General features: G+C 39.8%; 1 protein-coding gene, 1 long non-coding RNA gene and 1 pseudogene across 3 annotated transcripts; 2 read left to right on the top strand and 1 right to left on the bottom strand.

Annotated features, from left to right (window-relative positions):
- Positions 1 to 89,596: 89,596 nt before the first annotated feature.
- On the bottom strand, positions 89,597 to 90,031 carry LOC149247992 (SPRY domain-containing protein C285.10c-like). Its single transcript, XM_089446764.1, has one exon. The coding sequence runs from the start codon at positions 90,029 to 90,031 to the stop codon at positions 89,597 to 89,599; it is 435 nt and encodes a 144-aa protein (XP_089302890.1).
- A 58,167-nt stretch (positions 90,032 to 148,198) lies between these two features.
- On the top strand, positions 148,199 to 273,187 carry LOC149247990 (uncharacterized). Of its 2 annotated transcripts, XR_016265701.1 has the most exons (7): positions 148,199 to 148,558; positions 148,673 to 148,881; positions 149,137 to 149,208; positions 270,604 to 270,727; positions 270,917 to 271,017; positions 272,693 to 272,836; positions 272,972 to 273,187. It is a non-coding gene; the product is annotated as an uncharacterized LOC149247990 (long non-coding RNA). The 2 variants fall into 2 exon arrangements; XR_016265700.1 differs by having other exon boundaries at positions 272,693 to 273,187.
- On the top strand, positions 243,033 to 245,526 carry LOC149247991 (protein CLMP1 pseudogene; annotated as a pseudogene).
- Positions 273,188 to 279,634: the final 6,447 nt, after the last annotated feature.

Raw genomic sequence — 279,634 nt, 5'->3', positions numbered from 1 at the left:
ATTTTACCCCACTCTCAAATAAAATATATTTTGTTGTCCATTCTCCATAAAACAATGTTGATTTGGGGTAGCATTGGATGTGTTCTGTTGGCATTATGATATAGGTGTTGTCCTTGATGGCAACTCACTCAAATGACAGATCATAGTGCAGTAGGTCAATAGCAAAGAATTAATGATCAGAAAGAGGTATACACAGGTTCACCGTGACAAAAGCGCGTATACACGCGGGTTAGCAGACCAAAAGGAGCGTATAACGTACACACGCACTTTCACAGAAGGAAAGGCGCGTACATGTTGGAAAACTAAGTTTTGGTCCGTGGTATTTGGTCCATGGTATTTTGATCCATGGTATTGGTCCATGGTATTTGGTCCGAGGTATTGACCCCAGGTATTGGTCCTACGTAGTTTTGGACCATGGTATTGGGAGAGGCCTAAACCTATATAAGGAGGAGAAGATCATTAGGCCAGGTGGTGCAAGATGAGAATGTATTGAATAGCTGATAAAGTGTGAGATCCGCATGCAGGTTATGGGTTTGTGATGATTTGTTAAGGATACACCTATGTGGCGAATGAAGGTTGATGGACTGGGATCATGAAGACTAAAATGCATTATCATTATATGGTATGAATAGTTCAGATCTGAAAAATGACGTATGTTTTATTCTTTATGTATGATGATCTGGGTATGTTTGAAGGAGAAAATTGCAGTGAAGGTATAAGTAATTATTTTCAGATCTGTACACTGGTTGGCTTTTTTAAAAGAGCGTATACACGCAAGTTCCCTTAACTAAAGTAGCGTATATGAATCAGAGTATGAAATGAAAAAGTTATTGATTTGCTAATACTGATTCACCCCCCCTCTCAGTATTATTTCCAACAATTGGTATCAGAGCAGGTCCTTTGGTAGAAGCTTGATCGCTTGAAGGAGATCCGTAGAACAATGGGAAAGAAGCGCGTCAGTAGAAGAAGACAGCTCAAAGGAATAGCGACAGCTTGCCGTCAGGTGGAAGCAAGTATTCAGATTCTGAATCACCTCAGATTGAAGATGAACAAGCAAATGTAGCATCAGATCAACAAGATCTATTTAACAAAAGAGAGAGTTCCCTCCAAGAAGAAGTTTCCAGATTAAAAGCTCAGCTGGAGTGTGCCTTCAAAGTACGTCAAATGCTGCAAGATGAAGTGATATCATTGAAAAATAAGCAGAATGAAGAACTACCTCAAGCAGATAAAGAACAAGAAAATGAGATTCTCAAATTAAGGCAACAAGTGGAAGAAGGAAGAAAGGCTGCAGAAATCTTGAAGAAACAACATCTAGAAAAGGAAGAGCAACATCAGGTTGAGGTAAATATCTTAAAAGGTAAATTATGTAATATTCCTAATTAGTCATGGCTAATTGGAATATTCAATTTTGCTCAATTTTGCCTTCTATAGTTATTTATAAATAAAAAGGTGAGGAAAGGGGGACATAACTCACTTTTTGAATAAAGTCACTCCCTAGTAACACAACGTTGTAACTTAAAAGGGGAGCCAAGGGGGCCAAAGGGACCACGTAGAGAAGGGGGCCCACGTAGACACTTGGAGGAACTATGCAGATGGAGAGGAGCACGTGGCAAGAGAGAGGCTACGTTAGAGGAGGTGGGCCTTAGGGTTTTGAGAGAGGCCAACGCTATAAAGGAGAGATGAGCCTCCACATTTTGGTATTCGGTTATGTTGCATTTCAGCTAGTCACTTCGACTTAGAGCACACTGGCTGTTTAGCCTGTTTGCAGCACTGTTTAGTTTATCGAGTGTCTCTGTTCGGAGATCTCACCCTTAGCCCCGGGGGACTTCGAGTGCCTGCTCGGGCAAGGTAGTTTCAACAGTCTTTTGCAGGAGGATCGATCTTTGGAGTTGAGGAGGAACTGAGCCTTTTGATGATTGTGCAGTCTTGAGAGAGGAATACGTAGTCTCTTTTGGTAGGAACCCCGGATTGGGTTTATGTGGAGGATTTGAGCTTGGAGATTGAGCAAGGGATCAACCCTTGCATATTGGAGGATTTTGGCAGAGTCTCGGGCAGAGTTATGGAGGATTCTCTTCAGTGGTAGCGCAGAGCCTTGAGGGATAGCGTAGATCCTCAAGGGGGTGATTTTCGGGGGTCAGCTATTTTAGAAAAGCTTTCTGGGATTTTCTGGGTTTATTGAGCAGAGGCTGATTCCAGAGTTTCAAAATTTTCTGAGGAGGGGAAGAGCCCCAAATCCTCACTTGATTCCAGCAGTAGCAGCAGCACAACAGTTCTCCAGCAGCTTGGACGCAGTTCAGAGAGAGGCCATTTCCTTACCATTCTGAGTGTATTTCTTCACTTGCCTTGTGCAAGTCGAGGTGCTATCTTTCTGATCACCTCTTGTACTCTGTCCATTACTTAGTATAATAAAATGGCTTAGCATTTCTCTCTGCATTTCTTGAGTATCTGCTTATATTCCATGTATACATTATTGTATGTTGCACTACTGTTATTTTTATCTCTTTGAGCTTCCCGACTACTATACCACTTGTGTGTTTTTCTCCTATACTCTTAGACAGAGTCTGGAAAGGGCCAGGTAGCCTCCAGATCTCGTCCTCTTTTCAGAGGCAACATATCTGGTAAATGCCCTCCCAGTCCATCTCTAGTTGGAGTTTGCTTGTATTTGAGGGATATCCCTGAAAAGGGATATTACAAATTAGAAGAAAAGGATAAATTGTTACGATTTCAAGACAGTACTAAGATTTTGGATGATATTCTTAGTAGTCAAAGATCCCCTGCTATCAAAACTGGTCTTGGTTTTCATGAATCTGTTGAAGGTGAATCTAGCTCTCAGGGTGAGGCAAGGAACTCTAATGCAAAACCTAAAATTCTCAACAAGGAGATAAGAGGTCAACCACATCAACAACCAAGGAAAGAAATCCGTCAAAGAAAATCTTTTACTCCAAACTATGGAAGTGATAGTCGGTTATTTTCTCAGATGAATAATGTTGAGTGTTATGTATGTCATAATCTTGGACATGTTGCAGTGAGATGAAGAAGTAGAATGATGCAAGACCATCACACAGAAATATTATCACGTTCCAGGTACTTTAAGGGATATTTTTTTTCTTGCAATATGTTTGGTCACAAAGCTATTGACTGCTACAGAAGGAATATGAAACATGTAAGATGTTATGCATGTAACAAGTTTGGACATATAGCAAAGGAATGCAGGAACAAAGTACGGGCACCATACCAAAAGGAGAAAACATCATCACAGTTGAAGATATGGAAGAAGAAGGAAGTACAGTCAGAAAGATGTGGCATAGCAGAGTATACAGACATGACAGACTTAGAGGGAGCTGAAAGTGTGAAACTTCAATGTTCTAAATCTCATATGCAGGTTTCATGAAGACAAGTCGCGTATATGATGGGTTGAGGAAAAGCAGTGGAACAGACTCAAGAAAAAGGGGTTGATATGGTTTAGTCAATTATTTGCTCTGTTTGATGATGGTTACAATCTGCTGATGATGTGTGGAAATGGCTTGGTACTCATAAGATGTTGTTTAGAAGTGTTTTTGATCCTAACTTGATGTATATCTGATTGATGATGATGCCTTGATACTTCTTGCTGATATATGCATGATCAGATCTGACAGTGAACAGATGGAACAGGTTCAGGGGGAGCATATGCTTCGAATAATGCATTGTTGGCATTATGGTTAGAAGTCTTTGGTGATGATTCTTATGTGGCTAAATGATACATCTTGCTACTTATTGTTGGTTGGTCAAGAGAATGGTATTGCAGGTTACAGGTTGCTGATGTTGCTGACAGATGCTTATGGTGCAGATCATATATGGTGTATGATAGTTGCTGATGACTATCATGGTCTTGTTTAGATTGCTGGTTTTTGTTATAAAAGTCATGTATATCATTTGATGAAAAAGTCATGAAAAGACCTAATTTGTACCCCCACTATGCATGGGAAGGATGATGTAATAATTTTTATTTCAGTTATGTATAAATAGTTGGTATATCCTCACTTGGTTGGGTGGATGAGTCAAAATGGTGTATCCCCACTTGGTTGGGAGATTGATGTATGTTTGAGTCATTGGAGAGGCATCTGACTCCAATGCAGCACCAGCAAAGGCGGAAAAGGTGGTAGAAGAGGATGATGATTATGCCATGAGTGCTCATGTCCCTCTAGAGAAGAGGTGGGGAGACATCGAGTTGTAGTCAGGAGGACTACAGACGATGAGGGTCAGGATCCTTGAGGTACCAAACCTCTTGGATTATACCTTGCTACGGGAGCCCCGAAGAGAAGAGTAGGAGGACTAGCGGATGTAGGTAGAAATAGATTTGGATGAAGCGGCAGAGAGTGCTATAATGCAGTAGTCCCGGGCAGCACAAAGCTATCTGGTTGCAGCAGTGTGAGAGGCACAGAGGAGGTTGCAACAGTGCAGGATGGCACAAAGAGGTTTGCAGTGGTGTGAGAGGCAGGGAGTTGTTGCAGCAGCGTAGAGGCAATAGAGGGAGCACTTGATAGCGACAGAGAGAGCTTCAACATCGGGAGTGTTTCTAGCCTGACAGGGATGTCAGTAGTTGGGTGGATCAATTACTTACTTCTCAGTAACTGAGTTGCAGTGCAGTAGCAGTTAGCAGTAGCATGATATAGCATGATGAGAGGGGGTTGCAATGCAAATATAGTGTTGGGAGAAAGGACCAACGACAGCACGGATGAAGAGCGAGCTACCGTACGGATGCAACAGTGGCAGTGGCAGGGCCATGGGCAACATTACATGATGCAGCAGTGCAGAGGATGTTGGGCGGGGAGGCCTAGCATCAACACAGGTACTGGTGTTGTCTAATCAGAGTGATGCTTAGTGTGGAGTTACTAGAGCACAGTCCTCACTAAGAGGGAGTGTTCATTTGGGGTAGCACCGGATGTGCTCTAGCCATGAAAATTGGTGGAGAGGCTAAAGCACATGAGATCTCCAAGACCCAGAAATGGTTTAGGCAGATTCTACACTTCTAAGGAGATATTAAAATAATTAATATTTTTAATGGAGTTCCTCAGTCTAACTTAGGAAAAATAAAATATTAATGGGTATTGATATAAAACTGGGTTAGAAGGTTCCAAATGACACGGATCAAGCCAAATCTAATCTTAGTCGTTGATTAGAGATGTAATCTTGGCTGTTGAATGACCAACAGGAAAAGTATGAGAAGAGGCTTGAGGTTCAGTTGGAGAATACACCAGAGTGATCAGTCATTCAATTTTCTAGAGCGAGTTTTGCTAAGAAAAGTTGAATCAATGATCAGTTTGTAGCGAGGGGCAATGAGTACTGGATAGAGAGGCAGAGATAGTGCCGAGAGACCAGTGTAGAAGCAGAGAGAGGAAGATGTTGAGCCAGAGGGAGCCACGCAGAGCTAGTATGGACTGCGCAGAGGCCAGAAGGGCCGACGTCATCCACACAGAGGGCAGCAGGAGTGACATAGAGGGCTGTAGAGGCTGCACAGTGCCTTAGAGGGCTGACACAGAGTGTTCTAGGCTGACGCTAAGCTTCAGAGGTTGTTGGAGAGGGTTTCGTGGAGCAGATTTTCTGAATATCTGCTTCCGAATAGAGAGGTATTACTGCCACATTATTTTCTTTATCGGGTGAGACAGTTTGGCACCTAGTGGTACTCGAGGATAGACTGCATAATAAATAACCCTCAGAATTGCTGCACCGGTTTTCCCAAGTTGGGTTTTTCCAGGGACAAGTTGTCCAGAAATAACGGTGTCACTTGTGCATTTGCTATTTCTTTAAGTTGTTGATCTATAGATGGTTGAGACTATATTTTGTTTATTTCGATGTTTATATGTTTAAAATACCTTGTTTGTAATTAACAAGTAGGAGAAATAAACCAGAAGAATACAGATAAAATTTCTAACGGGTAATACTTTGAAATTTCAACAAATAATGATTTTTGCCTTTCTCCCATAAAATAATATTTTCCCCTTTTTATTAATATTGCCAAAAAATTGTTAAAATTCGTTAGTTATTTTTGCACTCACAAAATTGGGAACATTACAATCAACCTCCTAGGCAACGTTTATTGGCCCGACCCAGATATGTGGACAAGGTGAGAGGGTGTGCTAGCACCCTATGCACCTAATGGTCATGTGGATCTAGAGAGGGCTATGATGAATAGGGCCTGTAATGTGTAGAGTGACGTGATAAATATGGAATGGGAAAACAGGACCACAATATGAAAATTGAGGTTTCCCAAGTAGTGCCCTGTAATGTCCCGATTTATACTTTTATTAAATTTCTTGGGAAATTTCTAAAACATTTCTACCATAAATTTCTCCAAGCAATCGCAGAATAGGGACCACGAAATTGCGGGAAAAATAAAATAACATTTCCAAATAAACCCAGAAATGCCACAATTGTAAATAACACAAGAAATGGAGAATTGAGCAACTTTATTTATTTACTGGAGCAATTACATACAAATCTCTTGATAGAAATAACTGTAGTGATGGCCACAAAAGATCTGCTGCAATAATAAATCAGGCCTCCAAAATAGAACTGGAAATCAATAAGTTGCACCTGTGAATTTTGGATGAACAATAAGAAATTCACACATGCATGTACAATCAATAACCACAAAATGAGCAGTAAATTTGAGTTGTTTTATTAATATCAATGCTGGAACTGAGTACAAATAGAGTGGAATGATGGAATCTGGGCTTGCTTCTACAAGCATGCAAACCCGGAAATGGCTCAAATTGGTAACTTGCACTGCCTAGAAATTTTGTTGCTGTTGTTGGAGGTGAACTGTGATTTATGCCCTCAAATCTGCTCTAAAAATTCTGCAAAATTAACTGGAGGCTTCTCTCACCCAAATCTACCAAACCAAAAAAAATCTTGGGCTAATTCCAACTAATCTGGAAAGCCCCAAAAAGTGTGAATTACCCAGAAAATATTGTTGTTGTTGCTACTAGAGAAGAATTGGAATTTCTACCCTCGAAACTACTCCACAAATTCTAAAATTTTACCCATGAATGCCTCTCACAAAACCCATAAAAACCTAGAAAAATATTGTGCGGATTCTGGTTGATCCGGAAAGCTCCAAGTAGTGGGAAAATCCCAGATTACCTAGTTCTACGTCCAACAAGAAAGTACCTTAGCAATGATCCAAATCCACCTCCGAAAATAGCTGAAAATCACCTGTAAAAATATCCTCCAAAAATAGATCCAATTTCTAGCCAACTCGAGCTAAATTTCCAACCCCAAACCCTTGTGCATATTCTGCCTAATAAACCCAACGCAGGCTCAGAAAAGAAGAACAGTAATATACTGTTGTCTTAGCCCCTGTAAATTGGTGCCAATCTCCCCATCATGCTAAGAGAAAAATTCCTACAAATACCCAAAACCTGCAAACAAAGAGAGCTGCTCCAAATGATCATTGTAGTTCTCCTTTTGTGCCCAGGTAGTGTGAATGGCTAAGGGAAATCTCTGCAATTATCTCCAATGGAAGTCCTGAAGTAGACTCCCCAAGGCCTCACTAGGGAGACACTCGAAGTTCTCCAAAATGAGGGTGGAATTTCCGGTTAGAATTCATGTGCTAAACAACATTTTTTTTCTTGTGCTAAACAACCCCAACAGAAGATGAAAGGTGAAATGTAATAAACAAACAACGATCAACAAATGAGTCCATCCTCCTTCTAAATTTCTCCCCATGCTTCTAGATTCTCTTTTTAATTATTATTTTATTGGCGGGGGCCATTTTCGACTAGGTGACTATTTCCTCCATTTTAATAAAATAATAATTTGACACCAATCTCCATTAAAATAATATTTTGCCTCCCTTCAATAAAATGTTATTTTTCCACCATTCCATTAAAATAATAATTTTTGCTTTTTCTCATAAAAAAATATTTTCTCATATTTTAATGTTATAAAAAATTAGCAAAACTCCTTGGTGATTTTAGCTTGCACAAAATCGGGAACACGACAGTCCTACCTGCCAAAAATTGCTTGTCCTCAAGCAAATCACTACATGTTTCTTATGTGAAAATTCCTAAACCAGAATCCCTACTGCAGCAACTAATGATATTTCTCCTGCTTGTTCGGTTTACATGAACAAGTTATTTGCAGTTTCCTACGGCAAATATTGAAATACATATACTACAACCTTTACTTAATCTATTTATATGCGGAAACAAGCGATTGAGCAAGAAAGAAAATACAACACAATAACACCGTTATTTTTTGACAAATTTCCCCGGACAAACCTAATGCGGGAAAACCGGTGCAGCAGATCTGAGGGTTTATTATTATTAAGCAGTGGCAAATTCTGAATACATCTTTGAATACCTCAAGGGTTATTTAGTTATATAGAGAGAAATACTGGCAAAAATATTTGTGAGATTACCTCACACAATGTCTGAGAAAAATCATGGTTGATCCAGTCACTGGATGAGGTGCCTCTAGCAGGCCCTACGCTGCCTCTGCGCAGTCCTCACACAGACCCTGCGTTAGCCCCTCTAGGCACTGTGTCACCCAACTAGCTGATCGATTTGCTACCCGAAGTCACTGCTCTCAGCCTCTTGGTCTCGCACCCTGGCTCCTGGCTTTTGAAACTGACTCTGCTGCAAAATTTCGGACTCTCCCTCACCCTTTGCGCTGACTCTACGTGGCCCTGCGTCAGCCTCTGCATGAGAGTTGCTGGATCACTCTCTGCCTCTCTCTGCTAATGATTCTCCGGCTGAGAAAATCTCTCTCTTCGGATGTTATCTCTGCCCCTCAACTGCAAGAAATCTACTCGATCAGAATTTCCTCCTGAGAACTTCTCACTTCAGAAATTCGATCTCTTGATCTTTCGGTGTGTTTTCCAAATGACCCTCAAGCTTCCTTAAATAATCTTCTCATTGACATTCAACGACCTAAATTAAAAGTTAATTAATGGCTAAGATCATTTTAGCTTGATCCTCGTCTTCTTCTAGAAGTTACACCCACAATTAGATTAATACCCATTAATATTTTTAATTTCATAAGTTTAGACTTAGAGGCCCATTAAAAAATATTAATTATTTTAATAAAATTGTTTCTGGGTAGAATCTCCCAAAACACTTTCTAGATTCTTTGGAATACATGTGCTCAAGCCTCCCTACAAAATTTGAGGCCTAGAGCACATCCGATGCTACCCCAAATCAACAGCTTATCCACAGGTTGGTTGAGCTAATGCCAGAGTCCCAAATGTGCAAGTAAACCACTCTTCCCTGTTACACCACCATCACATGAATAAATCCTATGTCACCAGGGTCCCAAACCAACTTGACCTCCTCTTGCGGAACATCCTGCCATATTGGTGAAGTCCCCCATGTCATTAGTGAATCACTGAAACCCAATGGAAGATCTGAATGATGTTTCCCTATAGAAACCATCTCATTCCTAAGGGTAGTTGAACTGTTGAATCCTGTGATGCCCGAATCCCATGCTAGTCTCAAAAGGGTGCCACCATGTTGTCGTTGTGCCACTCTGATCATTACAGTCTTCCCATCATAAGCAAGTTGTATCCTCCTCTCCTGCAACCTGATGGAAAAATATCTAGGGAGTTCCAACACATCTGGCCCAAGCATCTCCACGATGTCAAGGCCTACCCATCCAACACTAACCTTGATCCAGAGCAGTGAGAAGGAATATTGGCCTTGCCATGCGATGCAGTCCTCAACGCTCCCCCATATGTCAAACCAAGAGTGAGTTGGGTCACTCTTTTCCCTAATCCTGCTTGTCACGAAATAAAGTGACCAATCAACCAACCGAATCCCTAGATCCCATAGCCATATCGGCTGCAACATAGTCTTGACAACTATTGGCACCAACCCGTACCCCGTCTCGGGTCCCTGCATGCAATTAGTATATGAAATCCATACATCACGAATCAATTTGGTGCATGCAAGACTGCCTTGCGCCTGCCATACCACACTGCGAGATTTGCTATCTTGTCTCCTACAGGTGCTGCCCAATACTACCTGGAGTCTAAATATCCACCTACAAGAAGGGTCCACCAACTACTGTATATGATCTTGAGATATCTCAGAATGCCTCGCCCAAAAGGTGTCATGCATCTCCCTAAGTGTGGGCTCGAGGGTGGAGCATGTGCTACCTTTGTAGAAGATCAGACCATCCCCAACCCTACACCAGCTAACCCGCGCTCTAACCATATTCCATAGTGGGAAAGCCTCTCTCCTGATGCACTATGTCTCATCCAATTGTCTTAGATGAACCTCTCAGATCCTATTGTTTGTCATGAGAGTATCAAGTGACAATATCCGAGTTCCTTGTGTCAATGCGCAACGCTGGAGAGTGATAAATGTGTGGGATCCAATGGGTATATCCAAGAACTCATATGGAAGCTCATGGTCATCCCTGTGACCAACCCACTCTCCAAACCCGTGAGTGCCAAACCCAAGGGTATGTCAGTTGTCCCTCTTAGGAGATCCCTCTGGAGGCAACACTTCAACAATCTACTGTGGATCATCATGCTCCAACAATTTCACTGCTGCATAATAGTAAAACCCTCATTTGCTGCACCAGTTTTCCCAAGTTGGGTTTTTCCGAGGACATTTGTCCAAAAACAACGGTGTGATATTTATTGTGTGTGTGCTAGTATTTTCTCAGTTTCAAGCACTATTATTTCCGCATTATTTTATTTGTGAAGGTTGTAGTGTGATTTATTCAGTATTTCTTGTAGCAAATAAATTGTTAAAATTAATTAACAATTACAAGAATAATTTCCAGTTGCTGCAATAGGATTTCAATTTTGGAATTTTAACATGGTATCAGACCGTGAGTGATCAGTTGGGAAGTTCAGAAGCAAAGAAGGGAATTTCATTGTTTAGTAGGAGCAGTAGGCCGAAATTCCTAGAGGCAGTTCAGTCCATTGCTAGGCAGGCCGAATTGCTTGGGAAAGTTTGATTTTTCAGTGCAGAGTGTCAGAAAAATTTGACTTTCCAGATTGAATGATTCTAGCAGGTAGAGGGAGCAACAACAACTCATATTTTCACTGAGCAGATTCCTTGGTTGGATGTAGAGGTTTTTGCAGCAACAGAATCAATGTTGGGTGGAAGAGAAAAGCACACACAACAGAGGGAAATTTTCTCTCAGGGAACTTTGAGTCTCAAAAGTTCAATTTTTCCAGGCAGATTGGCAGTAGCAGCTAGCAAATCTATGCATTCCAAGAGAGAGTGCAAGTAGAAGAGTCGCAGCCAAGCAGAGGGAAAGAGGGTTTTTTCGACTTGATCAGAGATGGCAACAACGGGGCTTAGAGATTAGGATAGGTTGGATGAAGCTTCTAACTATGTCATTTGGAAGGCTAGGATGTCCTTCCTTCTAGATGAATATGGCCTGAAAGCCTACATAGATAATGTGGTGGTAGTTCTCCAAGATGCAGATCAGCTCAAGGAGTACAAGAAGGAAATAGCGAAGGCGAAGCGGTTGATCCTAGATGGAGTCCGGGATCATATAGTCTCACATGTAGACTGTAGTGGCCAAGGGAATGACCAAAGAGATGTGGGATGCTCTTTCCACATTATACTAGGGTACTTCCGAAAAGTGAAAGATGTCCCTGGAAGAAAAGATGAGATGCATCAAGATGCAGAAGGGGGAAAGCATAAATCCCTTCCTCACCATGATTTAGGAGGTCGGAGACTATCTTGTAGATGTTGGAGCAGCGCCTCAACCATTAGAGCTAGTACGGTTGGCACTAAATAGTGTCTCAGAGGATTGGCAAGTCTTCGTCCAAAGTATATTGGGCAGAGACACACTACCAGGATGGGATAAAATGTGGGTTGACTTGTAGCAGGAGGAGTTGAGGTGAGCTTTGTTAAAGAGCTCCATTAGTGGAAGTAGTAGCAGCAGACCGAAGGGTGTGAAGGAGGAGGAGAATGTGGCCCTCACATCAAAGGGTCCCAGTCAGGGGCAAGGGGAGCAAAAGAAGAAGAAGAAGGACCTATCTAAGGTCAAGTGCTTCAGGTGTGGCGAGTTTGGCCACTACAATACCTAGTGTCCTCTTGGAAAGAAGGACAAGTAGGAGAAGTAGGACTAGGCAACAACACATGCTGAGATAGATAGGTTGTCCTCCAGGTTGGAGGAAGACTTTGCGATGATGGAAACCATACCTCTAGGAGTGAGATGGGGTGACTTGGAGTTGTAGCCCCAGAGAGCTACAGAGATTGGGCAGGGTCCTTGAGGACTCCTCATCATGGATTATTACCTTGCTATGGGAGCCCACAATATTCAGTAGCATAATGGATCAGTGGCAGTTGATGCAACCAATACCAGAGTGAGTGGCAGACTAGTGGCAGTCAAATGCCGAGCAGCGTAGTTAGAAAGTGGCTCAGTGCAGTGTTGGTAGAAGCACAAATTCTTTAGTGACAATGCAGATCCTAGTAGCAGTTAGAGACTCAGGAGATAGAGGCATCATACTGAACACAGATGATTCAATATTTTGGATGCTTCTCAGTTGCAGTTGCAGCAGAAACAAATGAGAGGGAGTTGAAGTGCAGATGCAGTGTTTGCAGCAGTATGGATTTGTCAATAGTAGCACAGATGCAACATCAGAGTTGCGTAGTAGTTGGTTGGAAGTAGCATCCAGACATCAACAGCATGACAGGAGGTGATACAGAGGCAGGGTGTTGTGGTAGGATGTGCAACACTAGAGAGAACACAATCCTAGCTAAGAGGGAGTGTTAGTTTTTGTAGTATCGGATTTGTTCTAGCCACGAAATTTGGTGGAGGGGCTAGAATACATGAGATCTCTAAAACCCATAAATCGTTTTTGGAAATTCCCACTATAAATGACTTAATTAGATTCTTAACCAAATTTTTAATGTTTCCTAAGTCCAAACTTAAGAAAAATGGTTAATTAATCATAATTCATTAAGTCAAGGTGAGAATTCTCTAGAAACTCACACCTATCAATCCAGAAATGATCTGAGCCATGGATTAAGATTTAGTCTTGGTTTTGGATTCCTAATAGAAAGATATAAGAAGGGATCGATGTTGTGATGGAGAATACAACAAAGTCACTTGGAGAATTCGATTTTCTAGAGTAGCAACAGTCAGTTAGAGAGTTCGGGCTTTAGTGAGGAAGTAGAGACAGTGAGGGGAAGAGACAGTGATTCGGAGCAAGTTTTCCAGATCCAAAGAGGCAGCAGCAAGGAGGCTGAGTTATTCCTAGTAAGGCAGCGCAAAGGACTGTGTAGTTGCTTCAAAAAAGCAATTTGTTTAGACTAGAGGAAAAATTGATTCAACTTCTAGAGGCCGGGAAAGTCTTCTTGAGGGTCAGAGATTAGTTTCCTCAGCAAAGGCAAGCATAATGACTTCATCAGAGGCAGTTCCAGGCTTAGACGTCCAAGAATCTGTGCAAGTACTGCACAAAGGCTGATGCAGAGGGTCTAGGAGAACAAACTTTCTGAAGGGAAGTTGTGCTGGGGTTGCTTGTGGAAGAAGGGAAATTCTCTTAAATAATTTTGGCCAGATTTTCTTACTGTTTGGATTTCCAGCTGTGCATCCATAGATTGTACTCAGATTTCACTGTTGCATAATAATAAAACCATCTTCGCTGCACCGATTTTCCCAAGTTGGGTTTTTCCGAGACATTTGTCCAAAAATAATGATGTCATTTTTACTGTGTGCGCGCTAGTATTTTATCAATTTCCAATGCTATTATTTTCGCAATATTTTATTGTGAAGGTTGCAGTGTGATTTATTTAGTATTTGTCGTAGCAAATAAATTGTTAAAATTAATTAACAATTAGAATAATAATTTCCAGCTGTTGCAATAGGATTTCAGTTTTGGAATTTTCACAAACTCATGTCATCTCATCTCACTGTCCTAGTCAACACATGAGATCTAACTATTTAACTTTGCCTCTCTCTCCAATTTGCAGAGGTGACCCATCAATGCTGCAAACCCCATCTATGTATGCCTAAAGAGGGTTGCTCCAATGCTCTAATGTGTACTCCTCTAGTTGTACCATTGGGGAATCCAACCATTCCCCAACATGAGTCAACTTAGCTGTTGACTCAGCACAAACCGCTCTCATGCTCTCCATCTCCTCGTTTTGCTGCAGAATGATCTCTTGGACTATCGTGGCCTACTTTTTCAATGCTTGAAGGTCGGCCTAGAGCTAAAGAAACTGTTGTGGGTGTCTACCATCTAGAAATTCGATCACAACTCTAGATACCTTTGTCTCCTTACACCTCATCAATTTGTTGTGGGCAACTATCATCTAAATCTCAGAGACGACCTTGGACACCTCATCAATGGATGGCCTAATAGGTGCATGCTCTACTCTCTCTGCCAATGCCTCAACCTACACCATCACAGGGCTAATCGATGGTGGTGACTCTAGAGTTACGCTAGTCCGATCTATGTCCTCTCACAATCATATGTGCCCTTAGCCTCCTGCTCAACCTCCTCCTCATGCTTATTGTCAGTATATCTGCACCCTAGGCCCCATTATCGAAAGTAATATCTCCTCTTGGTCCCATCATCGAATTTCTCGTCCTGTCCACTCCCTATGAGAGGGTCTGGAGTCCTCCTGGTCAAATCTCTCTATGAGCCTCCATGTGAACTCCCTGTAAGACATGATGCTTGCATGACTGTAATGTTCCAAAGTAGAAATTTACAGAGATAACAAAGACATGCAACAATTACAACACAGAAATTTACTCAGTAAACACACATGTAAACATAAATTTTGCCCGGAACACCAAATTGGCCAATTTTCATTAATTATAATTGCTGGAGTACAATATGAGATGGAAGGAGTGCACCTGGGCTTGCACAAGGCAAGCTACAAGCCTCAGGTGGATGATACAATAGTGCCCAGCTGCTGTAATCTTTGCTGCCTCCAAAATACTGCGTTGTTCCCTCAAAACTACTATGCTGGCTGACTTCCGGCTCTGATTTACCCCCTCAAAACAACCCAGAAATTTTTGCAACTTTGGGGATGTACTCCTCTCCAAAAACCCAGAAAGGGTTTTGCCTGGTTTTGACTTGCCAATTTCGACCCCTTGGGGATTGGCCCTCCTCCAACGCTGGTTTTCACTGCCTGCAACTGAAATTGCTGTAACTTGCTGCCACAAGACTGGAAACCTCCCCAAATCAGGCTCCCAACAATCTCTCCACAACCCAGCTCCCAAATCCTCTGGCTAAACCTCCAACCAAGAGTCCCTCTCTAGTGACTGCGCAGTCCTGAGTGAGGATGACGCAGTCCCTCCAATCTGCAGTTCGAACTGGGTGTATGACTGACTATACTGCTGCAAATTCTCCTCCACAAGATGACAATTCGATGTGGGCAATGGAAGCCCTCCTAGGGTGGCACTCGAAGTCCACCGAAGAGAGGGATGAGCTTCACTCCTTGGGAAGCTCTTGTGCTGAACAACACTTTGTAGCTTAGCTAAACAACCAAAGCAACAATGAAATTCTTCAATGATCAAAAGCCCCAAATGTTGCTCACTTCATCCTATTTATGCTTGCTCCCTTGGGCCCCACGTGGGTCCCATCAAATATTTCGATCCCCACTTAGGAAATTCGAATTGCCTTCATGGGGTGCGTATTTTTGGGTGGGTGAGTGGCCCCCACAATCCACTAAAAGCACATCGACCCCCTTTTCCTAAGTTCTCCCACATATTTGCCTAAAGCCAAAAATACCAAAATTGCCAAAATTGATTTTCTCCTCACCTTGGGAAAATTATTAGGAAGGGACATTACAGTCCTCCCCTCCCGGATGTTGCTTGTCCCCAAGCAACTGCAAAATTGGATGCTGCAAGATTTGTTCACTTTCCCACGTGGCATCCTCTTCTGGCAAATCCTTCCATTTGACCAGGTACTCCCAGATCACCCTGTTCCTCAACTTCTTCTCCCGAGTCTCCAATATGATCTCTGGTGTCAAAACCAAGTGCCCCTCATCATCCAAGGGAGGCAACTCAACTGTTGTTGTGATATGTTGTCCCAATGCCTTTTTCAGGCATGAAACGTGGAATACGTTGTGAATCCAGCTCTCCTTAGGTAGCTCTAATTCGTAGGCCACCTCTCCCACCTTCTAGACCACCTTATATGACCCATAAAACCGTGGGCGAAGCTTCTCTGCCCCTTTTTGCTTGAGCGTAGATTTCCTGTATGGCTGTAGGCGTAAGAAGACCATGTCCCCTACCTCAAAGTGTCTCTCCACCCTGTGTTTATCAGCATATACCTTTTGTTGATTCTGGGCCACTTGCAAGTTGTTCTTGAGAGCTCGGAGAATCTCCTAGCTCTCTTGAACCCAATCCTTTGCCCCTGGGGCCCTGCTATCTCCAAACACCATGCCAGAAAAAGAAAGTGCATCATACCCATAAAGTGCTCGGAAAGGGGTCATACCGATGGACATGTGATAAGTAGTGTTGTAGCAGAACTCCCCGAGGTGTAGCCACTTGACCCATGCTCTCTGTTGTCCAGTCATGTAGTTGCAGGTACCCTTCCAGCCACTTGTTCACGATCTTTGTCTGCCCGTCGGTTTGGGGATGATAGCTAGTGCTGGGTGTAAGTTTTGTACCCACTAACCGGAACAACTCCTGCCAAAAAGCCCCCATAAACCTGTTGTCCCTGTCACTCACAATGGTCTTGGGGAGACCATGCAACCAAAAAACCTCCCGAAAGAACAACTCGGCCACCTGGGAGGCTGAAGATCTCGTTGGAATAGCAAAGAAGTGGGCGAACTTGGTCAGTCTATCGACCACCACATAGATGCAGTCTCACCCCTGTGTTGTTGGAAGCCTCGTGATGAAATCCATGGATATGCTCTCCCATTTCCTCTCCGGAATGGGGAGCGGTTGTAGCAAACCGGTCGGGTGACTCAGCTCCACCTTGTTCCTCTGGCAATCCACGCACTCTCTCACATGTTTCAACACATCTTCTTTAAGACCCTGCCAGGAGAACCTCTCCCTGACGATATGATATGTCTTTAGGAAACTTGGGTGCCCTTCTAGCGGAGAATCATGGGCTGCCTGCATGATCCTCTCCTTTAGCTGAGATCCTGGCACTAAATAAATCCAGTCCTTGTAGTAGATCACATCGTCCATCACCCAGAATCGGTCATCTTGTTGCATGCCATCCAAAATGTCGTAGGCCTGTCTATCCTTGGAGTACTCAACCAATATTTGAGCCTTCCAATCCTATGTGACATCCATCAAAGATAGAGCTGTGGGTCTCCTAGAGAGGGCATCAGCTACCATGTTGTGTTTTCCCTTCACATACTCTATCTCAAAGTCGTAAGCCTGGAGCTTACTCACCCATTTCTGTTGCCTCTCCTCTAAGGACTGCTACTCAAGGAGGAAGCGAAGACTGTTGTGATCCGTCTTCACTTTGAATCGGTTGCCCACTAAATACTATTTGAATTTGGCCAGCGCATGCATCACTGCCAACATCTCCTTGTCGTACACAGAGTACAACTGCTCGTGAGGTTGCAATTTCCTGCTCTCAAATGCAATAGGATGGCCCCCCTGTGTCAAAACGGCCCCAATCCCTTCACCGGATGCATCGCACTCCAGCACAAATGGCCGTGTGAAATCCGGCAAGGCTAAGACTGGACAACTGCTCATGACCCTCTTGAGGCGCGTGAAGGCCTCCTCTGCCACCTGCGTCCACACAAAATCTCCCCTCTTCGTCAAATCCGTGAGGGGTGTTGCAAGCTGTGAGAACCCTCTCACAAATCTCCGATAGTACGTACAAATGCCCAGGAAACCCCTCAGCTCCATCACGTTCCTGGGTGTGGGCCAATCTAGGATTGCCCGAAGCTTCTTCTGATGCACCTTCACTCCATCCTCCCAATCACATGCCCCAAGTACAACATCTCTGTTAGCCCAAACTCACATTTGGACAACTTCGCATACAACTGCTGCTCCTCAAGTATGCAGAGCACCTCCTCCAAATGCTGAAGATGCTCCTCCCATGTTCTGTTGTAAATGAGTATGTCGTCGAAGAAGACTAGAACAAAACGTCTCAGCTGTCTACGGAACACGTGATTCATACAAGACTGGAATGTGGCTGGAGCATTGGTTAGCCCAAAGGGCATCACCAAGAACTCAAAGTGTTCGTAATGGCAGCGAAAGGCAGTCTTTGGAATATCCTGCTCCCTCATGCGAATCTGATGGTACCCTGAGCGCAGATCTATCTTAGAGAAGTATTTAGCTCCCATAAGCTCGTCCATCAGCTCATCTATGCGCGGGATGGGGTACCTATTCTTCAAGGTCTTTTTATCGAGAGTCGGGTAGTCTATGCACATGTGCAATGTCCCATCTTTCTTCTTCACCAGCACCACGGAAGAAGCAAATGGACTCGAGCTAGGCCTGATGTGCCCCAACCTCAACAACTCTTGAATGGCCCACTCTATCTCATCCTTATAGGCCTTCGGGTGCTTATAAGGGGTGGTGATGACTGTGTTCACCCCCTCCTCTAGCTCAATGGTGTGTTCAAATCCATGGTCTAGCAGTCTACCTGGTGGGACATCCCCAAAAACCCCTTGGTGCTTCTCCAACAGGGCTAGTATATCTGGATGTATGACCTACGTCTTTGTCCCTAACTTCGAAATTTGTAGCTCAACTACCCACTCCACATCTCCATGGCGCATATCTGCCTCCATCCGGTGGGCTGATAGTGTCTGAGGGGGATAAGAGTGCATGCCCCTCAGTATTATCGGCTTCCCATCCGGACCCTGGAACTCCATCTCGAGCTTCTGCCAATCAGTGGTGGCCTTCCGATGGATATAACAACTGGACACCCAACACCACATTGATGTCTGGGACTTCAACCACAAAGAAATGGTCAGTGAGTGAGTAGTTCCCCATCTTCACAGTCAACCTGGGCACATACTTGGTACACTGCATGGTCTGGTCTCCGAGTACCAAAACTGAGAACCCCTCAAATGTAGCTGTCTGGATGCCCCTATGCTCCACCATCTGGGCATCAATAAAATTGTGGGTGGCCCCACTGTCAACCAGGACTAACACACGTTGCCCCTGTACAGTCCCCCTGATTCGGAGTGTCAAATACTTTGGCACACCCCGAAGTGAAGCGAGGACGAATGACCCTCCTCTAGGCGGTGGTGGTGGTGGCCCTCTTGTCGATGGCCCCCCCTCATTTCCCAACTCCTCTCCTGCCTCGACCTCCTCCTCCTCAAGCTCACTATCCGAGAACACCTCGATGAAATGGGCTTTGCCCTTGGTACACTTGTGCCCTGTTTCCCAAGGCTCCTGGCATTTGAAGCACAACCTCCTCCTCTTGAGGTCCCTCTGGGTGTCATCGTCCAGCTGGCTACGTCCTCCATCTCTCTGTGGTGGCCTCGCATCTTTGTTCCCCGATGGAGCTGTGGGTCTTGTGGGGACAAAAGCCCGGTTCTTGGGCACTACGTCAATCATGTCCCGGGTCCTAGAAATGGCATCATGTAGTGATGCGGGCTTGTAACCTCTCACCCAGCCACGCAGAGGCTCAACAAGCCCCTCCACAAAGAGCATGATTAGTCGTGCCTCCGAAATATCTATCACCATCACTGCAAGTCTCTCGAACTCTGTAATGTAGACCTCTACACTGCCAGTCTGTCTCAAGTGGGCGAGCTCCCGGAAGTGTAGCTCCGGGTCCTTCCTTTCAAACCTCTCCAACAATCTCCTGGTGAACTCCGTATAAGTGGTGATGTGAAGGTGCCCCAACGTGATCAACCCATGATACTACCAGTCCTAGTGTCATGTCCCTTCTCAAACACATTAGTAACAGGGTGTTGCTACACAAATTTGCACATTTTTGGCTAAGGAAGGGGGCCCCACACTTTTGACTTAGGGACTTAGGGGCCAAATGGACTTTATTTAGCTGCTAGTGGAATGTGGGAGCCACCCACATAGGAGTTCGAATTAGCCATTTGATATTCTTGGAGGGAAAATCGAATGGGTGGATGGAGGGGCCCACATGAGGCTAAGGGGGCCCAAGGAGTTATAAAGAGAGATCAACTCTCATTTTGTTTTCATCTTGAACATTTGCAAACAAACACTCTTTTGTACACTTTGCTGCTTAGCGAGTCTACTAGTTGTTTAGCCACGAATCTCTCACGCAGGAGATTCAACCTCTTCTTTGGGGGACCATCTGTGCCCGCCCTAGGGAGGCTGTTCCACAGGAGTTTCAGGGAGTTCAACACAGTCACACACTTCAGCTAACAACGCAGACAGGGAACTGCATATTTCCTGGGCAGCGAGAAACACGTAGGAGGAGATGGAAGCCAGAAAGGAGGTTCACTGCTAGCTAGGAGTTCCGAGAGCTGAGGAGATTGCTTGTTGAGGACATTTACGTTGGGGTTTGTAGCCAGCTTGGCCAATGCAAAAATTGTATGAATTTCTAGGCATAGGGATTGCACAGAGGCCTGTAGCAGCAATTTCGTGGGGCTTGGGAGAGCAGTTAATCTTGGCTGTGTTTTCAGAGGGATTTGCAAGCTGTTTCCTACAAGTCGAATTTGGCAGCAGAAGTTGGGGAGAGGGTCCAAGGAGGCCGAAAATCCAAAGTCAAAACTAGTGAAATTCCCTTCTGGGTTTTGTCCAAGGAGTCTGTGGATAAAAGGATATAATTTTCTGGGTAGTTTTTGGTCACATTCTAGCAGGTCGAATTCCGCAAGGCAGTGGTTTACTAGGGTAGCACACCGCAGAGTGGTGCAGTAGCTGGGCAGTCTTCAACTCAACTATTTTCCCACCTGGGGTTGGTCTTGCTTGTTCATTAGGGCAAGCTCAAGTGCACCATTCCATTTCATATTGTATCTTGCCCTCTGATTTTTAATAATATGGCTCAACAGTCCCTGATTGGCAGCGTTTTCATGGATGTCTAATGTGTGTTTTTATTTTTATATGCTGCTGCATTATTTATTTGCTTAATATCACTCACATTCCTACTTAGGAACATTACAGTGGTATCAAAGCATGATCTTGGCCCAGCTATGGGTAACCAGTAAGATCATGGGAGATTTGGGCATGTATGCATAGTGACGAGTTACACCGTACACTACCCATGGCTCAAGGGAGATTCAGTATGCAGGAATTTTGGGGTGGAATCCGTTGGAGCGATGAGAGGTTGGCTCAGTTGAGGAAGGTGTCAGACCAGATCCATCCTTGTCCTTACAACATAGACACTAGAGGTGCACAAGTTGTGGGAGTACAACCATCTACACTATGTGGGGAAAGCCGATAGAATCAGGGCACCAAATCTCCTGAAAAGGAGCAGGCAGGCCAAAGACAGTTAGAGGATAAGTTAAGGAGATGATTTCACTGGTGGATATGTAGTCTTAGACACCAGGGTCCTGAGGAGAAGATTGAACATGAGGCAAAGGACACGCGGGAGTGTGAGGGTCACATTGGTATACCTTGTGTGGCACAAGAGTCACCATTGTTGGAGGCCTCTTTGATTGCACCAGTTGACACCTTTGTGGAGAAAGTAGAGCATACACCCATAGGACCATTTGTTAGGATATTCCGACACATAGGAAATAGTTAAGTACAACTTGGTCTAGTATAGAGTTAGGTAAAGTGTGTTTCTTTACCGTTGTACATTTTGTAACTTACAATCCGACGGTCACGATATGTAGTGATCCGACGGTTCATTCTCTCCTCGGTATTACCGACACTTGATCCGTGGCTTGACACCCGATTGGTCCATGAATTCTATTTAAAGCGCATGGAGGGTCATTTGTAGGGTAATCCGTGCATGAGAGAAACATATGTAAATTTTCATTCTTTTATTAATAAATTGCCTGAAGTGGCCGCGTTGGCTCAGGCCGTGGAATGTTTCCCTCTTTGAGGGTTTTAACCACGTCAAAATACTGGTGTATTGATCTGCGATCTGGTTGTGAGCGGTGTCCTTTTGGTGTTCTGTCTGAGGAACTTACCCTGTAAATTCCTACATGGTATCAGAGCTATTTGAGGGCCACGTCCGTTGGTGATCCAAATCTGAAGCCGGTAGAACTGCATCCGACTGCCGTTTCCTAGATCTGTTGTTTCTGACTGCTTTCGGGCCGATAGGACTGCTCTGTTGTGTTGGGAGCATCTGTTCCAGTGAGGAACCCCTTTCGTTTCACGCGAAAAGGTTTCTGGTAGCCCTAGCTGCGTCATTTTTAAGATCTGGAGGTATACAGTGTTTATTTGCAGTTTACTGTTATTTTCTCTCTGTTTATTTCGGTTTCGGTTTATTTAGCTTTTTTATTACCGGATCTATACCTTTCATTTCTGCGTATGCTCTTTGCCCTGCGACTCTGTGCGATCTGGGCAAATCAAAAACAGAAAGGAAGGATTTTTCTCATGCGTATGCTCTTTTCCCTGCGCCTTAGGGTGATCTCGGAAAATCAGAAACATTGAGGAAAATATTTAGTTTCCGGCCAAAGCTAACTTTGAGCCGCAAGGTTCATTTTTGAAAATATTTAGTTTTTCGGCTAAAGCTAACTTCGAGCCATAAGGTTCGTTTTCTTTGCATGTCCGTGTTGGGTTTTGTGTTTTTTGTTTTGTAGGGAAAAAGAGCTTTCTCAAAGCAAGCACGCAACCCAAAGCCCCCCCCTCCTCTCTCTCTCTCTCTCAAATTTTTTGTATAGATCAATTGGTTCAAAGCTATTTTAAGAGAGTAGAGGTCTTGGGTTCAAGTCTCCATTTTGTGGGGGCGGACTTTTTCATTTCCGCACATTCCCGCACTTCGTCGGCAACTTCAACAACTTTTTTCAAAAAGCCATAACTTCTTCATCCGGAAGCCGTTTTCAGAGCCGTTTTTTTTAAACCAGCCTAATTTTTCGAGATCTATCCATTGGAACACTTATTTTCAGCATCTTTAGCTTCAGTTTCCATTGAAATGGAAAGTCAATACCAAGTTACCCTTGACAGCACCAACTACTTCCAATGGTTGGCTTACATTGAGGATTTACTTAGAGGTAAAGGTCTCTACAGAATAGCCTCAGGCCAAGAAAAGAAACCGAAGGATGAAGATAAGGCTGCTAAATGGGAAAATAGGCAAGATCAAGCACGTGGATTGATAGGGATGTCTATTTCTCCAGATCTTAGATTCCATATTGCAGAAATTGATACTCCTGATGAAGCAATGAAACAAATCAATAAAGTTTTTGGGATTAAAAATGAAATTAGAGCCCATCAACTTGAAAATGAGTTGCTTACATTGGACCCTAATAATTTTTCTTGCATTGAAGATTTTTTGTCCAAGTTCAAGACCCTTAGATATCTTTTGGAAGGTGTTAAAGTTAAGAAAGAAGATAGTAACCTTATCTATTCCATTCTTACAAAGTTGGGACCAGCCTACTCTGTGTTTGTTTCCACCTTCCATTCTACAAGAGAAGCCTTCATTTCTCAAGGAACAGACTACAAGCCCCCTTCCTTTGACTTTTTTGTGATTCTTTAATAAGAGAACAAGAAAAACTCTTACACCTTGGTCTTCTTAATCTTGGAAACTCTTCCAAGAAAGCGTTAGCCGCCCAGCAGCAACCAAATTCAAAGAATCCTAAGAAGTCATATCCTAAAAAGAATGGTCCTAAACCAAACAAGGGTCCTAAGCAATTTCAGCCCCAAAATGAAAAATCATTTCAACAAAATGATAAGACAAATAAAAACAAAGGGAAGAAGACTGATAGACATTGCAATTTTTGTAATCGAGATGGCCACTTAGAATCAAAATGCTTTAAGAAGATGGAAGCCTTGGAAGCAGCAATGAAGAAGCATAACATCCATTTGGTGCAATCTTCAACTTCCACTTCATCTTCAGGAATGGCACTTTCTGCATGTGGTTGTCAAGCATCTCGGTCTGGCTATGCATTAAATGTATCTTCTTCTTCTCATTCTCATGAGTGGCTCATTGATTCTGGAGCTTCTTATCACATGGCCAAAAACAAAGCCATGTTTTCTTCTTTAAATGATTGTAACACCAAAAATATATATGTTGGTGATGATAGATCTCTTAGTGTTGTAAGGACTGGAACTGTTCATCTAGACAATGGTCAGTGTAATGATGTATTATGTGTTCCAACCTTATCCTGCAACCTTCTATCTGTATATCAGATAACTCATTCAGGTGAAGGTAAAATCGTTGAATTTTCACCTCATGATGTTGTAATCAAGGACTTAAGAGATCCTAAACAGATTTTGGCTACTGGCATTGCTGATGATTCTACAAGGTTGTATAAGTTTCACAACTTTAGGTCATCAAATCTTCCCTCAGTATTTGTTGCTCATAACGATGAAGTGAGCAAACTTTGGCATGAGCGATTTGGTCACTTAAACTATCGCTCCCTTCAGCATCTATGTAAAGAAAATATGGTGACAGGTCTTCCTATGGTATCTTGCAGAGATGGTGTTTGTTCCGGATGTGTACTCGGAAAACATCATCGGGACAGTTTTGAAAAACGTGCCTCTTGGCACGCCTCAGCCCCTTTACAGCTTGTGCATAGTGATTTATGTGGTCCACTTCCAGTTGTGTCATTCTCTGGCTGCAAGTATTTCTCAACTTTCATTGATGATTTCTCCAGACGCACTTGGGTATACTTCTTAAAACTCAAGAGTGAAGTATTTAACACTTTTTTGGCCTTCAAGGCCTTTGTTGAAAAACAATCTGGACATCAAATTCTTAAGTTAAGATCTGATAATGGCGGAGAATATGTTAAAAACACATTCATCAACTATTGCACTGAGAATGGAATTCAAATGCAACATACTGTTCCATATACTCCACAACAAAATGGTGTAGCTGAAAGGAAGAATCGCACCTTAAAGGAAATGGCTAATTGTATGCTACAATCTAAAGGACTTGGTCTTAGTTTTTGGGCAGAAGCAATTAACTATGCAAATTACATAATAAATCGCACTCCTACTAAGGCTTTAAAGAATATCACTCCAGAAGAAGCATGGAGCTCAATCAAACCAGATGTAAGTCACTTTCGTGTTTTTGGAAGTGAAGCGTGGGCCCATATTCCAGATGAAAAGCATAAAGCTTTAGAACCTAAGAGTGAAAAATGTACTTTTGTTGGATATTCTGAAGATGTCAAAGGCTATAGACTTATTCCATTTAAGTCCAAAAATGTTATCATTAGAAGAGATGTAAAATTTGATGAAAATATATCGGCCTGCGAGCCTAGTCCGGCGGTTGTGCCACCTCTCCCTATCTCTTCTACTTTTGAAAACATTTCTTCTTCAGATGATGAAAGTGAGGATGACAATCCTCCCCCACCATCTCAGGATCTTCCTTCAGCTCCTCAGCTTCCAAAATGGGTTCGTGCTACTCGAGATGCAGCAGGTGATCTTGCCGGTGATCCTACAGATCAGCGACGTACACGTTCTCAGTTCGAGAGAGCCTCTTCTTTACTGGCTCAAGCTCCAGTAAATTATGATCCTGACACCTTTGCAGAAGCTTCAGGCCATCCAGATTGGGAAGCAGCTATGAATGAAGAATATCATTCATTGTTGGCAAATGATACATGGGATCTTGTTCCTCTACCAAAGGGACGAAAACTTGTTAGATGCAAATGGGTTTACAGAACCAAGTATGGACCAGATGGGAAAGTTGATAAACATAAAGCTCGTCTTGTTGCTAAGGGTTTTTCACAGGTTGAAGGCATTGACTACACTGAAACCTTCTCCCCTGTTGCCAAAATGAACTCTATCCGCCTTGTTCTTTCCCTTGCTGCCTCTTTCAAATGGGAAGTCCATCAGATGGATGTTAAATCTGCCTTCTTGCATGGGGACTTGCATGAAGAAATCTATATGGAACAACCCATTGGCTTCATACAAACAGACTCCAGCCTTGTATGTCGACTTAAGAAATCCCTTTATGGTCTCAAGCAAGCTCCTCGGGCTTGGTATGCCAAAATGGATAGCTTTCTTTTAGAATCTGGCTTTTCTAGGTGTCATTCTGACAATACTGTCTACACCAAGAAAGTGGGCAACTCTCTTATCATCCTTGTTCTTTATGTTGATGATCTTATCCTTACTGGTAGTGATCCCAACCTTATAAACCATGTCAAGTCTAGCCTTAAAAGGAAATTTGAAATGACAGACTTAGGACACTTACACTATTTTCTCGGTCTTCAAGTCTTGCAATCCAAGGAGGGTATTTCCCTTTCCCAGTCCAAGTATGCTTGTGATATTCTACGTCATTTTCACATGGAAGACTGTAAGCCAGCCCCTTCTCCCTTTCAGTCTGGAGTCAAACCTTCAGTCACTTGTACTTCTCCTGAAGTTGATGCTACCTTATACCATCAACTTGTAGGAAAACTTTTGTATCTAACCCATACTAGTCCTGACCTTTCCTTTGCTGTTGGCCTTGTTGCTCGGTTCATGCAAAACCCCCATGAAAGTCATTGGAAAGCAGCTAAAAGAATACTTCGTTATGTTCGAGGTACAATTCAGTTTGGGATTCATTACAGTGCCGAAGCATCTCCTCTATTGGTTGGTTTCACTGATTCCGATTGGGCTGGTGACCCTGATGATCGGAAGTCTACTGCCGGTTATGTGTTCACTCTTGGTTCAGGACCTATTACATGGGCTTGCAAGAAACAAGGTGCCATTTCTCTTTCATCAGCAGAAGCAGAGTATCGTGGTGCCGTAGAAGCTAGTAAGGAAGCCTTGTGGCTTCGTCAGATCCTATCAGAGTTTGGCTTTGAGCAGCAGCATCCGACTACACTTTGGTGTGATAATCAAAGTGCCATTCAGCTATGCAAAGATCCAGTCCAACATTAGCGCAGCAAACACATTGAACTGCACATGCACTTCATCAGAAAGCTCATTCACGACCATGTTCTTGAAGTGCAATATTGTTCAACAGATGATCAAGTTGCAGACATCTTCACAAAGGCTCTCACAGAGGCGAAGTTCACTAAACTTCGATTTATGGTTGGAGTTCAGGAAGTTGTCACTAAGGGGGGATAGGCTCTAGTGCCTCCTTCCTTCTCCTATTGTGTCATATTTGTAAATCCTTCAATCCTATCCCAAGTTGTTCTTAAGGGGGGATGTTAGGATATTCCGACACATAGGAAATAGTTAAGTACAACTTGGTCTAGTATAGAGTTAGGTATAGAGTTAGGTAAAGTGTGTTTCTTTACCATTGTACATTTTGTAACTTACAATCCGACGATCACGATATGTAGTGATCCGACGGTTCATTCTCTCCTCGGTATTACCGACACTTGATCCGTGGCTTGACACCCGATTGGTCCATGAATTCTATTTAAAGCGCATGGAGGGTCATTTTTAGGGTAATCCGTGCATGAGAGAAACATATGTAAATTTTCATTCTTTTATTAATAAATTGCCTGAAGTGGCCGCGTTGGCTCAGGCCATGGACTGTTTCCCTCTTTGAGGGTTTAACCACGTCAAAATACTGGTGTATTGATCTGCGATCTGGTTGTGAGCGGTGTCCTTTTGGTGTTCTGTATGAGGAACTTACCCTGTAAATTCCTACATCCACTGATGAGGTGCCAAGACACGCACACATGTCCACCGTTGAGAAGGTGACCTCTGTTGTTGAGATATCCGGGGTCGTGATCGAGTTTTCAAGTGATAGTAGCGCACAACAGGATGATGAGGTGCCGAGAGACATCACCACCCTTGATGAGGAGCTGATAGGTACAGAGATACCCAGATCTATTATACAGTCGCGCGATGACAACCAGCTACAACAACATGGAGAGCACATAGAGGGGCGTGAGCTAGTCATGGAGGGCAGTTCGTGACTCATGTTGAGCCCATGGTGGAGGAGGATGAGCAATCTTCCTTGGGGCCCACCACTGACTTAGAGTTGTTAGATGCACAGACCATCAACAAAGTTGTTGTACTTCCAGATAATATTTCTCTCTAGGCTTATATAGATGGGGCTTGCAACATTGCTAGACTAGCTTTGCACCACGGAGAGAGAGATGCAAAGACTCCCCGACAAATATTATGTGTTGACCAGGATGGTGATTTGAGGCGACATGAGTTGCGCACGATGAAACACTCACATGATGGAGGGCTTGTTCTATGTGCTAGAGTTTGTGCATTCAATCCCTCTCTTAGGGTTGGATGGCAAGAGATTCTGAGTTGGTACCCAGTGGAGTGGGCTAGAATCATGGAGATGGTCGTAGTCCGGAGTGAAGCTCAGTGGGAGCTCTCAGACATTGAGGGTGCTGGAGGCTCAGGTTGGCATTGGGATCCAGGTGGGGCTTCCTATTCGATATCAATCATGCGGGATGGCTGTGGCATTAATGAGGTAGTCAACCCCGTGCCTGAGCGCATGCATTCCTTAGGGGAGTTCTAGTTGATGCTAGTGGCCAGGTGGTTTGTGAGCAGACTCCATTGGTTGTTTTGGCATGTTGGTTGCGCATGGGGACGCAGGATGATTAGCATTCTCTGGCACGAGCTGGTTGGAGGAGGTGGCATGGGTATGCCACCAGACCGGATATTGTATTGAGACAATGTTCTCCGATTGAGGTTTAAGACTCAGAGGTCACAAAGGATCGACAGAACAAAGATATCCCCCCTAGCAGGAGTGGAGTTAGGGTGCTCAGGTCTACCAGGATGGTCGTAGTCTGGAGTGAAGCTCAGTGGGAGCTCTCAGACATTGAGGGTGTTGGAGGCTCAGGTTGGCATTGGGATCCAGGTGGGGCTTCCTATCCGATATCAAACATGCGGGATGGCTATGGCATTGATGAGGTAGTCAACCTTGTGCCTGAGCACATGCATTCCTTAGGGTAGTTCTAGTTGATGCTAGTGGCCAGGTGGTTTGTGAGCAGACTCCATTGGTTGTTTTGGCATGTTGGTTGCGCATGGGGGCGCAGGATGATTAGCATTCTCTAGCAGGAGCTGGTTGGAGGAGGTGGCATGGGTATGCCACTAGACCAGATATTGTATGGAGACAATGTTCTCCCATTGAGGTTTAGGACTCAAGGTCACAGAGGATCGGCACAGCAGAGATATCCCCCCTAGCAGGAGTGGAGTTAGGGTGCTTAGGTCTACCAGGATGGACGAGGGGACATGATGCGTGTCATGGTTGGGTCACTATCAGATTGGCGGATACTTTGGCACATGCGGGATACCATATGTTACAGGGTGGTATTATAGTAGGCAGTGGTACACAAGACTGCACAGAATCAGGTCGTAGCATCTAGTTTTATATAGAGGGATGTGGCCTGATGCATACAGATCCAATTCTAGGCCACAGCGCCCAGTGGTGTGCAGGGCTATGCAGCGAGGAGCAGTGGCCTACAGAGGAGCATGGAGATACATGGTGGTATACCACAACATGTCGGTTGACACTGTGGGGTAGGAGGAGTGACTCGCATCGCATTGAGGACATGCGGGGAGTGACAGGTGCAGTGACACAGGCAGGACACAGGACGATACTGGATGGTATGGCTGTAGTCGCGGTATTCCATGGTGTACAAAGACAGGTTGCGGTATACAGTGGCATGTCGATGAATGCGGTGATACTGGATCGTATGCAATGACAGATGATGCAATGCAGTGGGCACTTAGAGCGTTACCTCCAAGGAGACTTATGGACAGGGGCAGTAGGTGTACCATTGGATGCATCTCACCTAGGATCGATGAGGACGTGGTTGAGCATCTGGTGAGACCATGTTTAGCGGAGATAGGGCCTAGAGGGGGTTGTCAGCAGATCCAAGGCAGAGACAGGGACATCTGTAGCATTACTCTTGAGCATTCTGGCAGACTCTTGATCATACCCTTCGGGACATACCCACCCATACTCCTTCGGTGTTGCTTACAGTCACATAGTGTTTGGTTGTTGCCCCTTGATACTCTCCATTCAGGCAATAGGGCATGGGAGGCTCACCCTAGGCAGTTGGATGAGACACCGCGTGTCATGGGCTAGGAGGAGACTCTCCAGTTGAGACACTTGGTAGGTGCACGAGTTGACAAATACAGGCTTAAGGATAGCATGGTTGATTGTCGAGGTAGCATATGTTCCACCCCTAGGCTCACACTTAGGGAGGTGATCGAGAGGGAGTTGTATGGTGCTTTTCCAACTCGACAACTTGAGGCATTAGGTGAGCCTAAGGTGCGAGGGAGCAGGATGATGCCTAGGCTTCCAGCAGGACCAGGGCACATCATCAAGAGTTGGGATAGTAGATCTTGCTGTGTGATTTGGCAAGTGCAGAGCGGGTGTTTATTCGCAACATGGGGTCTTGATGCTCGGTGCCTACCTATTGGATACCTACAGGAGTCAAAGATGGGGCACGGAGGAGTCCCAACAACTAGTAGCATATCACAACGACAGGCAGAGAGGATTGGGGGTTGTGGACCTCTAGTATGGTTATGGGATCCAGGGATCCAGTGGATTGGTGGGATACTCCACTCCTCAATGAGCATGGGTAGGATAACATGCGAATTGATTCATTCACAGGCAGACACATGGGGAATCACCGAAGCCCTCACCATAGGGCGAGGTAGATTGTTGCTCAAGATTGGGGCCAACCATGGAGGGATAGGCACTGACACTATTGGGTCGCTTTGGTAGGTTGGGCCTAACCTTGATCATCGCATAGATTGTGGTCGAGACCTATGCAAGAGGATGCTATGGTACGAGCATGTTAGACAGTTAGTGATGACCAGGGTGTCGCGAGGTCAGCAGGACAGTTTCTTGCTGCATTGGGCATGGGACCCTAGCATCATAGTACTTAGCAGTTCAGATACCCATAGGGGTGAGCTGGTTTCTATAGGGGAGGGTCATCAAGATTCTCCATCAGGTTTCAGTGATTCGCTAAGGGCGTGGGAGACTTCATCAACATGGCAGGATGGCTAGCAAGAGGATTTCAGGAGGAGCTCATGCAGGAGAGGCTTCATTCGCATAGGGATTGAGTTGTATCTTCAAGGGCCCACAATCAGAGTGCATGGGGTGGACTATTCAGTAGAGCAGCTTCATGAGGATTTGGACAAAGTTTTACATCGTCAAGATGCTCTACTTATTGGTGATAGACACAGGGGTTCTAATGCCCATATCTAGCAGGATAGTGAGTGGAGCAAGGGGGCTTCATGTTGATCAGGTTGGCTTGGGATCCTGGTATCGAGGGACTCCTTCACTATAGGATAGTAAAACGATCAGGGGTGATCCAATGGTGCATTTGGGACCCTAGTGAAGTTTGCAGTGATAGTGGGAATCCACAGTCAGAGAGGGTGTTTGTTTAGGCATTGATTGAGGACAAACGATGTTTGGTGCATTGTAAGAACTTGCCAGATGAGGATGCCACTTGGAAGGTTGAGCATATTTTGGAGCACCCAGCTTTGAGGTTGCTTGAGGGCAAGCAACATTTGGGAGGGGAGGATTGTCATGTCCCTTCTCAAACACATTAGTAACAGGGTGCTGCTACAAAATTTTGCACATTTTTTACCAAGGAAGAGGGCCCCACACTTTCGACTTAGGGACTTAGGGGCCAAATGGACTTTTTTTAGCTGCTAGTGGAATGTGGGGGCCACCCACATAGGAGTTCGAATTAGCCATTCGATATGCTTGGAGGGAAAATCGAATGGGTGGATGGAGGGGCCCACATGAGGCTAAGGGGGCCCAAGGAGTTATAAAGAGAGATCAGCTCTCATTTTGTTTTCATCTTGAACATTTGCAAACAAACACTCTTTTGTATGCTCTGCTGCTTAGCGAGTCTACCAGTTGTTTAGCTACGAATCTCTCACGCGGGAGATTCAACCTCTTCTTTGGTGGACCTTTCGTGCCTGCCCTAGGGACGTCGTTCCACAGGAGTTTCAGGGAGTTCAGCATAGTCACACACTTCAACCAAAAACGCGGAGAGGGAATTGCGTATTTTATGGGCAGCCAGAAACACGCAGGAGGAGTTGGAAGCCAGCAAGAAGGTTCATTGCTTGCTGGAAGTTCCGGGAGCTGAGGACGCTGCTTGTTGAGGACATTTTTGCTGGGGTTTGAACCAGCTTGGCCAGTGCAACAGTTATACGAATTTTTGGGCATAGGGATTACGTAGAGGCTTGTAGCCGCAATTTCGTGGGGCTTGGGAGAGCAGTTAATCTTGGCCAAGAGTCATCCGAGAGCAAGGAGTTGGATAGCACAGGTAAAACCAACATTTCAGAGGGATTTGTAGGCTATTTCCGGCAAGTCGAATTTACTCGTAGAAGCTAGGGAGAACCTCCAAGGAGGCCGAAAATCCAAATTCAAAACCAGTGAAATTCCCTTCTGGGTTTTTCTAGGTTTTGTCCAAGGAGTCCGTGGCTAAAAGGATATAATTTTCTGGGAAGCTTTTAGGTACATTCCATCAGGTCGAAATCAGCAGGGCAGTAGTTTACTAGGGCAGCGCAGTGCAGAGTGGTGCAGTAGCTGGGCAGCCTTCAGCTCAGCGATTTTCCCACCTGGGGTTGGTCTTGCTTGTTCATTAGGACAAGCCCAGGTGCACCATTCCATTTCATATTGTATCTAGCCCTCTGATATTTAATAATATGGCTCAGCAGTCCTTAATTGGCAGCATTTTCATGGATGTTTAATGTGTGTTTTTATTTTTATATGCTGCTACACTATTTATTTGCTTAATATCACTCACATTCCTACTTAGGAACATTACACCTGGGCATCACCCTCCAAGTGAAGGGTGGCAAAGCGTATGGCATCAACTTCCCTCATGGGATTCAGGTGAAAGTATGTATCAAGTTTCTGGATCCATGCCCTAGCTGAGCTCTTTGCTGACCCATCGAAATTTGGGAGTGTGATCTTCCCTGATAGCTTTTGCACATCTTTGTTGGATGCTCCTCCTCTATAGTGGCCTCCAGCCCCAGTAGCACGCCTCTCCTTGAGGTGAATGTACTCTCCAAAAGACATCACCCTCTTGATTCGACCATCCAGCCCCTCGTACTCATCAATGCCTGATGCGACAGAATGTACCAAATCCGCAACTTGGTCTGACTCTCTCACTGGCTCAGCGTCCTCCATGAAATGAAGCACCGTTGGGCGGTCAGCTTGCCCATGTTGTGGGGTGTGTGGAGGTTGATAGGTACGACTGCCTCCTCCTGCTTTGGAACCCCCTTCACCTTGAGGTTCTCCCTCTGGCCTTCCACCCATCTGCAGGCCCATCACCTGCTACATCATATCCATCATCAACTGCCCTTGCCTCATCATTTGTTGGTTGGCCCTCAGTAGCTCCTCTAAGACCTGGTCCATGTTCCTTTGTCTGGGCTGCTCATTCTCTTCCTGGTTCTCCATCTAGCCTTTGATGTTATCCACTTCGGTGTCTGAAAATGGGTCTGGCCCCTCTTCTCTACCTCGACCCCTGCCTCTTCCTCTACCATGACCTCTCTGGAAAACTAGTCCCTGGTATCTTGGTGGCATCACCTGCTCTTGTTCCCCACTCTAGCCAAGAACATGCTCTGATACCACTGTAATGTTCCAAAGTAGAAATTTACAGAGATAACAAAGACATGCAACAATTACAACACAGAAATTTACTCAGTAAACACACATGTAAACAAAAATTTTGCCGGGAACACCAAATTGGCCAATTTTCATTAATTATAATTGTTGAAATACAATATGAGATGGAAGGAGTGCACCTGGGCTTGCACAAGGCAAGCTACAAGCCTCAGGTGGATGATACAATAGTGCCCAACTGCTCTAACCTTTGTTGCCTCCAAAATGCTGCGATGTTCCCTTAAAACTACTACGCTGGCTGACTTTCGACCTTGATTTACCCCCTCCAAACAACCCATAAATTTCTGCAACTTTGGGGATGTACTCCTCTCCAAAAACCCAAAAAAACCCAAAAAGGGTTTTGCCTGGTTTTGACTTGCCAATTTCGACCCCTTGGGGATGGGCCCTCCTCCAACGTTGGTTCTCACTGCCTGCAGCTGAAGCTACTGTAACTTGCTGCCACAAGACTGAAAACCTCCCCAATTCAAGCTCCCAACAATCTCTCTGCAACCCAGCTCCCAAATCCCTCGGCTAAACGTCCAACCAAGAGTCCCTCTGAGGGTGGAATTTCTGCTTGGAATTCTTGTGCTAAATAGCACTTTTCTTCTTGTGTTAAACATCCCCAAGAGAAGATGAAAGGTGAACTGTAATATAGACAAATTGTGATTAAAAAATGAGTCCATCCTCCTTTGTAATTTCTCCCCATGCTCTAGACTCCCCTTTTAATTATTATTTTTTTGGTGGAGGCCATTTTCCACCAACAAAAATATCATTTAGCTTCTTTGTTAAGGCCATGACCACCTCTTTCATACTAGGATCAACTCCGCTCTTTGAAGTTGTAAACTTAGCCCTTGGATAATTGAATAGATCAATATGATCTGAATTGATGTTGTGTTCCACCTTGATGTCAAGGTTCTTTGCTATGCAAGCTATGCAAAACCCAGGTGGAAGACTGATGCCGCAAGTGCTGGAATGGATCCCCACAAAATCAGTGTGCTGCCCAGAATTTCTGCCAACCATTGCTGAAAAGGAATTAGATTTCTGCCCTCAATAATGCCCTAAAATTTTTGCAAAAATAGCTTTGACCTCGACACACATAACACACAAAAACCCAGAAATGGTTTAGGTTGATTCCCACTGACCCAAAAGCCCCCAAAAAGTGTGAATTGCCCTCTTTGGCTGGCTATGTGCACTACAAGAAATGATCTACTAAATTGTGCTCTAATCCTTTGTTGGAAATTCCTCAAATCTCCCAGCAAAATATCCATTGGAAACACCTTATTCTTCCTCTCCAAACTCTTCCAAACTCCACTTCCTCTAACCCATACACAGGCACTGTGCAGTGACTTCTGCGCACAACTAGAAATAGTAGAATTCGACCCCCAAATTATCCTTAGATTTAGCCTTGCAAAAGTGTGCCAAAATTCCAGTCTCTAGATGGCAAACCTCTCTATAAATACCTGGAACCACAAACCAACTCCAATTGATGCTCCACGAATTGCCTCTGCGCCTAATAAATGCACAGAGCTAGGTAAAACACTTGCGATGAAGCCCTGAATTGGACTCTGAATTTCCTCACCAGGGAGACACTCAAAGTTCTCTGAAATGAGTGGAATTACTTCTTAGTATTCTTGTGCTCAACAACCACAAGAGAGTTTGATTTATGAAGTTAGATAGGTAAAAGATCGAAAAATGAGGGCCTCCGAGTCTTATTCATAATTGCTAGTCCTCTCTCCCTTGGTGGACCCCATTCTCCACCAACTTGCACCTCCTTTTTCTCTCTCCTCCTCCACAAGTGCAAATTGGCTTAGGAAGTTCGAATTGCCCCCTTGTGGTCCCCACATTCCACTAATGCTGAAATTTTCCCCTCTTTCTCCTAAGTCCCAATGTCAAAAATGCCTCTCATGCCAAAATTGTCAAAATTGTGTTATTCTTAACTGTAATATTCCTAATAGGAAATTAACAGTAAATAACATAAAAACATGCTCATGAACAACACCCAAAAATTACAAACCTACATAAATATCAGATACACATAAATTGGCACCAAAACTAGGTCTTATATTAAATTTTGAGCTAGATAAGTACAATATAGTGAGGGAAAGAGGAATCCAAGCTTGCTACAACAAGCAAGCAATAGCCTACGCCAAGAAATCATTGCCTAGGTGCTCGAATATCATCCCATTGAAGCTCTGTGCAGACCCAGTAGATTCCTGCTCCTATTGTTGGGAAAAAATGGTGATATCTTCCACTCTTGCGCTCATAACCCCTAAAATTGCAATTGGTACCTCCCCACAATTTTCTCAGCAAAACCCAGAAAGGAATCTTCGCTAGACCAAGCACCAGAAAAACCCACAAAATGGTGCAAATTATGAGCCGAGTAATAACCACTGTTGAATGAAAGATAATTTCATGTTTGAATACTACCAGGAAAATTATGCAAATTTAATCGCGACCTCTCCTCCAAATACCTTATAAAAACCTAGAAAGATTTAGGCCCCAATCCAATTCTCCGAAAAACCCACAATTGTGTGTGTTGGCCCAACTCGTCCCCCTATGCGTACTGCTGGAGCAAGTTGTGGAACTCTCTCTTAAAGTCTAAAAGAATTTCTCCTTGAAATTCCTTTACAATTTCTCCACAAAATCCATGTCCTTCCATGTCTTCTTGCACACCAGACTCACCCACCGAAACCCCAATCGAACTCCCAGGCAATGATGGCCTGCACAAGCCCCAGAATTGCTCCATTTCGAGTTGGGAAATTCCTCCACACTCAGCCTTGTAAAATCCTTCAATCTACCAGCAAATTTGCAAAGCAAACTTCCATAAAAATCCCAAAAGTTTGTTGGTCCTGTAGTTACTTCCTCAAGGAATGCATGTTCCCTTTCCGATACCCAGTCTACTCACAAGATGGGTTAAATTCTTTGACAAATGGTTCTGGAATAAATCTGCAATGAAGAAATCAAACACCCCTAGAGTGGCACTCGAGGTTCACTAAAGGAGGAGCTAAGATTAGCGCCAAGAAATCTCTTATGCTGAACATCACAATGTTGACTTGGCTCAAAAACCCAAGCAAACAAAGGTTCAATTCAGATATTGTCAAAGGGATCCCCAAATGGAGACCACTTCTCCTATTTATAGTGCTTGCTTCTCTTCTCTCCTTGTGGGCTCCACAATTGGACCTCCTTGCCTCTTCCCTCTTCCCTCCAATTCAACTTCCTCAAGGAGTGTGAATTTCCTCATGGGATGGCCCCCACATCCCACTATTTGATTAATCTTCCCTTGGTCTAATGTTTGGGGCCTCCTCTCCCACACAAAATTAAATTATTTAACTTTGACCCACTTTTCCTATTTTTGTACCCAAAATTGTTCTACATCCAAAATTTGCAAAATTGAGAAATGCACTTAGTAGATTCTAATTGGAAGGGATATTACAGTAATCCCTGCCAAGAATTGCTTGTCCTCAAGCAATGCCTGAACAAGCGCCCTCTCTGACTGTTGATCACCACTATCACCACCAGTAATACTAGGGTCCCAAATGTGCCACTAAGTCATCCCCAATCTCTGCCATGTCTGGTCATGAAGGGATCCCAAGCCATCCCGATCACTATGAAGCACCCCTTGCTCTGCTCACTGTCTAGCCAGGTATAGGTACCTGAATTCCTTTGCATACTATTAATAAGTAGAGCATCATGATAATGTAGGACTTTGTCCAACTCCCCATGAAGATGCCTTACCGAGAAGTACGCCTCCTGCCCTCTAAGAGTAAACTCCTGAAGATACAACCCAATCCCCGTGGGGATGGTCTCTCCTGCTAACCAACTTGCCTTGTCGATGAAATCCCCCATGTCATCAGTGAGTCATAAAAACCCACTGGAAGATCTGAATGATCTCTCCCTGTGGTAGCCAGCTCGTCCCTAAAGGTCGCTATGTTGTCCAGTACTGCGATTCCCAAGTCCCAAGCTAGTCTCAGATGGGTGCCATCATGTTGTCGTTGTGCCACTCTGACTATGACAGATTGCCCATTATGCGCATGTTGTATCCTCCTCTCTTGAAACCCGATTGTGAAATATTGTGAAAGCCAAGCTCTTCTTGCCCAGGCTTCCCCATGACACCAACATTTTCCCATCCACCGTTAATCTTGATTCTCAATAGCAACTGGGAAAAATTGCATTGCCAAACAAAGGAGGCCTCAACGATCCCCCATGTTTCAACCCCAATGTGAGCTAGATCACCCTTTGTTATGGTTTGCTCCGCATGAAATGGAGTGCCTTGTCAACCATCTGATTCCCTAGATTCCATATCCAAACTTACTGCAACATAGCTTTGACAACTGTTGGAATCCATCCATGCATCATTCTTAATCCCTGCATGCAATCAATATATAGGCTCCATATATCATGAAATAATATGATGCATGCTAAACTGCCCTGTGCCTGCCACTGCTTAATATCAATGACCAGTGGAAGCAAAATGTGGCAAACAACTACCCCCTAAATATAGCCAGTAGATGGGTATATGATACTCACAAACGACTCAGTGTATGCGGATTCGTCCTGCTCCTGCCAACCATCACCTCTAAATCTATCATCTGCCCTCTCGATTATGTGCCAATACAATGTCTGGAACCCAGACACATATTGGAAAACTACCTCAGTCATACACGGTATCCTCTGCTCAAGTAGCGTCTCAACATGCCCTGCGGAAAGAGTGGCACATGCCCCCCACGTGACCAACTCTCCAAGCATAGGCTCAGTGATGAACGATATGCCACCCTTGCAGAAGATCTACCTCATTCCCCAAATGGTGGTTGTCAACTCGCATACCAACCCCGTGCCACCGCTGAGAAGTCTCTCCCCTGGTGCACTAACTGCCAGCCAAATATATCAGGTGACCTCCCCGTCCCTTGTTGCTTATGTCCAGGGTGTCAAAGGACAACAACCAAATCATTTGAACCTGTAAGTGATGTAGAAGACGGACAAACATGCGAGTCTCCATGGATATCATCAAGTGTCGTGCATTTGCGTCCCCGTCAATCTTGGATGAACTACACCCAAAGGTATGCATGGTGTCTCCGTCCATAAGTCTCCTTGGAGGCAACACTCCAATACCCTGATGTGTAGCACCATACGCCCTAACATACCAGCAAGCATCCCTAGACTCCTCGACATGCCACCGTACACTACGGTTTACCCCTATACACCACTGGATAGCCCCTCTTACTGTTGTACCATCTCATGTTTTGCCCTGTCTCTGTACCTGACAATCCTTGTAGGTACTCAATGTGATGTGAGCTGCTCCTAGTACTCCACAGTGTAATCCAACACATTATGGCACACCACCATGCATCTCCATGCTGACCTGCGAGCCACTGCTCAACACTGTATGCTCCTACACACCTCTGGATGCCATGCCCTAAAGCGGTGACAGTACGCGTAGGCCCACACCCCACTGACCTCATCACCGTCGCATCACCATAACCTCCGATGAATTGATTCCCCCTCCAAATCCTCCAAGATGGACTCGAGAAGTGAATCTCCCTAGGTACCAGTAGAGATGCCACCACTTCTCTGCTCCTTTATGTCCTCTCTGCCCCACATAACTATGGAGAATCCCCAACCCCATACAAGGCACTGTCTGGTGCCCTGCCAATGCCACCTCCTCCAACAATCTCCTACCAGAGTGTGCCGATCATCTTGCAAACCCATGCATAACCAGCATACCAAGATGACCCATGGAGTCCCCTCACAAATTGACTAACCATTGGTGCTAACTAAAACTCCCCTAGCAACTGCGTGCACTCGACCGTTGGGTCAACTATGCCACCAATGTCATAGTTAATCTGCGTATCGAGTAAAGGGTAGGTATTCCCACCGGGATCCCAATGCCAACCTGGGCCTCCAATATCCCTGATCCCTGATGATGCCTACTGACCCTCACTCCAGCCTATGACCAAATCCATATGCCAAGCCCACTCCCACGGGTACCAACTCTGGATCTTTTGCCATCCAACCCCAAGGGAAGGATCGAAAGCATGAACTCCCCGTACACAAAACGAGCCCCCCATCCTGCAAATGTTGCCCCCTGCATAGCTCATGTCCCCTCATCTCACTAGTCTGGTCGGCACATAAAATTTGTTGGGGTAATTTTGCATCTCTCTCTCCGCAGTGCAATGTTTACCTAGCAATGCTACCAGCCTCATCTTATAAGCCCAAAGATAGCTACTATATGGAAATACTGCAACTTTGTTGATGGTTTGTGCATTTGTCTACTCTAAATCAGTGGCTAGCCCAAAATATAATTGCTCGTCTTCCTCCACCATGGGCTCAACATGAGTCATAGGCTGCCCCTCCACGACTAGCTCATGTTCCTTTGTGTTCTCCATGTTGCTGAAGGTGGTTGTCGTCTAGGAACTCAATTATGGTTCCGGGTACCTTTGTGTCTCTTGGAACCCCATCTAGGAATGACACCTCATCAACAAATGCCTTTATGGGTGTATGCTCTACTCTCTCCACCAAGGTGTCAATCGGTGCTATCAAAAGAGGTCCCCAACAATGGTGACTCCTTTGCCACACTAGGTATATCAATGTGCTCCTCACACTCTGGTGTGTCCTCTGCCTCATACTCAACCTCCTCTTCAGGCTCCTTATATCTAAAGCCAGGTCTCCACCAGCAGAAGCGCCACTTGGCCACACCCTCTAACTGCCCCTATCCTGTCCACTCCTTTTGAGGGGTATGGTGCCCTGATATTGTCGACTTGCCCCACATGGTGTATATGGCTTCATCCCCATGGCCGGTACACCTTTGGTGTCTCTGTCGTAAGGATGAAGATGGTCTTGGTTTATCCTCTTACTGCTACAAAACTAGGCCCACATTTTTTTAATTCTATTATTTTCTCATTATTTTTGTGGATTTCTTCCTGAATCCTCTATGTACTCCATCTTTCTTATGTCATTGGGATGTACATAGTTGCACCAATCAATGTGCATGCATACTCAACACTACCATGATCTTGCTAGCTTCCTCCAAGCTGGCCAAGATCATGCTCTGATACCACTGTAATATTCCGAATAGAAAATTAACAATGAATAACATAAAAACATGCTCATGAACAACACCCAAAAATTGCAAACATATATAAATATCGGATACACATATATTGGCACCAAAACTAGGTCTTATATTAAATTTTGAGCTGGATAAGTACAATATAGTGAGGGAAAGAGGAACCTAGGCTTGCTATAGCAAGCATGCAAAATCCCAAGCTGACAAATCATTACCTAGGTGCTCGAATATCATGCCAACTAAGCTCTGCGCAGACCCAATAAATTCCTACTCCTGCTGCTGGAAGAAAATGGTGATATTTTGTCAGTCTTATGCTAAGAACCTTCTAAAATTGCAACTGGTGCCTCCCCACAATTTTCTAAGCAAAACCCGAAAAGGAATTTGCCCCATGCCAACTACCCGGAAAACCCACAAAATGGTGCAAATTACTAACTGAGTAATAAAATGCATTGCTCAACAAAAGGGAATTTCAAGCCTGAATACTACCCTGAAAATTCTGCAAATTTAACTGGGACCTCTCCTCCAAATACCCCTGAAAGATTTAGGCCCTAATCCAATTCTCCAGAAAACCAACAATTGTGTGTTGGCCCAACTCGTCCTCCTATGCGTACTATGGGAGCAAGCTGTGGAATGCTCTCTTAAAGTCTCCAAGAATTTCTCCCTGAAATTCCCTTGAAATTTCTCCACAAAATCCATGTCCTTCCAACTCTTCTTTCACACCAAACTCACTCGCCAAAACCCCAATCGAACTTCCAAGCAATGATGGCCTATGCAGGTCCCAAAATTTCTTCAATTTCTACCCTTGAAACTGCTCCAAAAATTCTGAAATTTTAACCACGAACTCTTCTCACAAAACCCATAAAAATATTGGGAAGATTCTAGTTGTTCTAGAAAGCTCAAATAGTGCGAAAATCCTAGATTTCAACAGAGTATAAAACAAGAAGCTGGTATACAGAACTTACTTCTTAAAATCTCGCAGCTTTCTGGAAATAAAAGTCTGACTCTCTAGTTCTTCTCTTCAGGAAACATTTACGAGTCTCACACGACCTCTCTCCATGGGTCTTTACTCCAGCGCCTTACAGTTTAATCTCTTTCAGATTTCAGAAACTATCCTCAGACGTGCAGAACTGTCCTCAGACAGACGGCCCAGTGGGCTTCGATATTAATAAAAAGCAATAACAGAAATACAAAGCTTGTTACAACAGAAACGTCTCAGAGTTCATTACAACACACATGCTCTCAATCGAACGATGATCTGAACTCATGAGGACTCATTCTTAAATAGGCCTAAAACGAATCTAAACTTAGCTAAGACATGACGTAAAGTAGAAATAATTGAGGGTCCTGTCGGTATCTTTTTCCACCGACGGTGTCTACTCAATCTTTCTTTTGTACAAAAGATTCTTGTCACAACATGTGACCAACACTGTCACATTGCTGACAAGAGATTCTTTTACCAGGGTCCCATCGGACTCCTAGTCTCCCATAAATCTTCTTCTGACGATCCGGCGGATGGTTCATACTCATCGATGAGCTGTTGATGGTATCTATTCGTAAGTCGGTCATAATGTTCTTCGATTCCTTCATTTGGATCTTGTGCATCTGTCATTTCTTCTTTTTCTTTCGGCGACATTATTATACGGCGAGACGCTGCAGATGACGATTCTCCCTTTATGATATTTGTTTTGATCTTGTGAAGTCCTGGCTGTTGTGGTGTATGCATCAATTCTTGCTTTTCCCATTTGCTCAAAAAAGGAAGAGCACTTATCTCAATATCAAGGAAAGAATATTTAAAAGCATTGCGTGTTGCAGGTGATCTCTGTACTGCCAACTCTACACCATCTAATGATTCCCATTTGAATATCTGAAACATATTGGTTGAGCTCTCGATAGCGTGTTGAATCCATAACCTGCAGTTTTCACTCAAACAGTCCCTATGCTGCCATCCTAACTCAAAAATCATTGACGTGCATATATTTTTTGAGATCATCAAACTAATAATGTGGATGACATTATTGTTCCAATTTGGAGATAAGACTGAGATGGTGATCAATGCCTTTTGATTAATTGCAAATTTTAAAGCTTTTGGCTGTCCTTGTAGACTATCCATTTTATTAAGAATTTGGATTTTCTCTACCAGTCTTAAATTTCCAAACTCGTGGAACCATTCAGCATGCTGTTTGATTAGCTCTTGATTGTTACCAGTTTCAGAATTACCAATCCTTTCATGACTAAATACTTGAGAAAAAGGATTTGGTTTTATGCTGTCTCTAATTCTTAAACTATGAAAATCCCACTGATAAGCATATGTCTTCAAATACTGTACAGATCTTTGTATGCACTGGGATACTCTGGTAACTTGGATTTTTCTGCATTCTCCTCCTTGGATCCTCCAATCTGCAAAATTCTCAAATATTTCATACTGAGGGAATGTGTCAGTATTTGCATAATTCTCATCAATCCTTTGAAGGAAAGAGGATTCTAGTTCTTCAAAAATATCTGGAATCTTTAAGGAAACCAAATATTTTATCATTTCTTCTTTCATGGGAATTTCTTCTAGATCCAAAATCTTGGCACCTGTAAAAAGACTTAGGGCAAAATCAACACTTCCTATGATCTGATAATAGTTCAAAATTCTGAGTGTCCAGATCATTTCTTGTGTGTAAACACTAGACCATAAATCAGATAAGCTTCTGAAGAAAAGCTTAACCTTCATATTTGGTAGAGAGAAAACTTTGACCAAATTTTCATCTAGGCCTAATGATATGCCCAAATTCTTTGACTGCCATGCTTGGCATCTTCTGATCCACCAATTTCTCCTTAGTCTGAAACCGACCACTTTCTTGATTTCATCTGTCACACAGCTTGCATGATTTTCTAAGATTCTAAATCTATCTACAAAAGTGGCAAAACTATCATCTGCAGGGCTTTTGCCTGGAATCTCAAAAACTGAATATTTACAAGTTATGAACATTTTACTCATATCTCTGGTTAGAACGTCTGTCAAGAAATTTGAGTTGCCTGGTATCCACTCAACCTCAAATTCAAATTGCTGAAACCAGATTTGCCAGGCCAAAATTCTGCCTTTTGCAAGTTGTCTTGAAATCTTTGCTGACAGAAAATATTTAAAATTTTTGGAGTCTGTTCTGATTAAAAACTTAACCGGGGTTAGATATACCTCAAACCGCTGAATTCCGTTGAAGATAGCTAATGTCTCCTTTTCAGCTATGAAGTAGTTTTTCTGACTTGCTGTAAACTCCCCAGAAGCATATCCACACAAGTTTTCTTCAATCTCTCCTTTACTATTTCTTCTTTGCTCTAGAAGTACAGCTGACCAAAAATCAAGTGAAGCATCAGTTTGTAAAATTAATAAACCGTCACCTGGTGGTTGAAGTTTTGGTAGATGCTGACATTCTTCTTTGAGCTTCTTTACTGCTTCAGTAGCTTCATCTGACCATCCTCCATTGATGTATCTTCTTATAGGAGCTGTCTTTTCTGAGAGATGTGGGATATATTTGTGCAAGTAATTCAGAACTCCAATAAATCTTTGAATTGTCTTTTTGTCCTTCAGTTCATCAGCAAACTATGTTAATTTTGTTAGCACATGGGGCTGCATTTGAATAGAACCATTTGCAACATTTATCCCCAAAAAATCAATGCTATCCTGGAATAAGGATATCTTAGTTCTTGACAAAACAATTCCATGATTTCTAACTTCTTCAAGAAAAATCTCTAGATGTTTCAAATGAGTATGTACATCTAGAATATGAATCAAAATATCATCTATATAGGTAACTATAAAATCTTGGAAGAAAGCTGGAGCGTTCTTCAAACCGAATGGAACAACTTTCCACTGATAGAATCTTGCTGGACATATGAAAGTTGTTTTATGTCTGTCTTCTGGTTGAATCTGGATCTAGTAGTATCCTGACTTCATATCAAATTTACTGAACACCTTACTATGCTGAATCTTTTGCATAATCACTTCTAGTCTTGGCAATGGATAATTAAAATTCTGAGTAATGGCATTAAGAGGTTTATAATTTATAACCATCCGTGGTTTACCTCTTACTATCTCAGAATGATTTCTAAGTAAAAATGCAGAACATGCATAATGAGATTCACTGGGTTCTATAAGCTGCATCTTTAGTAGTTCTTGAATTTGATTCCTCATTTCTTGTTCATCAGCTGGTGTATAGGGAATCACTTTTACTTTCACTCCATTTTCATGTAAGGTGACTATTTCTTGCATCGGACTTTCAGTTTCCCAGAACTGCTGTGGGTTGTCCGAGCAACTTTTTAGAAGTCTTTGGTAGATGTCTCTCTACTCTATAGACCAATTTTATTCAATACATGCCGATTGTTTATTTACCTTCTCTGCTCTAGCCTCATAAATCTATAGGACTTCTTGCCAGTCATCTGAATCTTTAGACGACCTTTTAGTTCCTACTTTCTTGTGGCTATTCTCGCACCTAGCTTGAGAGTTTACAATACTTAGCCTAGGCACAGATATAGCTTTCTTCTTCAAATTTATTATCAGCTTGTCTTGGCTGATAGTTACTGGGAGCACAGAGTTTATAAATGGCATGCCTAACATCAGACTTGCTGAAGGGTCATAGTGCTGAATTGCTGAAATTTTTACAATACTCCCCCCAACTTTTAAAGAAATATTGTCTACATAGTGTGTGAGCTGGACAGATCCTCCAATTGTTTCTGAAACTAGTATATTTTTTAATGGTTTCCAGAGAGGTTTGAACAAAGATGGTCTAGCTAGATTATTTGATCCTCCAGTGTCTACAAATGCATCTACTGAAATCCATTCATTTCTGACTTGTACTTCTACTGGGATACAAATCAAGCTATCTGTTTTGACAATCTTTTTCAACAAAGTGTTTTGTTCATTTCTCGTAACCTCTGGCAGTGGTATACTAGTTGATGGTGCAATTTTCTTTTCAAATGGACAGAAGGAATTTAATTGAGGCAAAGGTAATGCAATTTGTTTACCTTTGTCTGGTCTTTCTGATGTTTCTGCTTCTTCGGATTCTTCCTCTGAATCAACTTCTGTCTCACTTGATGACTCAACAGTTGAAGAACTTTCGATTTCACTATAGTGCTGTTCACTAGAAAAATCATCATCAGAACAATTCAAACAAATATTCATTTTTTGTACAGGATCTTCATCTTCATTATCTGAAACTTTTGTAAGAATATATACATCAGAAATTTCTTCATCAGATACTACTACAGACCAATCATCTTGAAACTTTTCAATATCTATACAAGCTTTGAGTTTACTAGATGATTTCTGGGGACACTTTCTGGCAAAATTTCCTTCCTTTTTAGAAATGAAACAACAATTGTTGTTCCTTAGAGCAGTTCTCTTTTTCAAATATCTGAATTTTCTGAAGGGTCTCTTCAGGTTCGATACTCTTTTGGGTTTGTATCTACCATACCTTTTGTATTTATTCTTCTTTGATTTAAAAGGCGTCCATGGTAGTACTGTTTTGCTGACATCTGAGCTTGGGGTGATGTCATGCGCCTTCTTCTGCCAACATAAATATTTTACTTTTTCTGACACTCTAAACAGAAGATCAACCCAATAAACTTGATCTAAACTTTTCATTTGAACCTCAAGATCTTTCATTATCAGATCTCCTAAGTTTCCTGGTAATTTTGATAAATAAGAAACTTTTTGAGCAAGGTCATTGAACAGATTAGCTTTAAAGACTCTAGCCATAAACTCTTTACTGAATTGATCTAAATATTTTAGATCTCTTAATTCCATACGGCTAAGGTCAGTCAATAGCTGTTTCTTTTCATCTACTGGTTCTGGCACAAACTGAGTTTTCAACAACATTTCTAATGTAGCTAAACCAGCTTCCATGACCGCTATTCTCTCTGTTTCTGAACCTCCCATCCACCAATCAAACACAATTCCTGCCATCCTCTTTTCTGCATTTGGTATAAGGCTCCTATCCAGATTCTAATAGACTCTCCAGGATTGGATGAGTTATCTAGATCTAGAATGTAACCACTAGAATTTGTAGCAAACAGATCTTCTTCGATTCTAGGATACTTAACAGCTTCTTTTAGGATGTGAGCTTTATTTTGATTTTTTATTGATGGCATAATGAAGGATGGAAACTTTATTGCAGCTTGTTCTAAAGTCATGACTTCCTTCTTGGATTCAAAAGGTTTTTCTGCCTTGAACGTTCTAGAAGATCCACTGGTTAATTTTCCAGTGTCTCTGGAAGTCCCTTCTCCAGCACTTGTTTCTGGTGCTTCTTCTTCTTGTTCTTCTTCTAAGTCCCAATAGTTCGGGGCTGACATATCTACATGAAATTTAGGGATTTTCTTGGCCTTTTTCTTCATTTTTCTTTTTCTCCTCTCTTCTCGTTCTCTCTTTTCTTCCTGTTGCTCTTCATACAACAATTTTAGATTTGCATTTATCAATTCTGCTTGTTGTCCTAAATTATCTAGAACATCTTCGGCATGAGAACACCAAGTAGTCAAATAATTTCCTACTTGATAGACCTGATCCATGTCATTGGGATCTTGAGAGTTATGTTCTAGCAAAGGTGCACAGTCTGCTCTTGTAGCGGGTTGTTTTGACAATGATGAAGAGACACAAAATTTTGTTTTTGGTGGCCATTTTCCCCCTCTAACAAATCTTTTGTTAGCATACTGATATTCTTCCATAGGTGGAAAAGTATGTACATGAGTTCTAAACATTTTATTTACAGCTAAAAATGGTTTCTCTTCAGGTATATACAACTGATTTTCAGCCCGGGGTGTACTTGTGGAAGTAGAAGGTTGTTCCTCTGGTATGGTCAACTGTTTGTAAAAATATTTTCTTCCACTTTGGAATGGACTTTCTACTGGTAGTACATGTTTCTCTGGCAAGACTATTGGCTTAGAAATTCTTGGGTAAATAGACTGATTAGGAATAATTTTTACCCCTCCATCTTCAAGAGTCAATCTTTTAATTTTACTGGTTGCATTATTTGAAGCCAAAGACTTATATTGGATGTACCAGTGATCGGGTAGTGTTTCTCTATCATAATGCACACCTTCAATCTGTGCATTTCCTATCCCGACTGTCACACAGTCTTTCAACACCGGCTGTTTTAGCTTAGGATGTACTGTATTTGTTAACTGAAAGGAAGTTTGAACAATTACAGACAAAAATTCACTTTCATCTGCCATAGACAGTCCTTGTACTCCTATCAAGGCTTTCCAACATTCTTTAAGATGAATATCTGTCAGACTGATAGCATAATTTGGATAAATTGTTCCATACTGACAACCAGACATCAGATTTCCAAGTATTGTTCCTATTCTGGCATGATCATATTCATTGTGCCTTGAATCAAACAATTCTGCTATGTAGGGAGTATTTAATCCATGTCTAAACAAAGGAGCCAAACCAATCCTTATTGCTCCAAAATATAAATAGTGAAATCTTCCTTCCTTAGCATATTTTCTAAACTTTTTTATTTCATCTTCAGAGAATATATTTAACCCTATTATCTGTACATGTGGACCTTTAATTCTAATCTTAACTTCAACTTCTTTGAAGTAATATTTCTTTGAAAGCTTAAACGTCATTGGAACCGGATAGACTTTTTTAGTATCTAAGGCAGGAGGGTTCCAGCTTTTGGGATCTTCAACTTGTTCATGTTCATTTATATCTGACTCAACAGATCTATTTTCTACTTCTGATATTGATCTTTTATCTATGGTAGAAAAGGACCTCAAAAATCTAGCCATAATGGACTGATACAATCTATTCCAGAAGTCGACTGAAGGAGCTTTTATCTACTAAGCACAATGTAAAACAAAGATGTTTTTCGAAGGCTTCTTGGCTTTCTTCAGATTCTGTCTATAGAATGTATTTCGTCACAGAAAGGTTTTTCCAAGGAACAGGATATGGCTCTGATACCAAAATAGGGGGTGACTTTTCAACAGAGCAATTTAGCATTCAACAGAGTATAAAACAAGAAGTTGGTATACAGAACCTATTTCTTAAAATCTCGCAGCTTTCTGGAAATAAAAGTCTGACTCTCTAGTTCTTCTCCTCAGGAAACATGCACGAGTCTCACACGACCTCTCTCCACGGGTCTTTACTCTAGCGCCTTACAGTTTAACCTCTAATTTCAGAAACTATCCTCAGACGTGCAGAATTGTCCTCAGACAGACGACCCAGTAGGCTTCGATATTAATAAAAAGCAAGAACAGAAATACAAAGCTTGTTACAACAGAAACGTCTCAGAGTTCATTACAACACACATGTTGCATCATCAATTAAAAATGATTGCTTAATTTGAATAGGGGAAACATATGGCTCATTAGTCTTCAGTAAAATTTGGCATGTATTTGCACGTACAAATCCATACTCATCACATTGTAGTGCAGATGGCTTGATCCATTTACATTCTAATAATATAGGACTAGTTTCACCATAATCAACTTGAATAATTTCTTGTACGAATCCAACATAAATGTTCTTTTCAGTGTTGTGATGAAATTCAACACTAACAATACAATCACAATTTTCCTTTCATGTGTCCCTTTCTTCCACTCTTAAATGAGTACCATAGGCCCACATCCCACTGAAAGAAGAAGCCCATATACTTGGAGGTAGTGAAAGCTCAATTTCCTCCTTCATCATATCTTGACCTTCTTGTCGTGCATCATTAATTGCATCAACAATCCAATCATCAAATTTTGGAAAAGAACGATCTCCAATATTCAAATCTTGAAGTGTACGCTTTCGAGATGGATGCATCCATGTTTGAATCTCTTCTTTGTATTTTCTACATAGAATATGAACAATAAGAATGATAATAATTTAGCTATTAAATGAAATTAAATAAATAAATTATCACGTAAATAATATTTTACCTACACCACTTATCGAATGATGATGTGTTTTGAAGAACATAAGCATGTATGGAAATTCTTTCCTCATTTGATAGCTTCAAGCAACATCCATTTCCTTCTAATACTTCACCTGCAACTCTTTGGTTGTCATCATCATCTGTTAAAATTGGCAACCAGGGCAAAACTTCATGTGGATCATCTTATTCATGGCTAATAATATTTTTATTAGATTCCTCTCGTCGAGAGGTGTAGGATTGATATAAAGATCATCCAATTCCGATAAGTATTCATGGAGATATGAATGTATTTTGATTATGGAATTATTATCAAGCCGACCTACAACTCATGTAGGCTCAGAAGCCCAACAATCGCATCTATTCACCCACCAACGTTTTGTATAAATATAAGAGGACTTTTCCTCATTTGGACTCACTCATCTCATCACATCTCTCTCTCTCTCTACTGCGCAGATATGAGTCTCTTCTCTACGGCGCTGAAATGGGTCTCTCTCTCTCACACATGTGAAGGCGGAAACTGCTGAAACTGAAGCTACAACTGCAGAAGTAAAGATTGACTTACGTGGCCTAGAAGATCTCCTCTTTGGAACTGCGTTGTAGGTTCATCTGAACCTCCTTTGAAAGCCGCAACTTTTGGTGGTGGAATGAAGTCAATCCGACGAACGGTTTGCAAGATATCGACTACCCTAGTTTGAAGCCAGAAACTGCTGAAACTGAAGCTGCAACTGCAGAAGTAAAGATTGACTTGCGTGGCCTAGAAGATCTCCTCATCTGAACTACGCTGTAGGTTCATCTAAACCTCCTCTGGAAGCCGAAACTTTTGGTGGTGGAATGAAGTCAATCCGACTGTCGGTTTGTGAGATATGGTCTGCCCTAGTTTGATAATGAAGCCGTTAATGCTGATGCTACCGATCTAGGGTTTTCTACTGCTGATATGAATCAGATTTATTGTACTATTTCTCTCTGCTGAATTATTGAAGATAAAAGAAGATTTGATCAAAGGGTTTCCCCACACATTGTGGGGTTTGTCCCTGGCTAGCTGCCACATCTTGTGTCTCTTGTCTTGGCTTGTTTTCTGTCGATCGTTTAATGTTCTATATGCACTTTACTTTATGTACATGTGATTGCTAATCAGTGGAATATAATAAGAAAAAGAAGTAAACTGTTATAAGCATAGAACATACCATAACTTAACATGGTATCGGAGCTGAGGTGAAGACAAAGCCCGAGCAAGAGCAAGAGCAATCATCAAAGAGAAGATTGGCAAGGCTATCCTAAAAGAACTATGGGGTCCTCAACACTCTTTCCTGCTGAAGACAAGCTCCGTGAGAAAGCTGACTATCACGGATGGAAGATGTTTATCGATCTAACCCTTGAGAATCAAGGAGTGTTGGATCATGTAAGAGGCAATATTGTTGAGCCTTTATCAAATGCATCTGCTGCTGCCTGGAACAAATGGAAAAATGGAGAAGTCAAAACAAAGAAGATCATCCAGGACTCTATCGACAAGCGCTTGGTGGCCTACATCTCTGATCTAGACACCTCCAAGGAAATCTACGACAGATTGATGAGTTTATTTAAAGTTAATGATGCAAATCAAGTTTTGTTTCTTAGAATTACACTGAGGGAAATCAAGAAGGGTAAAGATGAAAGTATGCAAGCATACTTCTTAAGAATCACCGAGATCAAGAACGATCTCCTATCTATTGGGGAAACTATTACTAACAGAGAAATGGTACTCACAACTCTCGGAGGATTACCATATGAATAGTACGTGTTCAAGACTACTCTTCTGAACTATAATGCAATTCCTGGTTTCGAGGAATTAATGGCTAGATGCATTCAAGAAGAAACAAGGGAAGAAGTGCAAGAAATGCCCATGCCTAAAGGTCCTCCTGTTGCCTTTTCTTCTCATACAAAGAGAAGAAAGGACTCACACCAGGACAATGATCAGAAATCCCTCTAATGGCAATCAAAGGAATGACAAATTCAACAGCAAAGGTAAGAGGAGAGCTAGGAATCAAGGAAGAGAACAAGCCTTCAAGAAGGCTAGAAATTCCTGGATGTATTAAATGCACCTGACCTCAAAAGGAACCTAGTGTCCATCTCGGCAACGGAAGACAAAGGCTACAAGGTAACCTTCAGCAATGGCAAGGTATGTATATGGAAAAATAATGTTAAAGATGCCTTTACTCTTGGGTTTAGTGTTGATTCATTATATCAGGTCGATGGAAGTCCGCTAGGTGTCATGTCTTGTGACACAACTCTTTAGTCCGAACTTTGGCATCGGAGGTTTGCCCACCTTCATTACAAAGCTCTATCAGATGTAAGACAGATGGTAACAGGGATTCCCGAATTCCAAGTAGAGAAAGAAGGTGTATGTTCTGGATGTGCCAAAGGAAAGCTCAAAAGGTGACCATTCCCCTCAAGCCAAAGCAAGACCTCCGATATATTACAATTGGTTTACTCAGGCATACCTGAGGTTGGCATTAAGAGGGAGACTACTACACCACATACTCCTGAGCAGAATGGTGTGGTGGGAAGGAAGAACCACACGATGATGGAAGCTGTCCGGACCAAGGCTCTCAGCAAGGTGGACAATCTGCTGACTTTGAGTAGCTCTCAAGAAGCCGACACCAGGGAACCGAAAGAAAAGGATGATGAATCAATGCCTGATGTAAAAGAACCCATGGATCCGATTGATCCTCATCCACATGAGCCTTCCTCTTCTAGGAAGAGGCCTTCATGGCTTAGAGGGATACTTGATGATGCTGAAGGACATGTTGCACCCTGAGGAACCTTCCATCAAAGTAAGAAACTTAACAAGTATCAGGGATACCTGACCATAATGAGCACGATCATACAAAATGAACCTTCATCATTCTCAGATGTCATCAAGAATTAACTATGGAAGGATGCTATGACCATAGAATATGAGTCTATTATGGAGAATGATGTCTGGGAAGTAGTTCCCAGACCCTGGACAAGACAATTGTTACTTCAAAATGGCTTTACAAGATAAAGCATGCAGCAAATGGAAGTATGGAAAAGTATAAGGTTCGTTTTGTTGCTCATGGTTTATCCCAGAAGGGAGGTATAGACTATGATATTTGCACCTGTTGCCAAATATACGGCCATCCACTTGATCATAGCCCTTGTGGCTTCACAAGGATGGAACTTACATCAGATGGATGTTAAGACCGCGTTCTTGCATGGTTCTATCAAAGAAGAGGTCTATGTGGAGCAACCTGAAGGATTTGAGATTTATGATTGAAAATCTCATGTATGCAGGTTGAAGAAGGCTCTCTATGGGCTGAAGCAAGCACCCCGAGCATGGTATGAGAGGATCGATAGCTACTTGATGAAGCTGGGATTCACTAGGAGTGAAGCTGATCCTAACCTTTACTTTAAGGTTGAAGATGACAAGCCTCTCATAATGGTGTTGTATGTGGATGACCTCTGTTAGCCTCCTGCTGCAGCAGGTTAATCATCTTTCATGATCGAGATTTTTACATGCCAAATATGTCATACAATGCATGCTGCAATGCTCCATACTTGCTACAGATGGCCAAAGAACTGTCCTTGAAAGTGTGCTAATCTAAGTGCCACTGCTGTGTTCCAATTTTGATAAGCAATTCATTTTTGGTTTGAGGCATTTTTCAGTTGGAGGACTTCAAGCGAGGCATGTCTAACTCCCATTCTCTCTTTTCCCCAAATCACTCACTAACTTCCCCTAAAAGAGGTCAAGATCTGCTTGATACCTCTTAGTTTCATCATTCTCCATATCATTTGCCTTGGTGAAGATCTGCTTCACTCAAGGAATGTTTACACTTCTTCTATGAGTCATTTTCCCTCTTAATAGCCTAAGATTCACATACTTAGCGCTTTCTTATCACTCTTCATGTTAACTACTAACTTTACTATGTAGCTCCCTATCTATTTCCCCTTCCCCTACTAAAACTATGTATATTACTCCCCTATATACTTATCCCCTCCCCTGGTTGAAAGATAAACATATACATCCTCTGGAATTGCTAAGTTTATCTGAAACTTAGCAAGAGCCCTCAATACCCCCTCTAACCATCTCCCAAATGCATAAGGACTCATTCCTTTGCATAGTTTCCCTTTATATGTATAAAAATCATCCCTCTGGCTTTGGTTTGCCTTTTTAAGGCATAAATCCCTTGTTTGGCCTTAAAACCCTTCTCAAACCGCATAAAATTCCTCTTAAGTGCCTTAGGACTCCTTCCAAGGCATGAAAATCCCTCATATGCTTGAAAATTCCTCCTTTTTGGCGATCAGACCCCCTCCGATGCCTTATAATCCATTCAAAACACTAAAAAAAAGACCCTCTGATTTCACAAAGCCTCCCTTTAGTGTTATAGCCTTGCTCCGAATGAAAAGCTCCCTTTTTGGACCCCCTCCGATGCGATATCGCAGTCGGGAGGGGGAGTTATGCATTAAAACAAACATATATGTGTGCTGCCGATGGGTTCTTCGCCGATGGCCGATTGCGATATCGCATCGGCAGTCGGCAGTCACATCACATTATTTCATTGCATATATTATATATATAACATGCCCCACCTTATCGCCGATTGTGATATTTGCATATATCGCATTGCAATAACATTATCGCTTATATTACCATATCGTATCGCTCCATTGTTAAGGCCCGCCCCTGGGTTTCCCCGATTGCAAAGCTGCTGAGTTAATCTCAGCCATCCATTTTTGGGCCCCAGATCAACGGCCCATATTATATCGGTGATCACCCCATATATGGCTCCGACCAGCGGAACCGAAATATTATTAAGGCACGACATATAAAGGTTTCGGGTCCGAAAGGAGCCCTTTGTACAGCGAAATGGGAGTGCTCCGATATTCCGGAGCCAAAATACAATAAAGCAAAGCTTAATGAATATCGGGTCCGCAAAGATTGGTACTGTGCGCCCCATATCCGAATCCGATAAATTATAAAGAGCAATTGAAAAGGATTTCGGGTCCGCTTATCATTTTTATTAAAATCCGCCGATTTGGGTTCGCCGATGGGCCGGACCCGAAATGAAATAAAGAGGGCCTGTAAAATCATTTCGGGTCCGATGGTTTCGGGGGTCATATGTTTGTCCCGCCGATAAGAGTTTCGCCGATGGGCCGGACCCGATACCAATAAAAAGTGGGCTTATAGAGGATTTCGGGTCCGCCCTTTGTTTCGCTCATCGCAAGTTTTATGTGCCACCCCCCGGTCCGCCCTGATGCGATATTGCGATGAGATCTAGGCCGTTGGATCGGCCCACGCCGGATCCGACGGCCAGGATTTAGTATTTTGCACAGTGTCCGCCTAGCCCCAAATTTTGATGAAATTCATGTTTTAAAGGCATTTCGCCTGTTCATAATAAAAGGGCCATTTTTAATGTTTTATGTGCGGCGCTCGTGCCCGCCCAGGTATAAAGGAAATGATGGTTTCCTTAGCCATTCTAAGTCGCTCTGGCCCAAAAAATACTTCTAAAGGCATGATTCCTCCTCAGATGCCTCCAGAGCGCTGCTTCTCCATCAATTATGGAATTTTATCATTTTAAAGGCATTTTTTGATCGGCCAAGCGCCGAAACTGCTCCAAAGCCTCCAGAAGCCCGCAGACAGCACAACAACAGTCAAATCTTGCCATAAGTGACCATAAAAGGGCGATTTTGATGCGACAAAGAGTATCAGAAAGAGAAAGTGGCCGATTCAGTGTCAAAGTGTATCAGAGGAAACGGCAAAGAGTATCAGTTCAAAATATCAGCAGCCCAAAAGAAGCAGAACATTAAAGAGGCCCCCATCAAAGTCAATAAAGCAGCTCAGAGCCATCAAAGCCCGCCAGATCACAGTTATGAGCATTAAAGCCACTCTACAGCAGCAAAACCACCTAGAGGGGAAATTTAAGTGTTTAAGGCCCAGTTATTGCCAGAACAGTGTATAAAGACACCTGAGAGCAGCGATGCAAGTTCCCAAGGCGCAGTTATGATAAATTAGCCAGCGCAGAGCTCAAAGGACACCATATTTATTCATGTTGAATGCTGCTGCCTCCAGCGCAGCTTAGATAGATATTTTGTGCATTTATTTCAGTACAGATTAGGTTAGAGGCAGTTATTTCATCAGATCTGTCTGAGATTTGTATATTGTAGATATTTTTCCTATATAAACCACCCTCTGCACTGTTTTAAGGGTTGGTTGGTTGTATTTCTCATTCCAGACTTGCACTATAAGCTTAAGAACTTCTGTAATCAAAGATTGCTGGAATATTTGCATATGAACTGGTTGGTTGTGCTTTCAATGGCCGAAGAGCTTGATGTGGAATTCATGTGCTTGCTCATGGTTCAATAAGTCTTTCCTCTCTCTGTTTATCAGTTTATATGTATCTGTATCATCTGTATATCATAATCTATGTTGTAGGAAGAAGGAATAGTTCAGAGCTGCCCTATGTGCTCAATTCTTGTAACTTTCCTATGTTTTCCTCTGAATTAGTGACAAATATGTATACTTAATTGATCATGTTTAAGTTATTTCCTTCATTATATGAATGCTGTTTAGGAATCCTTCATTGCTCCTATATAGTCTTCATCCACTTTACCTCTTTGGCTGGATGAGAGATCCTTAATTGCCTCTCATCCCCTAACCTCCATTTCATCCTTGTTCCAGCATTTAATCATTGTGCCATGTGTAGCTATCCTGCTCCATATTCCCCTCTTCTGCCAAGGAAAACACACCCTTCAGTTCACATTCATTGACTCCATGCCCAATGGTTTGAACTTCTTACACTTTGCATGCCAACTCTGCTCGAATAGATCAACCATCCCACCAAACTCAAGCAAAACCCACGTGCATCATATCTAGCCTAAAATCATCCCTTAAACAAAGCTAAATCCTAAAGAGAGAGCCCTCTCTGTCTGCAGGTAGGCTAGGACCTGCAGTCCAAAGATTGTTTTGTGGTTACCTCGGTCGTATCCCTTTGGGAGTCAAAAGGGACAACCTAAGTGATAACATAATGGCGACTCCACTGGGGAGCTGAAATCATTTGTTTATTACTGTATACCCCCAATTTTGATCAGTTTGCCTTGTTTTCTGGAAAAAGTGTTCCTTTTCTTCAGAGCTTCTCATGTTTAGCTCTGATCTGTGACGGTGGACAGAGATCAGGCACTTCAAGGTTAATTCATCCACCTGGCGACTCCACATCATCCTCATAATAAAGACTCCACTGGAGAAATGAACCCAAAAGAGATATATGAGCAGATCAGGCTTTTGACCTGGATTACTATCCAAGAGGTCATGTTTTTTCTCCATAAAATTTTGCTGTGTATATTGTATTTTAAAGACGATTCTATATGAGATTTTTATGATTTTCCTTTGGAAAATGTTGTTGAAAAACCTCCTTGCACATTAAAGCAGCAGTCTTCAAATGCTGTTGAAGATCATCATACAGCGAAGGAGGAACCAAAAATAGAGCCCAGTCTTACAGTTCCTGTATATACTCCTGTGTCTCGTAAAGTTCCTGATAGATATAAGCCTCTCATTTTGCCTCCTGTGCTGAATCCTTTGCCTACAAATCATCCCGAGTATCTCCCTAGATTTGATGGAGAGAATGGTATTACTGCCCAGAAACATATCCAGGCTTTTGAAGATTATCTTAATATATTTGAAGTGGAAGAGGAAGATGTTAGTCTTAGACTGTTTGCCCTTTCTTTGCAAGGCGAAGTTAGGACTTGGTTTAAAGCATTGCCTGAGGCCAGCATCTCTAATCTTCAGCAGTGTTCCAAGCTCTTCCTTGATAGATGGATGATTAAAATCAATTTCCTCTCACTCATCGAAGAATATAATCAGTTAGAAAGGCGTCCAAATGAATCTGTTCAGCAATTTTCTGATCGATTCAATCAAGTTTATCTTTCTATGCCTTTGAATATAAGACCTCCCCCTGATTTAGCTCTATTGCAATATCCAAGAGCTTTTGATCCAGAAATGGAATTTCGTTTGAGAGAAAGATGCCCGTCCACTTTGAAACAGATGCAGGACATAGCCGTGGACGTGGAGGCAAATCTGAAGATGAGGGAAAAACAGCGCAAGGCAGAGCAAGAAGAAAGACTTCATAGCGTGTTACAAAAGTCAGAGGAAATAATGCAGTTGATCACAATGAAAGTTGAATGCTTAGAGCACAAGAACACATCTGTTGTGTATGAGGAAAGTAGTGACATTCACGAACAAACCTACCACAAATCAGATGACATATTCATAGAGCCATATGTGAAGGAGCAGTCTCCTGATATACTGTGTGAATATAATAGCTTCTCTTCTTTCAACTCCTTGCCAAAATATGATGAGTATGATGATTATTATGAGCCTAATGACCAAATCAGCCTTGCAGAGGAATCAGATCCTATTTTGGCAGGAAGCGAAGTTCAGGCTCAGCAGCTTGAATGTAATGATCAGCTTGCCCAGTTCAGCTATGAAGTAAAGGAGGAAAGCGCAGAGAATTTTGATATCAGCGAAGGAACTTTACCTTTCTGTTTTGAATCTTTTCAATTTATTAAGGAGAACTATCATGCAATTAATAAGCAGTTGTCAGCAAGTCTTGTTATTGAATGCCTGGAGGATGATCAAAATATTGTTCCAGATGCATCGCCTCTAGTTTCATAGCCCCGAAGAGCCATCGAATATCAGATTGAGGAAGACTTAGAAGCAGCAGCATATGATCAAATGATCCAAGTGGATCCCCTGCCTCTTTGTTTTCAGCCATCTGAGTTATTTGAAGAAGAAGAAGAGGAGCAGCCTGCGCAGACCAGTCAAGTCCTATTCGAGCCAGATTGTAATAAATTGCAAGCACCTTTGCAAGTTTTGAATGACCTATCTGCTTGCAGGCGGAATGATGAAAGAGATCAGCGCTCTTCTCCATTAGCAGGCTGCAAGGCTCAGTATCGAGTTGTTGATGATCTCTCGACTCCAAGGCATGGTAGCGATCCTGAACCTTTGTACAGTTCTTTATTTCAGCCTAGCAATTGTATATATATGTTGCAGGACAGTTTTGTACAGTGTTTAAACACAACAAAGGAGGTCAGTAGCTTCCTGATCTTCTCAAAGATTAACAAAGCCACATCAGATTGCAAGATCTCAGTTTTTCTCACCGGCAAGCACAAGCAGCAAAGCTCACTGATGTCTATTTTTCTTAAATGGCTGCATTGGTTATTTCACTTCACCTAACAGCAAAGTAAGTGTTGGTTAGGGTAGGTAGGTAGGTAGGATCAATAAGGCAGCCAGCCAAGAGAATTTTGCAGAGCACAGCAACAATTGAATACAAGGCAGTCTGACCTGCTGTTCTTGGCTTGTCACAAAGAAAAGCCATCCCCAAGTGGAGCCACTGTTAACCTCCTGCTATAGCAAGTTAATCATCTTTCATGATCGACATTTTTACATGCCAAATATGTCATACAATGCATGCTGCAATGCTCCATATTTGCTACAGATGGCCAAAGAACTGTCCTTGAAAGTGTGCTAATCTAAGTGCCACTGCTGTGTTCCAATTTTGATAAGCAATTCATTTTTGGTTTGAGGCATTTTTCAGTTGGAGGACTTCAAACGAGGCATGTTTAACTCCCCTTCTTCCTCTTTTCCCCAAATCACTCACTAACTTCCCCTGAAAGAGGTCAAGATCTGCTTGATACCTCTAAGTTTCATCATTCTCCATATCATTTGCCTTGGTGAAGATCTGTTTCACTCAAGGAATGTTCACACTTCTTCTATGAGTCATTTTCCCTCTTAATAGCCTAATATTCACATACTTAGCGCTTTCTTATCACTCTTCATGTTAACTACTAACTTTACTATGTAGCTCCCTATCTATTTCCCCTTCCCCTACTAAAACTATGTATATTACTCCCCTATATACTTATCCCCTCCCCCTGGTTGAAAGATAACCATATACATCCTCGGGAATTGCTAAGTTTATCTGAAACTTAGCAAGAGCCCTCAATACCCCCTCTAACCATCTCCCAAATGCATAAGGACTCATTCCTTTGCATAGTTTCCCTTCATATGTATAAAAATCATCCCTCTGGCCTTGGTTTGCCTTTTTAAGGCATAAATCCCTTGTTTGGCCTTAAAACCCTTCTCAAACCGCATAAAATTCCTCTTAAGTGCCTTAGGACTCCTTCCAAGGCATGCAAATCCCTCATATGCTTGAAAATTCCTCCTTTTTGGCTATCGGACCCCCTCCGATGCCTTATAATACATTCAAAACACTAAAAAAAAGGCCCCTCTGATTTCACAAAGCCTCCCTTTAGTGTTATAGCCTTGCTCCGAATGAAAAGCTCCCTTTTTGGACCCCCTCCGATGCGATATCGCAGTCAGGAGGGGGAGTTATGCATTAAAACAAACATATATGTGTGCTGCCGATGGGTTCTTCGCCGATGGTGGACCGCCGATCGCCAATTGCGATATCGCATCGGCAGTCGGCAGTCGCATCACATTATTTCATTGCATATATTATATATATAACATGCCCCGCCTTATCGCCGATTGTGATATTTGCATATATCGAATTGCAATAACATTATCACTTATATTACCATATTGCATCGCTCCATTGTTAAGGCCCGCCCCCGGGTTTCCCCGATTGCAAAGCTGCCGAGTTAATCTCAGCCATCCATTTTTGGACCCCAGATCAACGGCCCATATTATATCGGCGATCACCCCATATATGGCTCCGACCAGCGAAGCCGAAATATTATTAAGGCACGACATATAAAGGTTTCGGGTCCGAAAGGAGCCCTTTGTACAGCGAAATGGGAGTGCTCCGATATTCCGGAGCCGAAATACAATAAAGCAGAGCTTAATGAATATCGGGTCTGCAAAGATTGGTACTATGCGCCCCATATCCGGATCCGATAAATTATAAAGAGCAGATGAAAAGGATTTCGGGTCCGCTTATAATTTTTATTAAAATCCGCCGATTTGGGTTCGCCGATGGGCTGGACCCGAAATAAAATAAAGAGGGCTTGTAAAAGCATTTCGGGTCCGATGGTTTCGGGGGTCATATGTTTGTCCCGCCGATAAGAGTTTCGCCGATGGGCCGGACCCGATATCAATAAAAAGTGGGCTTATAGAGGATTTCAGATCCGCCCTTTGTTTCGCTCATCGCAAGTTTTATGTGCCACCCCCCGGTCCGCCCCGATGCGATATTGCGATGAGATCTGGGCCGTTGGATCGGCCCGCGCCGGATCCGACGGCCAGGATTTAGTATTTTGCACAGTGTCCGCCTAGCCCCAAATTTTGATGAAATTCATGTTTTAAAGGCATTCCGCTTGTTCATAATAAAAGGGCCATTTTTAATGTTTTATGTGCGGCACCCGTGCCCGCCCAGGTATAAAGGAAATGATGGTTTCCTTAGCCATTCTAAGTCGCTCTGGCCCAAAAAATACTTCTAAAGGCATGATTCCTCCTCAGATGCCTCCAAAGCGCTGCTTCTCCATCAATTATGGAATTTTATTAGTTTAAAGGCATTTTTTGATCGGCCAAGCGCCGAAACTCCTCCAAAGCCTCCAGAAGCCCGCAGACAGCACAAAAACAGTCAAATCCTTCCATAAGTGACCATAAAAGGGCGATTTTGATGCGGCAAAGAGTATTAGAGAGAGAAAGTGGCCTGATTCAGTGTCAAAGTGTATCAGAGGAAGCGGCAAAGAGTATCAGTTCAAAAGATCAGCAGCCCAAAAGCAGCAGAACATTAAAGAGGCCCCCATCAAAGTCAATAAAGCAGCTCAGAGCCATCAAAGCCCGCCAGATCACAGTTATGAGCATTAAAGCCACTCTACAGCAGCAGAACCACCTATAGGGGCAATTCAAGTGTTTAAAGCCCAGTTATTGCCAGAACAGTGTATAAAGACACCTGAGAGCAGCGCTGCAAGTTCCCAAGGCGTAGTTATGATAAATTGGCCAGCGCAGAGCTCAAAGGACACCATATTTACTCATGTTGAATGCTGCTGCCTCCAACGCAGCTTAAATAGATATTTTGTGCATTTATTTCAGTACAGATTAGGTTAGAAGCAGTTATTTCATCAGAGCTGTGTGAGATCTGTATATTGTAGATATTTTGCCTATATAAACCACCCTCTGCACTGTTTTAAGGGTTGGTTGGTTGTATTTCTCATTCCAGACTTGCACTATAAGCTTAAGAACTTTTGTAATCAAAGATTGCTGGAATATTTGCATCTGAACTGGCTGGTTGTGCTTTCAACGGCTGAAGAGCTTGATGTGGAATTCATGTGCTTGCTCATGGTTCAATAAGTCTTTCCTCCCTCTGTTTATCAGTTTATATGTATCTGTATCATCTATATATCATAATCTAAGTTGCAGGAAGAAGGAATAGTTCAGAGCTACCCTCTGTGCTCAATTCTTGTAACTTTCCTATGTTTTCCTCTGAATTAGTGACAAATATGTATACTTAATTGATCATTTTTAAGCTATTTCCTTCATTATATGAATGTTGTTTAGGAATCCTTCATTGCTCCTATATAGTCTTCATCCACTTTCCCTCTTTGGCTGGATGAGAGATCCTTAATTGCCTCTCATCCCCTAACCTCCATTTCATCCTTGTTCCAGCATTTAATCATTGTGCCATGCGTAGCTATCCTGCTCCATATTCCCCTCTTCTGCCAAGGAAAACACACCCTTTAGTTCACATTCATAGACTCCATGCCCAATGGTTTGAACTTCTTACACTTTGCATGCCAACTCTGCTCGAATAGATCAACCATCCCACCAAACTCAAACAAAACCCACGTGCATCATATCTAGCCTAAAATCATCCCTTAAACAAAGCTAAATCCTAAAGAGAGAGCCCTCTCTGTCTGCAGGTAGGCTAGGACCTGCAGTCCAAAGATTGGTTTGTGGTTACCTCGGCCATATCCCTTTGGGAGTCAAAAGGGACAACCTGAGTGATAACAACCTCTTTCTAACAGGTGCAAACCCTCTCATTCACAAATGTAAGAGGGAGATGGCTTCTGAATTTGAAATGAAGGACCAAGGACTTGAAGTGTGGCAGAAGCCAAGGGAAATTTTCCTATCTCAAGGAAAATATGTGGTAAATATATTGGAAAGATTGGGTATGATGGACTGCAAGCCTGTGACTACCTCGAGGATCTTAACTTTTAGAAGTTATATGGTAGTGATGTCGGACCAAACTTGGGAAATGCCTCTGAGTTTCAAAAACTCATTCGCATTGATGTTCTTGGTGAACCTCCGTCTGAACATATGTTTTGCAGTTAGCATTGTGAGCTCATATTTGGTTGAGCCTCACTGGATTGATGCCAGGAATCTTTTGAGATGTCTTCAAGACACAATCTCTCATGGATTAAGATACACTGTCGAAGATGTGAGACTACCTAGATATACTGATGTTGATTGGGCAGGCAGTGTGGTGGACCGTAAGAGCACTTCTGGGTACTGTTTCACCTTGGGATCTGCTTCGATATCCTGGATGAGCAGGAAGCAGAAGTTGGTGGCTTTGAGCACCGCCGAAGCAGGATATATTGTTGCTAGCATAACCTCGTGTGAGGCAGTCTGGTTGCGAAAGCTCTTCAGTGAGTTGTTTGGATTTACATTGGATACCACTGTGATTCTCTGTAACAACCAAAGGTGGGATTCGATTATTGAGGAATCCCATATTCGTCAATTGCTCCAGCAGATAGACATCATCTCGGATATGGTAAGTCGATGAGCAAGGAAGCTCCATCACATTAAGATGATGTACAGGTTGATACACCTTGTCAAAGCCCCGAGGAAAGATCTAATCTGTGATTTTCCCAAACGACTCGGAGTCGGTAAGAAACCCTTGTACAAGGGTCCTGCATGTTGCATGCATTGAGCTCTGGGAGCTCTGAGGGCTTGCGGTTCCTACTGGAGCAACATATGACCACAGGGTAACTCACCCTCTCCTGGTGGTGCACACTGGAACAAGATGATTCGCTCTCTTGTGGGACAAGATGATTCGCTCTCTTGTGGAACAGGATGATTCGCTCTCCTGTGTAGCAGGATGATTAGTTCTCCTTTGAGGCCTGGATTGATGTGTTCTCCATGGCAGCCTGGAGTGATGTGTTCTCCATGGCAATTGTAGCAAGATTGATGTGTTCTCCTGTGAGGCCTGGATTGATGTGTTCTCCATGGCAATTGTAGCAGGATTGATGTGTTCTCCTGTGAGGACAGGATTGATTAGTTCTCCTGTCGAGGCATCCTACCCATGCAGTCTAAGACTCATGGGAAGTACCTCTCATCTGATCAATGAGCAGGGAAATGAAGTTAGGGACCATAGTAGTACCGATGGACGCATCGTTGTAACTACCGTACTCCCTACGCTAGGATGACCTCCATTGATCTGGGATCAATGATACTGGTCTGGGACCAGTGGTAAGAGTTGTACCATACTATGACGCTGACTTCCGGTCGGTTGAGACTGGTCTGGGATCAGTGGTACATACTCTGAGACTGACTTTGAGTCAGTGGAGGATGATATTGGTCTTGGACCATTAGAGTTGTACTCACTATGACGCTGACTTTGGGTTGGTTGAGACTGGTCTGGGACCAGTGGTACATACTCTGAGACTGACTTTGAGTCAGTATGATACATCCTCGATCATTTCTTCTTCTTCATAATTCGGACAAAAGCAGAGTAGAACAGAACAATGCAAGAGCAGAGCAGAACAAAACAAAACAGTACAGATCAGTGCAGGGCAGAACAAGACAAAGCAGAACAGGCAAAATAGAGTAGAGCAGGGCAAGGGTCAGGCTGTACAAGGCAGTGCATTTGATGGATGAATAGTAACGACTGATAGACAGATTGCAGATGAAGTTTTCCATGGTTGAGAGGGAGTGTTAAAATTGGCAACCAAGGAAAAAATTCATGTGGATCATCTTATTCATGGCTAATAATATTTTTATTAGATTCCTCTCGTCGAGAGGTGTAGGATTGATATAAAGATCATCCAATTCCGATAATTATTCATGGAGATATGAATTTATTTTGATTATGGAATTATTATCAAGCCGACCTACAACTCATGTAGGCTCAGAAGCCCAACAGTCGCATCTATTCACCCACCAACGTTGTGTATAAATATAAGAGGAATTTTCCTCATTTGGACTCACTCATCTCATCACATCTCTCTCTCTCTACTGCGCAGATATGAGTCTCTTCTCTACTGCGTTGAAATGGGTCTCTCTCTCTCACACATGTGAAGCCGGAAACTGCTAAAACTGAAGCTACAACTGCAGAAGTAAAGATTGACTTGCGTGGCCTAGAAGATCACCTCTTTGGAACTGCACTGTAGGTTCATCTGAACCTCCTTTGAAAGCCGCAACTTTTGGTGGTGGAATGAAGTCAATCCGACGAACGGTTTGCAAGATATCGACTGCCCTAGTTTGAAGCCGGAAACTGCTGAAATTGAAGTTGCAACTGCAGAAGTAAAGATTGACTTGCGTGGCCTAGAAGATCTCCTCATCTGAACTGCGTTGTAGGTTCATCTGAACCTCCTCTAGAAGCCGAAACTTTTGGTGGTGGAATGAAGTCAATCCGACTGTCGGTTTGTGAGATATGGTCTGCCCTAGTTTGATAATGAAGCCGCTAATGTTGATGCTACTGATCTAGGGTTTGCTACTGCTGATATGAATCAGATTTATTGTACTATTTCTCTCTGCTGAATTATTGAAGATAAAAGAAGATTTGATCAAAGGGTTTCCCCACACATTGTGGGGTTTGTCCCTGGCTAGCCGCCACATCTTGTGTCTCTTGTCTTGGCTTGTTTTCTGTCGATCGTTTAATGTTTTATCTGCACTTTACTTTATGTACATGTGATTGCTAATCGGTGGAATATAATAAGAAAAAGAAGTAAACTGTTATAAGCATAGAACATACCATAACTTAACATCATCCCATACATGCCGATTGACATTGCTAAAATCCATCATATATTATGTGCAAAATCATATGGCCTCTTGCATTAAATATCCTTCACAAATGCTACCTTCTAGTTTTGCCTTATTACGAACAAACGTTTTCAGAACTTTCATGTATCGTTCTATAGGATACATCCATCTTGTTCTTATTGGGCCACAATGCTCTAATTCATGTTCTAGATGTATAAGAAAATGCATAGAAATATTGAATATTGCTAGTGGACATTCTCGTTCCAATAAGCAAAGGACTTCAACAACCTCTCCCCTCAAGTTATCAAAGTTTGATGGATCTAGCACATGCAAACTCATTCTTTTAATATTAGTTCCAAACTTATAATTGTCAATCTTGTTCCCTTTTCCAAACTTGATATGACTGCGATAGGTAAAATATCGTCAATTATGACATGATAGTCATGGGTCTTGAGGCTTCTTACGCTATTATTGTCAGTTTGGCTTCTAATATTACCACTTACATATCTAGTAGGAAATCGAGTCTGAGACATCAACTTCAATAATTGTGCATGTTGTTCCTTTGTCCACACATAAGGAGCAATAGGTTTGATGTATTTTCCATTACCATCTTTTGCAACCCAAAAGATTTCGACGAATCTTTAGTTCTTGAAGGTCCAGGCATGATGACACCATATCATATGCACCAAAAAGTAGTTTCTATAATAGGAAAAGCTATGTTTTTCTCAGTGTGCCTAATGGTTATATGCTTAAAGTATGGCAATTTATAGAATACGCACACTCTTTTTACACCACTATCGTTAAGTGGATCATTTTTACTACCACAAATGCCACCATTTTCAATAAATTGCATTTTTTTCTCCATTCTCAATAATGTAATCACTTGTTATTTCCAATGGTGTTTCAGGATTCTCTTCCTTACCATTGAAACATGACTTTTGTCGACAATATGGATGCTCCATTTTGAGGTAAGCATGATGTCCACAATAAATACACTTGTGCAAACTACTTGAGTTCCTCACAAAACCCTTAAAGATGCAAGCCGGACATCCATGGTATCCATGAACATTGAGGCCAGTCAAAGTTCCATATGCAGGAAGATCGTGGATAGTAAACAATAAAGAAGCTCTTAAAGTGAATTGAATTGAATTACAATCCCTTAATATTTGAATTGTTTCAATTCCTTTCCACAATTCCACTAGCTCGTCAAATAATGGCTCTAAATAAACATCAATTATATCTAAAGTCATACTTATTTTCCATGGTATAATCAATGATAGCATCAAGAAAAATGGCTTGGTTGATAACCATGGAGGAAAGTTATAATTTATTAAAAACACTGGCCATTAACCATTTAGTGCTTTGATCTGAGAAAGGGTTCACCCCATCTAGAGCTAAACCTAGCCTTATATTGCGAGGATCTTGGGAAAAATTAGGTGATTTATTGTCAAATTCCTTTCAAATCTTAGAATCAACCACAAATTGTTGTTTTCCATCGATGTTCTTATTTTGGGCAGGCCATGCATTAGCTCAACAATGTCTCGACATTTGTATTCGAAGCAACTGTGGGATTAGTGGAAAGTGGCGAAGAACCCTTCTCAAAGATGAATTTGATTTCAACCTTGGTCTATAACTCCCTTCTTTACATTTTGGACATTCAATCTCACTTGCAAGATTTTTGCGAAATAATACGCAACCATTCACACATGTGTGGATGTTTTCATACCCTAAGCCTAGCTTAGTGATTTTCACTTTACATGCTCTTCGTTTTGTTGGCAATGTGGAGTCGAGTGGTAACAACCATTGTAAAATTTCCAATAACCCATCAACGCTCTCATTTTTCCAACCTTTCACTGGTTGCAAGTTAAGAATTAAAAGGATTGTTGTTAAATTACTTAAATTTCAAGTACCACACACAAGTGTTAAAGCATCCTCCATCAACTTCTTCCATTCATCCTTGAAACCCTCATTCAACATTCTATCAACTTCAATCCCTTCATCAAATTTTCCTACCTTTTCATTTATGTTTGTTGCCTCTTCATCTATGTCTAGTGCATCTACATCTCTTATGCTATGCAATTCTATCCTATCTAGATAACAATTTTGAAGGAAAGGGCTTATACCGCTATTCCCATATTTTAGCACATGTTGAAAAATCACACTTCTTTTTCTCATCTTCCCACAATGATAATCATTACATGGACATGCATATTTAAGCAATATCTTCTCATCAATTATTATCTCATCATTTGCATGGTATTCATTCATTGTCAAAATTGGGTGTTGGCTCATCTTTAATTTTCTACATTCAAAGATGAAACTGATATGTTAACTCTTTACTTTCAACTCTTTTCAGAACTTTGTTTGTAAAAGAGAAGTTTCAGCTCCCATTTGAGCACAAATGTAAATTGTGAAAACTTTTTAGAAACAACATATAGGAAGAGAAGACTACACATTTTTTACCAGTGTGAACACACCCATACATAACAATCACATAGTCAAACAACAAAAGAAAGTCATATTTGAGAGAAAGCTTGTGGATCAACACTTGTTTGAGGAGATATTTTTGTTGTATTTACACCTTTTGAATGCAGATCTATCAACATGAGAATGAATTTTTTTGGTTAATATATTATCATTCTTAAGGGAACATCCCTTGCGGCCATTTTTAAACACTCATTACAATAGCAGTGAGGAGAAGAACACACCAATGGGAGTTTCCTTAGCAGCAAATAGGATGCATCACTCAGCTACAGGGGAGGCACTGATGTAGTGGAAGTTACTAGTTGTGCACTCTCTCCTTTAAATCCTATTTCTGACATGTTCCAAGTGTTCATTCCTAGAAAATGAGGGCACTCCACTTGAGGGAGTCACTTACCTATTCATGGCAGCATGACGAGTTACAAATTATCACCTTTTTGGCACTTGAAGGGAATACATTATGTTTTTGGCCACTTGCATGGAGGGCACATTAATGAAGGATTTACACCACATTCTCTCCTTATTCCTAGCATGCAAGAGGGTACATCATTTGGAGATTTACATTATTTTTCTAAGCTTGAAGAAGTTCACCCTAGTAGAAAATATGCCTTTGGAGTCATATTTTTTATTCCTATCTTCATCTATAATTATGTGACTGGTCTTTGATACTCATTCAAGACCTTCACAAGTTGTAATAATATTACCTAGGATAAAATGTCTCTTAATAAACTCCAGTTGATCAAGGAAAATGGTTCAGGTTTCCATATTCTTGATTATAAGAGAATAAAAAGTGTGATAGGCCAATAATTGCTCACTGTGTTTATCTTGTTGTCTATCTTGAAACTTGTGTAGTTTATCTTGTTGTTGAAGTGATACACCTTGTATGTGTCTCAAACAATTGATTTGTCTACAATATACTCAAAATTATCCCACATTTCCTTCAATGGATGTGTGAATATTCAGTGGGAAAATTTTCCTCCAATTACCATTATGGCATAATCATATAGGAACAAACAATCATATGATGTAAATGCATAGACAATCCCAAACCTTCCTCTCAAAGAAGCAACATGGTTTTGTGGATACAAGGTAGATGAGATTGACAAGCATCCAATATTGTCAAATCCATGCTTTTCTAAAAATAATTTGATGACCAAGAAGCCACAAAAAAATAATGTTGATGCTAGTTGGCCCCCAACAACTTGAACTAGAGTTGTAACATCTAGAGATGAGTCATAGACACATTTAGCAAATTCAACCATAGCTCAAGACAATGTAAGACAAGATAGAGATTTTTTGTTATAGACAACACCCATATATCTCATCCAAACATTTTGAAGTGGATTGATGAACAACGTGTAACAAATATGGATTGGATGTTCCACTTGTTTTATTCTTTTTTGTCTACTAATAATTTTTCTCAAGTCAATGAGCTGGCTGGAAAAGGGGCCTTATATTATGGCAACATAAGAGAAAAGAAAATTTCTGGTTCAAATACAAATATGTGAATTCTTTTGAACTCTTTCCACACACCTCTTTCTTCACAGGAACTCATAGAGAAACCCTCTAAATTTCTTGAAGACAATAACACATTGCACTCTCGTAGGTTTGTAGATGAAAACAAAATTAAACTTCAAGTTAATTCAAATCTATCTTATCTTGTCAATTTTGAGGAGGATCTTTAATGCAGGTGCATTAGGCTGAGCACATAAAAATGATAAGTTATTAAAGTCAGACCAAGAGCCTAGAAATGAGATGGATTGATCACATGCGAAGGCTAGAACATTTTAAAGGTTATGTGTGAAAAGTTTTTGATATTTAGTTAAGATTAGTTAGGAACATCTAGTTAAAAGAAATGATTTTATAGCTAGTAGGTAGTTAGGGCTAAGGGAAATTGATTCACATCCGTCAACTCATTTTTGGGACAGTTGCTTTTAGTTTTTAGGGAGGAGAACATTTTCTAGAATTTTTTTGGTGTGGGAGAGAGGTACGCTGTTTTTTTTTTAATCTGTGTGAGATTGAAGTTAACTGAACAACATTTCTTAGACCAATGATTTCTTTTATCAGCAAATCGAATTTGTAAGTGTGTGAGATAATTATTTTCATATGCATTTGTGAGGTTTGTGAACCGTAATATTAATATCTGAAGATTGAAATTGATTTGGTCTTTAAATTACAATGTTGAACGAGGAATTCATGCACTGCATTCTCTTTGTTCTTTACATTTTGATGAGACTAAAATATAGACCTAGAGAACCATATTACAGTTAATATTTTAATCACAGTTTGTGTCAAATCTTGTGTATTGGAAGGAGTCATTTACATTACAGGTTCGAGAATACAGAGTACTCTGTATCAAGCCAATAGAAGAAGGGAAATTCGTAAGGGAAAATAGCCATCAAACTTGCAGGTCAATTTCTGATCAAAGGAAGATGAAATTCGAAATTCCACCATATGGGTTTTGTGCAGAGCAGGGTCTATTTGGTAAGTCGCGAGAGATTTTCCAAAAATATCCTTGGTTAGGGAGTTCTGAAGTGATATTTAAACTTTTTTTTACAGACTGCATGATTGGGAAAAACGACTTGTTGTTCCCTTGCACCAACGCCTGTGTTTGCAGAAATTGAAACTAAAAAAAATAATTTGTTGTTCCCTTGCACCAACGCCTGTGTTTGCAGAAATTAAAACTGAAAAAACGATTTGTTGTTCCCTTGTACCAATGCCTGTGGTTGTACAGATAGCAGCCATCAATTTGTGGTATCAGAGCCTTAACGTTGTTGGTCTCTACAATATAGAGAGATGAATAGGCGAGTAGGAAGGGAATGAGGTCACGGAGGCAGACCCATAAGTAACGCAGAACTCTGGGAAGAGATAAGGAGACTGCAAGTTCGCTTAGAAGCCATGGAAGTAGGGAGACAACTGTATCCTAAAGGTGGAGATGTTAGTGAGGCTGAAGAGAAACTTAAAGAAGAAGGAGCAACACCTATTGAAGAAGCTACTGAGATTAAGTTGTTGAGAATAGTATTGGGCTCAAGTTCAAGGCCAAAACCTGAAATCTCTATTTACGATGACAATTTGAAAGATGAGAATCTAATGGATTGGATCAGTGAGATGGACAAGTATTTTGAGTACGAGGAAATTGACGAGGATAAGAGAGTCAAGTTTGTTGCGACAAGGTTGAAAGGCCATGTTGCATTATGGTGGGACAATGTACAGGATGAAAGAAGGAAGAAGGACAAACCATTGATCAAGAGCTGGGATAGAATGGTGGCAAAGATGAACAATAAGTTCTTGCCAAAGGATTACCAACTAACTCTTTACAAACAGATGCAAAACCTTAAACAAAAGATGATGACAGTGAGGGACTACATCGAAGAATTATACAAGGTGAATTTGAGAGCAGGCTATGTAGAAGATACCCCAAAGAAGACAACAAGTTATATCAATGGTTTGAGGTTAGATATCCAAGATGAAATCACCGTACTTTCTTTAAGGACAACAGAGGAAGCATACCAGTGCACCTTGAAGGCAAAAGAAAATATAGTTAGGAAGCAAAGCTCTGGTAGAGGATGTGGTTTTTTCAAACGGAAAGGACAGACAAATGGAAGAGGAAAGTTTCCTGCGCAAAAGAATGATGAAGGCAACTCAAATCAACAAGGGTAGTCAGAGAAAGAAGGTGGCAGTAGAGGAGGAAGACCTTACCAGAGAGGTAGAGGTAGAGGAAGAGGCAGAGAGACTATCTATCGGTGTTACAGATGTAACAAATTGGGTCACCGATCTTTTGAATGTCTTGAGAATGACAATACGGGACAGAAAGGTGCATATATAACTCAAACCGAAGTAGTAGAGGCATAAGTATCTGAGGTAGAGAATGTGCCAGAGACTGGAGAGGTGTTGATGATGCACAAAGTCCTTTTAAAACCATAAAATGAGACTGCTGAGCCGGTCCAAAGGAAATCCTTATTCAAGACAATGTGTAAGACAAAAGGCAAATGTTGCAAATTGGTGATTGACAACGGAAGTACGGACAATCTAGTCTCCCAAGAAATGGTGGAAAAATTGGGATTGAAAAATATTAAGCACCCCACACCTTATAAGGTATCGTGGTTGCGAAAAGGACACCAATTGTTGGTGCATGAACAAAGTGAAGTTGAGTTTCAGATAGGCGCGTGTAAAGACAAAGTGCTCTGTGATATAATGCCAATGGATGCTTGTCACATTCTTTTGGGTCGCCCATAGCAGTTTGATAGGAAGGTGACACATGATGGAGAGAACAATTGTTATAAGTTCGAAAAGGATGGCATAAAACACACTCTTATACCATTGAAATAGGAAGGTACAACTGAAACAAGCAGCCCAAAAGAAATGCTACTTAGTGGAAAGGAATTTCTACAACAAATGGAAGAAGAAGAGGTAAGATATGCAGTGGTTTGCAAACCAAAGGTAGTACTTCTGCACACTATATTTGTAGATTTACCTATTGAAGTTCAGGAGTTGTTGCATGAGTTTCATGATATTGTAGTTGATGAATTGCCAAGTGAGTTTCCACCCAAAAGACGCAGTAGTCATCAAATAGACTTGATACTGGGAGCAAATCTTCCGAACAAGGTTGCATATTGAATGACACCCAAAGAGAATGAGGAAGTGAGGAAGCAAGTCCAAGAATTGTTGGACAAAGGACTAATAAGAGAAATTTTGAGTCTGTGTGCCGTACCTACAATACTAAGTCCAAAGAAGGGTGGAGAATGGAGAATGTGCACTAACTCTAGAGAAATCAACAAGATCACCATTCGTTACAGGTTTCCATTGCCACGGATGGATGATATGATGGATTTCTTGGGTGGGGCAACTTACTTCTCAAAGATTGACTTGAAAAGTGGTTATCATCAAATTCGGATTAGAGAAGGAGACGAGTGGAAGACAACTTTCAAGACCAATGAAGGCTTGTATGAGTGGATGGTCATGCCATTTGGCTTGTCAAATGCACCCAGTACCTTTATGCGGCTGATGAATGAAGTCTTGAAGGAGTTCATTGGTAAGTTTGTCATTGTTTACTTGGATGACATTTTAATTTTCAGTCAAACTAAAGAAGAGCACTTGAGACATTTGAAGTATGTTTTAGAGAGATTGCAACAAGAAAAGCTATTGATTAACATGAATAAGTGTTCTTTTATGAAGAGTGAGCTTGTATACTTGGGTTTTGTCATTTCTAAGGATGGCTTGAAAATGGATCTGGAGAAGATAGAGGCAATTGTAAATTGGCCCTCACCTAAGAACATTTTTTAGGTGAGAAGTTTTCATGGTTTATCCATCTTCTACAAAAAAAATTATCAGGAATTTTAGTGGCATTTGTGCACCTACCATTGACACCATCAAGAAGAATAGGCAGCCATTTTATTTGATAGCAGCAACAGAAGAAAAAATAATTTCAACTATTAAAGAAGAAGATCACTGAGAAGCCGGTGTTGAAGTTGCCAAACTTCAATCAACACTTTAAAGTGAGATGTGATGCTAGTGGGACAACCATTGGAGCTGTTCTGAGCCAAAAAATAAGCTCATTTCATATTTTAGTGAGAAGTTAAATGAGTCAAAACATAAATACTCTTCCTACGACAAAGAATTTTATGCGGTGGTTCAAGCTTTGAAGCATTGGAGGCATTAATTGATGCTTAAGGAATTTTTTCTATACAGGGATAATTATGCCTTACAATACATTATGCAACAACATAAGTTAAATCATAAACATGCAAAGTGAGTGGAGTTCCTTCAAAATTTCACTTTTGTTTTGAAGCAAATTAGTGGGAAGGAAAATAAAGTTTTTGATGCCTTGAGTAGGAGATGCTTAATCATGTAGGAAAGTCAAATACAAATTTTAGGTTTTGATTATTTGAAGGACTTGTATGACATTGATGTTGATTTTAAAGAAGCTTTTGCAGCATGTAAAAATGTAGTCAATAGGGACAACAGTCCATGGAAAGAGTTTATGTTGCAGGATGGGCTATTGTTCAAGAACAATCAACTATGTATTCCCAATTTCTCAATGAGGGAAAACTTGGTCCAAGAAAAGCATAATGGCGGGTTGGTTGGACACTTTGGTGTTGAGAAAACACTTGGGCAGCTAAGTCACTTCTATTTTTGGCCTAAGATGAAGGCAAATGTACAAAGGTACGTGAGTAAGTGTAGGGTATGTCAACATGCGAAAGGGAGAAGTCAGAATGATGGACTATACATGCCATTACCCATTCCCAACAGACCTTGGGATTCAGTGAGTATGGACTTTGTTCTGGGTTTACCGAGAACTCAACAAGGTAATGATTCAATCCTTGTAGTTGTGGATAGATTTACTAAGATGGCTCATTTCATTCTGTGTTCCAAAACTAGTGATGCTACCCATGTGGCTAATTTGTTTTTTGATGAGATTGTTCGGTTGCATGGTTTTCCAAAAAGTATAATCTCTGATAGGGACACAAGATTCACTGGACATTTCTGGAGGACCTTGTGGAAGAAACTTAGCACTAAGCTAAATTTTAGCTTAGCCTATCATCCACAGTCTGATGGGAAAACAGAGGTTGTAAACAGGAGTTTGGGTAATTTGTTGAGGAGTTTAGTAGGTGACCGACCAAAGCAATGGGATCATGTGCTAGCCCAGGCTAAGTTTGCCTATAATGACTCACCAAATAGGAGCACAGGAAAGAGTCCATTTCAGATCTTGTACGACATGCATCTGAGGGGAATTTGTGAGCTAAGGGACTTGGGAAAGTTTGAGCATAGAAGTGTTGATGGAGAGGATTTTGCAACAGCCATGAGTGAGCTGCACGAGCAAGTAAAACAAAGATTACAAGATACAAGAAACAACTACAAGCAACGAGCAAATTTACATAGGAAATAGGTAAACTTTGAAGTGGGAGATGTGGTCCTAGCTCACCTAAGAAAAGAGAGATTTCCAAGGGGTGAATATAATAAATTGAAAATGAAGAAGATAGGACCTTGTAAGATCCTCTGCAAGTTTTTAGCGAATTCTTATGAATTGGAGTTACCTCCAGAAATTGGCATTTCACCCATTTTTAATGTAGCTGATTTGTATCCATACACAGTTGGTGATGCATATCAAGATTCTGGGAATCTTGACCGGGATGAAGGAAAGGAACAAAAGTGGTTGAAACAAATTCCTGTGGCAAAGAGTTCAAAGGATGAACATATTTTGGATACACGTGTTTCCAAGAAGACCAGAAGGAAACAATACTTGGAATATCTTGTGAAGTGGAAAGAACGTTCGATGGAGGATTCTACTTGGATGGATGAAGAAGCACTACAGAAAGCAGGTCATTCTATAGAAGATCTTATGAGCAGGAGATCATAATTTTTTTCTTTCTTAGGGATTCTGATGCAAGTGCATTAGGTCGAGCACATAAAAATGATAAGTTATTAAAGTCAGACAAAGAGCCTAGTAATGTGATGGATTGATGACATGCCAAGGCTGGAACATTTTAAAGTTTATTTATGATTATTTTTTTATATTTAGTTAAGATTAGTTAGGAACATCTAGTTAAAAGAAATGATTTTATAGCTAGTAGGTAGTTAGAGCTAAGGGAAATTGGTTCAAATTCATGAACTCATTTCTGGGATAGTTGCTTTTAGTTTTGGGGGAGGAGAACATTTTCTGGAAGTTTTTTTGGTGTGGGAGAGAGGTACGTTTTTTCTTTCTCTATGTGAGATTAAAGTTAACTGAACAACATTTCTTTGACCAGTGGTTTTTTTTATCAGCAAATCGAATTTGGAAGTGTGTGTGAAATAGTTATTTACATATGCATTTGTGAGGTTTGTGAACCGTAATATTAATATATGAAGATTGAAATTGATTTGGTCTTTAAATTATTGTGTTGAACGAGGAATTCATGCACTGCATTCTCTCTGTTCTTTACATTTGGATGAGACTAAAATATAGACCAAGAGATCCGTATTACTGTAAATATTTTAATCACAGTTTGCGTCAAATATTGTGTATTGGAAGGATTCATTTAAATTACAGTTCCGAGAATACAGAGCACTTTGTATCAAGCCAACATAAGAAGGGAAATTCATTAGGGAAAACCGTCATCAAACTTGCGGGTCAATTTCTGATCAAAGGAAGACTAAATTCGAAATTCTGCCATCTGGGTTTTGTGCAGAGACGGTCTATTTGCTAACTCGCAATCGATTTTCCAAAAAGATCATTGGTTGGGGAGTTCTGAAGTGATCTTTAAATTGTGTTTTTACAGACTGCGTGATTAGGAAAAATGACTTGTTGTTCCCTTGCACCAATGCCTATGTTTGCAGGTAAAAAAAAAAAAAAAAAAAACAAAAAAACAAAACAAAACAAAACAAAAAAAAAACAAAACAAAACAAAACAAAACAAAACAAAACAAAAACAAAAACAAAAACAAAAACAAAAACAAAAAACAAAAACAAAAAAACACAAAAACACAAAAACAAAAACAAAAACAAAAACAAAAACAAAAAAAAAAACAAAACAAACTCAGAAATTGCATTCGGTGTGTTCCATTTTGGGCGTTTTTACAATCTTCAAATTCTGGTTGATTCTAAACTCAGAAATTGCATTTAGGACATCATCAAATAAAATTTATTCAGGTAAATTGGAACTGGGTTTACGAACATTATACGTAAGATGGGAGCAGGGTTTGCGAAGGTTATGCTTTCACACTTATTCATATTCCTCTATTAAATCATGGAATCTGCAAGAGCAAGCTAAAGCGTAAAGCCATAACATAGAACGTAGAAGACACAAAGGTAGAAGATTTTCAAATCTATGAATTAATTAGAGCAGAGCATTGGTATGACGTTTACAATTTTCTTTTCTTTCTACTGTGTTTTTCCACCTAACCTTCTCAATTTTATTTTCAAATCTTAGGCTTCCTCATACATGGCTGCCCTGTCATTCTCTGCATATTTTTTATATGCAAATCTAGAACAGTGTTATCCATCCATCAGAGGAGCCACGGTGAATCCAGAATTGTACTTAAAACCTCTAATTCTCTGAAAACCGACACTCGATTCGTCGAACCCAATCCATCTTGTCTGTTCGTTTTAGCTGACGTGTACGGTGGACATACCTGGTATGGGTGCGTACGATGTGTTGGTTTATCTAATTAATATTTTCCTGCGAATATTAATTAATTATGAAAGCCTGTTAGTCCTCCTAATCTGGCCGCATTACATTATCTCAGTTGCTGGATTATGTTGTATACTCCATCAAAAGAAAAGTATCTTTCGCTATTCCTCGGTGAATTAGCGAGGGATATTGTCACGACCCCAAGCCGGCGGTAGTCTTTCAACCGCTCTTAGCGAGGTGTGGCACCACCTAACATTTTCTTTTCACCAATACTTATGTTCGTGGACTACGCCTAACCACTTACTCCTACTTAGTTTGTGTTTCGCAACCAAGTATTATTATGTTATCCTTTATACCAATGAGCACCCATACACATTCATTAACATCAGCAATTATAAATGAAGAACACAATTGCACAGTATAAAGGGAGGGGTAACTCCCTGAACAATGAGTCTGCCTGATAATATATTATACAATCTTTTACAAGTTATAAGCTTTACAAGTATACATGGAAACCCCAAGTTTCATACTTTAGCCAATTTTACAATCTTCGGCAAACTCGGTTGCCTAGCTCGTCGGCCCCTCCGCACGTTCGTCGGACGACTCACCAACCCTTCGTTCACCTCGTCGCATGATCGTGTTGTTTACCTAACTTGGGCACGCCTCCAAGTCGCCACACACGGGCGCCTCCACCCGAGACACACCTCCGTTCACAATCTCAACACTTCACCAAGTCACCGTGCACACTTGCACGACGGGCGGGTGCTCACCTGAGTCACCCAAGAACCTGTGCCAAGTCGTCGCACAAACCGGGCGCCACACACCCGTGCACGCCTCACTCCAACCGGCGGGCGACCCTGCTCACGCCCTTCACCCAAAACAAGACAGCGCGTTCCTTTGTGTAGCCTCGCCCAAGGTTGGGCGCATCACCATTATGCGACCTCCTTTTACTTGTTGCGGCTACTCTTCATTCTGCGCACTTCTTCTACACGTTTGAGCGATGAGCGAGTGATTGATTGATGCCAAATGAATCCACCAAGCGTATAGTTTATACACTTCACAAGCGGTCGTGTTATCCTCCTTGGCCGACCTGTTCAATTCCTCAACCAACGCGTTTTGTCTATGCTTGTGGCTAGTCGGCCCGTCGACCAACGCCCTCAAGCATTACTTCAACCGTCGGCTTCACTTCACGGGCGCCCACGCTTAACCATCATATAAACGTGGTCGCTCATCCCATCTACGCACTTCAACCTTATGTTTCCTCGCGCGTGCTGGTCGTAACTCGTCGCTCGGTGGTAGTAAGAACCGCAGGTCCTTACATCCTCCTCCACCTGAAGTCATTGTCATCCTCGACAACATACCATCCTGGTAGCCATCCACCAAGATCAAGATTTCCATATCCGAACAGTGTTATCCATGATTTCAACTCCTCCACATACTGCAACATATGTAGAACCCCATCTCCATCATGTGTCGTCTTCATCCTGTAGTTTTCCATCGGAACACACCTCTGCATGCTCTTCGTCAAGTGTAGAACCAACGCTGACACATCTCTGCCATGCATTGACCCATCTCAACTAATGCCAACATACCTCTGCACACTGGTACCCCTCATGACTCGAACTAGTTGGGTAGCTAATCCAACCATATGCCCAAACCACAAGAATGCACATCCTTATGCCACCATAAGTCTTTCCCTGACTTCTACTACATCTCGGGCTCATCAAGAATCTGTCCAATTCCCATGCTCAGGTTCATGGAAACTCCATCCCATCTGCAATATGTCCAAGCCATGGCCTTGTTGCACAAGAGTGTACAACCTCTCCACTGGCTCCTACAATCCCCATGTCACAACAACATCTTCACAACATCCTTTGCTTCGGCATTCCCCATATAATGTCCATGAATGACACCTCTATACATGCTCTTGCATAATGTCCCTACATAATTGTCATGTTCATATCTCTAACCTGATGTCCATGACTCTAGTTGTCCATGATGTCCAACCGATGTAGACTCAATCCCAACATCTGGTCATCTGCATCCAACTCTGCAATCTATCATAAAGAAGCCTCCTCCCAAGGCCCCTTGCTTAAGTTGGTGTAGCTCCTCCCAAACAAGGCCCCTACACCAACCCTTCTCCAAGGTTGTCTAAGAGAAAAGAGGGCCAGGAAGTTTCCTCCCTGACTCTCATCCACCCATGTATCCGATTGATGTTGTGTCCTCAAGTATCTATGCATAGCTTCAATCTCCTCACATGTACACCCAAGCTCACCTAGCTTGTCCTTTGTCAACTGAAAGTCATATATGCCCATAGCATACTTGCAAAAGTCCACTATACCAGCCGGATCTCTACCTTCATAATCCTCATCAATCACTGCCTCTGAAGTAGTATTCGGACTCCCTTCATTCGCAACTCCATTGTGAAGATCATTAGTAGAAGATGTCTCTGTCAAGTGCTTCAAGGTTCATGAGATTGCCCTCTCACTTACTTCATTCTTCCTCGCTCTTGGAACGAAGTCAATAAGCTTCCCTTCCTTCGTTGTTTGAGTCATACTCCCAGATCCTCTTTGCTCCACATCCTCATGCTTTCACATTTGGATCTTTGGGATACAAAGTCATAGAATTCATCCTCGGTCTATACCCCAAGCAACTCCTTCTATTCATCGGAACCATCATCGTTCTTCCCTCAGCTGTGATCAAGAGAACGTCCCGGTCCACCATTGGTATGGCTTGTGCAAGTCTCATGAAATCTTGCCCCAGCACCATAGAATTATCATCCATGTCCATGATCCTCAAGTCCAACTTTCCAAACCACGATCCCACTCTCACCAGAGTGTTTTCCATCACACCAATAACAACCTTCATGGTAGAGCTTTCTGCTTTGAAAGCACTCCATTCCCTCTCCATTTCAGCTTTCTTCCCAAAAGACTTTGCTACTTTCCTGCTTAAGAAGCTATGAGTAGCCCCCGTATCCACCAAAGTTGCAAATCTCTTGCCCTTCACGGTCACCTGCACAAAACTCAGCTTCAAGTCATCACCTCCTTCTATCCGCTTTATCTTGTGTCTCACATCAGCAACCTTCTTCAAAAACTCGGCCTCAAAAGTGTCCATTGGCTTGTGCTCCAACTTGACATTCCTCCTAAGGTACTTCACTTCCTTGCTTGGCTCTTCTAAGCAATTCGATCTTGGTCTAGCTTGACTCCCTTCAATCTTGTCCTCCATTGCATTCTACTCAAGTGCACCAACCAAGTGTCCATTGACTACTTCCATAGAACTAAGCTTCCGAACATCCTCTAGATTGTCTCGGTAGTGAGTTCCTAGCCTGTCAATGTAGTCGAGCTTACAACGATCTTCTTACCAAGAAGCTTCTTCTTTATCTCTTCCTCAATTTGTTTAATTTCGGCTTCCACCATGGCACTTTTCTTCCTTAACCGGGTTCTCTCATCCAAGAGCTCTTGAAGACCAAGACCACTTTCTCGGATCTCCTCATCAAGGTCCTTGAGTTCAACATCTGTCGTACTTCCGCATTGGCTCTTGAGTTCTTCAAGTTCCCTCCTTAGTTCCGAACAGCTTTCCCGAATCCTCATGTTCTCAGCCTTCATTGAAACCCAGTTAGAACTCCATCGACCCATCTGTTCCAACACGTCGTACCGGAAGACTTCCCTTGCATTATGGCTAGATTCACTTATCGTAGGTTTATCCACCATCTTTGCCTTTCAATCTTTTCCAAGTTCCCTACAAGACATGAACCAGCTCTTATTCCACTTGAATGTGAAATCAGCGTCTTTCACCTGCAAGTACCTGTCACCAACTTCCAAGTGTATGCACACTTGCTTCACCCAGCTTCCTGCAAGACTCCTCCAAGTCTTCAGACTAGCTTTGATACCAACTGTCACGCCCCCAAGCCGGCGGTAGTCTTTCAACCGCTCTTAGCGAGGTGCAGCACCACCGAACACTTTCTTTTCACCAATACTTATATTCGTGGACTACGCCTAACCACTTACTCCTACTTAGTTTGTGTTTCGCAACCAAGTATTATTATGTTATCATTTATACCAATGAACACCCATACACATTCATTAACATCAGCGATTATAAATGAAGAACACAATTGCACAGTATAAAGGGAGGGGCAACTCCCTGAACAATGAGTCTGCCCGATAATATATTATACAATCTTTTACAAGTTACAAGCTTTACAAGTATACTTGGAAACCCCAAGTTTCATACTTAGCCAATTTTACAATCTTCGACAAACTCGGTTGCCCAGCTCGTCGGCGCCTCCGCACGGTCGCCGCACGACTCACCAACCTTTTGTTCACCTTGTCGCACAATTGTGTTGTTTGCCTAACTTGGGCGTGCCTCCAAGTCGCCACACACGGGGCCTCCACCCGAGACACACCTCCGTTCACAATCTCAACACTTCACCAAGTCACCGTACACACTTGCACGATGGGCAGGCACTCACCCAAGTCACCCAAGAACCCGTGCCAAGTCGTCGCACAACCCGGGCGCCACACACCCGTGCACGCCTCACTCCAACCGGCAGGACCCTGCCCACGCCCTTCACCCAAAACAAGACAGCGCGTTCCTTTGTGTAGCCTCGCCCAAGGTTGGGCGCATCATCGTTATGCGACCTCCTTTTACTTGCTGTGGCTACTCTTCATTCTGCGCACTTCTTCTACACGTTTGAGCGATGAGCGAGTGATTGATTGATGCCAAATGAATCCACCAAGCATATAGTTTATACACTTCACAAGCGGTCGTGTTATCCTCCTTGGCCAACCTGTTCAATTCCTCAACCAACGCGTTTTGTCTATGCTTGTGGCTGGTCGGCCCGTCGACCAACGCCCTCAAGCATTACTTCAACCGTCGGCTTCACTTCACGGGCGCCCACGCTTAACCATCATATAAACGTGGTCGCTCATCCCATCTACGCACTTCAACTTTATGTTTCCTCGTGCGTGTTGGTCGTAACTCGTCGCTCGATGGTAGTAAGAACCGCAGGTCCTTACAAATATGCTCCACAGTCCACCGCTGGTGAACGACACGCTGGTGATATTTTGAAATTTGTCGCTGGATCTAGTTAAACTTTAATGCACCCTTTCCTGCTGCTAATGGTGGATTAGGTGTACGGTGTTTTGGTGTATTTTTATCTGACATGTACATTAGGACCTAGTTTTTTTTTTTTTTCAACTTTAAGATATATTATTTGTATATACAAATTTTATTTTCATTTATTTTTTAAATCAAATCATAAATGAAACTTAAATTTAAAAGATATTTATTAATATTAAATATTAACGTGGAAGGAATAATATCCATTTAATATGATATTTTGATTGATTTTGCTTTAATACTTTTTACATATATTACATAGTAAGTATTTTATTTTTTATTAAAATAATATATACTTTAATAAATTAGGGATTAAGATTTTTAATTGTGAAATAACATAATAATAATAAAATGATTTAATAGATTTAACTTTCATTTATAATATAATTAAAAAAATCATTTTTCATATATTAAATTTTTTTATTAGTAAATACATTCTTATAATATTAATGAATAAATTACAATATTTTTTTCTCTTTTTAATTTTTTAATTAATTATCAATTATTTAATCACTAAATTACACATAAAAATTACTTTCACATCATAATCTTCTTTCCCTAATCAATTATAGACACTTACTTTTAAATTCAAATTATAAACTTTTTAGTTAGTTAGTTTTTTTTTTTCAATTTTCATTACTATTTATTTTGTTTCCATAAATATCTAGAATGTTCTAGAAGCACTTTTCCAATAATATTGTGATAATGTCTTAATTTTATATATTTGAAATCAATACTTTTACATCTTCCTTTTTCAAAATCACTAAATTATTAATGATAAAAAAAATAATGAATATAATTATAAAATTAAGATAAATATTATTTGATGATTTATTTATATAACTAATTATTTATAATATATTATTATAATAATTTTCATTAATATATAATTGAGATATTATAATCATATTGAACTTATTTAAATATATCTCTAATTCAATATATTAATTTGGTATAGATATTATTATATTATAATGAGATGTTATCACATGAAATATAGAAAATACTATATAAAAAAAACTAAAGAAAAATATTTACATATAAATATATCAACATCATTAATAATAATAATAATTACATTTTATATTAAATATTTCTTATTACAATATTATTCATAAGATAAATACTATATTTATATATTATATCTATATATAAATAAAATGAAAAGTATATATTGTTATTTATTATCAATAATATATTTTTTAAACAAAGCCTTCTGGAAGAAATCACATGAGAGAATAAATAATATCATTATTTAAATATTTTTTTTCAAAAACTAGTTGTTTAATATAGTCGTTACTTAATAATATTTGTTTTTAATATATTAATAAATTAGTATATATTGTTATTCATTATCAATAATATATTTTTTAAACAAAGCCTTCCGGAAGAAATCACATGAGAGAATAAATAATATCATTATTTAAATATTTTTTTTCAAAAACTAGTTGTTTAATATAGTCGTTACTTAATAAGATTTGTTTTTAATATATTAATAAATTAATATTATAATTTAAACATTATTGTTCAAATATAGTCGTTATTTGAAATTATGTCTCTACATTGCTCTCTATTTACGCCTTTGCCATGTTCTGCCTCTTCATTTCATCTGTCCTGATGATGAATCACTCTTGTTGGCTCTGGTCCCGATTATGAATCACACTTGTTGGTTCAAAATGCGTCATTATGATTGGCCAAAAAATTCTCTCATGTGATTTCCACTGAAAAACTTTGTTTAATTCATTATGAATCATAGAAGTTTGAATACAAAAATATATATTTTATTAATTTTTTTATAATGATATTATTGATGTGTAGAAAAAATTTATTTACTTTTAATTTCCCCTTATAATATATATATTTTATATAACAGTACTTTGTTAAAATTAAAATAAATATATAGTAAAAATAGCAATAATAAATATTAAATATTAAATAATTGTATATATTTATAAAATATAAAGAATAATTATTTAATTATTTTATATAATATAAACACCCTAATAAAAATATATTCTTATTAATATTTCAAAAATAAAATTATAATATTAAATCTAGAATTAAAAAATTAAGCAATGGAAGCAGCAGTACCTTTTGATTCAGAACCTTAAGCAACAAGTCTAGAAACAATAGAGCACATCTGTGGTTTAAGCAGCATAGGCAGAGGCAGGGGCAACAGTTACAGAGATGCAAAGTGAGATTTCCCAGAGTCGATTTTGTTGTTTATTTAACTGACACATCTGGCCAAGTGGCATTCGCGTTAAGTATCTATTTTCTCATAAATTTTTCCTCTGACGTTAGCAAATTTTCACTAATACGTCCGAGCGCTAGAATGCCGGGTAGAAAACAGAGGAAGTTGCTGAACAAGAGCAGAGGGGAAACTCCTAAAGCAGAAGTATTTCTGGGCAGAGTTATTTTTGGGTTGTTCGATCGCTGAACTGAACAGGCCAAAACAATCTGCATTCCTCTTCGATCGCTGAACTGAACAGGTCGTCCGAACGCTGAACTGAACTGAACTCAACAGGTCGTTGGATGGATGAGGTGAGGGAGATTTGGGTCTATTTGGGTTATTATCAACCACAGTTGCGATACCTAATTATTTGCATCGGTTAAGGGTGTTTTCTACCTTATTTTGTCAATTTTATTTCCGAATCCTTGGCTTCTTCAGACATGTTCGCACTGCCATTGTCTTCACATTTTTTTTTATGCAAACCTAGAACAGTATTAGCCCCCAGGTTTTTTTATGCAAACTTAGAATAGTATTACTTTTTCATTGGAGAAGCCATGGTGGCTGGGAATTGAACTTGAAACCTCTAGCTTATTAAAAAAATCACACTCGATTCATGAAAACCACTCTCCATTCTATTTATTCGTTTAGCTGACGTGTACGGTGCCCCAGCCCCTACCTTTTCCGACGGGAAACCGCTTGCTCGGATGCTTCCACCGCTGATGGATGACATGTTTGATTAACGGGGTGATATTTTGGAATTTGTCGTTGGCTGTACTTGAACTTTAATGCGCCCTTTCTTGCTGTCGTATAAATTTATAATGAAATAATTCGTTTTAGCTAACATGTACCTTGTACATGGATTGGTACGGTGTGTTGGTATAGTATTTTTATCTTACATTTACAGTGGGACCCTGATACGAGCCAAGTGTTGAATCAATGCAGAGCCTGACCAGTCAGATTGTTATTTTCTCTGACGTGTACGGTGAGACCCAGGTCTTGAACCACGTTTTTAATTGACTAATTCGGGCATCATTCAGGATGAAGAATCGTACAGGTATGTTCAGACCTGCCCAGTGATTTCAGGGATATTCCGGCAACGACGTAGTTTCTGATAATGCTTCGACGTCCGTACCTTGTCGCCATTTTCGGCCTACTTTCTATCCAATCTCGTCCCGTCCTATGTACGTCTAACGCCGACAGCTGTAAACAGACTCAACCAATGCACCTGTAAGCGGTAAATTTAAAAAATTTCAACCTGCAGTTTACCGCTCCAAATTTCAAAATTTAAAATCTGCAGTGGGCGGTTTCAATTTTGCTATTTCTCTGCACCCATTTGAATTTTGCTGCGAATGCCTCGACCAAAGCGAGTGGAGCTATCCATGGAACTGGAAGGGTCTTTCATCCTGGAATTCAAACGGATTACAATGACAGCGTGTTCCTTCATCAAGGGGTCTTTCACGCGCTATGTGAGAATTGCCAATGTTGCAGGTGCAATTGTCATTTCTATCAATTACAGGTTGCTATGAAACATAACCTCCCGCTGCCTGCCAATGATTACCCACTGCTAAATTATTTTGAGAAAATATTCCCGTGGAATCACAAAGGCAATCTTAAGGTAGATACTAGAATGGAGGATCCAGATTATTGAAGGATAAGTTAATGGAATGGGTTCACGAAGTTGTAGCTTATGTTTGTTGCACATATAACCTAAAGATAGCGAGAAATATATAAAGCGAACGCCCAAACTTGGGAGCAAGAAACTTTGTTGAAGAAATAAAAAACTGCAATCCTGGCATATTTCAGAAGAGCGAAGAGGAAGGACGCTGAAGAAACTAGAAGACAGTGAGTGAATTAGACAAGAATTTTGTCCAGTTGATACATATCCATTTTACACAAGGAACATGGGGTCTCCATGACCGACGGTGGAGGTGAGACAAAGGCAGTGGTTTGGTTTCTATTTGGTTTATGGATTTGTGTATAAGTTCAATAAAACTTCACTTCACGGTGAAGTTGAGATATTCGGTCATTTAATCAATAAAATCTGTGCAATAAATATGATGCAATAAATAAAATCAATAAAATCAATATTCGGTCATTTAATCAATAAAATCAATAAAATCAATATTCGGTCATTTAATCAATAAAATCTGTGCAATAAATATGATGCATTTTGCGTGCATGTCTTGGAATATCATATGTGGCATGCCTGTACTCTATTTTGCCAATATTGTAATATGTTTCTGGATTATTTTGCCAATCTGTTGGAATATCATATTTGGCCCCGTGTGCGTGTCTTATTTTGTAAAACCATCCGGTAAAATTCAAAATAAGACACGCACACAGGGCCAAATATGATATTCCAACACATTGGCAAAATCATCCAGAAACATATTAAAATATGGCGCAAGTCTTACATTCACGCTCACAGACAAACCATTGGGCAAATGCACAAATCCATAAATCTATGAAATAGAGTATAGGCATGCCACATATGATATTCCAAGACATGCACGCAAAATGCATCATGTTTATTGCACAGATTTTATTGATTAAATGCCCGAATATCTCAACTTCACCTTGAAGTGAAGTTTTATTGAACTTATGCACAAATCCATAAACCAAATAGAAACCAAACCACTGCCTTTGTCTCACCTCCACCGTCAGTCATGGAGACCCCATGTTCCTTGTGTAAAATGGATATGTATCAACTGGACAAAATTCTTGTCTAATTCACTCACTGTCTTCTAGTTTCTTCAGCGTCCTTCCTCTTCGCTCTATTGAAATATGACAGGATTGCAGTTTTTTATTTCTTCAACAAAGTTTCTTGCTCCCAAGTTTGGGCGTCCACTTCATATATTTCTCGCTATCTTTAGGTTATATGTGAAACAAACATAAGCTACAACTTCGTGAACCCATTCCATTAACTTATCCTTCAATAATCTGGATCCTCCATTCTAGTATCTACCTTAAGATTGCCTTTGTGATTCCACGGGAATATTTTCTCAAAATAATTTAGCAATGGGTAATCATTGGCAGGCAGCGGGAGGTTATGATTCATAGCAACCTGTAATTGATAGAAACGACAATTGCACCTGCAGCATTGGCCATTCTCATATAGCGCGTGAAAGACCCCTTGATGAAGGAACATGCTGTCATTGTAATCTGTTTGAATTCCAGGATGAAAAATCCTTCCAGTTCCATGGATAGCTCCACTCGCTTTGGTCGAGGCATTAGCAGCAAAATTCAAATGGGCGCGGAGAAATAGAAAAATTGAAACCGCCCACTCCAGATTTTAAATTTTGAGCGGTAAACGGCAAGTTGAAATTTTTTAAATTTACCGCTTACAGGTGCATTGGTTGAGTCTGTTTATAGCTGCCGGCGTTGGACGTACACAGGACGGGACGAGATTGGATAGAAAGTAGGCCGGAAATGGCGACAAGGTGCGGACGTCGAAGCATTATCAGAAACTATGTCGTTGCCGGAATATCAATGTTATGGATGTATGAACATCCATAGCAATGTCACATTGCATTATAGAAGATGGGGGTAAGCGTTAATGGCCCAATAGCATGGGATCTATTGGTTGCCATAAATCTTATTGGTTGCCATAAATCCTATGCATTTTATGCTATTGGGCTATTAATGCATAGGATTTATTGGTTGCCAGTGTCTTATGTTTGGTGGGTATTTAATACTTGGTGTATGGTTTTTTTAATATGTATACCTATATATGGCCATCAGGGGTTAAATTTGATGTCGGTATACTTGTATGTATTTAGTTTTTTTATACGTAAAATATGTTCTAGTTTTAAATCTCCACGTTATGTGTAACTTGCCAATAATTTTTAAAAACATTAATATGACGGGCATATTTAAAAATGAAAAGTTTTAATTTTTTTTATTTATATATATATATATATATATATATATATATATATATAACCTTGCAAGTTGCGCTGAATGGAGGATTTATTAACATTTTTAACATTTAATTTAATAATCCATGGTAATTACTAATAGGTATCCACCCGTAACCCGTTACCCGTATCAGTTTCTAAGTCATAATTATAAATATCACTGATATTATATCAGTTTCTAATTTTCAACAGGTAAAACCGTAAATGGTATGGTACTAACAGTAATTAATTCCCAGCTACCCACTGCAGGTAGATGCAAAGTTAGGTTACGAATTTATGGTGATTTTTGCAAGTTGTAACTTCCAGTTCCAAGTTCCAAAATTCGTCTCAATTTTCAAATTCCAATCCATCGCGGTCCGCAATCTGTAAGTTATTCAACAATGTGGTGAGTCGGTGACTTTGGTGAGGACTCAGGAGCAGGGCATAAGAAAAACCTGCTGGAACTTCGAATTCAGCCGAGTTTGTGCAGAGAATTGGTGTAAATGGGTCAAATAGACATTTGAGAGGGATATCAAAACCAGCATATCCACAATCATGGGTTTTAGTCAGAGTAGCAGGAGGACGACACCGGATAAATGCCTTCTTCAATCCCCCTGAATCCTGATGATCTCATTGTGCAAAAAGCTATCAAGTTAGATCCCAAACCATAATTAGCTAGCTGCGATACCCAATTTATTTATATATATACACACTTCAACCTGGCTATATATTCATTAAACATACATTCGGATGTTGCTATGTATACTTGGCTATGTATTGTAACTATTCCGGCCCATGATCAAGTAAAATCCATATGATAACATGATTGATTTAAAAATGGCGGCATGCATCAATTAAAAGACACATTTTTTGATAGAGGGTAGGATTTATCTCAACATATATGCTTTATCTATGAGAGGAGCATTTTTGCATTCAACTAAACGTTTAAGTAATATTACCAAATCTTTAGGATATGGAAGTAAAATTGAATGTTACATAATGAAATAATGAACCTACTCATATATAGTGTCTTGTGGAAATACTTCCATGTACATTCTTGCTTCCAGTCTCGGCAGATTTGTGTGCCAACCATACTCCAGGCCCTGGACTACTAATTTGCTAGTGTCCCCTTAACATGGATCTATTCTTGGATTGCATGTTTCACAGAGGGAAGTGAGGTGTTTTACAGCATGTGTAGGGGACATGGGGAGATGCCCACCTGGAGGAAGACTATATATCCTGTAGGTTGTGTTTATTAACAATCCAAAGTTCATTTAGGACAATCTTAGATCAGTACAGTGAACACGTGAACGCTAGCAATAAGCAATATCCAAAACATCAAGGCTAATGGATTATGGATCCCTTACCTGGGTTGTAGAATGATACTTGATTTGCAATCATAACAAGCATGCATTGAAAGCTATTCTGGAATCTGACCCATATTGACAACCACAGTCACATCGCAGTCAGCTCCAATGGTTGGGAACATATTGTTCTCAATACAATTTGCAACTCCAAATGTAGTGAACACAGGAGGACTATTGTTTTGAGTAAAGTAACAAAGTCCTCGTTTAATATCATATCCACAACCGACGGTGGCTCCGATTCTATTCCAGGGATTGCCAAAGAAACATACTTCTCCTGCACCTGCAATGAAGATCTCCCCCTTCTTGGAATGAAATCCAATCGAAACATCATCTAGACCAGGAAATCTGAAAGGAGGGGCCGGCCTGCAAGCCAACCCAATAGCCAGATTGCCATCAACAATCCCAGCACTCTTCGTCTTCTTCTTCGCATTGGGTCTGTAGGCAACTATGGAGACCTCAAAATAGTTACAAGCAACCCTAAAGCCCATACTCTCATTCCCATGCATCAGAGGAAGAATGCACTGAACTGACTGTGGTTTTCTCTTGGAGCCAATCAAGGGATTGAAATTGATTTCCTGCAGATCACACGAATTTAATGCAATGAAAGGCTCTGGGGACTGGAAGGTTTCCGTGCTGAGTCCATTGAATTCATTGGGAAGTCTATGGAATTTGAAATGCCAGGCTTCCTAGCCCTTATCTACACTGATCCATTCCTTTGAACTGTCAAAGGGAATTATAGGACTCTGTTCTCTCCATTGCCCCGCAAAGTTGGTTCTTCGCTCCCATAATGTTTTCTCTCTTATTGACAGGAAATGTAAGGCTGCCCAGAAGCAGCAGCAGAGAGGGCAACACTCCAGAACATACTCTATCTGCCATCGATAAAATTGAAACTATAAAACACAGATGCCAACCAATAATGATATATGATGTTTATTAGCGGATGTGAAATTCATATTACTGTCTCACCTCTTTTGGAAGACTAGAGGACACAATCTTTTGTAGGGCATCATTTAAATACTTTTGAGAGAAAATTTCAGCCTCTTCCATAACTTTTTTCACCGGGAAAAGCAATGAGGGATGCCCGAAATAAATTGAGGACAGAAGAAGGTGTTAACAGCAGGAAACAAGCCTGTAGCACTCAGGCTTCTAGGGTACACCTTCGACATGAAGTTTTACACAACGCGAAAAAGAGAAATTGCTTTTAGTTTCATTCATATACAGAAAATTGCTAGCCCAATACATTAGACACGCGGCTTTGATATATAGACAGCTGGAGTCTTTATTTGAGCAGCAATTGTCTTGTGTAAAACCTTATTGTTCATGGAATTTTCCACGTGGCAGGGACACACAGCCATAATATATGGGACTTACAATAGTAATCTAAACCAGAGTCAAGCCCGCCGCAGAGTAATCTGATACCATAGTAATGATGTCAGATCGTTTTTCCCCATTTATCTCGACATAAAAAGATCTCGATTCAGACGCATTTAACATCTCGATCTCAGCAAAATATAAAACCAATAAGGTTTTCCAGAACCCAATTCCTGATCCTAGAGTGAATCCATAGGAGTACAGGGTCATAACCCATGCCGTTTGCATGACCTTAGTTGGAGGAAAATTTTTGGTGCTTTTCGTTGAAATGGGCTCTTGAGAACTTGCATACCATACAACATTTGAATAATTAGGATTTATGTGCCCTGTTACCCAGATGTTGTCGAAGTTGTCTTGCGGATACCTGCTCAAATCACCATCCAAAGCTATTCAGTGTAGTCGGTCCTTAATAGAAAGAAAAAATAGCGCAACAGAGTATCTTTAGTACATCAGAATTGACCTTTACGCATCAAAATTATTTACATATAGTATCAATATGAAAGGATGTCTTAAATCTCATGCCCTTTCCCACTTTGCTAAGAAGTCACAAAAGAAATACAAATTTCACTCGTATTGAATATACTCTTAAAAATATTCGAATAATTTAAATTTACAGCTAATAATTTACACATATAAAACATGTACGAACCTGAAAATGTTCACCTGACCGTCGAATTTCCACCAATATCAACTCTCCATACTCCATTCAACATTGTTGCTAGCATAACTTGTCCATACATTCCATCTCGGAGGGTCCTCAACCCAATAGCATTGATAAAGGGATCATCAGTCTCCCGAGTTCTGATCAAGCAAATATACAACATTCTGCAAAAACTAACCAAAATTCAGTCATAATAGACTGGACCTTGGTTTTTTATTGTTAGGTTAGTCGTACCAATATACCAAGTGTCTCAACAGTGAAAGCAAAGGAGTTTTCAAATTCATCGTAATTTCCAACGGCAAACCATAGCGTTAAAAGGTAAGTCTTATTGGGAGCTACAGGCAACCCATAACATGACCTGTTGACAGGCTTTGGGAAGAAGCGTAGTCTTCTCAAGTAAGACAGATATGTTGCATTCCCAGTGTCTGTGGTTTGATCGTCGTCTATATAGTTAGTATCAGTGACCCATGTTATATAGTTTTCATCAGTGTGACTGGTTTTCCCGCCACAATCGATACTTAGAAATCCTGCTATCCGGAAAATTCAAATTATTAATGAAAGAATAGTTCTTCAATCAAAGAATATGAGCACTAAATACCCAATATGCAGTCAGGAAACAAGTTTCAATGACCATTCAAAACACTTAAAAGTTGCCGAAAACACAAAAAATTGCTAGTAAAACTATCCTAAGTTGTTTTAGTATGTTGGATAGTACCTACTTGAGCAACGACATTAACATCAAATAAACATAACAACGTGCTCATGGTGATGCAAGAGAGGTTACTTGTTCTCCCCATGGTTGTATCAATTTTCATAAAATTCCAGGGAGCAGGTCAACTACTGCTGCTTAATCAGGGTCTTTTTATGGCATCAAAATGACTTGCACTTAGCATCATCAGCCTTCTTCAAAGAGTTCCGAACCCGGATTTCTGTAATAATACAAGCCCAGACTTACCAGCTTTCACCAAAGGAGGTTTAACACCTAGAATCCTATATTCATACAAGTCCAGCCATCTAGGGCAGACAGCTCTGAGCTTCATACAAGCCCGACCACGTAGACCACAAAGATCTAAGCTTCATACATGCTCGATCACCTACACCGCAAAGCTTTGACACATAGCCATAATATATGGGACTTACAATAAATAAAAATCACACATATTACGCAAAATATTATATAACACAAAATCTAAACACCAAACTATCACTTAGTCTACCCATGAGGAACATCAAGATTTAAAAACGGTCAAACTGCTAAGAATTAAACTTGAAGACTATGCAAAACATTTTCTACTAGTAAACCAGTACTACCCATTTCATGATAAAAGGAAAAGTATGAAAAACATGACAAAAGGAAAGTCGTGAGCCAATTGGTTGCCTGAGGAGGCCAGCGTCCAAAGTCACAATGATGTATATATGTTCTGATTTTGGTTAAAATCTAAAAGATATGATAAGTTTGATGGAATTAATGGACTCAGCAGACAAAGTTGAGTTACATTCATAGTTTAAAGAAGGTAAGTGGCACTTAAATGGCAGAAGTCTAAGTGGTTTCCAAAGACTCAATGTTTCTTTTAAAAGACTATATACTGATAGCGTAGGTATGCGACATAGCTGAAGAAATATCTTATAACTAATGCGAGGAGGTGGATTGTTTGGGTGGGTAGAATTTATCCAGCTGTCAACTAAAAACGATGAGAACTAACGAGATATGGAAATTCAATTCTTCCACGCCACTGGAAGCCACAATCCCTGCTTTTCAGGAAGAATGCGAGTCTTAACTGATGATAATTGAAGCACAACGTGTTTGTTATCATGTATTATCATTAACCGTATGCAGTTAGCAAATTCAGAATTAATTGTCAAAACAAACACAGGGATTATTCCCAATTTCCCCGAAGGCACCGAGTGGCATTTATTGCATTCTCAGTTTAATTAAATAATTTGTAGAGGCATCTGATTGCATGGACGGGTAATTATATCAGAGATTCAGAGGGACGAGTGATTCAGGAAAAGGCCAAAGACCTTTTTGGTCAACAGATCCTCTAGAAATGGCTTCTTGTATATCCTTTGCATGATGGCTTTAAAAGGGCGTCTTGAAATAGTCAGACGGGACAGGACTGTAAATGAATGTTGGGAATAGAACCGGCGCCTTTGTATTCTGCACCCCCCTTTGAGCTGTCCGTGAGGTGTTGCAGTGAGAAATCTATTCTTCACTGCGAGCAGAACAGCCTGTTTCGAGTACTACAATACAAAACTATTTCGAGTTCAGGGAAGCTTCCAGTTTCCCGAGATTTTTGATTTATTTCTTGAGTTCTGGGAATAGTCTAATAAGTTAAAAGTGTTGGAGATATTTTTGATTTTTCCTAATATTTCCAATTTCTTCCCATTTTCAGGTAGCTGATTTGTCTTATAATTTCGGTGTTTTAACGTCCAAGTTTATTCTGGCCACCGTGGAAGTTTCAGTCCTTATCTGTGAAAGCTACTCTTGAGAAAATATTAAATACTATAAAGAATTAACAGGTATTTTTTTAAATATTCTAAAGAATAAATAGGTATATTTTTTGGTTAATATCATTTCTTGTATCATTGCAAGATTATTTTTTTAATATGGCTTTAGTTGATGAAATGAAATTCATATATACTAGATACTTTATTTTTATTATATAGGTATTATATATCAAAAATGTTTTCAAAAAAAGGGAATCAACTTTCTATCAAAAAATTCTTTGGATGGTCTAATACATCTCAAGCTTCATTGCCCAATAAAGAAGATCATGATTTTGATCTAAATGAAGATTTAGATGTCTTGGGGCATAATGAAGAATATGATATCTTGGAGCATAATGAAGAAAGTGATGAAGAATTTCACCACGGAGAACTTAGCACCCAAAAGAAAAGAAAAATGAAAGTAAAAAGAGAGTTTCGTGATCAGTGGAAAACTAAGTATAAGTGGTTGAGAGAGGCAAAGCATGAAGGAAAAGCAGTTATGAAATGCATATATTGTGAAATGCATAAGGCAATGGGGCCATGGGGAATTGGGACTGGTTGCTCCACATTGCAGCATGATTCTATAATTGTTCATGCTAATTCAAGCATTCATAAACTCTCACAGGCAAATTGGATATGTGGAAATGAGAAGAAGGTGAAGTCTATTACAGAACACATTGCATGCATTGATGATATGAACAAAGAAAGAATCATCACTACTATGAAATTAGTATATTGGATGGTGCAAGAGGATCTACCACTCTCAAAATATGAATCTCTTTGTTTGTTTACAATGTCTTTACACACGCCAAATATGCCAAAGAACAAAGATTATACATCATATACAAATCACATGGCTGCAAAAGAATTCCTTTTTGCTATATCTCAGTATCTTGAAGAGCTACAAACTTCCAAAATGCTAGATAGCCCTTTTTTTCATTGATGTTAGATGAAAGTACAGACCGTAGTTTAGAAAAACATCTTGTGGTTTATGCCACGTTTTTAAACTCAAAAGGATTGGGTCCTCCAATTTCACAGTTTTTAAAGCTCATAAATGTTTGCGATGGAAGAGGGAAAACAACTTATGATGCAATCAAACATTTAATGGAATCAAGGGGCCTTTCAACAGAAATATTGATAGGAGTTTCCACAGATGGCGCTTCTTCAATGGTTGGTAATGAAAATGGTTTTATCACTTTCTTGAAGAAAGATGTACCTAATCTTGTAGGTGTTCATTGCATTGCTCATCGTGAAGCCTTAGCCGCATCAGATGCTTCAAAAAAAATACCTGAATTATTATTTGTTGAGAAATTAGCAAACAAGATATATTCTTGGGTGCAAAATTCTACGAAAAGAAATAGTCAACTTATTTCTCTACAAGAACTTATGCAACTTGAAACTCTTCAAGCTCTTCAAATCCATGGAGTTAGATGGCTTTCAAGGGGACAAGTCATTGAAAGACTTGTTGTACTTATGCCTCCCATGTTAACATTGTGGAAAAATGAAAGAAAAGACTCATGGTATGATAAGGCAATAATCTTTTCAGTACAATTTTGTTTACATATGCTTGCAGATATAATGTGTGAATTAAACAAGTTGAACAAGCAATTCCAATAAGAGTACATTGATGTCAGCTCTTTAGGGGCAGCCATAGATGTCACGGTAAACACTTTGAAAAAGTGGTTTTTAAGAAGCGACACATTTGCAGATGGCACATGTTATTTATCTAAATTTATACATGCCTCTAAATTTGGCTTTCTAGAAATTTGTGATAAGGAGGGGCTTGTTCACAAGCATGAATTACGATTTGTAGCAATTCCACATGCATATGTTGATTGTGTTGATATACAAAAACAATCATGGAAACTGTGTATTGAAGGTTCAATAGAAAGTTGCAAGCAACTTGCAAAAGATTATGTTTAATCTCTCGTAGAGAATTTGAACAGAAGATTCCCTGATCTTGCATTTTTCAACTTAGCAAGGTTGTTTAACCCTTGCCATTATTTAGAGGATGTTCATGGCAGAGAACGAAATTCAAAGCGTTGGCTCGAAAAGATTTTTTAACACTTACAACATCCTTATTATCAAAGTGAAGAAAACAAAACTACATTTGATTTTGAGGCTTGTTTGAAAGAGTTGCATCCATTTGTTGACACTCTTCGTGTTAATTGCAAGGGATCATCCATGAAAGATGCGTGGAGAATTTTTTATGTTATAGGGTTGCATACAAATTTTCCCAACATGTCAAAATTATGGCAGGCGATACTTACTATTCCTGCAAGTACAATTGCTTGTGAGAGAGGAGTCTCAAGACAAAACATAATAAATGATGTCCGAAGAACAAAGCTATCATTAGTTGCATTGGATGCCTTGATGCGGGTGTCTCTAACAGGGCTTGATTCATCGATGGTGGAATGGGATAGGGTATTTGACATATGGAAAGATGCTAAAGAAAAAGAACCTTAGATATTTAAAGTTTTTTCTTTTATTTTTATGTTTGTAATAGTGGTGTTTTAACAATTACCTCTTTTGGTGAAACTATCCAATATTTAGTTTGTGTACACTATGATATTGAATCTACTTTTTGAACATTTACATAGTTCATGCACATTATGTTTTTGGTTTGAAATTATTTCACAACTATTGTTCTTTTAATGGGATTAACATGGTAGTGAATTAAATGGAAAACATGGTATGTGTGAGTGAATTATTTTTGTAAAATTTGTTGCAACAATATTAATATTCATTATTTTCATGTGAAAGTAATTATGAATATATATTTTTTCACTTTACAATATTATTTTTTGTTGTTTCTATATATATTCCCCATCTATTTTATCACTATTTCCATCTTAAACAAAAAAACTTAGAACATTTGAACAATCTGGAAAATTTGCAGAAAAGTTTGATCAACAGGTCTCAAAACAAAGTGTAGCAATGAGACTTGAGCTGAATGGTACAACAAAGAATGGAAAATTTGAACAATTATGAGTGCAATTTGAAATTAGAGAAAACTTGTACAAATAAATTTTATTGCAGAAAAGTTTGATCAACAGGGCTCAAAACAAAGTGTAGCAATGAGACTTGAGCTAAATGGTACAACAAAGAATGGAAAATTTGAACAATTATGAGTACAATTTGAAATTAGATGAAACTTGTACAAATAAACTTTATAAGTCATATGATGGGCAGTTTAAAAATAAAAATGTCATAAAAAAATTCCTTAACAGGTAGGGTCACCCGTCAAACTTAACTATCTTTTATTTATAACACATGAGAGAAACAAATGTATTATAACACATATACAGTTTGAGTGGGCCTAATTGTTAAGAGTATGTGTTTCCTCCTGAGAGGTCACAGGTTCAAAACTAGAGGGGGTAGAGTATGTATGCCTTCGTGTCCCTTGTCCCACAAACAAGGGCGTCTCATACACCAATTTGGTGTTTGGCTTGGTTGTGACCTTAAAAATGGATATTATTTAATTAATTTAGATTTTATTATTTATGTAAATTTGGTGTCTGGCTTGGCTGTGACCTTAAAAATGGATATTATTTAATTAATTTAGATTTTATTATTTATGTAAAATGAGAGTTTTTTTTTTATTTGCATAACGTAAATTTGAATTTCACATTTTTGAAAAAAATCAAGTTATATGGATATAAATAGTTCTCTAAATATCATTTTGTTTGTCTAATATTAATTTCTCCTTAAATATCCATTGTTTAATATTTTTTATAAAAATAAGATTAATATATAAAAGTGGTGGTCTATGGTTTAATCCCATGAAAATAACAACTAGATTCATAATAATTATTTGAGTAAATAAATATTAGGGGAATCTTGAGATCAACAGTAAACCTCAAAACAAAAAAATGCATTAACAAAATAAAATTTAAAAGAACAAATAATATTCAAAATGATAATAGAGTCTTTAGGAAATAAGATTAATATATAAAAACAAATGTGTTGTATGGTCTAATCCCATGAAAATAGCAACTAAATTTATAATAATTATTTGAGTAAATAAATATTAGGGGAATTTTGAGATCAACAATAAACCTCAAAAAAAAATGTATTAACAAAATGAAATTTAAAAGAACAAATAATATTCAAAATGATAATAGAGTCTTTCAAAAAATAAGATTAATATGTACAAATTGTGTTGTATGGTTTAATCCTTGAAGATAACAACTAAATTTATAATAATTATTTGAGTAAATATTAGCGGAATTTTGAGATCAACAATGGACCTTAAAACAAAAAAATGTATTAACAAAATGATTCAAATGGCGCTGGCACTTCTTGGATGCAAAATTCAATTCCTTATCTAGTGTGCCCACTTGATGTCTAAAAATTCAATTCCTCATCTACGAGATGCCCACTTGATATTTGAGTAACCCTACACTTGATATTTGACTAAACATACATAAAAAAAATACTATAAAAAAAGTTTTCTTTCTTTTCATTTATAATTCATAATTCTTATCTTATTGTTTGAACTATTATTTTGTTATTTTCCTTTAAAAAACCCATTTTAAACCTCAAATTTCTCTTAATAAAAAAAACATGTTAGAGTATCAATAAAAAATGATTTTTTTCGAAAAATATTGTGATAAACTGAATATGGATGATTACAATTGGATATAGTTTCCATTTCATATTACTTAGCAATCAATAATATGATTCTATATGTATTCTCAAAATAGAATGAAGAGCCACATTTTACAATAATACTCAAAAATACCAACATGATGATATCTAAAATCCTTTCATAAAGTGTCCTCCCATTTGCTACTAAATTTTTGGATAGAATGGGGTGAATCGAAGAAGTGGTAATGATTGCATTCCAATCCTTTTATGCTCCACCAAGAGCCAAACAAAGAGTGTCCATCCATTTAACATGGCCCACATACTTATTAAGGCATCCTTATTCTTAGGCAAATAATTAATTGAATTTTTAACCCATGTTTTTTTTAAAATTTATCTATGAAACGATCAAATATTTTAAGCATCAACTTCATTGGGAGAAGAAAAAAATAAATTTATATCCATTTTTTTATGAGAAGAAGAAATATTTAGAAATACATTCAATGATATTCTTTAGATACGCCTCCATTATCTCTTGATCATAAAATTTAACCAATGTGAGTAGTCATTGTCCTTTCTCAAATAGAATCCTTCAAAGGTTATTTATGTGTTTTATTTCCTATGTTCCCTTCTAAGGTTATTTATGCACCTAAGGGTAGCAAGCATTCTAAAGTTTCTAAAATATTGATCAGTTATCTATTATTTGTTCTTTTAAATATATATCAGTTATTCATATTTATTCTATGACTTTTCTCTAATAATCATCATTAGTTATTGGCCTCCATAGGCTCTTCGTTGTAAGATATTTTCCAAATAAGAAAGAGTTCTTGAACCATGAAGCTCTACTAAACCACCAATGTCATCCATTTCCCAATATTTTCTCTTTAAAAAAGCTAAAACAAAAAAAATCCTCATCGTATGACTTTGGAACAAATGCATATAAACATAGCATACAAGAATGCACCCAAGAACAACTTTGAATAATCTTTTCTCTCATAACAAAAACTAAAAAATATCCTCATTGTATTAATTATTGTCTTTGAAACAAATGCTAGAAAAATATAGTATACAAGATTGTAGTTAATGTGCAACAACCATGCATAACACCCACGTACTGATTTTGAACACACTGAAAAGACTTTGCAAAATATATACGCTTTTTTGAACACATTGCAAAGACTTCGTAGAATATATATACGTTTTTCTAAACACACTAAAAAGACTTCGCAGAATATATACGCTTTTCTGAACACACTAAAAAGACTTCGCAGAATATATACGCTTTTTTGAACACACTGAAAAGACTTTGCAAACTATATACACTTTTCTAAACACACTAAAAAGACTTCGCAGAGTATATATGCTTTTCAGTGTGTTTAGAATTTGTACATGGGCGTTATGCATGGTTGTTTCATACATACATTGATATGTTTTATGGAAGTCGCGTATGTCTTCTAGGGTTTTGCAATATGGCTTGTTGATGACATTTCATCTGTTCTGCTATGTTTGTTGTTATCTGTCAATGATGTCTCTATCACGATACTCTGTGTTTGACTGCACTGGTTGAGTTGAGTTGGTTATGGAATGAAATGTTGATTAGTAAATATGTCACTGTGTTGTGATATGTAATTAGATTAATGATCTATGATTGATGTAGTAGTTGGTTCAGTGGTTATTTCAGTATTACAGTGATTCATATTCAACTGTCAATATATTGAGATTTGTACACAGGTCATCTTTAGAGGAATCGTGTACATACACAGGTGTGCTTCATAGAAGTAGCATATACATTCTGACATGTGTTTGATCAGGGTTTACAGTGACAACATTTGGTTTATGTGATGAATAGTACATGGTCTAGTATACTTATGAGTGGTTATGCATTGATATGATATGATATGAATTTCTTTGATCTAGTTGCATTGGTTGACAAAGATTCGGTGATTGATTTGATGATTCAGTTGGTTCAATGATTGGGTGATTTGATTCAGTGATTGATTTGATGATTCAGTCGGTTCAATGATTGGGTGATTTGATTTAGTGATTGTTTTTACAATTGTTACTGGGTTTGAGCTTAATGATAGAAGTGGGTCCAATCTGAAAATATGATGAAAGGTGGCCTACATTTTTGATGTATTGAATTAGGTGGATCTAGCATGAAACATTATGAAACGTGGTAACCAAGACGTGTTGATGGTTGGAACCTTCATTGAGGGAGTCGAAGCTTCCTTCGAGTAGTAGCTGGAGAATTTGTGCAGGGGGTAGGAGCTCCCTTCTAGTAGGAGTCGATAAACGAGGTCACGTGGTTGGAGCTCCCTTCCAATGGGCGCTGGAGAATGAGAGAAGGTTGTATCCTTCTACAGGTGGGTCCCTGTATACTGGTATGATTCTACGCGAACACAAGATTGTAATATGTTTTCCTTTGTAATAAAAGAAGAAGACAAAGACGACGACAATGATGGTTTTGTCCCACATTGGGTTTCCACATAAAACCTCAGTGTTCTATGTGTGTTGCTTATGTTTTGTGTTAGCTTCTCTTTACTTCTCATGGTTTCTTTTTAATAAATGAATAATGACATAATGATGCACTAGTTAAAGATGAATATTTGATAGAACATACGAAAAGTTAGTTAATTGAATATATGTGGCTTTACTTCATAGAAGTCGCGTATATACGTGGTTTGCATAAATGACAGTAGCGTACAAAATGAAGAATATTAAATGAAAAGTTTAAAGTGAGTTTAAAATACTAATTCACAAACCCCCCTTCCCCCTCCCCTCTTAGTCTTTTTCCCGACACTAAGATATCTGAGGGAGGTCAAATTGCTTGGGGAAAGAGGTGCCTTGCTTGTCCAAGGAAGGAAAATTAGAATTTGTATGACAACCATTAAAGTGTGGTTGGTGTGCCTTTAATAGGTAGGTCTATTGAAGAGTCATTGCGCTGAAGAGTCTAGTGAATGTGATCGTTCTGCATGCATGTTAGTTTTTAATGTGTTGGTTGTGCATGCATTGTGATTATTATGTTTATCATGCATAGTAGGTTAGACATGCATTGTGGTGGTCATTATTGCAATTGTTTCATCATGATGTTGTTGGTGTCATTATGTATATTATGCTAATACCAATTGATGTTGCATACAGGATAGCCTCCCATGAAACACACTAAGGTATGATTTGATTATGTCTATATTTGGTTTATCTAACATGGCATGTTTGCAGGCAATAAAAGATTAGATATGACGAGCAGAATGGTGGATTACAATTCACGTGACTCTCCTTATAGATCATCCAAGTAGAAAGGAGATGAGTATTCTCTTGATTTAGCAGATACACTAAGAAGTTTGAAGCAAAAGATCAGAAGTTGCAAGGCAGACAATAACAAGTTGATTGAGTCACAGGAAAGACTTGTCAAAGCTCAGGAAAATCAAGTAGAAGGTAATGCACTAATCCTTCATATCCTATCAAATTTGCATTGACAAGAACAGTTGAGGATCATCCATGGGCAAGAGGAAAGGACTAATGAGGAATATGATATCAGGTCTCAATCATGATACATGTTGGACATGGATGATACATTTAGAGGTGGTAGATGGTTCGATACACCTGACAAGATGCATTAGAGGCCCTCCATCAATTCAAATGGTGACACCAACACTCCTTGCTACTCCGATAGTGGATAAGATGCCTCAAACCTTTTACTATGTATTTGAGTAAGAAGCCCCATGAGAAGTTCACCCATGTGCTTTTTGTCACCATACCTCTCACCCTACATCAGTCTCTAGCAAGAAAGAGAAACAAACGAAAACAACTACCCCAAACTCAACCCCTTTCAATGTTATAAGCCATATGTATATCCAAGCACTTTTGTATATGCATATAAATATGCAAGCAGATATAGAGAAATCCACTTTCATAAATTTGCTTTCATTCCTGCATATGACACTGTCAATATATTTAATCTCTTTTTGATATTTAAGCATAGTTTCATTTCTAAGTTAAGGTCCCACCCACAACGGTCATGCCGGCTCCCAATTTTTATATACACACATATATTAAAGTGCACGTATATGAAAGAAATATTTTGTATATGTGTGAATTTTGTAATTGCACACAAATAAAACAACATGCATATCTAACAACTACACATGTATATGTGGAAGCGCATATAGGAAAATATTTATACAATATTATTGTCATATTTGTTGTTCTCCTAATACTTTAAATTTTTATAGGTACTCTATTAATGGGATCTCATGCAAAATGATGCCATGCATGTCCGCCACTTGTCATTGGTGAATGATTTAGTTAAATGTTCTGTCAAAAACATTAACATCTTTTCATAAAATAAAAATAAAAATAAAAAACAAACAAACAAATTCTTTTTCAAAAATTTGAATTTCCTATATGCACTTTCATATAACACTTCATTTCTAAGGGCTTTAATGGAATCCATATGAACAAGTGCGGACAAGAAATTTAATAGGTATTTTACCTATTCATTTATATTCATATCCAAGCTTAAAATTTTATACGCTATATTTCTTTATACTCGAAGGCCCAAATAACAAAATAACTTGTTATATGCGAAATCAAGACCATTTTTGGAACCTCAACCAAATTCTTTTTCTTTTGATGAATTCAGATCATGACTTCAATCTCATGTCCATGCTACCTACAACCCTAGACAATAGGATTCTTGCATGGCATGGTATGGTCCTACTTGAGAAAATTAAAATAAAAAGAAAAAGTCTACCAAACAAATCCCAGTGCAAGTCCTGAGACTTCGGGAGTTCTCATGTGGAAATTTTGAGAGCCAATCAAAACTTTCCACTTGGTTCTCTTGCCATGTCATGTATTCCATGTCACTGCACATCATCTCTTCCATGTCACTACCATGTCATCACTTCGATGTCACTGCCACCTAATCTTCCAAGTCAACACATTTCCACGTGTTATTCTTTGCTACCTCCATGTGTCATCTACCGCCTATCCAATTAACCACCTAAAAGTGAAAAAAATGAGTGTCACATGTCATCACCTTTGGTTGCCACATTGATGTCCTCTGCCACCTAGACCCACCTGTCATTCCATCTATATCACCATTCTGTTGGGGTCCACATGTTGGCTAAGGTAAGGAAATATAGATCTGACTGTTTTCTTAAGCATTTCTCGGTTGCACTTGTGGAGGCCCAGATGCCTAGATATAAACAAATTATCCAAATGTATCATATATCTAGTTATTAAGCCAATGTGATGCGCAACAAAGGGCTTGATTACTAGATGCCTCAATGCATCCCGAGATGGTCTGGATTCAATTATAAGATGACAAGTGGTGGGCATGCATGGCCTCATTTTTCATGAGATACCATTTATAGAGTACCTACTAAATTTGAAGTATTAGGAGAAAAAAACATATGACAATAAGCTTTTATAAATATTTTCCTATATGCAATTTCATATCGACATGTGTGGCTTTTAGATATGCATGTTTTCATATTTGTGTGCAATTACAAAAGTCACACACATAAAAAAGTTTGCTTTCATATGTGTGCAATTTAATATATGTGTGTATATAAAAATTGGGAGCCAACATGAGCATTGTAGGTGGGACCTTAACTTACAAACAAAACTATGCTTACATATAATGAATGTGTTCATACTTGAACATTTGTATCAAGTATGAATCTTGGAAGGCTATATACATTTGTCTATGTTTTTCATTCATCATCATGAAAAGTTACTTGATCAACAATGAAGGCTTTGGTCTCGGCCAACCTTTGTTGTTTTATTCTCATTTTGGCTTGAAATATTTTCCTTTCAAGGGCCTTGGCTTTAAGCCTTTTCTCTTCATTTATGGCCTTTCAAAGGGCCTCTACTTTTGAAGGGAATTGCTTTCTTTGTTTTTCCCTTTTCCTTATTTTGGGGTAGTGGATAGGAAGCAAGTCATAATATTCTCTCTATTGCATTTTGTTCCATAACTCTTCATATGTGAGCATGTCTTGGAACATGAGTTCTTAGGGAGAGACTAATGTTCATATGGATGTAAGAGTTTCATATACTTGCAATGCTCTTTAACTATATGATGGGGGTTGTGTCTTTTAAAAATTCTTGTGAGGAGCTCAAGCTCCTTTTTTTCCTGCCCAAGGAAACTTTGCCAGATCATAGTTGTATATTTTGATAGCGAAGCCTGACCATGACCTTGTATTGATGTTTGCTAAAAATAATGTTATCCCAAATTCCATGGCTTAATCGACATATTTTAACATATAAGTGTTTGAAACTTATTTTATGCATTCCCATGGTTTATCTTTTATGGTTTTTATTTCATGTTATTATGCCATGTTATGTATATGTATATTTTATGATTATGGTAATGGTGTCGGTGTCGGTTGCATCACCCCAGTTGGGTGAATTGGAGATGTTTCAAGTCCCAATATATAAGTATCAAATTCTTGATACAACATCATTGGTGATTGCTTTAACCCATACAAGGAATTTTTTAGCATGCATATCAACTCTTTCTTTCCTTTCACAACAAATCCTTCTAGTTACTGCATGTAGTTTTCTTCTTCTAGATCCCTAAAAAGGAATTTTATGTTCACATCCATTTGTTCTACTTCAAGATCAAAAGCAGTACAATAGATATAAGAAATATAATAGAAGTAAACTTAGGAACAAGAGAAAAAATACCAACAAATTCAATTCCTTGTAACTGGGAATAACCCTTTGCTACTAACTAAGCTTTGCATTTCTTCTTTTTTGATAGCATGTTTGTACCATGTGCATACTTAATGCCTTGTAAGTGAGGAGAATGTTGAAACTCTCCAGGTTGTCCTAATGATAACAACTCCTCCTCAAATTATGTTATATAAGGGGAAAATTTTACAAGACATCAATGGTGTAAAGACATGAGTTTTTTACCATTGGGAAAGGTTCAATTCCAATGAGGCTTCCCTAGACCCATGGGACACCTTGACTGATTGAACTTGTGGTTACACCCAAAGAGAGGATGAAAGATTGAAATGAGCAAACTCACAGTACTTGCTTACATCTTGAGGTAGGAAGTTGTCCATGCATTCTCCCTTTTCACTAATGATCATACCACTTTTGAGCTTGGTGTGATTGGTAACCTATTTGATCAATTCTATCGTTGGAAATGCTAATGCCCTTCCCATTACCAAATGTAAAGTTGATTTCTTGATAAAATTGAAAACAAAATAATCTACCTTTCATTGGTATTGTTAACTATATGGTGTGAAGTATGTGTGTTATTAGTTCTTGGACATAGTATACACGTATTTCTAGGATAGAATCATCATCGACAATCATATTCTTTCTTTTCTATCCCCAAATCAAAGGATCCTCATATCCAAATTTCTCTTCAACAATGAAATAACATCTGATCATCTTCCTAATTTATATTCTTCCTCATGTATCGTCATAGGGATAGATGTTATGACTGCTTCCTTAGCCTTCATATTTGGATTATTTGGATATTTCCACACTAAAATAGCATTTCTTTGTTTGACTCTACATGCAAAAAAAAAAAAAAAAAAAAACCAATTTTTTATATAGAAAAAGAAAAAGAATGGAAAATGTTTGGAAATTACCATGAATAACTCTAAAGTAAGGATGATTTCACCTAATGTAAAATATGAAGGTTGCATCTCAAATCACTTAATCATAAAACAATAATCAAATATAATTAAGTGATATCACCATGTATGGAAACAATAGTTGCTTCATTGTTTCACTTTTATTTGAATTTTTTTTTTATGGAATGAAACATTACAAGATTCTAGGTGAATTTAAATCCAACTAGGTTTGACTTTTGTTTGAATTCTTTTTATGGAATGAAGCATTACAAGATTCTAGGTGAATTTAAATCCAATTGGGCGCCCAATCTATGTTATTTATGACAAAATTTCTGAATTGTCTAGTCCTAATGTAGTAGTGTATGCTCGAATCGACATTGATGGCTGGTATGATGTTCCAAGCACATGAAACTGCCATTTGGTGATTTCAAAAGGATTTTGGATGCATTCGTCAATGATTACCCATTAGTGGATGACATCATGGATTGCTAATTAGTGTTATGTATTTCGAGTTTTGATGTTTTCCTTATGGTTACATTGATGCTATACTAGGTAAATTCCATCAATTATTGATTTTCGACCATCACAAATAACATTTTCAAGTTAAATATTTGTTGATTGTGTCAACGGTGACATGGAATTACATGGTTTGATGTCATTGGGCCTAATTTATGACAAGATGGACTCGCTCGAATCGAACTTCATCTTTTAAATGGATGGTTGAGAAATATTATTAGTGCCCTATTGAGTGATTTGGTTAACATCGAAAATCAACATTAGGATTTCACTAATGTCCATTAAGTCATTGAATGTTGACGACCTTTTGGTGATGGATAAACTCTATGGTATCAATGAAATCCTCTAGGTAACACAATTTTCTAGACACTTATGGTATTTGTTGGCCATCGATGAATTCTTTTGAGTTACATCATGTCTAACCAAAGATATTTCATTGTCAATGATAAGCCTATTGATGATCGATGAAATGCATTGTGTCACACATTTTGTTACCCATCAAATCTCGTTCAACACTGATAGGGTTGTTGGAGGTCAATGAAATATTTTGGGTTACATATTTTGCTACTCATCAAATTTCTCCAATTATTGATAAGGGTGTCAAAAATCGATGAAATATGTTAGGTTGCACATTATGTTTCCCATTGAATTTTTCCTAATGTTGATAGGCTTGTCAGTGGCTAGTGAAATATTTCGGGTAGCACATTATGCTACTCATCAAATTTCATTGATCATCGGTAGGTTTGTTGGTGATAAGATAAATATGTTGGTCACTTGTTATGTTATGCATCAAATTTTGCTAATGACCAATGAACTTGGGTGATTTTAAGAAATTATTAAAGGGATATTTCTAGAGTCGATGAAGAGGGGATATAGGGACGACTGAGCAAAGAAACTCACAAGCAGTGTATCTTCTGAAAAGGGCCAGATCAAGGGGTGGCCTGCATGACAGAGGATACTAGGAGCCACTAAAACATGATTTTCAAAGAAAAAACTCTTTGACCATGAAAAATTCTGGAAAGGAGTTGCACCTTCATACAAAGAAGAGAAGGAGGTATATCTAGTGTTACCATAAGGGGAGTCATGGAAGGGAACTGTGAACTGGCCACCTTAAAGGTTTGAGGTTCCCTAGGGAAGAATCGGTCCAACAACATCCTCAATTAGGTCTTCTGAGTTTGTTTTTGTCACAAAATGACCATCCAAAATGCTACCTTGGAGAGGAAAGTGTGCCATCAATGAATCCATTGTTTCCTAGCCATTGGGGGAGTTGTTTCTCACCTCGAGGACTGGTTGTCGATGAGGTGAAAATGGTTTTACCCTCTAGTGGGTCCTCCAAGTAATCGACTAGTGTTTCTTCCATAGTAAAAATATTTACCATAACATGCATGTAACACTGACTCCTGTATTGTGTGGTCGTTATGGGGGAGCTTAAACTTTGTTTGTTAATCATACAATGTGTTTAGCTCTGGTGAATTTTTCATTGATTGGGAGGGTTAGACTTAACCCATTCTTCCCTCAAAACGAAAACCAAAACGTGGATTTATGTCAAGTAGGGGCTTACATTGAAACATGGAAGCAAGTGGCAGTATTGAGACCTATCAAATCAAGTTAGTGGGTGCCATCAGAGGTCGTTGTTGGAGTAGAAGCCACCTACTAGGCCTCCACTCCTATTGTTATTCATTTATATAATAAATTATTTACTAAATAAAGGCATAACTTAATTATTTGGTAAATGAAGTTAGTGTTCTTCGTCAAAATCCTATGAGATAGCTCACTAGATAAAAATATTAACATGGTAAATATTAAAAAATAGCAAAACTCATCAATTATATCAGTAAAAAGAGCTCCTAAAATCTAACTATAAGTTGAAACACTTAATTTTTAGTTTTTTAAGAATTCATTTTCTACATTTAACCTCCATGCCTCAAATGATATTTTATTTTAAAAGTTATTACAAATTTTTCTCTTATGTGTTGGCTTCATCAGTTTGATATAATTATATTAGTAAACTTGTTTATTTTGGAATAGGGATCCCATAATTTCATTTTAACTATCAATAATTGCTAGGTAAATGATAATTATTTAACCTCCATGAAACATTCTAGAATATTCTTAATGATATTCACAAATCAAAAGTTGAAATTGATCTTCAAAGTAGTTATTCCATTTTTGTCATTTTAATTGAATTGATTAATTAAATAAAAATGTCATTTGAACAAGTGTCATGAAATGAGTTATGGTTTTTAGGATATGATATTGATGAACCATGGTATTGGTCCATAGTATTCTAACAAAATCTATTTACAAATTAAAAATCTTCATGATAAAGTGATGTTTAATCCTTGAAAATTTTTGTTACATGTTTATTTAAATGCATACATATTTAAGTTATATGTTAATTCCTTTTATGGTTAATAATAATAATAAATAAATAAGTTGACACATGTTCCTTTTAAAATAAAAATAAAATATTCTCTAAATGAAAAAAAATATATAAAAAATTAAAAATGTAAATACATATTTGATTCATTTTAATTAAAAATATTATAAAACATCAATGTTGGGTTGATATTACAATGTAGTGTGAATTCCAACAAAGATTTATTGGAACTACATGTTAGAAGAAGTTTAAGCCTCATGAGATTTGATCCTTCTAGCCTACTTACTAGATCTTTAGTTAAAATGAATTTATACCATGAGATGTATTATAAAATCTTTAAATAATTATTATGGATTGATGTTTATTAATACTTATCAATCATTTAATTTATAAAACTATAATAGTATATGTTTTTAACAAAATTCGATAGTTTATCCAAATAAATCGTAAAAACTACAACTTCATTTGGGCTAAATGTCATTAATGATCTTTTAGATTTAAATGGAATCGTCAAATACAATAATAGAGTCCTGTTCGACCCCAAACTTCAAATCTAAAATATATACATTTCATTTATATATTCCTTTCCTGATATATAAATATATTTCCACATTCTTATTTTCATTATTAAAATATGAGAATTTAATCTAAAATCACTAAGTAAAATAATAAATTTAAAAACATATGAAAGAATTTAATTAATGTTATTTATTTTTTACATTTAATTATAAATATATTTCACTCTTTCTTTTTTCACATTTTTATTTACATTATTAAAAAATTAAAATTTAATCTAAAATTACTACGTAAAATAATAAATTCCAAAAATAGAAAAGAATCCCATCAATAATATTTATAAGATAATAATTCATTTTGCAAAAAAACCAAGGAATATGAATATGAAGTGAAGTTAATGCCAAAAATCTCAAATTGCTTATTAACTCTAAGATACAAAAAGTCCAAAAGTCCAGATTGTGAGTTACCCTAAATATAGATTATGTTGCTAGTGGGTGTACTTCGATGGTGTTTGTTAAGAATATGTGATTTTTAAGCTAAATTCCAAAATTCGTTTAATCCATATGAGAGATCTTCATGGCAGAGGAACTATCTTTGGTCATTACTGGAAGTAGTGAAAGAAAAAAGAAAAGATATTAGGTAAATCTAGATTTTTGGTGACTCTCAACTAATAACCAAATGGACTATCTTTCAAATCAGTATTGAGAGCATTTGACTTAGACTTATTTTACAAATCTTTCAGAATCTATGTAGTGTTTTGATTGACTGTCCTTTAAATCCATTGTCAAAGAACTCTAAACTATCAAATCTAAATTATATACATTTCATTTTTATTTCTTTCACTCTTAAATATAAATATCTTCCTTTCCTGATATATAAATATATTTCCATATTCTTATTTACATTATTAAAAGATGAAAATTTAATCTAAAATCACTAAGAAAAATAATAAATCTGAAAAATAGGAAAGAACCCGATTAATGATATTTTTTTACTCTTAGTTATAAATATCTTTCTTTTCTTATTTACATTATTAAACTATTAAAATTTAATCTAAAATTAGCACGTAAAATAATAAATTTGAAAAATAGAAAAGAATCCCATCAATAATATTTATAACTATAAGATAATAATTCGTTTTGAAAAATTCCAAGGAATATGAAGTAAACCACATTAGTTGATTTGAAATGTCACCAAATAACATTGATGTGATTAATCCAAAAGACATGCTTATTACAATATGAAGTGAAGTTAAAGGCCAAAAAGATGAAATTGCTTATTAACTCTATGATATAGAAAGTCTAGATTGCGAGTTATCCTGAATATAGATTATGTTGTTCGATGGGTGTACTTCGATGGTGTTTGTTAATAAGATGTCATTTTTAAAGCAAAATTCATTTACTCTAGATTAGAGATTTTCATGGAAAAAAAATTAACAACTAACTGTGAATTTTTTATTTATTAAGTCTAGATTTTTGGTGACTCTCAACTAGTAACCAAATAAACTATCTTTCAAATTAGTATTGAGAGAATTTGACTTAAACTATTTATACAAATCATTCAGAATCTATGCATTGTTTTGATTTATTGTCCTTTAAATCCATTGTCAAAGAACTCAACCCACAATAATTAAACTATCTAAGGAAGTTTTGGAGTTCTCTTGAAACATTCATTTATTGAGAAATTTGTGATGGTTTCATAATGATGGAGTCTGTTTGAATGCATGAGGATGAGCGCATTGAGAACATATTCACTTTGTCTACCAAACAAACTAATGCATGCCCCCCTTGCCTGGTCTAATGCAAGTCGTGCATTAATTCCTTCATTTTCATCCACCATCCAATGCTGGAAATTCTTTAACTTCCTCGCTGCCATGGCCATATTTAGTACATTGTCGGGCGCGGTGCTATGAATAGCCTCCATAAGTTTCTCACTCGAAGAACGAAGCCTCTCAACATTGTGTATAGGAGGTATGCAGACAAAAATGATGCACGAATCCAGAGCTTTTCTTCTTCCGTTTCAAAACATGGGAACTTTGGATGATCTCTTCTTTTGGGAAAGGCTTCGCAAATTTTGCTTGTTCCAGAAGATCTATATGGTTCAAAAGTTGATGAGACCTTCTAGCAATCAATTAATTTTCTGTCATACAATTGTTCGACCCTTACCGTAACTATAGGGTCCAGAGATTTCCTTAAAGAGTGCTACGGAATGCATCTCTTACACTTGCCCTTAAAACCCCAGTTCTTTCACTTGGTTTGGTGTTGCAACAAGGGAAGGAGGTATCAAAGTAAGGAACAATGATCTCTTCTCTCCCGATGGGCTTGGAAACATGTATAAACATGGCATTTCCGACTACCAGCCAGCTCAAGTTTCGCAGGCAGGAATCATTAATGAGGGACGACAATAGGCAAAGTCTGGTATATTTCAGTTCTCGCAGACCAAGTCTGGCTTCCTTTATTTTGGATTTTGAAATAAAAGTATATACGCCTTCATCCAATGAGTTCAGTCTTACAATTTCCCGAATACAGTTAACATCCACTTGCAAAATTTCATTTTTTACTTCTTGGCCAGCAAGGATTTGATCGTCCGTCTTAAATAGATGTATGGCAGGAACCTAAAGGTTGTTGGGCAACCAATTGGCTCACGGACTTTTCCTTTTGTCATGCTTTTCATACTTTTCCTTTTTATCATGAAATGGGCAGTACTGGTTTACTAGTAGAAAATGTTTTGCATAGTCTTCAAGTTTAATTCTTAGCAGTTTGACATTTTTAACTCTTGATGTCCCTCATGGGTAGACTAAGTGACAGTTTGGTGTTTAGATTTTGTGTTATATAATATTTTGTGTAATATGTGTGATTTTTATTTATTGTAAGTCCCATATATTATGGCTATGTGTCAAAGCTTTGCGGTGTAGGTGATCCGGCATGTATGAAGCTCAGAGCTTTGTGGTCTACGTGGTTGGGCTTGTATGAAGCTCAGAGCTGTCTGCCCTAGATAGCTGGACTTGTATGAATACAGGAATCTAGGTGGTAAACCTCCTTTGGTGAAAGCTGGTAAGTTTGTGCTTGTATTATTACAGAAATCTGGGTTTAGAACTCTTTGAAGAAGGCTGATGATGCCAAGTGCAAGTCGTTTTGATGCCATAAAAAGACCTTGATTAAGCAGCAGTAGTTGACCTACTCCCTGGGATTTTATGAAAATTGATACAACCATGGGGAGAACTAGTAACCTCGCTTGCATCACCATGAGCACGCTGTTATGTTTATTTGTTGTTAATGTCGTTGCTCAACCAGGTACTATCCAACATTCTAAAACAACTTAGGATAGTTTTACTAGCAACTTTTTTGTGTTTTCGGCAACTTTTAAGTGTTTTGGATGGTCATTGAAGCTTGTTTCTTGACTGCATATTGGTATTTAGTGCTCATATTCTTTGATTGAAGAACTATTCTTTCATTAATCATTTGAAATTTCCGGATAGCAGGATTTCTGAGTATCGATTGTGGCGGGAAAACTAGTCACACTGATGAAAACTATATAACATGGGTCACTGATACTAACTATATAGATGACAGTCAAACAATAGACACTGGGAATGCAACATATCCGTCTTACTTGAGAAGACTACGCTTCTTCCCAAAGCCTCTCAACAGGTCATGTTATGGGTTGCCTGTAGCTCCCAATAAGACTTACCTTTTAACACTATGGTTTGCCGTTGGAAATTACGATGAATTTGAAAACTCCTTTGCTTTCACTGTTGAGACACTTGATATATTGGTTACGACTAACCTAACAATAAAAAACCAAGGTCCAATTTATTATGACCGAATTTTGGTTAGTTTTGGCAGAATGCTGTATATTTGCTTGATCAGAACTCGGGAGACCGATGATCCCCTTATCAATGCTATTGGGTTGAGGACCCTCCGAGATGGAATGTATGGACAAGTTATGTCGGCAACAATGTTGAATGGAGTATGGAGGGTTGATTTGGTGGAAATTCGACGGTCAGGTGAACATTTTCAAGTTCGTACATGTTTTATATGCGGAAATTATCAGTTGTAAATTTAAATTATTCGAATATTTTTAAGAGTATATTCAATACCAAGGGAAATGTGTATTTCTTTTGTGACTTCTTAGCAAAGTGGAAAAGGGCATGAGATTTAAGACATCCTTTCATATTGATACTATATGTAAAGAATTTTGATGCGTAAAGGTCAATTTTGATGTACTAAAGTTACTCTGTTGCGCTATTTTTTATTTCTATTAAGGACCGACTGCACTGAATAGCTTTGGATGGTGATTTGAGCAGGTATCTGCAAGATGACTTCGACCACATCTGGGTAACAGGGCACATAAATCCTAATTATTCAAATGTTGTATGGTATGCAAGTTCTCAAGAGCCTGTTTCAACGAAAAACACCAAAAATATTCCTCCAATTAAGGTCATGCAAACGGCATGGGTTATGAGCCTAGACTCCTATGGATCCACTCTAGGATCAGGCATTGGGTTCTGGAAAACCTTACTGGTGTTATATTTTGCTGAGATCGACATGTTAAATGCGTTTGAATCGAGATCTTTTTATGTCGAGATAAATGGGGAAAAACGGTCTGACATCATTACTATGGTATCAAATTACTCTGCGGCGGGCTTGACTCTGGTTTAGATTTTTTTTTTTTTGAGTTGGACTAATTCTATTAATCAAAAATATGGTACAAGATGATACAATCAAGAGAGACAGAAAACCGGCAACCGGAAATGATAGGACTATCAACCTCGGTTCCGGAGGAGTGAAAAAAGCAAGAAGCTACAACATATGGCTAGAAGCAAAAACACTGACTTCTACCTAGAATGGGCAGAAGCCTCATCAAGAAGCTTTTTCCCTTTCCTTTTTTTGACTTCGACCCAACCATCTTGGGTGAATTTGCAATAACAACTTGAAGATTGGGGATCTCCACAGGGGGGTCGTCCTTTTCTGAATCAGAGAAGGAGGTCATATGGACGCATTTCTGGGCGATGGTTGTATCGGAGGAATGCGCTAGACCATCGGTGGAAGGGACCATAGAATGAGGGGCTTGATCCAATTCTGCATCGCTACCTTCAGCGTCAGAGCTAGAGGATTCAGAATCCACGACTGAAGATGGAGAGCATGGAGCCCATCGTTTGCACTTGGGCTTGGAGAGGTTATCCTTATTGTTTTTTGCCGGGAGATATGGGCAGGGGTTTTGCAAATGCCCTGATTGGTGGCAATGGCGGAAACAGAATGCAGTATTTTCGTAATCTGGTGTCTGGGTCCAGACAAAGTCAGTTATCTTGAGATTGATTTGGTCTGGAAGTCCTTTGCTCAAATCTAACTCCGCACATATTCTGGCATATGTGTAGAGACCTTTATTTTCCTGCCAGTAATCTCCCATAATGAAACTGCCCAAGGTGTTGCCTATAGCTTTATAGACTACACCATGCCATAAGTGGGCAGGTAAGTTTGGAAGCCTGATCCATACAGGTGTCCTGGTAATGACTGCAGTTTCTGGATCAAAATCTGGGAACCAAGGAGTCAAGAAGAGCCCTGCAGTTCCCATGAACCAAGGGCCTTCTTCTAAAGCCTTTTTATAATGCTTATTGTCATCAAATAGAACAATGAAGTATCCTTTTGAATAGAAACTGATCTTATAATGATGAGTCCAGTTTGCATGGATCCATGCATAGAGATCCCAAGATCGTGGCCACAGTTCGTTAAATCTGCAGATGATGGCTCTTTCTGCAAAATCTTGAAGTTGGAATTCCAGACCTTCATGGGTGATGTCAACAGAGGGAACTTCCTCTATCTTGTCAACCAAAAAAGGCTTGGGTTTGAGGGCTTCCGGGGGTTTGGGGTTCTCAGAGTGTACTGCATCTTTGTAAGAGAAAGGAGGAGCAGAGGATGACTGTCCCGCTGCACCTCCTCTCAAACGAAGGGTTAACACCAAAGAGCTGTTTCTGGTAATGCTGTAAGAAGAGAGGGGAAGAAGGTCTTCAAGTTGTTTACCTTGAAAGAGAAGTCTTTGAAGGCCTGAAGGGATCCCAATCCGTCGTTCTAGATCCAGTTTGAGATCCATCACCAGATCTAAAGAACTGACCCATTGCAGGATGGTTCTCCCTATAGGTTGAGAAATTTGGATCTGAAAGGAGTCAAAGAAGAGCCTAGACATAGTGCCAGGGCCTCTTGTGCATCCGAGAGCAAATCTGCCATGGCAATGATAGGGAGAGGAATTCTCCTCTACAAGCATATCTGGCGAGTTCGAGAAGTAGATCCGCTGCTTACTTATGACAGAGATGACGACGACACCATCTATGCCAAAGAAAGCCCTGTGCAGAGGCTTGCTAACCTGTCGTTTCAGCTCTGCAACCCAGTCGATGTGTATTGCCAGCATTGGTACCTCTGCAGGCAGATCTAGTAGGTTCGAGAGGCAGATCCGCTGCTGGCTTGCTGCTGAGGTGAAATCTGTGGGATTTCCAGAGAGGGTCTTATTTGCATTGTGAACAGTTGTGAAAGCGACAACAACAATGCAGTCTGGATCAAATGCAGGGAATGCAGCCGCCTAAAGGGCGGTATCATCTATTCCGTGGAAAGCCCTGTGCAAAAGCTTACAATCCTGCAGATTCAAGTCTGCAGTCTGGCTCTTGATCGGAAGGCGGCCAACTCTTGGAGAGGCTGAGCCAACGCTAACCAGAAAAGTCAAGCTACAAACCCTAGACACTCCTTTCGCCATCGCTCGGGTAACTCGTTCCTTCAATGGGAAAACTACATGCAATTTCTCTTTCCGAGTGCACCAAGGTATTGATATCGACTCTGGTTTAGATTACTATTGTAAGTCCCATATATTATGGTTGTGTGTCCCCGCCACGTGGAAAATTCCATGAACAATAAGGTTTTACACAAGACAATTGTTGCTCAAATAAAGACCCCAGATGTCTATATATCAAAGCCACGTGTCTAATGTATTGGGCTAGCAATTTTCTATATATGAATGAAACTAAAAGAAATTTCTCTTTTTCGCGTTGTTTAAAACTTCATGTCGAAGGTGTACCCTGGAAGCCTGAGTGCTACAGGTTTGTTTCCCGCTGTTAACACCTTCCTCTGTCCTCAATTTATTTCGGGCATCTTTCATTGCTTTTCCCAGCGAAAAAAGTTATGGAAGAGGCTGAAATTTTCTCTCAAAAGTATTTAAATGATGCCCTACAAAAGATTGCGTCCTCTAGTAATATGAATTTCACATCCGCTAATAAACATCATATATCATTATTGGTTGGCATCTATGTTTTATAGTTTCAATTTTATCGATGGCAGATAGATTATGTTCTGGAGTGTTGCCCTCTCTGCTGCTGCTTCTAGGCAGCCTTACATTTCCTGTCAATAAGAGAGAAAACATTACGGGAGAGAAGAACCAACTTTTGCGGGGCAATGGAGAGAACAGAATCCTATAATTCCCTTTGATAGTTCAAAGGAATGGATCAGTGCAGACAAGAGCTGGGAAGCCTAGCGTTTCAAATTCCATAGACTTCCCAATGAATTCAATGGACTCAGCACGGAAACCTTCCAGTCCCCAAAGCCTTTCATTGCATTAAATTCGTGTGATCTGTAGGAAATCAATTTCAATCCCTTGATTGGCTCCAAGAGAAAACCACAGTCAGTTTAGTGCATTCTTCCTCTGATGCATGGGAATGAGAGTATGGGCTTTAGGGTTGCTTGTAACTATTTTGAGGTCTCCATAGTTGCCTCCAGACCCAATGCGAAGAAGAAGACGAAGAGTGTTGGGATTGTTGATGGCAATCTGGCTATTGGGTTGGCTTGCAAGTCGGCCCGTCCTTTCAGATTTCCTGGTCTAGATGATGTTTCGATTGGATTTCATTCCAAGAAGGGGGAGATCTTCATTGCAAGTGCAGGAGAAGTATGTTTCTTTGGCAATCCCTGGAGTATAATTGCAGCCACCGTCGGTTGTGGATATGATATTAAATGAGGACTTTGTTACTTTACTCAAAACAATAGTCCTCTTGTGTTCACTACATTTGGAGTTGCAAATTGTATTGAGAACAATATGTTCCCAACCATTGGAGCTGACTGCGATGTGACCGTGGTTGTCAATATGGGTCAGATTTCAGAATAGCTTTCAATGCATGCCTGTTATGATTGGAAATCAAGTATCATTCTACAACCCAGGTAAGGGATCCATAATCCATTAGCCTTGATGTTTTGGATATTGCTTATTGATAGTGTTCACGTGTTCCCTGTACTGATCTAAGATTGTCCTAAATGAAATTTGGATTGTTAATAAACATAGCCTATAGGATATATAGTCTTCCTCCAGGTGGGCATCCCCCCATGTCCCCTACACATGTTGTAAAACACCTCACTTCCCTCTGTGAAACATGAAATCCAAGAATAGATCCATGTTAAGGGGACACTAGCAAATTAGTAGTCCAAGGCCTGGAGTATGGTTGGCACACAAATCTACCGAGACTGGAAGCAATAATGTACATGGAAGTATTTCCACAAGACACTATATATGAGTAGGTTCATTATTTCATTATGTAACATTCAATTTTACTTCCATATCCTAAAGATTTGGTAATATTACTTAAACGTTTAGTTGAATGCAAAAATGCTTCTCTCATAGATAAAGCATATATGTTGATATAAATCCTACCCACTATCAAGAAATGTGTCTTTTAATCGATGCATGCCGCCATTTTTAAATCAATCCTGTTATCGTATGGATTTTACTTGATAGTGGGTAGGATACCTAACAGGGTACGAGTGCATACCTATTAGTAATTACCGTGGATTATTAAATTAAATGTTAAAAATGTTAACCGCAACTTGCAAGGTTAAAAAAAAAAAAAAAAAAGTAAAAACTTTTCATTTTTAAACATGCCATAACGTTCTTAAAAATTATTGGCAAGTTACACATGACGTGGAAATTTGAAACTAGAACGTATTTTACGTATAAAAAAGCTAAATACAAGCATACGGGCATCAATTTAACCCCTACTTGCCATAATCGAGGATGGTGTATCGTACATCTCCAGACCTGCCCAGCCCTCTAATTTAAGATCAAAAGTTATATTCTTAAGATTTGATTTTCTGTAATCAATATCAGATTGTTACTAATTTATTAATGCATGAATGCAATGTATGTCGTTGTTTATTATTTACTTAGTTATTGAAAATAAACAAGAAGTTATATCTTTAAGATTTAATTTATTGTTAATCAAATACAAATGAGTATTAAAATATTAAGGTAATGTAGGTGGGTGATATAGTGTTTAATTTTTATTTATTGAAAAGTAAATATAAATTACAATTAAGAATAAGAAATTTAATTCATATTAATTTATGAGAAATTGAAAATTATATATTTTATTGGAGTTTAATATATAAAAAAATAAATGAATAGTATAAATGTGAATTTTGAATTGTTACATAATTTTAATATAAAGTATATATAGTTTTAATATATATATTATAATTTTATTTATATCTATCTATATATATATATATTACAGGAACCGGCTTTGGAACTATATGAGAACGTTCTTTTTTCAGTGGGAGTTGCAATGGGAGCTTGGAAAAGTTCTGAGAGCTGTGAAGAGAGTTTTTTTTGGAGTTGGTTCTCTGAGGTTGGGGAATACAAAGCCTGTAGACAAATATGTTGAACTACCCACAAAGCATGAGCCTTTGTTGAAAACTCTGCAGGAAGAAAGGCCAAAAACATCCTTAACACCGATATCCTTAATTGAGAAACTAGAGAAATATCTTGATGAGTTAAGGCAGCGTGTGGCACCTCAATGTAAGGGCGATATGGGATGTCATGCCGATGAGTATTTATTTTGTTGTTTATGTATATATATCCCAAAACATTGTGTGCATATTGTATGAGAAACTAGAGCAATCTCTTGATGAGTTAAGGCAGCGTGTGGCACCTCAATGTAAGGGACCTCAATGTAAGGGCAATATGGGATGTCATGCCGATGAGTATTTATTTTGTTGTTTATGTATGTATATCCCAAAAGATTGTGTGCATATTGTATGTGGCAGTCAATGCTTAACCATTAGGGTTGCTTTACTTTTTCTCTTAAAAATAACTAAAGAAACATAGGTACAATTGTTCCTTTGTATTTTTAACACAGATTGTTTCAAGACTGGTCATGTGTCAAAGAACTCATAATGAACTTGACATTTTAATATTTTATATATATAAAAGGTAAAGCCTCTGGGAGAGGGACACCCAGAGAATATATTTATATATAAGAGAGATTATATATTTAAATTGATTTTAATATTTGAAAATTTTGATTTAATATTAATTTTGATTATTATATATTTAATTTTTAAATTTTTTATTATATAATATTACCACTTCCGATTAGCCATTTCTTGTAAATTTTGGGGAAATCTCTAGTTGTTCCCCACACTCATACCCAAGTTCCCAACTTTCCGACTTTACAGAAACTCGTGAAACATATATATATATATATATATATATATATAGAAAATGAATTTTATATAATTATGGAGTAATGATAAAATTATTTAAATTATAATAATACCAATATTATTTTGGCTTAAAAAAATTAGAATAATGATATAATTATTCTCAATCAAAGATAAGTATAAGAATAATAATAATAGAAACATATTTTTTATAAACAAATATAAATATGTTGTATAAATTTATTCTATAATTTAAAAAAAAAAAAAAAAAAAGAGAAAAAGAGGATAAGTATAAAAATAATAACAATAATAATAATAATAACATATTTTTTTATAAAGAAATATAAATTTATTATAAATATGTTGTATAAACTTATTCTATAATCACAAATTAAAAGAAAAGAAGAAGATAAATTATTAAATAAGAATTGTAAAATAAAATTTATAGAATTATAGTCTAATATGTTAGTTTCCCAATGAAAAAAAAATTATTAAACATTTTGAACTAGTTATCAAATTTTAATTTTGTTGTATATTATAAAATTAAATTCATAATAAGGTATCATTTAAACTTATAATAACTTTAACTATATTGAATTTCTCCCCATTATTTTATTTTTAATCATCTTCAAATGTAACATATAGCGAAATATTATGAGTTATTTTCACCTAGTTTAAAATTGTAATTATGTTTTTGTTACTACTAAACTATTGGGCTTAAAAATAGGCAAAACAAATACTGTTATTTATTATTTTAAAGACTTTGGATAGATTATTAAAAGAATAAAAAAAAAGGAAAAACGATTATAACAATTCCTGAAGCAGTTGGAAACAGTTGCCACCACTTTTCTCCAAAAGGGAAAATGAAAGGGGAGCAAGGGGGTTGCAGGAATTTTCCTTGAGCTGGGTTGTGATACCAGTGGGAAGATTTCATTTTGACAGCAAACAGTCGAGTGGGTATGGGACTTGAGGTTGGAGAGTAGTCTTGACTCCCAAGATATCCAACTGTATTAATTCCAACCGATAGGAGCAGGAAGTGCTCGATGGGGACCCGTAGACATAATTGCCAAGTCCAGGGCTGGGTTGTGAGACCTTCCAGAGGGACCGTTAATTTGCATGAAACAAAAAACTCATAGGAGATAAGTACTCAAGGAAAATTTTAATTACGACAGTTAAAATGGTATGCATTAGGAGTAATGATCCCATTTCTTGTCTTAAGCTAGATGCTGAACAATTATGGGAAACATTTGATTACCAGACTCATTCACAACCTAGAGAAGAAAATCGATGCATAGTATTCTGCTAGTTACACTATTCATTTTTTCTAAACCCAGCAGTATTATAGTGCCTTATTTAATATGTGTTGTATAAAGAAGAAAACCACTGTATTGAAGTAGCTTGAATTTATTTAATATTTTCTATGTAAAGAAGAAAATTACTTTACTATAGAATCGTGGACTTATTTAGTATCTACTGTATAAAAAGGAACAAAACTACTACTATTATGGCAATAGAGTTTCAATTTCTATCCATAACTTTAAATAACTTGGAATGGAAATCAAATTATACAGTTTGTACATTTATAACACTTTACCAAAAAAAGAATTAAACAGGGTTAGACTGCATACCAAACAAGAAGGTCCACAATCTTATGTATGAGTACTTTTGCGATTAATAGGAGCGAAACCAAGAAATATAATAATACAAGTTTATGCAAAAATTGAGTATACTTCTGCATTTCAATACTCATGCCCGTGCTAATAGCACTGACTAAATTAATATCACATATACATCAGACCATTCATAGATTTATTGCAAAGCACAAACAGTTAACAAACTATAATTAAGAGAAGTATGAATCTCAGAGAAATTCAAGAACTGAGATAACATATATATTCTGAAGTATTCATCTGTCCTAAATTTCGGCTGATCCATTCTACCTCTACACAGTCTTCATATAAACTACAATAAGAATGTTATTACAGCCTACTGGGTACGGACCGAGGCTTGGCAGTGGTCCATAACCTTCCTAGCACTTATTATAGACAAAAAAAAGGGTTCATAGAGCCAGAATATGCAATGAATGTCATAACCATGCTAACAAACAGTTCAAAGAATTCAGAAGTACTCTTTGAGCTCCGGCTGCGAACCCAACCGGATGCGTTAATTCTCTAACCTCCATTCTCTAAGAAACCCTCGCGGACTTCGGATTGTGGTGAGGGTTTGACTGTGCCAAAGGCTAGCAAACTCTCCCACCTCATTTTGGAGTCGAGCAAGCATCTCAGACAAGTAGACGGACAATGGAGGAAAGGTAACCAACCTGTAGAGAGCAGATAGGCTTGGTTCAGGTTTATGACTCTCGAAAGACTCTTCAACCAACAACAGGATCAAACCATACCTGCGAAAACATCCAAATAACCTGTTAGAACCAAACCTCGGGTTGAATAGCAACAAAGAATGCTTAGACAACAAAAAACATGGTAGGGATTTAGTACCTGAGGATAAGGGCGCCACTGCTGGAGCACCAAATGCTTGGAAAAAAATAGCAATCATCATTAATCACAAATCAGAGACGAGTCTTAAACCATAAGGGTGTTCGGATCATAAAGAACCTGACCTCGGCGATAGAAGCTCATTTCTATTCGACTCTCGGGGTGGAAGAAATATTCCAAACTTTCCATCAGAGCATACCTGTACCAACGTTGGATTAAGCTAAGAATGAGTAGGTATTTGCGTTTCCAAACAAAGAGCATAGTGTTTCGCTTACCTCCTCGTCTTTGTATGAGTTGTTGCCTCCGGAAACAGAAAAAGCCTCACTCAGGAAGAGGTAAACCCTTACACCATCGTTCTTACCCTGCGCGCTAACAGAGTTGTGTCTCCACCTCACAATAGTGCGGAATGAGATGAAAAATCATAATAGGATTTCATTCCAGGTTAAATGTCTCTGCCAATTCACCTAATGCTACGTACCAAACTTACCATCGCATTAATCGCCAAGCAAAGGAGCCTTCATCTCTATCGAGGTATGGGCAGGTGGCACACATGTACATGGCTTAAATCATATTGTCATGCAGGAACCCTGTATGTCATTTAATTCCATTAACGCGCCAAGCTAAGAGTTATTCGTGACCCTCCCCATTCGTTTACACATCGCTTGGATTGGGTTAAGGTGACATGTAGGCTGGTTAATTAAGGAGGATAAGTAATTTTATTATTATTATTTATTTCAGGGTGTTACAAATGGTATCAGAGCCCAGATTCGTACACTGAGGCTTCTAGGTTGTTTAAACAGTCAATTAAGTTGTGATGTTCCTATATATATGTATATAAATAGCAAAATAAACTGAGTTTTGACTGATTGTAAACACAGAGAAAGAGAAAGAGAAGGTGAATTAGCATCAAGAGTAAAATGCATAGGAGTCCCAAATCATCGAGCCAGCCGGAGGTACATTATGTAGAAGCCAACCAAGAATTATGGGTGCAATTGGGAGAAGAATCGAGACAGGCTAATGCTGCCTTACTTGAGACAGTACAACAACTTCGAGCAGAAATGATGAACCTTAGATCAGACAACGAACGTTTACGATAGGAGCAGGAAAAGATTCTTAAAATTTTGTCAGATCGGCAAAATCAAAGAGGACCAGATCCCAGTACAGAAAATAGGGAAAAGACCCCAACTGCTCATAATGAAGAAGATCAGGCAGAATCTATGGAGGGTCACAAAGAAGAAGATGAAGGGCGTTCAGATAACATTTTTTACCAAAAAAAAAAGGTTAACTAAAAAAATTCAGACCCTCACTGTTCGAAGGAGAGTCAGAAGAAGCGGCAGAAGCCTAGCTGATAGACATGGGTAAATACTTCCAGATTTATGAATATACTGAAAAACTTAAAGCGAGGTTGGCAGTGTACCAATTACGAGGAAAAGCCACCCTCTAGTGGGAAGAGATTAAAACCGTAAGAAAGATTGATGAGGAGCAAGTAACATGGCAAGAATTCTAGAAACACTTTAAAGACAAATATTTAACATAACGTTATTATGACGAGAAAGCAAAAGAGTTCCATGAACTGAGACTGAGAACCCTGACCATGGATGAATAAGTAGCACGCTTTACTTTCTTGTTGTGTTATGTTCCATATATGCAAGAACAAAAATCTAAGATTCAACAATTTATTAGCAATTTGCCCAACTTCATGAAAAAGAAATTAGAATTCGACTACCCCAGAACCATGGACGATGCAGTTTGAAAGGCTCGTATCTATTATCAATAGATGAAGCAGAAAAATGAAGGTTTTAAAGGAGTTTCTGCCAAGAAAATGAGGAATTTCCCACCAAATGGACATCCAAAAACCATGCATGGCATAAACAATCAACAAAGGACTTTTGGAAAGTTTGCAAGAAACCCACCCAAGGCTCAGACATTCACTGAAAATAGACAACCTGAAGGAATTAGCAGGATTGTTACTGAGCAGCCAGTGAAACCGCCACTACAGTGTTGGGGATGCGGAGAGGCACATTATTACAAAAATTGCCCGCAGAGAGCTCAGACTGAGCAACTTTCTAACATGCAAGAAGCCTCTACGGTAGGGGATATCGCAAGGAGCATGCCCAAGATCAATGCAGTGTTGGACGATCATCAGGCTGAATATCATCCCACCATGATCGAATGCGATGGTATGTTTCTATTTTATTTGATCCAGGTGCTAGCCTGAGTTATATTAGTCCTAAAGTGGTAGAAAAATGTCAACTGCAAAGTAGTAAATACAAACAGTCGTGGCTAGTTCAACTAGCTACTGGTACCAAAAGGAAGGTGGCAGCCAAAAAAGAAAAATTCCCTATTAAAATTTCATGACAGCCTATCCAGGTTAACCTAAATATTATTCCCTTAGGCTCATATGATGTATTAAGAGGGATGGACTGGCTGGAAGGTCGTTGTTCCTTGGTAGATTGCAAAGAAAAGTCTGTAAGTTATCTTACTGAGTCGGGATAGCGGAAGGAAATTCAAGGAATTAAAAAAATATCAAGTTGTGCCCTATTATAGCCAATCAACTCAGAAAATGCATAAGAAAAGGGTGCCATATTTATGTTGTTCAAGTAGGGTACAACAATGATAAAAATAAAATGACCTCTTTGGAGAATATTCCTGTAATATAGGATTTCTTAGATGTGTTCCTCGAATCTATTCCAAGATTACTGCCGAGGCGATACATTGACTTCACAATTGAATTAATGCTTGGTGCAGCCTCTATTTTGAAAACCCATTATCGTATGAGTGTTCCGGAATTGACTGAACTCAAAATGCAGTTGCAGGAGCTGTTGGATAAACGATACATACGCCCAAGTGTGTCTCCTTGGGGGGCCCAGTGTTATTTGCATGCAAGAAGGACAAAACCTTACAATTATGCATCGACTATCGCCAGCTGAATAAGCTGGCCATAAAAAACAAATACCCGCTACCTCGCATCGATGCCTTATTTGACCAAGTACAAGGAGCTAGCATTTTCTCGAAAATTGACTTAAGGTCTGAATACCATCAAATCAGAATAAAGGATGAAGACATCTGTAAAATTATGTTCCGAACTCGTTACGGACATTACGAGTTCATGGTACTGCCTTTTGGCCTTATCAATGCACCAACCACATTCATGAGCCTAATGCATGGTATTTTCCACCCTTTTCTGGATAAGTTTGTATTGATTTTCATCGACAATATACTAATATATTCTAAAAACCAAGAGGAACATGAAAGGCATTTGAGAACGGTGCTGCAGATTTTGCGGGAAAACCACCTATATGCAAAGTTCAACAAATGCGATTTTTACAAAGATCATATTCAATACTTGGGCCATGTTATGCCAACAAAAGGAATAGCAGTGGATCCAGAGAAGATCAAAGCTATTATGGAATGGATTGCATCGAAAAAAGTGGTTGACATAAGATCCTTCTTAGGCTTGGCAGGGTACTACCGTCGATTTATCAAGGAATTTTCAAAAATTGCCTTCCCAATGACTTCACTTCAGAAAAAGGGATAGGCTTTCCTTTGGATAGCGGAATGCCAACAAAGCTTTGAGCAGCTAAAACAATTTCTCACAACCGCTCTAGTGCTAAAGGTAGCGGATCTGGAAAAATCCTTTGTAGTATGTATCGATGCAAGTAAAGAGGGTATCGATGGAGTACTAACTTAGGAAGGAAAGGTCATTGCATATGAGTCATGAAATCTAAAGGATTATGAACAACGTTACTCTGCCTATGATTTGGAGTTAACCATAGTAGTACATGCACTAAAGATGTGGCAGCACTATCTCTTGGGGAAGAAATTTTTTCTGTTAACTAACCATAGCAGTTTGAAAATTTTCTTTAATCAATCCAACTTAAATGCTCGCCAGGCCAAGAAAGGATTCATGGATTAAATTCGAAAAGGATTCATTGAGTTAAATTCAGGCCAATTTTTTCCTTGAAAATGTGAACCATATCACTTCGAAAAGATGTGTGTTCCTCAATGAAAAAAAAATAAAGCAAGAGGGTTTCATAATTCCATAAAGATGTACCTTTAATGGTAAATGAAACTCATTTAAATAGATAAAGTAAAGGTTTCTCATGCATGGCAACCACTATTGGGTGAGGAAAATTCCTTCCACATAGATCATGGCGGAGTCATCAAAATCAAATCATAACTGAAAGAAAAAGGAAAATAACTCCAAACTAAAGTGAAAAAGAAATCGACAAACTCCAAAAAAATGTAAAAATAAACAAAGAAAATACTTAAAGAAAATCTCAAATTTAAAAAACAAGCCCCAACAAGATTAACTATAAAATGTCTCAACAAATGAATAAAAGAAGCAAGCCATATGTGTGCTTGTCTTATGTTGATATGTTTAATTAATTTTATCTTGCAGAGTTAGAAACAATTATGCTTTAAAACTATAAGGGAAATAACAGTGATGCGATGAAATTAAGCCAAATGAGAAGTCTCTTCCTGTTGCAAATTTTCTTGTTTCGAAACAAATCCTGCATAATAACATCTTAACCATTTTCTAATCAAAATAATGCTTTAGAAACAAATTAAAGGCTCAGGGACTCCCTAGTCTAGCTGACTTTATGAACATCATTACTGCTTCTCCCAAAAACTTGAAAGAAAACAAAACAAAGGAGAATGAGTGTCAAATCTGAGCCAACATGGGAGGTTCTGCAAAACAGAGATATATATCAACAAAAATTAAAAACAAAACTATAACTAAATGTAAAAAATGGAAATGAATGAAAGTGGGCATATGAAACTTACCATTGGAAAATTTTGTTTAATTTTACCTGAGAAATATCATCTTCTCCAACAACAGAGAACCTCTTCTTTTAATTGGAATTTAAATTATGAAGAAGTTGAACTTTTTGAAATCTCATTGACCCAAAATCATCATTTATTAAATCTGAACTAAAGCAAGTAGTAAAATAGAAAATGATGTCTCACATTCAAGGAATCAGAAGTAAACCAAGTCTATCAAAAATGGAAAATGAAGATATGCTTCTTTATTAATTGCAGCGGGAATTGTTCTCTTTATATTTCAGATTTCATATTCACTCCATGATTTGAAAATCAAGATCAAGTCCCAACCTATATAGTACTTTATATGTATATGGAGAGGACTTTTGAATCTTTGCATGATAAATATGGAGTGATATAACAAAAGAAAATCCAAACATTAATTTACCATGATCCATACTATTACCTATTCCAAATTTCTTTAGCAGTTGGTTGCATCATCATAGTGGTTGTTATAGAGTGTTTTTAATAGAAAACTAGAATGCACACTAAAAGATGACTGAGAAAATGAAATGGGCATTCAATAGTGAGACAAAGGTAAAACATAAACGAACCACAAGTGGTGAAATTTTCATTAGTTAGGAAGATTTCTGAGAAGAGTAAAAAGAGGCCCATGTGCACACACCATGAAGAATGTATATCCCTAAAAGTTACAAAGTCATCTTAAGAAATAAAAGCTTGGGGTTTGATAAAATTGTAATTATAAATATATCCAAGCTCTCAAACATCATGATAATCTGATAAGTCAAACTATATAGTAATGGAGGAATTGATGAGAGGCCAACAAGATTATATAATCTGATATCTTACTAATCCGAAGAATTAAAAGGATCAGAGAGAAATAGAATCTTGGAAGAATGAATAACAGAGAATTGAAATTCCAAGATTTACCAGTTAGAGGCTCTGAGTGGTTTCAGAGGAAAGGAATGTGACTAAAGTGGATGCAAGATGAATGATTGTAGTGTGATGGTTCAACTCAACTTGGAAAATATGAGATTCAGAAGAGGAAGAGATAAAATCATGGATAAGATCATTTGCTGCAAGATTTTTGCAATTTCCTTTGCTTGTATTAATTCTGGACAAGAAAGAGTCTAACATTTGATTTCAGTTGCATTAATCATTATTGGTTCATCTCGTGTATTTGTGAAGCAAGGAAATAAGAAAACCAAGATTTTGATAATAAAAAAAAAAAAAAAAAAAACCCTAAACATGTCAATGGTCTAGAAAGGGCTGAATGCTTGTTTTATTGTAAAGCTAAGTAAAAATCAAATTTCCAATTCAAGCTAATGGAGACTTTCAAAAGAAGTAAACAAATATCAAAAAACAAAGTAATAGAAAAGAGAAATTAACAACAAATGAAGATGATCACGTCAATGCATACCTGGAAGAATTTTGACTGTAAATTTACCGCATGAATCTTTAACTTCTCCCATGTGTTTCTCAAAATTTACATTTGTTCAAAATTATCTATTTATTCAATCTAAACTAGAATGATAAGTAATGAGATTTCAAGCTGCATCTGCTTCATATTTACATTGAGGGACAAGAGTGGTGAAAGTGAACCTCTAGAAATACTTGTGAATTGAAAATTTGGTATTCTCAAAAATTGTCATGCCATAGCAATTCTTTGGAACTTCACCATATATGATTTTATAACAAAAACATTTTGAACAATGTGATGAAGTTTTAAAAAATCAAGACAATCGAGCTAATCACAAGTGTGTGTGATCTGACGATACAAGAACTTTGATATGTTCTAGGCCACTTTGTCAGAAAATGAAAGGGAATTCCAAGGTAAAAACTTGGGCTCATTACTTGCTTAATGAAAATCTTCAATAATAAAATAACTACAAACATGAAATGAAACTAAATCTAAACTAACATATCGTTAATCCTAACTAAATGAAATCCCAGATTTTGATCCTTCTTCAGCGATCATCACCAAGCTTCCCATATGGGTCAGACTTCCTAACCTCCCGGCGCATCTATGGCACTTTGCTGTATTCCAAGGAATCGGCGACTCTCTAGGCCGCTTTCTAGCAACAGACACCTCTAGGGGGGAAAAAGGCATATATACCTTCGCCAAAATTTGTGCAGAAATAGACATGAGCAAAGGTCTACCGGATCAGATTAATCTCAAAATTGGAGACTTCCATTGGACCCAGTCTCTAGACTACGAGAACACAACCTTTCGCTGCCGAAATTGCCATCACACAGGGCACCTTCAGAACTCATGTCCCTCGCAGCCTGCCCAAAGGAAGAAAGCCAATCCCAAGCCGAAATCCAAAAGCTGGAAGCCTCATGATCCTCCTCCTATGGATGATTTCGATTCTAGCTCAGATGAAGAGGCAGAGGATGCAGAAGGAATGGAAACAAAGCAAGCACAGGATCCGCCTTCGACTGGTCACGAGGAATCTTCTATCCCTCCCAACTCACAGAAAAGAACTCATGAGTCCTCTCCCTCGGATTCAGACAAGGAGTCCTCTCCGTCAGCCCAGCTTAGTTTGCAAATCATGCCAGTTCAGTAGAGTCATCTTGATTGGGTCAAAGTTGGTAAAAAGAAAGGAAAAAAATGTCGAATAGTTGATCCTACCCACATTGGGTAGAATCCTCTGTTTCTGCGCCTGTTTCTTTGTTCCTCTTGTTACTTCTTGTTTAGCAATGTTCTCTTCCTAGTTTCTCTCAGGGGCCGAGGTGGATAGTCAATCCTTTCCGGCTGCCCGCTCTCTTGCTTCTCTTGGATGTAACTTCATATTGTACCATATTTCCTCTTAATAGAATTAGTTTTTACCGAGAAAAAAAAAATCCTAACTAAATGAAAAGAAACATGACTAAATATAGCCATACTTCCAATCTAACCATTCTCTCATTTTAACCCCTGCATGTATGTATAGGTCAATGAACATGAGTAAAACTGCAATTAAATTATTAAAAGAAAAATCCAACCTACTATGTACAATTAACAAATTCGGAAAAATAAACTTATTTACAAAATTCTTACCTTGAAATTCTTCCAACCAAATGCTTACAGGGTCATAAAAATCAGCATGAATTTCCATTGATACTTGAAAGAAGTTCAAAGGAAGAGAAAATAACAGGCCAACATTGAATGATATGCCTTCAAATGTTGTAAGTTGTTGTAAACTAGTAGTATTATGTACAAAAAAGAGTGCATGAAAAGAAATCTTAAAAAATGAATTCCTAGAATTTTCCCAAATGAATTAATAAGATGTAGATGGGAATTAAATGAAAATTTTAGAAGACCTATGGAAAAAATAGTTTCCTGGCCAAATTGTTATGTTACACTCTCATGTACTAGAGTTAGTGAAAAAATAAATTTAAAGAAAGGCATGTGTCGATATAAATGATCAACAAATAAAAATAATAAATAAGATTTTGTTGTTGACAATAGTTAAAATCTTGCCATTGATTACCACATGCATTTATCAATGCACCTTATGAGTGTTGAATGCCTAAATGCTCAAAGTGTCAGTGCAATGTGCTCAAAAGTTCAAAAATGAAATCTGAAAGTAAAATGAATTCAAACTGAAGGAACTAAAAATAAAGCAAATTATAACTTACATTAAGGTTACAAGTAATGGTACAACATGGTTGGGACTCACTTGCAAAGATTTTTTTCCCAAAATTATCAATAGAACTTATAAAGTTAAACTCATTGTTTGCATTATTTTGCGAGAATGTGAAGATTTCAAGTTATGATCCAAAAAGGGTACTTCAACATTGTAGGAATCAAAAATTTGGATAGGGTTTTGAATACCAAAATTACTATGATGATTTCATGTTTGAAAATTAGAATCGACCGGAATAAATCCTTGATTAAAATTCTATTTATCTTCAAAAATTGATTCACCTAAGGAATTGGGAATATGAGAGTTAGACAAAACCATTTCTGAAGAGAAAAGAAGTTGAGTATTTTCATTGTTCAAGTCATCATCATAAGTAACTTCATAAGTGTTATTTTCCTCTGAATTAAATAAATCAGAACCAGACAATTAATTAAATACCAAATTAAGAGAATCTTCAAGATTATTGATTAAATTTTCTCTACTAATACCATAAATGAATAATTAATTATTAATATTAGTTCCTCTATTTTCTAAAATTAATTGTATATTTAAAAGAATTGTTGATTTATTATGAATTAAATTATTATTGTTAAATATATCAGGGTAGAGAGAAAAATAGGAAGTTGAAGATATATACTTGAAGGTTTCTCTATGCATAGATGATTTCTGATTTTCCAAAATAAACAATTCAAATTCTTCGTGCATTTGATCGATTTATAAATTGTTGCTGAACTGCTCCATAATTTATAATTTATTATCAACAAATTATGGATTAATTTCAACAGTAGATTGTGTAGTGCTCTCATTTTGAGGTTGATTAAATTTTTGTTGATTAAACTGTTGTTGATAACTACTAATAGATCGTGCATTTTGTTGAATTTATACTTGACAAACATTATGTAAATTTGGAGCATTTTTGGCATAATGATTAGCATTTGTAAATTCAATTTGTGAAGAATCGGAGTTGTCATTTTGAGCATTTGAATCACTATCAAAAAAGGACATACTTTCTAGTTCTTCATAGTTATCACAGGACAAAGACACTAAATGCTTAAACCATCCAATTAATTAGAATTGAGGGGGCAAATCTTTTGAACGAAATTTCATTAAATTAATTTAAATCTAACATAAAACATATTCAAAGTCACATCTTCCATCCTACGCAATTCTTTTAATTGATCACACAAATTTTTGTAATCATATTCTTGAAATGCGTGATGGAAAATCTTTGAAAACTCGTCCCAACTATGCATGGAGGCAAATGGAAGTAATACGCATCAGTATTTGGCTTTACCATTATATTTTACCAAAGACAGGGTCTGGACTACCTTTACCGGGGTGGTTGTTGGATGGGGTCCAATAAAGAAACTCCAAGGAGGTCTTTTGCATGGAGCCATAATAATAAAATCTTAAAGCATAAGATCTTTAAAGAAATCAATTTACTATTTCTCTCCTTTTAGTGCAAAAAATGTTGATGCCCAAAATGACCATTCAACATTATAAGGGATACCACCCAGTCGGGAACTTAAAGCAGCTCCTTTTCTATTTGGAATGGTGGTCCCAACTGGTTAAATTAGGTCTAGTTACCTTCTCTCTATCTTCATTGGCTTAAAGTATGTCTTTTACTTGCCAATAGAGAAGAAACATCAGTTCAACTCTCTTGTTGAGCTTAGGCAAAAAAGTGATCCTTAAGCTGATTTATGGATCAGCCAAGCCACAACTAAAGCTTTCCTCTTTGATAAAAGGACTTCTAGAAATGTAATTATTAATCTAAATGCAAATTAATCCTAGAATGCAAGAAAAAGGAAAGAAATCCTAAGCCTATCTCGATTAGGAAGATGTAGATCTAACTCAATCAAGAACAAATTAATTAAATGATTGAGATTTTAATATGCTTTGTTTTAGGTGAATATCTGGCTAATGAAATAGTTCTCCTAGCTGATATTATAATTACCAAAACATGCTCTGATTAAAGATCAATTAACGATGAATGATCAACCAAAAACATTAGGAAATAGTTCTCTTAATGTCAATGATAATTAAATTGAATTTAGATAGAACATTTCTCAGGAATAGTTAATCATAAATATGATTTGAGTATAAGAGTAAAAGAGAAAATTAACAATAGATATACAAAACCAATGAACTAGAAAGCTAATTCAAAAATACCTTCATCTTTATATTAAACAATAGTGTTCAACATGAAAAACATTTTACACATATCTGTCATTAAAAGAATGAAATTTGCATTAAAAATAATAGTATTTAAAAATACAAATTGATTAAAACTTGATTTATGTATTATATTCCTTGAATTGATCTCCAACAATCTTTCTCAAATCACAAGTCTCGCAATTAAAAGAAAAAGTTGCAATAGTGCAAGCTCTGCTCCCAATACAAAGTCTAGAATTGAAAAATACAAATCCCAATAACTCAGATCTGATTTATTTCCCCTCATCTATAGCAAAAAATCCCTTACAATAGTGCTTTAGAATTTCTTAGATGCAGAGAAGAGGAATCCCCTGGTTCATTCTCTAAAAACCATATTTATAATTATAAATGAAATTAAAATGAGAGAATTGTTTGGGGAATGAATTTGCTTCCACAAATTTGATTGGCCTCAATTCTTTTTCTCTCTTGATGGAGCAATTTCATTGATTCAAATCTTCTCTTCCTCATCTCCTCAATTTTTTTTGTTGTCAAAAACCAGTCAAAATTAAATTTAAATGCAAATCAAAGTCAAAAATATAAAATATGGAAAACAAACATCTCCAATCAAAATTTAATTAATTAAATAAATAAAAATAGATATGTGCTTCACATTGATCCATGTAAAGATCTTATTGATTAAAGAGAATAGAATCATAAGGATCTGCAATCAACAGAGGCTTTGGATTAATGAAAATGCAAAAATTAAACTCAGAAAATTAGCTTTGGCTACAAATTCAGAGTTTAACTTTCTGCTAAATTTTATACTCATTTAATGGCTGAATTTGTCATGCAAAGACTTCATAAATATTCTCCATGATTTTATCTATCTAATGTGCTAATTTGTGCCTCATTGGCCAAGTAAAACTCAACTTATGAGCCTCCAAAATTAAAATGTCAAAATTGCCAGAATTTTGGAAAATATTTTGCTTGGGCCAAAATTTTAAAATTTTAGTTTTAATTAATTATACAATTAAAATTAATTAATTACAATTATTGATATTCAAATTATACAGTTAAATATCTTAAATTAATTGTAAATTAATTAATTTACAAGTTAATTAAATTATACAAAAAGAAATAAAATAATATTAAATTCTAATGAAAATTAAATAAATATTACTATTTCAATATATAAAACAAAATTTGTAAAACTCGCGTAAGCATGATTCAGCAGGAGAAAGCGACAGGAAATGGAAACCCAATCCTTTGAACACAGAAGCTATTCAAGCCGAACAGGAGAGGAGAGAATTAGAAGAAGAGGAAAAGAGGAAGCAAGATGAGTTGCTTAGAAAGAAACAATAAGAAGAAGAGGAAAGAAGGAGAGTAGAGGACGAGCAACAAAGGCAGTCACAGGAGGAAGAAGCAGCACAGAGGCTGGAGGAAGAACCATTGACATAGGATATAGAGGAAGAGTTGGAGGAAGATGACACCATCCAACCCATAAATGATGAACCAGGTTCTCTAGAAGAACCTTCTCTTATGGGTATCTCCCATTTGATGAAATGGGAATTCCACCTCCACCTGAAGACAGAGTCATGGATGTGTGCAATGTCACATTTGATTAGCTCAAGAAGAGGATCGTGAAACAAAGGCGAAGATAATTCCCAAGTGATCCTCATAATCCAATCTCGATATCTACAAAAAATGTGATAATTTCCAACACGAGAAGTAATCCCAGGGAAATCAAAGTGGCAAATGTTGCTTTTTCTACAACAACACATGACAACTCTGAATATATGTTGAATGAGAATGCACAATTAAGGAGAGATCTAGTTGAAATGAAGTAATAGGTTGAAGACATTGCTGCGGAAAATCAACAATTATCTTCACACAACTTCAATATAGTAGAATGACAGTCAACCATGTAGGAGGAACTAGGGAAAATGGAGGATACCATGGCATGGTTATATGATGAAATGATACTTGTAAAACAAGTAGTGGATCCTCTCGTTGGAATTCAAAAGAAACTACAAGAACTCTTTAAGCTCTTGAAAGTGGCAAGCAGAGTGGTTGATCAACTTTAGGAATCGGTTGCCAAGTAATTGAATGTTCCGCCATAGTTGGTTAGAAAGGATAGGATTGTCGCTGAATTGGACCGAGTGCAATTGAGACTTAACCATTAGAATTACAACCATCTTGAAGAACAAGCGACTAGCACCATTGCTGCTTACAGTCGTTTGCACAATGTTTTCAATTCTTTAGCATAAAAATATGGGATGCCTTCGATAGGATGACTTGAAGAGATAAGAGGCAGGAAAATCATCTTCTAGGAGATTAGGAAGTACATAGAACATATCAAACAAGCATCAGAACAAGAAGGCTTGGAGATTACCAAAGATGTTATTCTACAATATACCATCGCACCAGTCAAAGCTCACATGAAACTCTCATGGCTATGGAATAATGTACAATTAAGCTCCCAGACTATATTGATAGAAGCATTAGAGGTGAAGATGTGATATGCAACGAACTTTCCAGTTCGGGTCAAAGTCATCTCTATGGAGTTCAGAGCATGACACACATACATCACCAATGAGCTCCATGATGAAGCAAATGATTTTCAATTTGATAAGACTTTGTCCTACTATCAGTTTTGTCACATATAGCCACTATCTCATATGTAATTTGTCTTTTGTAATAAGTTGTATGTAATGAAGTCCAAGAGACACATGGAATGTGAATGGCCACATATGGAATGTAAAGAGTCATGTATAGAATATGAAAAGTCATAGGAGTTGAAGAATCATGAGGAAGCTCAAAGGCCATTGTCATTAGTTATAAATAACTCCTCATAACTCAAGCCAAGGGCTTGGATTTTGGGAATCTCGCCTTGGATTCTCCTGTAGTGCATAGGAGATAGATCATTCTTTGGAGAAGCAAGTTGTGGCTTCATGTTCCACTACTAGATCTAGTGTTTCATCTATGTAACAGTGTACTTGGGATCTTTCATTCATAATCAGAAGCTCTATGAGCCAACACTTCTTCATGCATGTATCATGGATATAGTAGGATTCTTCTTGTTATTATTGCAATATATGTCAGTTTAATTACATACCAAGTCTAATGAACTAATTCGTTGCTCAAATATGAATATTATTGAATAGGCATTGTTATGTTTTCATGATTATTGTTTATTGTGTGGACTAATCTGCAAGTAATCAACAAGCCTTTCTCTTCGCTCACGGGTTTCCCTTAGGATAGTACTATTACCTTCCTAACCAGAGGCTCATTTCCCTTTACCATCCATGGAAGTTCCACGTGCATCTTACATTTTGTGTCACACAAAGCTTACATACTTGCTTCCCCAAGGAGGAGTTGTGATCTCTTTTGTATGTTTTGTAACAAAGGCACATCTTTGAAACCTTGCTAATGGTGGCTAGACCATACAGCTGGATGGGAATCCTACAACAAATGGTGTGAGGTCTAGTTTGGACTTCACATCATGGAGATCCCCATACATGTTGGTGAACTCCATCATTGTCAACATGTCCCTAGCCATTATTTTGAAAGATTGACCCTTTGTGCAAAAAATGCAATACCCCTAAGTGAGTGAAACCATGGTTCTAAAGATCAATGAATAAAATGGTATCTAAGAAACATAATCATAGATGAGGGGTTCCCCAACCTAGAATATAGTTTCCTAAGTCCAATGTAATCAATGGTTCATTGATTTGAGGCCTAGGCAAGTTTGATAGCCAGTTGCAACTCACTTGTTGAGATCATTCAGGGACACTTTGTGAATTTGGTCTAGGGGAAAAAAAATATAAATTGCACAACATAGATGGGTTTCATCAACTTTGACAATTTTTTTTAGCCAGGGCCCATTCAATCACAACACCAACAATGGCCTAATCCATTATTTTGAAAGATTTACCCCCTTGTGAAAAAATTCCTTATCCCTCAGTCAATGAAACCCTAGTTCCAAAGATCATAAAAAAATGGTATTTGTGGAATAGAATCATGGTGAGGGGTGTCCCTAGTTTTAAATTGATTTTTGAGTCCAACATAATCAATGATTCATTCATTCAAGGCTCAGTCAAGATTTTATGGCCAATTGCAACTCCCTTATTAAGGCTATTCAAGGAAAGTTTATAAATATTTTCTTTTCTGGTGGCGTGAAATCCAAACCATGTAACATAATTGGGTTATGTTAAATTTGATAGTTTTTATTTACTTCATACCATGTGATCACACCACCCATAGTTACTTTAGCCATTGTTTTGAAATATCGATTCCCTTGTGCAAAAATTACACTACCCCTCATTGAGTGAAACCCTAGTTCTAGATATCATAAATTAAAATGGTATCTACAAAATGAAATCATTTCTTTTACTTTTTTTCTTTGAAAACAAGGCAAATAAGGACTTGATCTTTAGAAGGAAACTTTCTAGCATCATTTTTAGATTGATGTAGACAGTTATAATGCACCTTCACCAAAATTCAATGCTACTAGGTCTTGCAATAACATAAGAAAGAGGAAAATCGATGGTAAAATTTTAATTCATAACAAAATTAGTGGGATATTAAGGTTAATGGTACATAAGACAGTTATAATGCACCTTCACCAAAATTCAATGCTACTAGGTCTTGCAATAACATAAGAAAGAGGAAAATCGATGGTAAAATTTTAATTCATGACAAAATTAGTGGGATATTAAGGTTAATGGTACATAATCCCACCAATTTATCCCCTAATTAATGTTTAGTACGTTGACACATATTTTGGTGTTACTTCGACATATAGTTATTACCAATGGATTTTTAGCACACCACATGACATTTAATCTTAGAAAACAACTCAAACACTTGAACATTAATGGTAAGCAATGAGAATCCTGTGTCTACATATTGTCGACTCTTCTCTTGCATGTTTTTATTTTTCCTCCCCATAAAAATTTGGCTTGTTGTGGGATGTTGACATTTAAGTTTGACAAATTCAGAGTGTTTATACACATAATAAGACATGTAAATGTTGTGATTGTCTTTTTTCTATTATGCAATTTTCTTCTTTGTGGTCAATACTTGTTAGGTGAGTTGCCTCCTTGGTAGAGAATTCAACTTTTGGATTCCATGGGGGACTTAGGTTGATTATGTGCTTATTTGGCAGCGTTGAATTGGGACACTGAGAGGTTCCTCTAGTTCCACTTTAGTGCTAGGGAAGGCACTAGGGTGTGTAGGAGTTGTGGAACACAAAGGTTCTTATTCACACGACTCGCAAATTATTGATAGTAGACAACTATTATTTAGGGAAGCATATTGACTCTAGAGACCTTCAGAATTTTTAGAGAGCTTTAGAAAGCCACAAAGAGCATATTCGTTGCAACTAATCATCTCTCTTTATTCTAGCAAAAAAAATCCATGAAATTGAGAGCCCAATTACAATACAAGTAGTATAAATCATGGGGTCTTTAGTGTCTTTAAAGAAAATATCTGGCAACGGTAGTAGTCGAAAGTAGTTTCCTATGGAATCTAACATTAATTGTTAAAAAAGGTGATTAGTTAATGACTTCAAATTCATGGATCTCAACAATCTTGCTTAGAGAAGGGATTAAAGAAAAAGAAATCACGTAGTAGTTCAATGAAGAAAGGGAGTTTTTTAGCAAGGAGGTTGATACCAAAAAGTGTAGGTTTGGAGGATGTTGATAGTCATTATGCAAATTGTTGAATTAAAGGTTTTTTTAAGACTTTTATAAACTAGGCATTTATTATAGAATACATATAGTATTCAGAAGTATTGAGCAATTTTGCATTAGGACAAGGCCATTTTTTGTTTTGGGCATGTAATAGGATCTTGTTTAGGCTACATAACTTATCTTTTAGACATATAGGACTTTATCCAGATGCAACTTATGTTGTACTCTTTTACTTATACAAATTTGTTAATTCACTCTTAAAATAAGATTATTTAAATAGTTAGTTATGATAAAATTAATCTATTAATAATTAATAGCCAATATTTAACTTAGAACAATAAAATTAAATCCATTGTATAATACGTAAACATAACTAAGTGCATGTCAAGCGAGTGCAGGTCATGTGGTGGGGACGTTCTGTTGTCTTCCTCCCCACCCGGGTTCGAATCTCATGCTATGAAATGTTTGTCTATGTAACTTGATAATGTACTTTGATTCCTCAGACTAACATGTAGATGTTGTTAAGAATAAATGAGACTCATATGTCTCTTTGTAAGTAAATGTTATGAGCATATTTATAATATAAATCCTAGTGTGAGATGTGGTGTGGTGTCCCCAAGAGAAATTTACTAACACAATTGTGTTCACAAGTAACCACTAAGATTAAGTAAAAAAATAACATTTAAAAATAATTAAAATAAAGAATTAAGATTAGTCATTATATTTGTGATAAAAAATTAGAACCAACATATTTATTAAGCATTAAGAAATAGAAAAATCTTAACCTATTATTATTATAGTGATTTGAAATTTCAAACTTTTATATAATGATTAAAGACATAAAAAAACATTCAAAAAACTATTAAAATCAAAAAAACAAAATTAACCATTATATTTTATGATAAAATTTGAAGCCCTCATAAAATTTAGAATTAATCCTTTTATTAAATAATATAAAGATATAATGAATTACAACTTTAAACCTTATATGTATGATAATTTAAAATATTAGAGATAATATATTTTTATAATTGATTATTGATAATAATTCATTTTCTTAAGACATTATAAAGTACATGATCTTTAAAACGCTTTATAAATTCTCATTTCTATTTGCAATTGTATTTTTTCTTAATAATTTGTTTATTTATTTTATTTTAAAAAATCACTGGCTCTTTATTTATAACAATAGCTCTCTATGTGGCCTGGAGTATGCCGTAAAACTGCTTCTGGTTGGCTAAGAGCTTGTCTTCCTCGGACGTAATGAAACAGGTTAACGGCCCAAGACCCAGAGGCATCTGGCAGGAGTGAAAGCCTGCTCCATTATGGACCACCAGCGGGTTATTAAAGGTGGCGTGGTTTTCTTTGATAACAGTGATGAGTCAAACCGACATTCGCGGATAGCAGCCAGAGATGGCTGTCCTCACTGTTGGTTTGACACCTGAGTTTGATAGGTTTTGCCACCTTCGAAAAAAAAAAAAAACAATAGCCCTCTATGATTGGTTAAAAAGGACTTATACAACTTCAACTTCGACTAACCATCCACTGAACAAATGTGAGGAGATTTTTAAATAAAAATTATATTTACGAGTTGTTTATAAAAACAAGTGGTTTCGGATCCTTATCAAAATTTTAGAATTTTGAATATATTATGAGAAGGAAAAAATTTGCATTTTGAATTCAACCCATACGTTCAACCTTTGTCAAAATTTTAGAATTTTGAATATATTATTAAAAAAAAAAATTGAATTTTGAATTCAACCCATACCCTACCGTATCATTATGCTTTTCTTGAAAGCGTACTCACCGCAGAAAAGCTTGACACTTGAGAGCCACATAGGATTTGATAAAAGCTGACCGTTAAGAAAAGCTAGAAAAGATGGCATGGTTCCCTATATATATCTCATGCCCCAATTTCATTGAGTTTATCTCGTATTTCTCTGATCTCCTCCAAGGCGTTGGTAGTCTGGCTTGTCATGATTGAATGCGTGGAGCGCTCCCATTTTCTTTTCTTCTTTGTGTGGGTGTGTCTGTTCGTTCCTTTTTTCTGTTTCTGGTTTTTTTTGTGCTGTATGTCATCGTTATTGTTGATGTGTGGATTGTGTGCGAAACCAACGTCGGTGAGCGAGAACCAGAGAGAGCGCAGAGCAAAGAGGAAAAGATCAGAGCAGAGAGGGAAAGATCCCTCCCTGGGCACAAGTATTTCTCGGCCCTTGGATGAGGTGAGGGAGATCAGGGTCCGTTTGTAATTTGATTTGATTTCTTAATAGCAATTGCCATATCTAATTCTCTTGTTTTTGTTTTAATAACCTTAGCAGAATTTTTGGATTAATGGTGCTTATGCATGATGTGTGTGTGAAATCAACGTCTGTGAGTGAGAACCAGAGACAGCCAGAGCAGAGAGGAAAAAGTTTTTGAAGAAGAGCAGAGAGGAAAGAACTTTTGAGGAAAAGATCCCGAGGCAGAGTTATTGTTGGGTCGTTCAATCGCTGAACTGAACAGGGCAAGACAATCTACATTCCTCTTCTGGTTGGATGGATGAGGTAAGGGAGATTTGGGTCTATTTGGGTTAATATCAACAACAGTTGCGATACCTAATTATTTGCAGAGGTTAAGGGTGTTTTCTTGTTTATTTATTTTTTGTTTGAAGTTTTTCTTTGACTATAAAGAAATAACTCTCAATAGGCTAGTGAGAGTAGCTCCTTCCCAGTACGTCCCTGTGCTTATTCAGATTCGATTTCTTTCAATTAACAACAATTGCAATCTGTAAATAATTCCTAAGGTAACCTGCAATACCTTCTGAATATCTTCTTGCTTGTATTGTTTGTTACAGTTAATAATATTTATGATATAAATTTACCTTCTGAATATCTTCTTGCTTGTATTGTTTGTTACAGTTAATAATATTTATGATATAAATTTGTTTTGCAGATTTAAAACTTATAATTAGAAATACAGAAGCTATTCTAACTCTTTTGCTAAGTAATTATAAAAAGAGGGCTGAGAATTAGGTTAGTGTGTGATTTCCCTCCAAAATCAATTATACTGAAACATGATCGGAAGACTCGGAGCAAACAAACATTTCGGTGTGTTCCAGTTTGGGAGTTTTAACAATCTTCAAATTCTGGTTGATTCTAAACCCAGAAATTGCATTTTGGATATCCTCAAATAGAATTTGTTCACGTAAATTGGAACATTATACGTTAGAAGGGAGTAGAGTTTGCGAGGGTTATGCTTTCACACTTATTCATATTCCTCCCGAAGTCATTTCCTCTATTAAATCATGGAATCTGAAAGAGAAAGCTAAAGCGGTAAAGTCATAACATAGAACGTAGAAGACACAAATGTAGAAGATTTTCACATCTATGAATTAGTTAGAGCAGAGCATTGGTATGACGTTTACAATTATCTTTTCTTTCTACTGCGTTTTTGTACCTAACCTTCTCAATTTTATTTAGGCTTCCTCAGACATGGCTGCACTGCTATTGTCTGCACATTTTTTTTTAATGCAAATCTAGAACAGTATTATCGCTCCATCAGAGGTGCCAAGGTGGTCCGGAATTGAACTTGACACCTTTTAACTCTCTCAAAAACCACACTCATTAGTGGAAACCACTCTCCATTCTGTTTATTCGTTTTAGCTGGCGTGTACGGTGGACATACGTGGTATGGGTGCGTACGATGTGTTAGTTTATCTAATTAATATTTGCCTGCCAATATTAACTAGTTGTGCAAGCCTCCTAATCTGGCCGCATTACATTATCGTAGGTGCTGGATTATGTTGTACACCCCATCAAACGAAACGTATCCGTCGCTATCCGAACCTCCTAGACGAACTTCATATTGGAATGTAACCCATTTGTTCTCCTTTCCTTTAGGGCACTTTGGGTTTGACAAAACGTAAATCGCTTCCTCCTCTCCCTCTTCCTCTTCCGATGTTCCGATGGTAAACCGCTTTCTCAGATTATATTTTGGAATTTGTCGCTGGCTGTGGATAAACTTTAATGCGCCCTTTCCCGTTGTTACTGGTGGATTGGGTGTATTGGTATCCATAAAAGAAAATATTTCGTTTTAGCAGACGTGTACGGCATGAGTGCGTACGCTGTATTGGTATATTTTGATCTGACATGTACATTAGGACCCAGTTTTTTTTCAGCTGAACATTAGGACTCGTTACTATCACCTAGGCAGAGCTCGGTTTGTCAGGTTTGTTATTTTCCCTGTACAGTAAGAACCCGGTCACGAACCACGTGTGCAATCAACTACCTCGAGCATACTTGAGGATGGTGTAGCGTACATGTTTAGACCTGCCCGGCCCGCTAATTTCAGCGGCAGCTTAAAGACACAAGCTATATTCTTAAGATTTATTTTTCTATAATATCAGATGGTTACTAATGTATTAATGCATAATAATATTCTTAAGATTTATTTTTCTATAATATCAGATGGTTACTAATGTATTAAGGCATAATAATTGAGGATGGTGTAGCGTACATGTTCAGAGCTGCCCGGCCCGCGTAAATTAAGATAAATATTATTCGATGAGTTATTTATATAATTAATTATTTATAATATATTATTATGATCATTTTCATATTCATTAACATATAATTCAGATATTATGATTATATTAAATTTATTTAAATATATCTATAGTTCAATATATGAAATATATTAATTTGGTATAAATTATATTATATTATAATGAGATGTTATTACATGAAAGATAGAAAAATATCAAATTTACATATAAATACATCAACATTAATAATAATAATTATTAATAATTACATTTTATATTAAATATTTATTATTCATCACATAAATATTATATTTATGTATTGTATCTATATATAAATAAAATAAATATATAAATATATATTATTTTTATGATGATATTATTGATGATTACATTTTATCCAATGAATAAATTAATAATTTGATTAAATTTGTTTCAAATAATTTGTAGAAAAGATTTATTTACTTTATTTCTTTTTAATTTTTACTTATAATATATATAATACTTTGTTAAAATTAAAATAAATATATATTAAAAATAATAATAATAATAATAAAATATAAAGTTAATATTAAATAATTTTGTATATTTATAAAATAAGTTTAAAAAATATAAAAAATAATTTTCTAATTATTTTATATAATATAAACAAAATAATAAAAATATATTCTTATTAATATTTCAAAAATAAAATTATACTTTTAAATAATTAAAAAATATATATATATATATATATTACTAATTAATAATAAATCTATAATAAAAAAATTAAGCTAAGGAAACAGCATTACTTTTTTATTCAGAACCTTAAGCATCAAGTCTAGACACAACAGAGCACACATCAGTGGTTTAAGCAGCATAGGCAGAGGCAGGGGCAACAGTTACAAAGATGCAAAGAGAGAGAGAGATTTCGACGGAGTGGATTTTGTCGTTTATTTAATTGATCCATCCGCCTTTGATTCATTTGACCAAGTAGCATTCGCTTAAGCATCTATTTTTTCATAAATGTTTCCTCTTACGTTAGCAAATTTTCACAATATTGTTTTAGCTCATAAAGGCAAAAGCTATTATTATCGTTATTATGTATTTGTCTGGTGTCGGTGTGAGATAAACATCCGAGCGCTAGAATGCCGGAGCAGGAAACAGAGGAAGTTGGTGAACAAGAGCAGAGGGGAAATTCCTAAAGCAGAAGTATTTCTGGGCTACTTGAAAGATAAAGAATTGGTCAACAAAATGTCCATTCCTCTTCTAATAAGATGGATGAGGTGAAAGAAATTTCATTTCCCTGTATTAGCAGCTATCTAATCGTCTGGTTTCTATTTTAGTAACTTTATATATTTCTAGACTTTTGGCGTTAATGGTGTTGGTTTGTTTAATTATTTCCTGTTTCCAGCTTTTCTTCCATTATATAGAGAACGTTCATCACACAGTGTGCAAAGGGCCAGATATTTTTCTACAAATAATACAGGTACAATGTAGCTCTTTGTCAAATACCTTATTTGTGCTTGTTTGTGGTGTTATTATGATTTTTTTTTTAAATTAATAATAAATTTATATAATTTATTTATAAATTTTTATGTAATATTTGTTTTGTTTATATATATATATATATTTTAATTTTTGCTTCCAATGTCTCTGCTAGCACATAAAGAAGATAAAAGACAATGCAAACCACAGAGTAGGCACTACCGCAAAGGAAGTAATGAACACTACTATTATGGAGCAATGGGCAATGTTTTTAAGGTACTCTGCAGTTGGTTATAAAATATCTTATTGCTTGCTTGTGTGGTAATTATAACAATATAAAAGCTAAATTTATTATTAAGAAATACTTATGAAGATTAAGTTAATGTGTGAATGTTCACAAAATCAATCATAATGAAGTATAATCTCATAAATAAATATCGTGTATTCCATATCAAATTGTTTATATAATCATAAAATTTAAGAAACAAATCCATAATTCTGGTTGATTCTGGTCACCATTCCTCACTTTCACACTTACTCTTATTTTAGTCACAGCTCCCACTTTCACACTTTTATTTTAGTCTAGTCACCCACATTTCATGTTGACTATCATCAAATAAAATATATTCATGTAAATTATATTTATGAGAATTATATATCTAAAAGAGAGGAGCGCAGTGGATTTGGTTATTTTTGTTGCAGACTACGCTGTTTCACACTTAATCTTACTACTCCTGGGCCATTTCGTTATTCTGTTGCAGCCTACCTTGTTTCGCACTTAATCTTACTATTCCTGTGTCATTTCTTCTCCTGCATAACTGAATCTTAATAATGCAATGAAACATAGTTTCGAGACTCATCATTTTGAAGACTGAGACTACGTAGAAGACAGACTGGACATAGAAAATAGAAGAGTGAGACTTAGAATATTTTTAGTCTAATGTTACAATTTTTACCTTATTAATCTCTCTCTTTCTACTTAACCTTCTCAATTTCTATGCCTTCATCATCATGGCCTCACTGCAATTGTCTATACATTTTTCTATTCAAATCCATAACAGTTTTATATCTTCCCTCCATTGGAGCCATGGCAGTAGGCATTTGAACTTGAAACTTCCTGCTTTCTCAAAAATCACTCTCCACTATGTTCACTGGTGTAACGTGTATATACCTAGTATTTCTGTTTATTTTTATCTGACGTGAACAATGGGACCTGGTTATAACCCAAGATTTCAATAAATTCAAAACTCAATGGGTCAGGTTGTCATTTTCTCTGAGGTGTTTCTCAGACGTGAGGTGTTTCTCAGACGTGTAGAATGAGACTCAACCCTCAATTGACTAGCTCGAAAATCATTGAGGATTGTGTAGTGTACATGCTCAGACTTGCCCTAAGTTTCAGTGGCATACCCGCTAATTTTTGGCTTAAAAGTATAAGAAGTTAAATCTTAAGATTTAATTTTCTGTTATTAATCGAATTCAAATGGTTAAGAGTGTATTAATGAAATGTTTGTAGTTTGTATATTACAATTATTATTTTAAAAATAAAGTTGAATTAATAAGATTATTATTTATTTTGTTATCATGTTAAAAATAACGGTTATTTCATTTTATTATTGGAGATCACAACAAATTAACTTGTACCAAGTTTTTGTTAATAATATTATTTATAATTATAATTTAGTTAATGAATAAATTAATAATTTAAAAAATTTAATAGTTTAATTAAATTATTTTAGATGGTTTAGTGAAAAGATTTATCTTTTTTTATCTTATTTTAAATTTCACTTTAATCTATGTATTTCATACAATAATTTGTTATACATTAAATTGAAGTTAAAATAATAATAAATTTTATGTATATTTATAAAATATTTATAAAAATATAAAGAGTAGCTTAATTATTTTATGTAAAACCGATAAAATAATGAAATATATATTATTAATATTTCAAAAGAAATTATAATATTAAATAATTATATTTTTGAATTAATTTATATTAATGATTAATAAAATATTTAAAATAGTAAAATTAATAATTCACATAAAAATTTAATGATAAATATTGAGTAATATAAAAAAAAAAAATATGATGTTTATTATTATTTAAATAATCATTATAATAAAAATATTTCATATTAAAAATAAATAATAAATTTAATAGCGTAAAGTTATATTTATTTATAGAAAATAACAAATGCCAAACTAGGGAGATTATGTTAATTTTTATATAATAAATTTAATACCGTAAAGTTATATTTATTTATAAAAAATAACAAATGCCAAACGAGGGAGATTATGTTAATTTTTAATCAGAAATTTTATTGGATGTTTCGATTTTAGTCGGGAATTTTATTGGATGTTTTGATTTTAGTTGGAAATTTTATTGGATGTTTTAATTTTAAAATAGGGATCATCAATAAGTTTTTTTTTAATAGAATAAATAGAAAATTTAAAATGTCAATTTGGATTTATGTTAAAATAGTTATTAAATAGATAATATTTTTTTTAATATTGTTTGATGAGTAAAATATGATGTGGGAACGACATTAGGTTAATATATCAATTTTAAAATAAAGATTATTATTAATAATTTTTAATAGTATAATTTAATATTTAAAAAATTAATAACTTAATTTGCGTTTTTCTAGTATACTTGAATAAAATTTCTCTTTTTTATTTCATTTAATTCTCAATTATAATATAAGTGTTTTTTTCATGTGGATTTTAATTTTAAAACAAGGATCATTAAGTATTTAATAAAATAATTTAATATGTTAATTTAGGTTTTTTCATAGTAATTAAACTAGAAAAATTTAAGGATAAAAGTTTATCTTAAGGTTTATAAATTTTGGTGAATTTTATTAGTCTTTAATATATAAAATTTCTTTTCTTTATTTCATTTCAATTCCCAATTATAATATAAGTGTCTCTGGTTCATGTGGATTTTAATTTTAAAACAAGGATCATTAAATTTTTAATAAAATAATTTAATATGTAAAAAAAATTAATATGTTAATTTAGGTTTTCTCATGGTAATTAAGTTGGAAAAATTTAAGGATAAAAATTTATCTTCGGTAAGAGAAGCGATGGAAAGATCCTAGGCCGACGTATTTCTCGGCCGTTCGATCGCTGAACCAAACTGGCCAAGACATAAGCGACCCGAGGTATAAGTGTGAGCGGGTTCTTGGGACCACTATAGGTGGAAGAAAAGTCCATAGCAATAGGCTCTAGCTCTACGGAGCTGTGTTTAGCCGGATCTAAATCAAAGAAGTCCGCTAAGTTTGATACTCAGGTTTGGGTTGAACTGGCACCACGTTTGGTGGGTAGATTGCCCAAGAACAAGAACCGGAAGAGAAGGGAACCAGGGAGGCGCCCTCTACGCGGCTTACGCTTCAATGTTTGAAAGAATACGACGGCGAAACACTTGCTCGCATAAAGGACTCGAAATATAATGGTAGGCAGCTGGACCCGACGTACTCACCCATCTAATCCTTCCTGTCCATCCTGGCATAAGGTAAGGGAGTGTGGTTGGGCATAACTCCGTTGGGTGAAGGCAGTAAGGGAAGGGTAAGGGAAAAAGTCCCTATAAGAGAAGGCATATGGAAGATGAAGTAAGTGACGTTTCTAGGTCTACCGTTCGATCGCTGAACCAAACTGGCGAAGACAATCTCCATTTCTCTTCTGGTTGGATGGATGAGGTGAGGTGAGGGAGATCTGGCTCTATTGGTTTTATTTGATTTGATTTCTCAACATCAATAACAATTTGCCATATCTAATTCTCTCGTTTTTGTTTTAATGTGTTTTAATAACCTTGCAGACTTTCTGGGTTAATGGTGCTTAAGCATGTGTGTGAGAGAAATCAACGTTTGTGAGTGAGAGCCAGAGACAGCCAGAGCAGAGAGGAAAAAGTTTTTGTAGAAGAGCAGAGAGGAGAAGATCCCGAGACAGAGTTACTTTTGGGTTGTTCGATCGCTGAACTGAACAGGCCCAGACAATCTACATTCCTCTTCTGGTTGGATGGAAGGGGTAAGGGTGATTTGGGTCTATTTGTTGAAATTTAATTTGATTTCTTAATATCAATAGCAGCTGCGATACCCAATTATTTGCAGAGTTTCTAGGTTAAGGGTGTTTTCTTGTTTATTTATTTTAAATTTGATTGATTTCTTAATATCAATAGCAGTTGCCATACCTAATTATTTGCAGAGTTTCTAGGTTAAGTGTGTTTTCTTGTTTATTTATTTTCTGATGGTGCTTTATTGGTTTATTTCTTTTTGCTATCAGATTATTTGCTAACATACAGAGACCGTGCAACCGGCAGAGTGAGCGTCACGGCTATGGAGCAATATCCCTAAGGTAACCTGCAGTTCCTTCTTCTTGCTTGTATTGTTACAGTTCATAACATTTATGGTATAAATTTGTTTTGTAGATTAAAAAATTTATAATTAAAAATACAGAAGCTATTCTGACTTTTTTGCTAAGTTGAGTTGATAATTAGGTTAGTGTCCAAAATCAATTATCATGAAACGCAATCTCAAGACTCCGAGCAAACAAACATTTCGGTGTGTTCCATTTTGTGCGTTTTTACAATTTTCAAATTTTAGTTGATTCACGTGAATTGGAACTGGGTTTACGAACATTATATGTTAAGACGGGAGCAGGGTTTGCGAGAGTTAAACTTTCACACTTAGTCAGACTCCCCCAGAAGTCATTTCCTCTCTTAAATTATGGAATATGAAAGAGAAAACTAAAGCGTAAAGCCAGAACATAGAATGTAGAAGACTCAAACGTAGAAGATTTTCAATCTATGAATAAATTAGAGCAGAGCATTGGTATGATGTTTACAATTTTCCTTTATTTCTACTGCGTTTTTCTACCTAACCTTCTCAATTTTATTTCCGAATCCTTGGCTACCTCAGACATGGCGGCACTGCCATTGTCTTCAATTTTTAATGCAATTCTAGAATGGTATTATCCCTCCATCGGAGTAGCCATGGCGTCGGGAATTGAACTTGAGACCTTTAGCTCTAAAAAACCATTGTCTACGCTTTTTTTTATGCAAATCTAGAACAGTATTATCTCTCCATCGGAGGAGCCATGGCATCAGGAATTGAACTTCAGACCTTTATATCTCTAGAGAAACCACACTCGATTGGTCGAAATCACTCTCCATTCTGTTTCTTCGTTTCGGCAACCAATAAATCCCAAGTTATTGGGTATTCAATGCGGTTTAAGAGGACTATGATGGGACCTCAAGTTGGCCAGCAAAACGCCTAGTAAATTCACCATGCATGCATGGGCATGTAACCGGATAGCCGTTCGGCCGGGAAAGGACATCGGCTTCCACCGGAAAACACTGACGCGAGCTGCAGGACCTGCATTAATGCGATAGTGATTTGAATTTTGAAAACGCCCGCCCAAATTCTAGATATTTTAATTTCAAATTGGGGAATGGTTCATCAGTTTCATCTCATGGCGTATAGCAATGCATCAGGAGCTCAGCTGGCTGTGGCGAAAGGAGGCGAGCTCAAAGTATTTCAGGATTCGAGCCGTGTGCAACGAGCTAGACCCGAAGGTATTTCACCTGTGAGTCTGTTGTTGAATCGAATGAGCTTTGCAAGGCTACGTGCCGCGCAGAGACCTCGCGGAATCGGCCCTACCAGACAGTTGCCCGAGGCGTCCAGGGAAATGAGCGTTTTGGTTTTTGCCAAGTCTTTGTCATCTGCCTCTTTCTTCTTATTTGTGCTCCTAACGGTTTCCTTACACTTCTAAGAAAGAAAACAGAGTACTGGTTAAAAAAAAATCCGGGTGTAGTTTCCAAAAGTTAACAAAATCACCTGTAATAGATTTACATAAATATGAAAATGCTCAGTTTAATTTGTTTTCAGATAAGAAAAAACGCTGGTTTTATTTAGACAGTAAAATCAGTACATTGAGTTCCAATTGATGCATCATTTGAAACAGTATATTGTTTACCAATATCATTATCCCGTGTACTGACCAAATATTTGTTGTGAAGACCAGAAATACCATGTCTCCATTAAATACCATATCGAAAACAGAAAAAAGAGAGTACAGAGCCAGTCCAGCAAATAGAGGTAAGCTTTGGTATTTTTTTTGGTTGGAATAAATCATACAATTTTAGACTTATTTTTTATGGTTTAAATTACATTTTTGAATAAATATATGGATTTATTGTAAAATATATTTTTGAATGAATATATGAACTTAATGTCTTGAAAATTTTATAAGAAATTAAGATTTACAATGTGTACAGTTAACTGATCATAAAAAAAATTTAATTTAAGTAAATTTTGTAAGAAATTAAGATTTACAATTTATACAGTTGACTGATTATAAAAATTTTAATTTTCTACTTAAATTTTATAAGAAATTAAGATTTACAATGTGTACAGTTAACTGATCATAAAAAAAATTTAATTTAAGTAAATTTTGTAAGAAATTAAGATTTACAATTTATACAGTTGACTGATCATAAAAATTTTAATTTTCTACTTAAATTTTAGTTGCAAAATTGTTGAGAAAAAAAACTTGGAAAATGACCTAAACATCTTATTAGTTAAACTATGCTATGGAAAGTATACATGATATAGATGTGAACTAGATATCAACCTTGTTTAATAAATTTCTTATAACAGTGTATAAATATATTTTAGGATTCAATTTATCTATTTTACATTTTCCTTTTTCAATCAAAATTTGACTATACAATTAGTGGTGAGATTATAATTTTTAGTGATTTGAAGTGTATTTTTAAATATGTGAATAAAGTTAATATCTTGAAAAATAAGTATTTGGATTATGCATATTACACAATTGAAACTTACAATTCCAATAGATCCTTCCCAAAATATTAATATGTTATAATAATTAAACTGTTTATATAAATAAAATATTAATATGTTATTTTTTCAATTAAAGGTTTGGAATTATATATATATATATATATATATAATTTTGTTAGAATTATAATATTTTTTTATTTTAGATTTTAGTGATTTATACTAATTTTGATAATATTTTTCTAATTAACGATATTATAAAATATTTAATATTTGTTTTAAATCAATTTTTATATTATATATATATATATATATATATATATATATATATAATAAAAAATTATTATAAATCAAAAGGAAATTATTATTTTTATTTATCAAATTGAAAATAATTTAATTCATTTATTTATTAAATTTATATATAGTCAAAATTAATCAAAATATGTCTATGGGGTCATGGATAGATGGTAATGTCACTGATTCAATTCCCACCAAGCTTACAAAAATTAATGAAATTATTATTATTATTATAATTATTATTAATTATTATTATGAGACTTAGTCAAATATTTACATAACATGACATGCCATTAGTCTAGAATTTGAAATTACATAATAGCACAAGACAACATCTTTATTATATTTTTATTATTTTTATTTGTGAAATTTGACCTAGTTAAATATTTACATAACAACACAAGACATGACAACATCTTTTCCACACTAATAGGCTTGCTTAAGTAGTTGTGACATGGGGGCATTTAAGCCATCAAAATCACCTAGGATGGCACAAGCCCTTAGCATGACTAGATTTTTTTCCATGGAACAAGTGACCTTTATGCCACATAGTGCCTTATGAGAACACCTTGTCACCATGGCTAATTTTGATTCAACATTATTAACATAAAAATAAATAAAATATAATAATAAATATAAAAAAATCACATAAAAAATTATGTATTAAATGGTATGGACAATTTGGGCATGGAAATTCAAATTTAATATTATCCAAGTGTTTTATGTTTTGGTTATTTTTTGGGTGTATTTATTAATCAATTTTGTTGAAATTTTGGGAAGGATCTATTGGAATTGTAAGTTTCAATTGTGTAATATGCATAATCCAAATACTTATTTTTCAAGATATTGACTTTATTCACATATTTAAAAATACACTTCAAATCACTAAAAATTATAATCTCACCACTAATTGTATAGTCAAATTTTGATTGAAAAAGGAAAATGTAAAATAGATAAATTGAATCCTAAAATATATTTATACACTGTTATAAGAAATTTATTAAACAAGGTTGATATCTAGTTCACATCTATATCATGTATACTTTCCATAGCATAGTTTAACTAATAAGATGTTTAGGTCATTTTCCAAGTTTTTTTTCTCAACAATTTTGCAACTAAAATTTAAGTAGAAAATTAAAATTTTTATGATCAGTCAACTGTATAAATTGTAAATCTTAATTTCTTACAAAATTTACTTAAATTAAATTTTTTTTATGATCAGTTAACTATACACATTGTAAATCTTAATTTCTTATAAAATTTAAGTAGAAAATTAATATTTTTATGATCAGTCAACTGTATAAATTGTAAATCTTAATTTCTTACAAAATTTACTTAAATTAAATTTTTTTTATGATCAGTTAACTGTACACATTGTAAATTTTAATTTCTTATAAAATTTTCAAGACATTAAGTTCATATATTCATTCAAAAATATATTTTACAATAAATCCATATATTTATTCAAAAATGTAATTTAAACCATAAAAAATAAGTCTAAAATTGTATGATTTATTCCAACCAAAAAAAATACCAAAGCTTAGCTCTACTATTTGCTGGACTGGCTCTGTACTCTCTTTTTTCTGTTTTCGATATGGTATTTTATGGAGACATGGTATTTCTGGTCTTCACAACAAATATTTGGTCAGTACACGGTATAATGATATTGGTAAACAATATACTGTTTCAAATGATGCATCAATTGGAGCACTGATTTTACTGTCTAAATAAAATCAGCGTTTTTTCTTATCTGAAAACAAATTAAACTGAGCATTTTCATATTTATGTAAATCTATTACAGGTGATTTTGTTAACTTTTGGAAACTACAACCGGATTTTTTTTTTACCAGTACTCTGTTTTCTTTCTTAGAAGTGTAGTGAAACCGTTAGGAGCACAAATAAGAAGAAAGAGGCAGATGACAAAGACTTGGCAAAAACCAAACGCTCATTTCCCTGGACGCCTCGGGCAACTGTCTGGTAGGGCCGATTCCGGGAGGTCTCTGCGCGGCGCGTAGCCTTGCAAAGCTCATTCGATTCAACAACAGACTCACAGGTGAAATACCTTCGGGTCTAGCTCGTTGCACACGGCTCGAATCCTGAAATACTTTGAGCTCGCCTCCTTTCGCCACAGCCAGCTGAGCTCCTGATGCATTGCTATACGCCATGAGATGAAACTGATGAACCATTCCCGAATTTGAAATTAAAATATCTAGAATTTGGACGGGCGTTTTCAAAATTCAAATCACTATCGCATTAATGCAGGTCCTGCAGCTCGCGTCAGTGTTTTCCGGTGGAAGCCGATGTCCTTTCCCGGCCGAAGGGCTATCCGGTTACATGCCCATGCATGCATGGTGAATTTACTAGGCGTTTTGCTGGCCGACTTGAGGTCCCATCATAGTCCTCTTAAACCGCATTGAATACCCAATAGCTTGGGATTTATTGGTTGCCCTTAGTTTCAGCGGACGTGTACGGTGGACGGACATACGTGATGGTACGGGTGCGGTACGATGTGTTCGTTTATCTAATTAATATTTGCTGCCCATATTAATTAATTCTGCAAGCCTGTCAGTTATCCTCATCTGTCCGCATTACATTATCTCAGTTGCTAGATAATGTTGTATACCCCATCCCAAAAAAAGGGATCCAACACTATTTGAATTGAATTGAAGGGGCATCCGAACCTCACTTCCTTAATGAACTCCTGGTTGGAATGTAACCCATTTGTTCTCCGGTTGGTTGGAATCTCTGTCCCCTTCCTGGTGAAGTAGGTGTATCAATATAATAAAATATTAATAATCCGCTTTAGCTGATGTGGAGAAACGCGTCGATCTCTCCAGACGATTAAACTCAGTGGGGTTTGTTAATGCTAAAGTAGCGATGTGATTTATCGGGAAGAATTTTGATTTAATCATGAATCATAGAAATCTCAATTCTGAGATTATAATTTAGTTACTAAATAAATTAATAATTAGATAAGTTTAATAGGTTAATTAAATTTGTTTTAAATGATTTATAAAAAATATTTATTTATTTTTATTTTCACACATATCATACAATTGAGATATTGAAATTAAAATAAGAATATGTTAATATCATGAAATTGAGATATTGAAATTAAAATAAGTATAAGGCAAAATTAATAAAATGATTATAAATATAAAATTTCTACTAAATAATTTTATATATTTATAAAATATTTAAAAAAATAATAATAATTATTTAATTATTTTATATAAACCTTGCAGTCTCAGCGGTTTCAGGTTGACACCTCAGGTGCCTGGTTCTTTTTGTTTTGATCTGATGTAAATTTTTGACTTCTGTATATAATATATTAGTATAATTTTACCGAAAAAAAAAATATTTTAAAAAAAAATTATAAAATTAAATATTATTTAAATAATTATATATTAAAAAAAAATTATAAAATTAAATATTATTTAAATAATTATATATTAAAATTTAATTTATGTAAATGATTAAAAATAAATCTAGAATAATAAAATTAAGCAATAGAATCAGCATAACCTTTTTATTCAGAACCTCAAGCAACATGACGAGAAACACCCGAGCACACATCAGTGGTTTAAGGGGCGTGGTCAAGGGCACCAGTTAAAGAGACGCAAAGGGAGATTTCATCGCAAGTCGATTTTGTTGTTTATTTAGTTGATCCATTAGCTTTTGATTCATTTGACCAGGTGGCATTCGCCTAAGGATCTATTTTTTCATAATTAAAAAAAAATAAAAATTTCACAATATTGTTTTTAGGTCGTGAGAGGCAAAAGCTATCATTATTGTTATTATGTATTTGTCTGGTATCTGTGTCCGAGAGCTAGGAAACATAGGAAGTTCCTAAAGTGACCTGTTCGATAGATAAAGCAAATTGGCCGACAAAATGTCCATTCTCCTTCTGATAGGATGGATGAGATGAAAGAAATTTGATTTCCTTATATCAGCAGCAATTGGCATGTTTTTTTAAGGATGGATGAGATGAAAGAAATTTGATTTCCTTATATCAGCAGCAATTGGCATGTCTTTTTTTAGTTGTAGTAACCTTAATTATTTCTCAACTTTTTGGTTTAATGATGTCCTGTTTCCAGCTTTCTTTTCGATTATATAAAGAACTTTCATAACACTGTTTTCCAGGGCGGAATAATATTCTACAAAGTATACAAGCTACAATTTAGCTCCTTCCTTTTTTGTGTTGTTATTATGATTTCATTTCTTTAAATCAATAACAATTATAATTTGTAATTAATTTATTTTTTATTATTATTAATTTATTCTTAATTATTTTTATTGTGCGTTTGTTTTGTTTATTTTTTATTTTGATTTTTCCTCCCAATGTCTCTGCGATAATATAGAGAAAATAAAGGGAAGTGAGTGAGCACTTCCGCAAAAGAAGGATTGAACACTATGGCTATGGAGCAATGTTTGGGTAAAAAATAGAAAAACTAAATTTTTTACCATATAATTAAAGAAATAGTTATGAGGATTAGATTAGTGTGTAAATGCTCTCAATGATAATCATAATGAAGCATAAATTCAAAAGGGACTTACGTCATGATGGTGTTTATATAATCTTAAAATTCAAAAAATAAACTCACGATTCGGGTTAATTTTAATTTTAGTTCCCCACATTTCAGGCTGGCTATCCTTAAATAAGATATATTTATGTAAATTATAATTGGGTTTATGAGAATTATTGTAAGAGGGTGAGTGGGAGTTTGGTTATTCTTGTTGCAGATTACCCGATTCACACTCAGTCTTACTGCTCCTCTAGGGTCATTTCCTCTCATCAATTAGTGAATCTTAATAATGCAATTCATTGCCTCTCATCAATTACTGAATCTTAATGATGCAATGAAACATAGTTTAAGACTCATCATTTTCCAGACTCAGACTTATGGAATCTGAAAGATTCAGACGTAGAAAACAGACTGAACATAGAAAGTCGTAGACAAACAGAATATTCTCTCATCAACCTCTTTTCTTTCTACTTAACCTTAGCAATTTTATTTCGGAATCTTTGGCTACATCAACATGGCCACTAAGTTTCGGTAAGGTACATGTTCAGACATGCCCGCTGATTTGTGGTTTAAAATTTCGGTCTAGCTCGATCTGGGAAGTAGGGAGCTTCAGCCAGACCGGTTCGAATACGGCGGATCTTGACTTGAGGAAAGAAGGAAAGCATAATTACATATATAATGAGATATCTCTTTGTATACGATATTCTGGATTGACTTGATTTCTTCCCCTCAAAGAGCTCTGCGAAAGTAAGGTCCTTTACCGGGTGAAAATTAGTTAGAGTTTGGGAAGATAAGGCACTTTTATTCCCGGGAATATATTGAAGTTTGAGGATAAGAAAGTAGTATTATGGTACTACGGTCTATTACTTTTCTCTGGCCCCGGTTGGCTTTGAGTTCAAAATAAGTATAGGGTCTATCACACTTGCTTGCTGCTTGCCGAAGGTAGAGATCTTGCTATCCATAGAGATGAAGGAAGAACTCGACACAGGTTACTGCTTCACCATTGAACCCTTCATAAGCAAGAACAGAGAAGGCCCACATCAATAGCCCAAAGGATAACTTATCCATACCCTGGGAAAGGGGCTTACTGATACGGAACATTAGTTCCTACCTCAACTTGATGCTATGAACATTGTTACATACAATGCACCCGTTTAGGATCATATCCCATTCAGAGCCCATTACCACCAGTCATCATTGCCAGTCAGAGAAGAAGCCAACAGTCATTTCCAGGCTCATTGATAGAAGCTCTACTGGTCAGAGCCAGTCATTGTACATAGCAGTCATAGCTAGAAGGTCATTGCTAGAAGGTCATTTACACTCCTTGCCAAGAGTCATAGCCATACAGACATACCCAAAAGATATATGGACACCCCTGGTTTCCATGCCCGAGAGAATGATATATGTACCCCTGGTTTCCTCCTTACCCGACAGAGGAAAGTCCTTAACACCAGATTCCCATATCCCTTTGGCTGCTAGCCTTCATCCGTCAAGGGGCAAGCTACGAGCCGCTCTCATCGAATCGAGAGTTAACTTGCTCGAATAAGTGGGAAGGACTATAGTCTCCTTACTCTTTGTTCTGGGTGTTTTATTGGCCACTTCGGACTTCTCTATCACTTCAGGATGGCTGCAACCTCAGCTTTGGTTTTTCCTATTTCCCCATCCTTTCCTGCTGGCCTTTTTCTCACTGCTTCAGCTCTTGCTTGCGTCGCTTTCCCTCATTCTATCTCGCTTTACACCTTCTTCTATCTGGTTTTCGCCCTTGACTTTTTGGCCTGCAGCCTTTGTTTTGTTTTTTGAGTTGATGGGTGAGTGAGCAGTGGGGTGTGTGCATGAGGGGCCAGGGATCAGGTCGGTATAGTGTCGGGTTTCTGTTCCGGTTCCAGTTCGGAGGTGAGTTGAGATGAGGGGCGAGGTTCAATATGAAATTGCCGGTATCAAAATGCGCCTTCTTCCCGCTATTAAATCAACACATTCTAAATGGATAATAGAAAAATAAAAGAGGCTTCGCATTTCCCTTTGATCAACGACATTTCACCCATTACCCACTTTCCCTATTAGACGACCCATATACTTCTTTGCTCCATCGCTTGTCCCTTCATATTGGTTACTAGCATAGATCCTCTCCCCTTACCCCATATTTGATATCATCCTTGCTTTGCTTCTATTTTGACTTTTCGGTGGCTCTCTCTTCTTCTTTACCGGTGATGGTTTTATCTTATTCTTTCTCCTCTTTTCCGTTCCTTGTTCCTTTGTTCCTTTTCCAGGGGTGGTGGTGGCGGCGGGCGGGACACTTGCAGAGATGAACGGACGCTTGAGCTAGGCCTACTTCTATTTTTATACCCATTTCACTATGCCTACCTATGCTTTCTACCAACCCTAGTGTGGACTATGCGTTCTAATCTTTTTATTTTGACCTGCCCTTACCTTCCTATCTATTAGAATTTCCCCTTACTTACCTATGCCTACTCACCCAGTTGAAACTGCCTACCTATGTGTTCCTACCCACATTAATCTTTAGAACCACTTGAACCTTACTTACTACCTATGCAGACCTACATATCCTACCTATGGTTGGACTACCCACCAATACCCCGTCCTAATCAAGAGACAGAGTGAGACTACCCTACCAGTTACGAATATGCTTTGATTATTGAAAGAAGAGAATAATATGAGGGGAGATGTTGTCCCGCCAACGTAGACGACCAGACAGATCTCTTGCGGGAACGGATGCCAGATTAGGGAGAGGGAGAGAAAGTGCTGACGGTCCCTAGTGACGGATAGATTGAAGGCAATTTATTGGGGATATCTAGTGAATAAGAAGAATATGAGGATATATTGTTCGGAGGACGACAACCAATAGATTAAATGCCCTAATGGAGACGTTCATGGTACGAAACATATAGATATATGAAACATATAGATAGTTCGATGCACTAGCGTTCGGTTGCCCAGCGTTCGTTTCGTTCCCCCTTTTCTGCTTCGCTCGAATAAGAAAAAGAAAGACCGCTCCGCGCCTTTACCGAACCCCTATCGTTCCTCACTACACTACCCATATCCATCTACCCAACCTGAGGAATGAATGCAATTATTAGCTTCTTATATGTCTACTTGATTAGAGTGGAAAATAATGTACTTTAGTACAGGTGCCTAGCGCGTTAATAGGCGTAGTCAGTATTAGCAAGAAAAACGTTCTAAGCAGTGATACCAGGGGCCCCCACGTAGCATCCCTTCTTCCATTTACCCCTGGAATGCATCTCCTCCCATTTTTTGAATTAATCCCTGGCAGCTAGCAAGCGCTCGTTCCAGCAATAGACTGTAACATCGTCATAGGTTGTAACATTTCACAATGCCTTTGTTCTTCAATCTAATGTCACGACACCATTGAGGGCATTTTACGTAGTTTCACACTTGTGCTGCTACAATGCTTTATAGTTGTTGCGTACCTCCCTACCCACGACAGATTCGTATATAGACAGTGATCTAATGATTTATTAAGATCTTACAATTTCATACCTGTAGTGTGATGAAGAAATCCTATCTAAAATATGATGAAATGCATACGTAGGGTGGCCTACTAAGAAAACTGTTCTACAAGCACATTAGCTCCGGCGTGTTCAAGCAGGTGGATGTGCAGGAGAGGAGTTGCCCCTACAATCATATGTTCAAATTGCTCTTATGCCTTTTTGTTTGGTTGGGTGATTTAAGAAAGTATTCCATTTGCGTTTGTAAATATGAGTGATGAAGCTAATGATCAATAAACCTCCGAAGGGGTAGGATTCTTATAAAGTGATGCCATTGGATCACTCAATGTAGGAGTAGAACCCCATTGTGGTGGAATTTCCAACAAACTATTTCGTGCGTGCTTGCCCGACCGAACAACCTGATGAGGCCATGGATAAATCAATGGATTGTATTTTGGTAGGTTGTTAACATAATAGATATGCGAAATATCCTATATTATTTATAGATACACACAACGGGTTTGTTGATACCCTCCTCAACTGGTTGTTTATTTATGGAATGGGTCTTATTCCCCTGACTTCTCTATTTCGCAAGGACTCTAGATAGGAAGGTTTAAACGTATCGATTGATATCTGATTTTGTAGTAACACTATAATAATTGATACAATTAGGCTAATGCTCCCACACCATAGGGATCGACTGGATCAACTATTTACCGGGGTATGGGTTGGTAAGGTCTCCTCTCTAGCGATGATGGGTTCTCTTCTTCATGTTTGGATTAGTCCCATTGAATATTTGAAACATAAACATTGTGTGTTTACTGGACCACACAATAATGGATGCCTAGAACTTTAGGATGGAATTCTTCCTAAATAATCAAACATTTTCTTTTCCCGATGGAGTAGATATGCGATACCGTATTTTAATTATTATTCCTATTCGTACTTTGGCTTTCTTCATAGAGAGCATAGTTTATGTATAGGAGCAGAGTAGTCCCCGGTCAAAGTGAAAAACGTAGATATGCAATATATCATATAGTACCAACCCCTATCGGTTGGTTGTGGAACCTCATGGTGGTGCCCTACCCCAACCCCATTGATGATCGTGGTGTGTTGAATCTCATAATCTGTGTGTTCCGTTAGGTTTAATTGCTCAACCAAGCTCAAATTATACTAAGCTTTCATGTGGGCCAAACAACAAACATGGATTCAATGGGTGGTTTTTGGAATGGGTATAAGTATCACACCTACCTCTTCAAGAAATGGGAAAAGTTCAACAACGTATATATGTGATTCATATATTGATGAAATATTTCTTGTGTTACAATGGAAAAGGTCGGAAAAGGTGAACAGAGATGCGAGTTCAAGTGTCAACGTAGAGATGGAAACATCATATATTAAGATGTTGTAGTAGGTACAGGGTTCATGGCAGTGACCATGGAAATAATTTAAATGAACACGTAGGTATGGCTGCAATTAGGTTTTCAGCCTGCCAGAGAGAAACATGAGATGAAAGGGGATATAATTTATAAAAGAGAAGTTCATTTTTATTTTCCCGATCATACCATCTGACCCTGAAAAAGGAAATATTATTCCTCTCCCGTTGGCTCACAATATAGGTGTTATTTGATAAGGATTATAACTATGTTAACTAGAGATAATATTACTTACTTATTGACTCACTGGCCTTAATATTATTCAGGTATAATTGATGATTCGAGCAGAGATCCCATACGATGCTAAAGCGTAATTACATATATAACGAATGACTAAAAGACCTTAGCAATCGAATGACTCGTTATTACATATATAACGACTAAAGCTAAGGAGGTTAGTAATGCCGCGCAACTGTTAAGGAGAGGATGTTCAAGCAAGCTCTCAATCAGCGGAGAGGAGTTTAGAGGGGGTGCAAGTAGAATAGTGACAAGCATTAGAAGGGAATGCTTATGAAGCGTTTATGCGTTCAGGTAGAGAAGTCAGATTCGTTTTCACAAAGTGAGGCATGCCCGCGACTCACTGCTAAGATTCCAGTTTTATATACGTGTGTAATAGTTTACATCGTTCACAAAGGTTAGGTAAGGTTATATGAAAATATAAGAAAAGAGCAATCCACGTTTTTATGTTGAAGGTCTTGAACCGGGGATATACATTGATCATCTCAGGTAACAAAATGTTGCTACAGCGCGCGAAAATGGTCATATAATTTGGCTTTCGAGCCATCGATCCCATCCATTCATCCCAGCAAGACCAGCCAACCATTGAAGTTTCAGTGGGCTCCGCTCTAAAGTTTAGGAAGAGTTTATAAATCTAATAAAGCAGGGCAGGTTGTAACGCGATCCCCTGTATCTCGAGCTTAGGCAAGGCATCTAGTTTTTAAGCACCCCTTGGCTTTGTTTGCTAGGATTGCTTGAGTAAGCAGTTAGCTTAGGCTTAGCTTCGATTGTCTTTGGCTGGGTTTGCCTGCTTCGAGCAGGTACTCTAGCTACTCAAGGTAAAGGTCTTTATCGTTCGGCAAGGCAGATAGCCACAGATGGCTCACTTTCAATCTCCAGGTTCCATATTTCACCCTAGGTATTTGGGTTTGAAAGTCTAGTTGGTTCTTCAGAGAATATACAGTTCACTAAGGGTTTTGTTAGGTGTTTTTTTTAATTTTTATTGAGGATTGGTTCCAGAAAGCGTATGTGGAAGAACAGAAGGCTAATGCGTGGATGAACAGAAAGCATAATGACGTAATGTAATAGTTTCCAGCTAGGGGTAATGCGGAAGGAAGGCAAGCGTTATAGATCAATCAAGCATGAGTGATAGCGATTGACTGGAGTAAGTGGGCAAGCGTTATCAATCATTCATCACAAACAAATTCGGTAATGTGGGAAAATAAAGCATGATAACGTAATGGGAAAGTAAACTTCAGGGGCACATGGACTTTTCAAAATGGGGGGAGGGTGGCATGGTGCCTTCAAGGGTGAATGAACCCACCTAGCCTCCATGCAAAAGTGGTGAGGAGGTGGTTCTATAGCCACATCCTTGCACTTAGTGGATATTTTTCAAATAATGGAAATTTCAAAGGATTTTATCAAATCAGTGAGTGGAAGCAGGTTCTCTTTTTTGAGGTCTGGTGGATCACAATATGCAATGTGATCAATGGTGATGATGCATCATTCATGACCTGAAAGAGTGAAGACACCCCTGCATTCATGTCATGGATGTAATTACGTGTAAGGATGATATTGTAGTCCATCAGACTGGTCATGACTATGATATCGATCAATACCATCTTACCACCTAACTCAATTGGGAGATTAGGCACAATCCATGCAGGGTGACAGAGTAGACCATAAAAGGCTCGTCACTCGGTCATTGGTGGAATGACGGTGGGAGAGCCAAGGTGCTGCTAAGTAGAGAATGGCATGGTACAAAATAAGGTCCCTTTATCCACTAAACATCGATGAATATGGAAAGGAGGCCTAATGGTGCCACTCACATTGACTCATATTTTGAATGGGGTGGAAGACATAAGATGAGCCTCTATATGTTAAGTCCCAATCAAAATTGTTGGCCTGATAATTGGGAGGGGGTATACTCCCATTTTACTGACAAGGATAAGGTATAGTGAATGGCATTTCATTAGAAGTTACAGGGATACCCCCTAGTGTTTAGCAGTCACTCCAAGTCATTAAGTATATTTGCTGGGAGGATGGGTCGCCTATTGAGGGAGAAAGCACTATAAGATAATAGTAGGAGAACCACTAAGTTTATTACGGTCAGTGCACTTCAAACGAAGTGCTTGGACTAGTCCTGGGAGATCGGGGCACTTATGGGTAGGGAGACCATAGAGCTTGCAAATGGCATAAGGGTGGTAAGTCCAACGATGAGTGTCCCATTTTTGCTTGGTTCAAGCTTGGTTCTGGCGTGGATTTGGAGTGTCCCTAACATGACTAGAGTTGGCCCAAGCATTACTAGCACTGCCACTATGCCCCCATATACAATTCTTATGGTAGGCGGGGGTTCAGGGGCTATGCCCCTAAAAAGTGGTTTTCTCTTATGGGTCCCAAAGCCATGTCTCCAAAGGAAAAGAGTGCTAAGGTGGAAAATCGGGTGGTTTGAAAGTGTTTTTAAAAGGGTACCAAAATATGGTGTAGGTTACATGTTTTTGAAATGGAATAAACAAAAACCCATAAGACTATAGCAAGGCCCAACCAAATAAAGGTAGGAAAATGGGAAGATTGAGGTTCTGGGGTTCTGGGAGAGGATTCAAGCTAGTGGTCTTTATCTCCTTCCTAGGAATAGGGCTCACAGTATGATATGTGATAGTCGTGCTCAAGGTAGCAGTAGAGAGTATAGTTGTGCTCCAGGTAGATGTCGATGTGGAGGTCAAGGTCGAGGTCAAGGTGAACATAGCCGGCCGGCTGAGGGTTCAAGGCCGGTGTAGTAGAAGGTAATATACTGAGATTCAGCTTATGGGTAAATATATGAGTTAGAAAAGACCGATTAGAGGTCGTCGCCGTCACCTGCCTTCCACTTGGGGTCCAGTCATGATATTGGTTACCATGAGGGTGAGGTTATTTGAGCTCATCACCTAATCGACAATGGAAAAAACAAATAGAAGACGGGGATATATATTTATAAAGAAGGTGATTATGCTTTTGGGGTGAATAATTCAATTATATCTTGCATTTCAGGTAATTCCATCCTTCTCTCTAATCTGTTAGGAACTTGGTAGGGTACTTCCCTCGGAGATCCTGTGATGATGAACTCAATCTTGTATGGCTCTTGTAAGTACTTCCCTATCCCTTTTGGTGGTAACTTGAAAGTAGTTTGGGGATATGCTCGTATGTAAACGAGCATGGTTGAATGTCTTCTGGTGGGTGGGTTGTAAACAAGGTAAGGTATATAGATGGCGTTCCCTACTTATATTCCTTCTTGGCTTAATAAGAGGTTGGGCCACTCCCTCACCTGGATCGTCCTAGGGTGAAAGGAAAAAGATTAATAGAAGCCTCCTCCACTCCACTGTTATTATTCCTTAATGGGTTGGTAAGTAAAGACTCCCTCTCCTAGGTTTAAGGTAGTAGCAAGGTAAGGATGAAGTTGTTGATCCTGTCCTGATACCAGTCAAAGGTATAATATAAAAGATGCCCCATACCTCCTTCCTAAGATTCCTGCACTCGTGATAAACGAAGCTTATCCTGGCTGGACATAATATCCTATAATATGAAGCTCGTCCCCATCATCTAAGAGGTTGCTCCGATAGACCATAATTGCAATCCATGGTTAAGGGGATACCACACTCTATCTCCTAGGGTGAAGGCAGGAATTAAGGGAAGGTTGGCTGATCTAATCCCGACCTAATAATCGAAGGTCTAAGCGCTACCTACCTCCTAAGCGCTTCATTAATCCAAGTGGTCTAGGGATAAGCAGGTCTAGTTCTATCTTCAGGTGGTTAACTAGAAGGTGGAGGCATGAAAAGAAAGGCAGGTGGTTCTAATCATTCCTATCAATGCATTTGGTTCTAATTGATGAATCATATTAGGGCTCCTTGGCGAGAACAAAAGGTCATATACTCATAAGGTAAGAGTGTACCCTACCCAGAAGAATTCATCAAGGGTTAAAGGGTAAATATCCTAGTGCTTACCCTCATCTTCCTGGCTTAAGAAATAGGTAATAAGTAAGGTTGGGTAAGAGTCTACTGGTGGGTAGGTAGCAGGGACAAATGAAAAGCGGGTAGGTCTATCTATTCCTGGCGATGGAGTGGTTTCTAATTGATGAATCGTATCGTCAAGGCTCGGCTGGAACTAATAGGTAATAGGTGGTACCCATAATAATTTCTCAAGTGTAATGGTAAGGCTGGTGAATGCGGTATGTCCACCCGTAAAACAAGGCTGTCTCGTCTCTAACTAGAAATTCTCCTCCATTCATGTTTATGAAGTTTTGGCTTTAGTTCCTCAATCTAGCAGTTCCGATGATCCCACCACACCACCGTTCATTGGTTCATCCTGTCCTTATAAGATAAGGGTTGTGAATAGTAGTACCTCATCTCCTCCTAAGGGAATAAGTAAGTTCGTGGTATAGGGCCGGTTCTATCTCTATCGTCGGAACATATATATATATATATATATATATAAGGGTCGGAACACCTTACTGATTACTCTTCCCTTATTACATACTCCAGACCCCATCAATAGTCGTCGATGGATAGTAGGGGGTCCTTTATCCGGATCCCACCCAACCAACCCCAATGAAGCAACACTCTTTCTTCTTCGGAGCTTCATCGCTCCTTCTCCTCCCTCCCTCTCATTTCCTTCTCTCCTCCCTATCTATCTTCTATAACTATAAGAGTGAGTTTCCACGCTGCTATTATATATGTAATTATGCTTTTTGTTGGATCGAATCCCTTCATTGCCCTTCTCGAGACCTACCCTACAGCTAGAGGGTGAGCCCTCCTTCCTCACTGGGGATTGGGGTGGGTGGATTGGAACCAAGGTAATAGATTATAATGGATGTCGTACCCTACTGGATCTTATTCCAGGCTTCAGCAATGGGTAGCACCACTCCAATCTCCTTTCCTAGGGTGACAGTACAAAGGTAAGAGTCGAGCTGTTGTTTCATCTTGCCATGTCATTTACTCTGCTCAGGTTGATAGCTCTCCCTCTTAAACGATTCATGAATCTAAGTGGTAAAATTTCTGGAGAGTAATAAAGGGAAGGGTAAGAGATCGATCCATTCGGTGCGCTTCTAATATAAGGGTGTAAAATAGAAGTCCTTCCTACTCCCCTCCTTAGGGTGTACGGGTAATACTAAAGTAAAGGGTAAGGCAGGGAAAAGGTGTCCTAACATGCTGCCATGCCTAGTCTCATCTTCCTATTAGTTCCTGGCTTCATCCAATGGGTGCCCAAGGAATCACTCCATGGACTAGGTTGAAGGTAGTAATCAAGGGTAAGGGTGAGGTTGTTGTGTCATGCCATCCAATCTCGCCCATATAAGTGTTGTAGTCTGGTTGGTAAGGGTAACAGGGACTAAAAATAATAGTGAATATGTGGTACCTAGAAGTTAATATGTGGTACCAAGAATCATAAGGTAAGTTAAAGAGTAAATATCGTGTTGTATCCCCGCCTTGATTCCTGGCTGAAGCAATAGGTTATAAGAAACAGTTCAGTAAAGGTCTAGTCAGTAGTTTCGCCCAGTTCTCTAGCAGTACCTCCTAAGCATTCATTCATCAAGTGGTTGGCAGCACTCAAAATTGGATGAAGGGAGTAAAAAAGGTAAGGGTGAGGGATGAAGTGATCCGGTCTTGTCCTGATAAAAGGTAAATAGGAGTACTTCCTAAGCGATTAATTAAGCAAGTGGTATAGGGTAGGTCTAGGTAGGTCTTCCTTTAGGTGGGTAAAGAGGTTGTGTGGTAACAAGGTAAGATAGGGGGTAAAGGTTTAAGCTAGCCTCATGATTCCTGGCTCGCTAGGTGATAAGTAATTGGGGTAAGGTCTATAGGAACGCTGAGTGGGTAGCGGGTACTAACATGAAAGGTAAAGTCGGTATCTCCTCTTGTGTCTGGCTGGGCATCTTCTCTTCTACCTCTCAATGCTGACTGGGATCCATCCAAGCATGAATATCCTGGCAATGCTAGCTTGGTGTCTTCATTAATAACTAGTATTTGGGAAGCATGGCCCAAAGAATATAGTGTTTGTCTTTCGTACTTGTAGCCACGGGGCATTCATTTAGCACGAGGTTTGGGCATCACAGAGTAGGGTATAAGTTAGTAAGTGAAAGGTTGGTTGATCCATCTGGTCCTTATAAGATCACTGTAGAGGTTGTAGTTTCTTTTCTATCTAGGGCATAAGTTCTCTAAGGTCCAGTCCGAGGGAGATAAAGTTTCAAAAGGCTTAATTTATAGGTATGAGGGTGGCTGGCGTAATATCGAAAGTTGAAGTATGCGTAAGAGAAAAGTGTTCAATGTTAATCAATTATTATTGGAAAGCCCCGCATTCAATGGTGAAACATAAAGCCAATAAGTCTTGTTTTTGTTAACTAAATAAACAATTTCGTTATTGTTACATTATATACGTGAAAACGAAAACAAGCTAATCATGCGCCTATCTTCTCTCTTCTCGTCGAAATGTCCTCCTGGCTGGGAGAATTGAATTGGTGCACCTCAACAACCAGTAGAATTATGAATAAACAAAGCTTTTTTAAACCTCACTCCTATCTCGCTCACTTGTGCATGAACCCCTTTGTGTGAGTTATCCTGGCCCTAGCAGCTAAAGAGCCAAAAAACTGTATTGAGATAACTTTTTCCCTTGGTCTGACCTCAAAAGTTGACATAATTTGTCTGTTGGCCCTTGAGCGACTCACCTCACCTCCGTGAACTCTGGGTATACCGAGAAGTCAAGGAATACGACACTTAGCATCAATGCTTGGTGAATACTATGTCATCAGAGAGAAACTCTCTGAAAGGGTATGGTTTATAGTGACAAGAATCCAGTTTGAATGCCCGATTATGGATTATCAGACATCTCAAAGTAGCATTTTTATTAACAATAATCCTCTCCCATACGGTCGAGCAGCTCGTACCTCACCCCTCCTCCTTGTACCTCAGGAGAGTGGCTCCGCTCCATGAATGAGTAAGTTTTTGAAATATGTTGTAAGCAAACTTGAGACCTTTGCCGATATCCGGGTATGCTAAATGTGAGGCTTAAAATATAGCTGTAGTAATCCTTTATGACTTGGGCAAGCATTAGCAATCAGGGGAAGTGTCGATCTATCCAAGCAACCTCAAGGTTCAAAGCGTTTGTCCAGTTTCATGGGGGGTAATGGGGGAAGTGTTAGTGATTATAACCCAACCATCCATAAAGCGGTTCTCAGTGGGGGTTATCAGTCATAGCTTCTATAGTGTAGGCCATAGTCCCTTTCCCTCTCTCTATTGCAAGGGTCTTCAATTGCAATATCTCTATTGGGCCTTTGTCTTTCTATCTATCTTTCTTCCGCGATCAATTGAACTGTTTTTTTAGGTAGCCATTCAACACCATTAGCATTTATAGTGTCTTAGTTGATGGTCAAATTAGCTTATAGCTGTGGTGTTATTAATGGGACCTCTTTTCCCTCTATGCTCTAGTTGAATAGCAGTTGTTTTATGGTAAAATGGGCTCTCTAGCTCAAGCTGTCTGACCCAAACTCACATAGGGCTTCACCATAGTAGCATAGTCAAAGAAATTGCAAAACCTTTTTCCCCTCCCCAGTCAATTGCTAACGCTAATGGTTGCTACCCCACCTGTTTATTCCTTCCTAATTATTTCGTATTCGTAACAGTGTTCCGTCCCGTTCATTGTTAAGTTGAAGTATTCCCATAGTTCCGTCCCGTTCATTGTTAAGTCAGCCATTTGCTAAAGCTCTTTATTTTGGAACACTATGCTCTAATTAGCGCTCTGCTCTAGCTATAGGTTTATAAGCGGATCCACCATTGTTTATTTGCCCCCGTAGGGTATCATGCTATGAATTCTCAAGGTTCAAAGTGTCTGTCCAGTTTGGGTGAATCGTAAAGAGCAGCAGTCGAAACTCCAGGGAGTTGAGTCAAGAACATAAGGGAGTTGAAAGGAATGCAGTAATGTGTAAAGTGAAACTGGTATAATGCGTATTGACCTGAATGCTCATCTCGTTTCCTATCGGGCTGTTCGAAGTGAAACCAAGTTTAGGGAAACGAAGGCGAGCGACCCCCCCCACCCGCTAATATCAAAGGGGTTTGCATAGCTAATAGTTTTCCCACTTGTGCTTAACTAGTATTATCTTACTTTGTTGTAGAACACATTGAGCCATATATGCACACACACACATGATATATATATATATATGACAAAATACCGTAGAAAAAGACAATAGCTACGGCGCCTGGGCGCGTTACTCTTTTGAGGTGAATGGCATAAGAAATCATAAATCATCGGGGATACTCAAATGCATCTTTATTACTAACAATCATATAGAAACGTCACGAAATGTTCAATAAGAAAAACTTCACTTAAAGTGCCCGAATGAGGATTCTGCCTCGGCCCCCTAAAAGAGGAGATTTCAATAGGCATGGCGAATGAGCGGCATCCATCCATTCAATGCCCCTCCCCATGTTAACATCCTGTACCGGTGTGTAATGAGGTTATTTCAGATATAGGCAACCGATAATCGAGACCTCCTTCCTGGGATTGATGGCCTTTCAGCTATTCGGACTGACAAGCTGGCTATGATGGGTACTCGGACTATCGGCAATGGCAACTGGCTATCTTATCTATCGACTTCATTCAACGACTATCGACTATCAGCACCTTCTGGCATCTCAGATTGTCTATGATGATTGTTAATGAGTACTTGGCATCAAGCATAGTTTTATAGTTGCAAAAACCATAGCTTCTAGCTGCACTGACTGTATCCAGCCCAGTCGAGATAGCAAACCAAGCCAAGTTGAATAGTAGTGCAGCAGCCGCAGTTGATTAGCCAATCTGATTAGCAAATAGCCAAGCGTTTGAGTATCCAAGTTGAGTATCTGAGTATCCAATCCCAACCGAGTAGCCCCCAGTCTGATAAGCCCAACCGTGCAGTCCAGCCCCCCCCCCAGGTAGGAGATTCAAATGTTCCGGTAGCGTTAAGTGAGTTAGAGGTCGAGGTAGAGTGTTGGAGGGTGGAGAACGGGTACGACAGATTATCCCTCGCTGGATGGGTAATTAGATATATTCAAGTAGAAAATCAAGCTAAGCATCGAATCAACACTGGGATAAACACCTGAATCGAGTGGGTCAAAACCTGTCAATCATAGGGAAACTATTTGAAAGGGTATAGTGTAGTTAAGATAAAATAGATTTCGTAACCATTACATACTGATTACTTTTCCCTTATTACATACTCCAGACCCCTTATTACTCTTCCCTTTCATAACCATTACATACTTATTTTCTTGAGAGGGTTTAGGTGACTTGCCTGAGCCAAGTTGGTTCATGTAAGACCATAACCTTGCCTGAGGTAAGACCTTTCCCTTCCAGCTCTGGTAAGGGCTTCCTAACCTACCCGCTTGAGATAAAGATTCAGTACGTAAGTGAATGCCCTTCTCTCAACTCAAGGATGGTCTTAACCGGACCTGAGCATAGCGAAGGGAAGGTATAACCCTCTCCAGGTAGGTAGAACCATATTTAGGGGCCTTAAATGAAATCTCTCAGCTAGATATCATTTTTGGGATTCAACTGCGTTAAGTAAGTCATTCACGTATGACCATTTCCATGAGAGGTAGTTGTAAGTGACTAATTTCTCATGATTTGAATAGATCACTTAGCACTCATTGCATCGGGTGATGCTCACAGGGGTGAAGAAGTGGAATTGAAACTAGTGAAATAAATCACATAGCGTCAATCATCACTTCCGGGGCTTGCACCCGGTAACCAGGACTTCCCGGGAGGTCACCCATCCCAGATCGCCTCTGGCTCAAGCACACTTAATTGTGGAGTTTTCCCCACAATCAAGCCCACTTAGCTTGCTACCCCATTTGCAAAACCTTAGCAAGTATTGTGCCTCATGAACCATTCAAGTAGAGATCCCTTCACTCTTTTTGAATTTAAGTATAGGGGGTTTACGCAGTGCATTATATTAGATATCATTTTTGGGATTCAACTGCGTTAAGTAAGTCATTCACGTATGACCATTTCCATGAGAGGTAGTCGTAAGTGACTAATTTCTCATGATTTGAATAGTTCACTTAGCACTCATTGCATCGGGTGATGCTCACAGGGGTGAAGAAGTGGAATTGAAACTAGTGAAATAAATCACATAGCGTCAATCATCACTTTCGAGGCTTGCACTCAATAACCAGGACTTCCCGGGAGGTCACCCATCCCAGATCGCCTCTGGCTCAAGCGTGCCTAATTGTGGAGTTTTCCCCACAATCAAGCCCACTTAGCTTGCTACCCATCAGCTAGTTAGAGGGTCTTGAAGGTCCAATGAGAGCTAGCTCAGGCAAGGTCCTGAAAGGAGGCCTAACCTGAGTTGGTTGGAAGGAAGGGGAAAAACATTGCCTGAGCTAGGGTTAAGTCTGGCGAGCGGGAAGTAAGGGAAGAATTGGGTAGGAAGGGAGGAATAAGCGGGTGGGTAGGAAGGAAAGCAAATTAAGGAATTCTGCCAACCAAGCGCATTAGGTCATGAGGTCTTCCAAAGCCAATATAAGGTTTCGTTAGTTAAAGAAGGTCCTTCCCATTAGGGTCACAAGGAAGGAGGAAGGTCGAGTCATGCCTTAAGGGGCAAAGTAAGCTTAGCAGGGGAAGAAAACCAACCTTACCTACCTTCTAGCGTGCGATTGAGGGGAAGAATAAGAGTATATTAAAAGGCTAGGTTCTTAAATGTCAATTTACCAGGAATAGATGGATGAAGAATATAAATTTGGAATTGGGGAGAAGGGGGAAGACATTCTATCCGCGAAGGGGACTTGTGCACCGAAGGGGAGAAAGAAGGGGACATATGGGTGGCTTGGGATTTCTGGCTACGGGGAAATTAAACTACATAACTACTTACGATATTTCTTACCTTCCTTCGACCATGAAAGGGACCATTAAAGGACACACCCGTTGAGGGGTGGTATCTGCATTGTGTCTGTCTGTGAAATTTCAATGGGCCCTTTCATTTTCACTACATAGTCTTTCCACTGACTAACCTATACCATCTCCTGAACTGACCTACTTACAACAGCTCCTGAGCGGGTTGAACTTGAATGAACACGACGGTAGTCGGGGTTTTCTAAATTAAGGCCATTTGTAGGCGGCTCAAGGTTGCCTAAATCACACTACGTGGGTTGAACTTTCACTACCACCTACAGCCTGCCTGAAAGATATAGGCACAAAACACCTTACGCGCTTGGATTCTACAGAAGCTTTCCCTATATTTCTTCCCCTGAAAGCCTGAGCTTGCTCTCTTTTCACTCGGTTTACTCTACAAAGTCCTTTTGACAAAGGCCTCCCTTTCTACTCGACCTTCTCCTTACTATTCTCTTCCCTCAAACCTTATACGATCTCCTTATATCAGGTCTTCCCATGAAGGGATCTATCAGGCCCCGAAGGAAGGGGAGAATCTCATGCCCCGGAGAATGAATCCACCAAGGAGAGTTATGGTTGAGAGATTGAGAGGAAGGAAATGGATTTAGATCATACCCGTGGAAAGAGATCCAGATTCATACACATGGGGTGGATTCCTCCCAGATATATCTACCAATGTCTGTGCCAATCCCCTTCGGCCAAACACCAGCTTTCACCAGCTTGACACACCAGCGTGAAATAAGAAGGAACCTTTATTACGCGGGAACCTAAGCATGGGTAGAAATAAGGACCAGACAGCCAGCGGAAACTACGCAGGTTTCACTCGACCCTTCATTTCATATAGTAGAGGGGATGGATTTACCCCTGGAATTTGGTCCACTGACTTTACGCAGGTTAAACTGGCTTTCAAATACATGTAGACTTATCCCCCTTTCACTTTAACAGGGATGGCCTATATTTCTTGCCCTAAAAATACATCTAATCGATGACCTAAAGCCTATTCAGCAGAGATCACGTCATCCGGAAAGACAGAATGAATGGTGCAAGAACACACTAGACCAATAACTCAAGGGCCATCTCACTGGTTTATTCCCCATTATGACCTTGGGGATTTCCTCCGCAGACAGACTCTCCATTTAGGGAGGAATGAACTTACCTTTCATGGAGATCTTCCTCTCCCTTATGGTGGAGCAAGGCGAGGTAAGGAAGTCAGTAAGGTTGTTTCATAGGTCAGGGAGTGTAAGTTTCGAGAAGGTGAATCGTTGAAATAAAAGCTAAATTGAAAATGAACTGCAAGAGCGTAGCCTGCCACTTCGTGGATGAGGTTCTATCTCTCTTGACTGAAGGTGCTCTTCGAGGGTTAAAGTGTGGCCGATAAGGTGTGGTAAAGGAACATGAGATTCTCACTCTCCCAGTAAGGTAATGGTAAGGTGAGCAAGAATCTTACCTAAGGAACACGAGATTCTCACTCTCTTAGTAAGGTAATGGTAAGTTAATGGTAATATGCAAAAAAGTGACAACCACAACAACGTATAATAATAGAATGAGAGTATCTTCTGTTATATATTAGATAATCGCAATTCAACTTTGCCAGGGATTGTTTCTCTCGTGAGAGGTGTTGAACCTATCATATATGTAAATATGTCGCTCTCGTTTTCGAACCATCACATTTGCAGCCTGCCTTTAATGTCTCGGCGAAGGAGGGGATTGTTGTTGAGCGATAGCAAACCCGAATGAACCGAGCTGGGCTGCAGGTTCCAATGCTTAGAGTGGGTACCTTGTCAATAATACAGTGAAGATAGAATGTGTTCTAGTGATCGGCGAAGGAGCACATTTCCATCACTATGTAGGACCGGCGAAAGAGAGATAGATAGGGAGAGAGAGATTAAGGAAGGCAACTAGCTATAAGCCGAAGGAAAGGAGCTCAATCTACCCCATAGGGAATTAACGTGGTTGGGAGGTAGGGAGACTAGTGGTATAATTGTTCACTCATCCTCGACGAGGGAGGCAGTTCGTTTAGTTCTTGTTGGAAGGAACTAGCCGGAAGTAGTTAACATCAATCGTTGTTCGACTTCCCCTCTATAGTTGTTCAACTGGAAGGCAAGCTGGATGGTTGAAACCTTCCTTTCCTCGCTCGTCCAGATTCAACCGGGGGTGAAGGACGGATCCTTTCCTCGCTTGGCTAGATTATCTACGTGATAGCCTGGAGGGAGGGCCAGCATGACTTTCCCTCTGTGGGTGGATGGGACTTTCCCAACGAGTTTATTTCCCTCCTTCTCTGGGTGGGAGGCAAGTCCAATGAAATGAACTATAATAAGGAGGGGAATTCCTTCCTTCTTATAGTTGCTGCTCCTCAAATCGTGTAGTTGCTGCTCCTCGGAATAACCTTCCCATAACCCTCACTAGCTATAGTCCCAGATGGCCACACTAGAGTTTCCCGTTCTAGCCATTTATAAACTACTTCTTTCCCCCTAACCTAGATAGTGATTGGAGTGTCCATCCCATCCTATTCAACTAATCCGAGGGAAGGAGGCAGGTCCAGCAAAGGGGAGGCCCAAGCCCAATAACTTCCTATCTCAGCTTCAGAGCAAGCTTCCCAGCTTCAGAGCGGGTTACACTGTTCACGATCCATCCCAAGGAGAATCAAAAATAGAAGCTCAGTTCAGATAATCCCATCTCACCCAAATAGAAGGTGTTCAATGAAGGTTAGTATCAGTGGGGTCCCCATTCCTTCCGACTAGTTGGAATAATTATCGAGGGAGTAGACAACGACCTTTATCTTCAACTCCAGGTAGGTTCTTTACCCGGTCAAGGGAAGGCCAGCCAAGATACAAAATAGTTAGGTCAACATCCATCAACTATACCATCTGCAAGGAGAAGCTCTTATAGGCGAGTAATGGGATTCATCACCCCAGGATAGGGTAGTTGGAAATATGGATTGTTCGGCCTCCATGTCTGAACCCTCGGTTGGGCTCTTATGGAAGGAAGGAATTAACGACGAGTTAACGAGGATAGCTATAGTTGCTGGTCCTGGCACGCTGGATATTTGGATGGTCCAACTAATACAATAGTAGTTGAGTCCATTACTCGTCTGCCCAACCATTGGAAATAATGTCTAACATTTGCGTTGTCTTTCCTGTCCACCTAACATTCTTTCCGCTGGCCCAGTAATATAAAAGTAGTTAACTCCCATCGGGGAATCCAACCTAAGATTAGGTGGCTGGCCTAACATTCTTTCCTACTGAGCATCCGGTTTCTGGTTTATTTCCAATAGCTAGTTCTCCCTGATGTTTAATTTCCCTCCTTGGTTCGGATAGTACGCGAAGAATAACTTCATCCGACTGTGGAGAAATCTAGCTATATGATTCCTTCACCCCCAGGCAAGGATACTAGTCCAAAGCTAGATTAATTAGTTAACCTCCCTCCCAAAAGGCCCGATAGTTTCTTCTATACGTAACATGTTCATCATCACTTTCATCATCATGACTAGTTCAACCCATTACCCGTCCAGAAGGTGCGCAAGCAATAGTGTTGCTCTGCTACTACTAATAAGCATTCCTCCAGAAGTGTTTGGCCCGCCCGTGCAATGAATGCTCTAAGTTAAGTAGGTAATTGAGTTGGGGGGTATGTGAGAAGTAAGGTTCACACCCCAAGTTGTGGGTAAGTAAACTACCACCATTAATTCATTATGTAGGCTGATAGTAATACAAATGTGAAAAGTTCCAACCCAAGCGTATAAGATATTCAAAGTGAATGAGGGCCCTTCCCAGTGGATAGCATTTTTCATTGGGAACAATTCGGGTATACTTCTTACTTACCCTAATCTAAGTTAGGCAAAAAAGCTAAAAAAGGGCTCGAACAGAGTTTGAAGTATGTATACGTATGACTTTCACAGATGGTACAGAGCTATGGTAATAGATCTAAGTATTTTGGCTACTTCTTCCATGGACATAGGTTCTTGGTCAGCAGGTGAAGCTTCAGGCTCTTTTACCCTTCGTTAAAGCATCACAGTTGGCTAGGCAGAAACCCGACTTTACCTCGTTTGGCTGGCTTTGTCTAACTGTCTGTCAGAAGGGGAAATTGTTGCTTTCTATTTGGCCTTCTTACTGGCTGGCAGGATGGATCTTACTGCTCTCATGATTGGCTGGACTGGAGCTATGGATCCCCCTTCGAATCAAGGGTGGTTGTAGCATTAATTAAAGGTTGGGGTTATATGCCCATGAGATGAATCAGATCAGAACTCGCATTTGAAAGCATTAACCCGCATCTGAAAGTCATACATTATTGGTCATACGCGTAGGGGGTTCATTCAAGAGTTACTGACCATGATACGATACAAGCCCTTATGCTAACTGGCTTGAGTTCAATCTCTTGCCCAAATGTTGAGTTAGAGGTTGTATCTGTTTCGCTGGCTTGCATTAAGCTTGCGGGGTGAAAATGACTCATCGGGGGCCTACCTATCAAACTTGAGAGAACTCCAAGGCTGGCTTGCGGGGTGGGTGCTTTCCCCATCAGGCCTGCCTTCCTTTAGCATTAATAAAATAAATAACTATTCGCTTCGCTTTAGCATCGGAGAGCATTAAGAGAGAAGGAAGTCGGTAACTATAGATCAAAATCCCCATTCTTTACATAACATATATAAGGAAGGATGGCTCACTCATTCATATGGGTGCGGAAGGAAATAATGGTTTATAGACAAGCGAGATACTTAACGAACGACCTCTCCTAACTTTTTTACGTCATTCATCATCTTCTAAGTACATTCTTACTTAAATACTGGGTTATACCTACCTTCCTTTGGTCCTCGGGTTGGGATCAATCTCTCTCTCTTTCTCCCTTCCCCTCAAAGCCTATCTCTGCTCGGTAATACAGATTCAATCGTGAGGCTAGGTAGGCAGAGCGGCGGTCGAAAGGCAAAGTTATCACTCAGTCAGGAGGTCTAGGGAGAACCTTAAATGCATTCGAAAGGGGGGGTTGGGTCTCTTTCTCTCTCTCTCTCTTCTCCTGTCAAGTTAGCTACCTATACCAATAGGTTTCATATTTCATGATTGACAATGAAAAGTTCCAAATATGCTCTGCTTTGATCATGCAAAGATCACATATTTCCTAGAGAAAACAATCTGTGTATATAGCTTGATGTTGTCTCAATTTTGATGGGTGGTCCAACAGCCTAATCTGGATCATGCCATGTTTTGAATTTCCAGTTGTAGAATAGAGAAAGAAGTCTGTCCAAACTGTTTGATCTTGGCAGACAAGTAGTCTAGGTAGAGAAGAAAGGTTCCCAACTGCTCAATCTGGGACCTTGGAAGAAATAAGGGTAGAAGTAGATAGAAAAACAAAAGAAAAGCCGGAGAAAAGAAAAGGCAAATAAGGGTCTGCAAGTCCAAGTGCACCCTCCAAGAAGAAACAAAAAATGCTAGGCAAATAGATGGGTAGGCAGATGAGGTTGCAGAAATATCATTCCTTGCAAATAAATATGTGCTGAAATGTTCACAAAGCAAAAACAATGAATTGAGAAGGTGTTCTTCTCCATCGGGTGGCAGCAAAGCAAAGAAGCATGTCTAACCTCCCTTCTTCCCCTCTTCCCATTCATTACTAACATCCTATCATCAGTTGAGATTCATGGAAGAATTGATGGTTTTATGGTGGTTCTTAGTCCTTTAAAAGCCACATTTCTTGTCTAAAACTCTTTGTATTTTGATCTACTCCCTAAGCTAAGTTATTTTCAATAAACTTAGTATTATTTCCCTTCATCAACTCCTTTCATCCATATTAACCCCTAATTTTATTATATAAACCCCCTATGTTACCCTTTCCCTAGTATTATAACACCATGGTGTATAAACCCCAAACACTGTATAAATATCCCTCCCCTTGGCATTATAGCCAAATAAGTTGTTTAGGGAGACTCCAGTCCACCAGGGGCTGTGGTCAACCCTGTCTTGGGGCTGCTCTAACCTCTGGTTATGAGCAACAACCTTTCCCCTAGGCCCTCACCTTTCCTTTGTTCAAAATGCCACAGAAAACCCCTTTCCCCCTGCTAAACCCACTCCTAAACCCCTTTTTTCCTTATAAAACCTTTGAAAAACCCAAAAATCCCAAAACACATGCAAAAACCCCTAACCCTAAGGTTCTCCGCCCGAAAAATATTTAATTTAATATTTAAATAGGCTAGCGGGACCCCCCCCAACCTGCACGATCCGTCGGAGGGCCGGCCAGCCGTCGATCTTCCGCCACCCATGATCTAACGGTGGGTGGGTATTCTTGGGCCCGGATCTGCCGACCTTTAGCGTCCGGGGAAAATGGTTTTCCGCCCCGTACAGGGACGCGTGGCAGGCGGTGGGGTTGTTCGGAGCCCCCTCCCCGATACCGCCTTTGGCCCAAAGGTGGTGCGGGGAACCTGCTTACCGCCTGCCCATTACCACCCATCCGGCGCGCGTCATCCTCGCGTCAGCCTGACGTCATGTCGCTTCCGACCGCCCCCGCGTCCCGTGGCCCTCCACGTAGCCCTGCCACCGCATCCACCCGCCACCGTGTCCTGCCACCCTGGCCTACACCTCAGCAGCCACGTCACCTCCGTACCCAGGCCCCACCATGACGTCATGCTGACGTCATCGGCGGAAAAGCGCCAATAGCATGTTTTTTCCAAATTTGTCGTTATAAATGACCAAATTAGCCGTTTGCGGTCATTTTCACGCACAAACGACATAGCCGTTGCGAACCAGCTTGCCGCGAAATCTGTTTCCAACCATCAAATTCAAGATTGAGACCACTACAAGTCAAGAATTCAGCTGCATTAAGCCTCCACGGCCCGGCCCGCAGGCTTCCAAGCTAGTTTATCCAGGTATTTCACCAGATTTCCCCATTTTGCCCATGCATTCCATTTCTCTGTAAATTCACCATTGAAGACTGGTCAAATTCCACAGTCTAGCTCTGTCTGCTAAAGTAACTTGCATTGCCCCCAGAACTAAAAATTGACATTAAAACAGTCGTTCCGCGGGCAGAACCATAAAATTGTCCTCGAGGTGCTCGGCATTGTTCCCTTTTGCCGAGTACAGGCCAGCTGCAATTTCTACCAAAGGAAACCTCATACCCTCTGCAGCTTACCCTTAGCAATTCACATCCCTGTGAATTTGCAACAATCTACAGAGACCAGCTTGCATTTTCCACTGAGAAAAACTTCAGACTTGGTCTACATTAGGCCTATTACTTAAGCTCTTAAAGAACTTTGCAAGCCATTGCCATCACCTTATTTCAAAATCAAGTTTTACAATGGCTGCTTCTGCATCCTCATCCCTCAGTGTAGCTCCATTAAATCCAACAAATAAAGAGCTGGAGGCCTTGGCATTTGCTGACAAGGACTATCTTATTGAAGACTTTGAGGGTAACAGGGACTTCTTGCAGACCTTCTGTCAATTAAGAGAGGACTATAAGGATGGTCATGGTACACATGGGATATGGGAGTCAAACCTACCATACTATTGTCTCCCAGCTGTAAATGTCTTCCCTGAAATCATTCACCTATGTGCTGAAAACTATGATGTGCAGCACAGAGCTATTAGCACTCCATCTGGGAGGATCCTTTTCTACATTAATGCTGAGTCCATCAACAAAATGTTACATTTTGATCAGACAGAGTTGCTAATCCCATTTTCCATGAACTATTTGCTGGACACTGGTGCCGAGATGACCAGTGAGGAGATTCAAAAGGTCACCAGGACATTCATGAGACCTGAGTGCCAGCCTACAGGGCCACCTCCCTACCTGAATGACCATTTCAATGATGTAGGCAGGCTTTTACTGGACATGATTTCCTATGTGTTGGGATACAAAAACAGTGAGCATGTGGATAAAACAATGCTGGTATTGCTATCTGCTTACAGCCCACGCCAACCCCCTGCCCGCAAATATAACTTTGCTAAGTTCATAGCTAACAAGATTCATGATCAGTTGAGCAGAGTGGACAGACAGGGGGTCTTCAAGTACTCGGCCTATATTTACCACCTGTTCATGTACTATCATTCTGAAGCCTTCCCATGCTACATCAAAAGGCTGGATCACAGAGGGGAAAGAAGATCTGTCATCTTCTGGACCTCTGTCTATCACAAAGTCACAAATTCACCCTACACCTACTGTGAGTTTGTTGACCAATTTGTATACCCAGTCTCTTGCCTGTTGATGAGGTCCCCTCCTCCCAGAATATCAAATGAGATAAAGAAAGCTCTGCAGCTTTCCAAAAAATATAAAATAGGTGACTGGTACCTATATGAGAACCATACTGTCATTAGGATCTATGGCTGTGAGCTCTGTCCATACAGGCTCCCAAAATATGTACCTATGAGGTTATTTGCCTTGGAGTATTATAGGCAGTTGATTCAGTCCGACCTCACCCATTTCCACAGCGCCAAAAAGAAGGCCCACCTCAAGTTCAAACACCAGTTGGGCCCCTTCATCATGAACAAGAAAGAAGGGTGGGAAGATGCAGACCTAATCCTTAAGGATAAATACAAGTTGTCCTATAGTTTTCGGTGGGTCCATTATGACCCTGAAGGTTTCATCACTGCTAGGAGAAACAAGTATAGGCTTATAGGCATTAAGCATTGCCAGTACCCACACATTGAAAAATATGCCAACCTGCAAGAATGGCAGATGGATACTCTAGTTGAAAATCTAACTGAGGAAGAGACAAAGCTAAAGAATATGAAGGAGATTGAGAAAACTATTGACCTAGACTATGTGCAGCAGGTACCTTTCAGACCGCCTTATTCAGTGGGAGAAGGGACCTCGGCCACAAGGACTGCACCACAGGCCCCCTCTACATCAGCACCGGCGACAGGCAAAGGCAAAGGCATAATGGGTGCAGAGGAAGAAGCAGTGAAAGAAAAGCCTGCCCTTGTAACAGAGCAGCAAACAGGGCAGCAAACAGAACAGCAGCAAGGGCAAACTGTCCTTCCACAAACTGAGCTACCAGCAGCTCCAGCACTGCAAATTCCACCCCCACAAACTGAGCCAGTAACTGCTCCAATTTTACAGACCCCAGCACATGAGGAAAGGGGGACAAAGAGAGATAGAGAAGAGTCCACTCCTCTCAGTGGATCCTCCCACCAGCCAGAAGCCAAAAGGCAAAGAGCAGACTCCCCAGAGGTAGAAGACATTACTGAAGATGTCTTGGACAGTGCAAGAAAAGACAGGGAGGGCAGTCAGCATACAGGTACAAGCTCCTTTCAGCAGGAGCAAACTTTACAGCTCGGTTTGGAGGTGTCCTCTTCTTCCCAACAAAGCAAGAAGCCCAAGAGCACCAAGGCTTCTTTCAAACAAATAAAAGCTCAGAATGAGCTGCTAAGGGCTGAGGTCTACAAGCAATTTATAGATGCAACACCAGCCCAGCAAGAAAGGCTAATGTCGGTATATGACATTCAGTAGGAAAAATTGCTCCTCAGCCACTTTAAACCCAAAGGGCCGCAGCCTAAGACAGTTGCAGATTTTGTAAAAACAAGGGTGGAGGTCCTAGCCAGAGATATACATCCCATGGACCAGATTGAACTCCATAAGCAAGCTGGGGAGATGGTCTATGCAACCTTGGTGGAGAAGGCCACCATGGCACATGAGCTGAAAGAGTCCCTCAAAAACACCAATACCCAGTTGGACTTTGAGAGAATGTCCTCTCTGGCCAAAGATAATAGAATAAAGTCTCTGGAGGAGATCATCATTGATCTAGGACATGATCCTAGTGATCCAAAGGGTGTGAAGGCCCTTATGAAGAAGAAAGATGATGACCTCAATGCCTTGAAGAAAAGATTGAAGCTGCAGCCCACAGAGCACCCTCAAACAGCAGAACTTCAAAAGCAAAAACAGGCTGAGGACCAACTGGACCTCCTAATGCAGCAAGACCAGAGGATCAGGGAATTGGAGAGAGAGCTGGAAGGAGCATTACAAGATAAACAGGCAGAATCCACCTCCCAAGCTCCTCCAACTACTTCAACAACAGCAGCAACTTTAGGGGCAGCAGTGGCCCACACAACAGAAGCAGCAGGGACAGCAGCAGCTCCAGATGCCAGCCCAAGTGTAGAGGAATTGACCAAGGCCGTCAAAGCAATGGAGCTCCAGGCAGATGAAATAAAGAAGGCCAAAGAGAAGTTGGCAGAACTGGATGCCAAGTATGACAAGTCCAAAGTGACTGTAGCAGAACAGGGCAGAGAAATAAAGGCCCAAAAAGAAAAGATAAAGGCCTTAGAGAAAGAGTTGAATCTGGAGACTGCCATGGCCGACATAAAGAGAATCCTATGGGCCAAAATTGGCCAATCCATCAAACAGCAATGGAGGTCAATAAAAATAATGCATGAGCAGATGGATTTAATGGGTCAAGCTCAAGCAGAAATTCAGAAGGCCAAGACAGTGCTAGGGAATAGAGCAGAGCAGGCAAACAGAATGATAGACTTCCTGAACAGGCAAGAAAGGGAGGAATTGGTTGCTATAGGCATTCCCAACAGAACAGAGGCTGTCCTCTCTGCCAAGAAGGTACTAACTCTCAGGAACTATATACAAACAGTGGAGAGGAAGTACTATGAGATGCAAGCAGATGTGGAGGAATACAAAGTTAAAATGGGAGTGCTGCAAGCAAAAGGCCTGCCCAGCTTACTAAGTGGTGCAGGAAAACTGATCTCTCCAGATCAAATGGCCAACAGAATGGCAACCACTATTGAAAATCAGATTATTGCATCTGGCAGTTCATCTGAACAAGCAGGGCCTCCCACAGGGCAGAGCTTATATGACAAACTTGAAGGCCTGTTCTTCATTGAGAATGAAGTGAATCACCTGTTTGAAACCCCTCCCAATCTTTATAGACATACAGAGGCCGAGGAAACATTGATAAAGATGCGCAGACATCAAATGCCTAAGGAGGATTGGTGGCAATTTATGCTTCAGATTTTGCCACGGTAGCTTCAGTCATTCGGCCACTGCCAGCTCCAGGTCACTACAAGACAAATAACATGACAAATGTCAGCAGTTAAAGCAGCTAAAAAAGTGACTCATCACATAGACAATGACAGCTATCCAAGTTTCAGACAGCACATCTCCAGCCGACTCTAACAGCCATAAAGGCCAAATATCTTCTGACTATTTTGACAGCTGAGGCATTAAGGAATTACTGCAGCATTCACTCCTTCAGCTACTGCATTCCAGAGATTAGCATATCATAAATGAGATATTAACTCATTCGCTGATATTTTTGATGTAAATTTTGTATATATACTCCCCTGAGTAACTCATAAGGGGTTGGTAATTTTCTCTATGAGACAAATGTATTGTACACTTTCAGAATTATCTAATACAAAGGGCTGGATGAGCTCAGTGATTTCCTGAAATCTTTGATGTCTGGATGATGCTACATGTGCTGATGCAGAATTCCTGTGCTGTCTGATGAAATAACAAGTTTTCCTCAAATCTCTGTTTATTGTGTTTATCATTTCCTTATGTTTATCAAAACATACTCATATTGTATTGAGCTAGCAGTGAAGAAAAAGACTAGTACAGGATTTGTTTCATTACACCTTGTGCTCAATTTTTACTGCTGTAAATGTTTGTCTTCAAGCTTAACGATGTACATGAATTCTTAACTGCTCATGTGTCTGTTAATGCTATATGTGAATGTTAACTAGAAATTCTTCAGTGCTTCTAGATTAATATTCTCGCTGTCCTTCTTTAGCAGTTTACCGTAAGATTCTTAATTGCCTTGCCTAAACTGGATACACCCCACCCAATCACTATTATAAACGTTTTTTCTCAGACACTAAACTGGCTCTGCAGCATCACTACAGCAAATCACTCAGCACCTCAAAATAACTAAAGGACCACTGACTCCATAGCCCAATGGACTAGAACACTTTGGAGAATGCATAAGCACCTTAACTGAAATTATCATCCAACCAAAACCTTAAACAAACCTGAACTTATAGCTAGCCTAAAATCAGCACAAAACAGAGATAAATATTAAAGAGAGAGCCCTCTCTGATTACAGCCTGGCTAGAAGCTGTAATCCAAAGATTGGTTAGTGGTTACCCCGGCCGTATTCCCTTGGAGTCAAAGGGAACAACCTGGGTGTTAACATAAATGGCGACTCCACTGGGGACCTCTTAGGATTTTCCAATTTCTATACATCTCTCAAAACTACAAATCAAGCCTGAAATCAGTCAGGAGGCCTTCAAAACTGTTTCTGTGTCACATTGACAGCTTTAGGGAAGAGCTTTTTCAGTGAACCTTCATCTCAGCTTTGAAATATTTATAGCCATTCCAAAATCTTGATCCAGTCCTTGGAGATATAAAAACTTCCTATAAAATCCTAAAAAACAGTTAGAAGCTGGCTCCCAAGAAAAATCCACGGCATACTAGGGCAAATCCTGACCCTAATCCACCCATCATTGTTGATAATCCAAATACTATCCCTAGAAACATTAGGAGGCAGCAAAGGCAGGAGCAGCCTGCTGATTTAACCTCAGATTCAGATCATCCCAGCCTTATCTCTACTCCATGCAAGGTCCTTTTCCGATCTACCCCTAGTTCCCCTAATTCACCATCCACATCTCAAAGTCCTCCTCTCACATCTTCATCCACTGCACATATCCCCTTGACCAACACTCTAGGTTCACCCTTACCTATTACCCCTGTGGTACCCACTGTTCCTATTATCCCAGCTGCCCCTGTTAATCCTCTAAACCCTGTAAATATGGCTATCAGATATGCACCCTTGCAAATACCAGCTAATGCTGCAGCTCTACCCCAAGATTACCAAACCAAAATCTCATATTTTGACTCCAATGGCCCTCTGACGGCTGTTCAGCATGCCAAAAGGATGCAAGACCATTTTGAGACCTATGAAATAGACGATGACAGTGTCAGAATGAGGATGTTTGTTCAAAGCCTAACTGGGGATGTAAGAACTTGGTTTAGATCCTTGAATGCAAATTCCATCACGACTCCTGATGAACTGTATCAAGCCTTTACTAGCAGATGGGAGAAGAAGAAGGATCCTCTGCACATACTTGGTGAATATGACACTAACAAAAGAGGTCCCCAAGAGACTGTTTTGGAGTATTGTGCAAGATTCAACAATGTATATAACGCAATCCCACAAAATTTAAGACCCCCTCCTGATTTAGCTTTGTACAAATTCCCGGATGGTTTTGACCCTGATATGGCCTATCAGCTGAAGGAAAGAGACCCTCAAACCCTTGCAGAGGCCCAAAGGGTTGCTGTCACAGTGGAAGCCAACCTGATTGCCAAAAGAAACAGAGCAAGGTTGGAAAAGAGGACCGTTTTCAAGGAGGAACCCTCTGCTTTTGACCAAAAGTTGGATGCAATACTCAATGGAATGAAAAGATTGGGTGATAGAGTGGAATCGGTTGAGAGAAAATCATCATGGGAAACACCGCAAAACAACCCTCCTAGAAATCCAAATTTTAGGAGAACTCAAAACCCAGGCATTGGCAAGCCCAGTGCTGACCAAGACATAAGACCTCCTTTCCAAGAAAACTATGCTGAAACTTCCACATCAACTGAACCCAATGAAGATCCTCAGATCAATTTAATGGGTCTAGATGGTGAAAGTCAAGTTTTCTTGACACAACAAGATCATGAGGATGATGAAATCAAACTGTTCCAAACTAAATCAGGTGAATCCTTTGACTGTAAACAAGGCTATGACACTGCTGTTTATGAAGTCCATAAACAATACAAGCTAAGGAGCAGAACTGTGAATGTAAGTCAGCCTGAAAAGATAAAGGATAATCAGCAGCCTAAAAGAGCCATAGTCACAGAGCCTAATGACAAAACAAATTCACCTACAGAAGAAGTAATCATTGAAGAGATCACTGAACCATTGTCCTTAGAACAGCAGCCTATGGCTACTTCATCCTCTCACCCTAATTTAAATATTACTCCTCAAGAGATGAGTAAAAAGGATAAGTCCCAAAATCAAGATAAAAATCAAGAAGAAGATCTAGTAAACAAGGAAAGGACTGTTATCCACAACCCTAAGACCCAATCTGAAAAACCCTTTGACCTAGAAACTGAAATTGGCAAACTAAAGATAGCAATTCCTCTCTCAGAACTAGCCAAGCATGACATCTATAAACAACAGATCAAGAAGTCCCTTCAACTCACTAGCAACAAAGATGATGTTAATGTGTTGGATGATACCCAGAATTACTGTTTGGCCCAGAAGTGGATGGAAAAACAGTAGTCACAGGGGTATTACCTTTTTATATCAGCTTACATATTCATGATAAGATATTACATAATGCAATGTTTGACTCAGGCGCCTCTCACAATCTAATGCCAAAAGCAGTCATGGAGAGATTGAATCTAGATATAACAAGACCATACAAGGACCTGTTTTCCTTTGACTCCAGCCAAGTCAAGTGCTTAGGTCTCATAAAAGATTTATGTGTGTCTCTGGTTCAGTACCCAAACAAAACAATCTTAATGGATGTGGTAGTTGCTGATATCCCACCTAAGTATGGGATGCTGTTATCAAGATCATGGGGAGCTAAACTACAAGGTTCCCTACAATTAGACATGTCATATGCCACCATCTCTGTTTTTGGGCAACCAAAAAGACTATACAGAGAAACACTCATGAAATACATGGTCAGCAGTGAAGAAAAGCCTCAAAACTTTCCCATATATGCTGTCCATTCAGATATAGACTCATACATTCTCTTCAATGACAACACAACTCTCTCAGAAAATGAGGTTGAAGCCAAGATACTCATACAAGAGGAAGACTCTAATGAAAGAACTATCATCCATGAAACAACAGTCAATCAAACACTAGACACTGCTGCTGCCCTAGTTGTCAAGCATATCCAATCAAATGATGAGACTGTCCTAAAAGACAAGCCAGATGAAAAACCACAACTTCAACTTACATTGCCAGCCCATGAACAGATCATTAAATCTCCTTCACAACAAGATATTCTATGGTTCCTTGAATTTGATGGCTCAGTCAACAAATTAGGGGCAGGAGCTGGAGTTTGGGTACACAATAAAGAAAGCAGTCATGCAGAAGGCAGAGCCTATAGATTAAACTTCAGATGTACTAATAACATGGCAGAGTATGAAGCTCTGTTGCTAGGCCTCAAGTTAGTAAAATTCTTGCAAGCTGCCAGGGTTTCAATCATGGGTGATTCAGATTTAGTTATCCAACAAGTGAAGGGAAATTTTGTCACAAATGACAAAAGACTAAGGTCTTATAGGTCTGTCGTTGCTGAGGTACTAAACTTTTTCTCTGAATTCCAAATCACTAAAATTCCTAGAACCCATAATCTACATGCTCATAGTTTGGCCACATTTGCTAGTACTTGCAAATTACCATTGGAACCTAACAATTGTTTCACAGCTGAGATAAAACACAGACCCTCCATTCCAAACAATGTTAAAGATTGGCAAGTATTTGAGGATGATATGCAAATAAACAATTTTTTAACGCTGCAAAAAGAGTTTGCAGGATTAAATATTGACACTGACAAAGCAAGTCAATCACAAATACTTGACAAAGCAAGTCAATCACAAATACTTGACAAAGCAAATCAATCACAAATACTTGAAGGAGCAAGTCCATCACAAATACAGTTTCAAAAGATTACTCATCCAATATCACCTAGAACAGCAAAACAAATGCTAAATCCAACTATTTTCAACAAGGAAAACATTCAGCAAATTCAACCAATCAGTTGTGAAGAAGTGGCCAATGCTGAAACTGAAATCATAGAGCTGAAAGACAACTTTCTGCCAACAGGCCTAACTCCACTAGAGGACATCTTTGATTCAAATGATATTCCCAGGAAACCAAAAATGCAGCCCTTAAATGCAGCCATTGAAGAATGCAACATTGGTACCATTGACAAACCCAAAATAATAAAATTGTCTGCATTTCTACCTCCTGATCAAAAGCCTAAATACATTGACCTCTTTAAAGAGTTCCAGGATGTTTTTGCATGGAGTTATGAGGACCTAAAGTCCTATGACACCTCTGTTATCCAGCATACTATCCCTCTCAAGCCTGATCAAAAACCCTTTAAACAAAAACTGAGGAGAATCAATCCTATGCTCCTCCCAGCAATGGAACAAGAGGTACAGAAAATGTTCAAGGCAGGCATCATAGCACCAATCAGATTCTCTGAGTGGATTTCAAACTTAGTCCCTACAAGAAAGAAAACTGGAGAAATAAGGCTTTGTGTGGATCTTAGGAACTTGAATCAAGTATCCCTCAAAGACAATTATCCCTTACCCAAGATGGATCACATTCTCCAAAGAGTGGTAGGGGCTTCAAGGATCTCATTACTGGATGGATTCTCAGGCTTCAATCAAATCCTGGTGCACCCTGATGACCAAGACAAAACAGCATTTACAACCCCATGGGGAACTTTCAAATATGTAAAAATGCCTTTTGGATTGAAAAATGCAGGGGCAACATTTCAAAGAGCAATGGATATTGCTTTTGCCAAGGAGATTCATGACTTTTTAGTCATTTACTTAGATGACCTCACACCCTTCTCAAAATCTGACCAAGAACATTTAAAACACTTAAGGCAGATTTTCTTAACATGTAGGAAATATGGAATTTCATTAAATCCCAAGAAATCCCTGTTTGGTTTAGAGGAAGGTAAATTATTGGGCCACATCATTTCTAAAGATGGCATTAGGATAGATCCAGACAGGATACAAGCTATCCTACAAATGCCCCACCCAAGAAATATCAAAGAATTGCAAGGATTCTTGGGAAAAATCAATTTCTTGAGAAGGTTTATCCCCAACTTAGCAGAGTTGATCAGATTGCTAAATAACATGCTAAAGAAGGATTCAAAAGTAAAATGGACTGTTGAAGCCAATCAAGCCTTTGAAGGCATAAAGCTGGCCCTTACCCAAACCCCAGTTTTGACCAATCCTCAATTTGACAGAGAATTTATCATTTTCTCCTTTGCCTCCCAACACACAATTGCCGCTGTTTTATTACAGAAAGATGACCAAAGAAATGAGAAACCCATTGCTTTCTTTAGTAAAGCTCTTAGAGATGCACCCCTGAAATACCAGATCATGGAAAAGCAAGCATATGCCTTGGTCAAAGCTATTAAAGACTTTAGGATCTACATCCTGTACTCCCATGTTATAGCCTATGTACCAAGTCCTATTGTAAAAGACATACTCACTCAAGAAAACCTAGAGGGCAGAAGAGGAAAATGGATTGCCAACATCTTGGAATTTGATATTGAGATAAAACCTACAAAACTAATAAAAGGGCAAGGTTTGGCCAAACTAATGACAGAAGCAAACTTCCAAGCCTTAGACATCAACCAGCTGGACAGTAAACCGGAGCTGGCGACTCCAAAGATCAATGTAGCCTTTGAACAATCCCCTTGGTACTCTGATATATGTCATGTATTGCAAAACCTGTGTGCTCCCCCAGGATTGTCCAGAACTAAATGTAGGTTCTTAAAAATGAAAGCTTCTAAATTCTGTGTTATGGATGGAAATTTATTTTGGAAAAACCATGAAGGGATATTGCTAAACTGCCTAATTGAGAATGAAACTGACAATATCATAAAAGAATTTCATGCAGGTGACTGTGGTGGACACTTGTACTGGAAGTCCACTGTGGATAAAATACTAAGGGCTGGTTACTACTGGCCCACCATGTTCTCTGATGTCAAGAAATTTACCACCTCATGTCATAAATGTCAAGTGTTTGAGGGAAAGAGACAGTTGCTGCCACTTCCCTTGAGGCCTATTGCAACAGAGAGACCTTTTCAACAATAGGGCTTGGATTTCATTGGGGAAATTCATCCCTCATCTTCAGGCCAACATAGATGGATCTTAACAGCCACAGACTACTTCACCAAGTGGATTGAAGATGTTCCATGCAGACAAGCAAATGATTCCACTATCATTCAGTTCTTGGAGAACAACATATTGGCTAGATTTGGCTGCCCTGACAAAATAATAACAGACAATGCTGCTGCTTTCAGATCCAAGAAAATGGTGAATTTCTGCCACAAATTTCACATTACCTTAGGCCATTCTACTGCATACTATCCCCAAGGTAATGGCCTTGCTGAGTCATCAAATAAAAGCCTAGTAAACATCATAAAGAAGGTGCTGGAAGAAAATAAGAAGAATTGGCATAAGAAGCTGGTTAATGCCTTATGGGCAGATAGACTAACAACCAAGAGATCAATTGGGACCAGCCCATATGAGTTGGTTTATGGATTAGAAGCCAAATTCCCTTCATCACTAGGGGTGCCTGTTATGAAACTTCTTCAAGAAAGTCAAGCAGAACCAAATGATATGCAAAGAAGGATCAATCAAATAATATGTTTACAGCAAACTAGAGATCAAGTGTACAGCAGAGTTCAAGTGTTACAAGAAAAGCTAAAGAAGGCCTTTGACAGAAGAACTAAGGCAGAAGACTTTAATGTTGGAGACAAAGTCCTCAAATGGGATTCAAGAAGGGAAGATAAGGGAAAACATGGAAAATTTGATTCCCTTTGGAGAGGACCATTTGCTGTCCAAGCGGTACAAGGAAACAACACTTACTTCCTTAAAAGTCTTAATGAAACTGATTTGGATGAAGGTCCTGTGAACGGCAGGATGCTCAAGCACTATTTTGACTACCACCCATAAGTGCAGCATGAGTTTTCCCTTGTACATATCCAGATGTATATATTATTTTCTGTTAAGATGTAAAATTGCAGTTTTTCAAGTTTTCTTAACTTCCAGCAAAAGGTAAATAGGATCAAGAAGTCTACCAAGAAGGGAAGTACACAATTTTGACATTTCAAAGTAGCAAGCTTCAAAATTTTGATAAAGGCAGTCAATGGGCCAAGGCATTCTGACCTGCTGTTCTTGGTCTTTCAAATGAAAAACCATCCCCATGTGGAGCCACTGTTAGCTACCTATACCAATAGGTTTCATATTTCATGATTGACAATGAAAAGTTCCAAATATGCTCTGCTTTGATCATGCAAAGATCACATATTTCCTAGAGAAAACAATCTGTGTATATAGCTTGATGTTGTCTCAATTTTGATGGGTGGTCCAACAGCCTAATCTGGATCATGCCATGTTTTGAATTTCCAGTTGTAGAATAGAGAAAGAAGTCTGTCCAAACTGTTTAATCTTGGCAGACAAGTAGTCTAGGTAGAGAAGAAAAGTTCCCAACTGCTCAATCTGGGACCTTGGAAGAAATAAGGGTAGAAGTAGATAGAAAAACAAAAGAAAAGCCAGAGAAAAGAAAAGGCAAATAAGAGTCTGCAAGTCCAAGTGCACCCTCCAAGAAGAAACAAAAAATGCTAGGCAAATAGATGGGTAGGCAGATGAGGTTGCAGAAATATCATTCTTTGCAAATAAATATGTGCTGAAATGTTCACAAAGCAAAAACAATGAATTGAGAAGGTGTTCTTCTCCATCAGGTGGCAGCAAAGCAAAGAAGCATGTCTAACCTCCCTTCTTCCCCTCTTCCCATTCATTACTAACATCCTATCATCAGTTGAGATTCATGGAAGAATTGATGGTTTTATGGTGGTTCTTAGTCCTTTAAAAGCCACATTTCTTGTCTAAAACTCTTTGTATTTTGATCTACTCCCTAAGCTAAGTTATTTTCAATAAACTTAGTATTATTTCCCTTCATCAACTCCTTTCATCCATATTAACCCCTAATTTTATTATATAAACCCCCTATGTTACCCTTTCCCTAGTATTATAACACCATGGTGTATAAACCCCAAACACTGTATAAATATCCCTCCCCTTGGCATTATAGCCAAATAAGTTGTTTAGGGAGACTCCAGTCCACCAGGGGCTGTGGTCAACCCTGTCTTGGGGCTGCTCTAACCTCTGGTTATGAGCAACAACCTTTCCCCTAGGCCCTCACCTTTCCTCTGTTCAAAATGCCACAGAAAACCCCTTTCCCCCTGCTAAACCCACTCCTAAACCCCTTTTTTCCTTATAAAACCCTTGAAAAACCCAAAAATCCCAAAACACATGCAAAAACCCCTAACCCTAAGGTTCTCCGCCCGAAAAATATTTAATTTAATATTTTAATAGGCTAGCGGGACCCCCCAACCTGCACGATCCGTCGGAGGGCCCGCCAGCCGTCGATCTTCCGCCACCCATGATCTAACGGTGGGCGGGTATTCTTGGGCCCGGATCTGCCGACCTTTAGCGTCCGGGGAAAATGGTTTTCCGCCCCGTACAGGGACGCGTGGCAGGCGGTGGGGTTGTTCGGAGCCCCCTCCCCGATACCGCCTTTGGCCCAAAGGTGGTGCGGGGAACCCGCTTACCGCCTCCCCATTACCACCCATCCGGCGCGCGTCAGCTTGACGTCATGTCGCTTCCGACCGCCCCCGCGTCCCGTGGCCCTCCACGTAGCCCTGCCACCGCATCCACCCGCCACCGTGTCCTGCCACCCTGGCCTACACCTCAGCAGCCACGTCACCTCCGTACCCAGACCCCACCATGACGTCATGCTGACGTCATTGGCGGAAAAGCGCCAATAGCATGTTTTTTTCCAAATTTGTCGTTATAAACGACCAAATTAGCCGTTTGCGGTCATTTTCACGCACAAACGACGTAGCCATTGCGAACCAGCTTGCCGCGAAATCTGTTTCCAACCATCAAATTCAAGATTGAGACCGCTACAAGTCAAGAATTCAGCTGCATTAAGCCTCCACGGCTCGGCCCGCAGGCTTCCAAGCTAGTTTATCCAGGTATTTCACCAGATTTCCCCATTTTGCCCATGCATTCCATTTCTCTGTAAATTCACCATTGAAGACTGGTCAAATTCCACAGTCTAGCTCTGTCTGCTAACCAAGAGTCAGCTAAAGTAACTTGCATTGCCCCCAGAACTAAAAATTGACATTAAAACAGTCGTTCCGCGGGCAGAACCATAAAATTGTCCTTGAGGTGCTCGGCATTGTTCCCTTTTGCCGAGTACAGGCCAGCTGCAATTTCTACCAAAGGAAACCTCATACCCTCTGCAACTTACCCTTAGCAATTCACATCCCTGTGAATTTGCAACAAACTACAGAGACCAGCTTGCATTTTCCACTGAGAAAAACTTCAGACTTGGTCTACAATAGGCCTATTACTTAAGCTCTTAAAGAACTTTGCAAGCCATTGCCATCACCTTATTTCAAAATCAAGTTTTACAATGGCTGCTTTTGCATCCTCATCCCTCAGTGTAGCTCCATTAAATCCACCAAATAAAGAGCTGGAGGCCTTGGCATTTGCTGACAAGGACTATCTTATTGAAGACTTTGAGGGTAACAGGGACTTCTTGCAGACCTTCTGTCAATTAAGAGAGGACTATAAGGATGGTCATGGTACACATGGGATATGGGAGTCAAACCTACCATACTATTGTCTCCCAGCTGTAAATGTCTTCCCTGAAATCATTCACCTATGTGCTGAAAACTATGATGTGCAGCACAGAGCTATTAGCACTCCATCTGGGAGGATCCTTTTCTACATTAATGCTGAGTCCATCAACAAAATGTTACATTTTGATCAGACAGAGTTGCTAATCCCATTTTCCATGAACTATTTGCTGGACACTGGTGCCAAGATGACCAGTGAGGAGATTCAAAAGGTCACCAGGACATTCATGAGACCTGAGTGCCAGCCTACAGGGCCACCTCCCTACCTGAATGACCATTTCAATGATGTAGGCAGGCTTTTACTGGACATGATTGCCTATGTGTTGGGATACAAAAACAGTGAGCATGTGGATAAAACAATGCTGGTATTGCTATCTGCTTACAGCCCACGCCAACCCCCTGCCCGCAAATATAACTTTGCTAAGTTCATAGCTAACAAGATTCATGATCAGTTGAGCAGAGTGGACAGACAGGGGGTCTTCAAGTACTCGGCCTATATTTACCACCTGTTCATGTACTATCATTCTGAAGCCTTCCCATGCTACATCAAAAGGCTGGATCACAGAGGGGAAAGAAGATCTGTCATCTTCTGGACCTCTGTCTATCACAAAGTCACAAATTCACCCTACACCTACTGTGAATTTGTTGACCAATTTGTATACCCAGTCTCTTGCCTGTTGATGAGGTCCCCTCCTCCCAGAATATCAAATGAGATAAAGAAAGCTCTGCAGCTTTCCAAAAAATATAAAATAGGTGACTGGTACCTATATGAGAACCATACTGTCATTAGGATCTATGGCTGTGAGCTCTGTCCATACAGGCTCCCAAAATATGTACCTATGAGGTTATTTGCCTTGGAGTATTATAGGCAGTTGATTCAGTCCGACCTCACCCATTTCCACAGCGCCAAAAAGAAGGCCCACCTCAAGTTCAAACACCAGTTGGGCCCCTTCATCATGAACAAGAAAGAAGGGTGGGAAGATGCAGACCTAATCCTTAAGGATAAATACAAGATGTCCTATAGTTTTCGGTGGGTCCATTATGACCCTGAAGGTTTCATCACTGCTAGGAGAAACAAGTATAGGCTTATAGGCATTAAGCATTGCCAGTACCCACACATTGAAAAATATGCCAACCTGCAAGAATGGCAGATGGATACTCTAGTTGAAAATCTAACTGAGGAAGAGACAAAGCTAAAGAATATGAAGGAGATTGAAAAAACTATTGACCTAGACTATGTGCAGCAGGTACCTTTCAGACCGCCTTATTCAGTGGGAGAAGGGACCTCGGCCACAAGGACTGCACCACAGGCCCCCTCTACATCAGCACCGGCGACAGACAAAGGCAAAGGCATAATGGGTGCAGAGGAAGAAGCAGTGAAAGAAAAGCCTGCCCTTGTAACAGAGCAGCAAACAGGGCAGCAAACAGAACAGCAGCAAGGGCAAACTGTCCTTCCACAAACTGAGCTACCAGCAGCTCCAGCACTGCAAATTCCACCCCCACAAACTGAGCCAGTAACTGCTCCAATTTTACAGACCCCAGCACATGAGGAAAGGGGGACAAAGAGAGATAGAGAAGAGTCCACTCCTCTCAGTGGATCCTCCCACCAGCCAGAAGCCAAAAGGCAAAGAGCAGACTCCCCAGAGGTAGAAGACATTACTGAAGATGTCTTGGACAGTGCAAGAAAAGACAGGGAGGGCAGTCAGCGTACAGGTACAAGCTCCTTTCAGCAGGAGCAAACTTTACAGCTCCGTTTGGAGGTGTCCTCTTCTTCCCAACAAAGCAAGAAGCCCAAGAGCACCAAGGCTTCTTTCAAACGAATAAAAGCTCAGAATGAGTTGCTAAGGGCTGAGGTCTACAAGCAATTTATAGATGCAACACCAGCCCAGCAAGAAAGGCTAATGTCGGTATATGACATTCAGGAGGAAAAATTGCTCCTCAGCCACTTTAAACCCAAAGGGCCGTAGCCTAAGACAGTTGCAGATTTTGTAAAAACAAGGGTGGAGGTCCTAGCCAAAGATATACATCCCATGGACCAGATTGAACTCCATAAGCAAGCTGGGGAGATGGTCTATGCAAACTTGGTGGAGAAGGCCACCATGGCACATGAGCTGAAAGAGTCCCTCAAAAACACCAATACCCAGTTGGACTTTGAGAGAATGTCCTCTCTGGCCAAAGATAATAGAACAAAGTCTCTGGAGGAGATCATCATTGATCTAGGACATGATCCTAGTGATCCAAAGGGTGTGAAGGCCCTTATGAAGAAGAAAGATGATGACCTCAATGCCTTGAAGAAAAGATTGAAGCTGCAGCCCACAGAGCACCCTCAAACAGCAGAACTTCAAAAGCAAAAACAGGCTGAGGACCAACTGGACCTCCTAATGCAGCAAGACCAGAGGATCAGGGAATTGGAGAGAGAGCTGGAAGGAGCATTACAAGATAAACAGGCAGAATCCACCTCCCAAGCTCCTCCAACTACTTCAACAACAGCAGCAACTTCAGGGGCAGCAGTGGCCCCCACAACAGAAGCAGCAGGAACAGCAGCAGCTCCAGATGCCAGCCCAAGTGTAGAGGAATTGACCAAGGCTGTCAAAGCAATGGAGCTCCAGGCAGATGAAATAAAGAAGGCCAAAGAGAAGTTGGCAGAACTGGATGCCAAGTATGACAAGTCCAAAGTGACTGTAGCAGAACAGGGCAGAGAAATAAAGGCCCAAAAAGAAAAGATAAAGGCCTTAGAGAAAGAGCTGAATCTGGAGACTGCCATGGCCGACATAAAGAGAATCCTATGGGCCAAAATTGGCCAATCCATCAAACAGCAATGGAGGTCAATAAAAATAATGCATGAGTAGATGGATTTAATGGGTCAAGCTCAAGCAGAAATTCAGAAGGCCAAGACAGTGCTAGGGAACAAAGCAGAGCAGGCAAACAGAATGATAGACTTCCTGAATAGGCAAGAAAGGGAGGAATTGGCTGCTATAGGCATTCCCAACAGAACAGAGGCTGTCCTCTCTGCCAAGAAGGTACTAACTCTCAGGAACTATATACAAACAGTGGAGAGGAAGTACTATGAGATGCAAGCAGATGTGGAGGAATACAAAGTTAAAATGGGAGTGCTGCAAGCAAAAGGCCTGCCCAACTTACTAAGTGGTGCAGGAAAACTGATCTCTCCAGATCAAATGGCCAACAGAATGGCAACCACTATTGAAAATCAGATTATTGCATCTGGCAGTTCATCTGAACAAGCAAGGCCTCCCACAGGGCAGAGCTTATATGACAAACTTGAAGGCCTGTTCTTCATTGAGAATGAAGTGAATCACCTGTTTGAAACCCCTCCCAATCTTTATAGACATACATAGGCCGAGGAAACATTGATAAAGATGCGCAGACATCAAATGCCTAAGGAGGATTGGTGGCAATTTATGCTTTAGATTTTGCCACGGTAGCTTCAGTCATTCGGCCACTGCCAGCTCCAAGTCACTACAAGACAAATAACATGACAAATGTCAGCAGTTAAAGCAGCTAAAAAAGTGACTCATCACATAGACAATGACAGCTATCCAAGTTTCAGACAACACATCTCCAGCCGACTCTAACAGCCATAAAGTCCAAATATCTTCTGACTATTTTGACAGCTGAGGCATTAAGGAATTACTGCAGCATTCACTCCTTCAGCTACTGCATTCCAGAGATTAGCATATCATAAATGAGATATTAACTCATTCGCTGATATTTTTGATGTAAATTTTGTATATATACTCCCCTGAGTAACTCATAAGGGGTTGGTAATTTTCTCTATGAGACAAATGTATTGTACACTTTTAGAATTATCTAATACAAAGGGCTGGATGAGCTCAGTTATTTCCTGAAATCTTTGACGTCTGGATGATGCTACATGTGCTGATGTAGAATTCCTGTGCTGTCTGATGAAATAACAAGTTTTCCTCAAATCTCTGTTTATTGTGTTTATCATTTCCTTATGTTTATCAAAACATACTCATATTGTATTAAGCTAGCAGTGAAGAAAAAGACTAGTACAGGATTTGTTTCATTACACTTTGTGCTCAATTTTTACTGCTGTAAATGTTTGTCTTCAAGCTTAACGATGTACATGAATTCTTAACTGCTCATGTGTTTGTTAATGCTATATGTGAATGTTAACTAGAAATTCTTCAGTGCTTCTAGATTAATATTCTCGCTGTCCTTCTTTAGCAGTTTACCATAAGATTCTTAATTGCCTTGCCTAAACTGGATACACCCCACCCAATCACTATTATAAACGTTTTTTCTCAGACACTAAACTGGCTCTGCAGCATCACTACAGCAAATCACTCAGCACCTCAAAATAACTAAAGGACCATTGACTCCATAGCCCAATGGACTAGAACACTTTGGAGAATGCATAAGCACCTTAACTGAAATTATCATCCAACCAAAACCTTAAACAAACCTGAACTTATAGCTAGCCTAAAATCAGCACAAAACAGAGATAAATATTAAAGAGAGAGCCCTCTCTGATTACAGCCTGGCTAGAAGCTGTAATCCAAAGATTGGTTAGTGGTTACCCCGGCCGTATTCCCTTGGAGTCAAAGGGAACAACCTGGGTGTTAACAGGTGCGGAAGGAAATAATGGTTTATAGACAAGCGAGATACTTAACGAACGACCTCTCCTAACTTTTTTACGTCATTCATCATCTTCTAAGTACATTCCTACTTAAATACTGGGTTATACCTACCTTCCTTTGGTCCTCGGGTTGGGATCAATCTCTCTCTCTTTCTCCCTTCCCCTCAAAGCCTATCTCTGCTCGGTAATACAGATTCAATCGTGAGGCTAGGTAGGCAGAGCGGCGGTCGAAAGGCAAAGTTATCACTCAGTCAGGAGGTCTAGGGAGAACCTTAAATGCATTCGAAAGGGGGGGTTGGGTCTCTTTGTCTCTCTCTCTCTTCTCCTGTCAAGTTTCTCTGATCTCTCTCTGTCTGTTTTCAGGAGTGACTATTGGTAGTAGTAGTTGTAGTAGTAGTAGTAGTAGTGAGTGTAGTGAGAGTAGCTCAGTGGGATCACGGTCTCCTTCCTACTAACCTTTTCAGGCGCACTTTCAAGACTTAGCCGAAAAATAATCAATATTGAAGTGAGTCACACGGATATTTCCGTTAGCAAACCAAACTATATACTTTCACGCTTATTCCCATTACATTGACTTGCCTTTCACTTATTTCCTATCCTCTTCATGAACGGGTGAGAGTAGCACCAGCAGGATTGATCTAAGGAACCATTGCATCTCCCTGGAATTGAGAATTGGGGTTGGTTCTTGTCAATATCAAAAACGTTCCCAAACAAGAATTGGATAAAGGGAGCCCTCATTTAGCTGGGGTCCAGCCCCATCCAACGGGGTCTGTAACTCTCATTTTGATTAGGCCATGAATGCATTTCAGGTGATTCCTTCCATCGTCCGTTGTTCCTTCACTCAATCGCTTTCTTTCCCTTTTGTATTGCCTGCGTGCACATATCCATCCTTCCTAATTTCCTTATTGGTGGGGATCAGCTAGCTCTCTTTACTTGTCTCTACGCATACATGCCCTGCTTCTTGAGACTAAACTCTCTACTGCCATAGAATAAGTGCCTAACCTATGGATTCCATAAACTAATTACCTCGCTTTAGCCCAGCCTGACAAAAAGATAAAGAGAATCGGTGGGTTGGGTCATAACAGTAAAGGTAAAGGGAAAGTAGGTTGAGTAAAGTGAAATAGTTTTGTGTTCTAAGTGTCGTACCCACTAGGATCCTTGCCTGAAGCAAGTGGTTGTTTTGGAAGCCCATAAATCTATCTCTCTCTAAGTTCATTCAGCAATTGGTTGTTAGTAAGGGCAGGCAACACTCCCCCTCCCTCCATCCCTTGATCCATCCATCCCATTCAGCGATCTGGCTATTCCAATGATCCTAACAATCCCATCAATCCCACCCAGCCATAGCATCCGTACCACACTTGAAATTGTGGGAATTTCCCATTTCGGTAGGCCACCTTTCAGTAGTGAATTTACCACTTTTAAGCCAGCCATTGAAGTTCCTGTAAGTCAGTTAGTCAGCGAGAAAGAAAGCCAACCATCCCTTCCAAATCAGTAATATTGGTTGGTTGGCATAATTACGTATATAACATATGCATTGTCGAATTCAAGAATCAGAAAAGCATAATGATATATATAATGAGAGGGGCCAACTGCTTATGAATGAAGTTCATGTCGTGACAGTCGATCCGGAGTAGTGGAATGACTACTATGTCCTAATAGAAGAGATTATGTTAGGGGTGGTAATGACTGAGTGTTTACCCTGAGATTATGCCCGAGCACCTACACAGTACGAGTTATTCGCCCAGAGTGTGCGGTCTCACCTCTGAACATGCACTAAGGTCAGAGACTTGACTTTCATGCAACATCTTGCAAGCAAGGTTATGGTGGCCCACGATGTTCCTGAATGCAAAGGAGTACACCAAGAGTTGTGATGTTTGCCAGAGAATTGGGCGACCATCGTGTCGGAACAAGATGTCAATACACCTAGTGCTAGCGCCACAACCCTTTGAGAAATGGGCAGTAGATTGAATTGGACCCATTAACCCTGCTACGCGACAGTCACGGGCATGGTATATTATTACCACAATAGAATATATGGCCTAATGTGCAGAAGTAGCGCTGGTACAAAATTCACATCCTACACAGCAACAAAGTCCATCTTCGAGAACATTATCACAAGGTTTGGTTGCCCACAAAGTTTGATAAGTGATCAGGGCAGCAACTTCATCAATGAGACCATCGCGACACTGACACAAGTCTTCATGATCCAACATCATAAGATGAACCCGTATCATCCTTAGACAAATGGTACAGTAGAAGCATTCAATAAGATTTTGGAGCATGGCCCGTTCATCAAAGGTGTGTAATGCAAACTGGGATGACTAGGATGAGTGTGTACTAGCGGTACTTTGGGCTTATAAACAACACTAAAGAGGCTCAACAGACACCCTTCAAATTGGTGTATGGTCTCGAAGCAATGGTCCCTGTGGATTTTATACTGCTGAGCTTACATATTGGACAGGTCACACAGATATCAAGTGAAGAAGCACAAGAAGAAAGAGGGCTCCCATGACAACAGAATGGGAGGAAAGACTTGCAAAATAAATGGCTCTATAAGAATACAGATTCCTTGTAGTCTACCACTAGACAATGGAAAAGGAGCGACAGAAGGCTTGGCACGATCGACAAATTAAGTGCAAGACATTTGGTGAGGGAAACATGGTATTGATGTATTACAGTAAGTTTGAAAAACCTCCAGGGAACCTGAAGATGCATTGGCTTAGACACTTTGTGGTTGCAGACATTATAGAAACCAGGGCCAGCGATTCAGCTCAATTGGATGGTACCCTTCAACCAAGGTGGGTGAATGGCACACGCCTAAAACCCTACTTTACGCCACCCGCATCCGATGTGTATTAGATGAGGGAGCTTCTACCTATGTTATGGCTTTTTCATGTTGGCAAGCTACAGGTTCTCCCAACCCTATGTCAGCTACCATTCTGCTACTGGCTTTTGATAGAAGACCTAGTGAATTTGGGATTCTTCCTCAGAGATACCTATGCTTGCTCTGATGCTACCTACTGGTGCTATAGGTGCTGGTATTGGTGCTTATGGGTACCGATATAACAGAAGAAGTTGTGCCGCTATTAATGATGCTTATGGATCAATAGGATCTGTCCCTGTCTTTGCTACCTTAGCTACTGGATTAGCTACTGGATTATCCAAGTGGTGGTTCTACCCATACTATAGGTGGTTATTTGACCCCATTAGGTGGTGGTTCAAGGTCATCAATAGAATCAACAGAATGATTTATTTTCAGATCTTGATGTTACCAAAGGTAACACTTTAAGCCATTGCAGAGCCTATTTCTGTTCCAATTCACCATGCCCCCTCGGTTAATAAGGTTCAGATAAGGCGCTCTTCGACCATGGAATCAGCAACTATACCCCGACCAACATCTACTGTATTCGTATTTGGATATGGATAAAGGACGAAAGCTTTGATGCGTATATCCATTTGCACGTGTTTCCCTTTGGTATAAACCCCACCGACTGGACCAATCTACCCCTAATGTTTTGACCATTACTTAGCGTAGCAACGGTTGACTGCAATGGTTGTAAGAAGTAGTGGTGAAAAATGGAGTGGGTTGACCGCTTGATTAGCCCGCTCATTACTGTCTCTTGGAGGATTCCCTCGTTATTACTTTCAATAGGTTCACCCTTACCTTTTAGGAGAGCAAGTCAATCTTTTGGGTATGGTCCACGCTAGCAGATATTCGATCCATTCATCAATCGTTCATAAGTGTGTTAATCAAATGTTAGAGTCGATCCAACACACTTAGGATCTGGCTTGCCGGTGCATTACAAACCTATGTCATACCTAGAGGTCAGGATCTTTCACTTTGATAGGGGAAGTGTGACCATAGTATTGCATGTGGTTCACAACCTTTCACAAGGCGCTTCTATCATGCCAATTAGATTAGGTAGGAAAAAGTACTGCTCGGGATAGGCCCATATGGATTGCGTTGATTCGTCCCATATAAGATCTAAATGATGCTCCAGGAAAAAACCCTTGTAATCATACAACTATGTACACAAATTCCCATACCTATGTCCACCTAGTTCTATACCTGCACCTCTATAAGTCTTAGCAACAGGGGATGCGTCTCCAATCCTTTTAGCCCCTCACTGAGCTCAGAGCGTGAACGAGGTGCCGTAAGGCCTAAATACCAAAAGGGAGAGGATAGAGCACACACAGAAGCTTACACATAAGATGCACATACTACAGCTCTGGTATCTGTTTGTTAGTCGTAGCTACACCTTCTTCATATCTCTTGTGGTTGGTGCCTGCTTTGTGACCTCGCTTGTGTTGAGTACCTTCTTCCTTACCTTGCTTTTTATTATTATTAATCAAGCAAGGATATGCCAGCTAAGCCTGTTATGTATCCAAGATCTATTAGCCAATAGTTGCTCCTTTATATTCGTTAATCACTTACATTTTAGAAGCTTGAATCAAATGTTCTGTAAGTTTATATTCAAGATCCATCCAATCCTAAGAAAATGTGCCTAAAAGGCCAAGTCATCGGGTTCCAAGCAAGGGTGGTAACACCTACTAAATATAAGCATTGGGTTATGTTTTAGCCTGGGCCCCTCGCTGACCTAACCTATTTTCTTTTTTCTCTTTTGTCATCGAATTCAAAGTGGGGAAGGACACATGGATAAAATCCATAAGCTAGGGCCTAGCCCCCACCCTTTTGGTATTTGTGTTCGCCTCCCCTTTCCTTAACTTATTATCGCATTAATACCCTTGTCCATATAAATTAGTTAGTCCCATGTGTTAGCTGTTGAGTCTATCCTTACACTCCATAATACCTTGAAGCCATTGGACCAGACACACTTAATTGGATAGGGTCCACCTTCATCTTTCCTCCCACCTCTGCTACCTTCGTAGGGAATTTAAGAGCACCAGTTCATAAGTGCGCAGATTGGATGGAGTGGGGGGATTCAACCCTTTGCATATCGGTACCGGAGACCGATGCCTTACCACTTGGTTGTGCTCCAACAGGCAGTAACTTGCCCGAAGCGGGAAAAGAAAAGCAGGGTATGAAGAATGAGTCGTGCCCTTTCCCTCGGTAAAGTATGCTGGGATATAGCAAGTAAGCCCTTAAATTCCTTATCTGATCTTTTTTCGTTGCACTTCGACTGTAGGGTAAGGCAGTAGGCTTAGTAGGGCTCAAACATACAATATCATTGTTATGAGCAGTACGTTTCAACCAATTAGACTATAAGCCCCTGCAATTCCCTCTGCATGCAATTTGCTCACTTCGGGAAGAGCAGAAATCAACGGATTGGATTGCCTTTGTGTTCCTCCATCGATTTGGTACTATTTACACCACCAATAGTGAGTACGGGGGCCAGGCACTCAACAGAAAGAAACTGGAAGTATCAGTATTGACTACTAAGACGGGGCACTCAACCCATCAATCTCAGCCAGTCAAAAGGTTCGGAGCGAGAATCCATTTCATAAGGACCAACCGCACTGAACGTCCATCCATTGTGTGTTATCCAATGATCCCCGACCCTCAATAGTCGCCGATGGATAGTAAGGGGTCCTTTATTCGGATCCCCACCCAACCAACCCCAATGAAGCAACACTCTTTCCTCTTCGGAACTTCATCGCTCCTTCTCCTCCCTCCCTCTCATTTCCTTCTCTCCTCCCTATCTATTTTCTATAGCTATAAAAATGAGTTTCTGCGCTGCTATTATATATGTAATTATGCTTTTTGCTGGATCAAATCCCTTCATTGCCCTTCTCGAGACCTGCCCTACAGCTAGAGGGTGAGCCCTCCTTCCTCACTGGGGATTGGGGTGGGTGGGTTGGAACCAAGGTAATAGATTATAATGGATGTCGTACCCTACTGGATCTTATTCCAGGCTTCAACAACGGGTAGCACCACTCCAATTTCCTTTCCTAGGGTGACGATACAAAGGTAAGAGTCAAGCTGTTGTTTCGTGCCTCCCATGTCATTAACTCTGCTCGGGTTGATAGCTCTCCCTCTTAAACGATTCATGAATCCAAGTGGTAAAAGTTCTGGAGAGTAATAAAGGGAAGGGTAATAGATCGATCCATCCGGTGCACTTCTAATATAAGGGTATAAAATAGAAGTCCTTCCTCGTCCCCTCGTTAGGGTGTATGGGTAATACTAAAGTAAATGGCAAGGCAGAGAAAAGGTGTCATAACATGCTGCCATGCGTAGCCTCATCTTCCTATTAGTTCCTGGATTCATCCAATGGGTGCCCAAGGCATCACTCCATGGACTAGGTTGAACGTAGTAATGAAGGGTAAGGGTGAGGTTGTTGTGTCATGCCATCCAATCCCGCCTGTATAAGTGTTGTATTCTGGTTGGTAAGGGTAACAATGACTAAAAATAATAGTGAATATGTGGTACCTAGAAGTTAATACGTGGTACCAAGAATCACAAGGTAAGTTAAAGAGTAAATATCGTGTTCTATCCCCACCCCGATTCCTGGCTAAAGCAATAGGTTATAAGAAACAGTTTAGTAAAGGTCTAGTCAGTAGTTTCATCCGATCCCGCCCGGTTCTCTGGCAGTACCTCCTAAGCATTCATTCATCAAGTGGTTGGCAGCACTCAAAATTGGGTGAAGGGAGTAAAAAAGGTAAGGGTGACGGACGAAGTGATCCGGTCCTATCCTAATAAGAGGTAAATAGGAGTACTTCCTGAGCGATTAATTAAGCAAGTGGTATAGGGCAGGTCTAGGTAGGTCTTCCTTCAGGTGGGTAAAGAGGTTGTGTGGTAACAAGGTAAGATAGGGGGTAAAGGTTTAAGCTAGCCTCATGATTCCTGGCTCGCTAGGTGATAAGTAATTGGGGTAAGGTCTATAGGAACGCTGGGTGGGTAGCGGGTACTAACATGAAAGGTAAAGTCGGTATCTCCTCTGGTGTCTGGCTGGGCATCTTCTCTTCTACCTCTCAATGTTGACTGGATCCATCCATGCATGAATATCCTCGCAATGCTGGCTTGTTGTCTTCATTAATAACTAGTATTTGGGAAGCCTGGACCAAAGAGTATAGTGCCTGTCTGTCGTACTTGTACCCATAGGGCATTCATTCAGCACAAGGTTTTGGCATCATAGAGTAGGGTATAAGTTAGTACGTGAAAGGTTGGTTGATCCGTCCAGTCCTTATAAGATGACTATAGAGGTTGTAGTTTCTTTTTCTATCTAGGGCATAAGGTCTCCAAGGTCCAGTCCAAGGGAGATAAAGTTTCAAAAGGCTTAATTTATAGGTATGAGGGTGGTTGGGGTAATATCGAAAGTTGAAGTATGCGTAAGAGAAAAGTGTTCAATGTTAATCAATTATTATTGGAAAGCCTTGCATTCAATGGTGAAACATCAAGCCAATAAGTCTTGTTTTTTTTAACTCAATAAACAACTTCGTTATTGTTGCATTATATACGTGAAAACGCAAACAAGCTAATCACGCGCCTATCTTCTCTCTTCTCGTCGAAATTTCCTCTTGGCTGGGCGAATTGAATTGGTGCACCTCAGCAACCAGTAGAATTGTGAATAAACAAAGCTTTTGTAAACCTCGCTCCTATCTCAATCACCTGTGCGTGAACCCCTTTGTGTGAGTTATCCTGGCCCTAGCAACTAAAGAACCAAAAAAGTGTATTGAGATAACTTTTTCCCTTGGTCTGACCTCAAAAGTACAGTTGTTTTATGGTAAAATGGTCTCTCTAGCTCAAGCTGTCTAACCCAAACTCACATATGGCTTCACCATAGTAGCATAGTCAAAGAAATTGCAAAACCTTTTTCCCCTCCCCTGTCAATTGCTAACGCTAATGGTTGCTACCCCACCTGTTTATTCCTTCCCTTCCTTACTAATTATTTTGTATTCGTAACAGTGTTCTGTCCCGTTCATTGTTAAGTTGAAGTATTCCCATAGTTTCGTCCCGTTCATTGTTAAGTCATCCATTTGTTAAAGCTCTTGATTTTGGAACACTATGCTCTAATTAGCGCTCTTCTCTAGCTATAGGTTTATAAGCGGATCCACCATTGTTTATTTGCCCCTGTAGGGTATCATGCAATTAATTCTCAAGGTTCAAAGTGTCTATCCAGTTTGGGTGAATTGTAAAGAGCAACAGTCGAAACTCCAGGGAGTTGAGTCAAGAACATAAGGGAGTTGAAGGGAATGCAGTGATGTGTAAAGTGAAATTGGTATAATGTGTATTGACCTGAATGCTCATCTCGTTTCCTATCGGGCTGTTCGAAGTGAAACCAAGTTTAGGGAAACGAAGGCGAGCGACCCCCCCCACCCGCTAATATCAAGGGGGTTTGCGTAGCCAGTAGTTTTCCCACCTGTGCTTAACTAGTATTATCTTACTTTGCTGTAGAACACATTGAGCCATATACGCACACACACACAAATGATATATATATATATATATATATATATATATATATATATATACATATATATATGTATATATATATACATATATATATGTATATATATATACATATATATCTATATATACATACATATATATATATATATAGATATATATATATGTATATATACATACATATATATATATATATATATATATACGTAGATATATAAATATGACAAAATACCGTAGAAAAAGACAATAGCTACGGCGCCTGGGCGCGTTACTCTTTTGAGGTGAATGGCATAAGAAATCATAAATCATCGGGGATACTCAAATGCATCTTTATTACTAACAATCATATAGAAACGTCACGAAATGTTCAATAAGAAAAACTTCACTTAAAGTGCCCGAATGAGGATTCTGCCTCGGCCCCCTAAAAGAGGAGATTTCAATAGGCATGGTAAATGGGTGACATCCATCCATTCAATGCCCCTCCCCGTGTTAACCTCCTGTACCAGTGTAATGAGGTTATTTCGGATATAGGCAACCGGTAATCGAGACCTCCTTCCTGGGACTGATGGCCTTTCGGCTATTGGCACTGACAAGCTGGCTATGATGGGTACTCGGACTAGGGACTATGCTGGACTACCGGCAATGGCAACTGGCTATCTTATCTATCGACTTCATTCAACGACTATCGACTATCAGCACCTTCGGGCATCTCAGATTGTCTATGATGACTGTCAATGAGTACTTGGCACTGACTACTTGGCACCAAGCATAGTTTTATAGCTGCACAAACCATAGCTTCTAGCTGCACTGACTGTATCCAGCCCAGTCGAGATAGCAAACCAAGCCAAGTTGAATAGTAGTGCAGCAGCCGCAGTTGATTAGCCAATCTGATTAGCAAATAGCCAAGCGTTTGAGTATCTGAGTATCCAATCCCAACCGAGTAGCCCCCAGTCTGATCAGCCCAGTCTGATAAGCCCAACCGTGCAGTCCAGCCCCCCCCCCAGGTAGGAGATTCAAATGTTCCGGTAGCGTTAAGTGAGTTAGAGGTCGAGGTAGAGTGTTGGAGGGTGGAGAACGGGTACGACAGATTATCCCTCGCTGGATGGGTAATTAGATATATTCAAGTAGAAAATCAAGCTAAGCATCGAATCAACACTGGGATAAACACCTGAATCGAGTGGGTCAAAACCTGTCAATCATAGGGAAACTATCTGAAAGGGTATAGTGCAGTTAAGATAAAATAGATTTCGTGCTCCGAAATTCTTTGTCCCCGCAAAGCGAGCAATTTGATTAGGAAAGAATGTCAAATGAGTCTGTTTTGTAGAACCGGTAACCAAGTATCCAAGCCAAGTAGCCCAGTGGAGTATTATCCCATCCCAGGATACCATGATCTCAACCTAGTAGCCGATTCAAGCAGTTGAGTATCCCAGCCCAGCTATTTTCATTCTTTCCTATGCAGCAATGATCTCCTATTTGCAATGAATTTTTCCAGCCCAGCGCATGAGCCCAACCGAGTGTCCCATCCCCTCCCATAAGCCCAAGCCGAGCAACCCAGCCCAGCTATGACCGGCTTCCAATGAATGAATGACTATTGGTGGTAATGACTTACTACTATGACTGTTTGGCACCATCACTGGCTATTGGCGACCACTGGCTGCTGCTATTTGACCCTCTGACAAGTTCCAACCTCCTGTCAATCTGTTGCTTATGGGGCGGATGCTGTAGTAACAAAGGTTCCGTAGGTGAAAGTGAGGTCGAGGTTCGAGGTGGTTCCTTAGCGGTAAGTTTGTAGAGGCCTTCTCTCTATCGGTAGATGTGGGCTTTCTATTTGTCCGTTCATTGGACCGCCCGCCCATATTGAATATGTGGGTTGTTGTTCTCCACCACTTATATCGAAGATGTTTTCCATCAATCAAGATCTAACTGGGAAAAAAGCGCAACCCACCTCCCTTAGTGGCACAACCTGACTAGTGTGAATGAAACCGTGTGTATAGCACATGATCGATCCTAAACGGATGCATCGTAAGTAATGCATGTTCATAGCATCAATATGAGGTAGGACCTCATTTTCTGTAGGGGTAAGCCCATGTTCTAGTGAATATGGGAAACTCCTTCTTTCAAGCAATGATTAGATACTATCGGCTATGCTTGGCTATTATAGAGAAATGCCCTAAAAAACGTGGTTCAATAAGAAGAAAATCTATTTTATTGGTCCGATGGACTGCTTTCGCCACTTCCGGGTGGGAGACCGGAGGAACCAAGGAGAAAAGGGCGTTAATGAAACGAGTTGTTAACAATGGCTATATGCATGGGATTACTATGTGCTTTTAACAAAGGATATGCACATTGGACCAGGGCTATAAGCAATACCTTCACAACAAGAAAGATCTAATACAACTCATTATATACAATACACCTGTTTAGGATCATACGCCAGTCATAACCCCCATAAGCACTGTCAAGACCCATTGCTGCTAGTCATTGCTACTACTCAGTGCTAGTCAGAGCAATGAGCTGCTCACATATAGACATACACGCAGACAAAGATAACACACGCCACACAGAAAGACTTTCAAAGAGGGCAGGGAGGTTTAGCCATGCATGCTTGTTTACTTACGAGCATATCGATGTTATCAACAGACGATATTGCTTGAATTCCACGGATAGAGAAATGAATGTTGCTGCTTGCCAAAGGTGGTTGGTTTCTTTCTGCTATACCCTGCCGGAGACAAAGAAATAACTTGACATGGGGTTTTTTCTCTCCCATTGATATGCAACACATCGACCGACCGAACAAGGGATTGGGTACAGTAGCAGTGGGGTAGATAGAGAATGATTTATTTCGTTTTTTCCTTTTGTCCCGGCCCCTTCGCGTGGTCAAAAACCTTCCCCTTTCCTATATTGCACATAGTAGATTTGCCAATCCTAATGTCTATCCACTACTTCCATGTTCTTGCATCATGGTTGTTTTTGTCAAGCCAGCCCACGAGCCAGCCAACCTCCTCCCATTGGTCCACGCAAGCAATCCCTCTCCCGGTGGTCGAGCGAGAAATCCCTCTCCTTAACAGTCGAGCCCTGCCTTCCTTGATGCTTATTGGGTGGGGGGTGATGGTCGGGTCATGCTTACGCATCCCTCTCTTTTTTCCAACGGATGTGTTCAACTAGCCTGGATTTCAACAACCAGTTATCAGTTCCTGTCCCAGCCAACGGCGAAATAAATTGACTCCTGCCTGTCCATAGCTCACTAAGGCCAAGGCTAATGCGCAACTGGTTGGTAAGTCAGACTTCGCCAAATAGAAATAGTCTAAATATCTAGAGAGAATATAACTATTAGAACAATAGATTGTGAACTACTAGTCATCATTCATTATAGCACTACTACAGATTAGAGTGCAACTTGGCCTTAGAGAATGTAACTAATAGTCTAAATAGAGTAAAGGCAATAGTCTATAGAGAGTTTTTATATATAACTCTTAGACCAAGTATATAATAAATAGAGTTTATATATTGTGGAACTACTATCAACTACTGGATGCACAAAAGAGCCAGTCTTATATAGGAGTTATAGAGAGAGGCACTTAGCTCAGCTAAATAGTTATAGTTGTTAGAGTTAGTCGTTCTATTTCCATTGAACTAGAACGAACTAAAGAGAGCTAAGGCTAAGACTAAGGCTTGAACTAGGCTAATTGACATATTGGAATATGAATAGTCTATGCCCTATGGTTTTTATGGTGCTCTTTCTTAAAATGAGTTTCAATGTTTCTTCATTGCTCTAACAACCATAGAGATAGAGAATACTATTAGTAGCTTCAAAGTAAGTAGTACCTACTAGTCCTAATTACAATGAATTGGACAAGCCTAGCCCCGTTTTCTTTTCTCTTACTGGCACTACCAGACTAGCATGAATGACATGTGTCCGTGGAGGATCTTGAGGTACATAGAGTAAGTAATAGTGTGATTCATGATTAACTCCTCTTGGGCTGCTCTACTACTGGTATCGCTACCTGGTATCAACTCTTTCTCGTATTGGCTAAGACTCCTAGATCACCACCTGGTTTTCATCTTCTAGCATCAACACTTGGGTCGACACCTACTTGGCATTGACAGATTATCTGGCGAGAAAACATAGCCTAATGGAGTGTATATGCTCATTAAGTAACCAACGTAGATATGGCTTCCAAATGTATGTCTACAAAAGATTATGATATCGACTCCTTCTGACTACCCGAGTTGTTATTATACAAAAATGGGAATGAAATGAAATGATATTTCTCTTGTTTACCGCTTTCATAAGCTGCTTCAGTCCATGCACTTAGTTCTATGGCAATAAGCCTTAATAGACTAGCCATACATAATATTCTTCTCCATTCTTTGAACAACAAGAGAGAGTGAAAGCCTTTTGATAAAAGATAATTATATTGGCAAATATTAGTAGAGCTTGTAGCAATGAGACCCACAATGTGAGCTCAAGGCATTGTATATGAAAGTGTATGGAGGGCCGACAATTGGAGTAATAGTTTGGAGTATTAGTTGTAGGGAGTTGTAGGTATGGCTGCTATGGTGAGGTCTGCAGGTTAGGTTTCCTGGTTAGACCTCCCAGCTAGTCCTCCTTTCTAGGTCTACTGTCGTTCATTGGTCTGTCTGGTGGACCACCCATTTCTATAGCCTTTAGAGACAAGCCATAGTCTCCATTGTTTGAAAAAGAGATAAAACTGCATCCTACTAGCAAGCAGTTGTATGCACCTCTCCAAATGATAAGGTTTTCCTGATTATCTCCAAATGATATCCCGGCTATCATAGAGAAACTCCCATCGATTGGTACACTCACAAACAAACAAACAAACATCCTCGCAGTGTTGGAAAAACCCATGCATGAAAAGTCCCATGGACACTGTACTTTCTTAGTCCATAGAGAGTGAGTTCTATACTTGCCTTACTACAAGTTCTACTACATGGTCTTAGTATTTGTATTTTGTATATTGTCTTTAAAGCATCTTATTCCTGGCTATCCTAAAGATATATATGGGCACCTATTTGAAAGATGTCTGGATTTTGAGAAATATAGGGAAATATATATTATTGTTTGTATGGAAATATGTATATCTATTTCTTAGAGATGGATTTCACATAACATATGTATTTCATCTCACTTCATATCTGTATTGGGATTTCATTGAACTTTGGAGGTGGACTTGCTTGGCTTGTATGTAGACTAGCCAGGTGCCTTACTTCCTGACACAGATTGAGCAGACTTCAAATCGATGGCATCCCACTATCATAGAGAACCTTCCAGAAATGGGCATGTTCAGTAATAAGAAACTCCACTTTCATCCCCCATATAAGATAGTAGATTGCCCATCAAACCACATAAATATGCTTTTTCTTTAATTGAAACCACAGAATGAGACGGTTTTCTATAGAAGAATCTGTTCGAAGCAAACTGAGTGTCTGGGCCCAGGTATATTCCATCGCCATTTCTTGATCAATCTCATTTTTCTGGTGATAACATGGCTCGATAAATATGCTTGTAAGTAAACAACATGTATCAATCTCACTCGTTAGAATCCATCCTAACATAGGGAAATGTCCTTGCCGGAGGAAGGGATTCATCGCTTGCTCTTCCAAGAGCAAGGACAAGCGGCCTCGCTCATTAGATGTGGATTTTGAGAAAGAAAAAATCCATTTGAGTACTCGCGATGACCCGCCTTTGGTACGCACTAAAAACGATATTTATTGAAATGGAAAAGCCAAAATAGAATTTGTTGTTAGATTTGTTTCAAGGCAACTGGTGCCTGGGCCAAATCTATAGGCAATAAATCAAGATCTCTGCAGGCATTGGCCACCTTGCTTACAGGCACTACCTTCCTAGCGTCACTGAAACTCTGTGGCACCTGATCTATCCTAAACGGGTTTATCATAAGTAAAGCATCATCCATTAAATCAAGGCGTGGAGCCCTGGTGAGTTCAAGGGTTGACGAGTTTTGTACCGGTAAGTAAAAGGGTAAGAATGAAAGGGGATAAGGTGAAAGGGTAATGGGTAATGCGGGGCTGCATTAATGGTAGATTGGGAGACTGGTAGAAAGCGTACTGTGTCTTGGTCGATGTGGACTGGGCAGGTGTCGTTGCGCTGTGGGTTGTCTATCCTTCCGGTGTTACGCATATTTGTGATGTCATTTCATATTGGGACATGTTGTTGGTAATGCAGTGGACGTGATCTGTCAGTGAATGGTGGTAATGCCTTTCTTGGATAAGATGTTTGCAGTTGCGTATTGAACATAAAGCGGACTGAATGCGTACTGGGAATCTGGGTAACGCCTTTCTTTGTTGGCAGATGGGTAAGTTTGTTAGGTTGCATTATATACATTATAATACAAGAAGTAGCTCATAAACTTATGAAAAAGATGCAACGTAAGTAATATCATCGTGCATCGATTGAAAAACATCCAAGAAGATGTCCTCCATCGGTTCAAAGAAAGCCAAGAAGAATCCACCATTAACGGGTACGTTAGATTGGCTCATATTGCGTTATCTGAGGAACGATGGGTCCTAAAGTTGGGAATGATCGGGACGTGATATGAAATCAAGTAAGAGAGATAATTAGTCAGTCTGGGAATGATGGGTACGTGCTTGCTATTGTCAAATGGTTCAGTTGTAACTTGGCTCCCTGGAATACTAATCAGTAGCTGGCGAAGCGTCCTACCCCATAAGACATGTCCCCTTCCGCTCCGATACGGCTAGCATAAGTGTAAGAATCTAATCAGTATTGGTGACCAACCCCCTCTGTCCCCCCTCACTCACACTGGTTCACTTCCACACTCACACTCCTGCCTTATTGCATTATATACGTGCATATACAAACACAATAAGTTAAGCACAACCTGCCTCGCACTAGTTACTTTGGTCACTACTCCATACCAAACAACATGTTCAGTAACACCTCAAGATGGATGTTTAATGCTTATCATTAAACTATTTCAGGTGGTTTATCTATAGGAGATCCCCATAAATAAACCATAGACCCATATTGAAATCTCCAGCGAATAGTTAGTGTATCATACTATGATAAGAGATAGGAGGTCGCATCTCTACGTTTCACTTGTCCATTTCATTTTCAAGTGGGACTATAAGAGAAATCATTGTCACAATAAGCCTGTCATAAGTGCGTGCTCAGGAGGTCATTGCTATCTGGTCAATAGCCCGTGTATCACATCAGGTAGTAATTCCCTGTGGTTGACATTTGGAGTTGATTTTCTAGGTCTATTTCTTTGGGTCCGATGAACTACTTGCTCATCCGGGCAAGAAAAAGATTGTTTATTTACTAAACTATACATGTCATATCATTTCCCCTTGGATTTAGGTTTGTGTGTGTGGATGCTGCTCTTTGAGGTGAGATCCTTATTAGCACCACCATAAGGTAAGTGCCCTGGTAGGTCATTGCTAACCGGTCAAAAAATAGGCCTGGGTATCCTAGTCACATTGTAACAACTAGTGGTCTAATAATGGGGAATCAACAAGGGAAATGAAAAATATACGAGATCGCATATATACATTTCACTTGTCCTTGTAAGTAATATGGTTATTTAGTGCCTTCTTGTCCTTGGAAACAACCTAAGTAGTCCATACCTTCTTTATTAGTTAAAATACAAAGCCTGTAGTCTCCGTTAAGTTCCATGGATGACACCACTTTGAGACTTAGAGTGCAGCCTTTTCAACAGAGACACTAGCCCATAGTCCAATGCACTACTTATGGGTGGTAAGTCCCGGTGTCCACTAATAAGAGGAGATAGGGTATATAAGTGATAGATGTCATTATTCCATTATATGCCATTATATGCAATGGGTATACGTATGGGAACATACTAATTGTAGTGGTTTAGTAGGGAGGGCGAGTAGTACGACTTGGAAGCTAATAGTCTATCCTAGTGGTAATAATACATGGGAGCTATAATTCGCAAGGTTCCACTGTATTTTAGTTCTTACATTTTCATTACCACCAGACATTGAGTTGGCTATCCCATGGCCTCTGTTTCCCGGTCGGGATAGGCACAAATAAGTTGGTTGGACAATTCCAATGGGGGAACAATAAACAAGGGGACTATAATCCAAATAATAGGATATTGCATATATACGACACCCATTCCCCATAACTACCACAACCAGTTGAATCCATGTTGTTAGTTGGCAGTCGATTGAACCCATGTTGTTAGTTGGTTAGGGTATAACACCCTACTTTTCAACGACAGGGTTTAGCAGATACAGAGCTTGCCTACCCTTCTTCCCAATAGTAACCCACCCATGAGACATAGACAAGAGGTGCCTATGGGAAATAAAGAAATTCATAATACTCCCTTTGCCTTGGGCCTGGGTGCCTGAATCCAGTGGTATTGCTCAATAACGCGTATATAAAGGCCCGATATAAGCAGTTGAGAAACAAAGTGAGGATTCTCATATTAAAAGGCACCAGATGGGGGTGGATGAAAATCCGAGCAATAAGAAGTTTTTCAATAAGATACCCATCTATCTTAAAAGGCACCAGGTTTGGAGGGTTACACCAAAAAGTGAGTTGGGAAAGGTGGGTTGTAAATACTAGCCATAAGAAAGAAGGTTATCAAGAATAGTTGTCCCCGCTCGTTGCATATTCCACTAAAGGTTCGGTGACAAGGAGTGGGGATAAAGACTCAAATCCTAAATATAAGGGAAGGAATTTCTTCACTCACTCGAGGTACGAGGATGCGGGATGCAGTGGTGCTCAATAAGATACAACAACTCTAAGGCGAGGAGCGGAGGGAGCCAGAAGAAGAAACTAAAGATTCGGTATAGAATAATTGAATCCCATTTTATGAATATGCTTTTGGGGGTGGTTCCGGTGGATCCTGTGGAAACCCATTTTGGTCAATCAAATTTGTTTTAAGCCATTTTCCCTCTCCCTTTGAGATGATAAAGAGTTCAAACCTGAAACCTATTGGTTTAATGGATAGGCAAGTAAATATAGCTTAGCGTAGGCCTGAACTGGTGGAAAATTCATTAGTGAAAGGGTGGCCTATCAGTAAAGAACCTGCTAAACCCCTTCACCCCTTGCACACCTAATAACAACTTGCTAACCACCCTCTCAGCTCTCTTATCTGGCTAACTCCCGAGTGGCTATCTTACCTTCCCGATTCAAAAATGAAAGTCATCCTATGGAGCATATCATGAAATGTCGGGTTGAGGTTCAAGGGTAGAGGTTTGATTGCTATGGTTTTTCCGTATAGGTTCGAGTTCTTTGAGAGTCTAGGTCTAGGTCGAGGGTGAAAAGGTCCAGTCTCCTGTTTTGGTCTCCTGTCTATTCTTCATTTGTCTGTCCGCGAGAACCCATCTCGAAATATGTGGGCAATCAATCAATATCTATCCAAGCCCAACTGAGTATAAAATCCTAGCTATTACTAGCAATTGTCTATCTGGCTATAACAACTGGCTATGCCCGACTATCGGCGACAATGACCTCCTTGTATGACCGGGTTATAATGACCTTTTGGCATCGGCTATGTCTGATTGTCAAACCTTACTCAAAAAGTGAATAATCATATATTACACCTGTTCATTCCTTTCTTCCATACCGTCGAGGTAGGAACATTCCGTTGTTCCGTATCGGTAAGCTCTATTTCCACCGTGTAGGTTCCTTCTCTTCTCGTCATCAGTTGGTAACGAGGTTATTTTCACCTCTCTAAGAAACATCTCCTAGACGAATAAGTGAATCATCGGTGCCCCTCACCCACCAGTTGAATTGTAAAGAAACAAGTTGTTGTAAACCTCGCTCCTCTCTTGATCCACCTTCGATACAACACTTATGTCAAGTGATCCCGGCAAGCAATGTAATATCCCTCTATGGGTTCACCTTTGTGTACAACACCTTTGGCGAGTGACCCTGGTAAGCAGCTTAAGAAACCGAAAAGCAGATTAGAAACCTGTTCTCTTTTGGTGCACCTTGCCCTGCTAATGATCAACCAAAAACGCCTAATCGCTGACCCGCCCCATCTCAACTACGGCATGGGAGGATTGATCCCAGAAGGCAAGGACTCTGCATGCTTGACATCCATCAATGTTTGGCGAAATCCCAGTTATCATAGAGAGAAACATCCTTAAAGGTTATAGTGAAGTAAAAAGAAAATCTATTGAAGAGCCCTGATGAGTCAATTCTTTTTATTGGACTTGCTAAAGATAATAATTTATTAGACAATAATATTGAATGAGGACCCGAAGGGGCTCGCCCGAGGTACACCCCCCCACCACAATAGTAACTTAGGACGTTTTCTCAAATCTAGTCCACAAACTACCTCGTTTAATAGGCGTATCAAAAGAAGGGAAATAATAACCATGGTGATAAATATAAAGAAGAAAATAGGCGCCTTGCATATTTATTGAATATGTCGGTCTCTAAAATAGAATCCCATTGGATGAATAAGCAATTTGTGGTGTGAGTGGGGTTCCAATCGATCATAAAAGCTAAGATTTGACAAATAAATGCGCATTTAATAAAGAAAAGATATGTGTGTGGGTGGGGTCAAAAGCATATGTGTTCATCTGGGTTCCAAAACTCCATTTTATTTTTTTCCAAATATTCTATTTCATACATGTAAGCAGGTTATTCCTTCCTTCCATCTTATAAGGCAGGTGCAACATAAGAAATAAAGGCTTAGGCAGGTTAGGTCAAAACCTCTCTCTTAAATATGAATTTCTTGCATTATATATGTTATTATCCACCAATGGGATCACTTCTCAAAACAAGTACCATAGTCAAATCATCGTGCTTAAGTTCCAAAACATCGAAGAAGACATCCTCCATCGGTTCGCAAATAGACAAAAATCCATCGACACCCGACATCGACTAGCTTATATCGTAGACCCTATGGCTGTAACTCACTCACTTGGCTCCGTCCCGTCTAGTCTGGTCTAGCCCCTATTAAGAAAACCTGTATCCAGCAGGCTCAGTAAGCTAATCAGCCCCGAACCATCTAGCAAGATCCTGCTCGCCTGCAATAAGAAAAATGTAGCGAGAAAGTAGGTACCCACTGCCAAAGCTAAATGCAAAAGATTCCATCCCCCCCATAAATAGTATGGGTGTTGGGGCGCATAAGAATGATTTTTAAGAAATATTGGGAATAACCTTAACTTGATTAACAAAACCTCGTTCTATGACATGGTAGTAAGATATTTCATATAAGGTCACAAAGTGTTTCTCCAGTGGGCTTAAATTGCCATTTCAGAGGTTTCTACTAGCAGAACTTGCCTTAGCTTCTAACTCCTTATATGATGCTCTCTGCCTTGCTTCACTTTCGATGAAGTGGTTGTATTAGGTCACGTTTTAGTATTGAAATGATCCGGTTCGCAAGTTTCCTGCTCTCCGTTATGGCCAGCCAGGTATCTACCTGTTGACAACCCCTAAACATCATAGAGATTTTGTCTTCGTCCAGTGGAAAACACCCTCACACATCCATAGCCAACAAGCGAGACAAGCTAATAACTAGCCAGCCACGGGTGGTGTAGGGGTGAAATGGTTTAGTGGGAAGTAAAGCAAGCAGGCCCTTCCAATTTCAAATGATTGATTGACGACTGAAAGCCTAGTTTGGTAATGCCAACCTTGCCCTGAAATCAAGCTATTGATTGATGACAACAGGACAACACAACCACTAGGTACAGCGACCACAGTGAACCGGAAGCCCCATGTTACCAACAGTGAGAAGTTCACCTGATGATCCGTTCATAGTTTTCGTCACAGCCAGTTACACCTCACGCAGTTAACTGGTGGTTAATTCTATGTTATTTCCCCAAGGAAGTTCCTCTATCTCGTGCAACTCAAGGCTAAAAGGGTTAGTTGGTTTGATCCACGCTTCCAAATGTGCCATTTCACTAAGAAAAGATTTTTGTTTGGGGTTTTTAGGTAATATGTTATCAAGATCGATAAAAAGAGAGTTTCAATAGAGCTCAAATTGAAATAGAATCAAATTTATCCCAATACTAATTATCTAACCATTCATTCATTGTAGCTATCTATCTGTTGGTTCTTCCCTCAACCAATAAATCAATCAATTTCTCTTTGGGCAAGGCCCCACCCACCCCGAAAGATGATGGCTATCGTCTTCCCCCAAGCACCTTAATATGTCTTACCAGCCTGTGAACTCTTTTCTTCTTTTGGGCTCCGTGGAAACCAACCATGATGTGATGAGTCATTCGTTTCCCGCCAAAAAGCATCATAAGTTGAATCGAGGTTGTTCAATAAGTTGGAAATAGGGTAATCAAATTTGCTATTCTTCCCACTATACTTTGTAAGGCAGGCCATCGCCGCTCATATGCTTTCGGTAACTATAAAGAGAAGAAAAAGGAAAGTATATAATATATAATAATTAGATATATCCTTGTATACGATAATATTGTATTCGGGTACGATTGAGCCTAACACGAAACGTTGTGTCCACGCCTAGCTTACCTTATCATATTACCATTGAAACACTCGGACACTATTATCTATCCATCCAGTTAGATTTCTATTTGCCTCTCTCTTTTCTCTCCTCACAAGAAGTCCCAGACGAACCCCATCCATCCCCAAAAAAAGAGCAGGCAACAACATTGAAACCCCCATTCCCGTCTCCTCTTGATCTATATTCATGCATTTGTTATCCATCTCTTGTTTAGCTTCTTGCTCTAGCTCCGGCTTCCCCTGTTTGTTCTATCTCTTGGTCCTATCTCCTCCCTGGCCCCTCGTCTCTTTTCTCTCCTTCCTGCATCTCGTCCGTTGTCTCTGCTACCCCTTCCCTTCTGTCTACTTGCCTCTTGGATCTATTTCTGCCTTCTTCCATTCCTACTTCCCCTGTTGTTCCTTCGTATTTTCTCTTCCCTAGATAAGTGGTTGCTTTATTCCTTAATTCGTTGCTTGCGTGCCTGGTGCGGTTTGTGCCTTGTGGTGGGGCGCGGGCTAAGTTTATGTTGTGTGTGTCAGGCTGGTGTGCCATTTTGGTGCTGATGGGACTGCTCCTAGTGGCGCGACTATGAAGCCATTGGGATTCGGGCATGACCAAGCTTGCGGCACAGATATGTATTATATACTTTCAAAGCTACCGAGTTTATCCCTTCGACAAACAAACAAACACTGAATCACCATGTGATTACATCTATAAATAATGATTGGAATAAATGACGAAGAAATCAGTCTGCTTACTGACCAAATATTTTCAATATTCTAGTTGAACCAACAAGTATTGGATTTTCGTAGCATCATATATCATTTTCTTGTAACCTGCTCGAAAATGAGAGAGAAACTTATGAAAGGTAGGTATGTAGCTGCCGCGAAATAGATGAACCAGCACGCTCCATGCGCTTTGCACGCCCTCTCTGGCCGGAAAAATAGAACAGCGTGAAGGTGCGCGTCTAGGCCGTTAGTGTGAGTCACCATTAGTATAGCTTTGTTTTCTTCCCAACCGGAGCAGAGAGATATTTGTGAAGTGAAGTAACATAATGAGGTAGGTTCGAGAGAATGGAAAGACTTTATAGAACTACCAGAATTGGAGGTGTGAAAGTGGCTCTATGACTGTCTGGCAATGATAGGTTCCTTGGTAATGATAACTGGCTGACTAAGGCTCCGGCTGTCAATGACCTTACCTTAGCAATGACAAGAGAGTAGCAATGACTGAGTAGAGCTTCTACGTATGACTAGAGCTTCATGCACTGAGTATAGGTTTGATGAGTAAGGCTTTATTCTAGATTGACTAACCGGAGTTCTTTCTCTAACTTACTGTCTATTATACTGTTGCCTATGGGGCTATGTGATTGCCACTGAAACCTGGGATCACCTCTTGAATTGACGAAGACTCTTGGATTGACTGATCGAGTAGCACATGAAGTATAGCAACATCGACTCTTGGCTCTCCTATTAGTGGTTGTTCCAGGTATTTATTTGATGGATCAATTTGATCAACTAGCTTTGTTCCTGCTTACCTTGCTACTAGTGATGCTTATATACATGATTATGCTGCTACCTATGCTACTGATGGCCCTATGCTACTGATGGCTTAGATGCTGGTCCTAGCTTTGATGCTTTTGCTCCTGTCTTTGCTACTCGTGCTATTGGATATGCTGCTGGTACTGGTACGAGTACTGAATCTACTACTGGGTTAACAGGTACTAGGTCAAGCTAAGCATCTATATATGGATATGGTCAAGATGGTGGTGGATAAGCTGCAAGTGCTGATGGATCACGAAGGTATGGCTGGCTCTCGTAGCCACCGCTTAACCATTTCAATTCAAGGGGCTTCAACTGGATCTAGAGATGGAAACTGTTATTATATATGTAATAATGCCCCGGTCTCTCTAGTTACCGAATATATGCAATTAGGTTTGTCTTTACTAAGAGAGTGAGAGAGGCCAATTAGATGAGACCTGTATCCCAACTCTGAAGTAACCAGTTTCACTAGAGTAGACAAGCTTGAGATCGAGTGTGTAAATCCACTAGCACATGAGGTAGAGCCTAAAGTAGAAGAGATAACCACCTAAATAGTTCAATAGCCAACCTTCTCTGGAGTGTAGATCAAATATCCACTTAGACCTTAGCAATCACATTTTCTTTGGTAGAATTCATTTTCTCACCTACGTATGATGATTCATTGAGCTAGTCAAAAGACTCAATAGAATAAGAAATAAGATATTGGTACCACTCAAGGGTGATGCCAGTCAGGGTATGAGGGAAAAACTTGGCCATAACATTAGGATAGGCACTCAGCTCTTTATAGATGTTATGAAACTTACCCAGGTGTGTCTTTACATATCCAATACCACCATAAGTGGGTAAAGTATGAATGGAATGAAGTAAGATGATAACTTGGATCTCAAGGTGCAATGGGTTCTTGAAGTAGGGTTTGGTTATGTGTCCAAGTTAGGATTGGGTAGCAGTGATAGAGTTAGGTTGCTGGACTAGTGGAAGCACAGGTAGTAGATGAGGCATATAAGCAAGATGCTAGAAAAACACATGGTAGTACAGTAGTACCTGCTATGCATAAGGTGGTGACCAGTCTTCCAGTCATGAACATGAATGAGATCTCTTATCTACGTAATTTATCTATGTAATTTCATGAATTATATATGTAATTTCGTGATGAATTCTTCTGGGGTAATGATGAAGGGAATCTTGAGACATAATTATATATGTTGCTCTAGTTTCGAGCAACTGACATTGTATGTCCATGCATAACTAAGAAGGATTACAAATCGAGCAACTGACATTGAGCTCTTTCTCTCTCTATGGTAACCCACCTACATTATTTACGAGCATGTGGTAAACTCTTTACAAATTGAATTACCTTATCTTCCTCTCAAGTGCCTCACAATTACCATAGTCCAACACGTGCTATGCAAATTATGGCTTTTCTTCCACGAAGTGGGCCTTTTGCTGGACTACACTTCCTTTCGAAGTTTCCCTCTCTCGGTGGTCGAGCCATGTTGTAGCATCCTCTCCTTTTAGTCGAGAGTTCGCTACATCACCCTGATGTTCGTGATCCAGATCCATATTTGATAGAACAAGATCCAGAGTCTAATCCAACAGAAGTCTTTTTTCCATCAATAGCACCAATAGTAGCAGCTCCCTGGCTAGCAGTAGATCCCGCAGCATCAGTAGTGGTTTCTATAGCAAGCAAATTCTGTAGATGTTGCCCGACCTACCCTCCCTGTTCTGCCCCTCCCCTATCCATATGCGACAGAGCAAGTAGCGGAGGCACCTAGATATAGGCACAGGTGAGAGAAGCAAGGGTAGCAAGGTTGATCACCTACCCAACAACATACCTTCTGGTTGTTCCAGTCCTAACCCCTTATCTTGTTGTTGAACTAATTTAAGAGTCTCCACAGTAGAGCCAACAACATCACCATAGCTAGCTAGCCCAGTAGCTGGAAAGTAACTAGCCATCCAAGCCATCTAACTAATAAGCTACGTTACCCAACTCACGTACCACTTTCATCCTCACACTCTTTCATCGATGAACAATCCCCATTCCGACCAAGGATAAGAATAGGCAAGGCCCAAAGAAACGGAAGAAAGAGACAAGTGATAGACCTGTAGATTACAATGGATAGTGACCGCCTATCTTATGGATCACCTCACCTAAGCTAAGTATAGTCATGACCATCAGAGACAACACAAAATCCCAAATGAGCCTATTGCTTCCCATTAGTCCTATCCCACTCCTTTTATCTTTGAATTGAACTCTAGTTTCCTTCCTTCATAAGCAAAGTATCCCAGTGATCGGTATTGAAGCGTCGTTGTTCGTAGGAGCGTGTTTATTGGCAGATAAACTACTCTACTCTATCCCCCGAGAAGAGCATCGAAAACACATAGCCCTCTAAAGGGAAGATATAGAGCTGGTGTTACCCCTTTCTGGGCCCCGAAATCCATAAGGGTAGACCTCATAGAATCAGAGTCTATGCACAAGGAAGAGGTGCACTTAATAGAACGTGGTGACTTAACTGAACGAATTGGTTGTGTCTATTAGCATAGGTTGGGAAGAGTAGGTTAGGTGAGGTTGGGAATAGGAGTGGGATTGCTGGTCCGATTCATGAGACAAGGCTCCTCAATCACACTTTGAGGGACTGAAACAAGAGTCTTTCCATCTAGATAAATGAGGTGTTCTTCTTCAACATTCATGTTAGGGAGGAGCTCCATGACTAGCTTTAGCAAGGGAATTTCACATTCAATCAGTAAGGCCACTTCCATACCATGAACCAACTAGAAAGGTTTGAAACCAGTAGCAGTTTTCTTCGAGGTTTGATATGCTCAGAGCATGGGAAAAAGCATCAGGTGCCAATTGGATTTGTTTTTATCTATTTTCTTATCCGCTGATTGATAGCCTGCTTGTGCACCCTCTATTTTCAGTTATGTTGTGTCAAAAGCTGACTTAAAGGCAGGTCGTTCTTACTGGCGAATGGTCATATAGAGTTGGCCCCTTGTGCTCCAGTTTATAGCTTCTAGAACCAGTCAAGTAATAGGTAGAATATAAGAGGTTAGCAACTATTGGTAAGCATATCCTCATGTAACATAGAGGTATTCTTTGAATTATATCCCCAAATATCTATATTTCTATTTAGATTATCGTGCTTGCTTCGTCATTACAGCGTACGTTTCCTCACTTCCCCTTTGATTTCCTAATCCCATGAGGCTAACGCAAGCGTCCGTAATCCTGAATGTCATCCAAGAAAGAATGATCCACCCCACCTACCCAGCGCATGCTACGCACACAGACTACGGGGCAATCCTGCCAAGCTAGCTGGGATTGAATGGCTTCCTACCTGCCATCGGATTGAATGCTTCCACTACTACATCTTGCGAGGGAATGCTATCAGACTGACATCAGATCTACAGCCAATAAAACCAGGGGAGGCTACCCTTCCTACCTTTCGATTGAATCCAGACACTACACACACATCACTAGGCATTGAATACAGGCATCAGACAGATACTACGCAGTCACTCCAGCCATGAAACAACAATACATGGGATTGACAGACAAGACAACTTGGCATCTATGCTTCTACCAAACAGGGGCAAGAATGTTGACTAACAAGCAAGCAACAGAGGGTATGCTATCAAGCATGGGATTCACATCAATGCAGGGATCGAACATAGTCAATATAGACAGAGCAGGGGAGATACCTTCCATCAGAGACTGATACTAGCAATGCATATAGAGATACATTCCATCCATCCATCCAGAGACAGATACAGTCTAGGCTAGGGAAATATGTAACGAACGAAGGCGTTTGGACATCCGCCCTCCCATACTTCCACCCACAGGGAGGCCTCCCTCTATTTCTGAGGCTTGCCAACATAGTGCCTTTACCTTGACACAACCTACCTTTGCACTAAAATGTAGTGAATGTGTACGTCCTTACGCACGATCCCGCTTATTCCTTGCTACCCATCTGATAACATATTGAGGGAAAAAAACAACAGCGGGAAAATTCCACCATAGGGACGGAATTACCTCATACCGGATAAACCCTTTGCCCAACCCTATTTCATTATACAATTTATTATATAATAATTGAATTGAAACCTGAACATCAATCCCAGTGAAACAAACGATAGTAATACTATATATTTCCACCACTATTAAGACTTTCTAGTCGCGGGGATACCTACCTTTTTAGTGAGGGATCGTGTATAGTCCATAGCTATGGCTTTCAACAAAGCTTAGGGGCAACCCTCGTACCCTAAGCCTAAGCTATTTCTTTTCAAGTGGTTTGGTACCACATTAGGGAACATGCCTCCCTAAATAGCATAGAGTAAGGTAAAAATCATCTCATAAGAGCAAATCGTTGCCTTTGATCTCCTTCTCAAGCCCACATGTGTGAGACGGAGAGCTAAGATGAAAGGCGATTTGCTTGTAGGGGCCTCCTTATTCCTCAAGGAAAGTGCTAGGGAAATGCTCATCTTGTGCCAAAAAGTAGATTCTATTTTGCCTCCAAATATGTAAAAGTACCTCATGTAACCCAAACATGCATCAAAATGTGTAGGAGAGCCACACGTGTGGGGTACATGGTGCATATCAAGTTGGATCACTGGAAGATGGAGGTGCCACTAGGGGGAGACAGCTGGAGGAGGTCGTCATCATGCCACTGGTCATCATCCATCATCAATGAGTGTGAATGCCCTGTTGGATCATGTCATAATATGTATGTCCCAGGAACATAACTCCCACATGTGTGGGTCACATCAACCTGTCATCACCAATCTTCATCCCAGGAGGGAAGGGCTCTAACAGTCATGGAGCTCTGGAGGTGGGTAATCATGTCTGGATCAGTGGAAGATGGAGCGCCCTGATGATAGAGGTTGCCTTGGGAACTGTGACCTGGGCTGGAACTGCCTCGAGATCTGTGAAACCTGTAATCACAACACTAGAGCACACATGCAAGGTAGATACGAGTAGTATGTAGATGATCATGCTAAGCTTCAATAATGTGTCCAGCCTCGATAAATGCAACAAGGAACATCAGTGTAGATATCTTTATATTGACCCATTATATGTAAGTCATTTCTACCTTAATTAGGGGACATGGTAATAGAACAAAGCCACTTAACTAGGCGAGAAGCCAAGGTTCATTAATCCCCTTTAGACACTCAAGGTCAGCCAACAAAAACTCAAAGGAGAAATGGGAAAAGTAAAAGGGATGGCTAAGAGCTATGTGTAACCTACCATATGTAGAAACACCAAGCCAAGAGATGGGAGCATCTATATGTAATTAAGCACTGCTTTTGAAGGTTGTGCTTTTGCATCTTGGAGACCCTTTAGCATTGCTTTGACTCTATGCTTTGCATTTTTATATATCTTCCTTTCTCTCGTCACCCTGATGGGTGAGCAATAAATAACCTTTTGTCGAGCAAGCAAGAAATTGATTTTACTTATTGGGTGGAGGGGGCGTTGGTCGAGCCATGTTGTAGCATCCTCTCCTTATCAGTCAAGTCATGCTATAGCATCCTCTCCTTATCAGTGGAGTCATGTTGTAGCATCCTCTCTCGTTGGTTGAGTCATGTTGTAGCATCCTCTCCTTAACAGTCGAGCCCTGCCTTCCTTGATGCTTATTGGGTGGGGGGGCTTTGGTCTTCACCATTCTTCAGGGATTGGCATGGGTGGGTAGATAGTTTGGGAAAAGAGAGTGAGAAATCGATGGTGGTTTGTTGGTCAAGCGACTCTGTCCCTCTCCTTTTAGTCGAGCGTGCTAATGTACCCTCACCCCAGCTTATTCTACAATAAATAGATAGGATTCCTTCATCTACAATAGAGAGTAGTAGGTATTAGTTAGTAGCTTCTTCCTAGCTGCTTTTATAGTTCTAGTAAAGATAGGAAGGGTTGAGGTTTGTTAGAGGGTTACGTTGTTGAGATCAGAGTAGAGTGCTTATGTTGCAGTATCTAAAGTGTTTCTATTTCTGTCTAAGCCTATCAAATAGATCAACCTACAATAGAAGATATAATTCCTACTCTTACTTCCTACTCTTTCAGATAGAAAACTAACACATAGGACCTAATTCCTACTCTTCCTAGAGTACATAAAGCCAGACCAACAATCTAAACTATTTCTATCTAACAGAGAAAGCCACTATAAGGATCTAATTCCTACTTTCTCATACCTTGAAAGTAAAAAAAAAAAAAATTCCTTACCCTTACGATGTTAAGGTAAGTATCTGTCGATCCTTCTATTTCATATCTCAAGCTCATACTAATAAAGGAAAGAGAAAGTCACTATTAGAAGATAAGAACCCTATTCTCTATAGCCTAGAATTCAAACTACCTAAGACCTCCTATAGAATAGATAAACCTACTCTCTATTCTAGCCTGCTAATTGAGAGACTTAGGATCTCATCTTAATCCTTTCAATCTCCTCACTATCTACTAAAGAGTCTAAAATCCTAAGATACTTTATTTCTACTCAAGCATACCTAAAGCTACTTGATTCCTCTTCGTCAACCAACTCTACATTTCCTAACTCTCTCTACATAAGCTACATACTAGTTCCTAGGAGTCTTTCTACCCAAGCATACTTACTAGTTATTCAAGAGTCTCTTACTTCACTGACTAGTTCCTAATCCTTTCTCTATACCTAAGCATACTATAGATCTCATACACTTACTACTTTCAATCTCTTCAATATACTGAATATATAAAAGACTTTCTATTTCCTCACTATAGAAACTAGTCAGAGTTCTTCTTCACTCCTAACTATAGAAACTCTACAAACCTTCTCAAGAAGACTTTCAAATATCTAGAAAGAATTAGAGAATCTATATTAAGGAATGAATACTCAAGCTATATTCTTATTTATTTCTTATTCAACCTTCCTAACTAATGACTAAAGAAGAAAGAAAGCCGGGAGCCTAGACTCACTACTATAAATAGAATCAAGTGCCTATCTATCTCCTTTATAGAAACTAAATCAAACTCAACTCCTAATACTTTCTCTATCTAACAAATAGAGAACCTCAAATCTAGAAAGGCTAGGAAGAGAACAAAACCCAATTACTCTTCTTCAATATAGAAACCAACAAATAGAGGAAAGAGAACCCGAGACATCAACCCTACTAATAGACCAACAATCTCATATATCTATCTAACCTCTCACCAATATATATAGAAGACATAAAGACTATTATGACCTTCCTACTACTAAAAGAGAACCTATCTAATCACTTTAGACTCTACTTCGCTAATATAGAGAAGGAAGAATAGAGAGGATATAGATCCTAGTTACTTATCCATTTTTTCATGTTGAAAAATCCTTAGTAACAATCTACCAATATCTAAACCTCCTATTAGACCTACAAATAGTAGACTTAGAAACTAATATAATATTGAAAAGGGATACTAAGAAAGAGAAATAGTTCCATACTAATTCCTACTTACTTGAACAAAGAGTCCCTAATTACTATCTCTAGCAATAAAAGAGATAAGGTTGTCCTGACTCTGCTTTACTTTAGAGACGACCTTATTTCTCTTCCATTCCATCTATGTCTACATAATGTTTCTCTTCCATTCCATCTATGTCTACATAATGAGACTTCCTATTCCTACTACTTATTAGACTCCCTATCTGATTCTAGGAGTGAAAAGGTCTATAGTGTAGTAAGTCAATACCATAGGTATGGTGAGTAAAGGGACTCCATTTTGTAGTATAGGAGGATATAGTATATGTTAGTAGTGATTCCTTTCCTATTCTTATCTTCTTGTAGAAAGATTCTATCCTAATACTTTCAATGACCTACACAATATATACATTATATAGACTAGCTCCAACACTTCATATACATTCTAGATCCTATATCTCCTGACTTCAAGCAGAAAAAACAACTAAAAAAGAGACACTTCTATATCTTGAAAGGAAATACACATACTAATGGAGTCACTTAGGAGACTTTCTCTATTCTTTTGGAACACTTGATACTATCTCCGTAACATTAGATCAATTCTCTATTATTCTATTGAAAAAAAAAGAAGACAGACTGCTTTGAGAAATCCAATATAGGGTGTGCATAGGAGATGGGTTTCAGGTCCTGTTGCCACAGGCCATGGTTCAATCGGTGATTTCTTTCTAGTGAAGTTGAAACTTCTTTTAGATTCTAGCGTAGAGACTTCTATTCTAGTGAGTTCAGTTGATCACTTCTATTCTAGTAGCTAAAGGAATAGATCCTAAGCCTTTCAATATTACTTCAATATACATTCTATTAACTCAAGCATACTTTCTCTAAACCACACTAAAGCTACTTGAACTGAAAACTATTGAATAAGGAGACTCAATCTTTCTTATTTATGAAAATGGCCAAGCCTTGTACATCATAATAGCAGTATTGACAAAGAGAATAAGTGAGATGAAATGGTGGGAAGATAAGGACATACAGATAAGTAGAATAGGAAAAGTAATAAGACTCAGAGTCACATTAGATACATAACTTCCTATTTGAAATTATCTTTGACATACTTTAGTTGTTTTTCCTGGGATATCCTTAATGAATATCTCCTGAAAGAGGCTCTTCCTTTTATTAAGGTTGTTGTAACCTTTCTAGTTTCATCCTTTTCTCACCTTCTTATTACATTAGTATTTGAAGTGCTTGAGCTTACCATTGACACCTTTGATCATCGTTCACTCACCTACATCTTTCTCTTTTCTTCATGATCATTCATGTATACCCTAGTTATGAGATATAGCCCAAACGTATGAGACTGATCATCTTATTCATTTTGATTCTAGTTTGAGTCAGTTTGATTTCATCCACTTTGATTTTCTTCTATCTTTCTTTATCAGGAACTATAGAATAGAGACTTTTGTGTAGTCCTATGTTGTATTGATTCTCTAGAGATCTATCTTGGAAGAAGCTTATCCCCATATTGTAGCTTCCAAAGGAACAATGACTCCCAAAGGGATTGTTTCCCCAGAGGGATTGCCCATAGGGATGAAGAAACTCCTAAAGGCATTACTTCCCCCAGGACCATGAGTACCCCCAGGGACATAGGCACTCCTAAAAGCATTATTGCCCCCAAGATTACGCATACCTCTAAAAGTATGGCTATTCCAAGGGACATTATCTCCCCCAAAACCATTGCTTCCCCAAACATTACTAGGAACAACCCCAGACCTGTTGAAGTTTCTAAGTTTATTTAGTTTAGAAACCCTTCATGCACTTTTTCTGACTTATTCCTACCTTATTGTTATTTTTCTTTAAGTGATTTACAAATTAAATGCTGAAAATAAACCCCAGTGCATGCTCAACATATTATAGATCAACAACTAAAAGAAACAAGAACAAACACACCACATGACACCATTATTTTTGGACCAATGTCCCCGAGAAACCCAATGCGAGAAAACCGATGCAACTATCCAAGGGTTTTCTTATTAAGCAATATCAGAGTACAATCTGGGTGCCGAAACTGGCCTACCCAACAGAGAATTTCCTTAGCAGCAATACCTCACAGTTTGAGAGAAATCTCCTGGCTGAAACCTCGAAAAACTCTTCCGGTAGCTCCTCAGCACAAAACTGCTCTGCAACCCCAGCGTCTGCCAAAACTGGATTGCGTCAGCCCCTCTTTGTCTCACGCTGGCCCTGCGTCAGCCTTTCTAGGCCTGTGTTAGCCCCAGGAGGCCCTGCGTCAGCTCTGTGAGCCTCTGTGTCAGCTGCGCTGGCCCCTCTGGTGCTCTGCGCAGCACTTGGCTGCCTTTGCGTGGCCCTGCGTGAAGCCTTGCTGGCTCTGCGTCACCCTCCTTGGCTGTTGCGCTGCTCTCCCAACACAATCTCTGCCTTCTCTGTTTCTATGTACTCAATGCCCCTCAAGTGCTCTCTCGACCACTAATTCTATCTCTTAGCAAACCCCGCTCTAGATTATAGAATGACTGATCATCTGGTGCGTCCTCCATGTGACCCTCAAGCCTCCTCTTATACTTTTACTGTTGACATCTCAACGACCGAGATTAAGTCCCTAATCAACGGTTAAGATTAGATCTGGCTTGATCCATGTCTTTTGGACCATTCTAACACAGATTCATATTAATACACATTAATATTTTATTTTCCCTAAGTTTAGATTTAGGGACTCCATTAAAAATATTAATTATTTTAATATCTCCTAATCTGTTTAGAATCTTCCAAACCCTTTCTGGGTATTGCAGATCTCATGTGCCCCAACCTCTCCACCAAATTACGTGGCTTGAGCACATCCGATGCTACCCCAATTCAACACTCCCTCTTAGCGAGGACTGTGCTCTAGCAATACTCCTCACTAAGTATTACTCTGATCATCCGGCATCGGTACCTGTGTTGATGCTAGGCCTTCCTGCCCAACATCCTCTGCACTGTTGCCTCCTTTACTGCTGCCCATGGTTTTTCCACTGCCACTGCTGCATCTGTGCTGCTATTGGTCATTTCTCCCAACACTGCATCCGCACTGCACCTCTTCTCATCAAGTTGCATCGTGCCGCTCACGGCTGCACTGCAACTCAGTTATGGAGAAGTAAGTAGTTGATCTCCCAACTGACCTCCCTGTTGGGCTAGAAACACCCACTGATGCTGAACCTCCCTCTGCCGCTGACAAGTGCTCCCTCTCTGACCTCTGCGTTGCTGCAACAACTCCCTGCATCTTGCACCGTTGCACACCTCTCTGTGCCTTCCTGCACTGGTGCAACACTCCTGTGCCTCTCGCACTGCTACAGCCTGCTAGCTCTGCACTGTCCCGGGACTCCTGCACTGTAGCTCTCTCTGCCGCTCCATCCGCATCAGTCTCTACCCACTCAACGAGTCCTACTACTCCTCGTCGGGGCTCCTGTAGCAAGGTCTAATCCAAGAGGCTGGGTACCTCAAGGATCTTGCCCCTCATCGCCTGTAGTCTGCCTGACTACAGCTCCATGTCTCCCTACTTCCTCTTAAGTGGTGCATGTGAATTCATGGCATAGTCATTGTCTGTCAAAACTTCCATCTCTACCCGTGTTGGCACTGCCTTAGTCTCGAAAGACTCTCCCTTACTCTTCTTCCTTGGGCACTAGGTCGCATAATGACCCATCTCCCCACAGTGGAAGCACTTGATCTTGGAGAGATATTTCTTCTTCCGCTTCTCCTGCTTTCCCTCAGATGTTAGGGCCACATCCTCCTCCTCCTCCTTGATCTTGATCCCTTTGCTGCTGCTACCTGTGTTCGACTGTCGTCTGATCTCTTTCTGGCGAAGAGCTGCCCACATCTCGTCCCGAGGTAGGAGAGTCCCTCTGCCCAGGATACTCTGGACAAACACTTCCCAATCTTCTGAGACAACATTTAGGGTTGTCATCACCATAAGCTCATGATCCGGTGTCGCTCCTATAACAGTCAACTGGTCTCGGATCTCATTCAGTCCTCCAAGGAAGGTGTCAATCGATTGACCCTTTTTCATCTGATATGACCTCATCTGGTTCTCGAGCAACATTCTTCTCTACACAGAAGTATGCTGGTACAGGTTCTTGAGAGCCTCCCATATCTCAACTATCGTTTCCTCCTTGGCTATATGTGGTACCACATGATCCTTGACCCCGTCAAGGATAATGCACTTGGCCCTCGCCATTGCCTCTTCGTACTTGTCGTTATCATTGGGGTCGATTGGGATAGCTATAACCTTCAAGGCGAAGTTCTTGACACGATTCCTGTCAAGCACTAATAAGATTCTAGCCTTCCAGACTGCGAAGTTCGATGCTCTGTTCAGTCTATCCTAGCCTTTTACCCCGTAAAGTGCCATGATGCTCCTCTACTTCCCTTCTGGAAGTTCTCTGTTTGACTCCTCTGAGTCTCTACTTCTCGTTTTGAAGTTCTCTTCTGGACTCCCCCTGAGTCCTGATTTCCCTCCTGGAAATCCTTATGCCGCTTGTCGAGATGCCCCCTACTCTGATCGTCTTGTGCAACTGCACTGCTGATCCAGGTTCCTCAGCTAGAAACCCTCGATAACAACTCCTCTGGCCCTGCTCTGTCAGGTACTGTTCTGACTACAGTACCTCACCAGCTCCACTCTGCAATATTTCTGCAGCCGTCTAGACTCCAGCCACTGCCCCTTTGTGAACTGCGTCAGCCCCTCTCTGCCTCACGCTGGCTCTGTGTCACTCCAGATGGGTCTGCGTCAGCCCTAGGATGCCCTGCGTCAGCCCTCTGACCCTCTGCGTCAGCAACGCTGGCATCTCTGAGGCTCTACGCAGCTCCCAGCTTCTTTTGCGTGGCTCTGGCTAGCTCTACGTCACACTTCTTGGCCTCTGCGCTGCTAGAAACAGCTTCTGTCACCTCGAGACAGTTGTTTTCTACTGCTATTGCTTCGCTCGGCTGATGTATCTTAGTCCTCCTGTGATCTGCAATCACCCTCTGATACCATGTTGAAGTTTCTAAGTTTACTTAGTTTAGAAACCCTTCATGCACTTTTTCTGATTTATCCCTACCTACTTGTTATTTTTCTTTAACAAGTTATTTAGAAAGTAAATACTGAAAATAAACACCAGTGCATGCTCAACATATTATAGATCAACAACTAAATAAACAAGAACAAATACACCACATGACACCATTATTTTTGGATCAATGTCCCTGGAAAAACCCAATGCGAGAAAACTAGTGCAGCTATCTGAGGGTTTTCTTATTAAGCAATATCAGAGTACAATCTGGGTGTTGAAACTGGTCTACCCAACAGAGAATTTCCTTAGCAGCTATACCTCACAGTTTGAGAGAAATCTCCTCGCTGAATTGTTGGAAAACCCTTTCGGTAGCTCCTCAGCACAAAACTGCTCTGCAACCCCAGTGTCTGCCAAAACTGGACTGCGTCAACCCCTCTCTGTCTCACGCTGGCCCTACGTCAGCCTTTTTAGGCCTGTGTCAGCCCCAGGAGGCCCTGCGTCAGCCTTTCTAGGCTTGTGTCAGCCCCAGGAGGCCCTGCGTCAGCTCTGTGAGCCTCTGCGTCAGCTGCGCTGGCCCCTCTTGTGCTCTGCGCAACACTTGGCTGCCTTTGTGTGGCCCTGCGTGAGCCCTCGCTGGCTCTGCGTCACCCTCCTTCGTTGTTGCACTGCTCTCTCGACACAATGTCTGCCTTCTCTATTTCTATGTACTCTATGCCCCTCAGGTGCTCTCCCAATCACTGATTCTATCTCTTAGCAAACCTCGCTCTAGATTATAGAATGATTGATCATCTGGTGTGTCCTCCAAGTGACCCTCAAGCCTCCTCTTATACTTTTCCTGTTGACATCTCAATAGCGGAGATTAAGTCCCTAATCAATAGTTAAGATTAGATCTGGCTTGATCCATGTCTTTTGGACCATTCTAACATGGATTCATATTAATACACATTAATATTTTATTTTCCCTAAGTTTAGATTTAGGGACTCCATTAAAAATATTAATTATTTTTATATCTCCGGATCTGTTTAGAATCTGCCCAAACCTTTTTTGGGTATTGGAGATCTCATGTGCCCCAACCTCTCCACCAAATTACGTGGCTAGAGCACATCCAATGCTACCCCAAATCAACACTCCCTCTTAGCAAGGACTGTGCTCTAGCAATACTCCTCACAGAGTATTACTTTGATCATTCAGCATCGGTACCTGTGCTGATGCTAGGCCTTCCTCCCCAACATCCTCTACACTACTGCCTCCTATACTGCTGCCCATGGTTCTGCCACTGCTACTGCTGCATCTGTATGACAACTCCCTCTGCATCCGTGTTGCTGCTGGTCCTTTCTCCCAACACTGCATCCGCACTGCACCTCTTCTCATCAAGTTGCATTGTGCCACCCACTGTTGCATTGCAACTCAGTTACTGAGAAGTAAGTAGCTGATCTCCCAACTGACCTCCCTGTTGCGCTAGAAACACCCATTGATGCTGAAGCTCCCTCTGCCGCTGACAAGTGCTCCCTCTCTGACCTCTGCGCTGCTGCAACAACTCCCTGAATCTCGCCCCGTTGCACCCCTCTGTGCCTTCCTGCACTGGTGCAACACTCCTGTGCCTCTTGCACTGCCGCAACCTGCTAGCTCTGCACTGTCTCGGGACTCCTGCACTGTAGCTCTCTCTGTTGCTCCATCCGCATCTGTCTCTACCCACACAGCCAATCCTGCTACTCCTCGTCGGGGCTCCCGTAGCAAGGTTTAATCCAAGAGGCTAGGTACCTCAAGGATCCTGCCCCTCATTGCCTGTAGTCCGCCTGACTACAGCTCGATGTCTCCCCACTTCTGCTCAAGCGGCACGTGTGCACTCATGGCAAGTCATCGTCCGTCAAAACTTTTTTCTCTGCCCGTGCTGGTGCTGCCTTAGTCTTGAAAGACTCTCCCTTACTCTTCTTCCTTGGGCACTGGGTCGCATAATGACCCATCTCCCCACAGTGGAAGCACTTGATCTTGGAGAGATATTTCTTCTTCTGCTTCTGCGTTCCCTCAAATGTTAGGGCTACATCCTCTTCCTCCTCCTTGACCTTGGTCCCTTTGTTGTTGCTACCTGTCTTCAACTGCCGTCTGATCTCTTCCTGGCGAAGCGCTGCCCACATCTCGTTCGAAGGTAGGAGAGTCCCTCTTCCCAAGATACCCTGGACAAACACTTCCCAATCTTCTGAGACAACATTCAGGGCTGTCCTCACCATAAGCTCCTGATCCAGTGTCGCTCCTATAGTAGTCAACTGGTCTCGGATCTCATTCAATCCTCCAAGGAAAGTGTCAATCGATTGACCCTTCTTCATCTGATACGACTTTATCTGGTTCTCATGCAACATTCTTCTTTGCACAGAAGTATGTTGGTACAGGTTCTTGAGAGCCTCCCACATCTCAACTGCCGTTTCCTTCTCGGCTATATGTCGTACCACATGATCCTTGACCCCATCAAGGATAATGCACTTGGCCCTTGCCATTGCCTCTTCGTACTTTTCGTTATCATTGGGGTCGACTGGGATAGCTTTAACCTTCAAGGCGAAGTTCTTGACACGATTCCTTTCAAGCACTGATAAGATTCCAGCCTTCCAGACTGCGAAGTTCGATGCTCCGTCCAGTCTATCCTGGTCTCTTACCCCGTGAAGTGCCATGACGTTCCTCTACTTCCCTCCTGGAAGTTCTCTGTTCGACTCCTCTGAGTCTTTATTTCCCGTCTAGAAGTTCTCTTCTGGACTCCCTCTGAGTCTTGATTTCCCTCCTGGAAATCATTCTGCCGCTTGTCGAGATACCCCCTACTTTGATCGTCTTGTGCAACTGCATTGCTGATGCAAGTTCCTCAGCTAGAAACCCTCGGTAACAACTCCTTTGGCCCTGCTCTGTCAGGTACTGTTCTGATTACAGTACCTCACCAACTCCACTCTGCAATATTTCTGCAGCCTTCTAGACTCCAGCCACTGCCTCTCTATGAACTGCGTCAGCCCCTCTCCGCCTCACGCTGGCTTTGCGTCACTCCAGATGGGTCTGCGTCAACCCTGGGATGCCCTCTGTCAGCCCTCTAGCCCTTTGCGTCAGCAATGCTGGCCTCTCTGAGGCTCTGCGCAGCTCCCAGCTTCTTTTGCGTGGCTCTACTTGGCTCTACGTCACACTTCTTAGCCTCTGCGCTGCTAGAAACAACTTATGTCACCTCGGGACAGTTGTTTTCTGCTGCTATTTCTCTGCTCCGCTGATGTCTCTTAGTTCTCTTGTGATCTGCAATCACCCTCTGATACCATGTTGAAGTTTCTAATTTTCCTTAGTTTAGAAACCTTTCGTGCACTTTTTCTGATTTATTCCTACCTACTTGTTATTTTTCTTTAACAAGTTATTTACAAAGTAAATACTGAAAATAAACACCAGTGCATGCTCAACATATTACAGATCAGCAACTAAAAGAAACAAGAACAAACACACCAATTAATTTTTTTTTTTAACTCTTTTAAATTTTTAAACTCTTTTTTAATGCTTTTTTTCTTCGAAAAAGAGTTTTCAATTTTTTTTTAGTTCTTTTTTTTTGTAAAACTACACAACAAAATCACCCCACTGCACAACGAATTTAGGATGCAAGACCAGTCATAGGGGTGGTAAAGCCCTTTTTAAAGGTGTGGCGTACTATTATTTGCACCTGTTGCCTTAAGCTCAATATTGCAGCTGCATGAGTGAGCCGTATACAAGTATAACCAATTTTATTCGTGAGATGGCGTCAACCCAGGAACACCATGACTGATTGATCGGTGTCATTTAGGGGCACCTTGATGGGACCGCCTTGCCTCAGGTGTACTAGGAGCTACTTTGAATCGTAGTCCTTGAGGGGGCGAGTTAACGGAGTTGAGGGGGGCACCTTGCCTCTCTAGGAGAGTACCACTCTTTACAGGTGGACCAGAGGGGGCGACCTGGATCGGTGTACCTGAGGGTTGACCTCCTTGAGGGGCTACCTCTTATTGAGGGGGCAAAAGCTTGGCGAAAAAGCCTAACCTTACTTGAGGGGCTCCTCCGGCGAGAGGGCTGACCTGACTTGAGGGGCTCCTCAAGGAAACCTTGATGGATTTCAACCTACGAATTGCCACCTTTTTTTTTTTACTCTAAAGCATCGCTTATTTCCTTGTGTCCCTGGCACTGCCACTGCTGCATCCGTACGACAACTTCCTCTGCATCAGTGCTGCCACTGGTCCATCCTCTCAACACTGCATCCTCCTCTCATCATGTTGCATCGTGCTACTGCACTGCAACTCAATTACTGAGAAGTAAGTAACTAATCCACCCACCTTCTGACATCCCTGTCAGGCTAGAAACACTCCCGATGCTGAATCTCTGCCGCTAACAAGTGCTCCCTCTACTGACCTCTACGCTGCTGCAACAACTCCCTGCATCTCGCATTGTTGCACACCTCTCTGTGCCATCCTGCGCTGGTGCAACACTCCTGTGCCTCTCGCACTGTTGCAGCTTGCCAGCCTCGCGCTGCTTGGGGACTCCTGCACTGTAGCACTCTCTGTCTCTTCATCCACATCCATCTCTATTGACATCCGCTAGTCCTGCTACTCTCTCTTCGGGGTTCCCGTAGCAAGGTATAATCCAAAAGGTTGGGTACCTCAAGGATCCTGCCGCTCATCGCCTGTAGTCCTCCTAACTATAGCTCGATGTCTCCCCACCTCTTCTCTAGAGGTACATGAGCACTCATGGCACAATCGTCATCTTCCTCGACTTCTTTCTCCGCCTTCGCTGGCGCTGCCTTAGAGTCAGACACCTCTCCCTTGTTCTTCTTCCTCAGACACTGGTTCACATAATGACCCAGTTCCCCATAGTGGAAGCACTTGATCTTGGAGAGGTCCTTCTTCTTCCTCTTCTCCTGCTTTCCTGCAGATGCCAGAGCTGCATCCTCTTCCTCTTCCTTCTTGATCCAGACTCCTTTGCCGCTACTTCCCACCTTGCTCAACTGCCTGATCTCCTCTTGAAGAAGCGCCGCCCACAATTCTTCCCAATTTGAAAGACCTACCCTGCCCAGTATGCTCTGGACAAATGTCTCCCACTCCTCAGAGACTGTGTTAAGTGTGGTCCTTACCATCATCTCTTCATCCGGCGTGGCTCCTATGGAAGTCAGTTGGTCTCGGATCTCCTTCAACCGATTGAGAAAGTTATCTATCTGCTCCCCCTTCTGCATCTGGTATGACCGTAGTTGATTCTCAAGTAACATCTTCATCTGCACAGAAGTATGCTGGTACAATGTCTTCAAGGTGTCCCACATTTCCTTTGTTGTCTCCTTCTTGACAATATGTTGGACTACATGATCCTTGACCTCATCAAGGATGATGCATTTTTTCCTTGGCCATTGCCTCCTCGTACTTCTCATTAGCTACCAGGTCAAATGGGATAGCCATTACTCTCAAGGCTAAGCCCTTGATGCGATGTCTATCTAGAATGGACAAGATCCTAGCCTTCCAGACCACAAAGTTGGACGCTTTGTCCAGCCTGTCCTGATCTCTCAGCCCATTCACGACCATTTCATTGCTTTTCTGTTGACTCCTCCGAGTCTCTCTACTTCCTTCTGGAAGTTCTCTTTTCGACTCCTGCTGAGTCTCTTTACTTCCCGCCTTGAAGTTCTCTGCTGGACTCCCTTTGAGTCCTGATTTCCCTCCTAGAAATCCTTCTGCCAATCGTCAAGTTGCCCTTCTCTAATCGTCTGTGCACCTGCAACACTGATCCGGATTCCTTGGTTAGAAATCCGTCTCGACAACAAATCCATCTACCTTGGTTTTGCCATGTTAAGTATTGTTCTGACCACAGTACCCCACCAGCTTCGCTCCCACAAACTGCCCACAGCTTCCTATGCCCCAGTAACGGAAGGACTGAGCCTCTAGGCTCTGTGCAATCCTGACATAGCAAAAACAGTGCCTTCAACGACTGCGTCAACCCTCCTGGTCTTTGCGTGGCTCTGCATGAGCGTGACAGTTGATTCTGCTGCAAATGCTCTGCTTAGTTGATGCCTTAAGCTTTCTTGTGATCTGCAACCTCGCTGTGATACCATGTTGAATTTTTTAAGTCTATCTGTTAAATTAATATGTATTCTACTGGTTTATTTCTTCTACTTGTAAATTCTAAACAAGTTATTTAAAGCATATAAATAACGAAATAAACACAATACATTCTCAACATCTACAGATCATCAACTGAAAGAAAACAAACACACAAGTGACATCGTTATTTTTGGAAAATATCCTCGGAATAATCCAATGCGGGAAAACCGGTGCAGCTATTCTAAGGGTTTATTATTATGCAGTATTCCCTTGAGTACAACTGTGTGCCTAACCAGATCACCCGACAGAGAAAGATACACAGTAGCAATACCTCTCTATTCGGAAACAGGTATTCGAGAAACCTGTCCCACGAAATCCTCTCCAATGACTTTGAAGCTCTGCCTTGGCCCTTTTGGCCTCTGCATCAGCCTCAAACCTCTCTGTGTCAGCCCTCTGAGGCACTGCGCAGCCTCTGGAAGCCTCTGCATCACTCCCCCTGCCTTCTGCATGGATGACGCAATCCCTCTGGGCTTTGCGCTGTCTCTGTTGGGCTCTGCGTGGCCTGCTCTGGTTGCTACTCTCACTCTCTGCCTCTTCGCTAGTCTCTCAGCACTGTCTTTGCCTCTCCGTCCAGTACTCACTGCCCCTCGCCGCTGATCACTGATTAAATTTTTCTTAGCAACCCCGCTCTTTCAAAATGAATGACTGATCACTCTGATGTGTCTTCCAACTGACCCTCAAGCCTCCTCTTATACTTTTCTCGTTGGTCCTTCAACGGCCAAGATTAAATCTCTAATCAACGGCTAAGATTAGATTTGGTTTGATCCATGAATTTTGGAACCTTCTAACCCAATTTTATATTAATACACATTAATATTTTATTTTTCCAAAGTTTAGACTTAGGAGCTCCATTAAAAATATTAATTATTTTAATATCTCCTAAATCGGGTACAATCTGTCCAAACCATTTCTGGGTCTTGGAGATCTCATGTGCTTTAGCCTCTCCACCAATTTTCATGGCTAGAGCACATCCGATGCTACCCCAAATCAACACAATGCCTCCATTGCTGCATGCGACATGCAAAGTGGATCCTGTGCAAATATCGTCTTGTACACTAGGGTGACAAAATTTCTGACAACTGTGTGATGACTTCGCAGAAGCTGCATTTGGAAAACAGTCTGCAATAAGTGTGTACAGAGGTTTCCGCTGATGTCCATGCCCAACCCAATCCTGGGAACTGTTGACGGGCACAAATTGCATCCAGAATGTATGCAGACATGTATATCTTTGCTTGCTGACCTTTGGGCAGCTGTCGGGCTCCTATTACCTGTTCCTTCATCCTAGGATCCAACATGTCGGACCAGTTGCATGGTTTGCCTTCACTAGCTAGTTGGGCCAACGCGATTACCCAAATCTGCGGGAAGGTCTCTGTGCTCTCTTGGCCGTACAAGCGGCATGCAAAGATGACCAAGCACTGATATGCCTTCCGTAGTATTTTCATCTTGTAAACGTGGTTGGGTGTCATCTTGAACTTGGCTGGCTCCTTCACCTAGCTCTTCAAGATATCCCTGGAATTTGCATTGCTACTAGGTCTGCTAAAGGGTGTTTCCATTATGATCACCGACTGTGGCAAGTGGTACATCTACTGATAGTCTTGTGCCCTGAAGGTAGCAATCTTTGTCCCACTGACACTGCTTAACACCATTGTCTCGAGATCAGTGTGCGAGACGATCCAATGTATCATGTCTGTGCATGGAAACGCGGGATACCTGCATGCAATCTGGTACAGGCCAGACTTGTGAATATTCACATAGACCCTGTGGTCTTCAAGATCTTCCCCAAATGTGCTTGAGAATGTATCATTGATGTCCTGCCATTTCAGCTTGATGTCTTTTTCTACGAGCAACTTGGTGTCTTCGTAAATCGACAAACTCATAGACACTTGCTCAACTGCATCTCCAGTTGCGCTTCCGTTGGTGTCCTTTGACCCTACTCTCTTGGAGGCCATTGAACCTGAACTGCTAAGAGATGGATGAACACCTGCGATACCTGGAGACATGGCAACATTCATGGCAAGCAATCTATCAGTTGAAAACCAAAGAAAACTTAAGGACTGGCATGCAACATACCCGGAAGACAGTGCGGACTGTCGGGAGGCTGGTTGACTGTTGGAATTGCGCAATGCGCAATCCAAGCTGACCTGCTGGGGGCTGAGATTGCGCAATGTGCAATTTCAGTCAACAAGGCATGCAGGCCCAGGGACTGCATTGCGTAATTTTCTGGGCCAGCAGAGCACTGCCTCTCAGAATTGCGTAGAGCAAGCTTGGAGGATAGTGTCTGGCCAGTGTTGCGCATTTTCTAGGAGGAAGGTAGAGCCCTCCCTCTCAGAAATGCGTAATGTTGTTTGGGCAAGGCAAGGTCCGGGCCAAGGTTGCCTAGAACCGGCGACGGGCAACTGAAAACATGTGAAGCTTCGAATGCATGGCAACATTGAGTGTAAGCAAGAGTGAATGATCATGCATGCAAACAACAAATGCAAGATTCAGAAAACGAGAAACCATGGATGTGTGTAAAACGGGTCACCGCAACGGCGACCGTCGGTGCAAAAACAGTGTCATGGATGCGATAACAGTGAGATGCAAACGAAAACCGAAACGATGCTTTTAGAGGCTAACATGCATGGAAACGACAACAAGCGTTCACAAAAATCAAACCGACAACACTCACACAAGCCAAAACACAAAAAGTGATAGAAATGTTGCAAAAGACATGTAAAGCGGACTTCCCCGGAAAAAGTTGAGCTGAACATGCCGACGACTCCTAGATGTGATGTGGGATGTCAGAACTCTAATATCGATGTGAAGAATGAGCTCCGCAACATCGAATAGATAAGTTTGAGCCTCATGACACGCATGCCATAAATCTAGGAAAAAGCGACACTTGGAGGGCAGTTTCTAAAACGATCTTTGCATGTAACCTCCAGTTGTTAAAAATAGATCCCTAAAATCTAGGGATGCTTTTTACATGTTTCCTTTTGCTATTTCGGGAAAAGCAGCCCATGCATTCAATTTAGGTTTGATGGGTCCTGGAGGGAACCGACCAACTTGAAGGCACATGCATCGGTCCGCGAGCTTGGAATGAAAATTTGCATAGTTTATGGGTTGAGTTGGCCTGGTTTTCCTTGAGGGATTGCGCAATTTCTGGGGTTAGCAGGTGACTATCTCCTAGAATTGCGCAATTTCTGGGCTGAGGCTGAGTGCCGGGCCAGATTGCGTAGTTTTTTATGGGAATCCTGCCTGACTTCTCTACGCAATTTTGGAGCCTAGCAGATTTGCGCAATTTATGGAGGGAAGGCTAGTTCCCCTCCAGAATTGTGCAATTTTCTGGGGAAGCTGCTCAGCCAGCGAATAGCCTAAGTACGGAAAGGCAACTTATGAAGGGAGTGAAGCAAATTGACATACACAGGCTGGCAAGCCACTGAAAATCGGTTGAAGGCTGTGTACTTAACAGTGCAAGACATGCTGCTAAGGATGGTTGGTAGGGGAGGCTCCAAAACGAAGCTAAGGAAAAATTTTGGAGGGTGGTTGTAGTTGCTACAACACCAGTATAGAGAGAAAATCTAATCTAACGCTGGTTCACATTATTGGTTGGGATATCTTTCTCTTTGCTTGGAAGCTATCATGGGAAAGTCTGGGGGGAGGAAAAAGAAAGGCACAGGGGAAGTTACTACTGCTGAGCAATCTGGAGTAGTCACTGGAAGTAAAGTAGATCTTGATCCATTGCTCTTCCTCAAAAGGGCACACGAGCTCAAAGAGGAAGGCAACAAGATATTCCAAAACAGAGACTATGTGGACGCTTTGGAATAGTATGAAAAGGCTCTCAATATTATCGCTAGGAATCACCTAGACCGTGCCATCTTCCAAAGCAACCGAGCAGCATGCCTGATGCAGATGAAGCCTGTTCAGTATGAAAGTGTTGTTAATGAATGTACATAAGCTCTTGAAGTGAACCCTTGTTTCAGCAGGGCTCTTTCTATAAGGGCACGGGCATATGAGGCTATGGGCAGGCTAGAATTAGCCATGCAAGATGTGCAGGCCCTTCTATAGGTTGATGCGAATCACCAGGATGGCTTGGAACTTGTCAAAAGGTTACGTGTTGCTCTTGGGAACAAGCAAGATGCTCAACAAGACCTGCAAAATAGGCCCACAGTGCCTACCTATTCAAGGACTTCTCCTACAGATGTGGGGGCATCAACAGTTCGAGGAACTCTTGTTGCGGGTATGGGGCCTTGTTTACCTGCTAGACCTATGCCAAAGAAGAAAAATAAACAGGAGAGGTTTCCTGGTGATAACTTGAGTAATCAATCCAATGGCCCCCCTTTGCAGGAACCTCCTTTGCCAATGTCTTCCAAAGGGTCTTCTTCACCACAAAAGACCTTGGTCTTGAAATCTTCCAGGGCATATTCCAGAGTAATATCCACAGAATCTAATGGTTCTCAAGATCACGAGGTTAAACATGCCCCTCAACTATGAAGAAAGCACAAGCAGAAATTCAATGGAGGCCTTTGAGACTTATTTTTGACCATGATATAAGGCTTAGTCGAATGCTAGACAAATGCAAATTTAAGGAGTTGAGAGAAATAGTTAGGAAATGGTTCTCCTCGTCCAAGGCAGTTTTAATAAACTACAAGGATTTGGATGGGGTTCTTGTGACTATTACAACTACAGAAGAACTTAGATTGTTTGAAGCTATTGCAGCTCAGCTTGCTGAGCAGAAAAGAACAGGGAACTCAAACACAGACTCCTCTGCAAACGGGGGCTTGAACGACAAAGAAAGAATTTCTAATCAATTTTTTTGAAATGATCCTTTGAGGCTGTATGTGGTCGAGGTGAATCCTGTGCAGGAGCCATTGATTGAAGAAGAGGAGGAACCTCTAGTAGATGGGGTTGAAGAAGAGGATGTTAAAGTAGAGGAGAATGCTTCTGGCTCATCAGGAGAAAGCAACTGTAGCATAATATAAGACCCGAGCAAAGAACCTAATAACCAGGTATCCTTTAAGTAAACTTGTAAAGACAAAAATGGGGATGAGCTTGAAGGCAAAGAAGTTGAAATTGATGACTGGCTATTTGAATTTTCTCAGTTGTTTCGCACACATGTAGGCATTGATCCAAATGCTCACTTGGATCTGCATGAGCTAGGAATGGAGTTATGCTTTGAGGCATTGGAGGAAACTATGACCAGTGAAGAAGCCCAACGCCTCTTTGAGATGGAAGCATGCAAGTTCCAGGAGGTGGCAACTTTGGCATTCTTCAATTGGGGCAATGTCCATATGTGTGCAACTAGGAAGAGGATTCCTTTGGATGAAAATCCTTCAAAGGAACTGGTTACGACACAACTTCAGACTGCATATGACTGGGTTCAGGATCAATACTCCCAAGCTGGACAAAAGTACGAGGAAGCTTTGAGGATAAAGCTCGACTTCTATGAGGGGTTGCTTGCATTGGGTCAGCAATATTTGAAAGTGCAAAGCTTTGATGGTCTCTTGCTTTGGCTAGCAAGGTTGATCTTGGTACATGGGATTGTTCAGAAACTATCTAGTTTTTCAATAGTGTAGAGGAGAAGATGCGGACTGCAACTGTAATGTGGGAGAAGCTAGAAGAGAAATGCCAAAATGAGTTAAAAGATCCATCTGCAACCAAGAAGGATGAGATCCTGAAAAGAAAAAAGAAATTGGCTGGGGTTGATGGAGATTCTGCTGAGGAGATAGCAGTATTAGATGTTGAAGCAGCAGAACAAGCTACTGTAATGAGACCTCAGATCCATCTATTTTCGGGAAACATGCTTTTTGAACGCTCACAAGTGGAGTTCAGACTAGAAGATCCAACATGAAAAGAGCACCTGGATGTTGTTGTTGAGAGGTTTAAGCTTGTTGGAGCTTCTTGTACTGATATTGAAACTGTGTTGAAGAATCATTCATCTAATGCAACCAATCAAGAAGGCAATGATGTCAAAACAGAAATTCCAAATGCAGATGTTGCCAAAGAAGAGACCGAAGACAAAGGTAAGGATGGAAATAGAGAGGAGACTATTCAATAAAGTTCAGAAGATTCTAGGGAACATCTCCTTTGACATACCATTTTGACAGGTATAGCAGCAATGCAAAAGACAAATTCTTCAGTATTTATATAGGTGAAAAAGGGAAAATCGTTCTGAATGAAACATATTACAGGGTTTTGCAATAGTGTTGATCATAATCATAAAATACTGCAGGCGTAGGACAGAGTATCAAAGGCTGGAAGACAGTCTAATAGGACATCATGGGTTGGAATAATTTTTCCAAATGTCCTATCAGCGTGGTTTTATCACAATGCACATGGTTCTCTATTTTGCTTATGTTTTAAGCCTTATCCATGTTCTAGTTGTACTCATACAAACAGACATGATAAGCAACCAATTTCACTTTCTTTTCACATGATTCATTTGGTTTGGCATGATCAATACTTGTCTTATGATATCTTTGTTTATGCAAGCACGAGTGTCTGTGTTTTTGCTTGTGGGGTGTGTAAGAGAAAGAGGGAGGAAGGGATACCCTTTGCAATTTGTGACCAAATTTGAGAAAAAAAAAAGTTAGAGAGGAAATTTAAAACATAGATTTGGAGAATATGTACATATATACATAAATAGATTTAGGCAATCCCAAGTCATGGCTAAAATAAACTCAGTGTTATGACTAGGGCCAAAATTTGGGCCTGCTAAGGTTAGAGTTCAAAAACTAGCCCAATTTGGTGTTTGTTTAACATTGAGGCGGGTGTGAACAAGATAGGTTATTAGGTTAGTCTACAGGCAAATTTGTTTGATTTTGGAAATTGTGATGTTGCATGCTAAAGCATCCGTTAAGCTTGGCGGTTACCACAACGGAGGATGTGCTTTTTGTGTGGTGAGTGGTATGCAGCATACCATTTGACAATTGCCAGAAAAAATTGACCCGAATAGCCATCCTCATTTTTGGAGACTTGGTTTGCCTTAAGGTGGATAATTTCGTCATGTGTTTTGCCTCTCAGGTCGTCTCCAGTTCGAAACAGGTCATCGTCTACTCGTCAAAACCCTGTTCGACACAATTGTTGCAAACCCTTGTTTGGCGCCCGTTTACTCGAAAACAAAAAAGAAAAAAAAATAGCCTAGTATTGTGCGATTAGGTGGACCAGTAGCAATTCCCAGGGATTCCATGGGATGACACAAGGTGCATGAGTTATGAGTTATGAGGATTCGAATATCGTGCAAAATAAATCTTCATTTAACAACAAAGCAGATCTCCTAGACCAAACCTCTTCTCCGACTATCTTCAAAAGGACGAACACAATTGATCGCGAAGCTAAGACACCATTGTCTCAAGAACCAGAAGAGATGAAGGAGATGCAAGATAAAGGAAGTTGGAAGACCGTAGAGAAAAAAAAGAGAGCTACAACACCAATCTCGCCAAGAAAGACGAGGAGCCAAACAATTAAAAATTAAAAATATTATAGGTCCGATAGACCAATTTGGTCTCAGTGGACGGTAACCACTATCATCATCATCATATGAACTGAAAAAAAAAAAAAAGAGGAAAAGGCAAGTTGCAAGAACCTTTAATGGCCAAATCCGTTGCTGCAGAATTTAGGCAGAGGAACAGGAGAAATAGTAGTACAGAGAAAACACACGTCCACTTCCAAAGAGAAGAGATGGACTCCATTGAATATTTTTTCTTTTGAAGCTGGAAAGGTCGCAGTCACCCGTTCTCCTCCGTCTAAATTGGGTCTCTCTACTTGCCTATCTGAATTATACTCAACAAGCTGTAATCCCATTTGCAGGCCATAAATTAACCCTAATTACTCTGCACTAGTAAGCAACGGATGCATTTTCCAGGTGACAGGAAAGTAAGTGATTCAAGCCAAGTATATAAAGAGTATTCCAACCATAGCTACTTTTTCAATAGAAATTTCTCCCAACAAACTTTGTTTTTCTCAAATTGATAAAAACTCAAAAATAAGAATGGCAAATATTTGTGCAAGACACTAAGGGTTGGAGTGCATTGCCTCAGAGACTCCTCAAACTCCTCTCTAGCCTCAATAGCAGTGCTAGTAGTAGCATGAGCAACAACATTATGTCTATCAAAACTAGAAGCACAAGTTGTATGACTATTGCTTCCCTCATGAGTCACCATGTCCCATGTTTGGTCTTGTTGGTTCACTTCCTTCAACTCTTCGTTCAACTACCAGATCTGCATTGGGATCAACACCCCCAACTCCACTAGACAACTCCAAACTAGCTCCAAGATGACAAAGAACCTCCAAACTTGTTGTTGCTCCAAAACTCAATGTTGGTGCAAAACTATCCAAGCTCTCATATGCACACAAAAACTAGAAATCAAATGTGTGAGGCAAATAGGAGCTTAGGCATTCTTTTATAAGCTTAGGGGGGCATATTTAGAAGGGAACCTACCATGGTTTGCTAAAAAGCACCTCCAAAAACCACCTAGGAGTCCCATCAACATGCCCAACCATGTGGCTTTCTAACAGTTGGTTTTTTACAAAAATCAGTCGGTCAAGTACCAAATCGTCCGAACTGGTCGATTTGGTACCAAAACCGGCCAATTTGGTACCCTATCGGTCCTGACCAACCAACTAATCGGATTTGTTAGGCAGGTTTGATATCTTGGGAAGCTAACCGACCGGTTTGACCAATTTTTCAGTTCAACTAGACCGATTTTTAAAACTAGGCATCAGACACATCAATCAAACAAAATAATCCATAATGTGATGGTGAAGATCTCATCCTCCACTCTTATTGAGAGGAGAAAATCTATTTTTCTCTCATAGAGATAAATTTTTAGCATAGACATGAAATTATGACATGTCAAAGGATTTTTACCGTAAATAACAAAAGGTAAGTCCTGATAATAACCAGTGTTATCCAAATTGGTGATTCAGAAAAACATCATTTCTTAGTTTTTGCAAAATTTTGCCATTTTTGCCCCTTTTTTTCCTAACTTATTTTTCAAATCCTTGTTGAGTTATTGTTGTACACTATTTTTGAAACATCAAAAATAAGTTAATAACCCACTCAACGTCTGTGTCTGCCATAATGGGAAGAAAGGCATAAAGTGTGAACAAATCATATATGTACAAGGTTAGCAACTTACCACAATCCTGACTAATGGTCAAAATGACTCAACAGACAATCACTCTTTACATATCCTAAGCTTGTGAGAAGTTAAACTCAATTTTAACATGATGACAATGCTTGGAGTCACATGAGCTAGAATCAATGAAGAAAAGGGTGGTGTAGCCATACTCCCAGCAGTGCATTTCAAAAAGAATGTTTTCACGTCAGTAAGATATTGTCCTAAATTAGTGTGAGTTTTGTTCAATTTCAATAGCAGGGGGGCTTGTAACATTGAAAAGGGCCAAATTTCAAAATGGCTTAACAAATATAATATCATTTGGGTTTGTGAAGAAAGGTTGGGTATCCAATATTACCCACGTGTTGGTCCATTCACTGAAAATATTTCCTATGGGCCACTAATATCCAATATTGTCCTAAGTTAGTGTGAGTTTTGTTCAATTTCAATAGCAGGGGGGCTTGTAACATTGAAAAGGGCCAAATTTCAAAATGGCTCAGTGTTACTTGGGAGCGGGAGCGGGAGCGGGGAGCGGGAGCGGAAGCGGGAGCGGGAGCGACCATTTTCAGAAGCTCCCGGTTTGGGAGCGAATCGGGGAGCGATTTTTTAAAAATATATATATTTTTTATATTTTTTAATTTTTGATACATATATGTCAACAAAAACATGTAGAATGATGAAATAGACATAAAAAACATAAAAAAACATAAATTGATCATTGAACCATATCACATCAATCATCTAGAAATTATAATCGTCATCAACCTTAGTAAAATAATAAATTAAAATAACATTCAATTCAATAACATTTATCATCATTGATCACCAAAGTAACAAGTTGTACTTGTAAGCCAAGTTTAACCATTACAAGAAGTAATATCGAAGATATTTCTAAGTCCTAACTTCTAACTGTTAACATGATATGAAATGTTAAAAATTTATAAAATGAAACATGAATAATGAGATGAAATGAAACAACTTTAGTCTTTCACAAAGCATCATATTCATAATTCACAATCATTACCAATGAGTTATAATTGCCAAGGCCCAACTTCAAACTTCAAATTTTCATTGTCACAGTCACCAGTGATATAATGTTTACAAAAAATATCATAATGTCATAATGATATGAAAGAGTCAAGAGTCAAGAGTCAAGGACTCAAAACTCAACACTGAACAGTTATGAAAACTAAAGTGACAAGTCACAAGTCTAATAGAAACTAAAAAAGACAAGTAAACTGTAAATCTACAAGTGGCCCTTGCCACGAGAGTCTCCAGGAGTATAAGTAGGTCTTGGCGGTCTTCTAGGAGTCTCCCGCCCAGACCGACGACCAGAACTAGAGCCTCCACGCGAGGGTGTCGATGGAGGTGGCGACAGCAATGGAACAAGACTCGGGCCCCGAGAACTGGATGGTGGAGGTGGAGGTGGCATGGCTGCTGCAGCTGCTTCAGCTTCATCCCGTACAAGCTCATCTTCTAGTTCTTCCATATGTACAATGCCATCTTCCAAATTGTCGTCCTCAGGGTGATTGTCCCAAATTTTATATGTGGGATCTTCATTAGCCCGATCACAGTAATGGCTCAACAACCTCAAATTGTAGTGCACATAAACCAAGCTTTCTGCTCGGTTTTCGTTGAGCCTGTTTCTTTTCACATTATGTATATAACTGTAGGTGCTCCAACACCTCTCTGCAGAAGAAGAATTTACAACCTGTGCAAGAACTTTCAATGCCAATTTTCGCAAAAGTCCGTCGCCGCCATATGTTTCCCACCATGTGAGAGAATCAAATTTATCTTTGTCGTCCATTGCATGGAAGTTACCATACAAACCACTGCCAGTGAAGTATCTGCCTATTTCAAGGCGCACAGCTGCACATTCCTCCCTGTCAGGCACCAACTTTTCTAATGCATCCAGATATCCTTTAGTTACCTCTCGATCTAAATGGGGTTTGGTCCTAACACCACCCCCTGCTGCAGGTTTGCCCAACCAAGAATCTGAGTAGTATTTTGGCGTAAGGATATACGCCAAGCAATGTAGTGGAAGGTTAAGCCTTTTCCACCGTTGACACACACAATCGTGAATCAGATTGTACAAGTCGGGATCTCTGTTATTAACAATGTCTTTTATTTCCCCCAACATGGTATCCATTTGCTCATACACCTCACCAATCACTGGTTTGTCTGTATCTGCAAACCGAATCATGTTATAAATTGGCTTGGTGAAATCCAATACCTGTCTCACAGTTGTCCAAAACTGCCCATCAAGAGCGGCCTCCTCCACCGTTTCAAAACCTGCAATGTCAGCTACATTTGTAGCCCTTTCCTTTAACACCTGCCAATTTGGACTTGATACCATGCTAGCTAAACCCTCTCTTACCTTCAAAAGGCGCCTGAAGGTGAGGTAATAGCTACCAAATCTAGTCCTCGCAATCTTCAGCAACTCCAATCTCGAGTGACTGCGGAAAAGGCCATGGGTATTGCTATGATTTGTAATAAATTTTATCATTTTTTTTCCTTTCTTGTACAAATCACCAATCCATTGGTATTGTTCATTTTTGTTTTTGACAATATCATGCAACAGAAGGTTCAATGTGTGAACCAAACATCCAGACCAAAATATGTTCGGGTATCTATCCTCAATAATTGCTCCCGCTGCCTTACAATTAGGAGCATTATCAGTGATGACTTGGATGACATTGTATGGGCCAATACGCTCAATTGTTTCAAGCAATGCTTCTGCAATGTTGATAGCGGTCTTGAACTTGTCTGAGTAATCATGTGCAGCTAGAAAAATGGGACCACTTCGGGACACAGCGAGAACACTTATCAATGGCTTGCCTTTTACATTTGTCCATCCATCAGATACAATGGACACCCCATTGTCAGTCCAAGAACTTGTCATTTTATTCAAAGAATGTGATATTTTTGCTTTTTCATGATCAAGGCCAACTGTTCTTGCCTTGTCATACCCAGGGCTCTTGTATCCTTTAGGGGCATCATTTATGGCAGAAACCATTTCGTGCCAATAAGGTGAGCGTAGAACATTGAATGGTATCCCATTTGCATAGAGGAACCTGTAAATTTTTGAATCCACATCATTCCTACACCCCTCATCAAGGAAATCTGATATGGTTCTACGGCGTAAAGATGATGACCCTGAGCCTCCATGTCCATATCCACTGCCTTGGGAGGATGCTGAAGGAGTTCTTTGTGAGCTTTCAAAGAAACCCCTTGATCTTTTTGCTTTGTATTGGGCGTCCTCCTCTTCCTTTATGTATTTGGCTCTATCTTCTGTTGACACCTTGTCGCAAGTTCTGATTCCTATTTGTTTCTCTCCATCCCATGCCCTTTTCCCGCAAAGGTGTCTTCTCAAACGGGTGTATGAGCCTGTGAAATCAGAATTGCAATGGGGGCAATGAAATTTAGTGGTTCCACCCCCTCTCCCTGCTTCAGGCCTCTGAACATATTTCCACAATGGAGTTTGGTCTTGTTTAGTTTTTTGACCCTCATGTTCACCCTCCTCCACATCCTCCTCACTGGGGTTTTCACCTATTTGACTTCCTCCGGCTTCTTCATCCACCTCTTCAGTTTCAGGCCCCCTCCGTTTCCTACTCTCCAACACCATAATAACCAGAAAAGGGACCAGGAAGAGGAAAATGCCAATAAAAATCCCCAGGTCCATCGTGTTTGATGTTTGTAGGGTTTGAGTCTTGAATCTGCAAATTAATTTAGTTTATTGGGATTAATTCATTTAATTTATTAATTTAATTTAAATTAATGATCTTTAAACTCAAACAGGTAAATTAAACTAACCAAACTAACCACCTAACCAGCTAAACTAACTAAATGATTAAGTTACTTACCTCTGCAAGCTTGCTCCTCGCTCCTTGGCACTTGCTCCTCGCTCCTCAGCTCTGGCTCCTTGCTCCTCAGCTCTTGCTCCTTGCTCCTTTGCTCTCAAACTCAAGCTCAATCTCATTGAAATGATTTTGTTTTGGCCCATTGGGCTTATAAATCCAAAAAAATAAGTTAAATTTTTTGTTTTTTTCGGGTCCGCGGAATTTTTTTCCGCCGAATCGCTCCCGAATTTTTAAAATTCGCTCCCGGAGCGTTTTTTAATGCCCGGGAGCGATCAGGGAGCGATCGCTCCCCGATCGCTCCCGGGCATTAAAAAGCGCTCCGGGAGCGCGGGAGCGATCGCTCCCTGAAGCGCTCCCTCACAGACCAGGGAGCGCAAATTTTTTTACGGGAGCGATTTGGGGAGCGCGCTCCCGACCCGCTCCCGCCCGGAGCGCGCTTCGGGAGCGGGTTCGAAGGGGGGGGGGGCGCTCCCCCGCATCACTGAAATGGCTTAACAAATATAATATCATTTGGGTTTGTGAAGAAAAGTTGGGTATCCAATATTACCCACGTGTTGGTCCATTCACTGAAAATATTTCCTAAGGGCCACTAATATCCAATATAAAGGGCCTAAGTCATTTCATATAAAAGCTTATTTTAGTTTGTAGGTGAACTTATGACAGCCACATCACCAAAGCAAGCTAGAATGTTTGTCAAATAAATTATTTTGGCAAGATACTTCCCATTATCACTATGCAACAAACATGCCCTTTCCCAATATGAGAATATCACAATGCAATGTAATCGGATTACATCACTCAAAAAATATCCCTTCAACTGAGAAGTCATGGCTGAGGATTATTTTTTGTTCCAAAGTCAACTAAGACTTGAACAGAGCACCAACCACTTAAGACAACCCACTTGCACAGGTAAGATGGCCCTGGAGGAGAAAAATGTGTCCCTAGGGGATTTGAACCTTGGTGAGGATTGTGAAACACCCCTTATTTACCATCTATCCAAGACCCCATAGTGACATAGTCTAAAATATTCACCATGAGGTAAATATAAATCTGATCTTGTTATTGGTCCCACAATTTATCATTACATTTGTAATAACTTAGCCTTGTTTTAGTAAATGGTAAATGGAGACAATTGAGAACAAACCTGATTATCCCAAGAAGTGGCCACCAAATAGTTAGATTCTAGACTGAAAGAGAGGCTTGAGATACTATCATTTGGGGGCTGCACGATTTGAAAAACAAATAATTTGCGAAGATAATCATCTTATTGTGTTACTTGATTCATGAAGATGATGTAACACTATTATGCAATAGAATACCAGTAAAATAGTATAATATGACCCATGCATAAAATACCCATATATAACAACAAAAAGAAATACAATGTCTAGACTTTAGGAGATCAAAGACATTTTATCATGCTTACCTATAATAAATCTACATGAACATAATGAAATTGGTTGCTATATAAAATATGAATTCCAAGAAACTCAATGGGATTGAGGTTGATGGCCCTTTCCAGGCATCCTAAAATAGCCATGGGGCACATGGAGGTAGGGGTTGGACTTGTGGCTCCCAAAGATGAATATTTAGTGCTCATCTTACAAACCAAACCAAACCCATGTTCTCCTTAAGGCCTAGGAAGCAATGATTTTAAACCATTGGCCAAGGTTCCATTCCCAAGGGCTTTACCAGGAATATGTAGGGGATCTTGGAGGTAGATGTTGAACTTTTGGCACATGGAGATGAATACCAAGTGCATGTGTTACAAGCCCAAGCCCACTCCTTAATTCTAACTTCTCCTTGAAGCTTGGGAAGCAAAGAGCTCAACACCATTGGCCAAAGTTTCATTCCCAAATGCTTTACCAGAAAATAATGAAGGCACATGGAGGTAGGAGTTAAACTTAGGGCACATATTTCATATTACATACGGTAGCCCACCCCGGCCGGTGGAGTGGGATCTTGACAACAACTACCTAGGTTCCATTCCCAAGGGCTTTACCCAACACCTTAGGGTAGCCTTAGGGCACCTTGAGGTAAGGATCAAAATCATGGCAACTTGATATCAGGGCCATGTGTTTATATTAAAAATTCAAGCCCACCTTCGTGTTGTGGTTTTTCATGAAATGGTAATTCAAGTGCACTTGATTCTACCTGAGTTCAATTGTTTTAAAAAACATGTTAACGCAGCCAATTGTTGTGTTATATTGTCATATGTATTGGGCAGAGACAGTGTTTTGTGCAGGTCAGAAACAAAGCCCCCTCCCTTGATAAAGTTCCATTTGTATAATTCTATATCAACCAAATGGGGGCATAAAGGCAACTTTTTTCCAAACACCTACCAAAAGATAATTGAGAAATTATATATTACTTCAAATGTGAGTAAATTATCTCTCAGAAAACATCTTTGAAGGACTTACAACCAAATTGTGATCTTGATTAAAGTCTTGTGTTGTAAATTATTTATTGGCATGGACCAATTGACCTTAAGAAAGCGAAGCCATCCTAATTCAACTGCACTAAAACATGGTGCACGATTTGAATGTAAAAGGGATAGTCAGTAATAGGCTCAAAACCACGGAATTGTACATTAGGCGTGTTTCTGGAGGCTGTGACATACTCCATATTTACAAGAAGAAAATACCGACAAAATAAATGCATACCTGGGCCATGTGATATATATCAGGGTCAAAATCATGGCAACTTGATATCAGGGCCATGTGTTTATATTAAAAATTCAAGCCCACCTTCGTGTTGTGGTTTTTCATGAAATGGTAATTCAAGTGCACTTGATTCTACCTGAGTTCAATTGTTTTAAAAAACATGTTAACGCAGCCAATTGTTGTGTTATATTGTCATATGCATCGAGCAGAGACAGTGTTTTGTGCGAGTCAGAAACAAAGCCCCCTCTCTTGATAAAGTTTCATTTGTATAATTCTATATCAACCAAACGGGGGCATAAAGGCAACTTGTTTCCAAACACCTACCAAAAGATAATTGGGCAGCTATATATTACTTCAATTGTGAGTAAATTATCTCTCAGAAAACATCTTTGAAGGACTTGCAACCAAATTGTGATCTTGATTAAAGTCTTGTGATGTAAATTATTTATTGGCATGGACCAATTGACCTTAAGAAAGCGAAGCCATCCTAAGTCAACTGCACTAAAACATGGTGCATAATTTGAATGTAAAAGGGATAGTCAGTAATAGGCTCAAAACCACGGAATTGTACATTAGGCGTGTTTCTGGAGGCTGTGACATACTCCATATTTACAGGAAGAAAATACCGACAAAATAAATGCATACCTGGAAGGATTTGTTGGGATTGTGAGGACTTGTGGTAGTACTAATGGTGTTGAAGGTAGCAACCATTGAATAAACTATTTGATAATTAACTTTTTGAATATGACGAAGCATGATAGAATGCCTAAAGTTACACTTACGATGATCTAGAATCCCTCAATTCTGCCTCATTTAAAAGGTCGCAGAAACTATCACTATACAAAATCTGTCAAAGCATGTTTTAGCAGAAATTTTTAATAGCCAAAACCCTCAAATATCTAGAAACCATAGGCTCTGTGATTTTTCATGTACAAGTTTCCCTAGGCTTGTGCCTTAGCTTTGCCTCCAAATGATAACCCTCCAAAGTTCAAATGTTTAACATACATCCATCTTTCTTCTCGATTTTTTAACATCTATTTTGCAATGGTCAAGGCTCTAGATCATCTTGTCCATTCCCTTGGGGCCAAGTGAGGTGTGAAGGCTTCTCGCAACAACCCTAGCAGCCGCAATGTTGGCCTTTTGAGCATCTAATCCCCTTATTCGGGTTTTACGCTCCTACTCATTTATTATGATAAATGGCCTCCCGAACTCATCAAATGCCAATGCCTTGTAAATAGTAACAGAATGTAACAAAGAGATTAACGCCTAAGCATACAAGCGTGGCTACATAAAAACAATGGATTTTGAACCAGAGACTGGAGGTGCGTGTACTCCTCTCTATGTGGAACACTGAATGTGGGCCAAAATGCATTGAAGTTAAAAATGGAACATAGCACCGTCAATGGACTGAAGATATGATGTTGGCATTCAATATCGGGTATACTACTATGGTAAAACCATAATTTGCAACTCTCTGAAATCTTGTTTTTGCTCCTGCCCTATGAAAAGAAAATAGATACAGAATTCTGGTTGGGAGGGATTTTGTAAACAAAATTAAAACTTAACTTTTTCAAAATGTTAAAATTTTCGTGGTAAAAAACAATATACAATATTTTAAATTTTCGTGGTGAAAAACAATATACAATATTTTATTTTCAATTACATCATATTATAGTTGTATTTGAGAAACTAATGGGATCTTATATGTTTTTATGGTGTTTAAAAACATTTATGGTTGGCATTTATCATCATAATAATAATAATTTAATTTTAAGGTTATGGTTTCTATGCAATAATTTTGTTGTTAAATTTTATGGAGGTAGAGTTTGAGATGTGGGAAGGAAACAAGTGTTCTTAACTTGGTTGCATTGAAAACATTTAAGTGTTCTTGCATATTAAGTGGGTGCAAACAAAATATAGTATATAGTAAGTAGATTTAATAGTTAAAATCAAGTGTTAGTTTCTTAAAAGTCATATGTCAAATTTGGAAGGAGTATGGTATGTATCCTTATTTAGGTTAAATATATTCAAATTGTTGCGTGAATGGGGTTGTAAGACCCTATGTTTTCATCTTGAGAAAATGGAGTCTTGTCCTAGTCACTTGCATAGTTTAGGTTGTCATAAGCAAAGTACATGCTTTGCCTTAAGATGTGAACATTTCATTTTAAGCAATGTGATAATGTGGTTTCAAAGAGGCATTAAAAGAGGGAATGAACATGCACATTTGGGATGCTAGTGTTATGTTCTGCTTCAGGCATGAGTGCACATCTAAGAAGACTCTAACAAGGGTTGAAGAGGTCAAATAGTTAGAGAGGTTTGGGGGTTGTAGTGTCACTTAGAGGTGTAGACAAGTAAGTTAAGCACCATGACAAGTTGTGAAGAAAAATTAATACATTTGACAAGCTACATGAAGGAAACTTGGTAGTGGTACTAAGTGAACATTCATTGATTGAAGTTGATACCCTCTCCTTGGCGCTACCACTTTGCAAGACAAAAAATAAATGTGAAATAGATGTGTATAGATATGCATGAAAAGTTAAGTCTTTAACTAAAGGAAATGCGTCCTCTACTAATTAACTAACACTTCTCCTTATAGTTATTTTTCATAATGTATTTGACCCAGTTGTAAGCCCACTCCCATTTTGGATAATTTGTCAGCCTTTGAATTGAATTCCCTATGTATGTGATCAAAGGATATAACCTTGAATATTCTAATTAACTCTATAACTCTAATCATCCACTAATCCAATAAAGAAGTGTTTAAGGAAGTATAATATTTCAGTCAATCTACAACAACCTTTGAATCCCCTATCACTTGTAAGTTTAGATTGCCGAAGTGACACAATTAAAATGACTAACATAAATGACTACTTTGTATTATTGGAGTACTTGTTATGTAGTTGTATTTTTGTTCCTAGACTAAATTAGTCATTAATGTTAGTCATTTTTAATTGTATTACTTATTTTTTAGTCGTATATTTTAACCCGGGACTAAATTAGTCATTTATGTTAGTCGTTTTTAGTTCAGTCACTTAAGATTGCTCATTTTTTGTAGTATTTCAATGGAAAAAGCTATGGCAACTAACTTTTTTAGTCACCTAGTCACTAATTTTATCATTTTCTACTAGTGTGTCCCTTGTTTTCCCTGTAATTAATTGAGTAATATTAGCACATGCAATTTCCATTTAGAATCTCTGGAATGATTCTATAAATATTCAAAGCAAACTTAAGGTTACTTATTCATTTTTTTCTGATGTAGACAAAACTGAATATGCTAACCTGTTTTTGAGCTAGAGAGTTTTGTAATTCATCGTGTCCAAAATCATTCCTTATTGTCATGACTGTTTTTTTTAATGATCAGGCAACAAGCCTATATTTGATCTGAAAACATATTTTTCAGAATATATTCCATTTTTCTAATTCAAAGCTAAATTTCCTTCTAGTTTATGACGTTCAAACAAATTGGAATCCTTTTCCTTTAACAAGTCATTGTTGTAATATATTACTAAATGGACAACTACGTAATGAAGTTATTAGTGGTGGAATACTAATAAATCACAAATACATGCAAGAAATAACACCACTATGTCCTAGGCATGCCAAGTCTTTATCCTCTTGGTTGGAAATATTACTTCATGAAAACAACATATTTGACAAAGAGAACTTTTCTAAGACTAACCTGTGCCAGTGTATCCAAAAACATTGACATTTCTATTTTCGTGCCCTCAAAATGTGTGGAAGTATCAAACAAGTGCAGTGCACTTCCTTTTAAGGTTAAATTTTGGCAATGGAATATGTTGTCCCTTAGTCTAATCAGGTTTTAACTTTCATTTGATAACTTAGAGAGAATGGGAATCCAATATATAACAACGACATAAATATTTTATCCATTCACACCTACCTAGATCCTAAACAAGCATTGAAGCGCTATACAAATCCAAGCATGTATCACATTCCACTAGGAAACAAAATTTCCAGATTTTGATTGTAACCCTTGAGGCTTTCTCAAATCTGTAAACAAGCAACATCACAAATATTCTTCCTTAGTTCTCAAACCTTCTCCTGTATGCATATCACATTATAGCATGTTGTGGAGTACATTTACAAGAAACCAGTCATTCAAAATTTTATATTTTTGTCAAGATTGAGGCATGTGTTAAATGCCCATTATCTGCATCTCTGCACAATGGTGTCATTAATAATTTCAAGGTTCTTGTCTTGCTAGTATGATCTAATTTTTCTTTGTTCAAGATGTATTTTCACTCCCATTATTAAAATTTTGATGTTTATGAACATTATATAGATACAATCGTTGTTTCGAATAATAAAAGAGGCACTAGTAGAAAATGATGAAATTAGTGACTAGGTGACTAAAAAATTTAGTCGCCGCAACTTTTCCAAGTGAAATACTACAAAAAATGAGAAATTAAGTGACTCGACTAAAAGTGACTAACATAAATGACTAATTTAGTATCAACTTAAATTATACAACTATCTAATAAGTAATAGCACGAAAAGTGACTAATGTGAATGACTAATTTAGTCTAGGAAAAGGAATATGACTACCTAACAAGTACTACAATAATATGAATCAATCATTTATGTTAGTCAAAGTTAATTGTGTCACTTCAACAATCTAAACTTACAAGTGATAGGGGATTCAAAGGTTGTTATAGATTGGCATAAAGGTTATACTTCCTTAAACAATTATTTATTGGATCAGTGGATGATTAGAGTTACGGGGTTGATTAGAATATTTAGGGTTATATCCTTTGATAACATTAACAGGTAATTAAATTCAAAGCATTTGTCAATTGTGCATGCACATAACATCCTTGTGAACCCTCAACTTTAACAACAACCTCACACTTCCAAACATCATCTAGCAATATGGATGGACAAATACAACAATTCCAACATCCAACAAAAACCCACATAATGGAGAGGAAACACTAATAAACACACGTAGAATCCTCAATCCTTAGTTCTAAAGATAAACAAGCCCATAGAAATGCTCAAACCAACCAAACAAAATTTAGGCTATGGATTGTTAATGTGGTAATATGAATGAGAAAGGAAAAATTTTAGCAAATCATGGACTCCAAATTCACTATCACCCCCACTTAGCACCAAACATGACAATTGTTTCAAAGCATCTACACTACTAATTAGTAGGAGCAAAGTTGAGAAATGAAAATAATAATACTTATAAATACCAAGGGAGATCCATCCAATTGTGAACCACAATGGTGATGATCACAACATCAATAACAAAAATTATAAAAAATCACAAAATAAGCAAGATCCATCCACTTATAGATTGCAATCGGAGTCTTGCAACATCATCCCACCAATGGAGAACTTCTAAGCTAGAGTATTTGGCCAAATATAGTTAAATTCAAAGTACATTTCAATAAAACCTTGAATTTGTGCATTATAAATTTTTCCAATTAATCATTATAATGGACGACTTTGAAGCTTGTACATTGTCCCCCGACCTTGATTGTAATATTCCTAATTAGCCATGGCTAATTGGAATATTCGATTTTGCCCAATTTTTGCCTTCTATAGTTATTTATAAATAAAAAAAGTGAGGACGGGGGACATAACTCACTTTAAGAATAAAAAGTCACTTCCTAGTAGCACAACGTTGTGACTTAAGGAGGAGCCAAGGGGGCCAAAGGGGGACGCAGAAATGGGGCCCACGCAAACACATGGAGGGACTGCGCAGGAGGGAAGAACACATGGCAAGAGGGGAATCACGCAGGAGGAGGTGAGCCTAGGGATTGTGAGAGGCAGAGGCTATAAAATAGAGAGGAGCCCCCTCATTTTGGATCATTCAGTTATGTGCATTTTGAGCTAGTTGTTTCGACTTCTAAGCATGCTGGCTGTTTAGCTGGTCTGCAGCACTGTTTAGTGCATTGAGTGTCTCCGTTCGGAGATCTCACCCTTAGCCCCGGGGGACTTCGAGTGCCTGCTCAGGTAAGGTATTTCCATCGGTATTTTAGTACTAGTTTTATCAGCATTTCAGCAGCAGTTTCATCAACATTTTTGAGGACTGCGCAGCACTTGGAGAGGGACGCAGTTCTTTTTGGTTGTAGTGCTGGATTGGGGTTTGCAGGTGGATTTATGCTGGGAGATTGAGCAGGGATCCAGCTCTTGTCTCATTGGAGGATTTTTGGCAGGGTTTCAGGCAGAGTTTAGAGGGGTTTCCTTCAGTGGCAACACAGGGCATTAAGGAACTGCGCAGAACCCCAAGAGGGTGTTTTTCGGGGGTCGGCCATTCCAGGAAAGCTTTCTGGGTTTTTCTGGGTTTCTTGAGTAGAGCCCGAATCCAGAGTTTCAACTTTTTCCGAGGAGGGGAGCAGCCCCAAATCATCATTTGTTTTCTAGCAGCAGCACAGCAACAACATCCACACAGAGAGGCCATTCTTGTCATTCTGAGAGTATTTCTTCACTTGCCTTGTGCAAGTCGAGGTGCCATCTGTCTAATCACCTCTTGTACTCATTTTATTGCTCAGTATAATAAAATGGCTTAGCATTTCTCGTTGCATTTCTTGTGTATCTGCTTATATTTTTGGTTTACATTATTATATGTTGTTCCACTGTTATTTTATCACTTCTGGGTTATTATATCATTTGCACATATTTGGTTGGAGTTTTTGCTGGGGTTTGAGGAATATTCTGGGTTAGGAATATTACAGTGGTATTAGAGCATAGATCTGGCTCAGCCTGTGGAGCTAGCAATCTATGACACCAGGGGAAAAACCCTACATTTGTTACAGAGGTAGGAGGTACAGAGACACTGGACGTAGGTTGGAGAATACCTACGGGGAGGGAGACTGTGCTCCTATGGTGGACGCGGAACAGATGGCCAACGAGGACGGGAAGAGATTTGCGGATATGCTCCTCAAATCAGTGCAGGATCTGTCAAGGCAGATTGAGGTGATGGGGCAGAGATTCACGGCAGTAGAGGCCAGACAGCGTGAGAGCCCACGAGTTTTTCAGCTGGTGAGGGATCAGGGGCATCCCATCACTTGCCAGAGCAGCGTGATACTGCACAGCAGGTGGCCTCACATGCCCCTACACGCTCTACCGTGCCCACTTTCTTAGGAGCAGACACGGGGGCTGTAGCCCAGCAGGAGGCAGAGCCTCGACATATGGGCAATTATTTTGCAGAGTACCAGGCCTATGGGCAGGAGTTTACGGAAGCCCTCTCATTCAGAGATTTTGTTCAGCTCCAGCGGGATAGCAGACCCTGCGACCATCACAGAGGGTACCGGCATTACCATGATGGCGACACCCACCGTGCAGCGAGTAGATTCCACTTGCCTACGTTTGATGGCTCATCAAACAGTTCGGCAAAGTCTTGGGTGGAGAAGCTGGACATTTATTTCCAGCTTAACCAGATGTCGGAGGCAGAGGCCATCAAGGTGGCAACATTGCATTTGGATGGCGAGGCCCAGGATTGGTGGTTTCATGGGATGGTTACACTGGGGCACTCCACAATGATGACATATGCCGAGTTTACCAGGAGACTGATGGAGCGATTTGATCGGAGGGATCCAGAGCAGCATTTCGTTGAGCTGACGAGGCTCAAACAGACAGGGAGCCCAAAGACCTACATTGCAGATTTCTTGAGGGTCTCCGTGATGGTGCCAGACCTATCCACGGCACGGAGGGTCTATATGTATGTTGAGGGGTTAGCAGAGCCACTTCGGAGTTTAGTCCGATCCACTAAACCAGCCACACTCCAAGACGCTATCAGCAGGTTTCGGGACTTATAGGATGTCTTACCTAAGACCTGGATGCCTTACCCCCAGAGACAGACTTTTCAGTCTAAGGGGAAGGATGTGAGGTTTCCTCCTCCAAAGGGGAATCTAGGACGAGTACAGCTTGACGACGATGCCAGGAGGGAGCTGAAGAAGAAACAGTTGTGCTTCACCTGTCAAGAGCCATGGGCACCAGGACATAGATGTGCTGCTAGCAAAGCACATTTTATTGACGTCTTCTCCGAGAGCAGTGGAGAAGAGGATGACGAGGAGGATGTGGAGGCATGAGATAGCCATGCCATACAGGGACCTTTGCCACCTCCACCACCACCAGTAGGTGGTGCATCTTTTGCACCCACCGGAAGGGCCCTTGCAGCGTTGCGAGGACTTCCCAAGTATCTGACGCTACGCGTACGAGGGACAATACGTGGCCAGCGCGTATCAGTTTTGGTTGACAGTGGGGCAACCCACAACTTCATCGATGCACAGATGGTTGAACGAAGAGGTATTCAAACAAAGTTTCGATGGGTTTTCAGTATTGGTCCTAGGGGATCAGACCATGACGTGTGCTCGTTATGTTCCAGAGCTTTCAATGACGATGGGCACCTACATATTGACTGACCACTTTTTCGTGGTCGATATTCTAGACACCAACATGATACTGGGTGTTCAGTGGCTTATTACTCTAGGGAAGGTCATGACGGATTGGAAGACCCTAGAGATGGAGTGGGATGATGAGAAGACAGGGAGGCATGAGAAGATACGGGGACAGCACACATATCCGCCTCAGACTATGTCGGCTCATCGGATGGAGGCAGTCTTTTAGAAGGGAGACATAGAGTGGGTAGTGGAGCTGCATGCATCAAAGGCAAGGGCTACAGGGCAGATGGTACATCCAAAGATCCAGTCCATCCTTGATCGGTATGCCATAGTGTTTGGAGAGATTCCACCAGGACAGCCACCGGATCAGGGGTTTGAGCACACTATCGAGCTTGAGCAGGGCATCCAGGCAGTGATCACCACCCCCTATAGGCACCCCAAGGCCTATCGGGGTGAGACTGAGCGAGCTATCCAGGAGTTGCTGGCTCTTGGGCACATTCGACCGAGCACGAGTCCTTTTGCTTCTTTTGTGGTATTGGTGAAGAAGAAGGACGGTACATTAAGGATGTGCATTGACTACAGGGCCCTGAACAAGAAGACCTTGAAGAACAGGTACCCCATACCCAGGATCGATGAGTTGATGGACGAGTTGAGGGGAGCACGATTCTTCTCAAAGATTGATTTGAGATCTCGGTACCATCAGATTCGCGTGAGGGAGCAGGACATTCCCAAGACCGTCTTCAGGTGTCACTATGGGCACTTTGAGTTCTTGGTGATGCCTTTTGGGCTAACCAACGCCCCCGCTACATTTTAGTCCTGCATGAATCACATCTTCCATAGTCACCTGAGGAAGTTTGTGTTGGTATTCTTTGATGACATTCTCATCTATAGCAGGACTTGGGAGGAGCATCTCCAGCACATTGAGACGATATTGCATATCTTACAGGAGCAACAGTTCTATGCCAAACTCTCCAAGTGTGAGTTTGGGTTGACGGAGATGTTGTATCTGGGACACATCATAGGAGTGGACGGAGTGAGAGTGCACAGGGAGAAGATCAGGGCCATTAGAGAATGGCCGGAGCCAAGAAATGTGACGGAACTTCGAGGATTCATTGGCATTTGTACTTACTACTGGATGTTCGTCAAAGTTTTCTCACGGCTTGCTACACCCTTGACAGATTTGACGAGGAAGGGGGCTTTCAGTTGGTCAGATACAGTGCAGCGAGCCTTTGACAGGCTCAAGGAGGTTCTGAGCAGCTGCCCGGTGCTTGTGTTGCCAGATTTTACGCAGCCTTTTGTTTTGGAGTGTGATGCGTCGGGAGAGGGGATCGGCGCAGTGTTGATGCAAGGAGGTCACCCTATAGCCTTTGAGAGCCGAAAGCTCCTTCCGCACGAGAGGTTGTATTCTATATACGATAAGGAGATGTTGGCCATCATGCATGCATTGGCTAAGTACCGATAGTATCTGGTGGGTAACAGGTTCAGGGTGAGGACTGATCACAACAGCCTCAAGTTCCTTTTGGAGCAGAAGCAGCTACAGGAGAGGCAGCAGAGGTGGATTAGCAAGATCCAAGCATATGACTTTGACATTGAGTATGTCAAGGGTAAGAACGATGTGGTAGCATATGCCCTTTCACGTAGACTAGCCACGTTGTCTCTTATGAGCTTGGATACAGACTGGAGGGCTAGACTCTTAGTAGAGTACTTCAAGGACAGGTTTGCATGTGAGGTTCTGGATGGCTAGGTGGCAGATGACAGGTACAGGGTGGTCGATGAGATCATCTATTACAGGAACCGGATCTTCTTGAATGAGGGGTCTCAGCTCAAGAAGAAGATACTCCAGGCATCACATGATTCATCGTTGGCAGGACATCAGGGGTTTACCAAAACCTACAGGGCCATTAGGGAGAGGTTCTCATGGAAGGGCCTCAAGGAGGATGTACTCCGGCACATCCGGGAGTGCGATGTTTGCCAGAGGAACAAGGGAGAGATGAGCCATCCCGCGGGATTATTGCAGCCTCTTCCCATTCCGGAGGGGAAATGGGAGAGTATTTTGATGGACTTCATCACACGGTTGCCCATGGTACAGGGCAAGGATTGAATCTTTGTCGTCGTTGACTGACTGACAAAGTACACACTTTTTTGCCATATCCGCACACTATATAGCAGCACAGGTGGCCGAGCTATTCTTTAGAGAGATCTTCAGGCTACATGGTCTTCCTAAGACCATCATCAGTGATAGGGACAGTCGTTTCATGGGCGGGTTTTGGCAGGAGCTTTTCCGGTTGGTGGGGACGGAGTTGACACCGAGTACCAGTTATCACCCACAAACGAATGGGCAGACAAAAATAGTTAACAAGTGGTTAGAGGGCTACTTGCGTAACTATGTCAGTGGGCAGCAGCGAGCATGGTTGAGGTGGCTGCATCTAGGGGAGTACTGCTACTATTCTTCACATCACATGTCCATTGGTATGTCACCATTCTATGCTTTATATGGGTATCATCCTTTATCTTTTGCTGACAGGATGTTTGGTGATAGCAAGGCTCCCAGAGCCAAGATATGGATCCAAGAGAGTCAAGATATTCTCCGAGCTCTCAAGGATAACATGGCTACAGCACAGAACCAGCAGAAGCTGTATGCCAACAGGGGTCGAGTGGAGAGACAGTTCGAGGTAGGGGACATGGTCTACCTATGGTTACAGCCATACCGACAGTCGTCACTAAAGCAGAAGGGGGCTGAGAAGCTTAAGCCCCGCTTTTATGGGTCGTACAGGGTGATACGCAGGGTTGGACAGGTGCATATGAGTTGGAGTTGCCCCAAGGCAGCAAGATTCATAACGTTTTCCATGTATCATGCCTAAAAAAGGCATTGGGGCAGCAAGTGACAGTGACAGATGAGCTACCACCCATGGATGACAAGGGGCATTTGGTATTGCAGCTGGAGGCTATCATTGATACTAGGGAGACGCAGCTGCGGAGCAGAACGGTCTAGGAATTCTTGGTGAGCTGGAAGAATTTGTCGGATGAGGATGCCACTTGGGAGAGTGAGAAGATCTTGCAGCATCCATCACTTCAGTTGCTTGAGGACAAGCAACATTTTGCCGGGGGAGACTGTAATATTCCTAATTAGCCATGGCTAATTGGAATATTCGATTTTGCCCAATTTTTGCCTTCTATAGTTATTTATAAATAAAAAAAGTGAGGACAGGGGACATAACTCACTTTAAGAATAAAAAGTCACTTCCTAGTAGCACAACGTTGTGACTTAAGGAGGAGCCAAGGGGGCCAAAGGGGGACACAGAAATGGGGCCCACGCAGACACATGGAGGGACTGCGCAGGAGGGAAGAACACATGGCAAGAGGGGAATCACGCAGGAGGAGGTGAGCCTAGGGATTGTGAGAGGCAGAGGCTATAAAATAGAGAGGAGCCCCCTCATTTTGGATCATTCAGTTATGTGCATTTTGAGCTAGTTGTTTAGACTTCTGAGCACACTGGTTGTTTAGCTGGTCTGCAGCACTTTTTAGTGCATTGAGTGTCTCTGTTCGGAGATCTCACCCTTAGCCCCGAGGGACTTCGAGTGCCTGCTCGGGTAAGGTATTTCCATCAGTATTTCAGCAGTAGTTTTATCAGCATTTCAACAACAGTTTCATTAGCATTTTTGAGGACTGCGCAGCACTTGGAGAGGGATGCAGTTCTTTTTGGTTGTAGTTTTGGATTGGGGTTTGCAGGTGGATTTATGCTGGAAGAGTGAGCAAGGTTCCAATGCTCGTCTCATTGGAGGATTTTTGGCAGGGTTTCAGGCAATGTCTCAGGCAGAGTTTAGAGGGGTTTCCTTCAGTGGCAGCACAGGGCATTGAGGAACTGCGCAGAACCCAAGAGGGTGTTTTTTGGGGGTCGGCCATTCCAGGGAGGCTTTCTGGGTTTTTCTGGGTTTCTTGGGTAGAGCTCGAATCCAGAGTTTCAGCTTTTTCCGAGGAGGGGAGCAGCCCCAAATCATCATTTGTTTTCTAGCAGCAGCAGCATCCACGCAGAGAGGCCATTCTTGTCATTCTGAGAGTATTTCTTCACTTTCCTTGTGCAAGTCGAGGTGCCATCTGTCTAATCACCTCTTGTACTCATTTTATTGCTCAGTATAATAAAATGGCTTAGCATTTCTCGCTGCATTTCTTGTGTATCTGCTTATATTTCCGGTTTACATTATTATATGCTGTTCCACTGTTATTTTATCACTTTTGGGTTATTATATCATTTGCACATATTTGGTTGGAGTTTTTGCTGGGGTTTGAGGAATATTCTGGGTTAGGAATATTACATTGATTTTGAATTGCAACACTAGTCATTCGCCCTTGGATTTGACGATGATGAAAGAGACTATGAAAAACCAACCACTTCTAACCAAGATCATTAAATCAAATGCCAACTAGATATCATAGACGTATCAGAATCGATCCCTGGATCCTGGGGCTTTCAAGGGTAGGGATGGAGCTTAGGAGCTCAAGTTTTCCTAGACCAAGATGATGAATATACATAATGTTGCAACGAAGAGCCGCTTCCAAGACTCAAGATACTAAGGCGACACACCTTGTGAATGATAATCAGATCCCTGTTGTTAAATCCCATTGTCAAACTTTGGGTCAAGGGACCAAACTTAGCAAACCCTCCATCGATTTCAATGATATTGAAGATTTTTCCATCGATGACAATTTTTTTTAGAGGTTAGTTGAAATTAACCCTCAAGCAAAAGAAAAATTTTGTTTGAACAACTATCAAATTCTACCTCGAAGTCTAATTCTCTCACCACTAATGAAACCCATAAAGGAAAATACCAAAATCCCAATATGGATAACAACTGTAGAGAGCATAGAATGGGAAAGGATTTAACCCACATTTTTCATAATGAAAATCGGCATGGAATATTTGTTGACTTGAACAACTATGTTTCTTTATTGCAGACATGTTCCAACCTAAAAGCTCTACTCTAGGGCAAGAAAGTCCATTCCCACATTGTTTAGAATATCTTTGAGGGGAACACTATCCTTGATACCAATATTTTCATAATGTATACCAAGTGCTGCAGTCTAGAAGATGCACGCCTAATTTTCGATAAAATCGCTGACCATAATTTGGTATCATGGATTGCCATGATTACAACTTATGCAAGGTATGGAAATTATAATAAAGTGCTCAAGCTCTTTCATGAAATGCAAAGGAGTGGGGTGAAGGTGAATGGTTTTTTCTATCCTAGCTTGCTCAAGGCATGCACTAGTTTAACAACTTTGCAACAGGGCAAGGAGCTCCATGGATCTGTGACTAGGAATTGTTTTGAGTGTGAATTCTTTGTTGAGAGTGCCCTTGTAGCCTTGTGTACAAAATGAGAGAGTATGGAGTTTTCTCACTAAATATTTGACCAAATGCCTCATGAAACTTTGACAACATGGAATGCAATGCTTGCAGGGCATGTACAAAGTAATCAATGTAGAGAGGCAATGAAATTGTTCCATGAAATGAAGCTTGCCGGTGTAAAGCCTTATTCCTTCAACTACGAGAGTGTTGTTTCCATGTGCACAGACTTAGTTGCATTCATGCAAGGGAAAGATATTCATAGAGACATAATTGGAACTGGATATGAGTTGAATGTGTTTGTGAATAGTGCCCATGTAGACATGCATGCAAAAAGTGGAAGTGTAGGGAATGCCCGCCAAGTATTCGACAAAACATCTCTGTAAGAAGTATGTTACATGGATCACCATGGCTACAAGATATTTCAAAATTAGGAATTATGAAGATTAAAGGGGGCTGGTGATCTTGAAATGATCAACAAAGAAGCAGTAGATTTGGAAAATATCCCCATTGAGGAGGTTCTGTAACCTTTGATGCAAACAAGAAGGTTTGAGCCTTTGACATATGATGAAGTTCAACAACAGTTGGATATTTTTGGACCCAACAAGCTTGAAGAGAAGAAGGAAAGTAAAATATTGAAAATTTTGGGCTTCATGGGGAACCCTTTATCATGGGTCATGGAAGCTGCAACAATGATGTCCATTTCTTTGGTAAATGGAGGAGTAAATACTTTTTATACAGTAGTGTAAAACAAACACTCAATAGAGGGCAGTGTCCATATGGTGATGCCAAAATAAGTGACATGGATTACTAATTAGTAAAAACAGATGAATGCTTTTATATATATATATATAATACACCAGGAAATATAGTTGCATCACTAATGGTGTATGTTGGACATGGATGTAATGAAAGATTTGGGTTTGGGTGCATATAGTAATGTGTTGCGCATGTTGGGAATGGATGAAATGAATTTGAATGCCCACTTTATAGCTAAAACTTGTTCATATTTTGGAGAGGTTCTCATCCTTGTTTTCATGTTCTTTACTTTTATTCTACACAATTGACATCAGCCGGGCAATGATCAGTTATTATCAAAATATGGGGCAACTACATGCACTCAAGATTCAATTGTCACTCAAGGAACTCCATGTTCTTCAGGGGTGGTTCTCCATGTCCTAATGATGGTCAAGAGAAAACTGAAATTGCATATTATCTGGATCAATCATGTGTTGCTTTAAGACAACGATATTTTTTCAATTATCTTATGGATATTCTACAATAGCTAGTGCACATTTTCAAGAGTCCATCTCGAAATCTAGAATCTGCACCAATAACTGCTTCTCGGACAACATGTGGTGCCTTAATAAGAGTGAAACAAGAAGTTTTAGCTGGAAATTTTGTTCCTTATTTTTCACATTCTTACGCTACAGCTCACCGAGCTGATCTGTTTTCAGATTTCTACAGGCTTCTTTTAGAAAATACACTTTGGCTGCTTTACAATTAGATATGACTAGAAAATCAGATAGACCATATGAAGGAGTAGATTCTACATACAAATGCCTTGTCAATAAGGATATTAAACGTAGATATTTCCACAAACAAACCCAGATCTTTCCAACCTGGTCACCTTCCTTTTAGCTGTCTCTTCATTTACTTGACTGGGAAGGAATCATTCTAACTGGGTGACTGTTTTCTCTCTCAATAGAAATGAGATTTAGGTTTTATGCCTTTCATGAGTGTATCTTTCACAATGCTTATTTGAAAATTTATATTCATATGCTTGAGTAGAAGTGGGTGATTAACTCCTTATAAGTTGTTTGTTTCCAGTTTGCTAACTTATTAAAAGTGCAGGTTGCAGAGTCATTGGGACACGTTGTGCTGAATTGCGTAAATTTAGCTCTTCAAACAGAGCTTGTCGTTGAATAGGTGTTTCTTACAAAAAGCTCTCGATCTAGTGCCGAGTTCAAGGAAACAGGTATTATTACAACTTCCACTTTTTGGTAAATCGATTATCTCCTTTTTTGTTTATATTTGAGACTAGTGTCATGCAGTAAGAATTATTAAATGATTTAAGGGGAGCAGTAATGGTAAATATATTGTTCATGTCATATATAGATGATGTATTTGTCTTTACTTAATTAGAAATCTGCTATATCCTCTGCAGATTTATATACTGGGGAAGACCTCAATGGTAGCCATCAGAGTTGCATTAAACCTGTAGCATGGTGGAGTAAGAGATTTCTACATATGTTCCCTCTCTTCCAGGTATAGGTTTTTAATTGTAATTGGTTGTGGATCATATCTAGTTACTGGTTAGTGTTCTGTGAACATTAGAAAATGATCATTCGCCATAACATGATAACATTTAAAAATATGTAAAATATCAAAAGCAACATTTCAGAAAATTTTAGGCAAATTGACTTTAGATGGTTGGTAAGTTTTCCCAAATGCCTTTTGACTCCTGTGGTAGTTGATGAATGTTGTTGGATATTTTATCAGAGAATTGTCTCAAGTGACCTGTCAACCAAAGTGTTGTATGTGTGGGTAATAGAAATGCACACGTTTGATTGGCTTATATTTTCCACTAAGAATTAAATGGAAGCAATTAATCCATCTCAAATAATTTTTCAAGAGCTATTGAACTGCAATATAGAAAACTCTTATTGAGGAACTACATTTTAAAGTTTAATTTGACAATTTCATACGCCTGATTAACAATACTATGAGGTTGTGCATACCCTTCAAAGGATATTCATATTATCATTAGCATAGATCCATCTTAACCCTGGATCTATCAAGGACAGGCCTGCTGATCCATGCCAAAATGTGCAAAAAAGTGGACAGATTTGCCATATTTGCTTACTTCTTGAGCTGGTCTTCTTGCTCTGGCTTCTCTTCTTCTATCATGGTCCCTTGATCCACAATAGAAGAGTAGATTTTATAGAATTTTATCTTGACTATTTTTTCTTTCTTTTGTACCTTTTAAGGGTGTAAGTTCCTTTTTGATATTATATATTAATCCAATGCATGATAAAAAATACATGCCTGGCTACTGCTCTTCTACTAGGGAAACTAAACCAGTCTTTTGGTCCAAGAGAACATAGCTTCCAGAATTTTGTTATAGCTGAAGTTTGATTTATTTAATTTAGATGCTAAACTAAACTAAATAGCTTCCAAATTGTTGTCATAATCAGAGTTTGTTCTATCCATCATAACTATACTAGTTTAGATATCATTTATACTATGAAATAGAAGTATATCAAAAAAGAAAATATTGTGCATGCCTAATCATATATTGTGACATCATTGGCCTTCTTTGGTTTATCCTCTTCTCCAGACTTTGTGAGCCTTAGATTAGCTACTTATTTTGTGAGTTGAGTGACCTTGTTGTCCAACTTCTACACCTTTAGTTGACTGTTGTATGGCATCTATAGACAGAAAAATCTCTTGTTGTGGTTTGATTCTTTCAACTAGGACCTTACACATCATTGTTTTTATTTTTCAGTATATGTCAACTGCTTGCACGTATCTATTAAACATTGCCTCTGCTAGTTCCTATATATGGAATACAGTGCCAATGACCTTATCATCCTATAAAAATATCTACTTTGGCCTCCTATGTATGTTTATCTCCCTCTGATCTATTTGAGCACTGTTACCTTGACTTTGGTACAAATTATCATTATCAATCTATGTAATGCATGCCCAAACTTGAACCTGCTCAATGCCATCTGTCCTAACCACTTAATGCCATTTATTAAGGGATTGTGGTCGTGCTTCATCTGTCCTGGGGTAGTCTGGATGGCACCCCATCTGGTGATAGTTTTATCTTGACTTTGAGATGGTATTTGTCTAATGTTGTTCAGGTGGCATAGAGCTTGCCTCATTGAATCATCAATTGTCTATGGATCTCATGCAATGGTTTCTCAATTTTTTCCAGTTGGGACATCTCAAATTTTGACTTAGAGCTGGAGCTGTTGGGACATCTCAATGTCTGACTCAATGCTGGAGCTATTATGTCGAGGACTTGGAGGGTTCTTGTTATGGCCTTGGGAGGCCTCAGGTGCACCATTTCAATAACTAGGTTTTTTCTAAACCATGGAGGAAAAGACAATGAAAGGACGTTTGGATACTCTATTTCTTTGTCCTTTCTCGATTGTTTTATAATGGCTCTCTAGTAGGCTTTTCTAATCTGAAGGAGTTTGGGTGATGTGATTAGATGGGCATCTGCAGTGAGCCTTCAACATGAGAGATAAACCAAATCCAAGACTTGTGTTGTTGCTGCAATGAGGGAATGAATTTTCCATGCTTTCCTTCTCAGTGAAATGGCTGGTGCAAAATGTTCTTTTTTCAAGTGAGGTTCAATAAGATCCTAGGGATCCCTCTGGAACTCAAACTTGGCACCCAAACTTGCCTTGAGGATATACATGCTAATGTTATCATAAGAAGTTGTAGATAGTGTGGTCCTTTGCTATCTGAAGCATTGATTTATAATATTATTGCTGCTTGTTGTCTCTTGTACCTCATCTGTGTCCCCCTTACAATATTTTGTCAACCTGGAGCCCTATGGGCTAGAGTTTCAAAGGATCGCTCTACCCAACGGCATGTCTTGAAAGTAATCTTATTACCTTCAGGACACAAGGATTTGAGCATTGAAGATATTTACATTTTTGTACTTGAATTATTTGAATGTACTCATTTCTTGTTGGTTCCACCTCACCTTTGAATATACCTGTCACCATGTCACCTGTAGCAATATGGAGCTTCCTTTTCCAGTCCTCTCTACATGTTTGGTAATTACTTTCCAATTCTAGGCTTCCTTTCCCTTAGATTGAATATCCATATTTCTTAACCAATTTTTTGATGACCCAATAAATTATCCTGCTTCAGTGTGTTAAAATTGGCAACTAGGGCCAAACTCCATGTGGGTCACCTTGTTTATGGTAGCTGATATTTTTCCTAGTTCCTCTTGTCGAGAGGTGTAGGATTGATCTAAAGATCATCCGATTTTGACAAGTATTTATGGAGATATGAATTTATTTGTATTTACTTGACAAATTGTCAAGGTCGGCCAGCAGCTAAATGTGTGGCACACATGCCTAGCAAATCATATAAGTACAAGTGAGGTTGATTCATTATCAACTCATCTCATCTCAACTCATCTTCTCTCTCCTCATCTTATTGGGCAAGCAAGAAGGATGAATTAGGGCAGCTTCTCTCACACGTGCAAGAAGAAGGACGAATTAGGGCAGCGTTGACATTTCTAGGGCTGCGTTGACCAAATGCTGGGCTGTTTTATGGAGCGTTGACCAAGGGAAAACCTGCGCTGATTTTTTGGGGGTTACGTTGACCAAGGGAAGACCTGCGCTGATTTTTTGGGGGTTGCGTTGACCAGCGTTGACCTAAAAGTTGACCAGCATTGACTGGTTAGGGCTGACCACAGATTGCTGAACTTTTGACTACTGTTTTGACTGATTATTGTGGACTGTTTTGGGCTGCTGAAAATAGTTGTTGAAGACCAAGTTCTTCAATTCGACTAAAAGTCAATCTGGGGCTGTTTTGACCAAGTTTGACTTTGCTGATTTAGGGTTTGCTACTGCTGTTATAAAATTACAGAATTCTGAATTGTACTATTTCTCTCTGTTGAACTATTGAAGATTAAAGAAGAATTGATCAAAGCGTTTCCCCGCATTGGGGTTTGTCCCTGGGTAGCCGCCACATCTTGTGTCTATTGTCTTGGCTTGTTTTCTGTCGATCGTTTAATGTTCTATCTGCACTTTATTTTATGTTTATGTGATTGTTAAACAGTGGCTAATAAAAAGATCTGAAGTAAACTGCTCTAAGCATAGAACATACCATAATTTAACATGGAATCAGAGCTGAGGTGAAGACAGAGCCCAAGCAAGAGCAAAAGCTAGAGCAATAACCGAAGGTTGTTGAAGCACTCTTAAAGAAGTCATGGGGTCCTTAGCACACTTCCTGATCCAGGTGGATATTGGTGGCCACCTGCCAAGTCCACCTGAACCCCCACCATTGTCTTTCTCAGCGTTTTCAGTTTCCTTAATTGTAGCACAACTTACTATTTTTAGCAGTTTTTCGGGTCCTGAACTTCCGGAGCAAGAAGGATGAATTAGGGCAGCTTCTCTCACACGTGCAAGAAGAAGGACGATTTAGGGCAGCGTTGACATTTCTAGGGCTGCGTTGATCAAATGCTGGGCTGTTTTATGGAGCGTTGACCAAGGGAAAACCTGCGCTGATTTTTTGGGGGTTACGTTGACCAAGGGAAGACCTGCGCTGATTTTTTGGGGGTTGCGTTGACCAGCGTTGACCTAAAAGTTGACCAGCTTTGATTGGATAGGGCTGACCACAGATTGCTAAACTTTTGACTACTGTTTTGACTGATTATTGTGGACTGTTTTGGGCTGCTGAAGATAGCTGTTGAATACCAAGTTCTTCAATTCGACTAAAAGTCAATCTGGGGCTGTTTTGACCAAGTTTGACTTTGCTGATTTAGGGTTTGCTACTGCTGTTATAAAATTACAGAATTCTGAATTGTACTATTTCTCTCTGTTGAACTATTGAAGAATTAAAGAAGAATTGATCAAAGCGTTTCCCCGCATTGGGGTTTGTCCCTGGGTAGCCGCCACTCTTGTGTCTATTGTCTTGGCTTGTTTTCTGTCGATCGTTTAATGTTCTATCTGCACTTTATTTTATGTTTTATGTGATTGTTAAACAGTGGCTAATAAAAAGATCTGAAGTAAACTGCTCTAAGCATAGAACATACCATAATTTAACATGGAATCAGAGCTGAGGTGAAGACAGAGCCCAAGCAAGAGCAAAAGCTAGAGCAATAACCGAAGGTTGTTGAAGCACTCTTAAAGAAGTCATGGGGTCCTTAGCACACTTCCTGATCCAGGTGGATATTGGTGGCCACCTGCCAAGTCCACCTGAACCCCCACCATTGTCTTTCTCAGCGTTTTCAGTTTCCTTAATTGTAGCACAACTTACTATTTTTAGCAGTTTTTCGGGTCCTGAACTTCCGGAGCCGTTTTGAGGCCCTAAACGACGTTTTTTGGGGAATCCAGGGGCAACATGGGTCCATGGGATGGATCGATGTTGCCCATTCCAACAATGGTAGTACTCGGATAGATTTTTCTAACGAGCTATTGTACGCGTCAAACGGAGATCGTATGCCAAAGTTACGACCCCGGGAAGTTGATGTACCAATTTACCCCAAACGGGGCCCACAGTTTGGCGTTTCATCTCCTAGGGTTAGGTTTTGGAATGTTAAGGGTTTTCCATTGTTTCTCAACAATAAATAGGCCTTCGAGCCTCATTGTAACACAGTTCAGAGGCATGTAGCCATCACATCTCTTCTCAGAGATAAGCTACCATCGCCCTAGCTGGTTTATTTCCATTTCTGGTTGTAAGCATATTTCAGTATTTTCCATTAATGAAATGAAGTATTATTTCCGCTGCATCTTTGTGTATATGGTTATCTCTGTAATTTGTTGCGTTCCTGTTTAAATCTGGATCACTTCCCCGCTGAAGACAAACTCCGTGAGAAGTCTGACTATCACGGATGGAAGATGTCTCTCGATATGACATTAAAAGAGAAGGAAGTGTTGCACCATGTGAGAGGCAGAATTGTTGAGCCTCCATCAAATGCATCCACTACTGCAAAGAACAAGTGGACCAGGGGAGAAGTCAAAGCAAAGAAGATCATTCAAGACTCTATCGACAAGCGCCTGGTGGCCTATGTTTCTGAGCTGACCACCTCCAAGGAAATATACAATAGACTGGTGAGTTTATTCAAAGTTAATGATGCAAATCAAGTTTTGTTCCTTAGAAATAAGTTGAACGAAATTAAGAAGGGCAAAGATGAGAGTATGCAAGCATATTTCTTAAGGATCACCGAGATCAAGAATGATCTCCTATCTATTGGGGAAGTAGTTCCTGATAGGAAATGACTATCACAACTCTTGGAGGGCTGCCACCTGTATGGTATATATTCAGGACTACTCTTCTCAACAATAATGTAATTCCTGGATTTGAGGAATTGATGGCAAGATGCATTCAAGAAGAAACAAGGATGGAAGAGCAAGAAATGCCCGCACATAAAGGCAATCCCTTTGCCTTTTCTTCTCATGCTAAAAGAAGAAACCATCCGGGGCTAAATCCAAAGGAAAGGCCAGACCGAAAGGTGGAAGAAAAGGATGATGTTACGCTTGCAACAAAATGGGCCACTATGCGAGGGAGTGCCTTGAAGTGACAGTTGCAGTGGCTAGGAGTGCCAAAGACTGAGCAGCGCAGAGCAGAGTTGGCAGCAATGTAGTTGGCATAGAGCAGAAGTTAGCGGTCGCGCAGAGGCTTCAAAGGATCAGCGTAGAGACTGGCTGTAGTCAGACTCCAGCAACGAGATGCATCATACTGAACACTTGTTCAGTAATTTGGGATGCTTTTCCATTGTTGATGCAGTAGCAGCAGCAGTTGGAGAAGGTTGCAGTGCAGATGTAGTTGGCAGTGGCAGTGCCAGCAGCAGCACGGATGCAGAATTGAGAGGGAGTTGCAGTACGGATGTAGTGTTGATAGTGGCAGGGTCAGCAGCAATATAGATGCATTGTTTGTGTGTAGTTGATGGATTGGATGTCAGACATCAGCGGCGCAAAAGGAGATGTTACATAACAGAGTGATGGTTCAGCGGGGTGCATTATTAGAGCACATTCCTCGCTAAGAGGGAGTGTTGATTTCAGATAGCATTGGATGTGCTCTAAGACTCAAATTTTACAGGGAGACTTAGACACATGCATTCTCCAATACCCAAAAATTATTTTGGAAAATTCCACTCGGAAACAGGTTTATTAAAATAACTAATTATTTTTAATGGGACACTAAGTCTAAACTTAGGAAAAATAAAATAATTAATGGGTATTAATCTAAACTGTGGGTGTAACTTCTAGAAGAAGACGAGGATCAAGCTCAAATTATCTAAGCCATTGATTAGAAGTTAATATGGGTCGTTGGTTGTCCAACAGAAAGATATAAGAACAGGCTTGAGGGGCACTTGGAGAACATACAAAGGGGAGATCAGAAGTTCAATTTTCTGAAGCAGAGCAACTGCCGAAAAGATTTTCGATAGTATTCTTTTGCAAGGGCAGGGATAGTATCCAAAGGGAAATCTTTCTCGGTCAGAGAATACTCAACAAAGAAGGCAGAAAGAGATCCAGTAGTGTTCGCGGAGAGCTAGAGAGGCTGACGCGGGGCCACACAGAGGCAGCGCAGAAGCCAAGAAGGAATCTAAAAATCAGATGAAGGAATCGATTGCAGAAGCCAAAAGCTGGAGTGAGTTTGGGAGGTGAAAATCGAATTTCCTAAGCAACAGATTGATCAGCTGAAGGGGTGATGCTGGGTTGATGCAGTGACTGCGCAGAGGCAGACAGGGGCAACTCATTCAGTGGCTGGATTAGCCAGGATTTCTAGTGATGGTGTGAGGTAACTTCACTTATCTTTTTGTCAGTGATATTCTTTGTAACTGGATTGTCGGGTAGGCATCCAGAGATTGTATTCAAAAATTACTACTGCATAATAATAAAACCCTCAAATCTGTTGCACCGATTTTCCCACATTGGGTTTTTCCGGAGACATTTGTCCAAAAATAACTATGTATATGTGTTGTATTCTTTCCCGTTCAGTTTCTTGTTTCCGCTTATAATTTAAATGGTGTAGACTACAGTGTATTAGTTTTGATATTTACTCTAGGTAACAGTAAGTAACTTGATTCAAAAATTAACAAGTAGGAGAAACTTAACCAGTTGTTGCAGTAGAAATTTGGGCATTCAAATTTTCACAAAGAATTGGAAGCAGAACTTATGAGAGATGATGATGAAGCAACAACAACCATGTCACCCCCACCATCCAGTAGCAGTGCTAGTGCTCGAGTTCCAAGTATTGTTCCTTTGTTGCCGCCGCCTCCATCTACATCCTCACGTGGAGGGCATGTACCTTCTGGTTCTGGTCGTGTGACTGTGCGGGAGGAGACTCCTAGAAGACCACCACGACCTGCTCAGAAATTAGACATTTCTCGTGGCAAGAGGAAGTTGTAGATGGGGATGTGCCTTCTTGTTATGGTCGTGCGACTGTGCGGGAGGAGACTCCTAGAAGACCACCATGACCTGCTCAGAGATTAGACATTTCTCGTGGCAAGAGGAAGTTGTAGATAATAGATTTACTTGTCTTTTCTAGTTTCTAGTAGTTTTAGTAACTATTGACACTTTCATATTTATTATGATATATTTTGTAAACAATTATCAATATATGACAATTTAAGTTTGAAGTTTGAAGTTGGCAATTATAACTCATTGGTAATGAATTATGATTATGATGCTTCGTGAAAGTTGAAAGCTGTTTCATTTCATGTTAGATATTCTTTGTTGTAATGGTTACACTTAGCTTACGAGTACAACTTTGGTGATCAATTATGATAAATGTTATATATTGAATTTTGAAAGCTTGAAACTTTAAGATTGATGAATCATGAGACTCAATATGTTGTATGTTACTAACTTGTGGATGTCGTTGATGAAGATTATAACTTCTAGATGATTGTTGTTATATGGTTCAATCTATGTTTTTTTATGCTTTTTATATCTAATTCATCATTCTACATGCTTTTGTTGACATATATGCATCAAAATATAATATATATATATATATAAAATCGCTCCCAAACCGGGAGCTTCTGAAAATATCACTCCCGCTCCCATCCCCATTTTCATTCCTGCTCCCAAGTAACTTTGAGCGCAGCTGAAGACCGGATCTCACTATCTTAGGGGTGAAACAGGAGATGGATAAAAGGATAACTCCCAAGGAAGAGTGGGAAGAA

Source organism: Pinus tabuliformis, chromosome 7 (genome assembly GCF_031772625.1).
Source record: "Pinus tabuliformis cultivar Carrire ecotype Pingquan chromosome 7, CPIR1, whole genome shotgun sequence".
NCBI classification, from domain to species: Eukaryota; Viridiplantae; Streptophyta; class Pinopsida; order Pinales; family Pinaceae; genus Pinus; species Pinus tabuliformis.
This window is presented reverse-complemented; position numbering and strand designations above follow the sequence as displayed.

Bases quoted from the DNA above. Each gene is read 5' to 3' on its own strand.
- LOC149247992 (XM_089446764.1), bottom strand. From the start codon at position 90,031: ATGGGCTTTAGGGTTGCTTGTAACTATTTTGAGGTCTCCATAGTTGCC.